This window comes from Bos indicus x Bos taurus, chromosome 27 (genome assembly GCF_003369695.1).
Source record: "Bos indicus x Bos taurus breed Angus x Brahman F1 hybrid chromosome 27, Bos_hybrid_MaternalHap_v2.0, whole genome shotgun sequence".
NCBI lineage: Eukaryota > Metazoa > Chordata > Mammalia > Artiodactyla > Bovidae > Bos > Bos indicus x Bos taurus.
Genome location: NC_040102.1, coordinates 16,742,090 through 17,030,447, shown reverse-complemented (window position 1 = coordinate 17,030,447; position 288,358 = coordinate 16,742,090). Strand labels below are relative to the sequence as shown.

General features: G+C 39.2%; 4 long non-coding RNA genes across 13 annotated transcripts; all 4 read right to left on the bottom strand.

Annotated features, from left to right (window-relative positions):
• Positions 1 to 39,886: 39,886 nt before the first annotated feature.
• LOC113885005 lies at positions 39,887 to 46,670 on the bottom strand. The gene is made up of 2 exons (XR_003509094.1): positions 45,477 to 46,670; positions 39,887 to 44,139 (listed from the first exon to the last, which is right to left on the bottom strand). It is a non-coding gene; the product is annotated as an uncharacterized LOC113885005 (long non-coding RNA).
• Positions 46,671 to 54,183: 7,513 nt separating this feature from the next.
• On the bottom strand, positions 54,184 to 61,265 carry LOC113884961. Its single transcript, XR_003509067.1, has 3 exons — positions 61,224 to 61,265; positions 58,177 to 58,244; positions 54,184 to 54,277 (listed from the first exon to the last, which is right to left on the bottom strand). It is a non-coding gene; the product is annotated as an uncharacterized LOC113884961 (long non-coding RNA).
• Positions 61,266 to 71,883: 10,618 nt separating this feature from the next.
• Positions 71,884 to 108,119, bottom strand: LOC113884970. 3 transcript variants are annotated; one of them, XR_003509074.1, is made up of 7 exons: positions 104,124 to 108,119; positions 98,524 to 98,582; positions 98,037 to 98,160; positions 93,564 to 93,670; positions 92,229 to 92,904; positions 85,857 to 86,054; positions 71,884 to 74,053 (listed from the first exon to the last, which is right to left on the bottom strand). It is a non-coding gene; the product is annotated as an uncharacterized LOC113884970 (long non-coding RNA). The 3 variants fall into 3 exon arrangements; XR_003509073.1 differs by having other exon boundaries at positions 71,885 to 74,053; positions 92,229 to 93,670; positions 104,124 to 104,242; positions 104,755 to 108,119; XR_003509072.1 differs by having other exon boundaries at positions 71,885 to 74,053; positions 92,229 to 93,670.
• Positions 108,120 to 108,170: 51 nt separating this feature from the next.
• LOC113884901 lies at positions 108,171 to 243,432 on the bottom strand. 8 transcript variants are annotated; one of them, XR_003509046.1, is made up of 13 exons: positions 243,117 to 243,431; positions 203,976 to 204,033; positions 203,643 to 203,776; positions 197,327 to 197,455; positions 192,900 to 192,972; positions 169,930 to 170,020; positions 168,073 to 168,230; positions 163,982 to 164,079; positions 162,628 to 162,869; positions 135,453 to 135,519; positions 134,598 to 134,656; positions 121,363 to 121,467; positions 108,171 to 109,247 (listed from the first exon to the last, which is right to left on the bottom strand). It is a non-coding gene; the product is annotated as an uncharacterized LOC113884901 (long non-coding RNA). The 8 variants fall into 8 exon arrangements; XR_003509044.1 differs by having other exon boundaries at positions 203,643 to 204,033; positions 243,117 to 243,432; XR_003509048.1 differs by lacking the exon at positions 203,643 to 203,776.
• Positions 243,433 to 288,358: the final 44,926 nt, after the last annotated feature.

Here is a 288,358-nt window from a genome sequence, read left to right as displayed (position 1 = left end):
TGTCAGGTCTTTGATTAATTATTGACCATACTCATCATAAAACCACACCATAAGCTTGTGAAAAATGTATTTCCTAGTCCAGCTTTATCTACTCTAGGAGTAAGTTTTTGTTTTTGGTTAACAAACTTTTCTTCAAGAAAGAGAAAACAGAACTATATGTGATATATCTTTTCAAAACCTTCATCTATCCACTGCATGATCATCTTGCTCAGTTTTTTGAATTTTATTCTTTTGTGAACAATATTTATTTTTAACAATTTGTCTCATTTTGCCAACAAAGGTCCATATAGTAAAAGCTATGGTTTTTCCAGTAGTCATATATGGATGTGAGAGTTGGACCATAAAGAAGGCTGAGCACTGAAAAATTGATGCTTTTGAATTATGGTGTTGGAGAAGACTCTTGAGAGTCCCTTGGACTGCAAGGAGATCAAACTAGTCAATCCTAAAGGAAATCAACCCTGAATATTCATTAGAAGGACTGATGCTGAAGCTGAAGCCCCAATACTTTGGCCACCTGATGTGAAGAGCTGACTCACTAGAAGAAACCCTGATGCTGGGAAAACGGAAGGCAAAAGGAAAAGGGGATGACAGAGGATGGATGGTTAGATAGCATCACTGACTCAATGAACATGAATTTAAGCAAACTCTGAGAGAGAACAGAGGAGCCTAGCCTGCTGCAGTCTGTGGCATCACAAAGAATTGGACACCACTTAGTGACTAAACAACAGAGGCTCAATTTGAGCACGTTCTCAAATGAGAATATTTTAGGAATGCAATCACAAGCCGGAAAAAGAGGAAATTGATGCCATGGAGTGTTTACTCATTCATGAACTTCTAAGTATTGACTGAGCATTTACCATATGCCCAAGCACTGCTGAAGGGGGATATAGTGGCAAACAAGAGGAATAAGTCGTTGGTCTCTAAGTAAAGATGAAGGTGGAGGAGTTTGTCAGTGTGCCACAGCAAGCAACAGAGATAAAAACCTTCTTTCTGGTTATCCACAGCCTGAAGGCCGCATCTTTCTACCCCAAACAGCTAAGGCTATCTATAAAATCACTGCTGGTGACACTGAAGAGTGAAGATGCTCTGAGCAGAGACCTAAGTGCAGCAGACTCTTCCCAGGTAAGACAGGGAAAGACATCACCTCCAGGGTAACCAGCGGTTGTGGCCCATGTTTGCCAGTGCACAATGGAAAAGGGCTGTTTATAGGATGGATCAGCAGCGGTTACTAGGAAGCAATAGAGACATGATTGAGTGAGGTCATCTGTGTGGATCAGAGAGGGCTTCCTTTTAATACCCAAGTCAAGTAACTCAAAATTCCACCCTCCACAGGCACAGAGTCTTTCTCTCACTCCTTGGTGGATCGTCTTCCTCTAGGACTTGAAAATAGGATTGCTTTCACTCACCTGCCTGAGACCTTCCTTTCCACCCTCTCCTGGGCCGTGACCATTGCCCCACTCAGCCCTGGCGGTCTACTCACTGTGCTGTGGATCACAGCCTGCACGCAAGGAGTCCTGCCTCCTGTCTGAATTCCCCAAAGTTCCAGCAACGCAAAGCAAGTGTGTTCCTGCATGTGTTTTATGGAGAATATTTAGAAAAAATAGCAGGTTACTTTTCCTAGAGATGTAGCCACCTTTCTCTGCTAAAGGAACTTTCATTGCCCATGCCCCTCCAGGGGTCCAGGAAGCCTGCCATCTTACGGAGGAATCCCTCTTCCTTTCCCTGGTCTCCCATTCCAAAGTTCTCCTTCCTACATGTGCACCTCCAGGCAGCACTGGCACACTGCAAAATTCCTGTTACTTTTTTAGAGTTAATTTATGTCCTAGTAGAGTGGATAAAGTTCCTGTTACTTCATTTGGCAGAACAAGAGTGTGATGGGATCCAACTTACATTGGTTTGATTTATGATTTTTCCACTTTACGACGTTGTGAAAGCAATACCTTGAATTCTGAATTTTGATCTTTTCTCAGGCCAGCGAGTGATACCGGGTGCAATCCTCTCTTGTGATCCTGGGCAGCGGCAGCTGCAGCTCCCAGGGACCCACCATCACGAGGGTGAACAACCAGTACCCTTAAAACCATTGTTTTCCACGTTTGCTCCAAATGTACATTACAGGAGACATTCAGTATTTTACTGCAAAATAGGCTTTGTGTTAGGTAATTATGCCCAACTGTAGGCTAATATAAGTGTTCTGAGTATGTTTGAAGTAGGCAAAGCTAAGCCATGATGTTCAGTAGGTTTGTTGTTGGTTAGTCACTAAGTTGTGTCTGACTCTTTTGTGATCCTGTGGACTGTAGCCCACCGGGCTCCTCTGTCCATGGGATTTCCCAGGCAAGAATACTGAAGTGGGTTGCCATTTCCTTCTCCAGGCAATCTTCCCACTTTCAGTGGGTTAAGTGTATTAAATGCATTTTCAATTGAAGGATTATTTTCAATTTATGATGGATTTCTGAGATGTAACCCCTCAGAAATCAAGAGAGATTGGTTCTTACGTAAAATATTTCCACTTAGGTCATCCCAGGAGCTATTACACAAAGCATGTGATCACACTGGGATGTTATCATGATCCATATTTAAGCCATTCAAATAGTAAAGCATGTATCTGTGAAATCTCATTTTAAGAAATACTTCTCATAGGCCATATTTGGAAATCTAGTGCAGACCTTCTGAGACTTAGACCCCATATTTGATAGAATATAAAAGCTAATGTTTGAACAGCATTTGCTTTTGCCAGGTTCTTTGTTTCAAAAGATCCCCAAAAACATACCACATCAACTCTGGGAAGCACACAGAGATTGCTTGAGAATGCTGAAGATCTGGGAAGTTTATAAAACAGTCTTAAGTTGTCCCCATAGAGTTAAAGATGAAAAGAAACGAACAAGCTAGAGCATACACCTATACCAGGAGATCATCTAGCTCAGTGAGGGGTGTCTCCTTTCCCCAGGAGAGTCTACTCCCCGAGTGAGCAGACATTTAGGACTATGTGCTGGGGAAAGGGGGGATGCCAAGTGTCTACAGCTGCCCCTCATCTTTAAGAGGAAAAGTTCTTTCCTTTGTTCACAGGGCTTTGTGATACTGTGATTTATAGTAAAAAAAAAAAAAAATGCATATTTAGTCTTAGTTTCTGGCACAGAGCTCTTAAAACCTTTGAAAATTCCAGTGTCAACAGCAGTAAAGATAACCTTTGTTATGGACGTGAGGTGACTGGATACTCTAAGGATGGGAGCTGGTTTCCAAGAGACCAGTCTTGTGACTGGAAGGTTGGAACTTTCAGTCTCATCCCCTGAATTCCCAGAGAGAGGAGAGGGGCTGGAGGTTGAGCTGATCAGCAATGGCCAATAATTTAATCAATCCTGTCTGCAATGAAGCCTCCTTAAAAAGATAGTTGGAGTTTGGTGGGCTCTTGGGTCGGAGAAGGCATGGAGGTTTGGGGGCAGTGATGCTGTTGCAGAGAGGACAGGAGCTCTGTGCCTTTTTCCACACTTGCTCTATGTATGTCTTTAGTTTGGCTGTTCCTGAGTTATTTATTATCTATCATCTGGTAGGTAAGATGATTCTCTGGGTTCCATGAGCCCCTCTAACAAATTAATTGAAGCCAATGAGGAGGTTGTTGGAACTTCCCATCTGTAGCCCATCGATCAGAAGTGCAGGTGACGACTTGGATTTGCCATGGACATCTGGAGTGAAGGGCAGCCTTGTAGGACTGAGCCCTCGACCTGGAGCTTCAACACCATTGGCTGGTACAGATGGTGTCACAATTGAGTTGAATTTGTAGGACACCCGGTTGGTGTCAAGGAACTGCTAGGTGTGGGGCAAAGACCCACACGTCGGAATTGGGTGTGAAGTCTTAGGCTTCTTTCTGGGCTCTCATTATCAAACTGTGTTCTCAAGAAGATTCTCATCTTTGGCTGAAAATAAGCTGAAAGTTAAGGCTGATTTTTGTCTGGGAGGCAATATAGAATAGTAATTAAAGGCTTTAGCTTCAGAGTCAAAATGTCCAGGTATGAATTTTGGACCTGACAAAATTCTATGACATTAAGGAACTAAAACCCTCCAAACTTTAGTCCTCTCCTCAGAAAATGGTCATGCTAATTGTCTTTACCTCATGGGATGGCTCTGAAGATAAAATGAGATGATGCAGGCAAAGAATTTGGCACAGTGCAGGCTGTAGAGTGAGCATAAATATATATTAGAAATTATGTATAAGGACCTTATCTACCACTCTTTAATTTTCTTCGGAAAATCTGAGTTCTTTATGTTCCACTTTGTTAAGAAAGAGACGATCTGAGTCTGACAAACTGAATTAATGACTTTGAACAGAAAAACTCAAATTGATTTGAACTAAAAGTTTCCAACAGTTGGAATATATTTCAGAATATAGACTTTATAAAGACAAATGGAGATGTTTTAGCTACAGGATTCTGAGTCAGCCCACATTTTTCCTCCCAAACACACATTATTGTCCTCTAATATTTTAAAAAATTCCACAGCCCAAGTTGTCAGCTTGAAGAGATAAAGACCTCTCTCTTAGTCTTTTGTGTATTTTTTTTTTACTAAAATGGTTCTAAAGTTAACTCTCATCATTATGAAAGTAGAATTATTAATGGACTCTTGAGGATACACATAAGGAAAAATAAGTCCATGTACATATTTCTCATCTGGCCTCAAAGGGCGGTCATTTGGTCACAGCTTGGAGTCAGCCATCAGCTCCACCATGGAAAGAAATGACCTATTTCACTTCGGTATTTCTCACTGAAGATTAAAATATATGAAAGTTTAAAGGTGTCTGGATAGATCTAGGCAAAAAAATCTGAGTAAATATAGAGATGAACTCTATGAAACTTTATAAAACGATGATAAATGCATTTCAAAGGCAGGCATTTTATTTACAACTTAATAAATTAAAATTCTATAAACATTGTATTGTAGCCTTTGCTATCCCATTTCCAGGAAGCAAATACAATTGTAAAAAAGTCATCTTCGATTGGTATTTCGTGAATGCTTCCCTTTTTTTTTTCTTCCCATCTGGATTGAAAAGTAAGGGCAGATTTAAATTCTTTTGGCTGTATCTTTGAAACAACTCCTGGAGCAATGAGATTATAACAATGGAAAATCCTCCATTGATCAGAGACTCCTGTTCCTCTCTCTGCTTCCTCAGCCTGGATTTCTCAGGACCCAGCCAGAGCAGAAAGCTACTTCCTTGGTAGGATAGCTGCCTGCTTGCTAAGTCGCTTCAGTTGTCTGTGTCCAACTCTTTGCAACCCGTCAGTCCTAAGTTTTAAAAAATCTAAAGCTTTTCTTGTTTTTATTTTCAATCTTGTGAAAGTGTTAGTTGCTTAGTCATGATCAACTCTTTGCGACCCCATGGACTGTACCCCACTAGGCTCCTCTGTCTGTGGGATTCTCCAGGGAAGAATACTGGAGTGGGTTGCATGCCCTCCTCCAGGGGATCTTCCTGACCCAGGGATTGAACTCACCTCTCTTATGTCTCCTGCACTGCAGATGGATTCTTTACTGCTGAGCCACCAGGGAAGCCCCTGGTAGGGTGAGGGTCTACATATGTGTAGGATGGGACCGCTGCTAAGAGAGGAAGTTACTATTGATTTCCTTGCCAGAAACCAGCACGCTCTGGAGTCGCCTTCTACCTTCAAGCATCCTAACCCATTTGGTATCCAAGCCAGGAAATGGCACCGCAAACACTTTGTTTTTGAACTTCACACTTACTCTTCATGATTTAATTGTTTATGCTTCCAAAAGAGTTGAGGGAAATAAACTGACACATCGAAAATAATTAAAAGACAGCATCGCATTACACATTGATGCAGTGTATCACTAAATACCAGAATAAGCGCTGAATTAGACAGTTGAGTGTGTAAGGAACAATGTGTTTGAGAGAATGCTTGATCTTTGATTTGAGAGAGTTGCCTGGAGATTAGTGAAGGTGAACACAGGTGAAGAGGAGCGTGCACACTGAGAACTCAAAGACTGTGCAGTTTGATGGGGAGGAGGAGCCAGATTGGAGAAAGTATGGATCGACAACCAGACAGAGGCATTTGGGTTTGATAATGCAGAAAATATGAAAAACTCAGATGTTTTTGAGTGGGAAGAGCCTGACAAAGAGCCGAATGGCAGTGTTAACTCTCAGAATCTCAGTTTTCCAATGTGTAAACATTGATGTGTTTGTGCACTCATATATTACAAATATATCATGCAAGGAAAAATGTGTTTGAGGGAGGAAATAAACAAATGTGTTATTGACATTCTTAAGTGAGAATCTCAATCGGCATTAACATTAAAAGCATAAATCCTTCTTTTCAGAGTTTGCTTATAATCCTTCCATCTGCGCGTTAGTCCTAGCAGCAGCAATGACAGCTCCATCTACAGCATGAAAACAACGAAGGTAAACAGCCCAGGAGCTGCTGTAACCGAGAATGCAGGTAACATAGACGCTGGCACGACTTGGCTTCTGGTTTAGAATTCTGTTCTTAATTCTGAAGTCCTAAAATGCACAGTCTAAAGAAATAGAAAGGAGCCTACCATCTAGTGGGATTCACTAGGCAGTGTAGGATAACTTCCTATCCACGGAAGCTGTGGCAGATGCTGGCTTCCCAGAGGGGAGGCTGGATAGCACATTCATGGATGCTGAACCGGATTCAGGACTATGCCAAGCAGAGGATTATGAGGCACCAAGTTATGTGCAGGCCAGCAACAAAAGGCACCGTTATCACATCGTGAGGTCTGGCTCACCATTATGTCGATGAACGAGGACTCTGGCCCAAAATACAAAAATGGAAGTGATTTTCTAGAATTTTGCTTTATATTCATATTACTGCATCTCTCAGGGTTTCTAAAATGCTCAGTAAATTTTTTACGTACAAATACATTTTAAAAGTTACAATTGGATGGCATCTTATAAAAACATCATGCATACTATGTATATGTTTTTAAATTAATTTCTTATACAGTTGTTAAAACACAAATTTTTGTAGCTTACTTGCTTAATACGCCTGAGATTAAAATGCTTAGAATGCTTTCTGTTTTCCCTGTATTAGAGAGGACAACCAGAATTCGTGTTCTCAAATCAAGGCAAAAATATCTTTGAGACAGTATGATTATTATGTGAGTTTTCCCTTTTATTTTTTTATTTTTATTTTTTTTTGAGTTTTCCCTTTTAGTGCTCCTTTTAAAAGTTGCAGTTCACCTTTAAAAATTAAAGTCCACTGACATGCAGAATGATCATAAAATAGATGTTTCATTGTTAGGGTGGAAAGTTTCTATAACTGGGTTTTAATTAAGTTATTTTAAATGGATATTTCAAAACCTGAGTGGGTGTGTTAATAACGTGCTAATATATGCAGCTGGTAATGTCTTTTCTCCTATTGATTGTGAGTGAATCACGCTTTTATCGAGATTTGCCCCTGTCATTTCTTCCCCCACACCCTCCTTTTTTTCTCTTCCCTGCATAGGCGTTCAGGTGGCAACCTTGAAAATACTCCTAACTAGGAGACAAAGCTGTGAAGCCCCATTCCCAGGCTTCAGATAAAAACTTCCACTGTTTACATCTTTACATATTCTGTCCACATTAAACTTTGGATGTCAGATGGCATAGATGCTTCCAAAGGAAGCTGTGGTGTGTCCTCCAAAGGGCGGGCACAGGAGACATTGCTTTGAACACTGATCCTCTAGCTTTCCTGACTCGCTGGAGGAGAGCAGCGAGCAGGCAGATACAGGGAAGTCTGCATGCTTCTGAAAAGCCAAGTCCGTCAATCGTTTCATCCTGTTTTCATTACTGGGAACTCGGGATTCTAACTCAGGGTAGCACACAGGCTCTCTGGAGCATAGCTGGAGATGAGATTTGGATTAACTAAGAAGACTGCCCTCTCGCAAGAGTGCCCCATGGCTGGCCCACACAGCCCACCTTCTGACTCCAAAGTATGTTTGGAGTAACAGGCTCATGTAACAGGCTGCAGTTCCTCTAACAGGCTCGGCAGACTTCAGTTCTGACACACAGTTGCCATCTGCTTGTCTCTAGGTGTTGTGATGAGCTCCCATCCCAGACGCCCACTGTGGCCCAGCCTCCTTGTTCCTGGTGCCCAGCTCCCGTACACATAGCCCTCTCACACTCCAGCCGTCTTCTTATGATTTGTCTTCAGCATCATGTGGCTTCTATGTGTTTAAGCTTGAGGCGCCGGAGAGCTTTCAAGGAAAGGTAAGACATCTATGAGTTGGATATATGTCATCATGGATATTTTCTTATACTTTATATAGGGTCAGGAGGACAGGAAGTAGCCATAGTACTCTTTAATCCACTGGCCCAATTTGGGTGGTTCGAGGTAATATCAATATATTCCATTTTCATGCCTAGATGCTACATTGGCCTCAGTATATTTATGATAGAAATATACTGATCTGTAGAAATGAATTAGATGACTACAGCCTCAGAATATAAGGGGAGAAAAGTGTTATTTTGGATTTAAGTACGACTATCATGTGTAGTTTCAGTAGAACATTGTACTATACTAGTTGGTTTGCTAAAGTGGCACCAGGAGCTAATGGTAGAGGCATGTGGAGCTAATCAGATTCACATCCTTGCTCTGTTACTTTTACGATGTGTGTGCAGTTTGGACAAGTTCCTGAGCTTCTCCAAGCCTCAGTGTCCCCAGATGCGAAATGCTACTGTTGACTGTCTCCTGTGATTGTTGTGAGGATTTGGTGAATTATTATGTGATTAGACAAGACTCAACTTGTTACTTTTGAGTTACTGTTACTGTTACTGTTATTGGATCAGGCAGTAACATTTGAATGGATCCCTGTTTGCCAGAGAACTTTGATTCAATAAAAGGCAAGTGAAACACATGCTCAAAGAAAAGCACATCCACTCCGCCTTCATAACAGATAAGGAGCTGGCAAATATGGCTAATGTACAGATCGAAAATGCAAATTCAACACAATTGTGTTCTACCCAGCTTTCTAGTATCTGAGCGATTTAAACAGTCCCTTCTAAGTTGGCTTCCTTGTTAAACATCTTCTAAATGTTTAACCACTGAAGGGTTTTTTAAAAATATAATTTTATTTATTTACTTACCTATGTTACTTTTGGCTGTGCTGGGTCTTCATTGCTGTGCGGTCTTTTCTCTGGTTGTGGCAAGTGGGGCTACTCTGTAGTTGCAGTGTGCGAGCTGCTCATTGCAGTGGCTTCTCTTGATGCAGCGCATGGGCTCTCAGATGGTTGGGCTTCAGTGTTGCGGCTCCTGGGCTCTAGAGCACAGGCTCAGTAGTTGCGGCAAACAGGCTTAGTTGTCCATGGCATGTGGGATCTGCCCAGATCAGGGATCGAACCCGTGTCTTCTACGTTGGCGAGTGGATTCTTTACCTCTGAGCCACCAGGGAAGCCCCTGAAGCTGCTTTTGCAAAATTGGTTTTTGGTCTCTTATCCTCAAACTTCCCATACATACCAAGTCTATAGTACCTGCCACCCTTCTTTGATCTGTAATTGCTGTCCCCGCTTTCTTCTTACATCTTTGCTAAGAGAAGGGTTTGGGAACGAGTATCTCCCAAAACTTCAAATATTTCAGAATCCTCAGAAAAATCCCCGTATGATCTGTATTGAAACAGCACTCACTTGGCCCCAGTGCAGAACCCATCGTGGACAAAGGAATTGGAAAGTGTGTTTAAGGTGGGCTAGAGTTCAGCTGTAAGAAACCACACGTAAGCAACCACTGCAAAATGAGGTGAAGTCCCTGATATTTAGCTACAGATGTAGGCGTGGTTCTCACCAGGTGGGGTCTTGCTTGGACAGAGTATCTCAGTTTCCTGGTGTTTCACAGCTTTTTTAATATCCATTCAGGAGAGACATGCCAAAAATTTACACAGACATGGGCAGATGTCAGTGCCCCTCTGGATTCTTAATGGAAACCAACAATCAACAAGGCTACACATTCAGTTAGGAGAAGAGCCAAGAGCTGCTAGTGTGTCACTGCTCATCTGTATCTCTAACCACAGAGCAGCTCCGTCTCCACCCCCCAGCCTTTGTGACTTACCCTGCTCTCGTGCTGGCAATTTGATTCTGAATTTTGTCAACTGAAATCCAGTTACCCACAAAATGCTACATTCATCCAAAAAAGAAAATAACAATAGGTAATCTTTTTACTCCAAATATGAGCCTTATGTGAGAGTAACTTGATAACATAAAGAAAAAATATGTAAACATATATATGTATACAAATATGATGTTTATGGCTGTATGCATTGGTCTTTATTAGCTGCTACAATAAAATTCAATGGACTGGGTGGGCTAAACAACAGAAATTTATTTCCTCATACTTCTAGAGGCTATAAGTTCCTGATCAAAGTCCCACAGGGTCAGAAGAGCCGTCTTGCTGGCCTGTACAACTCTGGCCTAATGTGACCTTTCCTTGGTGAATGGAGAGAGAGAAAGAGTGAGAGAGACTCTTCTTATAAAGCCACCAATCCTATCAGATTAGGGCCACACATTCATGGTCTCATTTAACCTGTGTGTGCGTACATGCTCAGTTGCTCAGTTGTGTCCGACTCTTTGCAACCCCGTCGCCTGTAGCCCACCAGACTCCTTTGTTTATGGGATTGTCCAGGCGAGAATACTGGAGTGGGTTGCCATTTTCTCCTCCAGGAGATCCTCCCAACCCGAAGGATCGAACCCATGTCTCCTGAGGCTCCTGCATTGGCAGGTGGATTTTTCACCACTGAGAAGCCCCTAATAACCCCCTGAAACTCAGTCTCCAAATACAGTCACATCAGAGGTTAAGGCTGGGCTTAATTATAGAAATTGGGGGAGGGTGGTGGTGAACAGTTCAGTCCATACTATGTAACCACTATAGTAAACCACTGTTATACAGATTTATTCAGAAAAGTAACATAATCTTTTATAATTAATTGTCAGGTCATCTAACATCAAAGGTCTACTCTGTAGACCTTACCAAATGCCATGTCTTTCCTTTCTGGGCCTATCTCAGTAACAGGATAGCTTTTCTCATCACGTTTTCTCCTGGTAAGTTCAGTCAACACACACAGCATTATTCCAGCACTTGGTACATGAAATCAACAAGCCCTCTTTTCCCATGCCAGCCGGTTTCCTACCTCATACATGCCAGTTCTAGTTTATGAGATCTGAACTTGTAGTGCTTTTATTCTTCAGATTTCTCCAGTACCTAAATTTCATGCTAAGATTCCTAAAGTTGTTTATCCTCCCAGCCTTCTGAGATCTGGAAGCTGTACCCAAGTGCCAGCCCCTCACGCTCGTAAGTGTTTGCATTTCATGTCTGAAACTCAAGTTTCACACTGCTCTGAAGGCTCACTGATTCGTCAAAGGAAAGGAGAACTTACTCACTTGTGATCATCATATTTAACTCTGTCTCCATGAGATTTTTCAGTTTCCAACCAGTTTATCACTTCCAGTTTTCCTCTCTCACCAGTTTTCTGAGTAACCCCTGTCCTGCCACGGCAATTAGCACATGCACCCCTGGCCACCACACCTCCAGGCACATGTGCACCTTCTTTCTCAGGGTATGTTCTCCCATTACTGCCAAGTAGAAACCTCTTTTCAAAAGAAAGAGCTTGCCTCTCATTGGCCCCTTAGCCTCCTACTCAAATATATACCCAGGAATTTTCATGGAACTCAAAAAAGCCTTTGGATCAAAGTTTAATGTGTTTCCTAGTTGGCCGGCAATACAGCTTGGGATTTTCTTTTTTTTAATTAATTTTTTATTGAAGTATATCTGATTTGTAGTATTGTGTTAATTTCTGCTATAAAGCAAAGTGACTCAGTTATACACATATATACATTCTTTTTTATATTCTTTTTCATTATGGTTTATTCCAGGAGATTGTATATAGTTACCTGTTCTATACAGTAGGACTAGCTGTTTATCCATTCTAAATGTAATAGTTTGTATCTAACTCCCAGCCTGGGGTTTTCTTAAAGATTTTTATGAAAAGTCACTGCAACTACCTTGACAGTCCTTGCAGGCCCAGACTGATAATAGAACACTCAAGTCTATAGTTAGATTACGATGTAGGTTTTATGTGTCTTGGAAGTCTAAATCTAGAAACCATTTTAGATGGCTTTGAATTATTTGGGGAATAGTTTTAAAAACTTAAATGGTTTCTCAGTCACATCGAAGAGAGTATAAAAACTTCTTATTTATTATTAATCTCCAGGCCATTGTGACTTGATTTAATGCCTTTCCCTTCCCGAACTTTGCTCACCTGACCACGCCCCTAGCTATAGCTGAAGGGACCCATGAGAGGTGCTTGATCTACACTGGCCCGTGACACCATTTTGTTTTAGAAAAGTAGGATTGAGACAGGCCAGTCACTCTACAGGCCTCTTGAGCTCAAGGCATGTAAAACTAAGATCTGCAGGGTCCTCTTCTGCCATGCAGAGAAGGCAATGGCACCCCACTCCAGTACTTTTGCCTGGCAAATCCCATGGACTGAGGAGCCTGGTAGGCTGCAGTCCATTGGGTCGCTAAGAGTCGGACACAACTGAGCGACTTCACTTTCACTTTTCACTTTCATGCATTGGAGAAGGAAATGGCAACCCACTCCAGTGTTCTTGCCTGGAGAATCCCAGGGACAGCAGAGCCTGGTGGGCTGCCGTCCTTGGGGTTGCACAGAGTCGGACACGACTGAAGCAACTTAGCAGCTTCTGCCATGAAGAGAAAAATGATGGAAGCTGATGGGCAGAGAGAAACAGAGGAAGGACCCAGGCAGCCCCAGAAGGAGACGGAGGATGACTGATAGCTGAACTTGGTTTCCAGGGGAATTGCCAGCTGCTCTTTCCCGTGGTTTCTGAGGCCCAGCTGCTAGTTCTTCATCTGAGTTCCATGACCTTCCCTTATATAGTGAGTTGAATGGTGTTATGGTCTGAATGTTCATGTCTGCCCCCCCTAAACTTATGTGTTGAAAGCTTAATCTCCAATGTAATCGTATTTGGGGGAGGGTGGGGGGATAATTAAGTCATGAGGCTGGAGCCTCATGAATGGGATTGGTGCCCTTATAAGCAGGGACATTACAGCACTTGCCTCCTGTCTTGGCTCCTCACCATGTGTGGACACGGCAGGAAGAGGCTGTCAGCAAACCAGGAAGCAGTCCTGGATCTGCTGACACCTTGACTTTGGGCTTCCCAGCCTCTAGACCTGTGAGAGAGAAATGTGCGTTGTTTAAGCCACCCAGTCTATTGGAATTTGTTATATCAGCCCAAACCAAAGTATATGGTAACCTCCCAAGAGACATGTCAACCTAAAACCTCAGAATTGAACCTGTGTGTAATAAGGGTCTATGTAGATATAAGTCAAGATCTTGAGACGAAATCATTTCTAGACTAGGGTGGGGCTTAAATTCAGTGAGGGATGTCCTTTTAAGAGACTGAAAAGGAGAAGACAGGGACATAGAGGAGATGATGATGTAAAAGCAGTGATGAAGGATGGAGACACAGCTTGGAATGATGCTTAGGCAAGCCAAGGAATGGGCAGGACGGCTGGGTGGCCACGGGAGGCTACATGAGAGCCGGGTGAGGATTCTCCCCGAGAGTCTTCAGGGCCAGTGGTCCTGCCCCTGCCTCATCCTGGACTTCCAGACTCCAGAACCACGAGAGAATAAATTTCTATTGTTTTAGGTCAACTGGTTTGTGGCAATTTGTTGCAGCAGCCTTAGGAAACGGACACACCTCTTAAATCTTTCACTTCGTTCTATTTAAACTAACAGGGACAATGTTTAGCTTTAGTAATAAACAAAAGTTATTTCACTAAGACAGAGGTTTATTTATAAATAACAATTCCTTGACAAACACAATTTAAAATTATACTTATTGTACGACAGCAAAATATTATTTTAAATAATGTTAACATATTTAACAAACTGCCCTGCAGTCCGTGCTGTACTTAGTCGCTCAGTCATGTCCAGCTCTTTGTGACCCCATGGACTGTTCCCCCAGGTTCTTCTGTCCATGGGGATTCTCCGGACAAGAATACTGGAGTGGGCTGCCATGCTTTTCTCCAGGGAATCTTCCCAACCCAGCAATCGAACGCAGGTCTCCCACAGAGCAGGCAGATTCTTCACCATCTGAGCCACCAGGGAAGCCCAAGAATATGGAAGTGGGTAGCTTATCCCTTCTCCAGGGGATCTTTCCAACCCAGGAATTGAACCAGGGTTTCCTGCATTGCAGATGGATTCTTTACTTGTTAGATTATGTTAGATTCTGATGTAGGTTTTATGTGTCTGGGAAGTCTAAATCTAGAAACCATTTTAGATGGCTTTGAGTTATTTTGGGAATAGTTTTAAAAACTTGAGTGGTTTCTCAGTCACATTGAAGAGAGTATAAAAACAGCTGTAGTCCATGGGGGTCTCAAAGAGTCAGACACAACTTAATGACTGAACAGCAACAGTCTAACAAACTACTGAATCAAAACAAGGAGATAGTGTATAGCGAGGACAATGACTACCCTGTAGTCGCTGTTTGGTCGCTGTTTGTTCACTTGACATGGGCTCAACATCCAATGTAAATATTTTCCCTGCTGTTCTAAGATGGGACGATCCGGGCATGCATTTAATTTTTCAGTTTGTTTTCTAATTATTCATGGAAATGATAATGCCTTTTTCATTAGTTACTGGTCACAGTGAAGTACAGATCTGCAGAGCACTAAACTGCAAACAACAAAAAACCATCTAATGGGAAAAGGGGGAAAAGAGCCATTAGATTCCAAGGACTCTAGACCAGATTCACCACCCTCAGCCTCTTTCACAAATCGACAGGACTGTTCTCTTCAGCTATGGCCCATTAATTAGCTGATCCTCTAGTATTTGGGGCTGTAGTAAGAGATTCCATCTTCCCACGCGGAGACATGCAAACCTACAAAGACCTAGAAAATAGACCAGACACTGGAACAGGACATGATTTAGTGAAACTCACTGAGTTTAAAGAAAAAATGTAAGGCCCAGAGAGGTGTTGTGAATTCCCTGTAGTTGCACAATCCAGTTAATGCATTCTGACTGCTACTAAGTGCAGGACAAGGAGGCTGCAAGACTGGGCTGCTTAGAAATGCACACGACTACCAAGCTAAAGAAGAAAAAAAATCAAAACGAGCAAATTCAAAACACTACAAGATTTTTAAATGCTATTTTGTGGTCACTGGAGGAAACTGAATTCTGCCTTCAATTCCATCCCTCTGTCCCTGAAGTGAATAAGAAAGAGAAGTTCATGTTTCTTTTGAAAGCTATGTTGTCTGTTCAGTAAAGTCTGAATAGTAAGAAAATTAGGTTCTGCCCTGCCCTTGTCTGTATTTCTCAGCTGGGTATATATTCCTGAACGGAGTCACACATCTGCAAGTAAATTAATCCAAGAGAAAAGAAAATGGTGTTTATTTAAAGTTCAAGGCATTTCTTAAACATAAGCATTTAGTCCAATGGGTCACTGATTTCATTTTCAGAGTACTGATATCAAAATCCATATATTTAAACATTAAGAAAATAATAATAAGGAAAACCTTTTTACTTGTTTTGCTTCTTCTCCATGGCATTTCTTGAGGGTTTAGGCATTTGGCCCCTAATTTTATTTTTCACTTCACTGCTCTGACAGCTGAGCTGCAAAGCTTGGCATTCAAAAAAAAAAAAAAAATCAGTATGAGTGGTTGAAATGTATTATTTCCTTGGTTTGAGAAGGCTTGGGATGTCTGGAGACTTACTTCCCAGCCATCTTTGTTGGTCACACAGCTTTTTGATGAAAGATGAATTGGAAAGAAAAGAAGGAATGTAATGATCCAGTGGCATGGAGATGTGCTGGATAGCTTAGTATGTACCTGAGTCCCCGTCCTCTTCTCTGCACCAGGACGAGAATGTCAACTGAAGCTCCTGGTTTCGTATTCTTGTCATTACTCAGACAAGAAAGCAATGTTTTGTTCTCTGTGATCTTTATCATCATTTACTTCTAATCGCCTCTCAATCCTGACAGTTCCACCTTCAGATTTACCAATCAGATCATCATCCTTATCAGACAGGGCTTGTCTTAGGCTTCCCAACTGTGTGTTGTCACCTCGGCAGTCTTGCTTCTTAAATCAATCCTCATCTGGGTTCCAGCCCTTTGGTAAACAACCTTCAGGTAAGATTTTAGATTCCAAGGAAATCAGAGGCTCCATTGCTGCCTTACTTTAGCTTTATCTAAGATGCTGGCTATTATTTCTCACAGGGAAACAGTAACTTGCCCAGAAATCACTCACTTCATGGAATAAGAGTAGTGAATCGTCTCAGAATCTTTAGTTACACTGTCTGGGAACCAGAGACAAGACTCCGCTGCCCTTCAAGCTCCGACAGAAACCATCCAGAGCCATTTTCTTAACCAGATTTGAAAACAAACAAGCAGGCAATGCCCAGAAGTGCCTACATTTGCTGAGTTTATAAATTGTGAATGAGTTGCGAATGTTTTGCATTGTCGTGAAAGAGGAAAATCTAAATTTTAAATGTCTGCTCCTCAAAAATAAACACTAGAAAGGATAATCAAGAGAAAATAAAATGAAACAAGTGGAAATCTTTTTTCCTTTTTCTTTTTACCAGGTTTAATGCGGGACTGCAGTGGGCTGTGTGGGCTGGAGGGGGACAGAGTGGGTCATAGAGCAAAGGCAGAGGTGAGGGTTGTTCGTTGTGCAAGCTGTTCCTGCAGTTGTTCCATGCTGTGGCCCCAGCTTTAGAATAGTAGGCAGGCCAGGGACAGGCCCCTCATCACCGTAAGCTTGCCTGGATGGCATTCGTTGTCATTTAATGCAAAAGTTTGGGAGAACACCCTCAAGACTAGGAAGGACCCACCCTTCTATTGAATTGAGGGCTAGAGACTGTCCATGTATTTTTTTCCCAGTCTCTCAAGTGTGTTCTGCTTGGAATTGGGTTTGCCCAATGTTTAATGCCCCCTTGCCCTTTGAATATAAGAACAAACATATGTTATTTATCTCTCTTCTCCAGTCTTGTATATTCCAACCTTTCCGGGTTATTGCCATTATTTATGACTCTACTAAAATGTTAAAACTGGCTTCAGAAATGTCAAACAGAATAATGGGAATGGAGAAATCAGAGACAGAAGTCAGCTATAACCAGTCCTATCGCTCCTGCTTCTACACGGCAAGTGTGACTTATTTTCTTATTCAGAGTGCTTTTGTGGCAAAGTAAACCTTCCATTCGTTAAAATGCAAAGATATGCACTCACACATGTGCACCAAAATGTCCACAGAGGTAAAAAGAGAGTTTGCCAAGATGTCAGTTTACTGAATTAAGTCTATGTTTAGTACTGTGTCAATTTTATATTAAAGGGCTTGCATGCTCTTTTTGGAGACAATATTCAGTACAGTCCTAGGTAAGCTCATTTTGATAGGCTGTATTTCAATAAGAAGGGAAAGATGGAAATGGAAAAGAAAACAAAACTGAAAATTATTCAAAATGGAAAGAATGGAATAATTTTTACAAAGCAGTAAATACTGGTAGGTAAGGATGACAAGTCAAACATAATTGCCAAATTTCTGTGATCATTGTAAGTTAAAAAAGTAGCTACAAAGAAGTAGGGAAATGGGGACCCCCCCCCATGTCTAGTTGTGAACCTTTTTCTAACTAATCATATAACAATAGGCCTTTGTGTTACCTCCAATTCATCTGTGAGAAAGAGAATTTGAATGGACGATCTCTAAAGTCTTTCATCGGAAAAGCCCCTGATGCTGGGAAAGATTGAAGGCAGAAGGAGAAGGGGACAGCAGAGGATGAGATGGCTGGATGGCATCACTGACTCGATGGACATGAGTTTGAGCAAGCTTCAGGAGCTGGTGATGGACAGGGAGGCCTGGCGCGCTGCAGTCCAGGGGGTTGCAAAGAGTCGGACATGACTGAGCAACTGAACTGTATTGAAAGTCTTCTAACACTCAATTTTTATACTTTTAACTCATATACAAATTCGGATTGAGAAAAATCAGAAAAGGTTCATTTAAAAATGCATGATTGTGAAAAATTCACCTATTAATTTTAATAATTGGCATTTTCTTTTAAAAATATTATCATGTTTATAAGTGATAACCTATTTCTAATTTATTGGTTTATTTTTATATCTAATCTCATTTGGAATATCATCAGAAATCCACAGGGTAGATAGCACTAAGCTGACTTGTAAGTGTAAACACTGAGACATGGAAAAGTTAAGAGTAAAAAGTATAATGTATAAAATATAATCCTGAGTTTTCTGAGTCCTTGCTTATTCTTTTAAGCCAAGCTACTGCTCCAGAAGTACAAAAGGCATAAATAACTTTTTAGAGAACTATTGAATACATCCCTAAAATACTGAGATTAATTTCCATAAATTCGAGGCAGATAGCAGAAAACAGAAAAGAAACTGAGGTCCGAGAGGCTCACAGTCTCACGCATACGAATCTCTCCAGCACGCAGAGGCGAGAGTGAGAGCCGACTGGTATTCGCGTCGGTTATGAATGTGTGCTGTCTTAGCTTGGTTCCCTGGAAACAGACTCTAAATTGGAGATTTGTGTGCTTGAGATTTATTGGGGATTGGTCCTGGGAATTACACATGAGGGGAGTAAAAGAGCAGGATTGAGCACAGGGCAAGGCTGAACCATGATGCGGTTGCAGCACGGACCTCAAGTTGATCCTCTGGGAGTTCTTGAAAGGAGATTCCTACAGAGCTGTCCCTTACTGAGGCAAGGGGAACAGTCCTGTATATTCCCTCTTTGATCAGCACTGGAGGCAGACTTCCCTTGAGGTGGAGACATAACATTGAACCAAGTGATTCCCTTCGGCCAAGGGTGATTTTCACATAAGGACTCAGCTATGAAATGTCAGTACCCAGTAGTCCGAGCAGCAAAGGTATTCAGTTCTCTCCATCCTGAAGGGAGGATCAGATCAGATCAGATCAGATCAGTCACTGAGTCATGTCCGACTCTTTGCGACCCCATGAATCGCAGCTCACCAGGCCTCCCTGTCCATCACCAACTCCCGGAGTTCACTCAGACTCACGTCCATCGAGTCAGTGATGCCATCCAGCCATCTCATCCTCTGTCGTCCCCTTCTCCTCCTGCCCCCAATCCCTCCCAGCATCAGAGTCTTTTCCAATGAGTCAACTCTTTGCATGAGGTAGCCAAAGTACTGGAGTTTCAGCTTCAGCATCATTCCTTCCAAAGAAATCCCAGGGCTGATCTCCTTTAGAATGGACTGGTTGGATCTCCTTGCAGTCCAAGGGACTCTCAAGAGTCTTCTCCAACACCACAGTTGAAAAGCATCAATTCTTCGGCGCTCAGCCTTCTTCACAGTCCAATTCTCACATCCATACATGACCACAGGAAAAACCATAGCCTTGACTAGACGAACCTTTGTTGGCAAAGTAATGTCTCTGCTTTTCAATATGCTATCTAGGTTGGTCATAACTTTCCTTCCAAGGAGTAAGCATCTTTTAATTTCATGGCTGCAGTCACCATCTGCAGTGATTTTGGAGCCCAGAAAAATAAAGTCTGACACTGTTTCCCCATCTATTTTCCATGAAGTGATGGGACTGGATGCCATGATCTTCGTTTTCTGAATGTTGAGCTTTAAGCCAACTTTTTCACTCTCCATTTTCACCTTCATCAAGAGGCTTTTTAGTTCCTCTTCACTTTCTGCCATAAGGGTGGTGTCATCTGCATATCTGAGGTTATTGATATTTCTCCCGGCAATCTTGATTCCAGCTTGTGTTTCTTCCAGTCCAGCGTTTCTCATGATGTACTCTGCATATAAGTTAAATAAACAGGGTAACAATATACAGCCTTGACGAACTCCTTTTCCTATTTGGAACCAGTCTGTTGTTCCATGTCCAGTTCTAACTGTTGCTTCCTGACCTGCATACAGATTTCTCAAGAGGCAGATCAGGTGGTCTGGTATTCCCATCTCTTTCAGAATTTTCCACAGTTTATTGTGATCCACACAGTCAAAGGCTTTGGCATAGTCAATAAAGCAGAAATAGATGTTTTTCTGGAACTCTCTTGCTTTTTCCATGATCCAGCAGATGTTGGCAATTTGATCTCTGGTTCCTGTGCCTTTTCTAAAACCAGCTTGAACATCAGGAAGTTCACGGTTCACATATTGCTGAAGCCTGGCTTGGAGAATTTTAAGCATTACTTTACTAGTGTGTGAGATGAGTGCAATTGTGCGGTAGTTTGAACATTCTTTAGCACTGCCCTTCTTGGGAATTCGGATGAATATTGACCTTTTCCAGTCCTGTGGCCACTGCTGGGGTTTTCCAAATTTGTGACATAATGAGTGCAGCACTTCAGTAGCATCATCTTGTAGCTCTGCTGGAATTCCATCACCTCCACTAGCTTTATTGGCAGCAGTGCTTCCTAAGACCCACTTGACTTCACACTCCACAATGTCTGGCTCTGCGTGACATACCATCATGGTCATCTAGGTCATTAAGATCTTTTCTGTATAGTTCTTCTGTGTATTCTTACCATCTCTTCTTGATCTCTTCTGCTTCTATCAGGTCTTTACCATTTCTGCCCTTTGTTGTGCCCATCTTTGCATGAAACATTCCTTTGATATCTCCACTTTTCTTGAAGAGATCTCTAGTCTTTCCCTATCTGTTGTTTTCCTCTCTTTCTTTGCATTGTTCATTGAAGAACGCCATCTTGCCTCTCCTTGCTCTTATCTGGAACTCTACATTCAGTTGGATATATCTTTCCCTTTCTCCCTAGCTTTTCACTTCTCTTCTTTCCTCAGCTATTTGTAAAGCCTCCTCAGATAATCACTTTGCCTCCTTGGATTTCTTTTTCTTTGGGATGGTTTTGTTCACTGCCTCCTGTGTACAGGAGTGTGTTATAAACCTCTGTCCATAGTTCTTCAGGCATTCTATTTACTAGATCTAATCCCTTGAGTCTATTTGTAACCTCCACTGTATAAGGAGAAGGCAATGGCAACCCACTCCAGTACTCTTGCCTGGAAAATCCCATGGGCGGAGGAGCCTGGTAGGCTACAGTCCATGGGGTTGCTAAGAGTCAGACACAACTGAGCGACTTCGCTTTCACTTTTCACTTTCATGCATTGGAGAAAGAAATGGCAACCCACTCCAGTGTTCTTGCCTGGAGAATCCCAGGGGAGGCTGGTGGGCTGCCGTCTATCGGGTCTCACAGAGTCAGACACGACTGAAGTGACTTAGCAGCAGCAGCCACTGTATAATCATAGGGGATTTGATGGAGCTAGTATCTAACTGCCCTAGTGGTTTTACTACTTCCTTTAGTTTTAAGCCTGAATTTTGCTGTAAGGAGCTGATGATCTGAGCCACAGTCAGCTGCAGGTCTTGCTTTTGCTGATTGTATATAGTTTATCCATTCTCGGGTACAAAGATGTAATCAGTTTGATTTCAATATTGGTCATTTGGTGATGTCCATGTATAAAGTGGTCTCTTGTGTTGTTTAACAAGGGTGTTTGCTATGACCAGTGTGTTCTCTTGGCAGAATTTTGTTAGCCTTCACCCTGCTTCGTTTTGTATTCCAAGGCCAAACTTGCCTGTTACTCCAGGTATCTCTTGAGTTCCTACTTTTGCATTCCAATCTCGTATAATGAATATGACGTCATTTTTTGATGTTAGTTCTAGGAGGTCTTGTAGGTCTTCATAGAACTGATCAACTTAAGCTTCTTTTGCATCAGTGGTAGGGGCATAGACTTGGGTTACTGTGATGTTGAATGGTTTCCCTTGGAAATGAACTGAGATCATTCTGTCATTTTTGAGGTTGCACCCGAGTACTGCATTTCACACTCTTTTGTTGATTACAAGGGCTACTCCATTTCTTCTATGGGATTCTTTCCCATATCTGCTACTACTTACAGTAGTAGATATAATGGTCATCTGAATTAAACCCACCCATTCCCGTCCATTTTAGTTCACTGATTCCTAAGATGTCAATGTTTATTCTTGCCATCTCCTGCTTGACCACAGCTGATTTACCTTGATTCATGGACCTAACATAGGAATGGACCTAGATTCCTATGCAATACTATTCTTTACAGCATCGGATTTTACTTTCATCACCAGACACATCCACAATTGAGCATCATTTCCACTTTGGCCCAGCTGCTTCATTCTTTCTGGAGGTATTAGTAATTGTCCTCCATTCTTACCCAGTAAAATATTGACACCTTCTAACCTGGGGGGCTCAACTTGCAGTGTTATATCTTTTTGCCTTTTTTATACAGTTCATGGGGTTCTTGTGGCCAGAATACTGGAGTGGTTTGCCATTCCCTCCTCCAGTGGATCATATTTTGTGAGAACTCTCCACCATGACCCATCCATCTTGCATGGCCCTACAAGGCATGACTCATAGCTTCATTGAGTTATGCAAGCCCCTTCGCCAAAACAAGGCAGTGATCCATGAAGGGGATTCTGTATATAAATTATCTAATTAACCAAGAAACATTTACAGATAACCTACTGTCTACAATATGGCACCAGTCCAGGCAATGTGAAGAAGACAAAGAATTGTAAAACCCAACTTACCCTTTTCTTATGTAAAAGAAGGAAGCACATGCCACTGATTCAAGGGCATAGTGATTGCAACAGAGGTAGAAATGCATGGGAAATATTTGAAGTAGGAATTAAGTGAAATGAAAAACTATGAATGAATATTATATTGGGTTGGCCAAAAATTAGTTTGGAGTTTCTGTGTTACAAAAAAGCCAGAAAAACTTTTTGGCCAACCCAATAATATAGAGATTCCTTTGGGAATCGTGGGTAGTAAGCAAAATAGATCTAAAGTGAGATATAGCAAGATTGTAGATGGCCTTGAATCCTGAGCTAGTAAATAGGCTTTAAGGAAGGAATATAAGCCAATTGGCCTTCTAAAAGGCATGTAAGAAGCATGCAAAACAGATTGGATTAATGGGACAGCTCAAGGATCTGAAAATAGTCTTTGGCATTCAAGGGCAAGTTGACTTTCTCGCCTGTCAGCTTGACAGCTATGGAAAATCAGTTTTTATGAAAATGGCATATGAGATAAAAATTATCAAATTTAAACACCTGTATACATTTCATCCCTGTATTATATTTCTATTGTATTACTGTTCAAAAAATTTCATTATGTGTTTTCTAAAAAATAGAGTACTGAGCCATCGTTTTATGTCTCACCCCACAAAATACATTAATTTTCCCCAAAGCTAACCTTTTTTTCTCTAACACTTTGAGTGCATTTGTCTAGACTATTTGAAAGTTTTCCTAATATTTTACAAAATGTGTTACCTTTGTTTCTCTATATGTTTAACTTCTATTCTGACAATCTTACATCTAGCTAGAAATCTAAACATTTCTTTCCAGTCAAGAAATATATTAAACTGCAAAAATATGATATCCAGGGTTTGAACAAGACAAAACAAACCAACCTTGAGATATTCATGAACTTCAAATCATTCAAAATTCACAAATCTGTATACATTATGCTGCAGGGATTTTAACAATATGTGTAATGTGACGTACTGCCTGCTTTACATCTAGACAAAATAAATACAAACGGTAATGGTTTTGTTGAAATCTTTATACACATGAACATTATAAAATATGTTAGATAGGAAATCTGTTATGAACATTAAAACAGCATCTTATATATGACTTCTGCAATAAAGAAGCTGACCCAAATATCTGGGTATGCATGATCACATCTCTTCTATTTTCTCAAGCATCTACAGTTTAGACAGTTCCTAGTGAAGAGAATATTTGATTGATTTTAATGCCATTTTCTTTCCATCACTGCCATTTGGATATAGACTCTGCATGATTGTCTTCTTCTACCTAGCTTTTAAATATTGATGTTTCTCACGGCTAGGTGCTAAGCATTCTTTCCTTACTCATATACAGTCTGTCCCAGTTAATCTCAACCATCCCCATGAATGTAAATACTAAATATAAGCTGAGAAATACAAATTATATTAATATCTTTAACCTCAAATGCCCTCTAGATCTAGGCTTATATCCATTTGAAATCTATAATAAATGCCTCTTGGGCATGTCAGCTAGCTAGATTGCCCCAGATATGTTGTCTGGCCTTCCCAGACATGTTCCTAGCATGGTCATCCACATTTCAGTGAATGGTGTCATCATTCCTTTAGTTTAGCCAAGAACCTAAGATTCACCTTTGACTCCTCCCTCCTCTCATCCTTCACATCCACTCATCAGCCTGTCTTGATGCTTCTTTCCATATAGATCTTTCAAAAGAATTTTTTTTATTGGCGTATAGTTGGTTTACAGTGTTGTGTTAGTTTCAGGTCTACAGCAAAGAGAATCAGTTATACATATACATCTATCCATTTTTAGACTCTTTCCATATAGGCCATTACAGGGTATTGAAGGGGTTCCCTGTGATGTACAGTGGGTCCTTCTTAATTATCTCAGTTCAGTTCAGCTCAGTTGCTCAGTCGTGTCCGACTCTTTGTGACTCCATGAATCGCAGCACGCCAGGCCTCCCTGTCCATCACCAACTCCCGGAGTTCACTCAGACTCATGTCCATCAAGTTAGTGATTCCATCCAGCCATCTCATCCTCTGTCGTCCCCTTCTCCTCCTGCCCCCAATCCCTCCCAGCATCAGAGTCTTTTCCAATGAGTCAACTCTTCACATGAGGTGGCCAAAGTACTGGAGTTTCAGCTTTAGCATCATTCCTTCCAAAGAAATCCCAGGGCTGATCTCCTTTAGAATGGACTGGTTGGATCTGCTTGCAGTCCAAGGGACTCTCAAGAGTCTTCTCCAACACCACAGTTCAAAAGCACCCATTCTTCGGCGCTCAGCCTTCTTCACAGTCCAGCTCTCACATCCATACATGACCACTGGAAAAACCATAGCCTTGACTAGATGGACCTTTGTTGGCAAAGTAATGCCTGCTTTTGAATATGCTATCTAGGTTGGTCATAACTTTCCTTCCAAGGAGTAAGCGTCTTTTAATTTCATGGCTGCAGTCACCATCTGCAGTGATTTTGGAGCCCAAGAAAATAAAGTCTGACACTGTTTCCACTGTTTCCCCATCTATTTGCCATGAAGTGATGGGACCGGATGCCATGATCTTCGTCTTCTGAATGTTGAGCTTTAAGCCAACTTTTTCACTCTCCTCTTTCACTTTCATCAAGAGGCTTTTTAGTTCCTCTTCACTTTCTGCCATAAGGGTGGTGTCATCTGCATATCTGAGGTTATTGATATTTCTCCCGGAAATCTTGATTCCAGCTTGTGCTTCCTCCAGCCCAGCATTTCTCATGATGTACTCTGCATAGAAGTTAAATAAGCAGGGTGACAATATACAGCCTTGACGTACTCCTTCTCCTATTTGGAACCAGTCTGTTGTTCCATGTCCAGTTCTAACTGTTGCTTCCTGACCTGCATATAGGTTTCTCAAGAGGCAGGTCAAGTGGTCTGGTATTTCCATCTCTTTTAGAATTTTCCACAGTTTATTGTGATTCACACAGTCAAAAGCTTTGGCATAGTCAATAAAGCAGAAATAGATATTTTTCTGGAACTCTCTTGCTTTTTCCATGATCCAATGGATGTTGGCAATTTGATCTCTGATTCCTCTGCCTTTTCTAAAACCAGCTTGAACATCTGGAAGTTCACGGTTCATGTACTGCTGAAGCCTGGCTTGGATTTTATATACAATAGTATGTATATGTCAGTCCCAGCCTCCCAATTTATCCCTCCCGCATCCTTATCCCTTGGTAACTAACTGTAAGTTTGTCTTCAACATCTGTGACTCTGTTTCTGCTTTGTTGTTGTTGCTCAGTTGCTAAATCATGTCTGACTCTGCGATCCCATGGACTACAGCATGCCAGGCTTCCCTGTCCTTCACTATATCCCAGAGTTTGCTCAAACTCATGGGCGTTGAGCCGGTGGTGCTATCCAACCATCTCATCTTCTGTCGTCCCCTTCTCCTCTTGCCCTCAATCTTCCCCATCACTAGAGTCTTTTCCAGTGCATTGGCTCTTCACATCAGGTGGCCAAAGTATTGGAGCTTCAGCTTCAGCATCAGTCCTTCCAATGAATATTCAGGGTTGATTCCCTTTAGGATGGACTGGTTTGCTGTCCTTACTGTCCAAAGGACTCTCAAGAGTCTTCTCCAGCACCACAGTTCAAAAGCATCCGTTCTTCGGTGCTCTGCCTTCTTCATGGTCCAACTTTCACATCCGTGCATGACTACTGGAAAGACCATAGCCTTGACTACACAGACTTTTGTTGGCAAAGTGACGTCTTTGCTTTTCAATACACTGTCTAGGTTTGTCGTAGCCTTCCTGCCCAGTAGCAGTCATCTAATTTCATGGCAGCATCACCATCTTCAGTGATTTTAGAATCCAAGAAAAGGAAATCTGGCATTGCCTCTACTTTTTCCCCTTCTATTTGCCATGAAGTGATGGGTCTGGATGCCATGATCTTAGTTTTTTTAATACTGAGTTTTAAGCTGGCTTTTTTCACTCTCCTCTTTCACCCTCATTAAGAGGCTGTTTATTTCCTCTTCGCTTTCTGCCTTTAGAGTTTTATCATCTGCATATCTGAGGTTGTTGATATTCTCCCAGCAATCTTGATTCCACCTTGATTTTATCTAGCCTAGAATTTCACATGATATACTCTGCATATAAGTTAAATAAACAGGGGGACAAAATACAGCCTTGATGTACTGCTTTTCCAATTTGGAACCAGTCCATTGTTCCATGTCTGGTTCTAACTGTTGCTTCTTGACGTGCATACCGGTTTCTCAGGAGACAGGTAAGGTGGTCTGGTATTCACATCTCTTGAAGAATTTTCCACAGTTTTCTTGTGATCCTCACAGTCAAAGACTTTCACATAGTCAATGAAGCAGAAGTAGATGTTTTTCTGGAATTCCCTTGATTTTCTATGATCCAGTGAATGCTGGTGATTTGATCTCTGGTTTCTCTTTTCTAAACCCAGCTTGTACATCTGGACGTTTTCGGTTCACATACTGCTGAAGCCTGGCTTCAAGGGTTTTGAGCATTATCTTGCTAGCATGTGAAACGAGTGCAATTATGCGGTCATTTGAACGTTCTTTGGCACTGTTCTTTGGGATTGGAATGAAAACTGACCAGATTATGCATAATGTTTGTAACCAGTTTTTTCACGTAATAATATATCATGTACATATTAACAGTTGCTTTGTAAATAAGTTTATTTGTACCATTTTTTTAGAGTCTGCCCATAAGCAATGCCATCTGATGTTTGTCTCTGTGTCTGACTGCCTTCACTCAGCATGACGCTCTCTCGGTCTAGCTAGCTCCATTCCTCCACCTCTCCTCTCATCACCCTGATCCAAACCACAGTTATGTTTTGCCTGGATTATTCATTCATTTCTCTCCTGTTGTCCACTTTTCCCCTTTTTAACCTTCTCAACCATGAAGGCACAAAAATAATTTTTTTAATGTAAATCCTACCTTAGGAGCAAGACACTTCCCGCTACAGTCTTTCAGTGGCTTTCAGTGACTGAGAGAGCCCTGCATGGCTTGGACCCTGCTTTCCTTTCTGGCCACCGCATTTCCCCAGCCACTGAACTCTGATCTACCCATACACCACACTGGCCGATCTTAGGACCTTCGTAGTTCCTATTGTCTTTTCATATGACTGGATCTTCCTCATCCAGTGTCTGAGTGGAACCCTAATCTCTATACAGGGCTCTCCACATCATCTGAAATGTAATCTTTTTTAAAAAAATAATTTTATTTATTTATTTATGGCAACCCACTCCAGTGTTCTTGCCTGGAGAATCCCATGGACAGAGGACCCTGGTGGGCTACAGTCCATGGGGTCGCAAGAGTCGGACATGACTTAGCGACTTCACCACCACCACCACCATTATGGCTGTGCTGGGGTTTTATTATGCACGGGCTTTTCTGCAGTTGCAACAAGTAGGGCTACTCTAGTCACAGTGCTTGGGCTTCTCGTTGCGGTGGCTTCTCTTACTGTGGGGCACAGGCTCTATGGCACACAGGCTTCAGCAGTGCAGCAGATGGGCTCAGTAGTTGTGGCTTACAGGTCTAGAGTGTGGGTTCAATAGTGTGCCGCACGGGCTCAGTTGCTCCTCAGTATGTGGGATCTTCCCAGACCAGGGATCGAACCCATGTCTCCTGCCTTGGCAGGCAGATTCTTATCCACTGAGCCACTGCAGAAGCCATCCAAATCATCTTAAAGTAACTCCTTTAATTTTTTTTTTTCCCTGTATTTTTAAAGCTATGATTATTATAAAATAAGGACCCAGAAATACCATTTTTTTCTTTGTAGTGCTTTTCACAGTCTGGATTTTATTTTACTTATGTGATTACTTGCTTGTCTTCCCCATGAGTATGTGAATCAAGAGTGAGGACCTGTTCAAATTGGATTCCTAATACTAAACACACTGCCTGTCATCTAGATGATAAGCCAGAAATATTCTGGAGTGAATCAATAAATGCATGGAAGAATGAAATTTGGAATTGAACTAAAATATCAACAGTACTAAAATCACAAATTTCCTTTTAGAAATTATTTTCTTGGTGCTTAGTACATTAAGTGTAATGGTGGAACTTTCAACAGCCACAATCTTCTCAAAGTATGGAAAAATATAGGGAGTAAAATATTTCCATGGGAAAAAAAAATAGACCATGTGTAACAAGGTTGCCACAAATTTCTGGCTGTTTCAGAAGGAATTGGCAGTCTCCAGTTGAAGCCAAGCCAAGGATAGTAAATAGGGTGTGGTGATATATCTCAGAAATTGTGTACATTGGCAGAGTCGGAGGAAGACAGTTTTTCATATGCTGCTTCTACTGTATTTGGGCTCAAGATAGTATCATTAGTCTTTTTATTCCTTTCAAGAATGACACAATTTACAAGAAAACTTGTTTTTTATTTCTAAAAATAAGCTCTAATTTTATAATCTTCACAGTTTAATAAGGTGTGAATTAATAGTCCCTTAAAATGATGTCGTAATTTGGACGTTTATTAAACACACCAGTTTTAATATTTAAATTTACAACAAAATCACTATTATAATTAAAACACCCAGGCTTAGCTTACCCTGGCATTGTAAAAGAGGACAAACTAGTAAGATGTATTTTTAATGTTAAATAAGTGAATAATTTAATATTAAAAATACATCTTACTAGTTTGGGTAAACTCTGGGAGTTGGTGATGGACAGGGAGGCCTGGCGTGCTGCGATTCACGGGGTCGCAAAGAGCTGGACACAACTGAGCGACTGAACTGAACTGAAAGTGAATAACCTTTGATAGCTCATTTTGGAGACAAGTCTAGGTTTCTTCTTAAAGGGAGGAATTTTATTCTCACCTCCGACTATTCCTTTTCACTGGGGTTTCAATTTCATTTCCAAAAGTTCATCTTGACCCTGCTGATTGGACTATGACAGATGCAAGAATTAAACCTTTATTTCGTTAAATAACTGAGATTTTTGACTCAGTGTCTTTATAAAAGTTAGCCTTTCCTAACTAACACATCTGTAAACCCCCAATTTTCTAACTATTGGTTAAAAGTTGTGGCCACCTGTTGTTTTAATTATATGATTATATTAGGTACAGGCATACCTTATTGTCCTTTGCTTTATTGTGCTTCAAAAATATGCTTTTTGTTCCCCTTACAAATTGAAGATTTATAACCTTGCACCAAGCAGTCTAATCGTGCAATTTTTCCAGCAGCATTTGCTCACTTCATGTCTGTCTCTTTGTCAAATTTTGACTATTCTTGAGATACTTCAAACTTTTTTATTTTCATTGTTAGTATGATCTGTGAATGGTGATCTTTGATGTTACTGTGGCAAAAAGATTATAGTTTGATGAAGGCTCAGATGATGGTAGCATTTTTTAGCAATGAAGTATTTTTTTTAATTATTATTACTTTTTTTACTTTACAATATTGTATTGGTTTTGCCATACATCAACATGCATCCGCCACGGGTGTATACGTGTTCCCATCCTGAACCCCTGTCCTACCTCCCTCCGCATGCCATCCCTCTGGGTCATCCTAACACCAGCCCCATTTTATATGGAGTGTAGCCGATTAGCAATGTTGTGACAGTTTCAGGTGAACAGCAAAGGGACTCAGCCATACATATACATGTATCCATTCTCCCCCAAACTCACCACCCATCCAGGCTGCCGCATAACATAGAGTTCCCTGTGCTATACAGTAGGTCCCCGTTAGTTACCCATTTTAAATGTAGCAGTGTGTACAATTCCATCCCAAACTCCCTCCCTATCCCTGCCCCTCATCTTTCCCCTACTGGCAACCATATGTTCATTCTCTTAAGTCTGTGGGTCTATTTCTGTTTTCCAAACAAGTTCATTTGTATCTCTTCTTTTTAGAGTCTGCATATAAGGGATGTCATAGGATATTTCTCCTCTGACTTAAGCAAAGTGAGTATATTTAAATTAAGCTTGTTGTTCTTTTTAAGACTTAATGCTATCGTATACTTGATAGACTATAGTATACTGTAAACATAACTTTTATATGAACTGGGAAACCAAAACATGTGTGTGACTCACTTTATTTTGATATTCACGTTAGTTTGGTGATCTGGAACTTAACCCACAGTATCTCTGAGGTACGCCTGTACTATCCTCTGCACGTTATATAAATTTTCTTATTTAAATAGATAAGAATATTTAAGTACTTTTCATATTTGCCAGTTTTGGGTATCATTCTATTATTAACTGCTTTATTTGAAGGAATACACTTTCTGAACTCAGGCCAACATAGGTTTAAATTCTGGTTCTATCATCACCTCTGGCTTTGTTGAGATGCAGGCAATTAAAATGCCTTTCTGAGCCTGTGTCTGTTTCTACACAAAGGGCCTGTTAATGCCTAACATACTTGGTTCTGGTAGGAATTAATTGAATATTCTATGTAGTACCCTTAGTATATTAAGGACCTGACAATAAAGAATGACTTAAAAGTATTCCCTGTGGCTCAGATGGTAAAGAATCTGCCTGCAATGGGAGAGACCCGGGTTTGATCCCTGGCTTGGGAAGATCCCCTGGAGAAGGGACTGGCAACTCACTCCAGTATTCTTGCCTGGATAATCCCATGAGCAGAGGAGCCCGGCAGACTACAGTCCACGGGGTCGCAAAGAGTTGGACACGACTAAGTGACTGTGCCTTTAAAAAAAAATGTGATAGCATATAGATGGTAAAGCAATACCTGTACTTCTTCTTAGAATATCTATCAATCATCATGAGAAGAAAATGAATAAGGAAAAAATATGCCAGAAGGTTTTGCTTTTAACTTATTTTTTATTGGCAGTTCTGTGTCTTTGTTACTGCTTGGGCTTTTCCCTAGTTGGGACGAGCAGGGGCTACTCTAGTTGCAGTGTGTGAGCTTCTCATTGAGGTGGCTTCTCAGTAGTCGTGGCACACACACGCTTAGCTGCTCCTCAGCATGTGGGATCTTCCTGGATCAGGGATGGAACCCATGTCTCCTGCATTGGCAGGCGGATTCTTATCTGCCAGGCCACCAGGGAAACCCCAGAAGGCTTTTATTAAAACACATTTTGATCAGTTTATAAGTAGAATCTGTTGTATCAAAAGAGCTTACCAGACCAATTAACATGAAAATGCTGATATGTCAATAAGCTTTACAAAGTTAAGATTGTGCTATATAGTCTACCATGATGCTGGGCAAGATGAAGGCGGGAGGAGAAGGGGACGACAGAGGCTGAGATGGTTGGATGGCATCACCAACTCAATGGACATGAGTTTACTCAAGCTCCAGGAATTGGTGATGGACAGGGAGGCCTGGCGTGCTACAGTCTGTGGTGTTGCAAAGGGTCGGACACGACTGAGCAGCTGAACTAAACTGATACAGTCTACAGTTGTGAACGTATCAGAACCAGCAATAAAATAATAGTCAAGGGCATCCTTTTGATTTTAGGGAGAATTCCCTTATTTACAATTATACAGCTTAAAGAGGAATTCCAATATTTAATGACAAATTAGAGGACAAACAAGGAAATTCACAAATTATAAGAATGAAATAGTTAAATGTCAACATTTAGGAAAAAATATTTTCCACTATTATTTATAAATCATAGATACAATTTTTGTGTTTCAGTTCATTTTTTAGTGATTAAAACAATAAAATTATTTTTAAAATCCTGTAAACATTTTTAAAGCATAAAATATTACAAAATCTCATGACATAAAAATCAAACATTCTTCTATAGTAATTATTCATATTTTAAATGCATGCAGAGCACTGAATATTTGCTTTTAAGTGCAGAATACCTTTTAAGACTCTGGAGAAGCATGCTGTTGCACATATTTTATTTTATCCAATTAGTCCAGAGCATTCATCTTATACCTCTTCATTGACTTCTTCTTTGAGAAACTTACCTGATGGGCACTGAAGTTTTCCTTTCATCTTAAAAAAAAGCACATGTAGATTTTAAAATTAAATGTTAATATTATCATTAGTTCTATAATAATCAGAGATCAAAAGTAACCCCTCTCTCTTTTTCTCTCTCTCCTCTTCCTTCTTTCTCTTCTCTTGATACAGTTAAAATCATCTTGAGGGTATCTTATTAAATACCCTCTTATAGATGTACGCAGTTAGATACTCACAATAAGATTGATTTTAATTGTATTTATAAACAAGAATAATTTTGTTTCTCATGAAGTTCTCACTAGGTACTTTAGGAATTCTAAATCTGAAGAACAGTCATCCTGATCGTTACTTATACTCTTGGACTAGACCTAAAAGTCCCCATTTTGTCATAGTGGAAGGAGGCAAGGAGTGGGGCAAGGAGCCTTTAAACAGCAGCAGAAACAGAAGCAGAGCCTTAAATCAGCATTTTAGCAGGAGGTGACCCTCACTCATCCATAATGACTCTGAACAGCCACTCTAAGACTCAAGGGAAGAAGGCGCAGGGAGGGATTTAGGAATTATGATGTGGACAGTACAAGCTCTTCCATCTAGTGACAGAATCTCAAAGGAGCTCATATCAACTCCTATCTCTCTACCTCCTTATGGGACATTCTAGACACTGTGTGAAAAACTCTTCCCAAAACAGTACTATTTATTTAAAAAGTAGACACTTTATGCAGTCACCCAAACCCCTACAAATGAAATTTCCATTGACAGTTTTTCCAAGTGGTATGATGGATTCATGTGTATTACACAATTACTCAGAACTGTTTTTTTTTTTTAACTTATAATTATTGATGCATCTAGAACAAAGTTAGCAACTACATGGTTAGTCAGTGTCAGATTTATTATAAGAAATTCTGGGAGATACACATTGCATATACAGATTAAAAAGGCATCAAAATAAGTAACATCAAAACGAAGTATATTTCAGAATGTTTTTCACTGCAGTGGCTCTTCTAGTACAATCGAGATTTTTAACAGTCTCTTCACTAAAAGAATTAAAGATTTTTGATTTGTGCTTAGCAATGAAAAGGGCTTCCCTGGTAGCTCAGCTGGTAAAGAATCCACCTGTAATGCAGGAGACCCTGGTTCAATTCCTGGGCCAGGAAGATCTGCTAGAGCAGGGATAGGCTACCCACTCCAGTATTCTTGGGCTTTCCTGGTGGCTCAGCTGGTAAAAAATCCACCTACAATGCAGGAGACCTGGATTCGATCCCTGAGTTGGGAAGATCCCCTGGAGAAAGGGAAAGGCTACCCACTCGAGTATTCTAGCCTGGAGGATTCCATGGACTATATAGTTCATGGGGTCACAAAGAGTCGGACACAACTCAGAGACTTTCACTAGCAATGAAAAGCTTCTCAGAAACCTTTATTACCGAAAATACAAAACCAACTGAAAAAAAAATTTTTTTTAATCTTTAGATGATTTTTAGCCACCCACCCCAAAGCCACTGAGCTTAATTTTAATGACTTGAAGGGATGAAAGATTATGTATATCATACAAGTTTCTTGGTTCATTTTGGATTGCTGTGGCAAAAATGCCATACACAGTTTCTCACAGTTCTGTAAGCTGGTAAGTGCACAATGAAAACACTGATAAATTTGGTATCTAGTGAGGACCCTTCCCAGATTGTGGATGGCCGTCTTCACGCTGTAACCTTCCATGGTGGAAAGGTGGTGGAGCTCTCGTTTTTGTTTTTCTTATAAGGGCACTAATCCCATTTATGGAGACTCTACCCTCATGACCTCACCACCTCCCAATGCCCCCACCTCCTAATACCTTAACGTCGGGAGGTTAGGATTTCAACATGTACATTTCTGATAGACAAACATTCAGTACATTGTAGCAAGGTTGTAGACTGGGTCAGATACAGAATTTTAAATTTACCCTGAATGAGATATAGGGGAATCTGAATGTATCGAAATTGGAATAAACCATAAAAGAAGCAGGCTCAGAAAAAAAATTTGTTTCTAACAACATGAGGTTTTAGGAGACTCAGAGGTTTCTCTCCTTCCTAGCCCATAGGAATTGCATGACGTAACTTTCCACCCAGCACAAACCCTGCATCTGTGAACCATCGCCACCACCACAACTTCCTTGGGGGAGATGGCTGCAGACCTAAAAGAAGGAAGCAAGGCACGCACTCAGGGCGTAAGTGTGGAGCACATAGTAGCACAGTGTGTTTAAGGAGCTGGGAGGGTTTATCATTCATTCATTCAACAGGGATTTATGAAGGTCTTATGTATGCCACGCTGGATGCTGGGTATAATGGTGAACCAATTGGACACGGGCTCTATATGCAAGAAAGTACTGTGTGTGTGTGTGCTCTGGTGGGGAAGAAAGATACATTGCTAATCACATGGTAGATCTGAAAAACTCCAGATATGAACAATGGTATGACAAAAAGATAAAGGTACTCAAGAGTATGTATCAGCGAGACTGATGTAGCCAGAGTGGTCAGGGAAAAGACCTTGGAGGCAAAGAGAGCTCAACTGAGAGCTAAAGAATGAGCAGGAACTAAGTATGTGAGAACAGGAGAGTAGTACCTTCCAGACAGATAAAACATTGTGTGCAGACCCCGGGGCAAGTCTTGGTCAAACGGAGTCTGGACAGCTAGAGCGAGGAGGGAGAGCACATGTGGTCTGGGATGTAGCTACGGTGGTAAATCCATGGATCATGCTTAGATCTGTTTGTATCCCACTGTCAGTACAGATCCATGAACGCATTTTAATGGGGGAGTGGGCAGAGTCAAATGTTTTTGTTCCGAAATTATCACACTGGATACTGAATAGAGATTGCCTAGAAGCTTTGATAAATATGAACTACCAAACACTGATATATAGATATATATTTACATATATATACACATATATTTCAAATTATATATACACATATATTTCAAATTATATATATATATATATCAATGTTTAGTAGAAAATGGATTGCCTAGTCATTACATGTTGCCTTTCAAATTATATATTTCAAATTCAACTTCTTTGGCCTAGAAGAGTCAGATTTTACTTCTTGATAGATATACCCACATACCTAAAACTCGACAGTTTATTCAGTTTTTTTTTTTTTAGTGACTAAATATGACACACATTTTTATTCATGATATTTAAGAATAAAAGATCCCAGAAAGTATATGTATATATACCATTATCAAAAATGACAATCATTGTTTTAACTTTCAGACCTAAGGTGTTGACGAAACCAAACATAAACTCTATATGAGCAAAATTAGTCTTTTAAGGATAAATTGAAGAAAGAATTTGGTCTAATACCAACTGGTCTAATACCTTGAACTTTCCTCTAATACCCAGGCCTTGTCCTTCCCCAGGGCCTCGGAACATGCTATTCACTCTTCCTAGAAGAGACATATCGACAGTATAATATTTGCTGAGTGAATGAATGAGTCAAGGATTTCCCTGGTGGTCCAATAGCCAAGACTCCATGCTCCCAGTGCAGGGGGCCTGGGTTCAATCCATGGTCAGGGAACTAGATCCCACATGCTGTCACAAAGACTTCACATGCTGTAGCTAAAGATCCCACATGCCACATCTAAAACCCAGCACAGCCAAATACATAGACATTTTTTTTTTTTTAATGAATGAGTCAGGATCTTCTTAAGGATGTGGACTATACTAAGTATTCAGTTCCCCAAAGTAGCTATAATACATGGTATCAGCGTATAGATTTGAATTCCTAGTGCAGTGATGCTCCACTGGGAGCATTTTCCCCCAGAGGGGACAGTTTGCAGTGTCTGCAGATCTCTTTGGTCATTGTAACTGATGGTGTGCCATCAGCAGCTGTGGGGTAGAGGCCAGGGATGCTGATAAACATCCCATAATGCACAGGACAGAACCCACAACAAACAACTTCTGGTCCCAAATGTCAGTAGTGCTGGGGTTGAACAACCTTGCTTTAAACTAATACATTTTCATTAGGAGAAGTCAGTTTTAGTAGCTCTACTGGGCCTTTGAGTCTGTCACATTACATAAAAAGCCTATTTAAATAATACTAGGACAGTGAATCCTCTTGATGAAAGACTACTGTCATATCCTCAGGGATTGTGTGTTATTTCCATCAGAGTCGATGCCCCTAGTCCACAGCTTAGGAACCCAGATTCCCCTGTAGATGAGTATCTTGCTTACTTCCTCACAATGCTGAGATGAAGCCTGCCTTTCCATTTGTTTTTCCAATGGTAAAATGACCAGTGATCTGCAAAGCTGAAGGCAGCTCTCTGCACCAAAGTGAGACCCTCTTCCTCCTCTACCACTTGACTAGACTCCTTTTTCATGATAGCTAAGATTCAGCCAGTTATGGAGACATAGTTCATTCTACTGAACTTCACCATAAATTTCAGGAGGATTAGGAGTATACTGCCTGTTTGTGAAAATCAGGAATCTGTGGAATTTTCAATATATGCACACACACACACATATTAACACACCTTTTACACAAAACTACAAGACCACAAGGCCTTGCTGTATAAAATATCCAAATATCCATTTTATGAGACTAATATACACCTGAAAGATGCATTGATTCATTAAAAAAAAAAAAGTGTAAGTGAAATGGTCATATTCACCCAGGAAATGACCTGAGTGGAAGGTGAAGTATTTGTTACCTGATTTGGGTCATTTAGGAAATACTTAGAAAAATAAGAAAATATGCTTGCTTAGCTTATTTCTTAATTACCTTCTCTCCCCTAAATATTTGTAACTCTCTGCAGACATGCAGTCAGGCTAATACTGACATGTCCCTTAAGTGGCCCCACACTTTCCTTTTCAGGCTGTAGGAGGTTAGTAAGTACTTTCTGACCTCGTGAGTTTTCTAAGGCCTAATACATCCTACCTTAGAAGAGTACTTTGATTTAGTGCTTCAGGTAACAGCCATGCACTAGATGTTTTATGTTTTAGAGAACGGAAATGTCTAAACTATTATGTTCCAACTTTAGTAAGATAAAAAGAATTTCCTTACTAGTGAAAAACATGTTTCTGCATAAAATAATTGGCTCTCACGGAAATTACCATTCAAAGACCTAGGAAGCAGAGAATCAGTCATAAGACTGGAATAGTTAAAAAGAGGCTGTTGAAAGGACAATTAATTTATAATGCTTGGACTTGAGGTGGAAGTTTATGGACAGGACCCTTTCTGTCCTGTATTTTCCCAGTGACGGGGCATTTGCAGACTAGCCAAGTGTTACTGAGTTGAAGAATCTGACTGACCTGACATTCCAGGGAATTCTGATTTGGGGGCACTGGGTAGCCTGGCGATGACATCTTTGGGACCTCTCCTCCAGCTCTCCTGGAAGCAAAAGCAAATTCTGAAACTGTTAGTTCATTTCCCTTGGTTTAGGAGTATCTGGATTGGGAGCTGGGATCTCAGACATGTACTGGCCTGGAGGACTTGCACTGGGACAGCTTGGCTCCAGAAAGGCTCAGGGAGTGGGTACAGGCCCATTTGGGGCCATGCCACTCTTAAACTACACCCAGAGAACCTCCAGGGTCAAGAATTCTCCAGGCAGTGTTGAAACAGTTACATACTATCCATTTTACAGGTATGCATTCCAGTGTTTCCAATAGCAGAGCTCCCTTTATTTTTTTAAACTTTTACATTGGAGCCTTGGACTGCAAGGAGATCCAGCCGGTCCATTTTGAAGATCAGCCCTGGGATTTCTTTGGAAGGAATGATGCTAAAGCTGAAACTCCAGTACTTTGGCCACCTCATGCGAAGAGTTGACTCATTAGAAAAGACTCTGATGCTGGGAGGGATTGGGGGCAGGAGGAGAAGGGGACGACAGAGGATGAGATGGCTGGATGGCATCACTGACTCAATGGACGTGAGTCTGAGTGAACTCCGGGAATTGGTGATGGACAGGGAGGCCTGGCATGCTGCGATTCATGGGGTCGCGAAGAGTCGGACACGACTGAGCGACTGATCTGATCTGATCTGATCTGATAGCTGACTAACAGTGTCGAGATAGTTTCAGGTGGTCAGCAAAGGGACTCAGCCATACATACACATGTATCCAAACTCCCCTTTGACCCAGGCTGCCACATAACATCGAGCAGAGTTCCCTGTGCTATATAGTAGGTCCTTGTTGGTTATCCACTTTAAATATAGCAGTGTGTACATGTCGATCCCAAACTCCCTATCTCTTCTTCCCTGATGACCATAAGTTCATTCTCTAAGTCTGTGAGTCCATTTCTGTTTTGTAAATAAGTTCATTTGAGTCATTTCTTTTTAGACTCTTCATATCAGGATATCATACGATTTTTCTCCTTCAGAGCTCCCTTTAAAGCTATTGATTTCCCCGTAGCTTTATCTAGAATCCTAGAAGCAGGCTATTTGAATCTCTAATGCAAGGGCTTTAAGAGAATGGAGATACTGTACCTTTTATTGTAACTTCCAGGGCTTTATAAGTATACATATTCTTTAAATATGGCATCATTGACTCAATGGATATGAGTTTGAGCAAACTCTGGAGATACAGAAGGACAGGGAAGCCTGGCATCCTACAGTCCATGGGGTTGCACAGAGTCGGACATGACAGAGACGGAACAACAAATATTCTTTGAAAATAAAAACTATTTTATTGTGACAGTTTTAAAATATAAAGAAAAATAGAAAGAATACCACAAAGAAGACTTATATACTTACCATCCAGATTTAACACCTGTAAACATTTTGCCTTTTCTGTTAACCTATAGGTTTTATTTGTATTGTTTTAGTCACTAAGTCATGTCCGACTCTCTTGCAACCCCAGGGACTGTAGCCCACCAGGCTCCTCAGTCCATGAAGATTCTCCTAGCAAGAATACGGCAGTGGGTTGCCATTTCCTTCTCCAGATCATCTTCCCAAACCAGGCATGGAACCTGCATCTCCTGCATTGCAGGCAGATTCTTGTCTACTGAGCCACCTGGGAAGCCCAATCTATACTCTCTATATAAATTTATACTTGTATCATTGCTTACACTTACCTTTTTGACTATAACACTTAAAATAATTTATATATATCATTATTCTTTCCCCCAAATTCTTCAGTGTGAGAAGAAATGCTCTCCATATGATCACAGTAGCATGATTATATCTAACATCAACAATAATTCCCTAATAAAATCAGATACCCAGTCTTGGTCTACATTCCAATTCGCCCACGTATCTATTCATGAGGATTCAATCATAAGGCACTCAATACATTTGTTGTGTCTCTAAGTCTTCCTAAGTCAAGTAGTTTTTATCACTTTTTATTTCTGCCCCTGCTATTAACTTCTTTAAGATATCAGACCAGATGTCCTATAGAATGTTTTACATTCTGCATTTGTTTGGGTGTGTTTTCATCACATAATTTATATTTCTCTATCACCTATATTTTCTATAAGCTGAAATTTAAAACTAATGTCATGGTTAGTCACAAGTTAAACACTTTTGTGAAAAACAGTTCATGGAAAAATCAGTATTTCTTGTTGCATTTAATTTACAGAATGTCTGTGTTGTTCACCAAATAAGTAGTGCCACTAGATTAATTCCATTAATCAGATCTTTCACCACAAAGGTATGTTTTCTCTTTTTCAATTAACAAACAATCTGTGGGGAGATACTCAACATTATGTGAATATTTTGTTTACCAGCATTTCATCAAAAATGTTTACAGCCATTGAAGTTTCTTCCCTTAGCTGTTTCATTAAGATTAGCAGTGATTTTCTACTTTTTTTTATTATTATCCTATAAATAAGTTAAAAAAAAAAAATGTTTATCAACTAGGGCCACTTTTTAAAAACCCTCGAATCTATAGTTCTTGTTGAAAAAACAAGATGTTATATCTTGTTCTCATCTTTTTTTGGACTGTCCTGGATCTTCATTGTTTTGAGGGCTTTTCTCTAGTTGTGATTAGTAGGGGCTATTCTCTTAGTCGTAGTCTTCAGGCTTTGAAGTGCGATAGCTTCTTTTGTTGTGGAGTACAGACTCTGGAGCATTCAGACTTCAGTAGCTGTGGCACGTGGGTTCAGGAGTTGTGGCTCCCGGGCTCTAGAGCTCAGGCTCAGTAGTTCGCTGCTCCGTGGCATGTAGGATCTTCCTGGGCCAGGATCAAACATAGTCTCCTGAATTGTTCTCATCTTTTAATTACCAGTTTTCAAAAGTAAGGAATTTGTGTATTCGTCATCTCCACAGGTGATCAATGAGTTTGTTTGATTTATAGTCTCTTTCCTTAGCCTTACTATTAACTCAATGATGTATATTTATGTAATGGATTCCAGTGAATTATAGTTACTATTATTGGTGTTTGAATGCTCCCAATTTGGATCAGGAGGAGTCACTCTAGGCTGGCAACTGTGTCCTTTTAACACAATCTGTTCATCCTTGAATACCTTCCTTCTCAGAATATGGAGGGCACTCATGGTGTTAAAGCTTTGGCAATCACCATTCCCTTCCACTTCTTTGCTTCTTCCTTTAGAATTGGCCATTTCCTAAGTGTCTCTGATTCCTTCAGTGTGAATAATAATTAGAAAATGAAAACTGGGTGTGAGGAGTGCTGATTTCCACAAGGAATATTATTGTTTTTGGATGGAGAGAGCTAGAAAATATATCTTGTAAAATTACATTTTTATTTGATATTTTCAACTCTTTAACATTACATGGTTTTAAATTTGTATGCATTTTTAAAATTTTGTATGCATATATCTTTTTTTCTATATTATTTCAACTCTTGGATCTTAAACAGTACAATAATTAAATTACTACGAAGGCAAAGAAACTGAGATAATTTTAAGGTTCCTCAGCATTTTTAACCTTAGAATATATCTCTTAAGAGTAAACAGAGTATGCAGTATGTTCTAACATCATTCTGACGCGAATACATCTATTTCAAAAAACTTCTCAGTGCTCCATATTTTTCATTTGTCCTATAAAAACCATCTTTTTATACTTCCTTTCTCTTGTTTTAGTGTAGACCTTTTAGTAGCTTCCAATTAACCTCTAGTATGAAATCTGATTGAATTTGGTTCTTCTCACCTTTTTCCCTCCATTTCTGTCATCTCTCTCATTACCTGTAAAGCAAGAGTCCTCCCTTCAACAAAAGAAAACTTTTGTTCTCTGACACTCCAATCCAGATGCCAGTTCCTTTGATTACTTCCTCACTTTCAGAACTAATCCATCATCTTCCTCTAAAATTAACAGGGTCTTCTCTAGTAATACCAGAAATTATATAGTTTGAAAGACACTTGATCATACTTTTATGCTGTTTAAAAATAGTTCTACAGTAGAGAAAGTGGGAGGACTTTGGCTAAAACTATGCCAATTGAGTGTCTAGTTTGATCAAACACTCAAAATAATGGCTGGGCTCTCTGTTTCTTTCTTCCTGGCACTGTGGGCTCTTTTTTGCAATCTTTGAGCATTGTGGGAAATAATTTCATAATGCATTTTTGCCCATTAGAAGATCTGCAGTGTTTTTCACCATGACTTTGGGTATTTTCTTTCTGCAATAACTTTGACCCTCTCCCAATATTTATCATTTACTTAATAACTGGTCTATTTCTCACACAATGATTTAGGGGGAAATTTTGTGAAGCAGAAATTTTGCAGTGCTCCATGTAAAGTTCTTCTGTTTCCATAAACTCCACCTGTAGTCTGCCCTGATTCTTGTGACAAATCGACTTTTTACTTCAAAGACTCAGTAACAAGATAAAATGATATTAAAAATGATTTTAATTTACCTGAGAATGTTATCAAAGTATGCTACATATCCAAGAGTCACATTTTTTAAATTATGAGAGCAGAGTTGATTACATATATTAGACAAGAGTATTTAATGAAATCTGTACTGATGTAGATCCTCTAGCACTTGAACAAAATACTGTAAAATACTGACTTCATGTCTCCTATGTGATTCTTTGCATTCCATTTTATCTAATCTCGAGGTGTATACCTTTGACAAGAACCCTAGACGGAATAAATAATATTAATTGAAGAGAAATTGAATTGCAGTAAGTTTGCAAGGAAATATAAGTATACAGAATTCAACAGCATGCAAAATCTTTAACCCTACTGGCTTTCAAATGGATACTGTTGTGCTTTATCCTATGCAATATTTCACTTCCTATGTGCATTTTAAGGGCATCTCACTTTAAAGAAAGCAAACAGAATAGCGTGGAGAAGAACATATAGAAATGTTGTTTAATTCTGGGTATTATGAAACTCTTCACACTGACCTTGAAGATTTATTACTAATGAAAAGGATCAGCATTATTTGTAGGTTCACCTTAGGAATGCTGAAATCTAAGAGCAAGATGTGAAGCTCAGACTCAAAGATTCTTTTTAAAAATCTGGAATTGAGTTTCTCTCTGGGATAAATATTAACTGTAGACAGAGGAACCTATGGAGGAGACTAAAGATCACAGAGAGAACTAGACATTAAAAGTGTAGTAAAGCAAAAGAGAAGAAATGAATTAAATTCACAAAATACTATCATAATGTTCTTCAGCTACTGAAGAACAGAAGCAGTAATGTTTCCAGATACAGACATCTTAAATAAGAGCATGTGGATATGTGACAGCTGTGGCAGTCAGATAAGAAAAGCATCGTGAAACAGGAGAGAAGTCATTTTCCTGCAACTTATTTATAGTCACCAGGGCTATAAAGGTACCGGGATAAGGGGAGTGGGAAAATCAATCCCAGCCTGTGAGAGGAAAACTCAGTACTGATTTTGTAAACATTATACATTGAAACAGTGATACCATTATTCCCCTTCATTTCCCACTGTTCTTAGATATAAATCGGCCTAGTGAAGAATTCTCATTGATGCCAAGATGCATTTCTTGGTAGTTGTCAAATGTTGTGAGACAGCTGTAAAGCTGCTAAGAGTAATTCAATTTTAGCAGATTCTAATGACGTTTGTGTTGACAGAATAATATTCATGGCATGTAGCCGGACGGAGCCTCATGGAGATCTAATAACCTTCTGGCCTAATGTGAATGCCTATTATATCTCCCTAAAGAAGCAAGGAGAGTTATTTGAAACAACGTACAGAGACACACTGTCCTCTGTTTCCGAAATTTCCACTGGGCAACCAGCCCAGATATCAGTCCAGTTACAAAGTACTGTACACTTTAAATAGGAAAAACAAAATCTAACTATAGACCAGCAAATTGTTGGAGCATCTTTAAACTCTTTTCTCTCCCTAAGAATTCTGAGAACAGTTACAAGAGCAAGAGAAGGAGGAGAAAAAGAAACATTTTTTTTTCCCCTTCCATGAAGGAGAGGCTATGAAATCATAGGGAAAAAATGTTCTGACAAAATACAGTGTATCATCTTTTCAAAATACCCTGGATGGCCCTTTACCCTGAGTGCTTCAACTGTGAAAATAATATGACTTAAAAATTGTAAAATGCATCTTCTAAGAATTCAACTTTTAAAGCAGATTAGTTACAACACTGTGGCTCTTATTCCCACAGCATCCCTGAGGGGCTTAGCTTACTTTCTCACGGAAAAAGCAATGCTGTGTATTACAACTCCTAGAAAGAACTTGGCCTGCTCTTGAAATAGCTACGTAGTATTCCCCAAATAAGAATTTTATGACTCTGGGAATCCCAGGGTCACAAATCTCACCCCCAGGGTCCGTAGTCCCACGCCAGCTTGCTGCTTCTCCTTTGAGGGAAGTCAGTGACTTGATGCTGCCGTGAACGCCAGTCTTTCTGTGAGGTGACCCAGAGGCCTTGTGAATCAGAACGAAGCAGTGTTTGAAGAGTCAGCAGGAGTGAAAAGAATAGACAAGAAAATCAAAGTGAAAGTCAAAAGAAAACTCATCTATTCTGGAGCATACAAAATCAAATATAGGAAAACTTAATTTCTCTATACAGCTATTGCTGTGAACCAAAATGCATTTTCTGCTAATTCTTTTAAAGGGTCTGTTAAATCATCCAGCCTTAGAGATCTTCCTTGATCATGTATTTTCTCCCCATGTTATACAGCTAGAGTGCTTGGAGTATAACTTAAGTGAAAATAAATTCAGTAAGACTCTGTCTCCCCTGCCTGAGGCATATACCTCATTTGCTCTGTTCACCTGGCACTTGTCACACACTGCCTTATTCCCGAAGTTTATAGATTTGTCTGTGTCTGTCTTATTTCCCTTAATGAGGCATAAAATTCTTGAGCACAAGGACCCCATCTTATTCAGCTTGTCTCCTTTAAAGGTGATAGATCCTGAAGACGGACCTGAGGTGGTAAGGTAAACTGGAGCCACAATAGCACAGCTCGCAGAAAACAAAATTACATCTCAGAGAAATGCCCTCATCTTCTCCTTCTCAGACACTGATGACTATTTCTACAGAAGAGCAGGAATATCCTAACAGAAAACTGGATGGATGTGGCCATAGTAATGGATTTCATTTTTAGGAAAAAAAAAACACGTTAAAATTTTTAATGTACCTTTGCTCTTCTTTCCCAAAATAAATTGTATATTTAGCCTCAGGGCTGCAGGGGGACAACCATAGTTATGCATGTTTGGAAGTAAAGATAAATTTCTTCTATAATAGGTCTACGGAGAAGGCAATGGCAACCCAGTCCAGTACTCTTGCCTGGAAAATCCCATGGACGGAGGAGCCTGGTGGGCTGAAGTCCATGGGGTCGCTAAGAGTCGGACACGACTGAGCGACTTCACTTTCACTTTTCACTTTCACGCATTGGAGAAGGAAATGGCAACCCACTCCAGTGTTCTTGCCTGGAGAATCCCAGGGACGGGGGAGTCTGGTGGGCTGCCGTCTATGGGGTCACACTGAGTCGGACACAACCGAAGTGACCTAGCATTGCATAGCATAGCATAATAGGTCTAATATTTGTTCCCCACCATTCAACTGGGAAGTAGAAGAAAAGGATACTTGCACTTATTTGTGAAGAATGCGTGTCATTCTTCCAGTATTTCTAGAGTAACTGCACTAACTGCATCTCTTCTAGGTAAAGGCTTGGTCTTTTCAATTACAACTCACGCCACCCTCTCATAGGTATGTACATAGCATACATGTGGTTCACCTTATAGGTAAAAAAAAGTTTTACCTGTTTATGCATTTCTATTCCACTTTGTTCTAGAAAGGAATTCTGGCGACTGAGTAATTTGCAATAGAATGGTCCCATAGATTTTTCCATAAGTCTGTTGAATGGGCTCCCCAACAACACTACCATATGCAGTTTCTTTGGTGGAATGTGAAAGCCTAGAAAATAAAAAGCAAACAAAGTTATTAGGTGTAATTTTAAAAGGATTCAATTTGGAAAAATATGTAATGAGAAGCAAAATAGAAATATTGAAAATAGAACTTAATTAGGGAATCCTAGATAGACATGAATATTGAAAAAGGAAAGTGATATCACATACGTTACTCTTTGTGTTGCCAGGCCAAACAATAAGAAAAAAGTCTGTAGACAGTAATTTGGCCTGAGTCAGAGGAAAGTCTCCATCATCCATGAAGATTTTTCCAATTCTAATTTATCTAATTCTGTGAATATTGACAGATTTGTTTAAAGAAACACAATAATACAGGAAAGAAGCTAGAGGGAACTTGCCAATAAGCAAAATATGTCAACTTCTGTGCCAAGTTATGTTGCCAATGCTCTTTAAAAGTGAGGCCCAGAATTACCATTAAGTGATAATTAAAAGGAAAACCATATGCTCAGGGCCAGCTTGGTTTACTGGGGGAGGGTAAATTTTGCCTTGTACTATATACATTTATCAGTGATTTCTATTACATAGTGGACTAACCGAGGTTAATATATAAGCTTTAATTGATTTTTTTAAAAGTCAATCTATGCTGATTAACTTACTATTTCTCTTGCCAAAAATTTAATCATTAATTCATCATGAGTCACTATATAACATTATAAAAACATTTTATTTGATTATTATAAATCTGTATGTTGAAAGAAAATTAAATCTAGCAATTTTTCAGCAAACAAAAGAAGAAAAACAATAGAACCTTTAAAATGATCTCTCTGAAAAGGTGTAACCAGATTGGAATAATTGTAGACTTCTTTCCCTAGAGTTAATGTCAATCTACACAACAAATTATCTCATACACTAGCTTTGGCTCATACAGTTATGATAAACCCAGAAGATAGTGGGGAAGTCACCATGTTAGCCCATTCTCTCTAGAAATATTTGGGTTCTACAATACTTTATCCACTTATGGATCAGTTCAGTCACTCCAGGCTTCCCTATCCATCACCAACTCCCAGAGCTTGCTCAAACTCATGTTCATCGAGTCAGTGATGCTATCCAACCATCTTATCCTCTGTTGTCTCCTTCTCCTCCTGCCTTCAATCTTTCCCAGCATCAGGGACTTTTCAAATGAGTCAGTTCTTCACATCAAGTGGCCAAAGTATTGGAGTTTCAGCTCCAGCCTCAGTCCTTCCAATGAATATTCAAGGTTGATTTCCTTTATGATTGGCTGATTTGATCTCCTTGCCATCCAAGGGACTCTCGAGAGTCTTCTCCAACACCACAGTTCAAAAGCATCAATTCTTTGGTGGTCAGCTGTCTTTTATAACCAATTTATATGCCATTTTGCCATATGCTATTTTCATAGATGCACTTAAAAATCTTTTTTAAAAAGTATCATGGTATTTTAATGTGGACCATTTTTAAAGTCTTTATTGAGTTTGTCACAATATTTCTTCTGTTTTATGCTTTTTTTGGCCATGAGGCATGTGGGATCTTAGCTCCCCGACCAGGGATCGAACCCTCACCCCCTGCATTGGAATGTGGAGTCTTAACCACTGGACCACCAGGGAAGTCCCGTTACCCTGATACTTTTGATCCAAAAGTTATTTGACCTATATTTCAAGGCCCAGTTCACTGTCCCATGAGTCCAGCGCACAGGAGTAGACAGACTAAAGAGGCCCTAATTACTCTCCTTTAATTCTCCAAGCACATTAGAGTAACTCCAGGACCTAGTGTCACAAAGGAAAGTCAACTGTTGCTTTCTGTTTCAGGTGGGTGTGTGAACACAACCCTGGAAAGCTCTCCATTATGGGGGGAAAGTTGGAAGGCTGTGATCTGGGTGTTCTGCAAACTCCACACTTCTAAGATTTATATTTTGTTTTACAAATGAAAGTTTATTTTATTAAGGAAAAAAAAGGCAGCGCAGCTCTGCTTGGGCCTGTTAAAGGCTGTGTGCATTCCACAGTGGCTACAGAGAATGAATGCAGAAATCAGAGCCCTGGGGTTATTTGCCTGAAAGGATCTGGAGAAATACAAAACCGCTTTCATAAAAGTCTTTCTAGAGATCAGACTGCTGTGATTAGGATGTGAAAATTGAGGGGTTTGCTTTCTAATATTTCCCTTTCCATGCTCCCTTCTGGGTCATGACAATTAATTGGCCTACTTGGGGCCGAGTGCAGCTAGCTCTGTGATAATTGCTAAAAAAAAATAAATAAATAACTATCGTGGAGTCAAAATAACTCCTTGGGAATTTCACTTTTCTGTCAATGAGAGACTCCAGGACAAATACTTAATCTGTATCTGATACATTCTTCCCAGTTACCTTTACAGAATGACTGAAGGGTCCACATGTTAGCAGTGGCTTTTTTCAAAGTTTGTACATTAAAAAAAAAAAAAAAATGTATGCAGTCTGAGTTTGTATTATTAAACACTGGAGTGGCAAAATCTTTTTAGAGCTATAGTACTGAGTCTCGCTGACTTTCATCTAGTTTGCCCATGACTAAAGTGATCCATGTGGATTAAGGCAATAATTCAATCTGAATGTTTGCTTTGTATTTTAAAAACAAATGAAATGTTGAACAGTTGTCAGGTGTTAGCTTGATCTTTATTGTAACTCTTTGCTAAGATTACGAGGATTACACTGAGTACTTGAGGTAAGATTTGAATAGTGGCAAATACCAGGATACTGTTATCTGGTTTCAGCATCAGTCAAAGAAGTATTAAATAATCAGATAATGTCTCTGCTGCTCTCAAAACATGAAATCCCTTTATGCTAATCCACACATGCTACCAATCAGAAAGCGACCACAGAAACTACACAGAAAACAGTATATGTGCTTCTATTCACAGATCGTATATTCAATACAAATTAGGAATTAAGATACTCTGTTCTGATTCATCCACGCGTCTTACGTTTAGGCAAGAAAAAATACCCACGGGTTGCAGGCTCTCCCCTGGTCTCCAAAACTCACTGTGAGATCTCCATTCTTGCTTCCAGTGATTCCTACCTGTTTTTCACCTATCTTTAAATCCAACTTAAAAAAGGAAAATATAGTTATTAGTGTCATGATATTTTGAATCTAAATTATACCTTCAAAATGATTTTATCTAATCCATTCACTTTATAGATAAGAGAACTGAACCTAATAGAATTATACTTCATTTTTAGTAGAAATCAAAACTTTTGATCCACAGCTCACTTATATTTTCAGTACACCAAATTAGTTTTGGAAATTTATTGTCTGCTCTCTAAATCATTGTCTTTGGAGAGGAAAACACTTAGAATTTTTTAACAAAGCTCTAGAACATTGCTTTCCATTTTCATTTGATGATACGGGTGTCATTATGCACATTTCTGGGCTTCCCTGGTGGCTCAGATAGTAAAAAACCTGCCTGCAGTGCAGGAGATCAGGGTTCTATCCCTGGGTCCGGAAGATCCCCTGGAGAAGGAAGTCTGAGAAGCAAGGATTCTAAGCATACCAAGAAGCCAACATGTTTAATATACAGTTGACCCTTGGACAACACAGTTTGAACTGTGCAGGTCCACTTATATTACAGATTTTTTCAAGAAGTATATTGGAAAAATTTTTGATTTGTGACAATTTGAAAAAACTCTCAGATGAGCCTTGTGGCTTAGAAATATCAAAAAATTTAAGAATGATATGAATGCATAAAATAAATGTAAATAGTAGGCTGTCCTTTCATAGATAGGTGAGTAATATTTAATATGAAATGATGAAATTACCAGACAAAAATTTTAAAACTATAATAAATATCTTTAAGAATTTAAAGGAAAAGGTGACCTAATAAGTAAATATATGAGGAGTCTCAGCATAGCAATTAAATCTATTATAAAGAATCAAATGGAAAAGTCTGGAATTGAAAAGTATGCAATCTGAAATAAAAATTCATCAGATGAACTTCACAGCAGATTGGCAATTCATCAGATGAACTTCACAGCAGATTGGCAACCACAGAAAAAAGGACAATGAAATTAAAGATAAAAAATTAGAAATTATCCAACCTGAAGAAGAGAATAAAATATTTTTTTTAATGCAGTTACTTGTGGAATGACATTAAGCAGTATAACATTTCATGTATGTTTTTTTGCCAGAGAGAGCATTTCTTCATATTTGTTAAAAACCATCAACCCAAGATCCAAGAATTTCAGCAAACCCAGAACAAGATTAATGCAAAGACAACCACAACTAGGCACATCTAATCAAGCTGCTGCATATCAAAAATAAACAAAGTATCTTAAAAGTAGTCAGAAGAAAAGAGAAGTTTTATACAGAGAAAAAACGATTTAATTGAGAGCTTCTCATCGAAAACAATCAAGTCCAGAAGACAATGAAATGGCGTTTTTAAAGGGTTTTAAGAAGAAAAAAAAAAAAAACTACCAGCCAGAATTATAATACTCTTTTTTCTAGCAGAAGTATCCTTCAAAATATGAGTTAAATCAATTCAGATAAAAACCAGAGAGAACTTAGAGCTAGTGACTCTTCACTATAAGTAGTAAAGGGATTTTTCAGAATAAAGAGAAATAACACCCAAGGAAAACTAGGAAGGAAACAATAGCAAACACATGAAATGATAAATATATGGGTAAATATAAAAGATTTAAGATAAATTTGTGTTCTAATTCAGGGACTCCTGTCATGGCGTTGTCTCTGCCCCTCAAATTTTGATAATTCTGGTTACCTACCCTCGTCTTCAGAGTACCATGAAGCTCTCACTGTCTGCCTCGGCTGTTTCCTTGAGGGAATAAACCAAGGTAATGCCCGATTTCTTTTTCTCAAGTACTTTCTGTGTCCTTGTTCTCTGATATATTCAAAGAGTTGTTTTTTATATTTTCTCAAGGTTTCATATAGTTATCAGCAGGAGGGTCAACCTTATAAGCTACCCAGTCATGGCTGAAACAATGTCAGCCAAGCAATCTTTAAGGAGAAAACCAAAGCTAACAACCTTAACTCTGTATTTCAAGACATGAAGTTATAGCAATTCATACAATGTGACTTAATGCAAGGAGAAAAAATAAACAAGTGGAACAAAAGAGTCCAGAATAGACACACGTAGATGGAATTAAATTTACGACAAAGATGGCACTTCATCTCAGAGGAAATGTACAGACCTTTCGAAAACTGATATAGGGGAAATTAGAAATATATATATATAATATGTATAAAATCTCTCTACCTAACTCACATTATATCTAAGAAGCAGCTTAGGTAAATTGTAGATCTAAATGTTAACTGTAAAATAATAAGGTTTCTTGACGTAAACATGGGAGCATATTTGAATTATCTTGGTTTAGGCGAAGACCACTTAAACTAAACATGAAATGCATTAAACAGACAGGAAGATATTTTAGAATTACACTATTCTGTTCAATGCCAATAAAAGTGAAGCCACAGAGTAAAAATTGTCTTTGGTTTTTGTTTTGTTTTTGCCACAGTTAAGGATAGAGATAGGACTTAACACTTACCAGAATAAATATAATGTATTGAAATTTAATATAAGAAACTGCAGTAGTAAGTGTTGTCAAGGTTATGTAGCAACAATATCTCCGTATTTTTGATAAGGAGAGTAAATTAGTGTTGTGGAAACCATCCACAACGCTAATCACAACCCACAGTGCTCCAGAGTCTTAAAAACACAAAAGCAGCAAACAACCTCCTCCATACAAAATAAACAGAAGTCATAAGAGAGGCTGAGGGGCTGCTTGCAAGAGTTAGCTGGTGGCTCTGCTTCACTTCTCCTAACCAGAATGATCCAGAGTTAAATGGCATGGAAGTGTCTGAGAGCCAAGGAGCAACGCTGCTTTCAGAGAGAGGACGGCAGTTGGGTGGGAGAACTCAGAGGGATAAGATACGAAGGAACAAATAAATAGAAAGCAAATATTAGTGAAAGCCATAAAACTGAGAAATGGTATTTCTAATATATGCCTTAAAAAAGTATACTTACGTTTATTAAAAGGTATGTACAGGAATATATATAGTTGGACTTGCCTGGCAGTCCAGTGGTAACAACTTCATCTTCCAACGCTGGGGCTGCAGGTTCAGTCTCTGGTAGGGGTGCTTGCCTCATAGCCGAAAACTAAAACATAAAACAGAAGCAATATTGTAACAAGACTTTAAAAATGGTCCACATCAATCTTCAAAAAGAGTATTTATATGATCTGTAATAGCCAAAAGTATAATCAACCAGAGGCACATCAATCATCTAACAGATAATTAGATTTTCAGAGAGTTATACAAAAGAATACCATCCAACAAAGAAAATGAGCAAAATCATGCCATTCACTATAACATGGATGGATCTCATAAACATAATATTGAGCAAAAGATGACAGAGAAAATCGAGAAAAAAGAGCATTTATTTATATTAATTTATATGCAGATCAAAACAGAAAAAAGTAATGATGTTAGAGGTCAGGAGAGTGGTTATTTGGGAAGAGAATCAGAGACTGGGGAAAAGCATAAAGGAGACATGTAAAGTTCTGACATTTTTGACCTGAATAAAGGGTACAGAAGCGTTTCACACGAACAGTCTTTGAGCCCTACTTTGTGGTTTGTATGTTTGTATATAAGCATACTGCGCTTTGATATGAGCAGCAGCATATTAAACCTGCAGTTTGGTAGAACAGAAGGTATAGGTACAATGATGAAGTGGCAAGAAAGAGCAACAACAGCAAGCTTATAAAGAGAATTGTTTTGAATTGGGTTTTTCTAGGGCAACAGCTTTCAAACAGTTTTAAAGCCCCAAACTCACATTGTGTGTGTGTGTATTTATACTTATTTAGGTATATGTAAAAAGTGAAAGAGAACTTTTACAAAACAGTACCATACCAATAGCAATATACTCTGGTGCCTTCTATTCTAGTTACTTTTTTAGTTTTCTTCCTCAGTGTGAAAAAGGACATCTACAAAAAACTATGGTTAACATCATATTTATTGGAGAAAGCTTAAATGCGTTCTCCATGAATTTGGGAGTAAGACTAAGATGCTCACTAACACCACTACCAGTTAGCATAGTACCAGAGGCGTTACCCAGTTCACTTAAGCAAGAAAAATAAAGTTAAAAGACTGGAAAGAAAGTAAACTTAAATCACGGCAGGATTATAGAAAATTCAATGTTTGGTGGAGATCGTCTTCAAAGCCAAGATTGTCCAATTTTCTAGTTATCATTTTAACTATTAATTGATTATACATTTTCAATTAATGAGAAAACAGCATGTGTTTAATACACATTTATGGAGATAGGTACAGATATTGCGTGAGAATGAGATTCAAAATTCTAAGCGCAGTTAAGCTTTGAACCAAAATTGTAAATTATTATAACATGCTTTTAACATCTGAAATCATTACAGTTTAAAATCTCTTTATCAAATTTCCATACAAACTACTTCTTTGAATAAGTTTCTTATTATGCAGACTTAGTATACTGTTACAGAACTATTAAATGTAATAATTTAAATGCCCAATGAATGCTGAACAAAGTTAGCTTAACTATGCTAGGAATAAATATGTAAGTTATCAAAGGCCAGGTACAGACTTAAGTACTATGAAGAAGGCAAATACTTTCTAAAGCTTGTCTTTCCATCTTTAGCTCTATTCTGCCTTTTATTGTCATGTTATCAAGAAATTAGGTGTGTATGGGTATTTGTGTGAGTGTGTGTATGTGTTCTGTAATGTTGGATAACACGACAAGTGCTCTATAGTAGCCAATACATTTCTAGGGCAAAGGAGCTGGAACTTTAGTACCTGGTTGCCTCTGGGAAAACTACCTTAGTTAACAGGAATCGATCCAACAGTCTTTGGCTAGCATCCAACTCAATAGGAGGTCACATTTTTCAAAATTGAGTTTTGTATGTGTGTTTATTTTGGAACTCCATTGGGATTTTCAGGATGTAAGCTTGTATTACGTTTTAAATATATTTTCATAAAGATATTTAGATGTTCTCTTTCATGTATAGTTTGAAATTAAGTTCAGGAACTCAAGACACGGATATTCAGTGTGTCTTAACCCTTAAAGTTAATGACTTCTAATTAACCCAGCAAGAAGCTAATGACTTGTAATCACTTGCCAATTGATTCTGAGGTTTGGTTTTGTTTTTGTAAAATTAGTCTAGATAAAACAGAGAGCTATAGCTGGTGGGGGAAAGGCAGAGGAAGATCCAGGTTCAAGAAGTCACTCACAAGGTGAGTTCTAGAAGATACTCAGGGTGATAGAAAGCATATTTCTGGTCTTTTGCCAATTATTATGAGACCCATGAATGTTGTTGTAAATAAAGGTGCATGTACTGGAGACTATATAACTGAAACATTGAGAAAATCATTATCTAGTATCACTTAACTGATCTCGGAGAAGGCAATGGCAACCCACTCCAGTACTCTTGCCTGGAAAATCCCACGGACGGAGGAGCCTGGTGGGCTGCAGTCCATGGGGTCGCTAAGAGTTAGACACGACTGAGCAACTTCACTTTCACTTTTCATTTTCATGCATTGGAGAAGGAAATGGCAACCCACTCCAGTGTTCTTGCCTGGAGAATCCCAGGGACGGGGGAGCCTGGTGGGGTTGCACAGAGTCCGACACAACTGAAGCGACTTAGCAGCAGCAGTGCTTAGCACTTGCAACAATTCAGCTAAAAAAGAGGAATATACACATAAAATTGTGTATCAGATAACTGATTTTATATTTCACTTACAAAGATATATATACTTTGGTTGATGAAACTTGTTCCATAAGATGATAAAACATGAATGATTCTGAATCACATAAACATTTATTAAAATCTGCCCTTAGGCCAGGATCTGGGCGATCCATTGGGCATTGAAAGATGAATAACCCACAGCCCCTTTCTCCAGGAGTTTATACTGATTAATAAATAATCACCTAGAGTACAGAACTCTATAACAAAGAAATACTTTAGAGGATATGAGATTTGAAAATGCATGTGTAATCCTCTCAGGTCCTTCATACACAGCACATATATATTTTTCTACCGCTTAGAATTTGCCAGTTACTACCCCCTAGAGGAGGGCTTCCCTGGTGGCTCAGACAGTAAAGAAACCGCCTGCAATGTGGGAGACCTGGGTTTGATCCCTGGGTTGGGACGATCCCCTGGAGGAGGGCATGGCTACCCACTTCAGTATTCTTGCCTGGAGAATCCTCATGGACGGAGGAGCCTGGCGGGCTACAGTCCATGGGGTCACAAAGAGTCGGACGTGATCGAGCACGCGCATGCACACGCGCACGTACATAGAGATATTGAAGTTCAGGAGGCTGACAAAGGAATTTTGTCAGGAATAAGGAAGATTTGGTATAACAATGATGTTGGCTAATCTTATTTGACTTGTAAAAAATGTTTCAGAGAATATTCAAAAACAGTCCCTACAGCTGTAGCTATAGAACAAATATCTAGCTTAAGACGAACACTATACAAAAATACTATGTATTAAAAACAGTGGTTTGTGATTAGGTATAATTGGTTGTACTAGAGTGATAAGAAACTGGAAAAAAACAGTCTTTATTTGTTACTATTTTTCAAGATAAGAAAACACACAGAGTAGCCTGACATTATGGAACAATTTTCACAACCATGATGTTAAAAAAAAAGCTGTACTGATAAGGAAGATTTTTAAAATAAAGCAAAAAAAAAAAAGTGCAGTGCTTCAAACACAATCTTTTTTTCCCCTTTGATCATGGTTAAGGGCAATTCAGCCCTGTAATTATTTTCCAACAGAGAAACAAGAAAGTTGGAGTTATCAGCAAATCAGCAACACTGGACACTCCTGAAGCCATGGCCCTTTCTGCCTCTATAAACATGATCAATACTTCTTCCTCAGTCCTGCAGCAGAATCACCCACTGACTCCCGCATTTTTAGCCGGCACCCCTCTTTTTAAGTGCCTGCCAAAGTATCCTACTTAACTACTATGGCAAGAAAAAAATATCAAATTAGGAAAGTAAAGAAAGAATAAGGCCATTGTCTGTGCAGTTGCCTTCCAGGCTGGCCTGTCATTTTCTCTGGGAGGGAGCTCTGAACTGAATTGACTGCCCGAAGTCTTAGGTTCTGTTCTCACACCAACCACTATGATTCCATGTGAGCTCAGCCAAGCTCTTTGATGTCACCAGCCTTTCCTTTTTCAGAGAGGAGCCTGGTTGTGTGTGATTGCTTGTTTTGAGTGCAAGCGTCTGGGTACAGCTAATCAGACACCTGATGGGTTTGACTTCTTTGGGGTGTATCATTTTAATTTTGTTTTTCTGTTTTAATCAGTGGTGTTAGATGATTTCAGTAATGCTGATATACATATATCTATGCCTATGTATTATGTGTGTATATATTGCACATAATGTGTGTGAAACTTTATAAAAGGTAGCTTTATAATAAGCACATTGTTTATTGTACTGTGACCAAGTGCAGAGGCTAATTTGAAAATCCTTGGAACAACAGTCAGAAATTCCTATTTTTAAAGAATTCATTCATGCATCCGCATGCCTCTAAGGACAGAAATGAACATGCCAGTTCAGCATGAGAACGATGACAGTTCGGAAAATAAACTCCTTGATTTTCCTTACAAAACAAAAACTAAAACATTACAGAGCTTTGTTGTTGTTTTAGACCAGAAGCTAACATTTCTTCTGCTTTCTTCTCTCATCTCCCAAAGCCATCTTCCCCTACGACTATCTCAAGGGAGGATCTAGTCTGAAAATTCAGGCAAGTTCTACCCGAACTGCTACTTGCACCAGTAAAACAGTATGCTATCCTTGCAAGTAAAGGTAAAGATCATCAATCAATCTTTCCTCCAAATTACACAATCCTCTGAGTAAAATTAATAATTACAGACGCAATTATGCTCTATTAGCATGAGTAAAATGTTTATGCAAAGAACCTTAGCTAAGTGAATGCAAATGATGGTAGATCACAGGCACACACACTTTACTCTGCCGTTTCCTCTGCCAGGAAGGAAACGTTCTAAGATCTTTGCCTGCTTTCTTGCTTCTCATTATGGAGGGTTCGGCTCTGATGCCATCTACTGAGAATGGTCATTCTTAACTATCCCATTTCATGAAGTACCCCAAACTCCCTGTTCCATATTACCTTGTTTGATTTTTATAGCACTTTGATCTTTAGTTACTGTTCTTTTGTTAACTGGCTGGCTGTCTCTCCCATTAGCCTGTAAGCACCATGAGAGTTGGGGACTTCTCTGATTCACCACGCCATTTCCAATGCCCAGAATCATGCTCGGTGTACAGTAGGAATGCATGAATATCCAATTGGTGAACAGATGAACAAATGAAATGCTCATGTTTTTGTTGGAAAAGATTACATAGGAAAGGATGAACAATTGCAAACCAAGCTCAAGACTGGTTTTACTTAGAAGTACTTGTAGTTTACCAGACAGTATTTATTATACACTTGAATTTTTAGACCTTTATTAATCTACCTGAAATTATACATAAAATAGCCATCTTATGTAAGTGTAGAGAATATGCCAAAAAAAAAAAAACAACCCACAATAATGGCAAATGCACAGTATTACAGTGAAGTAAAATGGCTTCTCCATGTGACAACTGACTCAAAGTTAAATTTCTAAGTAATTAGAATCATTATGTTTCTCTTTAATCAATTTCTAGATTGAGACACACTAACTCTATCCACACTGTAAACTCATGAAACATAGCAGTTATTAATTACAGTAGCAATAAAAGTTCATAATCTAGCTCCCTCATAGGTAGGTCCCCTATCAAAGAATGTAATACAAAACAGGAATTATTCTTTTTCATCTGTGTTCTTATTGTGTTAAATGCTGTTGCACAATTTGATTTTTGAGTTTTCATTGAAAAGAAGACCTTAAAAATATGGACAGTATTTTCTTGCCATGAAAATGAAAATCTGAGTTGCATGAATCTTAAAGTACTTTTCCTGGCTAAGCTTCTTTTTGCTGTTAAAAAATGTGATAAATTATTATATGATTCAAAACCATAATATAACTGAAGGAAATGATCATTTGAAAGGATTTTAATTAAATTATGTTTCAAGAGTACTTTCCTATGACAGTTTATTTTTCTTCGTATTTTTAAGTGTCAAATCTGCTATAAGCCAGAACTTTAGGGTAGTAAACTAGAAAAATTAAGTTATAGTTCACAGTAGGCATCTTCTTACACTTTGAATAGAACAGACCCGTCTGAATTCATTCCATATTGTATTAAGAGAAAAACTGTATGTAAACATTGTGTTTTGTAAACTATATACCTTTCCTTGGTCTTGCCACTAGAAAGATTTTTGTTTTTCATTAATAAAACCAGTGATAAAGAGTTATATGATCCATTTCAATATCTGTATTCATAGAAAAGTTACATAAAAATATAAGAAAATTTCAGAATTAGGGTTTATTTTACTGTTAATATATGTGGGGAAATGTGGATTTGCTAACCTAGAATCTTATTTTTTCTTTGTAAGGATAATTGATTCTCTTTCTGTATGTAATATCTTTCAAATCAGACCACCAAGAAAAATTGATTCTAAAAATTTAACATACCTGTGCTGGAATCCTTTACTATCAAGAGCATGCTCTTATATAGCTGATGGTCTTGGAAAATATTAAACCTGTAAGAGTTAAAAGTCAAAAAAATCAATAACACAAATTAGAAGAATTTATTGTGAAACAATATGGAGTCTCATAGATATACATCTAGTACAGCCAAATATCCTGTCATATAATGTTAAATCATTTTGAAATAGTTTTAAAATCCAAATTTGTAGCCAGAACAATTTCTGAGCCTCTTTTTTCGCTGCACTAATATTTTGTTTTAGTCATTAACCCAAGGATGCCTATAAAAGAACAGTGATACTATGGGATGTGATCAATCAACGCTGACGGTTCATTGATTGATGTCTTGGTCCTAGACAGAAGAGTTTCTAAGTCAGCCATGCCTTCTTGTGAGATGAAGGTTGCAGTATGGAATTGTACGTGTTATAAAGTCACCCCTCTGAACTTCTGCGTAATTCATATCATCTATGTACATTTTGAAATTGTTCTGTAAAATAGGCAAGGCCATGGGTAAGTTCAATGTACATTGTGCAAAAGTATATTGTTTAATAGCTTTTATTTGAGAAAAAAATCATTTTTTACTTTAAATGACTTTGAGTTTAAACTGTAGTTTCTAAATTCTCCTTTGTTGCTTGCTCACAACCATTGCTGAACATAAATTTGCCTTTCCCTTCATGAAATCACTGCTAAGGACATAATCATTTGAATATGACTTATTTTTTTTAAAAAGTCCAGAAATTATATTGCTACTTCACGTTCTTATGGCACTTTGGTCATAATCCTGAGAAAATATTGACAAAGTTATTACTTTAAAATGTTAAGTACCAGTAGTAATAAATGTGGCAATCTGGCTAAAAAGCACATTAAAACCTACCTGTTAAGAATGTCAGAAAAAAATTAGTTTATGGAAAACAAAAAAATCTTAATTTTTAATTATAAATTTATATACAAACTCAATCTTCTCTTCTCAAATTTTTACATAATTTTAGAGAATGCTGATTATATAAAGATGAATGAAAACCAACTCATAATAGAGCCCATTCTTCAGTCTATTGGAAGAGATATATATGTGAATAATAATTAAGATACAAGTCATGATGTATAGAAATTATAGCCCTTATACATTGCTGGTGGAAATATAAGATGGTAGAGCCACAGTGGAAAAGATTTTGGCAGTTCCTCAAAATATGAAACACAGAATTACCACACCAGGGACTTCTCTGGTTTAGTGGTTAAGATTCCACATTTCCAATGCAGGGGGCAGGAGTCTGATCCCTGATCTGAGAACTAAGATCTCACATGCTGCGCAGTGAGGCCAAAAAAAAAAAAGGCAGAATTACCACACTATCCAGCAATTCCACTCCTGGGTACCACCCAAGAGAAATAAAAACTTCTATCTACACAAAAACATGTACACAAATATTCATAGCAGCTTTATTCATAATAGCTGAAAATATAAACAATCCATATGTCCATCTATTAGGAAATGAATAAGTTACATGTATTATATTCACACAATGGAATATTACATCGGTTCCCTCTGAACCACAAAATTAAAAGAAAATCTTTCCCAGAAAGTGGGAGAGTTCTGCTCCTCGTACTGAATCAGGAAAAAATGAATCACTGATAACATGCTACAACACAGATAAACCTCAAAAACATTCTAACTGAAAAAAGCCAGTGAGCGACAGGAGATCACATATCTGTTTACACGAAATGCCCAGAATAGACAAATCTGTAGAGAAAGTAGACGAGTGGTGGTCTAGAGGGAGGAAGAGGTATGTGGAGCTAGACAGGAGGACGCAGAGTAACTGATAATGAGCACTAGGGTTTCAGGGTAAAAATAATGTTCTCAAACTAGATGATGCAGTTGTACAAGTCTGTGAATATACTAAAATGATGTTACAGCATATAGATCATATATCAGTAAAGCTATTAAGATACAAGGCAGTACATGATAAAACAAAAAAGTATTCCTGAAGGTTGGAAAAGAAAAGAAGTAATTCCTTGTGTGGTAGGGCAAGTGAGAAAATGGAATGTTAGCAGTTTCCTAGAAGAGGAAACTTTTAAGCTAGATCTTGAAAAATAAGTAGAAATTTCTCTAAGTTGAGAAACTTCATCATGTTTGACAGAGAGGCCAAAGCACAGATCTAGGGAAAGTCACAGTTAATTTGATCAACGATTCAGCAGTGGGAGGATGGATAGACTTAGGAAAGGTGCTTGGAAGTGACAGAGAATGGTAGGAAACAAGACTAAGACAACAGGTAGAAAACAAGAGCGGTTAAAACCCTTTAGGCTTTGCTGAAAAACAATGGTACACTCCTCTGAATTTGACAGAAACTATTAAAGTTTTTCTTAAGAAAATTAGCATGCTGCTTTTTGTTTTATAGAAATGAGACATACCTCTTTAAGATAAGATTTACATCTCTGATCAAAATTGTCCAGGAATCCAGGAATCGGTAAGATACTTAACTGGTTCTGACTGGTCAGGAGTTGAATCAGTAGGAGGAGCAGAACTCTCCCACTTTCTGGGAAAGATTTTCTTTTAATTTTGTGGTTCAGAGGGAACTGATGTAATCTTGCAGACAGACCTCCCTGGCCTCAGGTACATCCAGGGACCTTCTTGATCCAAATAAACTCAGTAGTAACTGCGACACTGTCCGAAGTCTTGGGTCCTTTATCACTGTTTATCTTTTTCTCTGGGTGGGACTAAGAAACGAGATCCCCTTTCTGTTTGATGGTAAAACCAAAGTCACTGACTTTGTTGGTGCCAGCGTCATAGAGGATGTCTGTTTATGAAAAGTGGCAGCAGTGATAAACTGAGGGCATCCTGATGGCATTCAAAACCACAGTTCTAGCACTCTCCCAGGCTACAACCCAGCCCTTGGTAATGGGAGCCATTGATTTCCTCTTTGTGGTTAAGCTGGTTAAAGTTGAGTTTCTGTCACTTGTAGCAAAATGTTTCTAACAGCATTAGAGCTAGTCACCAATAGATTCTTGCTGGCCTATTGGATGCACCATGATGTATCCATTACCTGATATCTGCCTGCAGTGCAGAAGATCCTGGTTCAGTTCCTGGGTTGGGAAGATCCACTGGAGCAGGGATAGGCTACCCACTCTAATATTCTTGGGCTTCCCTTGTGGCTCAGCTGGTAAAGAATCCACCTGCAATGCGAGAGACCTAGATTCAATCCCTGGGTTGGGAAGATCCCCTGGAGAAGGGAAAGGCTACCCACTCGAGTATTCTGGCCTGGAGAATTCCATGGATTGTATAGTCCTTGGGGTCGCAAAGAGTCGGACACAGCTGAGCAACTTTCACTTCACCTGATATCTATGACCTTCTGATTTAGCTAGAACCTGGGTATTAAACTCAAAAGTAAGAGCAGTATGTGTGCTGTGGTAGGGGAACTTAAAAATGAAGACTTTTCATCAATTTTTAACATCAGTTCCTGACTGATAGATGTTATTATATCCTAAATGGACACATTTTCTCTTGGAAAGCCATTTGCAGCTAAAAATGTAGGTCAGAGATACCAAAAATCCAGCAGGTGTGCCAGGTCTCCTGCCATACTTTTGGTCACCATGACTAGCTGACAACAGAATTTTACTAAACCTGGCTGTGCCCTCGAGTTCCTCATGAGCAGCCCACCAGGAAGCCACTGACAGTTAAGTAGAGTTTGCATGCAAGATCAAATCTACTTGCCAGCCTGGATAAGGTTACTGATAATGATCTTAATAAAATCGTTATGACCTCTTTTCTCTCTTCTCTATAAAGTTAAGCCCTTCTACCAGTTTAAGACGGAAAGCCTGCTTTAAGGAAATCTATTATTCATGTATGCCACAGCGGAGTCACCTTTCCCCGTATGGGTGCGTTTTAATCCTTTACTACAAACACTGGATGAAAGGATTTCCTTTTGGTGATAAAGAATTTCAGGCATCTGAGAGCAAATGGAAGAGTTATTTCAGGAGGACTTTTTCACAGAGCTTCTGGGAGCCCAGCGTGTGTTTGGGGCTAATCCCCCCCTTTTGGAAGTCATATCGCCTATATTGCACCCACCAGGCTCACTCTAGACAAAGAGAATTTGAGAGAGTCTGACCTCGTTCATGAAATAAACTGCCTTCAATTCATTTTATAGATTAGTTCAGAGATCTGTCTAATTTTATTTCAAAACCCTCAATATTCTATAGACCTTAAGTTAAAAATGATATATATTCTTTCCACCTGGTAGATTCTCTGCATTTTCTTAGCCAAGGTAGTGGAGGGGGGACATTAACCAACTGTCTTTAAAAGCTAAGCTCCTGAATCCTTACAACTGTCAGGAGCCTGTTATCTTATAAACACACACACACACACACACACACACACACACACATACTAAGGAAATTAAGACCAACTAAGGAGATCATATTAATTTATTGCATGTACCCACATTTATGGGCTTCCCTGGTGGCTCAGCTGGTAAAGAATCCACCTGCAATGCAGACCTGAGTTCGATCCCTGGGTTGGGAAGAGCCCCTGGAGAGGGGAACGGCTACACACTCCAATAATCTGGCCTGGAGAATCCCATGGACTGTATAGTCCATGGGGTAGCAAAGAGTCAGACACGACTGAGCAACTTCCACTTTCCCTTTCACCCACATTTATATCCCTGGTGGCTCAGATGGTAAAGAATCTGTCTGCAATGTAGGAGACCCAGGTTGGATCCCTGGGTAGGGAAGATCCCCTGGAGAAGGTAATGGCAACCTACTCCTGTATTCTTGCTTGGAGAATTCCATGAACAGAGAAGCCTGGTGAGCTATAGTCCATGGGGTTGCAAAAAGTCGGATGTGACTGAGTAACTAACACACATATTTATATCACAGGTGGAAATCCACAAAGCGTGCATAGAGTGAAAGTGTCCTAAAGAAGTCCCATTCTTCTTTGTCTTTTTCATGATGTTGTCAAGAACAACGAAGGGTCTGAGATTTTATCCTGACTAGAAGCAAATTAAGTAGCTCATCGAAGTTTCAGGGATTCTGTCAAAAGTCAGTGACAAACAACATTGTTATTCAAGAAATAGCAGTGGCCGGAATATCAGCATTTTCCTGCTCCACAAGCCGAATTCCCCAAAGGGCGATTCAAACAGGGTCAGGTGACCCTTGTACCTGTATTAAAGGGCTGCAGTAAAGGAGAGGAACTCTGGGCTTAGGAATTCAAGTCTTTTATAACAGGCAGTAAATACGCCTGACCATTTGTTCTAGAGGAACATAATATAGTATAGTATGGTATGCTGCTGCTGCTAAGTCACTGCAGTCGTGTCCGACTCTGTGCGACCCCATGGACAGCAGCCCACCAGGCTCCCCCGTCCCTGGGATTCTCCAGGCAAGAACACTGGAGTGGGTTGCCATTTCCTTCTCCAGTGCATGAAAGTGAAAAGTGAAAGTGAAGTCACTCAGTTGTGTCCGACTCTTAGTGACCTCATGGACTGCAGCCTACCAGGCTCCTCCGTCCATGGCATTTTCCAGGCAAGAGTACTGGAGTGGGGTGCTGTTGCCTTCTCCGTATGGTATAGTATAATGTAATATGATATAAGATTAGTATGGTATAGTATAATAAATTTGGTAGAATTATTATCATAAGCACATCTGCCTTTTGTTTTAGTGACACTATTTCTATCTTCTAAGGCTGTTTGCTATTAAAAAAAAAAATCCTTGAAAACATAGTACAAGAACCACAAAAGACAGTGCCTCTGCTCATAAGACATGTAAAAATGAAAGACACACAGAAAATTATCTTTCAACAGATATGTACAACAGATTCTTTTTTGTTAGTCAATATGGGTTGGTTATATTGAAAGTCATAGAATTCCAATTAATAATGATCAATAGATTTCATGATAAATGTTCTCATTGAGAATTTTTGAATGTAATATTAACTGATTACTGTCATGTGATGCTTGGAGAAGGAAATGGCAACCCACTCCAGTACTCTTGCCTAGAAAATTCCATGGATGGAGGAGCCTAGTGGGCTACAGTCCATGGGGTCACAAAGAGTCAGACGCGACTGAGCGACTAGGAGATGCTAGGAGAAATAATGGCAATGTACAAATTCAAAAATACCAATTTCAAAAGGAAATAATGGCCATTTTATCCCTACCTTAATCCAAGAGTGAAAACACATTGAAAACAGTTGTGGGAGAATTTTATAATTAGAGAAACAGCTTCATCAATCTAAAATCAACCATTTAAAGATGATACAGTACATATTGGGGCATCCCTGGTGGCTCAGAGAGTAAAGAATCTGCCTGCAAGGTGGGAGACCTGGGTTCAATCCCTGGGTTGGGAAGATCCCCTGGAGAAGGGAATGACAACCTGCTCCAGTATTCTTGCCTGGAGAATCCCATAGACAGAAGAGCTTGGTGGGCTACAGTCCATGGGGTCGCAGAGTCGGACACGACTGAGCGACTCTCACGCTGCACTTTGACGCACAGTACATATTGGGTACTGGTTTCCTTTTATGACCTGTGTAAGGAGTAATGGAAATTAGTTGTGTTTGATCCAGAAAGCCACCTTTATTTTAGATAAAACATGTAACTGAGTAAAATAACATATATGCCCTCAAATGATGGTCCACTTCAGATTTTATCAACTAAATCTATATTAAATAGTAGTTTAAAAGTATGGTATTGCTAACTAGAAATAAAATTTGATACATACTGCCCTGTAATACTGAATCAAATGATTGAATAATCCCAGTGTTTTTCCTGTAAACTTGTCAGGTTTGTAAAATGCCGTGACTATGCTTATAACACATAGGAGCTGAGCTCGTGACTGTGCAACAGGCAGTGACCCCACTTCCAAGCTTTTTGTGCTCACCTCTCACTTCAGGCACAAATTGAGCCCTGCCTTTCCTGATAACTTCAAGGTCTTTTTGTGCCTGCATTGGTGTCTCACATAGGCAGTAATCCGGCATGAACTTGTTCCAAGACCACATCTGGTGGGTTTCAGACCGGAGTGAACCTTTCGGGCCACGTGGGCTCCTTGCTAATATCCATGACTGTATCCATGGTTCCAAGGCTCTAAAACCTTCAAACTCTAATAGCTGCCTTTGGCTCCTTTGCTCCCGATTTGTCTATCCTTTCCAAGCGTATGTTTCAGGGACCATACACCAGGTCATTACAGTTCAACTGGAAGTCTTTGGAGAGGCAAAGCTGCCCTTCTTCAGAGTGAACCAGCGTAAGTAGATGTTCAAAGCTTTCCTCTCCATTATGCTCCTTGTTTGCATGTGGGGCCGTGCACCCGAGTGTTAACACACTACTGTCTCACTTGGCATCAGGCTGGCCCGTACCTTGTGCTGACGAGTCCTTCATTCTCCTCTCACTGCACATCCACCTTCGCCCAGTTAAAACTGGCCCATTTCAAGTTATTCTCCTTGCCTGTGGCTCTCTGGTCCACATGTTGCTGCCAGTTTCTAATGTAGAAGAATATCACCATGCCTTCCACATTCCACGAGGGTTGGTTCAGTTTTAAGAACGCTGTTATAGCAAGCAGCATAATGACCACTCTTTCCCTCCTCTGCTTCCTGCCCATCTAAGCAGCAGAGTGTACTAGGCTGAATGAACCCAGTAAATGTGGCACCAGTTTGTACTTTTCTTGAATGAAAAGCCATAATTAGTTTCCTTTAAACAGTGTAAAATGAACAAGATGGATTAGAGTGGTTGCTTCAAATAATTATGTAATTAAGATTTGTGTGCACTGCTAAGTGAATTCATAATCTTTGGGAAATTCTTTTCAATTATGACTAGGGCATCATAAGCCATGTTTTAAACTTTAAAATCTCAAAAAATGTTTTTTTGTTTTTTCCCTTGACACGTCCGGCTAGACGTTATTGACATACTGGCCTACAAATCTCCCTGTTTAAATTTTAGTTGGCCTAAAAATGCTCTAGAAGGGTTCATAATCAAGCCTGAAAATCTGATTTACCTAAAGAGCACTTGTTGGGCTCCCCTGGTGGCTCAACAGCAAAGAATCCACCTGCAGATTGAGAAGACACACGCCGCAGAGCAGCTAAGCCCAGGCAGCACAGCTATTGAGTCTGTGCTCTGCAGCCTGACAGCTACGACCACGGAGCCCACAAGCCGCAACGACTGAAGCCCGCACGCCCTAAGCCCGTGCTCTGCGACACATCAGCTAGAGAGGAGCCCCTGCTCACTGCAACTACAGAAAGCCTGTGCGGCAACAAAGATCCAGGACAGCAAGATAAATAAATAAAGAGCACTTGTTAAAAATTGCGCTAATGCACTTACCGAAACTAACAGTCAACAGCTTGGATTTTATGTACTTCGCGCTCTACGAGCTCGCTATGAATTAAATCTGCATGGCTTGACAATAACATTATCTGAACGTTCAAAACTAATTACAGTGCTGCAAATATTCTGCAGGAAGGTAAATCAATATGAAATTCAAAAGTGCACAGCAAGCTTATTTGCTTCATAATATACCTGTGTACCTTTTTTAAATTATAGCATTGTGATTTTTTAAATTAGCCATCATTCCATCCTGATTTGTCTTACATTACTACCAAAACATAATCAATCAGAAATGAACAGAGAACTTGTTCATTCAACATTTATAACCACCATTCAATAATTCATATCTAATGAACCAGAAAATATTCTCCCTTGTGTTATAATTATCTTTGTATATGTCTTATATTACTCTATCTGTCATCAGCCAATACACTAGTGTAATACACTGAACACAGATATGCACCTATTTGTTGATGGAAAGGTTGGAAGGAGAAGGAAAAGGGGAGAGAAGGAAAAAGGGATACCTACTTTTGGATGTGTTTATTAATTATACATTCTCAAAAATATAAGCTTAACTGTAACTGGGCAGGGATATTATAAAAGATTCTGATTTTTGCAGTTAGATCATTAAAATTATTTCAGTGCTTCTGGATAAAATGTGCTTTTAGAAAAGTTGAGACTATGAGGGTAAATACTTTATCTCAGGGATAAGTTAATGTTATAGAAATATTTTCTGGTTTTCACATTCTAATATTTTACAAAGATGTTTTATTACCTCTAAATTAGATATGTTTAAGTATAGTTACTGTTTATGAACAATTAGCAATTTTTCCTGGGATGTGAAACCATTCCATCACTATTCAAATACTTTTAATTTTAACTTAAAAAGAAATAATATAAAGACCAATATTTGTGCTAATGATGATCAAGTTCTTACTTGATCGATCATAATTAATGCATTTTCACAAGATTTTTTGGGAGGGGTTCCCAAGATTTCAGGTCATCAAAATAAAGAAAGTTTTCTTTTCCTTAACTTTGAGGTTTTCTATCTTTGTTTTGTCTCACAACTCCAGCTTTGGCAATGGCATCTTGTGGTTAACCTCAAAGTGAGCATCTTTCTTACAGTTTCAACCCAAATTACATTTATGTTGACCAATCCCAAATCTTAATTTCAAACACAGTTGTTTTCTCCAAGCTCCAAATACCTCCAACTGCCTAGTCAACATTACAATTCAAAAGTAGTGGTATTTTCACTTAAAAATGAATTTAAATGCCAGTATACTTTTTATTCCTTATCTTCCTGTTTAAATCAGTGATACCCCATGTGACACATGCTTCAAATAATTTTCGACCCACCTACATGGTGACAATCACCTTTTCTCTAATTTGTGATGGAACTGGAGACTTTTCGGGGAAGAATTGCAATCACAGACTGGAAGACTTGTGATGCTTTAAGATGTGAAACTTCTTCCTGATTTAATGATGTGAAATGCAGAGTCAGTAAAAAGAAGCATGCTATTTAAAAGCAGAGCTCATTCAATTAAAAAAAAATAAATTTAAAAAATAAAAGCAGAGCTCAAGAACTATAATATGACCTGTTACCTTGTGTATCGAGTGACCCTGAATATCCAGGTAACTATCACTGAGAAGTTGTACCATATTTAAGAGTCAGCAGCAAGGTGCCACAAAATCCTTTTGTGTCTCCATCAGGATTTACCTGTTTCTGACAAAAGGTGAAAGATGACATCATTTGAGATACCGCATAAGCTAGTGAAGATTCAACCCTCATGATATACTTTTTCTAACTTTCCTAGCCTTACTTATCTGCTGTTGATTGTTGACCAATGTACTCCAGCTGATCAAATACTTATCCCTGAACATAAACTATTCCAAATGGTTTGGATTTTCTATACTTTCCCAGTATTTCCTGGAAAGACTAGATTTCTAGGATTCTTGGCATCTCCAAATTCCCTGATGTAACTGGAGATGTAACTCGTTCAGTGAACAAACCCGATAAGTGTGAGATGCTTATAACAAAGCAAACATTCAAATTCTTATTTTCATTAGGTTTTCTAGGGTCCTATTTTATCCTACTTTTGGATTAACCAAAAAAAAAAAGCAGTCTCATTATTTTCTGAACATTCTTAGGTAATACAGTATATCCAGTGGTGACTTTTAAGACAAAATACAAACTAAATTTTTTAACAAATGTATAGTTACGTGATATAATCAACACTTTGATCTTCATTCAAAGATAGTCCTTTTCCTCTGCCATATAGCTAAGGGAAGGGAAATGACCAGTGTCTCCCCTTTATCCCTACCCCTCCCTTTCTATTTGCTACTTCTGCTACTTTCTACTTCCCTTGCTACTTCTGCTCTTCCAGGTTTGGGGCAGGAAGGATTGGAGGGTAGGAAGAGGGATCTGGAAAATCTTTTTTGCTTTGGTGGGCAGGTTTCATTCTCTGAGCCTGGAAGTTTGAAGAAAGCTGCGCCCTCTTTGCATGTGATTAGGTTTTTCCGGAGCCTCCCTTCCATACTCCACCCCGCCCTCTGTTCATTAGAAGGGCTCTCTGACTTGTAATTTCCTCTATTCTGGCCCCTTAATCTTTCTGTAGTTTTTCAGATTTCAGAGGTTGAACTCCAGCAATTCTCTTCGTGTTCCTCAGGGCTATGGGGAATGGGGACGGGGCAGGAAGAAAAGTAATTAAATCCTCTATAATCTTATTCCCACCTTGTCCTAGTCAACAGTCAATTCAGCCTTTGAGCAGGGGGGAAAGAACTGTAGAAAGATATTTTGAGATGAGACATTGAGGAAGCAAGAATTATAAGGGAAGTTTCAATTGCCCCTATAGAGTTACTTCCACTCAACATATTAAGAAGGAAATACTGTGATTCAGTTTTTAAACTCAAGTGCATGCATGCTCGGTCACCCAGTCATGTCTGACTCTTTGAGATTCCATGGACTGCAGCCCTCCAGGCTCCTCTGTCCATGGGATTTTCCAGGCAAGAATACTGGAGTGGTTTGCCATATCCTACTCCAGGGGATCTTCCCCACCCAGGGATTGAAGCTTCATCTCCTGCATTAGCAGGCAAATTCTTTACCAATGGGCCACCTGGGAAGCCCCCACAAATTAATTAAACATCCACTGTATTTCCTAAAAACTCTGAGGATCTGTGAAGCTGTTAAAAAATTCTAGAATAATTTTTCTCCCAGCAATAGGAAGACAGATTCTGCCTTTTTTGCAGACTTAGAAAGTAATAGTGAAGTGGAAAAACCCAAAGGTTTCAGTTTTATCCGTATTCACCCATAGCTGTGCAGATCTGACCTAACTTGCTCACTGGCAGAATTCAGCCTCAACCTCCATTCTATCTGTTACATGGCATTGTAAAGCTGAAATTGCCTAAGACCTTTAATTTAAATTCCAAGCAATAGTTTGGAAAATCCCACAATGGTCAAAAATTTTGGCAGCAAGAATGGAAAAGTGAGCTTTGTCAGGACAAAAGGACAGCTCTAACCCCTGAAAGTAATCAAACACCCTTCAAAGAAGGTTTCTGAAAGTCCAAGCATGTCCTGGCTGGTTAGAGACTCCACTCCAACCAGTTCTCTCAGAAGGTTAAAATTACACCAATTCATGATCGGAGCTTTCAGTGCAGGGTTGATATTGAAGTGTGATATTTAATTCAGTGGGATAGGATTTTCAGTACAATTAAATCCAAAGCTATGGTTAACGTGACTATAAAAAGGACATTTGGTTATCCAAGTACTGTGATTGAGAGAATATGTTTGTTCATTTAAGACATTCAAGATACTGATAAGTAAATTTGATAAGTGATTTGTTAACTGCAGAGGGGAGGGGAAGAGCAGGAAGAGGACTAGCGAAAGGCAAGAAGATTAGAGGAAAATGAAAGTGGACTTTTAATCTCTTTCTATAATTTTTCTTTGCTTTTTCATTTAAAAAGCCTTAAAATGTGCCTATTCATGGCCTTACCAGAAACAAATGCATGAAGAGAAAGAAATCCAATTGATTTTTAATTGTTGACACCAAATTGAAAATTCAGAACAGTTTCTAGGAGAAATGTAAAACTAGTCAGATAATAATGTGAGCGCATTTGTCCTCTAGAGCTTGAGAAGCAACAACATAGCCCAGGGAAGTGGAGCACATTAACCAGGGCCAGGATGTAGCCAACCAAGACCCCTAAGCAGCATGAAGTGGGTCTAGAAGACTACAGGTCTGGCTGAAGGCTGCATATGCGTCTGCCAGTGGTCTTCTGACTACTGCTGTGAATTTGAATTTGTATTTCCTTTCCACTGTCTTCACATTATCAAAGTATTTATATCCATGCTATACATACTATGGAGTTGGTGAGGGACAGGGAGGCCTGGCATGCTGTGATTCATGGGGTCGCAAAGAGTCAGGCACGACTGACTGACTGAACTGATACATACTGTCAGCCTATGGCTGTCTATAGTACTTCTCGCAAAGTAAGCCATGTTATAAGTAACTTAATGAGTTATTTAATAATGATGATAGGCAAGTATTTATTTCAGGATGCTCACAACAAAAACTGAAATCCTCATTTTTCACATGGAAAACTAGGAAGCTTAGTTTGTTCAATGAACTCCCCCACGGCCATTTACCCAACTAGAAAATGTCAAAGTCAGAAATTGAATATATACATGTCTTACTTCACTCAGGACGCATGCTCAAAACACCATGGCTCTTTATTTTCTCTTCCTTTGGAGCTGGCTTCTCATCCTCAATGCTTCCATAGCTCTACCTGTCCAAAGGGGAGTGTTCTTTTAAACCAATACTCACTACACTTTCTGTTCTTAGTTTGGCCAACTTCTGCTGCCCAGCTAGGGAACTGCATTTTTAAAGAAGCTTCTAAATTTTTAGAAGGGCAAAGCCTAATTCTATCAAATAACTTTCTATCTGGATGCATTAGAGCCAATGGGCAGGTGAAATATTGGGAACTAGATCACCAAAGTGGAAGGAAAGACCAGCTTCTCTTGGGGTCCCTCTCCTGTCTCACAACTGCAATATGCACAAAGAAATATTCTGGAGGGATAATGATGACAATGATAGGCAATGACATTGAAGAGAAAACTCTTCCTACATAATTGTTGAACATTTTCATTTAACATCCTTATTAGTACATGCTGCTGCTGCTGCTGCTGCTATATCACTTTAGTCGTGTCCGACTCTGTTCGACCCCAGGGACCCCTGTCCCTGGGATTCTCCAGGCAAGAACACTGGAGTGGGTTGCCATTTCCTTCTCCAATGCATAAAAGTGAAAAGTGAAAGTGAAGTCGCTTAGTCATGCCCGACTCTTAGCTACCCCGTGGACTGCAGCCTATCAGGCTCCTCTGTCCATGGGATTTTCCAGGCAAGAGTACTGGAGTGGGCTGCCATTGCCTTCTCCTCTATTAGTATGTAAAACTCAACTAAAATCTTCTTTTAAATTATATAGAGAATAGCATATATATGTTTCAAGCCAGGCAAATCTCCTATTAACAGATTTAATTTCCAGTAATCAAATAAACCATCTTTCTCAAAGCATCATCAAAAAAATCCAGTTGTCTTGTCTCAGCCATTTCATTAGCTGATATCCAGAAATGAACTGACACCTTTAGAACTCTTATAAATATTGTTTGCAAAATATATTTTACTTGAGTGATTTTTCCTCATGACCTCAAATAACTTAATGACTCAACTGTTTTTCTTCATATAATACTGACTGCCTTTCTGCCAAAGTCAGAAATCCTTTCACCCTGTGACATGCTGCCTTCTACCCCTTGCTACCAAAACCTCCAGGTTCCTAAAACATCAATGTATCTTTTACCTAAACTTGCCCTTTGAGGTAATGCATGCTTTTGAGTCATCTGTCTTTAATTTCCTTTGTCAGTTTTTCTCCCACTCTAGTTTCAGTTAAATATCACCTGGCATTCATGACATTACCGTGATCGCGATATTGTGAATGCCATCTAAAGAGTTTCCATATTCTGCACCTCCCCTAGAGATTACCTCCCATCTCCGGGAAACACTTTGGCTTCTGAGTTCTAGTTTCTTATGTCACTAATAGCTGACACTCATCCTGATTGAGGGAGTCCTGCCTGCCAGAAGTAAATGATTCCATTTAGGATGGAATAAAATAATGGTGTTGCTAATTATACCCACTACTTATTGAGTACTTGATACATGCAAAGCAACCTGCTGAGTTCATTTCTTCCTCATGGCGATCTAATGAGAATGTATTCTTGGGACTTTCCTGATGGTGCAGTGGCTAAGATTTCATGCTCCCAATACAGGGAGCCAGGGTTCGATCCCTGGTTTGAAAACTAGATCTCACACGCTGCAACACCTGGGATGGCCAAATAAGTAATTTTTTTTAAAGAATATATTCTTTTCCTTAGAAATTGTCAAGGTGAGGAATTAGGCACCAAGACACAAAGTCATTTGCCCACCATCACCAGCAGATAACAAAGTGGAGATTTCAACCCAGGCAGCCTCACTCCAGAGCCTGCTTGCCCAGCAATATTAGAGTGTCCATGGTCCTTTGCGGGGACAGTACTGAGAAGGCAGAGTAGTGGGCAGCAAGCAAACGAGAATGGATGGGCTTCCCGGATGAGCAGTGTCCACTGTGTCCCAGACCCCACGGTTGTTTGAAAAGGATAAAAATCAGTGTGAAGGGGGTATCAAGGATGAATGCTTTCAAGACTAAATTCATTTTACTCAATCTCAGTGTATAAGAATACAGATGGCTACATAATTTCAGCTGGTCTGTGTAAATGATTAGCAAAACAACTCAAACCCATGGCCTATGGGGAAACTGCCAGTGTGGTTCCAGATGTTCAGAAGATGTGCTCCCTGGACTAAGCCAGGCAGGGTCCCTTAGGTGAGTTAGTGCCATTCTGTGAATCACCCCCCAAATGTGTAGGCTATGTACTGTATTTTTATTTATTAAGCAACCATGAAAGACAAAGCTGCAGAGGATTCCCAGAGCGCCAATAAACAATAAAAGAAAGCCCAACTGTTGTTTTGTTCACATTTCAGTTTTCCCACATGCCCCTCTCCTCAAACTACAAAACTGCTGTTCATCCCCATGTTGACTTAAATGAAAAGCAGTAATCTGTTGGCATCAGTTTCTTTTAGGAGCAAATAGCAATGAAGCTTGCTATTTAAATCTTCCTTCCATTGATGCACATGAGTATTTAAATTGCACAGTTAAAAGTAATGAGCACTTAGTACGATTTTCTGCCGGCATCAAACTGCTCTCTCCCATTATCTAAGAGAAGGTATTCCATTCCGAGCTTCTCAGATGAAATAGGAGAGACTTCTTACCTGTTTTTCTTTTTTATTCTCGTAATTCCTTGGTTCTCCCAAGTCTTAGCCCAACTGCTATTAATTCTTGCATGCTTTCTTTACATGCTAAAGACCTCCTTGAAGCTGTCTCAGCAATAATGCTTTCTTCTTGCTTTTAAAAGAGCGGTCAAGATAAGTCAATCCACAACATATGTGTTTTCTCTGTCATTCTTCCTCTAAATCAGTGATAGTAATTTCTTCTGCTGTGAAATCCTTTATAAAACAGTAAAAAAAAAACAAAAAAATAGCATATTTTACTTGTAGCTTAATATGTGACTTGCTGTTTTGCCAAGCAGTGATTTCCAGTCAGATGTGTCACAGTGAAAAAAAAAGTAATGATGACTTAAAAATAAGCTTGCTGATGTTTGATGACCCAGGCTTTGCAGGGTGGCTTCACCCAACCACTAATTCTCCACATTAAGAAGGACTGAGCCTCAAAGATCTCAGTGTCTATTCTTCAGTTACTGTGCTTTGTCTTCCCTCTTTGAACCAGTGAAGTCGCTCAGTTGTGTCCGACTCTTTGCGACCCCATGGACTGTAGCATCCAGGCCTCTCCATCCATGGGATTTTCTAGGCAAGAGTACTGGAGTGGGTTGCCATTTCCTTCTCCAGGGGATCTTCCCGACTCAGGGATTGAACCCAGGTCTCCCGCATATTACAGGCAGTTGCTTTACCAACTGAGCTACCAAGGAACCCTTGGTCTTTGGGCTGGATACATTGTAACACGAGGTGGGATAATGGCCCATCCAGACTGGTGCCTGGAGTCAGTGGTTCCTTTTATACTGAACAGTGTCCATCTGGCTGATGGTCTGCTCTCTGTCCTACCTCCCATCACCCCAGGCCGTCCGGAGCGGGTCTTCCTCACTGTTTCAAGGAGCAACAGGGAACCCACACATCTCACAAGTTTCTTCTGTGAACAGATCTTCACCTAACATACGCTAGGATCTGCTCATTCCCAGGAAGTCCAGCCACTAACCCACCACACACCCCTCACCTGCCCGAAATGACTTGGTATTACACTACAGTATGCTTTTTTTTAAATAAGAAAATATTTTTTTAAAACAGGAAAACCAAGTGTGAGTCCAACATTAACTCACTGTTTTTTGGAATATGCTAATATATAGCATTGAAACGACATAAAAATAGATATTTGTGAGTTTTTAACAAGCAGTCAAGGAAGCTTGAAAATGCAATATTTAAGTAATTTAACCAAGCATTAGTCTGTGTGTGTGTGTGTGTGTGTGTGTGTGTGTGTGTGTGTGTGTGTGTGTGTGTGAGTCACTTAGTCGTGTTCAACTCTTTGCGATATCAGGGACTGCAGCCCACCAGGCTCCTCTGTCCATAGAATTTCCCAGGCTAGAATACTGGAGTGGGTAGCTATTCCCTTCTCTAGGGGATCTTCCCACCCAGGAATCAAACCCATGTCTCCCGCATTGCAGGCAGATTCTTTACCAGCTGAGCCACGAAGGAGGCCCTCATGAGTCTATATTTAACATTAAACATTAAATACAGAGAGGAGAAAACTTCTCAACTCTCTCAATGTAACTTGCCAACAAAAGGATTCATGTTGTAGTTTCATTAATTTTTTAACATTATTTAATATTATTTTTAAATATATGTCAATATATATGATATTTAAAGCATGGTAAGACACATATCTACTTAGGTACCATTGTACATGATCAATAGCCTTGCTATTCTGTTGATTTTTTATAGTTATGTAAAAATATGAATGTTACTAAACAGTATGCTATTCTGAAAGAGATGGGAATACCAGACCACCTGACCTGCCTCTTGAGAAATCTGTATGCAGGTCAGGAAGCAACAGTTAGAACTGGACATGGAACAGACTGGTTCCAAATAGGAAAAGGAGTACGTCAAGGCTGTATATTGTCACCCTGCTTATTTAACTTATATACAGAGTACATCATGAGAAACGCTGGACTGGAAGAAACACAAGCTGGAATCAAGATTGCCAGGAGAAATATCAATAACCTCAGATATGCAGATGACACCACCCTTATGGCAGAAAGTGAAGAGGCTTCCCTCAAAAGCCTCTTAAGGAAAGTGAAAGTGGAGAGTGAAAAAGTTGGCTTAAAGCTCAACATTCAGAAAACGAAGATCATGGCATCCGGTCCCATCACTTCATGGCAAATAGATGGGGAAACAGTGGAAACAGTGTCAGACTTCATTTTGGGGGGCTCCAAAATCACTGCAGATGGTGACTGCAGCCATGAAATTAAAAGACGCTTACTCCTTGGAAGGAAAGTTATGTCCAACCTAGATAGCATATTGAAAAGCAGAGACATTACTTTGCCAACAAAGGTCCGTCTAGTCAAGGCTATGGTTTTTCCTTTGGTCATGTATGGATGTGAGAGTTGGACTGTGAAGAAGGCTCAGTGCCGAAGAATTGACGCTTTGAACTGTGGTGTTGGAGAAGACTCTTAAGAGTCCCTTGGACTGCAAGGAAATCCAACCAGTCCATTCTGAAGGAGATCAGCCCTGGGATTTCTTTGGAAGGAATGATGCTAAAGCTGAACTCCAGTACTTTGGCCACCTCATGTGAAGAGTTGACTCATTGGAAAAGACTCTGATGCTGGGAGGGACTGGGGGCAGGAGGAGAAGGGGACGACAGAGGATGAGATGGCTGGATGGCATCACTGACTCGATGGATGTGAGTCTGGGTGAACTCCGGGAGTTGGTAATGGACAGGGAGGCCTGGTGTGCTGCAATTCATGGGGTCGCAAAGAGTCAGACACGACTGAGCAACTGAACTGAACTGAACTGAATTCCCCTTTTATAATGATTGAATCACACTACAATATATGTGGAGATTTGTGTGATTTTCTTTTATTTCTCAATATTAACCTTTTGAGCTGCATGCATAAATTTGGGAATCTAATTTTTTTATTCTGTTCTTAGAAGGCAAAGAGTTGCTTCCAGGTTATTGCTTTTGTGCAAATGCAGCCATGACCATTATTGTACATATCTTCTGGTACATATAGCAAAAAAGTTTCTTTAAAGTATATTCCAGAGTGGAATTGCTGTTTTTAGGTAATATACATATATACTTTAACTAGGTAAAGTCAAAATTTTTCCCAAAGAACTACTGGTTAATGAGATTAATGAGATTAACAAGATTAATGAGAACCTAATCTTCTGAACACCTATAATCTTAGATTTAAAAATTATTCCAGAAAGTTGGATGTCAAATGTCAGTTGTGATTTTATCATTATTCATCTGATTCCTAAGTAACAGTTTTTTGTATCCTCCAGGAGTTGGTGATGAATAGGGAGGCCTGGTGTGCTGCAACTCATGGGGTTGCAAAGAGTCGGACATGACTAAGCAACTGAACTGAACTGAACTGAGCCATTAATGAGTCCTCTACCCTGAACTGCCTGTTCGCACTTTTACATATTGTTCTATTGGGTTGTTTGCTTATATATTCAATTTTATATGTTCTTTACACTTTTATTAGCTACAGTTTAATGTGTGGCTGATATTGTGTCCCGTTTGCAAGTTTTCTTGCTCTGTTTTAATCTTACATTTAAGTCATATTGGTTCCAAAGAACCATTTTGAAAATTTTACTGGCAATACCAAGAATCTGTGGACCAATCCGGGGGAAAACTGACAGATTTATGATACTGAGCTCTCCCTATCAATATACATGGTCTAATTTTTCATTTATTTAGGTCTTCTTTGATTTCATTCAGCTAATATCATTCTATTCTTCATAAGAGACTCATATATTGCTTTTAATTTTATTCTTATGACACATTTTTGCTGCATTTGTATGTGCTATCTCTTATTCAGCAAATCCTAAGCATTATTTGCTAATATATAAAAATAAAATTGACTTTAATACCTTGAATCTTCTATTCAGCAACGCTGTTAAATCTCTTATGAATCCCATTGATTTTGGGAAGACTTTGGGTTTTCTCCTCCCTTTAAGATAAGGATGGTATAGTGGTACACCCTGGAAAAGGCTGGGAGAAAAGAATAACCCCTTCAGATCTGAGATACATGTGATTAGCTATATAACCCTGATAGAGAGGAAAATGTGAACAACGCAAAAGCCAGTCAGGTACCCTCAAACTGCAGAATCTCTGAGGAGCTTGTGTAGAAGATGCCTAGGGATTTTTGTCGTTGTCCATTCATTGTTCAACTTTGAATCAAACCATTCAAGAACCTCCTCCACAGATTTGTTGTTCTCTGCTATCTTCTGGTTCAAAAATTGTTGACTAATTCATTAAAAATGTATTTTTTTTTACCTTTTAAAGAGTAAATTAAATATAGTAGTACATAAAATAGACAAAATGATAGCATTTTAGGTGAATACAGCATGTTTTGAAAACATCTCTATGTCAAGTTCAATTTTGTGCAACAAATATTGATTGAGGGCTTTCTATAGGCAAGACTCTGACCCATTAAGAAAAGTATTTGTTTGGTTATCCTGTGCCAGGAAAAATTAAGAAGACAGTAAATTTTACTAATATAAGCCATCAATCTCAGAAATAGAAATAACGCTCACCCCCATCTTTACTCTGTAATAGGTTTATCACCCTGATTTATTGGATAATTGACTAATCCATCTTGCATATGTAGACAAGAATTCATCAACCTGAGATACTTAAATGTATTCATCATTGAAAGAAAACTCCAACTAGCTAGGCATTATGTCCTAATTCATTAGCAATGGTCATCACTCAACACTTTCAAGAGAAAAGTCATATAAAAGAAATGCTTATGAGAATTCTTTTTCTGACTCAATGAAAATTCTAACATTTTCAATTCATGTCTAAAACGTGGAAATACTATGGTAATATTTAGCCTGAAAAGTGTTAGTTGCTCAGTTGTGTCCAACTCTCTGTTGACCCCATGAACTGTAGCCCACCAGGCTCCTCTGTCCATGGGATTCTCCAGGCAAGAATACTAGAGTGAGTAACCATTCCCTTTTCCAGGGGATCTTCCCAGCTCAGGGATTGAACCTGGGTTTCTTAAATTGCAGGCAGATTCTTTACCATCCGAGCCACCAGAGAAGCCTAATATTTAGCCTGTGTGTGTGTGTCCTAAGTAGCTTCAGTTGTGTCCAACTCTTTGCAACACCGTACGGACCTAGCCTGCCAGACTCCTCTGTCCATGAGATTCTCCAGGCATCAATATTGGAGCGGGTTGCCATAACCTCCTCCAGGGGATCTTCCCAACTCAGGGATCGAATCCACATCTCTTACATCTCCTGCAGTGGTAGGCAGGTTCCTTAATAGTTTTAGGGACATAATTTCTAGTAGCAAGGAAACAAATCTTTGTAAGCATAAGAAATTTCTGAACATGTTGTAGATTTTCAATAAATGTTATTTTCTCCTTTTCCTCCTTGTGGTGTGTGTTTTGGGGGAGTAGGGAAGTTATATCTTTCAGAGGAGGTAACACTTCGAAGACTCAATTAGATGTTAAGTATTTAAAATATTTAAAAGATTTAATGCTCTTCCATTTAGTTCATTTATTTGAGCTACTCAAGTCTTCTATACCTGCTACATCTGCTAGCAATACAAAAATATATTTATTTAGAATCAATGCAAACAATACTGAAATATATTTGGTAAAATTCCAAACCCTCCACTATTGCTACCAATCTTATTTCCCTCCCCAGAAGGAATAAAAGCAGTGTACTTTGTGACTTTAGAATGTTTCTTTATGCATTTACATAGATGGATTCATTGGAAGGACTGTTGTTGAAGCTCCAATACTTTGGCCACCTGATGCAAAGAGCCAACTCACCGGAAATGACTGTGATCCTGGGAAAGATTGAAGGCAAAAGAAAGGAGTGGCAAAGGATGAGATGGTTAGATAGTATCACCAACTCAACGGATATGAATCTGAGCCAACTCCAGGAGAAAGTGGAGGACAGAGGAGCCTGGAGTGCTGCAGTCCATGGGGTTGCAAAGAGTTGGACAGGACTTAGCCACTGAACAACAACAGAGTCATTCATAAATGGATAAAATGTTACATAATTTAGAATAACTGTGTTTCAGTATAAATGGAATCAAATATTTATGCAAAATTTAGGTCTTAAAATGTTTCCATGTTTTATTTGAAAAATATAAATATGGAAATATTGCTTTCTCAGCTGCCACAGAGTAGTTTAATATAGTTTAGGATATTGTCTAACCATTCACTTACTGATGAAAAGTTATAATATTTACATCAATCTATGAATATGTTTTAGATCATCCTGGTGTGAATATCCTTATAGATGCCTCCTGTAACAGAAGTGAGCAAGTGTGTACTAAAGATACTTGGACATTATATTTTCCCTAAGGGAAAGAAAGGCCTAGAAATTACATACGCTGTCCTTCAATCTACAGAACGCATCCAGAAGATTCCTTTAAATTCAGTTATGTGTTTCTCAACATGTCTGTCTAGTAAGTTCCTATGCCCGTGCACTCCGTCTCTTGCCAGTTCAGTTAGCTCTATCAGATTGTGGAAGATTTGTTTTCTAGATTAAAACTTTAGCCATGATTTCTAGTATCCCAGGACTGCCTGATGCGCGATACAAGCAATAATGTAGCTGATAGGAAAAAACTGCTTAAATTTGGCTGAATTCAGGTTAGCTGAAAATAAGCTATTTAACTCAACAATTTGTGCAAAAATGAATACATATAAGAACTGTTATTTTGTTAAATATTGTGCAACCACCTATTGACTTTTGTAATATTGTACAGATAATTTTCTAAAATGCAATGTGTATTATATCATATATAAACATTGATGTTTTGTCAGTAAAATTTATACAGCATTGTTTTTTTACCTTACCATATTTTATTTAGGCTATTTTGTTTCATGTTGCTAGACATTTGAATTTTTCCTGTATGTTAGTTTCTAAGCAAAATTTTCCTCTAATTTTGCAATAGCAATTATTAGGCATTCTCTGCTTATTTCATTATTTTTTACCTATACTTCTAATCCATTCTTAGATAATGCCCACTCTTTCAGCTTTCATGGAGAAACGTTGTTGTTCAGTCACTCAGCCATCTCTGAATCTTTTGAGACCCCATGGACTGTAGCCCACCAGGCTCCTCTGTCCATGGGATATCCCAAGCAAAAATACTGGAATGGGTTGCCATTTCTTCCTCCAGGGGATCTTCCCAACCCAGGGATTGAACTCATGTCTCCTGCACTGGCAGGCAGATTCTTTACTGACATTGCTATGCTAAGTCACTTCAGTCGTGTCCCACTCTGTGTGACCCCATAGACGGCAGCCCACCAGGCTCCCCCATCCCAGGGATTCTCCAGGCAAGAACACTGGAGTGGGTTGCCATTTCCTTCTCCATGCATGAAGGTGAAAAGAGAAAGTGAAGTCGCTCAGTTTTGTCCGACTCTTAGTGACCCCATGGACTGCAGCCTACCAGGCTCCTCCATCCATGGGATTTTCCAGGCAAGAGTGCTGGAGTGGGGTGCCATTGCCTGACATTAGATTAACTCATATAGCAAACAAAAGTGGCTTACATTAAAAAAAAACGAAACTGCTTAATTTTTTTTCCACTTGTACAAAAAGGAAAATAGAGTCAGATAAACAGAATAGGCATTCAGTTCAGTCGCTCAGTCGTGTCCAACTCTTTGCGACCCCATGAATTGCTACATGCCAGGCCTCCCTGTCCATCACCAACTCCCGGAGTTTACTCAGACTCATATCCATCGAGTCAGTGATGCCATCCAGCCATCTCATCCTCTGTCGTCCCCTTCTCCTCCTGCCCCCAATCCCTCCCAGCATCAGAGTCTTTTCCAATGAGTCAACTCTTCGCATGAGGTGGCCCAAGTACTGGAGTTTCAGCTTTAGCATCATTCCTTCCAAAGAAATCCCAGGGCTGATCTCTTTCAGAATGGACTGGTGGGATCTCCTTGCAGTCCAAGGGACTCTCAAGAGTCTTCTCCAACACCACAGTTCAAAAGCATCAATTCTTCGGCGCTTAGCCTTCTTCACAGTCCAACTCTCACATCCATACATGACCACTGGAAAAACCATAGCCTTGACTAGACAGACCTTTGTTGGCAAAGTAATGTCTCTGCTTTTCAATATGCTATCTAGGTTGGTCATAATTCCTTCCAAGGAGTAAGCGTCTTTTAATTTCATGGCTGCAGTCACCATCTGCAGTGATTTTGGGACCCAAAAAATTAAAGTCTGACACACTGGTCATAACAAACACCCTCTTCCAACAACACAAGAGAAGACTCTACACATGGACATCACCAGATGGTCTACACCAAAATCAGATTGATTATATTCTTTGCAGCCAAAGATGGAGAAGCTCTATACAGTCAACAAAAACAAGACCAGGAGCTGACTGTGGCTCAGATCATGAACTCCTTATTGCCAAATTCAGACTTAAATTGAAGAAAGTAGGGAAAACCACTAGACCATTCAGGTATGACCTAAATCAAATCCCTTATGATTATACAGTGGAAGTGAGAAATAGATTTAAGGGACTAGATCTGATAGATAGAGTACCTGATGAACTATGGACTGAGGTTCGTGACATTGTACAGGAGACAGGGATCAAGACCATCCGCATGGAAAAGAAATGCAAAAAAGCAAAATGGCTGTCTGGGGAGGCCTTACAAATATCTGTGAAAAGAAGAATAGGCATAACTGCCTTTAAATTGTTATTTTCAAAGTAGAAAAATTCTATCCTTCAAATTTCAGTTTTTTTTAAATTAATGATTCATTATTGGCTTATTTTCCTATTTTTCCATATTTAAAGAGAAATGTATATTTTATTTAAAATGGAAAAACATAATTTTCTATTTCAAAAATACAAGTTTTTAAGCATTTTAAAATAGAAAAATATAAAAGGGAGCACAAAGCTGTATAATCTTACCTATGCAAACTATTAACCTTTTAATTATCTGTACAAATTGCTTTCTAAATACAAAGTATGTTTATTATATATTATTTAAATATTTGTATCTCGGTTGTTAGCAAAATGGGGATCGTACCATTATTTTGTAACCTACCATAATTTATTCAGGCAATTTACCAAATGATATTTACTTTATTCCAACATCTTCATAACTTAAACAGAGTGTGCAGAAATAATTTTATTATGAATTTGAAATGTGAAAACAAAAAGACTGAGACTAAGGTGAATTGATTGGTTAAATATGAGAGAACATGACTGAAATGATATTAAATATTAAAAGACAAAAAAGTAGAAAAATACCTATCAATGGAAAAGAACATGTAATGATTTATTAAGGTCTGCAAAATGTCCCAAGGTGCACCAAGTATAACTAATACTAAAAAAAAAAAAAATAAAAGCAGTGTCTAGGAATTCTCATTTAAAGCCCATCATCATTTCAGCCAAAATGACCTGCTGACCAACTTGCTTTTAACTAAATTGCTTTCAGCGAAATTATGTTCTATAAAATTGCATTTGTCCACACTGCTTTTCCTAAGCTTTTTTTTAAATTATTTTTTAATGGTCAAATTATATGTTGCTGTTGGGACAGATTTGGGAATCTAGAAGCCACTTTTCCCCCATGCTTAGTTCTTTTCTCTATCTCTGCATCTCTCTGTCTCTCTGATCATCTTTATCCTCAGATTTCATCATTGATCAATTTCTATCCCTGGACCATGAGATTCTTCCTGTGAATATAAATGTCATTTGAAAGATTACCTTCTTCATACCAGACCTTCAGAAATAACTCTTTTGAGTTATGGCTGTTTAACCACAGAATATCTTAACTCACCTAGTTTTAGGATGTTCCCTTCAGTCCTTTTTCAAACGAAATTTCATGCCTCATGTTGTTATCTCTCCTTATAAGATAAAGACCAGGGCTTCCCTTGTGGTACAGTGGATGAGACTCTGCCTGCCAATGCAGGGGACACAGGTTTGATCCCTGGTCCAGGAAGACCCCTCGTGCCGCAGAGCAACTAAGCCTGTGCATCACCACTGCTGAAGCCCATGTGCTGCAGCTGCTGAAACCTGTGCACCGAGAGCCTGTGCTCTGCAACGACAAGCCACTTCCCTGTGAAGCCAGGCACCTCCATGAAGAGAAGCCCCGCTGGCTGCAACTAGAGAAAGCCCACATGCAGCTACAAAGACCCGGTGCATCCATAAACAAATACATACTTTAAAAATCCTTTAAAAAACAAAAAGGATGAAGACTAAATATTTTAAGTGAACTCCTGAATAAAACGTGGTGCTGTATAACCAACGAACAAATCAACTAGGCTACTCCGTCACTCACTGGAGCATTTTACAATAGCACACGCTTTCCACATATACCAGGAACACTCTATTCCCCCCACCTTCTGGCTTCATCCTCCAGTTCCCAAAGCTGTCTGCACAATGTTACTGCCATAATAACAATGCAATAGGAAAAAAAAAATTATCACTGTGCCAGTATTCACAGCCTTTCTCTCCTGAATTCCAAAGATTCTTGTTTGAAAGGCCATCTCTTGACTTCTTCTCTGTAGCTCCAATCCAAACAGCAGGCCGCCTGTGATACTGCGCTTTCCCAGTAGCTGTACCAAGAGCAAGAGAATGCTGAAGAGTCGCAGGGCAGAGGGTCTGGTGACTGAGGTGTGGTGGACACGGTGCATGAGAGTGTGAGTGAGGCTTATGAGGTGGGGGGAACAAGTGAAGCAGAGGAGCAAAGTGGCATGAAGGAACAGGAAATTTTTACTTTTGTGATGTGTGGTTTTCATGAATGTATAATATTGAAAGAGGAGATTATATTTGAAAGCATTTGTGATAAAACCTCCTATGTCATGGACAGAGTGAAATGGCCTGGCTGGATTTGTTAAGAAGGTGAAAAGCAAAATGATGCCTCAGAGCTTCTGGAGTCAGATTAGTGTTTCCTTTCAACATGATTTTGAGAGACTGGATCATGTGTAGACATGGCTTATAAATATCATCACCTGGTCAAGAGCACAATAACATGTCCTGACCACTCTCACACAGGTAAAATTAGAATTAAAAACCATCCTCCAATTGATGACAAATTCCCAGGGATCACTCTAATGCCAAGGGGCAAATCTGGCTCCCTTGCCATGTTTTTTGCTTCAACCATCGAACAGAAATTTGCACAACAATCACCAACTACATTCCAACTCAAATTTCTCTCAGCTCTATAACCAACCCATACCCTATTTTGTATTAATCCCTTTCAGCCTATCCACATCACACTCAGCATCTCACTTAAGAAGGGAACACAAATCTGTCATCTGAGCAATACTGAAGTCTTGCTGGAACATGACGAGCTGCAGTGTTTAGGAAATTGCATTGTTCTGGAGAGAGGAATCTGAGAAATCTACAAATCTCTCCATACCTTACAGCATCCTTTCATCACTCCCACGCCAAAGGGGACCAGAGCTCACACTGGCAGTATCGGGAGGGGAATAGCCCTGTAAATATATTAGATGTTAGGTTCAAGTGCTGCAACAGTGGCAGCAAGATTTTTGCACATATTTTCAAAAGAAATCTACCATAGTATAAGGCTACCCTCGAGAACTCATCTGGACCTACTTTGTAAACTCCCCGTATCTCTCACTTTTCCTTGTTACTGCTGTCTGTTATGACTCCTCAGAAGCATATCTTTATGTTTGCCCTTATTATTTCATTTTCAATATCCTGTCATATGAAAGTTGTCCTTAAGTTCATGTTTCCCCTAAAAATGCCTGTTTTGTTCACGGCTACATTCCTGGCACATAGGACAATGTTGGTACGTAGTACATGTGCCCATTTGAGAGTGCCTGTATCCTATCTCTTCTTTACTCCAAAAGCCCAAACAATACCTGCCATGGTAGTATAAAGGATCTGCACTGATTTTAATTATCAGAGGAAAAAATTCATAAAAATTCATAGTAGTTAAGTTAAAGATAGGAGAAAGTGCAGAAAAATCCTCTGTTAAGATAAAGAACTAGGACCAAATGATGTTTTGCAGTTGTTTACAATGCTCTAGGAGCTGAAGTTTGTAAAGAAACCATAACTAGTAATTTCGAAGAATGCAGTTACCTGCGTTAGGGTGGTCAGGAAAGGACCCTCTGAGGATCTTATTTTCATTACGAGAACCAAGTAACAAGAGCAGAGAGCCATGTGCAAACTTGAGAGAAGATCATTCCAGGTACAAAAAGAGCAAGTTCAAAGGTCCTGAGGCAGGGGGAAGCTCAGCAAATTCTAATAATAGGGCTGGCGAATCAAGTGAAGATAGATCTGTGGGGAGAAGAAGCATCATTAGTGTTTGCCAGTCTGAAGATTATTTTCCAAAGATTTGCATAATAATGTCTGCTGATCTCAGCATCTCTAATTTTTTTAAGTTTGTTACTTTCTTCCTTTAAAAAAAATTGTTTAAAAAGACTTACAAAGTTGCTTAACATACTCCAAGTTATCTGAAAAAATTTTTTCAACTTGAGTAGCAAGAGGAGATAAACACAATCTGTGAATTATCTGCTTGGGAAGGGCACTTAGAGAAAAAATGTAAAGAAAATCTATAAATAACATTTATAAGAAGAAGTTTTAAAAATTATCATTTTCCCCAAACCATTATATCACTCAACTACACAATTTTTGTTGGAACATAAGGAAGTGGACAAGAACAGGGAAGCTTGGAGCTTGAAAGGTAAGTTATGACTTCTCATTGATTGTTTCTAGGAGGAAATTAATTATGTCTTTCTTAATAGAGGGATAATAAGGGAAGTGGAGGTCTACGGGAGAGAGAGAAAAAGGCTATAAAATGTTTGATACTTAAATAAAGTATTTTAATTCCCAGCTGAGAGTCCAGTGACAACTACCATAAAATCAGGAGGACCCAGTAAAGACTTGGAATGAGCTAATTTTACTCAAGAATGAGAAAAAAAAATCAGCATGAATAATAATTGAAGATTAGAGGGAAATGTATTTAATACACTTAACTTTGTAAAAAAAAAAATTCTGACCTAAATTATATATTATTCATTTAAATTCACTGTATTTAAGTGCACTAGATAGTAATTCTCATATACACTAAATATAGCTCTGCTAAGCACTCTTCGTGTTTTAAAAGAGTGGAAAAGGGACTTTGGTTTAAATCTCTCAGTTAATCGCCCTTATAGGAAGTCTAGAGGTTAATATGAGGACTTAGCTATCTCCACACACCAGGTGGATAAATATGGACATTTGAAGTGTAATGTCCAGAAGATAAAAAATTTTTTAATCCTTGCATTGTAGCCTACAAAATAAAAATATTTTTAAAGTATTAGTGTAAATATATCCAAAGTCTTTATAAATTTTCAGCTAGATCAGTTTTGCCAGCTGGTAACTTCAGAAAACGTTGGGAAACCCATCTAATAGAGGAGAAGGAAATGGCAGCCCACTCGAGCATTCTTGCCTGGAGAATCCCATGAACAGAGGAGCCTGGTGGGCTACAGTCTATGGGATCACAGAGTCGGACACAGCTAAGCGACTAACACACACACACACATCTAATATAGGCTTTTATGACTATGATTCCTCATCTTTGAAGCATTCTTTCAGTGAAGAATATTCTAAGCTCTATATTAGGTTGGAGGAGAAAGTTAATTAAATGCGTGAACTTTCCTAGATGGACTCAGATGTCACAGTCTATTTTTTTTCATTGTTGGGGCCAGAGAGAAAGTCAAAAATGTGCTCACCGTGATAGGAAAAAGATCTACTCCCTCGAATTAATATTTTTAATACTGTTTATTACTTCCACATAGTATCAGTAACTGGTCTCCCAGTTTGCTTCCACATATTGACATGAAATACATCCCCATTTTACAGCCATTCTTCTTTTACAATGTTTCTACCAAAAAGTGATATTTCTAAAAGGGCTGTTTCTGGATTCTAGTGTTGGCAACAATTTAATTCTCCTTGTGATGTTCCATCTTCTACAGAAGAATCAGTCCCCTCAGAAAGCATATTGCATACATCCAACACTAAACCTGTGCTAATTTTGAAGAAGAGAATCTTCTACTCAGATAACCAGGACTTTTACTCTCACGTCTCATTTCAATTTCTGTATTCTCATCCTGCTCTTGAGTGCTCTCATATTTACTGTTAGCTGTCTGGTTTATAAATTGTAATGTCAGGCACAAAAATACCAGACATTTCTCATGCACTTTGGGCTCCATTTAGGATCTTAGGACGCTCTTTGTAGCTGAACTGTGAAAATACTATTTGTAGATTTATAATGAATTTTGAGTTTTGTGGAATCCTAAAAATCGAAAGTATTTACTCCATGGCCTGACGATAAAATTTAGTGGGTATTAATTTTTATATTTTAACTCTATATTTGACAAAAGTATACATTTATTAACAAGTTTCCAACAGTAACAGTGATACAGTGCATTTAGAATCTTTTTTCTGGATTTTTTTTCTAGTAATGTTTTTTTTCTAGCTGTAAAACAAAATTCTAATCCAATCCCCATTTCTTCTATTTACTAACAGTCAAATTTTCAACATTACTTAAACCTGGCTTCCTTGATCTGAATAGTAAGCATCACTGTCATAGGCCATTATAAAGATGCAATAACTGAATATAAAATAGATAACTAGTAAAGACCTACTGTGTAGTACAGGAAACTCTACTCAATACTCTGTAATGACCTATATGGAAAAAGGATCTTAAAAAGAATGAATATATGTATAAGTATAACTGATTCACTTTGCTGTATAGCAGAAACCAATACAACATTGTAAATTAACTATACTCCAATAAAAAATTGTTTTAAATTTTTAAAAAATCTTGAGAAATAAATAAGATACAAAGATGTAATGAACAGCACATGGAATATAGTCAGTATTTTATAATACTTTTAAATGGAATATAACTGGTAAAGATATTGTATGTTGTATACCTAAAACTAATATAATATTGTAAAGTCAATAAAAAATAAAGATTAAAAAGATTCAATGAGACATTATGCTCAGTAAACATTATTTTCCTTAATCTAACTTGCTGAAACTTTTTTATAATTATAAAAATTTGAGATAATAGGGGATTCACATGGAGTTGTAAAAAATGATACAGAAATTTCTTCTTACTTTTAAACCCATTTCCCTCAGTAGAAGCATTTTTCAAAGCTGCAGTACAGTATCGCAGCCAGGATGTAACACTGATGGAATCTACACACAGGTCTTGTGTAGATTCCCCCAGTTTATTTCTACTGCTATGTGTGGGTAGTGTGTATACATGTTTAAATTTTTATTTTAAAGTAACTTTAAACTTAAAAAAAACTAAAAGAATAATAGCAGGAACATTTTTTCCTTTTCCTAAATAATTTTAAGTTGCCAACCTGACGCCCCAATATATTAAGTATGAATTTCCAACAAACAAGGACAGTTTCACATATACAGAATTACCATCAAAATCAGGAATTTAACATGGATACATTATTACCATCTAATCTCCAGACTTGATTCACATTTCATCATTTTCCAATAATTTCCTTTCTAGGAAAGGATCCAGTTCTGTTTAGTTGGCATATCTGTTAAGTTCCGTTCACATTGGATCTGTTCCTCCATCTTGACTTACATGACTTGACACTTTTAGAAATTGTAGGTAAGTTATTTTATAGTATGTCCCTCAATTTGAGCTTGTGTGATTTTTCTTCATGACTAGATTCAAATTACGTATTTTGGGTAGAAGTATCAGAAAAGTAATACTGAATTATTCTCATTGCATTCTATCAACTTATAAGTAAGTTCAGTGCATGCCATTACTGGGGATATTAAACATAAGTGCTTGTCAAAAGGTATTTTCTTTCAGTTTCCCCAGTTGTAAAGATTTTCTCTTTTACCTTTGTAATTGATCAGTATTTCATGCAGAAGTGCTTTGAATCTAATATTGAATAGTAATATTTTGTGCATCATTTAACTCTCACCAAAATATTTTACATGCATTGATGTTTTGGGCTGAGTTACTTATTACTCTGATGATTGACAAATCATTATCTTATTCTATAGTTCTCTGTTACTTGGCATTCCTCTGTTTTCAAAATCTTTCAGCTCTTCCATTCATTTATTCATGCATTCATATCTGCATGAACTTGTAGATTTCCATTTTATTCCATCGATTCTAATATTCTAATATATTGCTAGTATTTCTTATTTTAATGCTCAGGTTGTTCTAGATTTGACTAGTGGGGATCTCAAAGTAGTTTGTGTGTCCTTTTGACATGGTTCCGTCACTAGGGGAACATTTATTTTCTGGCACATCAAGCTGTTCCTGACTCACTTGTTTCTTCCCTTTTTCAGCCCAGGAAATCAGAAATTCCTCCAAGGAGCTCTGGTTCCTTTTAGTGGAGAATGGTGTTTACAAAGGAAGATCTGAGTGAACGATATGCTCACTATTGCTATTGGGGTATCTCTGCTCCCAAGCTCTCTCAGACAGACCTAGGGTATATAAGAACTATGCTATATAGAATTACATCATTTATCCCCACATTCTCCCTTCCTTCCTTTGTTCCTTCCTTCATTTTTTTCCTTCTAATCTATTGAAAATTAAATTCACATGAATATTTCCATATTTAACACATTAATATTTCTATATTTCCAGCGTTCCAGGGTTTATTCTCATTTTCTCTTTTTCCATACTGTAACTCCCTTTTCCAACAGCAATAAACCAGACTCAGCTTTTCTCAGTATAAATAACTATTTGATTATTTACCTGCTTAAGTACTCAACTCATATCAGAGCCACCATCACCCTCCTCTTTATCCTCCCCATCTCCTCACCACTGATGCAGACAAACTCCCCAAGTTGCTTGGTTTCTGAATACCAAGCAGTGGTCTCCTGCCAGTGCAGGAGACACAGGTTCCATTCCTGACCCAGGAAGATCCCACATGCTGCGGAGCAACTAAGCTGGGGCGCCCCAGCTGTTGAGCCTGTGCTCTAGAGTCTCGCGGCCCAGACTACCGAGCCGTGTGCCACAAGTACTGAAGCCTGTGCCCTGAGCCTGTGCCCTGCAACGAGAGAAGCCCCGCAGTGAGAAGCCTGCTCACCGCAACTGAGGAGGAGCCCTCACTCACCACAATACATATATATTTTAAAGCCATCTATCAGGTATTTCCCACCCGAAAGAGGAAAGGTGGGACCCTGAGACCTTCTTCCCAAACTCTTTCTTTGAAGCTGTCCCTGAGGTTTTGGGGTTGGGGTGGGTGGATGTGTATGTGTGTGTGTGTGTGTGTGTATATGCAGTCAGTTGCTCAGTCATGTCCAACTCTTTGCCAACCCCATGGTCTGTAACCCACCCAGGCTCCTCTGTCCATGGAATTCTCCAGGCAAGAATACTGGAGGGGGTTGCCATTTCCTTCTCTAGGGGACCTTCCCAACCCAGCGATCAAAACCATGTGTCTTGCATCTCCAGCATTGACAGGCGGATTCTTGACCACTGCGCCACCTGGGCAGGCCTAAGGTTTTGGTGGTGGTGACAGAGTATGGTGCCTTGGGTAGCAGCCAGAGAGGGTGGCTGGAGACCTGGGCCTGCTTTGTCTCTAACCCCAGCTCCTGGCAGTTTCTGGCCCCACAGCAAGTGTTCAGTAATATTCGTGTTCAGCGTTAGGCTGACTGGACTCCATAAGTAAGAATTGTTAACTTACCCAAATACACAGAAAGAGAAACTTTGTCTCACTTTGTGAGATTTGAGGCTTTGAGGTTATTTAGCCTCAAGGACTGAGAAGGCAATGGCACCCCACTCCAGTACTTTTGCCTGGAAAATCCCATGGATGAAGGGGCCTGGGAGGCTGCAGTCCATGGGGTCGCCAAGAGTCGGACACAACTGAGCCACTTCACTTTCACTTTAATTAAAATAGAGTCAGGAAGCCAGAAGGGGGCGCCCTCTGGCCTAAAAGATTGCAGATCTCAACAGGAAGAAGAAAGACTTCCTCTTCTTGCCTGGCAAGAGCTCAGCCAATGAGAGACCATGGCAGCTCAGCAGGTGAAAAGCCATTATACTTTAGAACTCGGAATTCCTCCAACAGACTCTGTTTAGTACAGCTCTCTCAACTGGAGAATCCCATGGACAGAGGAGCCTGGTGGGCTGCAGTACACGGGGTTGCAAAGAGTCAGACACAACTGAGCGACTTCACTTCACTTCTGGTTGCTCTGAGTAGACTTAAGTGGCTCACCGTTGCAATTCCTTGCTGATTCTGATAAAAACCCATTTTTGTTTTTTTGGAGAAGTAATTGGCAGTCGAAGGTCAACACTCCCCATTTTGTGCTTTTCTGTCTCACATGCTGTGGACACCTCGCACCCTCATGGACTCTCCCAACCTATTCGACAAGGATCTGAAACTCATTCACATATTGTAAATAAACAAAAGCCAGGTTTTTTTTTCTCCCTTAGATAATGAAGACACAGAGACTAGGTGCTAAGTATTCTTTACCTACCTGACATCTTTTTTATAAACAGATGGCTTTCCTAGGCACTACGTTTGCCCAGCTTCTCCATCATGCTTCAAGTTGAGGTCATGGCTCCGTTTTTGACCTGTTTATCTCATATCTGGTTCTACCCTGTCCACGCTAGACCATACTCTTGCTCTAGATTGTATTCGTAGCTGGTTCTTGCTTGTTAATAAACAAGAAGATAGAAAGAAATGACTTCTCAACTGCCCCGGGGGAAAACTGATTGTGGACTGGATGGCTGAAGTTTGGAAAACTGAATAGACAATACAGCCTTTTGTGGTTTTTCTGATACAAGCTCCAGGAGGACAGTGCACCCGTTCGTCTGGCGGTGGAGCAGAGCGCACAGGTCAGCAGCGTTGATGCACAAAGACCAAGGCGAGACCCCAGGGAAGCGGTGTTTGGAAGCCGGAACACAGGCTCCTGTTGCCTGTGCTCGCGGTTGAGGTGATCTCACTCTCAGATCTTCCGTCAGATTTTCTTTAGATTTTCCTTCCCCTATGGTTTCTCGGCGGCGAAGTGTTTTATTGAACGTCTGGAGTAGCAGCATAGGAAAATGTCATAAAAACGGAGGAAATTAAACGAAACATGCCCGGTAGGAGCTGAGCATGAACGCGCCAGTTCCTGTTCTTCATTGCTGTTCTTTCCAGATGTGGAGAGTTTTCTTGAAATGGAAGAAATAAAAAAAGAATGTTTAGTGGTGTCTAAAAATATATAATTGGATTCGATGATTATTGTGCTGGAAAGGTGTTTTTCAGAAGTACTTCCTGGAGAGAAAAGACATACGAGAAATTATATTTTGGCTGGCCTGGCAACATGATTTTCCACCCTGAGGACTGCGACTGTTTTATCTGGCTGTCACCTTTTTGGCTTTGCTGACAGTTAACCCTCTGAATGGATATTAAGAACTGAGTGCCAAGGTAGCTGTTCAGTGTCTCCACCTCACCAGTTGGCTGGTGTTGCTGCATTAAAAAAAAAATAAGATATATTGCTGTGGAATACAGGGGAATATTTTCCTTATGGGTAGAACCTTCATGGAAATGTGGAAAAGAGTCACTAATATCTTTAAAGATTTTTTTTCTTTTTCTTTAAGTTGCCTGAAATCTTCTTACCCTTCACTCAGTGCTGTTGACTGGGTTTTACCTCCTGCTGTTGACAGGGTTTACCCTTTTGGAAAGAAAGTCTTTGTCTCAATAATCTTCTCAGTGGTTCTATTTTAATACCATTCATGATGAGTGATGATATTTCACTTGGTCTTTTTCCTCTTTCTAATTCCACTCACCACACAGTTTTTTCCTTACCTGAAGGGGGAAAAAGTTTTACCTTGATCTTTGAAACTGCTATTTCATGGAGTTGCACATGCTCTCAACAAACCTCCCAACTTTGTATCCCTACTGTTTTCTTGATCCTGTCATTTTCCAGCCCAAAGTCTGAAATGAAAGAAAGAAGTTCGATCAAAGGGAAGGGAGACAGAAGCACCCTGCTGCCAAGAAACCACTTGGACATTTTCCTCCTCTTCAGAATGTTCTATTCATTCTCCCAGTCTATTGAAATGTACTGGCTACAAGGTAGAGAGTTACACAATGAAGTGTCATTACACATTTGAGGTGTAAGGATCTACTAGACACATTCTCTGTCTTCAAAAATGTAAATTTCAGTAGGTGAGAAAAGATACTTTTAGAATAAGCTACAGGCTGCAAGAGAAGTCCCTGTTAAGTGCTAAAACTGAACAAATGAAAAGATCTATGGGTCGCCTGCATCAGGGAATTACTATATTAATTTTATTTTATGAATCAGGGAGTTATTTTATGGGGAAGTTCCATTTGATTTGGGACAGGAACACTGGATGAATTTTCACAGGTGGAGATGGGGTCAGAGGAGAGGGACTCAACAATGAATTGTATGAACATGACTGTGTTCATGTAGAGAAAACAAAAGTTTCCCATACCTGTATTGCTCCCCTTGATGGTTACACCTTTCATTTCTCATGTTGTTCCTTCTAGTTCTCCACCTTGACAGGGTCGTATGGAGCCAAGGAGAATGTGGAAGCTTCCATGTGCCCCCCACTACCCCCAGCCCAAAGCTGTCTGCTTAAACTGAAGTTTACACCCAATCCACTGATGCTTTGGGAAAGCAGTCGGGCCCTCTGAAAGCTTTTACAGTTTTTCTTTTCTTTTCTGATTACTCTAGTTGCACGAGACTCACTACTTTTAAAGAGAGTCTATTTTTCCTTCTGAAAACTCTATTACAAATTTACTTGTTACATGTTCATTAGAAACCTGATCTTCTTCTGCCCTACAATTCTGTTCCCAAAAGCAGTCACGCAATGAGAACATCCTCTTTTGCTAGAGATAAACTCTGTTCTCCTTATGTAAATTAACAGTAGCTTTCTCTCTACAGGGTGACACACACACAGAATGCTTCCTACCCTCTGACCCATGATTTGGAACATTGGATGGATTATATTATGCATTTACTCCTAAATTCCAAAGACTTGAAAAATACTTACTACAATAAAGCTCTTACCATTAAGAACGAATTATGTGAACAGAAAGGAATACTATCAATTCCCTTGGCAAAACAAACAATAATGGCTTTATGAATGTCTTTTCTTTATGATCCCTTCTCTTATAGAACCAGATATCTTGGGTTTGTAGAGCCTTCCCTCTAGGATGTTTAAAAGATAACATTGTAGTAATCGAGGAGGCAAGAGTGGCATGAATATTGTGTTTTCAGGAATTATTTACCACAGCCTGGCTTTGAGAGCCTATTTTGTGAAGGGAGATAATGTCAGTTAGGACACTGGGAAAAACCAGTGATTGTCAAAAGTACCGTCAAATCTTTCATAAAAACAAAAGAGTGAATCTCAACTCAGAGACCAAAATCCAAAGTGGATCCAAGTTTTGCTTTGGCTGCAGGAGTTTGTCTGCATCTCTAAATAAAACAAAAATAAACTCAACAGTTGTGTATTTCTCAAGGCTTGCTGAGTAATGCTTGTTTGTTGCCAGATACTTAGTCAAGCTGAGCCCTCCTATAGAACATCCAAAATGCTTTGGGTTCCTTTTTTTTGGGGGGGGGAGTATAATTGCTTTACAATGTTGTGTTAGTTTATGCTGTACAATGAAATGTATCAGCTATATGTATACATATATCCCCTCCCTCCTGAATCTCCTTCCCACCTACCCCCATCCCACCCACCTAGGTCATCATGGAGCACTGAGCTGAACTCCCTGTAAGGCTATGTCCTCAGCTGGCTAAAGTTTCAGACAAGTTCCTGAATACCAAATCTACTGGCCTCTTCTAAACCAATTCTCCCTATTTTTACAGAGTTGGACACCCTCTCTTAGAAAATCTAACCTCCTGAATGTAAACATTATCAAGAAGAGGTAGAAAAACAGAGAGCTTCAATTCACAGCTTGGATGCTTTTGAAATTAGTTGACTGATGATTTTTAGAAATCTTTTTACAAAAACTGATAAAGAGTCATATCTCTCATTAAAATTATAAATTTGCTCTTCAAATTTAGCTCTATAGACCATTTGGAGTTTATTTTGTAATATGCTTTGAGGTAGTCTCAAAGTCATTTTTCTCTACATAGTTTTTCCAATGTGATTTAACAAATGTTCTTTCCTTTACCATTGAGTTTTCATGCCAGCTTAAGTGTATACCAAATTCTCACATATATAAGGATTTGCTGAACAAATCTATTCTTAATTCAATATCTATTTCTATGCTCGTGCCATATTCTTTTAATATACTTTTGTGATGTCTTAATAGCTTTGTTGTTGTTTAGTCACTACATTGTGTCCAACTCTTTGCAACCCCATGGACAGAAGCCTGCCAGGCTCCTTCTGTCCATGGGATTTCCCAGGGGAGAATATTGAAGTGGATTCCCGTTTCCTTCTCTGGGGATCTTCCCTCAGGGAATCAAACCCATGCCTCCTGCACTGCAGGCAGATTCTTTACCTCTGAGCCACCAGGGAAGCCTTATACAATAGCTTTCTATTATTAAAACTGCCTAATTGTGAGCCATTGATCTTCAATATAATTTTTAGAATCAGCTTTTCAAATTCCCCAGTAAAATCTTATTAGAATTTTGTAGCAATATTGACTAATCAATATCTACATTAATTTGGAGAGAACTGACACAAAACAATGCTGCTTTCCACTTATTTAGGTCTTCTTTAAAGTTCTTTAGTAGAGCTTTTAAAGCATGTATGTGTGCATATAAGTCTTATGCATTCTCTGTTAAAATCAAGATATTCACATGAATGCTGTTTAATTTTCTATGTGTTTTAACTTGTTTTTACTGATGTAAAGAGGTGCTAAAGATTTTTAGCTTGCTTTAATTCTTGGAAATTTGCTGAATTCTTATTAACATGAATTATTTTGTGTCGATTTTCTATGTGAGTGACCAGAGCATCTTCTGACAAGAGTTTGTACCTCTTCACTTCTACCCTTGACTCTCTTGTTCCCTTTTTAAAAGTTATTTTTTGCATTGGCCAGAATCTCCAGCATCACCTTACCTATTTCAACTCCTAGTTCAAATATTACCTTTTTTATCCATTTATTTAAGCTTGTGACTCCCACCCAAGATTCTTTTACCCCCTTCTTGGGTTTTCTTCATAATATGCCATTACTTGGACTTCCCAGGTAGAACAGTGGTAAAGAATCTACCTGCCAATGCAGGAGAAGCAGGCTTGACCCCTAGGTCGGGAAGATCCCCTGGAGGAGGAAATGGCAACCCCCTCCAGTATTCTTACCTGGGAAATCCCATGGACACAGGAGCCTGGAGGGCTACAGTCCATCGACTCGCAGAGAGTCAGATACAACTGAGCAACTAAGCACGCACACACTATTACCCACTGTTAGACTCAAATATAGACAATTATTTGATTTTCTACTTCTTGTTAGAATGTAAGTTCTGTGAGGACTGGATTGTGTTGTCTGTTTTCGTTCCAGTGGAATCCTCAGTGTCTAGGAGAGTACTGGGAGGATGGTGGGTGACAGACAGTGATCTGTTGAGGAATAAATGCTGGACAATTGGAATGGTAGGGGGTATTTCTTATTCCTTAAATCTAAAAAAAAAGTATAACATATGAAAATTTCTAGTGAACGTAGCTTTTTATGTAAAAAAATATTTTATTCTAGTCCTAGTGTTCTATTAGTATGTTTATACTAAACATTTAACTTTATCTAATAATTTTGTGCATAAATTACAAAAGAGGCAGCATAAATAAAAAGATAGTCTTAGGATCCAGTGAAATGAATATGATAATAGGAAATGTAGGTAATTCTGCAAATTGCTCATCCAAAATGAAAATGAAGTTAATTCTATCCTAGGTGGACCTCAAAATTAGAAGGCAGAGAGGGCTACTTATGCAAAAAGAAGGCTCTTGATCACTGGTATTTGATAAAAGCCACTTAAATCCATATAACAGAGTCTGATGTAACAGTTAATACTGAGGAGTGGGCTGGGGAATGGTTTTACTGAGACTTTCTCATGAAAAGTCAAAAAGTTGTAAATTATAAAATAAGTTAATTTTACTTTTAATAAAAATAAGATTATAATATGTTAGTTCTAAGAATCAAATTAATCAAATGTTAGTTAGATGAATTGGGCTTTTATTTTTTCTCATAATATTATGTTATAGAGATATAAGATTTCATACTTCATTTATTATTTAAAAGCAAAATTAAACCATTTATTATTTTTTAAAAGAATTCTTAGTTTTCATCAATTTTTCCCATGATCTTTTAAAATTATTTAATGATTAAGTCATTCTGTTTTACTTACCTATTATGCATCAACTTTGTTTCCTTTCCTGTTCTTCAGTTATTAGCTGGAATAGACAGATGGGCTTTCATTTGTCGTTGGGTCTGTTGTGATCTGCTCAGTTCTTTCATATCACTTTTATTGACTGCACAAAATATTGCATCTTTTACTATGGTCACCCTTTCACTTTGCAAAAGCTTTCTGTTATTTTCCATTGTATTACTGAATATCTAACAACTTGCAAAACTACTCCCTGTCTCATGGCAAAGTCAGATTGTAATATTAAACCTCAAATGTAAAATCTTCCAGAGCAAGGATTTTGTCTGCTTTGTCTATAAGAGTCTCTTCCAAGACCTTAATGTGAAAACCTCACTTCCTATTTTGAAATCTACCCTACCTTCTATTTCTAGCCTCATTTAACCACAATTTCCTATCCCTTCTAATTCTAGTTCTCTGGAAAAATATACATAAGTTAAGTCCACGGGCTAGAGTTTCTTGTAGTACTTACGGTTGGGGAGGGATTACTTGGTACTTTGTCACAGTTTCAATCATCTCACAGAGTGGTCTCTATGAACCAAGAGAGAAGGAAAAGCTTCAATACTTTAAGGGCTAACTAATAAAACCAAGGAATATACGTTTATATCTATTTGTTGTCTTCTGAGGGTAATAGCTTTACCACATCCATAACTCTATCTACAATATAAATTGATATAATATAAATGTTGAGTATGAAGTTATTCTCCTTTCCTCTGCAATCATCCCCTTTGTCCATTTCCACATTCCCTGTCTTCTGGTATATGACACGATGCCTGGCACAAAATAGCTTCTTAACGAAGAGCTGTTGAGTTTGTTGTTGCTTTTAGTCACTCAGTCGTGTCCAACTCTTTGTGACCCATGGACTTTAACCCACCAGGCTCCTCTATCCATGGAGTTCTCCAGGCAAGAATACTGGAGTGGGTAGCCATTCCCTTCTCCAGGAGATCTTCCCAACCCAGGGATCGAACCTCCTGCACTGTAGGCAGATTCTTTACCATTTGAGCCACCAGGGAAAGTCAAATACTCTCAAGCCAGAAAACTAGTAATATTTTGTATGTTTTTACAGAATTATATATAAATATTAGCTGTAATCATTTTCTTCATGCCACCATGAACACATGCAAGTTTAGGTGTAAAAAAATGTCACTGAAGAGAGGAAGGATTCCAGGGAAAGTTTTGCACTTTATGTGTTGAAGGAGGTTAATATTGTATAACTCTGTGGGGTCCATTTACATCAAGCAAGTAAATGACAGGCATATATATACATGGAATCAGTGATTTTTTTTTTTAATATGGGCATGAATAGACTTGATTTTCTTATAATCAAATATGGACAATAGTGACAAACTTGAGTACCACTGACTCTGGGAAAATCCAAGTCTTCCTAATAGATAAATGTATGGTATATATAGTTCATTAGTTTGGTTCATTAGAACACAGCAAAGGCCCCAATCAGAAGCTGAATTCCTGTGGTGATCAAATTATCTCCACTTTATACCACGGCCAACTCTTAACTCTGAACAACAAATCTGAGTTGGTGGTCTCAAGATGATCTGAATGAAAACAGTGTGCAGTTTTAAACTTGTCGAATCAATCACAGCTGTAATGATTGTCATTCTGGGCTATAAAGACTTTTCTGCAATCATCGTTAATCCAAAAGAACAAAACAAAAAACATTTTATAACCTTTAAATAAGGTACTATGGTAGCATTTTTCTTTGTTACCACTGATCTGAAAATAATCTATCAGAGCAGAGTGACATCTTTGTTAAAGTCTAATTTCTAACCCATTAAATTTGCTGTTAGGGTAAGTAAAATTGAGTCAGTTTTCATATGCAAAATGAAAATGGCAGCTACATTATTGACTAGAAAACAAAGAATAATTTAGATGAATAAACTGAACCCCAAGCCAATGTATACAGAAAATTTCAATCCAAGAAAAGAGTTACAATATAATGAGTCTTTTTCTCTTTTGCCTTCATGTAACACTGGAAAAGGTCAGTTTTCATTCCAATCCTAAAGAAAGGCAATGCCAAAGAATGCTCAAACTACCGCACAATTGCACTAATCTCACACGCTAGTAAAGTAATGCTCAAAATTCTCCAAGCCAGGCTTCGGCAATATGTGAACCGTGAACTTCCTGATGTTCAAGCTGGTTTTAGAAAAGGCAGAGGAACCAGAGATCAAATTGCCAACATCCGCTGGATCATGGAAAAAGCGAGAGAGTTCCAGAAAAGCATCTATTTCTGCTTTATTGACTATGCCAAAGCCTTTGACTGTGTGGATCACAATAAACTGTGGAAAATTCTTCAAGAGATGGGAATACCAGACCACCTGACCTGCCTCTTGAGAAATTTGTATGCAGGTCAGGAAGCAAAAGTCAGAACTGGACATGGAACAACAGACTGGTTCCAAATAGGAAAAGGAGTACATCAAGGCTGTATATTGTCACTCTGCTTATTTAACTTATATGCAGAGTACATCATGAGAAACGCTGGACTGGAAGAAACACAAGCTGGAATCAAGATTGCCAGGAGAAATATCAATAACCTCAGATATGCAGATGACACCACCCTTATGGCAGAAAGTGAAGAGGAACTCAAAAGCCTCTTGATGAAAGTGAAAGTGGAAAGTGAAAAAGTTGGCTTAAAGCTCAACATTCGGAAAACAAAGATCATGGCATCCGGCCCCATCACTTCATGGGAAATAGATGGGGAAACAGTGGAAACAGTGTCAGACTTTATTTTCTTGGGCTCCAAAATCACTACAGATGGTGATTGCAGCCATGAAATTAAAAGACGCTTACTCCTTGGAAGGAAAGTTATGACCAACCTAGATAGCATATTCAAAGGCAGAGACATTACTTTGCCAATAAAGGTCCGTCTAGTCAAGGCTATGGTTTTTCCTGTGGTCATGTATGGATGTGAGAGTTGGACTGTGAAGAAGGCTGAGCGCTGAAGAATTGATGCTTTTGAACTGTGGTGTTGGAGAGTCCCTTGGACTGCAAGGAGATCCCACCAGTCTATTCTGAAAGAGATCAGCCCTGGGATTTCTTTGGAAGGAGTGATGCTGAAGCTGAAACTCCAGTACTTTGGCCACCTCATGCGAAGAGTTGACTCATTGGAAAAGACTCTGATGCTGGGAGGGATTGGGGGAAGGAGGAGAAGGGGACGACAGAGGATGAGATGGCTGGATGGCATCACTGACTCGATGGATGTGAGTCTCAGTGACCTCCGGGAGTTGGTGATGGACAGGGAGGCCTGGCGTGTGGCGATTCATGGGGTCGCAAAGAGTCAGACACGACTGAGCGACTGATCTCATCTCATCTGAACACTGAAATAATAATATCAGTATATTTCCTTTGCTTTTGTTCCTGTTGCTGCTGCTGTTTTTTCTTTTTTTTTTTAGCTCAACTGCAACTAGATCATTCTCATTAAGTAGCATGAATATGTTAAATTGGTTACTTTACTCAAACGAAGAACATCCTTGCTGCCATTGAAAGTTTAATATGCTACAAATTTAGTATCACTAAGCCAAGAAAAAGCAATAATCTGACCAATTATTTGCCATTGTTATACTACTACTCTTTTTTTCCTGGAATATTGACAGGGGCTATAAAGATTATTAAACTTTCTGAAAAATATAAAGCAACATAGGGTAACTTATTTCAGGCAATTTTGACTATAAAAAGACCAGAAAGCCCAAAGGAAAAATATAATAAAATCTTAGAATAAAATTAAAATTTTTATAATAGTTAAAAATACTGAAATGTAAAACTTTACCATTATAATCACTATTTACAAATTATACTTAAATACTGAATTTTTATGACAAAATATTTGATCATTAATTATTTTCTACATAAATGTTTTGTTATAAGTGAGTGTGAGCTAAAATTTCAATCATTTCTGTTTAGAAATGAGTTTTCTTTGAAATTAGCCAATGTATACCAGTCCTAGTAGAGTCAGTTACAATTTTTTTTTTTTTTCTGGTCCAGGATCACACACTGCTTTTAGTTTTTTTTTAATGTCCCTTTAGTCTCTGCAATCTAGAATAGGGCTTCATTCCTTCTTTGTCTTTCATGGCTTTGGTATTTCTGAAGAGTATAGGTCAGCTGTTTTGTATACTGGCCCTCATTTTGAGTGTGTCTAATGTTTTCTCATGATTAGAGTCAGTTTATGCATTTCTTGAGCTTCCCTGGTGGCTTAGAGGGTAAAGTGTCTGCCTGCAATGCAGGAGACCTGGGTTCAATCCCTGAGTCGGGAAGATCCCCCGGAGAAGGAAATGGCACCCCACTCCAGTACTCTTGCCTGGAAAATCCCATGGACGGAGGGGCCTGGGAGGCTGCAATCCCCGAGTCTGGAAGATCCCCTGGAGAAGGAAATGGCACCCCACTCCAGTACTCTTGCCTGGAAAATCCCATGGATGGAGGGGCCTGGGAGGCTGCAGTCCATGGGGTCGCAAAGAGTTGGACATGACAGAGTGACTTCATTTGACTTTTGACGCATTTGATGGAAGGGTATTGCCATAAGTGATGTTGTACCCTTCTCAGTCCATTAAATCAGGAGACCCATAAATGGAAATATTTTAAAGAAGAAATTTAATAGCAATTGTGCCATCTCAATGAATAAGCTAGTTTCTCTTTTTCTATGAACATTTCCATAATTTTTCATACCTGTAACACAGAATGATAGAATTTTTTATTCTGCTTCCTTTTTCTATATTGTAGCATTTTTATGTTTCTGTAGAACTTTATAATTTTCACATAATAATTGTATAGTATGCTGCTAAATTCATGTGCCATCATTTAACAGGTAATCCATTCATTGTTGGGCATTCAGGTTGTTTCAGATGCTTCACTATACTCTTTATTAAGTGAACAAAAATGATACATGTTGCACTGCTGATGAAGCTATTAAGTTCAACTGGACAAAAACTTATGACAAAACGTTATGCTAACGTAACTGAAATTCTCTGTTCAAGTCTTCAGCAACATCCCCCATTTTCTCAACCCACAGACTTACAGAAACAAGAGCTTTGCAACCAGCAGGATTTGGCAGAGAATAAGGGTGGAACCAACTTGCAGTCATTCCCAATCGTAGAAAATAATTTTAAATGTAGACTGTGTCATTTTTCTTGATGGACTACAGAATAGCTTGGTATGTAAATGTGCTTAGGGAAAAATGTAATTTACATTGGCTTAAATATGCTTAAAATTATTCTTTTTTTAAAAAAAAGAACATTAGAAAAAGCTTAGATGGGAATTTTGCTCATGCGTTTTCCAACTTTTATGCTAGAAAAGAAGATATCCAAGAGAAATCTCTGCATACCTATGCAAGTGGAAAGAGAATAATGTTTGACACGGGCCAGTTATTGTGAATTATTGTGAATGCACCCGGAATGCTGCTGGGTGATCAGAAAGAGCATGCTGATGCTCTGTAATGAAGCTCTGCAGATCCTCCATCCAACATGGGTCCTTCGGAAGATCTCAGACATAAAACCTTAAATCAGAATGCCAACCATCTTTATGCCCTGCCAGACTCCCAGGAGAGGAAGTTAGAGGGAAAGGATGAGAGAAGAAGGCTATTGGTGATCCCTCTTTAGGCTGCACTCTTGCCTAGGTTCACAGCAATTAATTGACTAATTAATTTCCAAAACTGGTCCAACCACCAGCTTGCAGAAGAGCCTGTGAGAGAATCATCTGCTGAGTGGGAAGGAAAGAATTCATGTAACTCTTGCTGGTTATATCACTGCTTAATTTGACTTCGCTGTATCTAGTCAACTCATTATCTTCTGTAATGGGTCTCAGAGGGAGGGGTGGGAATGGGTAGCTGTGACACAGATAATACTGAATAGCAAAGACAGCAGACTATTTCCTGTTAGGCTTTTGCATATATCATATGCTTAAGAAGGAAGTATGTTTATCTTTCTAATTATGTTTTGCTTAGACTAATTTTCTTTTTAATTCCCATGCCAATGAAAAAGCTATTTCGTATTACATGGATAGTAGGGGAAAACAGCCTAGGTTTTAAAATCTTCAAGATAAAATTGACAAAATTGGTAAACTACAAACCTGAAATATATTTTTTCTGAAAATGCGGCCTCTCCAGTGCCTCAGTCTGAGCCTTCAGTAACCAGACTCTTCAACAGACTCCCCAGTATGGGCTTCTTTTCTCTTCCTCCTCTTCAACCCTGCAGCCAAAAGGGAGCCCAGTGGTTGCAGAAGGAAGTGACGCTGGGTTCACACTGTGGTCCTGACTCACCCATAGTTGAGGTGCTGGAGCTGGGGGAGGGCTCACTGCCCTCGCTGCCACTAATTTCTCAAGGTTTTCCTACTCTGCATCCAAGGGCCTCTGAGTGTGTTAACCTACTGAAAGAAAAAGCCCAGACAGCACAGTGCAAGGGGCAAGTTTTGGTCCTGCCCTCCTCCAACACAGCAGTGCATCCGTGTCTCCTCTCCCAGGATACCTCATTTTATCAGAAGTGACCGTCACTGTGCGCCTGCTCTTTCCCCAGTTTAAAGTGTTTAAATAAACTTTAGTTCTTTCTTTATTAAGGTCCTGCTGTTGATCCTCAGGAATCTTATCTTCTTTCCATAAATCCATCTTTTGCAAAGGAACTTGTTTTGTCTTTCAAAAGTATTGATGGGAAGCTGGGTGAGCTTCAAGAAACTACTTTGGAGAAAACAAAACACCAATACTCACTTTTTTTCTCTTTACATTTCTGGTATAGTGACGCAGCTCTCCTTTGGCAGGCAATTGGTTGTCGCTCATCATCTGGTAGATAGGAGATCACTTACAAGAAAGTTTAGAAAGAAAAGCATCGGTATAAAATGTAATCTGTCATTTCAGTAGAGGGATTGTTTGAAAGCACATCTCTCTATACTAGTCTCCTGTTTAAAACCCTCCAGTGATCTAGCATTCATGGCATTAAAACTCTATGTCTTATAGTTGCAAAATTTCCAGCTGGTCTTTCTAGTTTCATCTGTGTGATGAAACTAGCCTCCCCTGCTAGGCTAATGCAAAAGTCTATTTTCCATTCTCCTAAGGCGTCATGTGTTCAAGTCAATATAATTTAGGATAATGTCATTGTTGACAGAACATGGGCTCACAGCCTGAATATAGGCTCCAGTCGCACATCCATCAACACATTTTTTGGGAGTAGGGGGGCAAACCTTATTATCCTTGAAAAAGCAATACTGAATGCTACCACTCACCCTGCCTTTTCGGTCCATTTCTTTGTGAATTCAAAAATAGCATAAAACTAAAATGCTGCCCAAATGCTTCTTGGGTGTGCAGTTCCCTGGGCTTGTGGTCATAATTAACATGGGTGAGAAGACTAACTACATTTCTCCTCTCCATGTCCCTTCCCTATGCCAAAGAGAAGGTGATTTTATTACGGATAAATTCATCTTTTTCCCCTTTTATTAATGTTTTAATAAATTAAAATTTATTATTTTTAAAATTAATTGACCTATAATAGTATGTAAGGTTCAAGTTACTACATAGTGATTCAGTATTTTTATACATTACAAAATGATCACTGTGTTTGTCCCACTGGTTGTAAATGGCAAGATTTTTTCTTTTTTTAAGGGCTGAGTAGTATTTCTTCCTTTTACTCCTCACATATTAGAAAATCCAGTTGGCTCCTCTCCAAACTATACTCAAAATTGACCACATCTCCACCACCTCTCCTCCAGTCCCCCAGACCCCACTAAAGCCCCCTAAAGGTGCTGCTTTTCACTCCATTGCTCCTTTAAGGTCTTCCTCACAAACGAGTCAGAGTGATCCAGTTAAAATGTGAGTTACATTCCATCCCTCATCACGGAGCACCCTTTAATAGCTTCCTTCCGTCAAATCCTGTGCTGAAACTCATCCTACAACGTGCAACCTCATCTTTCCTGCCACCTCTTCCATCTCATCTGCTTCATTTCCTGCTACTTCCCCTGCTCATTGCACTCCAGCATCAGACCAACCACTTTATATTTTCTCAAAACACTAAGCCCCGCCATGGGCCATTTTCAATTGTTTAGAATCTTCCTCCAAAACTTCCTATACAATAGGATTTACTTATTTGTCATGCTCGCTGCTCATTTTTATTTCCCATCTGTAGAATGTAAGCTCCCCAAGGGCAGAATTCTTTGCTTTATTTACTGGTATATGTTAAGTAGCTAGCTAAATAGCTCAACACATTTTTGGAACTTCTTAAGGGTTGTTCATTGAATGAAAAACTATTGGCTATTATTGTTGATACTATCAATAACACAAGCTACACTTGTCTTTTCATACATACACAACAGTCACACAGCTTCATTTCTTTTTAGCATCAAACAAAGGACTCCCGTCACAGATTTAACATTTTTGAATATCAATCTTATAAGAATGAAAGAAAAATAATTAATTATTTTTGTACTGGGTTAGTCAGTCAGGCTTACATAATTAAGGTTTCTCAAAAAATTTCTCCTTTTCTAATAAATGATAAAGCCTAACATTTATGTTTCAGGCTTTGTTTCTATTATAATCCAAATGGATATTTATCATCAGTATTCAGGGCATGTTTTATAGAAAAGTAATAAAAAATACCTACTTAGACATTTCAGAAAGCCATTTCTGTATGACGAAAATTGCAGGCTCTTGGGGACTCAGTGAAATGAATGTCATTTTATCTATTACTGCTCCAAAGAGGGCTGGTTTGGTATGTGGAATCTTTGCCCACACTCCTGAGGCATTCTGGTTTGGCATTTTTCATTCCGAATATTCAGATGAGCCCATTCGAGACCATGGAGGCTATATGTTTGATTATTCAACTGTAGGCCAGGTGAGCACAGGTGTTGACAGTACGGGAATCCTATCGTGATAATTCCTGCCCATGTTAGCCATGGTTTTCCCATCATTGCGATGATGTTCAACTGTGTAATCAGTTAGAATTTAATTCAGTTCAGACTTAATCTAGAAGTCTGAGCATTTCTCTGGTGTACCACTGCTGAAGATTAGCCAAAGCTGGATTCTAAGTTCAGAGATCAGGACCAACAGGGGAGAGAGGGGGAGCATAAGGAAGGACTGCCAAAATAAAGGTTGGCTTGCATGAGTATGTCTGCTTTATCCCCTTCACAGCTATAAAAATCTGGAAGACCAGTTTATTTTGGAAAATCAATCTTTAGTATACATCACATTTGGGGAAAAAAATGGTTTATATAAAAATGTCTATACCAAAGTTGCCATGGTATACATTACAAGTGCATATATATTATGTATAAGGAGAAAAATAAAATCTGCTTTGTATTTCTACCTTTGGGACGACTCCAAAAACCATTCCCCCAAGCAATAGGCTATTTGATCTCCACTTTGTTTTGCTGCTTTTGGAAGCAGTGAAATTTGTACGATTAAGATTTAGAGAAGTCCTCAGGTGGTCACGTGCCAGAGTACTTTAAGCACCACTGTTCTACGTTAGTTAGCTATTCCTCTGGGTTTTGTTTCTTTAAGTGCGGAGCCATCCTAAATACAAAACAGAGAAGAGCCTCAGCGTGGCCAGCTCACTTTGGTTGAAAGAACCTAAGCCCTGGATTACGTTGCTTGGGTTCAAATCCCACCCCTGCCACTGACTGACTAGTCAAGACTGAAAGGTTACTTAACCTTTCTCTGTAAGGATAACAATAACACCTTCCTTCAGGGATATCTTAGGATTTAACTTATTTTAAATAATGCTGTATTCGTCTGCTTAGGCAGCCGCAATAAAGTACTGCAGACCATGTAGCTTAAACAACAGACACTTATTTTCTTACAATTCTGGAGGCTGGAAATCCAAGATCCATGTGTTAGCATAGTTGGTTTCCAGGGAGGACTTTCTTCCTGGCTTGCAGACAGCAGCCTTCTCGTTGCAATCTCATCCAGCCTCTTCTTTGTGTACATACACTCCTGGGGTACCTTCTTCTTAGAAGGACCCCAGTCTTAATGAACTAGAGCTCCATTCTTGTGAGCCCATTGTAACCTTATTACTTTCCTGGTAGCTCAGATAGTAAAGAATCTGCCTACAATGCAGGAGACCCAGGTTCGATCCCTGGAATAGTGAATCCCTAGAATGGCTACCCATTCCTCTATTCTTGCCTTGAGAATTCCATGGACAGAAAAGCCTGTCAGGCTACAGTCCATGGGGTCACAAAGAGTCGGACACGACTGAGCGACTAACATTCTCTTAAATATTTCTAGTCAGTAAGGATCTATTTATAAAAATACAGGACTCCTAGGTGGCCCTGCTCCAAATACAGTCATAGAAGGGTTTAGGGCTTCGGCATATGAATTTTAGGAGAAGACAATTCAGTCCAGAGTGACTACATATACGCTATCTGGCACATAGTAACTTCACAATAAATACCAGCTCTTATTTTGTGACATGCTTTTACTTTTCTCTCAGGTGTGTATGAGTCCTACTTTCCACACTTACCACTTTGGTTCATGAGAAATCCAGTTTATAAGTAGAGGCACATTTACATGAATCATCCCCAATGATTGCATTATTTAAAATGACAGGGAGTGTAGTTCTGAGATGACTCGAAATGCAGACATATACACCTGTCCCATTAATTTATGTAAATTTATGTAATTTTGTAAAAGACACCTGACTGTCATCTCCTACAGTACGCCATTGCTCAAAGTCAGCAGACTGTGGTCTGTGGGCCAAGACTTGCTTTTGTGTGTCACGTGAGCTAAGGATGTTTTCTACATTTTTAAAGTGCGGCAAAACACACACACAAAAGAAAAACATGTGACTAAGACTTCATGTGGTTCACAAAGTTGAAAATATTTACTATCTGGCCCTCTACTGAAAGAGACCGCTGGCTCTGATACACAGAAGGAGTTTAATTTGAGCCCTTCAAATACATTCATTTCTTGTCATGTGAACACCTTGGCTTTTCTCTAACCTGAGCCAAGTCTTACTAGTTACTCCCAACATATTCTCCTCATCTTCTTTATTTTGGGGAGGTGTGTTCTACAGTCTCTAGCATGTCTGACCAACTTGGGAGAAATGTACCAGGCATTCACGTTCTCTGTTTTCTGGGACCCACTGAAGGCCTCAGCAGTGAGCAAGGACCACTAGAGCTGCTTTTTCTGTTTGTGCCTCTTCTGATCAGACTGGAGCTCTTATTTCTGGCTGCTGTTGTCCTGCGCATCTTTGAAAACTCCTTCCCTTCTGCTGTGGGCTGGGAAAAGAAGAAAACAGAAATCATGACTGAAGAACACTTTGTATCTATCGGGTTTCATCAGATTCTATTCATATGTTAGGGTCTTTGATTCTCATAACTTTATGACTATACATAAGAACAGGAAAAGCTAGAAAAAATTTTGTGAATTTAGAGTTAAGGTTGCAAATTGAAATACCTCACTGGCTCGTGGAATCCAAAGAATACATTTATTAAAAGTTAGAAGAAGGGACAGGATAAAATTAGGCCAGAACATCCCTTACCTGTTGCTTCTGCTTCAGTCTCTTTCACATGACAATAGCTTATTTTCTTATAGAGACTTGGCCTTATGATCATTAACATCTCCTAAACTCTATGTGTCATAGCTTCCCAAACTAAAAGGGGACTGGATCATTCAGTTTCAGTAAAATACACACACACACATACACACCCCCCAAAATCCAAGCAAACAAAAAACCCAGAAAGGACTTTTAATTGGCTTGATTTGGATCACATATCCATTCATATACCAGTGAAGAGGAAAAATAATTTTAATTGGCCAGTTTGGATCCTGTAAGAACATGGAATCTCCCAGTTTAGCACATGGAAGTATTTCCTAGGAAAAGAAGAGTTCCTAGCAGATAATAGCAATAGTAATATTTTGGCGTATCTAGTAAGCCAGACACTAGAATAGATACTTGCATGTGTTTTTAAAAGGATCAGGAAAAGAAATTTTTGTTTGTGTGAAATAAGTAAAGTGAGGAGATATCCTATGATATCACTTATATGTGCAATCTAAAACATGATACAAATAAACTTGTTTACAAAACAGAAATAGACTCAGAAAACAAACTTATGGTTACCAAACAGGAAAAGGGGATGGGGAGATAAATTAGGAGTTTTGGATTAGCAGATATAAACTATTATATACAAAATAGATAAAAACCAAGGTGCTGCTTTATAGCTCAAGGAACAATATTCAATATCCTTTAATGATGAAAGGAATATGAAATGTATATGTAACTGAATCACTTTGCTTTACACCAGAAACTAACACAACATTGTAAATCAACTCTACTCAGTTGAGAACTTTTTTAGAAATACCTTTTTTCCTACAATCCCAAAGGAATTGAGAATTACATTCTTATCATTATTGCCATAATATATAATTGGTACATAAAATTTTTGCCTTTAGAAAAATGTACAATTACAAAATCAAGATTTATGAAATTATAAACCTTTGGTAGACGTTTTGTCTTTTGCTCATTTTCTATAAGTCTATTTGTCCAAGTCAGAGTTTTTTTTTTTTGTTTTTGTTTTTTAATGGAACACTTTCTCAGAGTTCTAGGCAGCCTGCTGCTGCTGCTAAGTCGCTTCAGTCATGTCTGACTCTGTGCGACCCCATAGATGGCAGCCCACCAGGCTCCCCCGTCCCTGGGATTCTCCAGGCAAGAACACTGGAGTGGGTTGCCATTTCCTTCTCCGATGCATGAAAGTGAAAAGTGAAAGTGAAGTCACTCAGTCGTGTCTGACTCTTAGCGACCCCATGGACTACAGCCCACCAGGCCCTCTGTCCATGGGATTTTCCAGGCAAGGGTACTGGAGTGGGGTGCCATTGCCTTCTCCGCTAGGCAGCCTATTACCCCATTTTACATAAAATGAAAAAACAGAAATGCCAAAGTAATCAGAGTCTCATGGATGGATGCTCTCTAGACAAAGAGTTGTGGTTTTACAATCTTGGCTGCCCACTATAATCACCTGGGAAATTTTAAAAGGTGCTTATGACCGGACCACGCCCCCCAGAGATGGTAATTTAATTGGTCTGATTTAATTATCTGGTACAGGGAGTGTTAAGAGCTCCCTAGGTGATTCGAATGTGCAAGCAAGACTGAGAATCATGGCGTAGGTGGGTACTGATTAATTCAGGGTCAGTTGGGTGTGTCTGTGGGGCTGGGCACTGGAGAGAAAGACTTTCATAATCAGTTGACTCTCCAAGCCAACTGAGTCACTTGCCACCAAGTAAACTGGCTACAGAGCCTCTGAAGACTGGAACCAAAGCATCCAATTCAGCTAGACTTTGCAATATCTTGAGGTTTTTTTGCTCTGGACAGTTACTTTCACTTTCAAAATTTTCTTTTTCTTAAAAATCAACCCAGATGTTACCTTTGCATTTTCCTAGTGGCAAAGATCATACCATAACAGATATTTAATGTTATTGACTATATTTCTTCTGTATTTTGCTGCTACTGATGAAGCAAATGATCACAGAAAGATTAAACACACATGAAATGACCTGGATAACATGCATTGTAGGCACAATGGCTTTGCTCTTTTGTCTGATTTGAGTTTGTCTCGAGATTCAGTATTATAGGGAAAGAATATTTCACTTGAACTACAAACTATAAACTGAAATTGTCCTTCAACTGGAAATAGTCAACCACAATGGGATTTCAAGGGGAAGATTTAAGAGCAGCTTCAAAGAAGTCAGAAATTTAAGGACAAGAAGATGCTGATGTGTTAGGAAAGTCTACAATATTTGCTTCTGTGGTTTTGAAGATGTAAATAGAAACAGCCATGGCAAAGAACTTCTATAATTAGCTTTCATCCTGATTCCAAAAGTTGCTTATTATAGAGCTTTTAATAGTATGTGAAAACCACGGCTTAAAACTCTTGGTTTGAATTTTCTGGCGCTTTAATGAAAAAATTAGTATTTTCAAGCTTGGGGGGGTGTTTCTCTAAAGTCATGTGCTAAGCAAGTAAAAGTCTTCTGTTGCCGAAAGGTTTTGGGGGGAGGGTGGATGCCCTGGTAATTTTCTCCTCCCCGGACATAGTTTTCCTAAGAGTCAGAGAATGCATTTAAATCAGAAATGAAATGAATTACTAATCTAAGCTGTGGGTGTAGTTATGGACAGACACTGGTATTTAGACCAAACAAATGTGCTCTTTAAACACAGTGATCATACCCAGTTGTTCTTCCAAAACCACAACAGAGAACGATCTTGCTCAGTTAATCATACCTCCCTGAAGAGCCACCACCTCCAAGGGTGTCTGTGTTCAGCAGCAAGATGGAGCGACCACATCCTACCTTGAAAAACGAACCCTCCTCACTGTCCCTCAATCCAGACTGCCAGGCAATATCAGGTCCATCTTGTGAGCTCACCAGATGTGCTGTCTCTTGTTTCTCCACCCTGCTGAATTCCTTGTAGGTCTAAACCCTATAGGATTTAAGTCAAATCTGGAGAAAGACTTTGAATAAGCCTCCACCACCTCCAACCAGATTTTATCCACATGCAAAGTAAACCAGGTGGGAATTTGTGTAGTCGCTAAGTTGTGTCTGACTCTTTTGCAACCCCATGGGCTGTAGCCTGCCAAGCTCCTCCGTCCATGGGATTTCCCAGGCAACCATACTGGAGTGGGTTGCCATTTCCTCCTCCAGGAGATCTTCCAGACAGAGGGATTGAACTCGTGTCTCCTGCATTGCAGGCGTACTCTTTACTAAATTCTGTCTGTAACTGAAAGAACACAGTGTTATTGGTGAGTGGTCAAGGAATATTTATGGCATTCTTGAGTTCTATTCAACATTTTGCTGAGAAGTTTCAGGAAAAAAAAAAAAAGAAAGAAAAGCAATGGTGACTGATGGAATCAAATAAGTGAATCACGTAAAACTACAATACTTTTTACAAACCAGGGGAAAAAAATTAGTTCTGGATTAGTCTCTCGGATACCACATAGGGAAAATCTAGCCTGGCACACCCCCTAATTTGCAGAAATGGCAGTGAATCTTGGCATATACCCTATAGAAATTTGTCAAATAAGATTAGTTCTGGGTTCCGCCAAGAATTCAGGATGCTGCTTGATGATCACTGTGGGATTCTCTTGGACGGCCTTGAATCCATCCAATACAAACTGAAAAACTTGCAGCAATGGTGAAATAAAGAACCTTTATTTCTCAAACTTGTCTGTTCAGAATTTTTAAAAATTATCCATACTTATAGCCCTTCCCAGAATGTCTGAATCAGAATCTCTGGTGGTACATATTTTGAAAAAATATTCATAAAAGTTTCAGATGAACAGCAAAGTTGAGCATCTCTGAATTTAGGTGAACAGAAGGGATTAAATTTCCCACAGGAAACTAACTAGCTCTTCTAAGGGTAGACGGACTAAAGATTTGAGGGGATTGTTCCAGATCATCTCAGCAATCCTTTCAGGGGAACTGAAATCATTCAAGATGTTCTAATGAACAAGACTGGTTACAGAAAGGACACTCTTTAATGGTAAGAAGTCTTTGAACATCAAAGAACTGTACACTTGAAAGCATTATTCCAATCAACTTTGTTCTGCAAGAATTAAGTTTGGAGATGACTTTTATTTTTGCTGTTTGCAAATTTTACAAAAAAAGAATAACACTTTCAATTAGACAAACTTCTATTCTCTGTAATATACCCTTCATGTAAATATTTTCCTGTTTTTATATTTGTCATATCTCATTCTCAAGAATGCTTCCCTTAGAAAATGTTTACCAAAATATGATCCTACAGTTCATAATTAAATTTTGTACAATTTCTTTGATGAAAAGGAGTATATATGAGAGAAGTTTGGACTAACACTTATTGATCTCCTCATATGCATCCATTTAATTATGGACTCATTAGTATTCTTCTCATTTTACTGTTGAAAAAAATTGAAGTTCAGATCAAGAGTCATCTCCAACACTGTACAGCTGTTAAGTTATAGTATCAGTATTTAAAACTCAAGTCTGGCTGATTCCATAGTTCCTATTTGCCAAATTGCATTAAACCAGGACAATCCATAGAGAATTAGGCATCTTTCTTATTCCTTAAAAGCATGTCATTTAATAATTCATTTGGAGGATTAGTCTGTATTCACAGCATGGCCATAAAGATTAGACAATTGGGAATCTAATAAGACTTTTTCATCTTTTCTATTTTCCAATTTTTCACGAAGGAGTATATAGATACTTTAAGGAATCATTAAGAGGATCCAATTTTTAAAAATATACTGTCTTCCTAGCCAACTAAGAAACAATACAAAAGATTAAAGTAGGTGGAGACCAAATTTTTGCCTTTATTGTGGACAAAGTTTAGGCTGAAGGATATGACTTAACTCAGGAGGAAAGTGGGCCTCCTATAATTGAATTCCAGTTTGAAACACTTATTCAGGTACAGGCAACCCTCAGAACACTGCAAGTTTGAAGGAACAGAGTTAAATGTATACTTTCTATAGCCAGGCTTCCTTTTAAGAGAAAATTCTAGATTTCTCCAAACTCACCAATCAGATAAGTTGTTCCACTGGCAGTAGACAAAGTCCAGCACAACTACAACTATGGATCTCCCTTCAAATGGGGTGGGGGTGGGGGTGGGGGTTGTGTGTGTGGGAAATCAGAATTTAAAAAAAGAAAAAAAGTACTTCTCCTGGTCAGAAAACTGTAACAGGAAGTTTTTCACATGCTTGATAAAAATATCTAAGGACACTTAAGGTTAAACTTTATTTGCTGAGTTAAAGGAAGAAGCAAAAGGCTAGCAAATCAGCTCCCATATTTTTTTACAGACCAGTTCACTGAAGAGGAAAACAAAAAGCCTCAGGTGGAAAATCATTTAATATCACTGTTTTGGTAGGTACTAGTCAAGCCCATATGAAAATCAAGGGTTTGAGGTGACATAAATACTATCAGTATCAGAGAAGTTAATCATTAGGATATTTCTATTATACTTTAAAAAAAAGTCTTGCTTTGTGTTTCCTCCATCTCTGTGGTAAAAATGTGCCCTAAATTTAGGTATCTTTGAGGACACATTCCTCACCATAAGTCCTTGGTTGTGTACTAAGAGACTGCAGAAAGTGCCGTATCCACATAGCTTTGGATGGTCTTTCGATTCTTCTTTAGTCTATTTGAAGAAATATCCCCATCAATTAATATTCATAAAATGTGGGGTACTTGTTCCACTGGTACAATGGTTCCACATTCATACCAGCACACAACAAATGAATTCATAATTAATGTAAATTAAATGAGTTAAATAATTTCTAACAATTTCTTTCTCTTCATGAGTTTTTAATTTATCCTTCAAAATGATGTGTAATATGAAGTCAGATTTCTGAATAATTTAGGCCAACCTTCCTACCCCCTTCTCATAAAAAGTTCTATGAGATTCCTTAAATTTGAGCCAATATTTGTTTGATATAACATCTCAAAAATCAGGAAAATACTAGTGCCAGAAGGCACTGGGTCTTAATACCCTAATTTTGTAGATAGGGAACCTTGGACTTGAAAAGATTAAGTGATATAATGAAGATCGCAGAATAACTTCTTTAGTAGAGCAGAAACTGGAGTTAAGTTCCTCCAACCCCTGAAAGAGCTTTTCAACACCAGACGACTTTATTTTTCAATTTACTTTCATACTACTAATGTCTAGCTTAAAAATTCTATTTCCTAGGGCTTCCCAGGTGGCTCAGTGGTAAAGAATCCACCCGCCAATACAGGAGACACAAGAAGCGGGGATTTGATCTCTGGGTCAGAAAGATCCCCTGCAGGAGGAAATGGCAACTCATTCCAGTATTCTTGCCTGGAGAATCCCATGGAGTCTCAGAGAGTCAGACATGGCTGAACACGCACGTCTGACCAGGATGGTATTTCTCAATCCTGTTTGCTTTGTTTTGAAGTTTAATTTGATAGTACCTTTTTTTGCTTTAAAATCTGGTGTGATTCTACAGAAGGAGGGAAATGTTCTTTTATTGCTTTTATTGTTGCTTTTTATACTGTAATATAAAAAAAACTTAAAAATATTTAAATCGCATATCAAAGTTCTTAGAAAACCATTTGGTTTATCTCCATTCAGCTCTAATTGTAACAGTGAGTTCTAACCTCATGAAGGGTCTGCATGTGCACTTTCCATTGATTAAACATTTCGGTGCTTGGCTTCGGTTTCCCAGACTTGGTATTTCATTTGGATTTGACTCCCGTCACCTGCATTTTGCAGGGGTTCCCTTTGCAGTTTCCAATGGTACATGTCAAATTGGGAGAAATGTCCCTGCCTGTTTATTACATTAGAAGATATTTAAGTGCATTTCCCAAATAAGATGTCCTGTTTCCACCTGACTGCTGCCAGTAACTTCAAAATCTCTGGGGATGACCAAGTCTGTTCTCAGAGGTTCTCCTTGGAGTCTGATTGTGTAAAACAAATCTGCTTCTTTTCCGGACGCACTTGGAAATCTCTCTTTTGTTCCCACTTCATTTAAAAACATGTTCAGCTGCTCCACACCAGAGGAAAACATTTCTGTTTTACCCAAAGATTTTTGCATCCACCAAGGTTAATTAGATAGATTTGTTGTCCAAAATTTGAAATCGGGTTTTGTGCCTCTTAGCAATGATTTCCATCAGCATAATGCAGCCATCATACTTTTCCAACACAAAACATATGAATCAGGGCATCGAAATTTCTTGATGTAAAGTAAACTGTAAAATGTAATATCATGTACCATATGTCTACGCAGTGGGAAACAACCGATTCCAAAAGAAATAAGCCTAATTTTCTGACCCACTGGTGTGAGAGGGACTGGACTTGGATGAGGCACAAAAGAAGCCATCTGAAGATGTAGCGTGCCAGAGGAAAGGGACATTTTGATAATGCTGCCCTGCTCAGGAGCACATCCACTTTGATAGGAGACCCACTCTGATGTGAGCACAGAAGACAGAGTGTTGGAAACGGACCTGTTCTCTGGTCAGTTTCCTCCGGCTCCTTTCACGGCTGCAGCAGCAATATCCCATGTACTCCAGTGGAGCCTTCACCAACAACTTCTCTCAGGACAGGGGAAGTTGGAGTCCTCATCTAGGAGCCAGATTTCCTCTGGATTAAAAAAAAAAATCATATAATTGAAATAGGATTACATGTTTAGTGTTGAAGTATTGATGGATCGCTTTCTTCCTTCTGCATGTATGGACAATCTGAACTGCAGTTTATACATGGTCTAAATGTCTCTCCCCAGCCCATTTTGGTCTTTTCACAACCTTCAGCCAAAAAAAAAAAAAAAAGAACAGGATTTCTCAGGAACTGTGAAGGAGCCAAAAAATATGCTAGACGCATTAGATTTATGCCGGATGTAGGATCTAAGAGAAACAAGAAATCCAGGAAAAGTTTAAAAATCAGATTGAGTCTAAGAGGAAGCAGTCTCTGGCGTGGCGCCTGCATGGATAGGAGGAATGATGCAAGGAGGGCTATAAGTCACTCATTTCCCAATTAGACCTGATTTTCCCTGATGGCACCATAAACCCATGTCTCCACACAGCAGTAAAATTCATATTCCACTGATCAGTCAGGTTCTTTATTGCTGATGAGGTTTCCTGAGTAAGTTCAGTAGTAGCCCTAATGAAATAGCTTCAGATTTGATGGATGGAGAGAGTTGGAGCCTTGTTTAATAGTACTGTTTCAGTTAAGACCTTCACAATTCTTGCCAAATGGAAACTGAAATAAAATTTCAGTATATCGAACCTGGCCCTTTTCGTGACAGACAGGTTATTGGTTCTGAAGCACCACCAAAATAGCAGCATCATAGGGGAATGACCAGCACGTCTGGACTGTGGCCCCAATCTGTCCAGAACTGTTCACTTCATTCCATGGTGAAGAGTTTCCTTTCCTGTAAAACAGGAACCAGAGGTCTCCTCCAGGTGTAACCACTGTGGTCCTGAGAACAGGACAAAACAAATGTTCTAATCACATTGAGTCTGGTTTCCTTCATGAGAATGCTTCAGCCAAAACAACCACAATTAAAATAGTGTGTGAGAAATGAGGTTTGGGGTACCACTATTTATCAGGCAAAGCTATGGTTTTTCCAGAAGTCATCTACAGATGTGAGAGCTGGACCATAAAGAAGGCTGAGCATTGAACTTTGGTGCTAGAGAAGACTCTTGAGAGTCCCTTGGTCAGCAAGGAGATCAAACCTGTCAATCCTAAAGGAAATCAACCCTGAATTGTCACCAGAAGGACTGATGCCAAAGCTCCAAAACTTTGGCCACATGATTCAAAGACTCATTGGAATGACTCATTCCAATGACTCCTTGGAAAAACCCTGATGCTGGGAAAGATTGAAGGCAGGAGGAGAAGGGACGACAGAGGATGAGATGGTGGGGTGGCATCACTGACTCGATGGACATGAGTTTGAGCAAGCTCCAGAAGAGAGTGAAGGACAGGGAAGTCTGGCATGCTGCAGTCCATGGGGTTGCAGAGTTGGACATGACTGAGTAACTAAACAACAACAAATTTATCAGGTAAATGGATCAAATGTCTTATGGGCATTTTGGATAGCACCATCATACATACTGGCATGAACTAAGCATCTAGAGGTGTTCAGGCCAAGACCAAATATTCTACAAGGGGAAAGGAGAGGAGACAGGCAAACACTGACTTGAAGTGGGGAGGCTGGACAGCAGGCCCCTAGACCAGTTTGCACAGAGGACATGATTGAGAGAAAGCCCTGTATCCCTTCCACTGCCATTACAACCAGGAGGTCACTGCTGTGCAGAGAGGGGGGTTAAGGGCAGCATGCACAGCTCTGAGGGTACCGGCCCCACCCAGGCCTTCACAAATGCAATGTAGGCAGAGCTCTGTTCTGGCCGTGTTCATCTTCCTCCATGAAATCCTCTTTTTATGTTCTCTTCTCTCCACGATCAACAACACAAAACACCCAGACATTAGTCCCAAGGAAATCAGTCATCCCCACCCCAACCAGGAACCCAGACTCCTATCCACTTCTACTTATTTACTATAAAACATTCCATTCAGAGATCCTATGCCAGTATGTATATTCATGTGATTTTAATAATTTGCCCATGAGAATATGAAAAATGATCTTTAACCTTCCAACTGGTGGATGTTTACATCCTGAAGTACTTCCTGTGTTCCCAGGAGGAATTCTAATTTGTAATATATGGAGATGGTACGTCTGAGTGGTGGCTTTTATGGTACCAGAGTGCCATTCATCCAAACTCCCACAGAGAATGAAACAAAGAAATTAACTTTATTTATCTCATTTCATCTTCACAAATTAGTGAAGCAAGCTTTATATATATATATACACACACACACATATATATATATACTTTTAACTTTTTATAATAGACTGAAATTCAGAAAAGTTTAAATGACTTGCCCAGAGCTTAGTAACTCCATGTTCTAAACACTCAACATGTTTTTGTACTTTATTTCAGAATTCTTAATATGAATATTCAGAAGTATTAATTTTGAAGGCAAATTAAGAGTATTTTCTGTGTATGATAGTAGAACATGGGACTGTTATTCCTAAAGAGCAAGTGCTTTTAGTCTGGGAAGACCTGAGTTTGAATCCCCTGAGTTTGATCTGAGATTAAGGGAAGGGTCTTCAGATGTTCTGAGAATCACTTTTGTCTCTAGAGAAGGGAAACGGAAGTTTAAATAAATTGGTGTATTTAAAGACCTTGTACCGGTAGACACAATCCCTTTTTAATGTTTCAAATTTTGAAAAGTAAAAAAAAAAAAATCCTGTCTTTGGAAAATTATACTTAGATTTCTAAAAATTATAAAAAGCTGTTCACAATTGTTATCATAAGGGCCTACTCATTATATCTTCATTTTTAAAATGTACCAGTTAGAGCAATTTTAAAATTATTTCTTGGAAACCTACCACATAAACAACTGGCGTTAAAAACAAAAAAAATACATTGCTCTATAATTGAGAAAGTGCTCCTGAATAAGAGAAAAAGATGTTATAGTAATAATACAGGACACTGAATTAGTGCTACAGAATTAGAGTGTCATAGATCTAGAGGCAGAAGTTATAGCTTGGTAGCCAATTCAATGGCTGGTTTAGACCAATCTCACAGCTCAGAAACTGAATTAAAGGAAGTGATTAGTCTACTTTTTCAGGTTTTATTATTTACAGCCTTCAGATAATAGTTTTTATTCATTTATTACCATTTTATTTTATTTATCCCCAAAAGGAAAAATAATGCTGAAGGCCAAGTTAAGAAAAGATTTTATAACAAGGCAGTTTTCTGTGACTGAGCCCCTCAGTAGAAAAAAATCACAAAAGTGAACTGGATTCAGGCAAAGAAAGAAAGAGTGAAACAACGCAGCATTTGGAAAGTAGGAAATACTGCGCATGCTTCCTGGGGAATGTAACAAATCCCTCCTTTCTCTCTCTCAATATATGTAAAAACATATACAGAAAAATAAACAATGCTCTTTTCCCTCTACTGCTGACTCCGTTCTGAGAAACAAAACCAGTAAGATACATACACATATATGTATGTATTCAGAGTGGAAGGGGAAAAAGTATTTGTTCAACTTAGGTTTAATTGTCACAAAAAATTGTAAGATATTTAAAGGATACATCATGAAAGCATTGCTCCCATCTAGTTAATTAGCACACTCATCACCACACCTATTTACATATTTACCTGTTTCAAAATGTTTTATTTCTCTTATAGCTGAACCTCTGTTCCCTCCTTTTACCAACCAGTAGAAAAGCAACCACTTTCCTACTCTCTGTTTCTACGAATTTGACTTTTTTAATCTTTTTCAGATTCTACATGTAAGTGATCGCATGTAGTATTTGTCTTTTTCTATCTGGCTTATTTCACTTAGCCTTCAAGGCCCACCTGCTGCTGCTGCTAAGTCACTTCAGTCGTGTCCGACTCTGTGTGACCCCATAGACGGCAGCCCACCAGGCTCCCCCGTCCCTGGGATTCTCCAGGCAAGAACACTGGAGTGGGTGGCCATTGCCTTCTCCAAGGCATGAAAGTGAAAAGTGAAAGTGAAGTCGATCAGTCGTGTCCGACTCTTTGCAACACCATGGACTGCCGTCTCCCAGGCTCCTCCATCCATGGGATTTTCCAGGCCTATGTTGTTACAAATATCAAGATTTCCTTCTTGCCTCCTGGCTGAATAATATTCCACTCTGTGATATATCACACAATGGAATATATTTACATATTCCACATCTTCTTTATCTACTCACCCATTGACAAACACTCAGGTTGCTTGCATACCTTAGCTGTTGTGAGTAATTCTGCAATGAACGTGGGAGTGCAGATATCTTTGGTATCCTGTTTTCATTTTCTTTGGATGTGTACCCAGGAATGACTTACTGGATCATAAGGTAGTTCTATTTTTCATCTTTTGAGGACCCTCCATACTGTGTTCCATAGCGGCTGCAGCCGTTTACATTCCCATCAACAGTGCTCAAGGATTCCCTGGAGAAAAGGCATTTTTGATGATAATTTTTAATCAGATCATACCATATCGAAGCTAGTCATCCCTGGAATGTCCCAATTGAAGAGCCTATCGATTTCTATATAGAAAAATAGCACAAGTGATCTTCTGAACCCAGATCTCCCGCACTGCAGGCAGATTCTTTACCGTCTGAGTCACGAGGGAAGTCTAAGAATTCTGGAGTGGGTAGCCTATTCCTTCTCTGGGGGATCTTCCCAACACAGGAATCGAACTGGGGTCTCCTGCATTGCAGGCAGATTCTTTACCAGCTGAGCTATCAGGGAACATAAATATTCCTTAAAACACTGAAGGTGTCTAAGTGAGAAAACCATTCATAAAGGCAAAAATAGCATTCAATACACATACCCCTATATAAATACTATCTCTGTATCTGAAGCTGCCGAAAATTCCAACCAACAGGATAGGTACCCCTAGGCTTTAATGCACCAGAATTGTTTCAATTCCTTGCTTTCCATAAGAAAGATTTTATTTCCCCGGTTGATCAGAGAGCATTCTTGGAGAAAAATCTGTTGATATTCCCCTTGCTGAGTTTTAAATAGCCTGAGTATGTGTGATATATCTTTTGTAGTGAGTACTTTAGAGAAAAAGCATTGCTTTTAAATCTCATGCATGCCCCAAATGTAATGTGAAATAAATTCCACTGTGAATGAGCTCCTGCCATGTCTAAAAACTGAATTGTAATATGCAAGTTTCTCCGAGACAGGTCATTTTTTTGTGGTCTTAAAAGCAGCAAAGCTAAGAGGACTGATAAATTTTAAATCTCTCTAGCAGATTTCATGTAAAGCAGTAAGTTTACATCTCTATGCAACTCTAGTAGCAAAAACATGAGTAATTCATTCTGAGTCTTCCCTGGGAATTCAAGCCTGTTCAATTAACAGGGTATATTTTACTCAACATAGGAAAGAAAGTTGTGAATAAAAAATAATAATGATACCAACAGCCTTGAGTCTGCCCTCCAGGAATTTCTGTTTCATCTTTGAGATGAACCTAGGGTCAGAGAGTGTAGTCTCTCAATTTTTCCATCTTATTTTTGGCATTCTTCTGAAACTATCAGATTGTAAATAAAAGCTCCAAATCAGGGCTTCCCTGGTAGCTCAGTGGTAAAGAGTCTGTCTGCCAATGCAGGAGACATGGGTTTGATCCCTGATCCAGGAAGATCCCACATGCTGCGCAACACCCAAGCCTGTGTACCCCACAGGATTAGTTGTTAAGCCTGTCCTCCAGAGCCCAGGAACCGCAACTACGGAGTCTGCTTGTAACTACTGGAGCCCACGCTCGCTAGAGCCCATGCTCAGCAACTAGGGAAGCCCCAGCAACCAGAAGCTGGCACATGGCAACAAAGGGTAGCCCCCACTTGCCACAACTAGAGAAAAGCCCAAGCAACAGCAAAGACCCAGCAAAGCCAAAAATCAAGCAGTGGAAAATGTTTATTCAATTAACATTTATGGAGATAATGTTTTTAAAAATCTGGGAATCCATCAAATCACTATTTGGGGGTTCACTGCCATAGGAAGTAAAGAGCTGAAGTTCCCTTTGTGATTCTCTCATCCCTCAAGGATGAGGGGTCTTCTTTGAACTCTCAAAGAACATCTTACCTTCCCTGGAGACCCTTCTCAAACGCAATAGGAACCTAATTAAACGGCAATATCAGCCATCGTTTATTGAGCAGATCCTACATACCAAACACTTCACTCACTTTTCATATAGTATCTCTCTTTATACATCATTATCATCTTTCATGTATCATGTTCCTTTCATATATTGTCTTACCACACCATAATCTTTCACATACAGGTCTTGTTATTTCCAGCTTAAAGACCTGAAGATCAGTATGTATCTATGTGTGTTAGTTGCTCAGTCGTGTCCCATGCTTTGCGACCTCGTGGACTATAACCCACCAGGCTCTGTCCATGGGATTTCCCAGGCAAGAATACTAGAGTGGGTAGTCATTTTCAGGGGATCTTCCTGACCCAGGGATTGAACCCGTGTCTCACACATTGGAAGCAGATTTTTTTTTTTTTTTTAACCATCTGAGCCACCAGGGAAGCCCAGTGAGGTTAATTAACTGAACTAAGGTCACGGGGTCTTTAAAGGAGCCAGATTCAAACCCCGAGCTATCTGTCATCAAAGCCCAGGTTCTTTCCACTCCACTGTGCGTTCCTGAAAACGTGCCTCCAGGGCCTCATACTGAAGCTGTGAAGTAATACATTAACACAAATACAGTCATAGCGGCCCTGACTGGCTTTTTTCTCCCTCACCTCAGATCATTCCGCAAACTACTAAAGTGTAGTCTGTAACCTGAGAAAACGTCTTCCCAGAGGCATTTCACCTGCAATCACCGAAGATAAGAAAGCATTCCATATGCCACGCCACTTTTAACTCAGTCCACAGAGGTCAGCCCTTCACTGTTACCAGAGTTTCACGACTGAGCAGAGGGGAAACCAGTGGACCAAAGGGACATTCATCTAACAGATAAGACTTGCAAAATTCAGCTCCTGAGTAACAGTCATGTACCATGCACTGACTGCTATGCATGTCCTGTACCAGTTGAAATATGCAAAATAAATAGTTGAGCACACAAACTGTTTTTCCAAAAACAAGTCTTTTGCAAATGCAAATTGAGGTCACACAGGCATGAACTGTAAAATAAGCGTTAGGACATTCATGTTTTATCTCTTCAGCTCCAAGAACTTCACAGCTGCTCTTAATGGGTGCGTGAATATTTTACGTGTGTGTTTTGAAAGTAATGTATTACCTTTCTTAAAATTCTCTATAAATGGCAGATTGTGGCAGAAATGTTTTTCTCAAACACCTAAGCTTTCCTAAAACACTGAACCTTATTCTCAGAACCCAGTGTGCTAGAAGTGAGGTAAGAAAGTGTCATTTCTTCTTAAAAAGAAATGTATCATTTCTTTCAAACATAAGTGTTTCCCTTTAATTTTATTGGCCTCTGGAAAACATTTGTATAAAACATTACGTTTTATAGATTTTTAAAAATTTGCTTTCCATACTCTTATCAGTTATATGCCATTGAAACTGACTGAGCAGCTGTATTGATTAAAATGATAGAATAAGAATGTATCAATACCCTGTAATGACCTATATGGGAAATGAATATTTTAAAAAGTATATATATATATCTGACTCACTTTGCTGTATAGCAGAAAGTAAAACAACAGTGTAAATCAACTCTGCTCCAATAAAATTTTTTAAAAAGAATATATTATAGCGTTAAATTCCTCTATAGTAAGCTATGTGTTTTTTAATTGTGGCAAAATACCTGTGACATAAAATTCGCCCTGTTAACCATTTTTGAGTGTACAGTTAAGTAGCACTAATTACGTTCACATTGTACTTAATCACCACTACCTATCTCTAGAACCTTTTATTTTTCAAAACTGAAACTGTACGTATTAAATAATAATGCCCCATTTCCCCCTCCCCAGTCCCTAGAAACTACCATTCCATTTGTCTCTATGAATTTGACCTACTCTAGGTACCTCATGTAAGTAGAATTGTACAATATTTATCTTTTTGTGATGGATTATTTCACTTAGCACAATGTCCTCAAGTTTCATTCATGTTGCAGCATGCATCCGACTTTTCTTCCTAAGGCTGAATAATAGTTCATTGTATGTATACGTCACATTGCATCCACTCGTTTGTGGAGGGACACTTGGGTGGCTTCCTTCAGCTATTGTATGTAATGGTGGTATAATCACGTGTGTGCAGACGTCTCTTTAGGATCCTGCTTTCACTTCTTTAGGTCTATGCCAAGAAGTAGAATCGCTGAATCGTATGATGCATGCTCAGTCGCTTCAGTTGTGTCCAACTCTTTCAAACCCATGGAATATAGCCCGCTGGGCTCCTCTGTCCAGGGGGTTTCCCAGGCAAGGAAAGCAGGGTGTGTTGCCATTTTTTTCTCCAGGGGATCTTCTCGACTCAGGGATAGAACCCAGCTCTCCTGCATTGCAGATGGATTCTTTACCAATTGAGCCACCAGGGGCTAACCCCTATTAAATACATGACTTGCAAATATTTTCTCCCAATCCATGCATTGTCTGTTTACCCTTTTAATGGTGTCCTTTGATGCAGTTTTAAATTTTTCATGCAGCACAATTATCTTTCATTTTGTTACCTGTGCTTTTGGTGCTATATACAAGAAATCACTGCCAAATCCAATGTCATGAAGATTTTCCCCTAAGGGTTATTCCAAGTTTTTTAGTTTCAGCTCTCCCTTTTAAGTTTTTAAGCATTTTGAGTTAATTTCTGTATATGATATAAGGTAGGAGCTCAATTTCATTTTTTGCATATGGATATGTGTGTGTGTGTGTGTGTGTGTGTGTGTAGGCCATCAATTCTCATTATTCATGGAAGTTTTGTTCTACACAGTCATTACAAACACTGAATTAGGGAATACTGAGCCATTGCTCTAGGAGAAATACAAGATTAGTCTCCTGAGAGCCTGTGGTCACATTTTTGTCAACTAATCAATACATAATCTTGTATTATGTGTGTTTCTGTTTAAAGATACCCTATTCAATGTACATTGTTGATTTATTAATGTTGAACTCAGAGCCAACAGCACTGTGACTCATGGCTGAATGAAGCTTATCTAACATACTGATTTTCTCTATAATATAAGCCCTGCTCTTAGGAACACTAGAATGCACTTCAGCACAATGTTTGGGGTGATTTTAAACAGAAAAATCACCAATGAAAAATATAAAAAATGAGGAAAAGGTGGCACTAATTGGACTGTGAAGAGGACACTTGTGTCCAGTTACAAGAGCAGAAACATGAAGGCAGAGAGTCACCTTGTTCCACTTTACTTGGGCACTCGTGCACAGACTGACTGAAATGTTTTGCTACTCTGCCTGGTTCTGCAAACGACCATGAAATCCCCACATGTATTGATGCGGGGATTACAAATACATTTTAGTGGGACTGCCCTAGTGGTCCAGTGATTAACAATCTGCTATCCAACACAGGACACAGGTTCCACCCCTGATCAGGAACCACATGCCATGGGCAACTAGAGAAAGCCCACACATCACAACAAAGACCCAGCTCAGCCAAAAATAATAATTTAAAAACACACACGTAAATACATTTTAGTGAGTAAGCAAATTTGAAAAAATTGAATCCATGGATAATGAGAACTGTGCAAATATGTATTTCAACTTTGCTTCAGAAATCCTTCTCTCTCTGACATCCACTGAGAGCAAGAACTGGATACACATACGCTCTGAGAATGATATGTATGTGCTTAGTCTTTGTTCCATATCAAGGACTCTGATATAATTTAGTTAGGTTCCTCCTCCCCGCCGAGAACTAACTTACCCTCTCTCACCCACAAGCACCATTTCAGAAAGCATTGAGAAAAAGATGTTCATTCTAATTCTGAAATTATACTCTATGTGGTTATTTGATCCAAATCATTGACTTTTCTGAAGACAGGTCACATTGACTCAAGTAAATAAATACCTGTCTACGGGGGAGATAGATGCACCTTACTCGCAAGACCCAATGTCCTCAAACACTTGAGCAGGTGACTCAGATACTTCATCTGGCTCCAGTGTAGCTTCTGACAGGAGGAGACACCCCTCTTTAAAAAATGTACTAACCAAGCAAGAGAAGATATTGCATAGAAACCAGGAATGTTAGGTCCATGAATCAAGGTAAATTGGAAGTGGTCAAACAGGAGTTGGCAAGCATAAACATCAACATTTTAGGAATCAGTGAACTAAAATGGACTGGAATGGGTGAATTTAATTCGGATAACCATTATATCTACTACTGTGGGCAAGAATCCCTTAGAAGAAATGGAGTAGCCCTCATAGTCAACAAAAGAGTCCAACATGCAGTACTTGGGTGCAATCTCAAAAACATGAATGATCTTTGGTCATTTCCAAGGCAAACCATTCAATAGCACAATAATCCAAGTCTATGTCCCAATCACTAATGCAGAAGAAGCTGAAGTTAAATGGTTCTATGAAGACCTACAAGAGCTTCTAGAACTAACACCCCAAAAGATGTCCTTTTATCATAGAGGACTGGAATGAAAAAGTAGGAAGTCAAGAGGTACCTGGAGTAACGGGCAAATTTGGCCTTGGAGTACAAAATGAAGCAGGGCAAAGGCTAACAGAGTTTTGCCAAGAGAATGCACTGGTCATAGCAAACACCATCTTCCAACAACACAAGAGATGACTTTACACGTGGACATCACCAGATGGTCAATACCAAAATCAGATTGATTATATTTTTTGCAGCTGAAGATAGAGAAGCTCTATGTAGTCAGCAAAAACAAAACTGGGAGATGACTCTGGCCCAGATCACGAACTTCTTATTGCAAAATTCAAACTTAAATTGAAGAAAGTGGGGAAAACCACTAGACCATTCAGATAGGACCTAAATCAAATCCCTTAGGATTATACAGTGGAAGTGACAAATAGATTCAAGGGATTAGATCTGATAGACAGAGTGCCTGAAGAACTATGGACAGGGGTTCATGACATTGTACAGGAGGAGAGAAGTGAGAGACAAAGGAGAAGAGGAAAGATACACCCATCTGAATGCAGAGTCCTAAAGAATAGCAAGGAGAGATAAGAAAAGCCTTCCTCAGTGATCAGTGCAAAGCAATAGAGGAAAGCAATAGAATGAGAAAGACTAGAGATCTCTTCAAAAAACTTACAGATACCAGGGGAAAATTTCATGCAAAGATGGGCTCGATAAAGGACAGAAATGGTATGGACCTAACAGAAGCAGAAGATATTAAGACAAGATGGCAAGAATACACAGAAGAACGATAAAATAAAGATTTTTATGACCCAGATAAGCACGATGCTGTGATCATTCACCTAGAGTCAGACATCCTGGAATGCGAAGTCAAGTGGGCCTTAGGAAGCATCACACCGAACAAAGTTAGTGGAGGTGATAGAATTACAGCTGAGTTATTTCAAATCCTGAAAGATGATGCTGTGAAAGTGCTGCACTCAGTATGTCAGCAAATTTGGAAAACTCTGCAGTGGCCACAAGACTGGAGAGGGTCAAGTTTTCATTCTAATCCCAAAGAAAAGCAATGCGAAAGGATGTTCAAATTACCACACAATTGCACTCATCTCACACACTAGCAAAGTAATGCTCAAAATTCTCCAAGCCAGGCTTCAACAGTACGTGAACCGAGAACTTGTTCAAGTGGGTTTAAAAAAGGCAGAGGAACCAGAGATCAAATTGCCAACATCTATTGGATCCTAAGAAAAGCAAGAGTTCCAGAAAAACATCTACTTCTGCTTTACTGACTATGCCAAAGCATTTGACTCTGTGGATCACAACAAACTGTGGAAAATTCTTCAAGAGATGGGAATACCAGATCACCTGACCTGCCTCCTGAGAAATCTGTATGCAGGTCAAGAAGCAACAGTTAGAACTGGACATGGAACAACAGACTGGATCCAAATTGAGAATGTCAAGGCTGTATATTGTCACCTTGCTTATTTAACTTATATGCAGAATACAACATGCAAAATGGCAGACTGGATGAAGCACAAGCTGGAATCAAGATTGCCAGGAGAAATATCAATAACTTCAGATATGCAGATGATACCATCCTTATGGCAGAAGTGAAGAAGAACTAAAAAGCCTCTTGATGAAAGTGAAAGAGGAGAGTGAAAAAGCTGACTTAAAGCTCAACATTCAGAAAACTAAGATTATGGCATCTGGTCCCATCACTTCATGGGAAATAGATGGGGAAACAGTGGCTGACTTTATTTTTTGGGGTTCCAAAATCACTGCAGATGGTGACTGCAGCCATGAAATTAAAAGATGCTTGCTCCTTAGAAGAAAATCTATGACCAACCTAGACAGCATATTAAAAAGCAGAGACATCACTTTGCTGACAAAGGTCCGTCTAGTCAAAGCTATGGTTTTTCCAGTAGTCATGTATGGATGTGAGAGTTGGAATATAAAGAAAGCTGAGCACCAAAGAATTGGTGCTTTGGAACTATGGTGTTGGAGAAGACTCTTGAGAGTCCCATGGACTGCAAGGAGATCAAACCAGTCAACCCTAAAGAAAATAAGTCCTGAATAATCATTGGAAGGACTAATGCTGAAGCTGAAGCTTCAACATTTGGCCACCTGATATGAAGAACTGACTCACTGGAGAAGACCCTGATGCTGGGAAAGATTGAAAGCAGGAAGAGAAGGGGACAACAGAAGATGAGATAGTTGGATGGCATCACCGACTTGATGGGACATGAGTTTGGGTAAACTCCAGGAGTTGGTGGTGGACAGGGAGGTCTGGCGTGCTGCAGTCCTTGGGGTTGCAAGGAGTTGGACACAACTGAGTGACTGAACTTTTCTGAATCAAGTACTGTTAGTTTTTTTCAGCTTGGCTCTAAGGGGTGTTACTGTAAATGGATGGGACACTGTATTGCTATATTCACTTTCCTTGAACCACACTAACCTAAGGTTGCACATGGGGAGTCCCAACAATTGGGAAATACTACTAAGATCCCATTCTCCAAGAATTCAAGACTGAGGGCAGTCATGGGCCTGTGGTGAGTCCAAGTTAAAGGTCAGATCATGGAGGCTCAGCTGACTTCTCCCTGCTGAGACCTTCCTTCATGCCTTTCCATGGAAATGAGTTGATTTCATTCAAACTAAAATAGGCTTTTCTGTTTTACTGCATATTTCTAGCATTCACAATGAATGTCAGTTTATGTCTATGTATGTGTACATACTTTTATACCAATAGATATGAAATATATTCATATCATGTGTCCATTATTCCTCCCTCACTGTGTCTAGATATCAGGATTTAATCACTCCTTTATTTGAGACTTGTGTCTCCTTCAACAGAAATAGACTGTGCCTTCTGGTGTTCCTGTGGGTTCAGCTGTGTCTCCTAAAAGATGCATTCAATTCTTAAACCCCAAGAGCTGTGAAGGCGACTTATTTACAAATAGAGTCTCTGCAAATGTGCTCAAGGTAAGATAAGGTCATACGGGATTAGAATGGTGTCCTTATAAAAAGAGAGAAATGTGGACACAGAGGCATTGACACCCAGGGAGAAGATTACAAGAAGACAGAGACCGAGATGGGAATGACGCAACTATAAGCCAAAGAACAACAAGAATCGCCATCAATATCAGCAGTTAGGGTGAGGCGAGAAAGGATCTTCCCCTCAAGCCTTCGGAGTCAGCATGGCCCTGTCAATATCTCTATTTCCAATTCCCAGAACTATTGGGTTGGCCAAGAAGCTCATTTGTATTTATCCATAAAATCTTATGGATAATTTGAATGAACTTTTTGGCCAAGCCAGTATATGCGAGAGGGCTTCCCTGGTGGCTCAGACAGTGGAGTCTGCCTGCAATGCAGGAGATCCAAGTTCGATCCCTGGATCAGGAAGATCTCCTGGAGAAGGGAATGGCTACCCACTCCAGTATTCTTACCTGGGAAATCTCACAGACAGAGGAGCCTGGGAGGCTATATCCATGGGATCACAAAGAGTTGGACACAACTGAACAACGAACACACACAATATATGAGCGAATAAGTTTTTTTTTTGTTTAAACCATCTAGTTGGTGGTAATTTGTTAGATCAACCCTAGCAAACTAATACAGATGTCTCTTCTGGAAACAGTACTGCTTGTATAATGCTTTGTCTCTTTCATCTCAGAGAATTATTTCTTAATTAAATGCATCATAGAGAACATCTATCTAATTTTCTGAGATCCAAGAACATTATTTGTTGCAGATCACAGAAAGATAAAGGGGAAGAGTCAGAAGAATAACACAATCTCTTGACTACTTGATTTGTGTTTCTTTGTGATGCACACACTTGCAAACAAATTTTAAACAAATGGTAGAAAGAACAAAAACATAATTCTTTATCATCCTGTCAAACTACAGTTATAGATTTAGCAGCAATGAAGAAATATATTCAGAGCTACAGGAGCTAGTGCCTTACTGTGCCAAATGTACATTAAGATTTGGCTTGGTTCAATAAATAATTTTTAAATACAACCTATCACGTTGTCTTGGATTTTGCTCCTTATCATAATAGCACATGCAATGGGATTCAGACCTGCATCATTTAACTCGTGACTCTCACAGATTAAATATTTTCTATCTTCCGGGACTTCCTAGGTGGCTCAGTGGTAAAGAACCCACCTGCCAATGCAAGAGATGCAGGTTGGATTTCTGATCTGAGAAGATCCCATATGCTGCAGAGCGACTAAGCCCATGCCCACAACTACTGAGCCTGTGCTCCAGAGACGGACCCCCAGCTACTGAAACCCATGCTCCCTAGAGCCCGTACTTCACAAGAGAAGCCACTGCAATGAGAAGCCTGCACACCACAACTAGAGAAAGCCAGCACAGCAATGAAGCCCTAGCACAGCCACAAATACAGTAAAATTATATATATATATATAAAACATCTTCTACCTTCCTTTTCCCAAATGTACCCCTCACCACATAACATGCAAACCTACAGTAATGCTTAGACCTTGACTGAAGCATTAGGTGTATGTGAAAAATCTATACATCTATGTATTTCCCAGTGAATAAGACCTATTTCTCTCCAAATTATTATATATCTACAGAGCAAATACTGACAAGGCAAGGCTCAGCATCAAAGATAAAAAGTGAGGGGGGATATGCTATCCTTGGTGACGGCAAGAAGCACCATGTACCATCACTCACAAACACAGATTTCAGAGCTTGTTGGTCATTCTGTTTTCCTAAAACTGAACAGTATATCTTATTTCACAAGACTGATCGGAGAGAAAGTTTGAGTGATTTTATTAACAATTTAGATCAGCAAGATATTCCTCTCATTCACCTGTTAGTAGGTATACAATATTTACTTTTCTGAATGCCAGAGCATGACATTGAATTTTCTTCAAAATTACTATTTGATTTATAGTTCGCTTCTTCTTGGTGAACTGTCTTCAAGAATTATGGTTACCTTCAGAAGAATTCAATCAAACTTATTTTACAGTGCCTTACATTTTTAGTTATCAAGATTCATTAAAATTCAGTACCACCTGTCCTTTTTGGTATTGCATGTATGGTGGGATTTATTTTTAAATTAAATTTTTTGTGTTTCATTGCTAGATATGTACCAGTACTCACTGACAACATGTTTTTTTCAGCCATACAACTTCTTCAGTTTTGGGGTAATATTACTACATAACCAAGCTTTGCAAATTTCTTTCTGGTTTATATATAAATATATATGCATGAATATGTATATTCAATACATCTTTATATATGCTACTCTATTTTAAAAGTGCTTTAAAATTAGTTCAATATATGCATGACAAAAAGTTCTTAATATCTTTTCAAAAAATTATCCTTGTATAATTAAGAAACATCTTGCACTTCAGCTACTCTTTTTTTTTAATTGAAGTATAATTGCTTTACAGAATTTTGTTGTTTGTCAAAGCCCAACATGAGTCAGCCATACGTATACATATTCCCCTCCCTTTTGAACCTCCTCCCATCTCCCTCCCCATCCCACCCCTCTAGGTTGATACAGAGCCCCTGTTTGAGTTTCCTGAGCCATACAGCAAATTCCCATTGGCTATCTATTTTACATATGGTAATGTAAGTTTCCATGTTACTCTCTCCATACATCTCACCCTCTCCTCCCCTCTCCCCAAGTCCATAAGTCTATTTTCTATGTCTGTTTCTCTACTACTGCCCTATAAATAAATTCTTCAGTACCATTTTTCTAGATTCCATATATATGCATTAGAATAAGATATTTATCTTTCTCTTTCTGACTTACTTCACTCTGTATAACAGGTTCTAGGTTCCTCCACCTCATTAGAACTGACTCAGATGCATTCCTTTTTATGGCTAAGTAATATTCCATTGTGTATATGTACCACAACTTCTTTATCCATTCATCTGTTGATGGACATCTAGGTTGCTTCCATGTTCTAGCTATTGTAAGTAGTGCTGCAATGAACCATGGGATACATGTGTCATTTCCAATTTTTGTTTCCTCAGGGTATATGCCTAGTAGTGGGATTTCTGGGTCATACAGTGGTTTTATTTCTAATTTTTTAAGGAATCTCCATGCTGTCTTCCATGGTGGCTGTATCAATTTATACTCCCACCAACCGTGCAAGAGCGTTCCCTTTTCTCCACACCCTCTCCAGCATTTATTGTTTGTAGACTTTTTGATGATGGCCATTTTGACTAGTGTGAGGTGATATCTCATTGTAGTTTTTATTTACATTTCTCTAATAATGAGCAATGTTGAGCATCTTTCATTCAGTCACTCTTAAACACTGAAAAATTGATACTTTCAATAGTCTGGTGGTGGTGATGGCTTAATGGCTCAGTCATGTCCAACTCTTTGTGACCCCATGGACTGTAGCCCACCAAGCTCCTCTGTCCATGGGATTCTCCAGGCAAGAATACTGGAATGGGTTGCCATTCTCTTCTCCAACAGTCTACAGCTATGCTAATATGGTGGCTACTAAATTTAAATGAATTAAAACTCGATAGAGATGAAAATTCAGTTCCTCAATCACAGAAGTCACGTTTCTGGGGTGTTCACTAACTACATGTGGCTAGTGGTTACCTTATTAGTGTGGCTATACAGGATTTCTATTATTGCAGAAAGTTCCATTGGAGAGTTCTGGCCTATAGCATTAAAACTTGGAATTTAAAGTTAAAAAAATAAATTTGAAAAGAATATGATTATGGCTTACTTACATATTGCAAAGAATAGATTTTTAAGACTCTAAAACAAAGGCCAAAAGAAAAGGGAAAATAAAGGATCTACTTTTTCCACTTATTTCAATCATTTGCATGCTTCCTATCACAGGGAGTGATAATCCTTAGTTGCTTAGAGTGTTTATTTCAGTTAGGGATTTAGCTGGCTTTCTGAGAATATCCAGGTCTAATTCTAAATCTCCTGGTACATGAGATATATAATATGTGAACATTATATACAGTCACATCATTCATGTTATAGATGAATGTTAGACAGATATAAGGATACAATATACTTATATGGTAGCATTCATGTCTTAAAATTCTATGTATTATTTTTTAAATAATGACTTACCATTATTATCTGTTAATGCACATTGTACTTTAATTTTTATATAAAGTTTTAATCCACACCTGGAAAGAGGAAGGAAAAACTTAAGAAAATTCACACAAAGTAACACCTCTGCTAATGAAAAATATTTAAACAGAGTAAAAAAGCTAAATTTGGGCCCTCATTTAAATTTTCCCTTCTTGTCATTCATTTCTAAGTTTTAGTTTCAATGTGACTATTAGATAAGGAAAATGAATAAAGCACACCTTTAAAGATCATTAAATAATATGTCATAAAAATTGCTCAAGGTCAAAGCTCAAACACCATTGGGAAAGCTGCTGGCTCTTCAGGGAACTTCTGAGTAACAACCAAAATAATCGTGTCAAAGATGCAGGGGTGCCTCCAGCCAAAAACAGGAAGGTTTTCCTACAGAGATTATTGTTGTAATGGTATGTGCTCCTAGGAAAGAGATGGACTTTAATAATGTAACAAGTCTGTCAAAACCCCACAGCAATGTCATTTGGTGTCTGGCCAGAGAGATGTACTCTCTCTAACACTGGAAATGCTACTCCCAACTCTTTCCCCAGTCATTGAAACAAAAAGTTTCACTTCACTGTTTCTCAGTGGACAATTCTTTGTTATACAAATTAAAAACAGGACACAGAACATGTTCAAGTTGGAAAGCTCACTAAAGTTATGTGAATTTAACAGTACAGGCTATTAAATTGCTTCAGCCTTATAAGAATGCTCATTCAACCACCTTGCACAAAACTGCCATAGGAAAAGGCTAATGCTCATTGTTATACAAAGAAAGATAAACGGAATTTATGAAAGTAATAAGGAAGAGAGAGGGACTAACTGGGTATCAATTATTAATACCTTTTAAAATTGTTTCCATTTTCTTCTCACTGTCTTCTGATTTCTTTGACATCTTCAGCTATATTCCCTGGGAGATTCATAAAAGAAAAAAAAGATGAGCAAGATAATTAAAAATAAAGTATGTTTAGGGGAGATATAAGTTGGTTACAGGGTGAATTTAAATTGATCGTTTGTGTGGGCTTCCCTGGTGGCTCAGTGGTAAAGAATTCGCCTACAACGCAGGAGACGTGGGTTTGATCCCTGGGTCAGGAAGGTCTCCTGGAGAAGGAAATGGCTATACACTCCAGTATTCTTGTCTGGAGAATCCCATGGACAGAGGAGCCTGATAGGCTACAGTCTATGGGGTCGCAAAGAGTCAGACATGATTGAGTGAATGAACACACACATACCCCTTATGTGTACTGATATTTTACTGTATCTCCAGCACCATGCTATGCCCTAAAAAAAAGGCACGGATTTCAGCACATTAAATCCAATTATAGTGCAGTTTTATATGGTTTACCCTAAATAAGTTCTGGAATCAACTAGGGCATTACTTAATTAATCAGACTCTATGAATAATTATCGGAGAAGGCAATGGCACCCCACTCCAGTACTCTTTCCTGGAAAATCCCATGGATGGAGGAGCCTGGTAGGCTGCAGTCCATGGGGTCGCTAAGAGTCGGACATGACTGGGCGACTTCACTTTCACTTTTCTCTTTCATGCATTGAAGAAGGAAATGGTAACCCACTCCAGTGTTCTTGCCTGGAGAATCCCAGGGATGGCGGAGCCTGGTGGGCTGCTGTCTCTGGGGTCGCACAGAGTCGACACGACTGAAACGACTTAGCAGCATGAATAATTATATCATAAAAAGTATGTTACATTTAGTGCCACATCATCTTGCATTGAGCTTCACTCATAGCTCAGTTGGTAAAGAATCCGCATGCAAAGACGACGACCCCGGTTTGATTCCTGGATCAGGAAGATCCACTGAAGAAGGCATAGGCTACCTACTGCCGTATTTTTGGACTTCCCAGGTGGCTCAGCTGGTAAAGAATCTGCCTGCAATGTTGGAGACCTGGGTTCAATCCTTGAGTTGGGAAGATCCCCTGGAGGAGGGAAAGGTTACCCACTCCAGTATTCTGGCCTGGAGAATTCCTGTATGGTCCATGGTGTTGCAAAGAGTCGGACAGGACGGAACGACTTTCACTTTCACTTTTCATCTTGTATAGATGTGGCACTAAATGTAATATAGACACATGTGTCCTGTATACACACACGTCTTTATCATGTAATAACACTCCAATTAAAATTCAAAAAAGGGAGAAAGTTGCAATTAGCTGGATTCACCTTGACAAAGGAAACTAGATTTCATGTGGCCTTGATGGACTGTTCACATACACAGAAGACAGTGGGGAGGATGGTCTTTGAGGTCTACAAAGAAACAGTCAAAAGTGAGCATCTCAGCTCAGAAGACAATTCGGTTTCTATTGGAGACATGGGACTTCGCATATGCGCTGTATGGCTGTGGAAACCAGGTTACAAATATGAGACAGAGGTCCATATCAAGGAGCCAAATACGCCTTCCAAAGTGGGCAAAACTTATTAAGATAAATGGCAGATTAGGCATTTGCATTTGCCCTCTGTTACTCTAGGGCCTCAATGATATAAAAGTCCAGAAATACAATAAGGAATAAACTTAAACTATGAAAAACAACAATGCAATTGGGCATCAGCCATAAAAAGTGATCACAACAGACTTGTGGAAATTGTTGAGGGGCAGGGTGTGCACAGCCTACTCTACTGCTGTGTGCTGAGAGGCTGAGACCAGGGGAAGGGTTGTCCACCCATGAGGCTCTGAAAGGTCCCAGGCTCGGGTCTGCAGGGACTGCTGAGGGCTTAGGTCGTGGGGTGCAGCCAAAGAGAGAGAAAGAGACGAATCGAATCAGCACTTACCTCCCTCCATCTTTATCCAATATGGAAAGCAGCTGAGAGCTGCTATTACCCCAGTGTCAAACCCTAGTTCTTCTCTGGACAAATAGAAAGTGTCTGGGGAAAGCTACTGCTCGCAGCATGGATGCTGACATTCCAGAATAAATCTTTCTTTGTTCTGTTCCTGGGGGATTTGGAGTTTGACAGCTAGCTCCTTATCTATTCACTGCAAAGAGGGTTTACTAATCAGCATGACATCACCTCTGTTCATAGGTCCCCGGTCATGTTTTTCAGTCGGGTGGGAGACCAGGCTAGAAAAGAGCAGCAAGTGAAGTTCCCACCAGATTCCCACCTGCCGATTAGAATGCAAATTCAACAGCAGTTGTGTGAGCTGCTTGTGAGCCTCTCAGAAATGTGTCTGCTTCCCTTTATGCACAGGCAGGAAGCCTGGAAAGTACATTTCCTAGACTAACTCAGAGGCGGCACCTGCACAAGCTCTGGAAGGCAGGGGAGAAGAAGACAGGCATGGCTTCTGCAGACGGCGGAAGTGAGCGTCTGCCAACCTGGCTCACGGGTCCTCTTGCGAGTCACTCAGTGCTCTGGTCCCTAAATGTGCTGATTTTCTAAAGACCAGGACCAACTTCCTGGATCTAAAACACACCTCCAGTGCTTCCTATGGTTTTGTAAGCTTCTAATTTCCTCTGTTCACTTACCTCCTGTCTCACTTTTCTGAATGAAATTTGTCCCATTCACAGAGATATATGAAGAGACTCATAGATTACTCTTACTCTTATACACAAAGGTAAAATAAATTTTAAAAAAACAACGTGAAAAAGAATAGCTTACATTGGAGTAAAGAGACTTAATTTAGACAAGACGACACCAGAAAAAAATAAAAGCTGGATTCCTATTCTTAGACAAATTTTAAAATATAATACATCCTTGAAACAAGATACTATAAAAATGGAGAATAAGAGATGTTTAAATACAATAGCTGAAGAGGGCTCAACAGGATTTAAAAAACAAATGGAAGAAATTTAAACTAAAAAGCATAAAGACAGCAAGATTCGGGGATACAAAGAAAACAGAAAAAAATTAAAGCAGTGAATTTATCAAAGAAATTATAAAACGAAAAGTCCGAAATCTAAAGAAGTACACTAGGAGATCTGGTGGGGGCGGGCGGTGGGTTTATGCTTGATCTTGGTCACCTAAAGGTTATTTTCATTCTTTAAACAAGTAACCGCCTTCCCCCATTGTCGACACCCAGTGGTGGCTCAGACAGTAGAGACTGCCGGCCATGCAGGAGACCCGAGTTCCATCCCTGGGTTGGGAAGAGACCCTGGAGAAAGGAAATGCTACCCACTCCACTACTCTCACCTGGAAAACCCCATGGACAGAGGAGACTGCTGGGCTACAGTCCATGGGGTCGCAAACAGTTGGATACAACTGAGTGACTAACACTTTCACTATTCCTAGTACATTTCTTTCTCAATTTTATTAAAAATTTAGTCTCTAGCACCTCTGCTGTTTTATCCAGTCTAAATTCCCTATAATCAAATGACAGTAAACATTCGCTTTTTAGTAATATTTTACCTTTCTTGTTCCTTTTTCCTTTTGTACCATTCACCAGGACCAAACCACAATCTTGGACCAACCCAGAAACCTTCCTTCTGTTCCCACATCATGCTGGGGAGGAAGCCATGCAAACAGATGCAGTGTAGTAATAGCACGAGGCAGATCATTCTTCTGAGAGCTAGCGATTAAATTCCCAAAGAAAGGCAATGCCAAAGAACGTTCAAACTACCGCACAATTGCATTCATCTCATATGCTAGTAAAGTAATGCTCAAAATTCTCCAAGCCAGGCTTCAGCAATATGTGAACTGTGAACTTCCAGATATACAAGCTGGATTTAGAAAAGACAGAGGAATGAGAAATCAAATTGCCAACATCTACTGGATCATCAAAAAAGCAAGAGAGTTCCAGAAAAACATCTATTTCTGCTTTATTGACTATGCCAAAGCCTTTGACTGTGTGGATCACAATAAACTGTGGAACATTCTGAAAGAGATGGGAATACCAGACTACCTGACCTGCCTCTTGAGAAATCTGTATGCAGATTAGGAAGCAACAGTTAGAATTGGACATGGAACAACTGGTTCCAAATAGGAAAAGGAGTACGTCAAGGCTATATATTGTCACCCTGTTTATTTAACTTATATGCAGAGTACATCATGAGAAACACTGGGCTGGATGAAGCACAAGCTGGAATTAAGATTGCTGGGAAAAATAACAATAACCTCAGATATGCAGATGACACCACGCTTATGGCGGAAAGTGAAGAAGAACTAAAGAGACTCTTGATGAAAGTGAAAGAGGAGAGTGAAAAAGTTGGATTAAAGCTCAACATTCAGAAAACTAAGATCATGGCATCCGGTCCCATCACTTCATGGAAGATAGATGAGGAAACAGTGGCTAACTTTATTTTTGGGGGCTCCAAAATCACTGCCTGTGGTGACTGCAGCCATGAAATTAAAAGACGCTTGCTCCTTGGAAGAAAAGCTATGACCAACCTAGATAGCATATTAAAAAGCAGAGACATTACTTTGTCAACAAAGGTCCATCTAGTCGAAGCTGTGGTTTTTCCAGTAGTCATGTATGGAAGTTAGATTTGGACTATAAAGAAATCTGAGTGCAGAAGAATTGATGTTTTTGAACTGTGGTGTTGGAGAAGACTCTTGAGAGTCCCTTGGACTGCAAGGAGATCCAAGCAGTTCATCCTAGAGGAAATCAGTCCTGAGTGTTCATTGGAAGGACTGATGCTGAAGCTGAAACTCCAATACTTTGGCCACCTGATGTGAAGAACTGGCTCATTTGAAAAGACCTTGATGCTGGGAAAGATTAAGGGCAGGAGGAGAAGGGGACAACAGAGGATGAGATGGTTGGATGGCATCACTGACTCAATGGACATGAGTTTGGGTAGGCTCCAGGAGTTGATGATGGACAGGGAAGCCTGGTGTGCTGCACTCCAGGGGGTTCCAAAGAGTCAGACACGACTGAGCGAAAAGCAATATTCAGAAATTTTGCAAGTGAACTGTTAAACCATTGACATCACACATGTCGGGAAATTGACAAATACCACAAATCTAGACATTCATTTCTCCCCAAAGAGCCAATGTACCTACACACGACTGCCACTTTTTTGCTCTCCATACCCACCTGGGCTCTCTTCTCTACTAGATAATCCTTTTTAGTTTCATCATCAACCTTCCACTCCATTCTCCATGAATTATTTTCCAAAATATCCATTCTCCTCAAACTTCTTACTCTAGTCCTTCCTTCACTCTGGTCACATTTCATAAAGAAAATAATTACATCATCTGCCAATTCTCTCACCACCCTGTCATATGTACCCTGTAATTTCCCCACATCCTTCCATTCTAATTTTTCCTTCTTCCTTCCTGGTATAAAATTTTCCCCTTTCACCTGGATCTCACCTTCTTCTGCCTCCTGAGAAACTTCTGTTCGATTATCTCTTTTTTTTTCCTGTGTTGATACTAGCTTCTCATTAGTTTGTAAATATTCTCAAATTTCTCCAATTAGAAAAAAGTATGTCTTAGCCCCCTACATCCCTCCTACTATGATAGTCTTTCTGGAGCTTAGGACCATGCCAGGCTTTCTGAAGGGAATCTCCCACCGACAATAGTAGCTGCAATAGTAGCAGTAATAATAGTAGTGTCTACAATAGTAGCTCTGGAGCCAGAGAGTTGGGGCTGAGGTTCGGGGTCTGTCTCTCACTATGTCTGCTACCTTAGACAAGTGACTCAACCCCTCTGTGTCTCTGCTTCTTCATCTGAAAGCTGGGGAATACAGTCGTACTTATCTTAATAAAGGGGTTGACACAGCTAAAGCACTTAGATAAGTGCCGGACATAGCAAACAGCAATTATCAGTTATGCACGATGAACTATTGTTACTCTTCACTTCACTGCCCTCCACTGCTCAGGTCATCAGCAGTCCTCAAGTTGCTAAATCTAATGTGCATATTTCAGGCTTGACATTCTCAAACTGTTCTGCAGCATCTGACCCTGCATCCTGGTAATTCCCCCTCCGCTTGAGTTCCCTGCCACACCATCCTCTTTTCCTTGTAACCTCACATACTGTGTTTCCTATTCTAAAAAGCCAGTGTATATACATACTATATACACTACCATGTGTAAAACAGCTAGCTAGTGGGAAGCTTCTGTGTAACACAGGCTGTATTCTGTGATGACCTAGAGAGCTGAGATGGAGGGTGCAGGGAGCAAGGTCCAGGAGAGCAGGGCTATATGTATACAGATAGCTGATGGATGTTGTTGTACAGCAGAAACTAATGTAACATTGTAGAGCAATTAAATTCCAAAAAAAAACCCAAAATAAACAAATAAAAACAAAACAAACAAATGTCATTATCATGACATTATGATAATGATAATGTCATGTTCTTCCTTGACTCCAGGCTCCTTGAAAATGTCCTAAGTCAGCTGGCTCACAAAAAAATATTCTGGGGCTCTTATTATTAATAACAATTATTGTCAATAGATAGAGTTAGGTGAGTGACAGATAACAGGTTCAAAACCATCCTTACTATGTGTTGTATAAGCTAATTCCCAGCTTCCTGTCCTGCTTGGTGTCACTATACTATTCATGAAATGTTCACTGTCAGGAAAGTGACTATTTAAAGGTCACTCTATGTTAGAAGTAAGAGCCAGTTCATATTAAAGTTCATATCCTATTAAATAATAGTCCAACACAGAACCATCAATGAGTCAGGCCACAAGCATCATCCCTAAAGGAACAGGTAAACAGGACTGAATCACAGCTACACTGTGTTCTTACAAGGGTGGGAATGTCTCCAGCACACTTCTGCCCACTCACTCCTTGAATACCACTAATGTTACCCATGTAAGTTTCTAACACCCACTATGTTATCCTGCACATCTCAAATTTTACCAATGAAAACTCATTTCTAAGGTTAATTATACTAAATAATAGTGACTGTAACCATGAAATGAAAAGATGCTTGCTCCTTAGGAGAAAAGCTATGACAAACCTAGACAGTGTATTGAAAAGCAGAGACATCACTTTGCCCACAAATGTCCATATAGTCTTAGCTGTGGTTTCCCCAGTAGTCATGTACAGATGTGAGAGTTGAACCATAAAGAAGGCTGAGTGCTGAAGAATTGATGCTTTCAAATTGTGGTGCTGGAGAAGACCCTTGAGGGTCCCATCCATGGACTGCAAGATCAGCCCTGAATATTCACTGGAAGGGTGGATGCTGAAGTTCCAATACCTTGGCCACTTGATACGAAGAGCTGACTCATTGGAAAAGACCCTGATGCTGGGAAAGATGCAGGGCAGAAGGAGAAGGGGGCGGTAGAGAGTGAGATGGTTGGATGGCATTACCATCACTCAATGGACATCAATTTGAGCAAACTTCAAGAGACAGTGCATTACCGACTCAATGGACATGAGTTTGAGTAAACTCCAGGAACTGGTGATGAACAGGAAAGCCTGGCGTGCTGCAGTCCATGGGGTTGCAAAGAGTCAGATGTGACCAAGGGACTGAACTGAACTCAGAAGGTAGTGGAGAACAGAGGAGCCTGGTGTGCTGAAGTTCTTGAGGTGGCAACAAGTCAGACACGACTTAGCGATTGAACAGCAACAACAAGCCCCTTAGCTGTTGATGGGAAATAACCAAGCTGAAACACTTGTAGGAGCTGCTTCTGAAGAATGATCTTCCCCATCAACTGGATACACCCTGAAGTGTGAGCTCCTCATTAAAGCAACTGGCCATTCCCATCTAACATGGATAGTACTTCACCAGCTCCAGGGAGGTTTTGTAAAGTTCATAAGCATCACAACAGGTCTTGTCATATCCTTTTTCAAAGTGAACCATCCTTCTTCCTGCACCTCCTCCAGCCCCTCTGCTCCTGGAGAAATTCCATAAATATCCCAGATCAAGATTCAGATGTGGCTTTCTCAGGGCCGCCTCCTCAGCTCCAGGGAAGCCTAGTAAGCTCCAGGGAGCCTGGACTGTGAGCTCTGCTCCACTCTGCAGTGGCGCAGTTGCATTTAATTGAAATTGTTTATATACTTATCTTTTTTTTTTTTTACCTTTAAGACTGTATGTTCCTTAAGATCAGAGGCTGGGTCATTCATTGATCATCTATTTATTCCCAGGGGACCTCCATACACCTGGTATCATGTAGGTGCCAAGTGAGTGATCTTGGAATCGACGAAAGGAAAGAAACCCAATAGCAGTTTACATTGGAAACTGCTATTTTGTTCACAATGATCAAACCTTTGGAACGTCTATGATGCAAAAGGATGTGAATTACGATCTGGAAATATAAAGAGGAATGAGTCAGGGGCCCTTATCTAATGAATTCACACTCAGATAGATAGACACACAAAATGGGCAATGGTCATAGAACACAGATCAAGATACACAGCCCTACTTCCAGGGGAACTGACTGATGGGGTCAATCAGGGTAATACCATCACCTTGTTCTTAAAACTGATTCTGTTATCCAGGTTTAAGTCCAAAAGTTCTGACATTACCCTGATCAGACCTTGCTTTAGAAAAGGGCACAGGATATACTATAGGGCCAACAAGACACACGGGGAGTTTGGCTGGGATTTCTGAGATAGAAATCTTACTCTTTTAGAGCTTTCAAGAGAAATATTTCCTCTTCTAGTCTGTCTGTGATGCACAAAAAAAGCCTGGGACTTCAGCATTTTGCTGTCACGGAGGCAGCCAGTCTTATGCAAGTCTAACAGAAGGCAAAGAGAAGAGGGAGAAAGAACCGGTTCCTTCATACACAGTGATGTGCTGCTGAATCAATATAGCTGTGTCTCATATAGGCTTTCTATTATAATTGAATTTTTCCTTATCCCAGTCTTCTCCCTACTTTTCATTATTTATATTTGAAAACCATTCATTATAAATGTGAAAATAGGGCACATAATCCAGATTTCAAGATTTATATCTCATATATTCCTCTGTATGCACTGGCTAATAAAGCTGCTGTTTTGACCGATATGGCTAGTCATTGAAATTAATTGTAATAAGAACACTCAGACACTAGAGTGGTCTGGTGGCATTAACCAAACCACCCGTAGTTTTGGCATCAGGTAAACACTCAACCTGCTTTGAACTGCCAGGCATTTGCTTGTAAGACAATTAGTTGCATTAATAGAAGAAAAAAGAATCAGGGTGGGGAGAGAAAAATGGTAGCAAATGGAATAACCAACCCTCAATGGCAGAATGCTGCCTTCTATAAAAAAGGAGTTTCTGTACAATTCATAGAGTAGAACATAAAAAAAAAAATCAAGAATAACTATAAAATCACTGTAAGATGATTAGGAGCCAAACCTTTTTGAGGCAGGATTCAAATGTATCTACTACAGAGTGACCTATCTGCCAGCGCACAAGGGTTAGCAGCATTCCTTATACGACTGGAAGTCAAATAAAATATATTTTTCAAGTGCTTTGAGAAGCTCTCCTCATGCTTGTTTGGAAAATTTAGCACAGCAACAGCATTCAGAAGTAAATCCCCACCCTACAGCCTACATAGAAAGAAGGTGTAAACTGAATCTTATTATTTCTGCTACTTCTGTTTCCTACCCAATCCAAGGTAACTGAAAAGAATTAATTTAACTCTTACAGAACATCTGTTTATTTCAATCAATTTCAGCAACATTTTGTACGTGATTATTTTAGAATACAAATGTTTAACAATTACTCCATCCATAAAAAAAAGCCTGAATCTATAGCCTCAGTTCAAAGTGCATTAGTCTTATGCACTAAATCTCACTGCCAACCACACCTGGCCTGTTACCCTAGCAAGGCTTGTAGGTGCAATGTGAAATAAGGCCAGTGCATGCCATAAAGAGCTGGTGAGTTGTGGCAAAGAAAAAATGATGGGCCCACATTAAAAAGGAAGACTGAAAATAGTCTTAAAGCAGGGTTCCTCAAACTCTACACTATTAACACTTTGGGTCATGATTAACATCTTTTGCTGTGAGCCATTGTCCTATGCATTGTGAGATATTTAATAGCATCCTGGCCTTCACTCACTTGATACCAATATCCCCTAGTTATGACCATCAAAAACATCTCTAGGCACAGCCAAAAGGCCCCTGTCCTGGTTGAGAACCACTGGTTTAAGTAAAATAATTTCCAAATGAAATGATGACAAGTTGGTGTTTTATGAGCACTATCTAACTCTTACAGGGCCTTCAAAAGTAGTTCATCTTAAAGGGAAATGCAGTTAGTGTGAGATGGAACAAACAATCATCTAAGGCCCGACGACAGTCCTGGATTCAAAGGCTAAATGGTACTGTTCTAGGCCCTGGACATTGAACACGGACTGAGATAATAATTTTGTCCTGAAGAACTTCCTAGTTGACTCCCAGCTAAGGTGGGGGAAGGAAGACAGAGAGCCCTATGGAAAGGCACGGGAGACTCTGCATGCTGCCTTGGATTTGGGAGGAAATGTGGTCAGAGGAGGGGTAAACTGGAGTTAAGCAGATTAATGGAGGGCAAGACGGGTTTTGGAGGCCAGAGCAGAGAGGAAGTGATTTCCATGAAGAGCAAAAAGGATTTACAAATACCAAGAATGAAAAGAGAAGGTGGCACAGATCAGCGGGACTGGAGAAGAGGATGGGGAAGGGCTGACTGGCTTCTCAGTGTGTCTTTGAGCAAAGTGATGAGCTGGAAACAAGTGCAGTTATCTTCTAGGACCCTCATTATCTGCTGGAAAAAGCTTACCTGTTCTTCCAAGGAAATCCATATCTACACATATGGAACAGCCATGGTGTTTGTTTGATAACAGAATCAGTGCTGTGTTCTTGACTACATCAAAAAACAAAAGCACTGGGTTGGCACCATTTCAGCCTGTTAAGCATTAATATTATTTAATTTCATTTGTGTTCTTACCTCCATATAGCTTGGCACTTTTCTCTCCATAATATTCTTACACACTCATCTAGTAAAAATATACATAATTTCATCAAACTGCTGCTGCTAAGTTGCTTCAGTCGTGTCCGACTCTGTGCGACCCCATAGATGGCAGCCCACCAGGCTCCCCCGTCCCTGGGATTCTCCAGGCAAGACCACTGGAGTGGGTTGCCATTTCCTTTTCCCATCAAACTGTAGATGCTGTCTAAACTGTGCTGCTCATATTACTGAGCAAGATGCATGGTGGGGCACAGAGGTCTATTCAGAGCCAGAGGGTATCAGAATTCCAGAAGCTCTGACATCCAGAGCTGGTTTGTTGTTGTTCAGTCACTCAGTCGTGTCCGACTTTGCAACCCCATGGACTGTAGCACAGCAGGCTTCCCTGTCCTTTACCAGGACAAACTCCAGGAGTTTGCTCAAACTCATGTCCATCGAGTTGGTGATGCCATCCAACCATCTCATCCTCCATCATCCCCTTTTCCTCTTGCCTTCAATCTTTCCCAGCATCAGAGTTTTTTCCCGTGAGTTGACTCTTCGCATCAGGTGGCCAAAGTATTGGACTTTCAGCTTCAGCATCAATCCTTCCAATGAATATTCAGTGCTGATTTCCTTTAGGTTGACTGGTTTCACCTCCTTGCTGTCTAGTGAACTCCATGAACAGAGCTGGTTTAGGGGAACTGTAATGAGAAGGCAGACCAGTGGAAAAAAGTTTAAGAGCAGACAGGTATTTACAGTGTTCTTCAATTCACGTAAAAGACATTGCAAGTGGACTTTATAAGCATACTTTGTATATTATATTTAATTTCCTTTCCATGACTGTAAAGAAAACATCTGACCGGGCCTCAAGATGTAAGAGAGCCAAACCTAGCCCTTGGTGTATTTTCACTGTCTTCAACCCTTTTTTAAAGCTATGAACTCCATCATTACACCTAGTGGATTTAGGAGACTAGGGAGATGTAGTGTGATATTAAAAATGCACTGGCACCATACTCAAGAGATCTGGGTCTCTTGATATTTTCTACATAGCATGATGGCAGAAATCGAAGAAGAGCTAAAGACCCTCTTGATGAAAGTAAAAGAGGAGAGTGAAAAAGTTTGTTTAAAACTCAACATTTAGAAAACTAAGATCATGGCATCCAGTCCCATCACTTCATGGAAAATAGATGGGGAAACAATGAAAACAGTGGCAGACTTTATTTTGGGGGGCTCCAAAATCACTGCAGATGGTGACTGCAGCCATGAAATTAAAAGATGCTTGCTCCTTAGAAGGAAAGCTATGACCAACCTAGACAGCATATTAAAAAGTAGAGACATTACTTTGCCAGCAAAGGTTCATCGAGTCAAAGCTATGGTTTTTCCAGTAGTCATGTATGGATGTGACAGTTGAACTATAAAGAAAGCTGAGCACTGAAGAACTGATGCTTTTGAACTGTGGTGTTGGAGAAGGCTTTTGAGAGTCCCTTGGACTGCAAGGAGATCCAACCAGTCCATCCTAAAGGAAATCAGTCCTGAATATTCACTGGAAGGACTGATGCTGAAACTGAAACTCCAATACTTTGGCCACCTGATGCAAAGAACTGACTCATTTGAAAAGACCCTGATGCTGGGAAAGATTGAGGGCAGGAGGAGAAGGGAATGGCAGAGGATGAGATGGTTGGATGGCATCACTGACTCAATGGACATGAGTTTGGGTAAGCTCTGGGGGTTGGTGATGGACAGGGAAGCCTGGTGTGTTGCAGTCCATGGGGTCGCAAAGAGTCAGATACAACACAGCAACTGAACTGAACTGAATTAGCATGACTGACACTGTGTTTCCATAGATAAAGCACGGGAATTGATTGACGTATGTTCTGACAACCTCACCAGCTTGTCATGGGGATAAAAATAATAAAACCATATAAAAGTGCTTTTAAAACTTAGACCTTCTAGAACTTCAAGACCTTCTAGAACTAACACCCCAAAAAGATGTCCTTTTAATTATAGGGGACTGGAATGCAAAAATAGGAAGTCAAGAAATACCTGGTTCGGCTCAGTTTAGTTGCTCAGTCATGTCCGAATCTTTGTGACCCCATGTACTTCAGCACGCCAGGCTTCCCTGTCCATCACCAACTCCCAGAGCCTACTCAAACTCATGTCCATCAAGTCATCCAACCATCCATCCAACCATCTCATCCTCTGTCATCCCCTTCTCCTCCTGCTTTCAATCTTTCCCAGCACCAGGGTCTTTTCCAATGAGTCGGCTCTTCGCATCAGGTGGCCAAAGCATTGGAGTTTCAATTTCAGCCTCAGTCCTTCCAATGAATATTCAGGACTGATTTCCTTTAGGATTGACAGGTTTGATATCCTTGCAATCCAAGGGACTCTCAAGAGTCTTCTCTAACACCACAGTTCAAAAGCATTAATTCTTCAGCACTCAATTTTTTTATGGTCCAACTCTCAAATCCATACATGACTACTGGAAAAACCACAGCTTTGACTAGGCAGACTTTTGTTGGTACGGTTTTTAATATGCTTTCAAGGTTGGTCATAGCTTTTCTTCCAAGGAGAAGTGTCTTTTAATTTCATGGCTGCAGTCACCATCTGCAGTGATTTTGGAGTCCCCCCAAATAAAATATCTCACTGTTTCCATTTTTTCCCCATCTATTTGCCATGAAATGATGGGACCAGATACCATGATCTTCATTTTTTTAATGTTGAGTTTTAAGCCAGATTTTTCACTCTCCTCTTTCACCTTCAGCAAGAGGCTCTTCAGTTCCTCTTCGCTTCTGCCATAAGGGTGATGTCATTTGCATATAGGAGGTCTTTTATATTTCTGCCGGAAGTCTTGATTCCAGCTTGTGCTTCATCCAGCCCAGCATTTTGCATTATGTACTCTTCATACAAGTTAAATAAGCAGGGTGACAATATACAGCCTTGACGCACTCCTTCCCCAATCTGGAACCAGTCCATTGCTCCATGTCAGGTTCCAACTGTTGCTTTTAAACCCTCATACAGATTTCCCAGGAGGCAGGTCAGGTGGTCTAGTATTCCCATCTCTTTAAGAATTTGCCACAGTCTGTTGTGATCCACACAGTCAAAAACTTTGGCATAGTCAATAAAACAGAAGTAGATGTTTTTCTGGAACTCTCTTGCTTTCTCTATGATCCAACAGATGTTGGCAATTTGATCTCTGGTTCCTCCACCTTTGCTAAAACCAGTTTGAACATCTGGAAGTTCACGGTTCACGTACTGTTGAAGCCTGGCTGGAAGAATTTTGAGCATTACTTTACTAGTGTGTGAGATGAGTGCAACTGTGCAGCAGTATGAGCATTCTTTGGCATTGCTTTTCTTTGGGATTGGAATGAAAACTTATCTTTTCTAGTCCTGTGGCCACTGCTGAATTTTCCAAATTTGCTGGCATATTGAGTTAAGCACTTTCACAGCATCATCTTTTAGGATTTGAAATAGCTCAACTGGAATTCCATAACCTCCACTAGCTTTGTTTATAGTGATGCTTACTAAGACCCACTTGACATTGCATTCCAGGACCTCTGGCTCTAGGGGAGTGATCGCACCACTGTCATTATCTGGGTCATAAAGATCTTTTTTGTATAGTTCTTCTGCATATTCTTGCCACCTCTTCTTAATGTCTTCTGCTTCTGTTAAGTCCATACTGTTTCTGTCCTTTATTGTGCCCATTTTTGCATGAAATGTTCCCTTGGTATCTCTAATTTTCTTGAAGAGATCTCTAGTCTTTCCCATTCTATCATTTCCCTCTATTTCTTTGCACTGATCACTGAGGAAGGCTTTCTTATCTCTCTTTGCTATTCTTTGGAACTCTGCATTCAGATGGGTATATCTCTCCTTTTCTCCATTGCCTTTTGCTTCTCTTCTTTTCTCAGCTGTTTGTAAAGCCCCCTCAGACAACCATTTCGCCTTTTTGCATTTCTTTTTCTTGGGGATGGTCTTGATCACTGCCTCCTGTACAATGTCACAAACCTCTGTCCGTAGTTCATTAGGCACTCTGTCTATCAGATCTAATCCCCTGAATCTTCCACAGTGGAATTTGTCACTTCCACTATATAGTTTTAAGGAATTTGATTTAGGTCATACCTGAATGGTCTAGTGATTTTCCCTACTGTCTTCAATTTAAGTCTGAATTTGGCAATAAGGAGTTCATGATTTGAGCCAGGGTTATCCCCCAGTCTTCTTGTTGCTGACTGTATATACCTTCTGCATCTTTGGCTGCAAAGAATATGATCAATCTGATTTTGGTGTTGACCATCTGGTGATGTCCATGTGTAGAGTCTTTTCTTGTGTTGTTGGAAGAGGGTGTTTGCTATGACTGGTGTGTTCTCTTGGCAAAACTCTTTTAGCCTTTGCCCTGCTTCATTCTGCACTCCAAGGCCAAAGTTGCCTGTTACTCCAGGTATCTCGTGACTTCCTAGTTTTGCATTCCAGTCCCCTATGATGAAAAGGACATCTTTTTTTTTTTTTCGTGTTCATTCATCAGTGTATATTTCTCAGTCACCCACTGATGAACTGTGCTCCCCACTCTATTCTGAAACTAGTGGGTGAAGAAACCATATTTGTTATACTCATTCTTAAACTCCCCTTGTCTAGCAGAGTTCTTGCCACATAGTAAGCACTCCATAAAAATGGATTAACTGAAATGATTAAGGGACTGAGTGTAGAAATGAATGGACGGTAAAATTTCCACAGATTGTAGGACAGCAACATCAATCCTAAAGGAAATCAACCCTGATATTCATTGGAAGGACTGATACTGAAGCTGAAGCTCCAATGCTTTGGCTACCTGATGCAAAGAGCCTACTTATTGGAAGAGACCCCGATGCTGGGAAAGACTGAGGGTAGGAGGAGAAGAGGGTGACAGACAATACAATGGCTGGATGGCATCACCAACTCCATGGACGTGAGTCTGAGCAAAATCCAGGGGATAGCGAAGGATGGGGACATCTGACATGGTGCAGTCACAAAGAGCTGGACACGACCTAGGAACTGAACAACAGCCAGTGTTTTCTCTATTTCTCTGATTATAAAAACAATGCTGCTGCTGCTGCTAAATCACTTCAGTCATGTCCGACTCTGTGCGACCCCATAGACGGCAGCCCACCAGGCTCCCCCGTCCCTGGGATTCTCCAGGCAAGAACACTGGAGCGGGTTGCCATTTCCTTCTCCAATGCATGAAAGCGAAAAGTGAAAGTGAAGTCTTTCAGTCATGTCTGACTCTTCACGACCCCATGGACTGCAGCCCACCAGGCTCCTCCGTCCATGGGATTTTCCAGGCAAGAGTACTGGAGTGGGGTGCCATAATCCCTCAACTTATTCAGGTCTCTATATATTACCTTTGGAGAAGGTCTTCATTGACTGCCTATGCTAAAATGTACCCTTTCCCATTATCTGCTCTCCCCTTTGGCCCTGCTTTATTTTTTGTAAAACTTACCTCTATCTGACTTACTTGTGTGTAACTTAATTGTGTGTTTATTTCTTTATCCCCAGACTAATAAAATGGGTAAGAGGGAAGTGATGGTGGCGGCAGTATGCTCCAGGAAGAAAGAGTATCACTGAAATTGTTCAGAATTGAGTGATATTAAAAATGATTGACTTTTGGTGGTTGGTTTGTTTGTTTTTTAATTCTCTACAGACAGTGCACCCTTTATTACCTGCATTCACGATGAACGATCCCTCTGCTTCACCCTTAGTGCGTCAATGCAAACCCCACTAGAACAGAGATAGCTTTTGGTTTTTTTTCATGGCTTTCCCCCTACATTAGGTAAATTTAAGGGCAGTATAAGCATTGGAAAATAAATATTGACATTTAAAAATAGCCATTCATAATCCCTTCACCCAAAAGTTAAATGGTTTTTTAAAAACATTTTAACATGTTTTCTTCCACCCTTTTCTGTGTATTTTTTTAACATAAATAAGAGCATGAAATGTAACTCCTATGCCTGCAGTTTGTTTTTCCTTAATAGTTTCTAAGTAGTTAAATGAATACAATCTGAAAGCAGACAGCCACAGTTCCAATCCCTGATCTGCCACTTACTGAAATGTGAGCTCTTAAGTCACATACTTAACATCTTTGAGCCTCAGCTTCCTGATTTTAAAAATAGGCTAATCACATAACTGCCTCGTTGGGCTGTTAAAAAGATTAAGCGAGATAATCTATGCGCTTGGCTGGTGGTATGTGAATGTTAGTTTGGGGCGTGGACAGCCTCTAATATGGTCTGCAGTGATCCTAGCCTCCGGGTATTTGCATCCTGTGTAATCTCCTACCTTTGAGTGTGGACCATGACTCAATGCCAGAGAAGTGACTAGTGACTCACTGCCAGAGAAAAGAATATAGCAAAAAGTAATCGGGATGCTACTTCCGAGAACTGGTTACAAAGAGACTGTGGCTTCTGTGTGGGACCACACTCTTGCTCTCTCCTTAAACTCTGAGCCAAGCCAGCTGCCTGCCACATGTGAGCTGTTAGGTGAGGTTCCTTGTAGCAAGGAGCTGAGGGAGACCTCTTGCCAACAGCCAACAAGATACTGAATTCTGATGACAACATGAATGAGCTTGAAAATGAATTCACCTGTTGAACCATCACGTAAGACCACAGATGCAGTTCAAATGGATTGCAACCTTTTGAGAGACTTTGTCGCATTGGCATTCAGATTAACTGTGCCTGGATTCCTCATCCACAGGGATTCTCTGGTAGCTCAGACGGTAATTTGCCTGCAATGCAGGAGATCTGGGTTCAATCCCTGGGTCGGGAAGATCCCCTGGAGAAGGAAATGGCAACCCACTCCAGTATTCTTGCCTGGAAAATCCCATGGCCAGTGGAACCTGCTGGGCTACAGTCACGAAGAATTGGACATGACTGAGCTACTTCACTTTCACTTTAAATTTCCTCATCCACAGAAACCATGACATTAAAAAGTGTTTGTGATTTAAAATAATTTCTACATTTTGATGGAAGTCGTTATGAAATTTCAATATAGGAGAGTGTAGAGAGTCCCCTGGAAGGTAACATTTTTCTTCCCCACGAAGTTTTTGAAAAAGATAGGAAACAGGACTGGGAGATGGGAAATCAACATACCTTTTTATTAATAAAAGCTAAGCTTTGGTATGTGACTTGGTATGATAGCCGCATAATCTTTCAACTGAGTCACAGAGGTAGGCAGACTGAGAATCCTGTCTTGGACAGTACTGGATAAAACAGGCTTTTTCATGGGGCTGGAAAGAACAGGACTCTGGAGAAAGATTCTGTTACTGGGAAGAAACAAGAAAACAGAAGTCTTCCAGCAGCCAGATACCCGAAGGGAAAAAGGATTGAGTAGATCATGCTCAGTTTTATGACTCAAAGTTACTAGGTAACTAGGAGCAGCATGGATAATGAACAGGGCAAGTAAACCCAGGAGCCAACAACCATGGAGTCCGCTGCACCTAGAGGGAACTTAATCAGTATTGATTGAGTAGCACTCCTGGTCTCATTTCAGCCTTTACAAACTACTTATGAAAATCACCGTAATCACTGTACCATATTCATCATGTGGTTGTACTCCAACTTATTAAACTAATCACATCTTGTTAGAAATTTAGATTATTTCAAGTTTTTAGCGTTGTAAGTATTGCTGGTGTGAATATCTTTCTTATTTCCTTAGCATAAGTCCCCAAAAAGAGCACTGTTAATTCACAGGTTAAAGTGAAGTTGCTCAGTCGTGTCCGACTCTTTGCGACCCCATAGACTGTAGCCTACCAGGCTTCTCTGTCCGTGGAATTTTTCAGGCAAGAGTGCTGGAGTGGGTTGCCATTTCTTTCTCCAGGGGATCTTCCCGACCCAGGGATTGAACCCAGGTCTCCCACATTGCAAGCAGACACTTTACCCTCTGAGCCACCAGGGAAGTCATTCACAGGTTATGAGCATTTAAATGTTTCCTCTATTCCTAGGGTTAGTTGTTCAGTCCTGTTCAACTCCGTGCAACCCCATGGGCTGTAGCCAGCCAGGCTCCTCTGTCCCTGGAATCAGGCAAAAATACTGGAGTAGGTAATCATTCCCTTCTCCAGGGAATCTTCCCAACACAGGGATCAAACCCAAGTCTCCTTCATTGCAGGTGGATTCTTTACCATATGAGCCACCAGGGAAGCCTATTTAGCAGTATATTGCTAAATAGGTCTCAAAGGGCTGATTAACTTTTTCTCTCATCAATGGAGTATAAAAATATGCTTCTGACCCTTGAAACCTTGGATTTTAGATGTTATTTGATAATCTTTGCTAATTTGATAAGTGAATCATATCTTGTCCTTATTTTAATTTGCAGTTCCTTGGTTATTATTAAGGTTGAAGACTTTTCATTGTTAATCGGCCATTTGTATTTCCTTTCCTCTAAGTTATCTGCATGTTTCTGGTGTTCATGGATCCATTGGCATTATCCATCTTCATCCTTAGGGCAAACACTCAATTGCCCTCTCTTCTGGAGCTGTGTGATCCCACAGAGAAGAGGGACTGAGAAAATGCCACAGGATGTTTTCAATTATTCGTAATATTTCTGGAATAACCTTTTTTTGGACTTAGTTTTTCAAGAGTGTTTCATACTCTGTTGTTGTTGTTTAGTCACTAAGTTGTGTCTGACTCTTTTGCAACCCCATGGATTGTAGCCCACCTGGATCCTCTGTCCAGGGATTTTCCAAGCAAGAGTACTAGAATAGGTTGCCGTTCTCTTCTCCAGTGGGTCTTCCTGACCAGGAATTGAACTTGTGTTTCTTGCATTGCATTGGAGAAGGAAATGGCAACCCATTCCAGTATTCTTGCCTGGAAAATCCCATGGATGGAAGAGCCTGGTAGCTACAGTCCATGGGATCACAAAGAGTTGGACACGACTGAGCAACTTTCTTTCTTTCTTTTCTTGCATTGCAGGTGGATTCTTTACCACTGCACCACCAAGAAGCCTCATACTCTATTATGGCGCATCAGTTCAGTTCAATCGCTTAGTCGTGTCCGACTCTGCGAACCCATGAACCGCAGCACGCCAGGCTTGCTTGTCCATCACCAACTCCCGGAGTTCACCCAAACCCATGTCCATGGAGTCGGTGATGCCATCCAACCATCTCATCCTCTGTCGTCCCCTTCTCCTCCTGCCTTCAATCTTTCCCAGCATCAGGGTCTTAATGACATTGAATGTAGCATGATACAATGTCAGGTTTTGTTCTATGGGCTTTGCATAGATTAATGCACTGAATCGACTACCAAGTAGCTACTATTTTTATAACCATTTACAGAAGAGGAAGCTAAGGAGAAAAAGCACTGAGTATCTGTTTTGCCCCAGGTAAAACATAACAGGTGGCAGAGCTTGAGACTTTCCATGCCAGGGCGTGAGAGTTTATCCACTGATCTACCCAGTACAACACTGTGGTTAACCCTAGAGGATAATGGACTTAATTTTCCCTAACAAGTCATCCTCAATGAATAATGTGTCTCCACATCAAAAGGATAAGTGTTCTACATCACTCTGATAAGTTTTAATAATAAAATGGTTGTTTTCAAAATCGAAGAAGTTTTTTTGTGATTATAAAGGATCTGTTTATTTTTATGTTTAAAATGTTCAGAGAGTTCATAAAAAAACAAAGAAAAATGATGTAAGTTCATCCTCCAGAAGTAGAAAAAGTACAGTATAAAAAAATTCAAGCAATCTGAAATTCTACTTTTATATTATGGCAACAAAATCTGATGGGATGAAGGAGGGGATTAAAAGCATAAATCTTACTTGCTCTAAAAGACTTTCACACCACCCATTGAATATATATATATATAAAACACTAACATTTAGATGTTACTAAAGGAACATACAAACTGGGGGAAACTTAATTATTTAGGTACAAGCTTTTTAAATTCAATTACAGAAACGAGATTTCACTTAAACAGAAGGAAAAAAGCATTTAAAAACAGCCCAGATAACCTCGGATATTTGGGTTGCTTCCTCTAATTCTATTCCCCCTTCTGTTTAGAACACTAATTTGTTGCATTTACTTTTACAAAAAGAATGTACCACACACTTAAGTTAATCAAACTTACATAGTAAATCATGGGTGAATGCAATTTAGATGTACACTGCAGACCTGAAACCATGCTACTGAAAACTGATGACTTCCATTTTATGAAGTCATGAAATGACTGGCTGCTCTAAAAACTACGCCAAATATTTAAAATCAACTGAGATAGATTTTTGGTTATTGGGGCTATTCAAAAATCATATAATCCTAAAACTACAAGCATAAGCACACTGTTCACATTTAATTTTAAAAATTTAAACAATAATTTTTAAAGCCTAAAATAGTCTTTACTCGAAAATCCTTTAAAACTAAACATTGATTATTCTTCTAAAATCATTAATTATCTCATGCCTTAATTGTCAGTGTTACCAAGTGAGAATTGATCCCAAATATATATTTTCTGGTGTTAATATCTATTTCACCTGTTTGAAAATACTGTGAAAAATTATACTTCACAATGTAGGGACATGATATACTCAAGTAAAGGCAAGCACCATATGTTCATCCTCTTGTCTAACAATATACCTGGTTCATAGTAGACATGAAGCCAGTAATTGTTGTCCATATTTTCTATCTAAAGGTAAATATATTAGACCTTGAATATTTTCTATTTTCATGCTAGTATATCACTAAACTTCTCTTTCACTGGGTGTTTAAAATGCACAGGCTTAAGAAGAATAAAAAAATAGGATCAGTTACTTTGGCAGCAATCCAGTGATACCTCTGTTCTTGACCTCTTTTGAATCTCTTTGATTAAAAATCAAATATTTGATTGGATTTAAACTGTAGGGTTTTTTTTCCCCCTTTCTCTGTTTTTACTTTATCTTCCACCCAATGTGGTAAGTACTGATCTATACAGAGTTGCCCATACAGAAAAAAAGAGCAGAACCAAGGTATATCCTAACTTCACTTCTCACTAATCTGTAACTCTGAGCAAATTTCCCATTTGCAAAATAATAGGATCTAATATTGTTCCCTTATAACATCACCTAACAAAATCATAATACTACCCATCATCATCATGTTTAACAACTTCCACAATCCTTGCCTATTCTTAGGTACACTGTAATTTCTTTTCAATGTTATTTTTATTTCTAATTATCCAAGGTAATCAAAGATGTGCTTTTATCAAAAATAGACTTCCACCAAAAAATAGAAAAATTCTAAAAATGTGGATGGGAAAAACCCAAAAAATATAAACATTTGGAAAATCTGACAGAGTTGAAATGTTCCAAAATCGATGACATGATTTTGACATACTATGTGACAGTGAGTAAGTCCTGTCTTTTCTATTTCTGGTTTTGTTCAGAGCCAGCCAGGGGACAGGATGGAGTCAACAGCTCACGTGATCTTACATTCCCTAGCTCTGTTGCTGGGCCTGAAGGTGCTTGGTGTCTCTCTCATTTCTAAGAGAAACGAGATGCGCCTTAGTCAGTGTGAGGCTAGCCTGTAAGATGGTATGGGCTCATCCTGGCACTGGGGTGCTCTGGATTGTCCCATCAGTCCAGCAGCCACGAGGACTTGTCCGTCACTAGATGGGGGAGCAACCCTAAGTACCGTATTTCCATGCAATAGTGCGCAAAGGTACCCAGCAGGTGACAGCATGGAAGAAAGAGTCTCCTCGCCCCCTTCTATCTTTGCAGGGAGGCCCTAGAAGTCTTCCTGTTTTATCTCATTGTCCAGTGGAGGTTATACCTACTTCTTGAACATACCTCTGTACCCTAAGATCAAAGTAACCTGAACCAAATCAGGGTTTTGGTGGGAAAGAAGGGGGTCAGAGGTAGGATATTTTAGATTGGCAATATAGTGTGCCTAATTTAGATGAACATATTTAATACAACAAGGTAGGGGAAGATTTTAATTTTTTTAACAACAGCAACAAAAACCCTGAGCTTCAAATACAATAAGTAACTTGTCATAGACCACAAGACAACATAGGAATGGAGCAGGATTGAAATTCAAGTTTCTCTCGCTAGATATAGTTTTATTCTTAATATCAAGTTCACGGATTAACTCCCCTTTGACTGTTAAATAATTTAACTGAAATGAGTACGTTTGTTTTAGCTTTGTATGTGTACAAATTTATGGGATAAATAAAAATAATTCCCTCAACTCTATTTGGTAAGATATTAATTTCCATAAAGATACTGAAAGGCTTAAGTAGAATTTACAAAAGAAAGAGGCTAGAACATAAGGAAATAGTAGAGTTGAACACCGAGTAGATAGAGAGCCATGGGACTTACTTTGTTTTAAAAGACAAAACCAGCTACTAGTTATAAGGCAAGAAAATTATTACCATTAATAATGAATGACAGTAATACACCAGCAGATTCCTACAAAGTCTTTTATGTTAGTTAAATGATGTAGGAAACAAGATACTATTTATTCTAGTTTTGCTATTGACTTCTACATTTACTAGTGATATATTTTAACAGATTTCAGTATCACTTGTGATCATCTAAATGGTGATAAGAGACACCACCATCTATTGGAGACAGTGGGTGACCCACAGACCTTTCACAGGAGAATGTTTTTGAGGCAGACTTGTTTTACTTATGCTAATGTTAAAGCGAGTTTCCTTTTTTAAAGCACATTTCAGCTGGTCTAAATACAGCAGAGTCCCTGAAGGAAGCCATATTTAAATTAACTCTCCTTTGTATGGCTTTAAATTCTCACACTGACTGTTTGATTTTGCAATTTTTCTTACTGCCTGGCAAGGGCAAGTAATTCTGTATGCTAAAATACTATGTTCGAAATTGGCACAGTTATCAGTAACTGCAAGAATTTACCCAACAATTATTTGTGCAATTATTTATATTTCAAAAAATACCTTTCTGTTGAATGAGTACTTGCAATATAGATTTCCATCATTAGAATTAATTAGGCATAAAAAATATCAGTGTGCATTCACAAAGACGCAGTGTGGGTTTGCCTTCCATAAAGTCTCATGTTCAAAGCAAGGATTTATGTAGAATTTCATGTAAAAATGTATCTATAATCACTGTGTTTCTACCTTCAAACTGAGCATAAGGCTTAGGGCGGCAATATCTTACACCTACACACTGCAGCTGTGTTAGTTCTCTCATCTTTTTTATTCTTTTCTTACCTTTAATTAAAATGCATTAAAGAAAGAAAAAAGACACAAATGGTTGTAGAAAGCAGCATTTAAATGGAAACGATTGCTCTAAATGCTGCTGTTTAGGAAATATATGGCGTGGTGTGCAGCTTTGCAAGGCGTCAACAAGTACACACGAGATAACGTTAAGGATTATCGATTATGATACTCGTTAGAGTAAAAGGACTATTCCTGGGATCTGACTTCCAGATGGAATTTTTCAGTCTATAAGCCAAGGCAACTCCTGAATCTTTCACTTTTTGAAATCATGTGTGTTTTCATAAAATTTACAAATGCATGTAGCATTGAGTTACTTTTCCATTGCTGCTATAGAAAGTTACCACAAGCTTGGTGGTTCCCAGCATACAACTAATGTATTAAGAGTTCTGGAGGTCAGAAGTCTGAAATGGTTTTTCTGGGCTAGAGACAAAGTGTTGGAAGGATTTTGCTCCTCTCTGGAGGGTCTGGAGGAGAATCTGTCTCCTTGCCTTTTCCAGCTTCTGCAAGCTGTCCTTATGGCTTGGCTCCCTTCCATCTACAAAGCAAGCAATGGCCAGTCCACTCATAACCTATTCCTCTGACACTGACTCTTCTGCCTTCCTCTATATTATGGCCCTTGGTGATTACACTGACCCCAAATGGACAATCCAGGATAATCTATCTCAAAACCAGCAGATTAGCAAATATGACTTCATCTGCTACCTTAATTCCCATTTCAGTTCAGTTCAGTCGCTCAGTCATGACTGACTCTTTGCGACCCCATGAACCACAGCACGCCAGGCCTCCCTGTCCATCACCAACTCCCGGAGTCCACCCAAACCCATGTCCATCAAGTCAGTGATGCCATCTAGCCATCTCATCCTCTGTCGTCCCTTTCTCCTCCTGCCCTCAATCTTTCCCAGCATCAGGGTCTTTTCCAATGAGTCAACTCTTTGCATCAGGTGGCTGAAGTATTGGAGTTTCAGCTTCAACATCAGTCCTTCCAATGAACACCCAGGACTGATCTCCTTTAGGATGGACTGGTTGCATCTCCTTACAGTCCAAGGGACTCTCAAGAGTCTTCTCCAACACCACAATTCAAAACCATCAGTTCTTTGGCACTCAGCTTTCTTTATAGTCCAACTCTCACATCCGGACATGACCACTGGAAAAACCACAGCCTTGACTAGATGGACCTTTGATGACAAAGTAATGTGTCTGCTTTTTAATATGCTGTCTAGGTTGGTCATAACTTTCCTTAAGGAGTAAGATGCTTAAGGAGTAAGCATCTTCTAATTTCATGGCTGCAATCACCATCTGCAGTGATTCTGGAGCCCCCAAAAATAAAGCCAGCCACTGTTTCCCCACCTATTTGACATGGAGTGATGGGACCAGATGCCATGATTCTAGTTTTCTGAATGTTGAGCTTTAAGCCAACTTTTTCACTCTCCTCTTTCACCAAGTAATTTAACATATGCAAAGGTTGCAAGTATTAGGTCAGGGCATTTTTCTAAGAGGCCATTGTTCTGCCAACCACACACAGACACAGATATACCCCACTCTAATACAATTAGAAGTATAAATATTTAGTAGTCCAATATTTTCACTCAAAGATTTGACATATTTAAATATGTATAAACCACGCGTATTTGAGCACTATATAACCTATGTATGCAAGTAATTACCACTTTGTATAATAAATGTACAGGCAAATTCATAAATACTCCTAAACAAAACAAGTCATGTGTTAAATGCACAAAATTAAGTCTAAGCTCTTCTGCTTCACTTCCCTGGTTTTTACCTTGGCTGCTGTGTCATACTTTATCCACCTACTTGTTCTAATAAGGTGTTCACCACACACCTCTGTTTCAAAAAACAAAGGCATATAATCACATATGTACACATACAAACCCACTTATGAGCACACATCCACACCCCTAATCAGGTTTCTGAATCAGTCTAAGGGAAGGAAAGCTTTTTCATCCTGATTTCCAAGGATTCACCTTGCAGTTGGCTGTTGCGAAATCCACTCCCATGATGTTTCCAGGACTGAAGCCACTCTAATCCCACGATGACTAATTCTAAGAAGGCTATGGTTACACCTGCATTCAAAGTCTGAGTCCCCCATCTCCTTGCAATGTAGGCATACACCATACATCCTGGTTCACCTCTAAGCGTAGACTCACATTCTGAGGAATTGTATTTTGATTTCTAGGAGGATCCTAGAATCCTGACTGCGTGTTGACGGCATTAGGGTTAGATTGTAAGATCTTGCGCACTCAAATTAATTTCTGGCATGGCTGCTGCTGCTGCTGCTGCTGCTGCTGCTGCTAAGTCGCTTCGGTCGTGTCCAACCCTGTGTGACCCCATAGATGGCAGCCCACCAGGCTCCCCCGTCCCTGGGATTCTCCAGGAAAGAACACTGGAGTGGGTTGCCATTTCCTTCTCCAATGCCTGAAAGTGAAAAGTGAAAGTGAAGTCGCTCAGTCGTGTCCGACTCTTAGCGATCTCATGGACTGCAGCCCACCAGGCTCCTCCATCCATAGGATTTTCCAGGCAAAAGTACTGGAGTGGGGTGCCATTGCCATGGCTACTGAGAGGAAAATCATATTTATTACACAATGCATTTTGTTCTATTGAAAATGGAAGAGGAGTTACACTGGCAGAATTCACTCTGTCTTAAGTAACATGCTCAACCTAGAACAGCTTATTAGGCAACTAAATTCCCTAAAACTTTTATTCTTCTAAGACATTAAATCATTGCAATAAATATTTACTAAACACCTATTAACAGCCAGGCTCAGCTCTAGGCACATGGGATACATGACTATACAAAAGAGAAAAATGACCCACGTCTAACATGTGTCATGTCACAGAGCAGAGCAGCACACTCAGGCCACCTCAGATAAGGGGCTTCCCTGGTGGCTCAGACAGTAAAGAACCCACCTGCAACGCGGGAGACCTGGGTTCGATCCCTGGGTTGGGAAATACAGGACTTTGTCATAAGAAGCCACAACGCAGGAAAAAAACAATGGCAGACTGCCTTTCTCATGGTCTTGTTCTTCCCTAGACCTGCTTCTCTTTCCATTCCTATTGTAATTTACCTTTTGGTGTATTGTTTTACATACTCACTCATCACTAGAACGTAAGCTTCAAGACAGCAGGCAGGGGATTTCCTTGATGTTGGTCATAGCAGAATCTTCATGGCTCATAACAGTGTCTGGCAGATAGTAGATTCTCAAGAATTTATTTGTTGAATGAATGAATAAATAAATAACTGAACTTTGCCTCTTGGTCCATTCCTGATTACTCTCCTCCTTGGCTCCCATGTCATACTTTATGCAGTCTCTATGATCTGTCTTTATTGGCATATACTGAAAAAAGAGAAGTAGCATTTTGTAACTGTAGCTCTCTTAGTTTTCATTTCTTCATCTGTAAATTGAGAGTAAAAAAGCTTTTACTGGCTATCTACTGCTGTATAATAAATGACCCCCCCAATTTAGTGGCATATAACCATAAAAAACAATAAAAGTGTATTATTTCATATAATTTTTAGGTGCCAGGAATCTGGACTTGGCTTCGCTGGGTTCATAGCACCAGGGTCTACTAGCCAAAGGCTCTCATGAGGTTGCACTTAGGAAATTGGCTAGAGCTGCATTCATCGGAGGCTTAACTAGGGTTGAAGCTTTATTTCTGGGCTTATTTCTGCATTGTGGGCAAATAATGCAGGTTGGTGATCGGAAGCCTCAGTTCCTCAGTTTGTGGTCCTTTTCACAAAACTGCCTGGAGTGTCCTAATGACATGGAGCTGACTTCCTTCAGAGTGACCCAAGAGTGGGCAAGGCAGAAGCCACGTGGCTTGTGTCACCTAGCCTCGAAAGCCACACACCGTCCTTTCTGCAGTATCCTACCAGTTACACAGGTCAGCCCTGTTCACTGTAAGACAAGACTGCACAGAGACACCAATACCGGGAGGCGAGGATCACGGGGGAATCATCTTCAAGTCTGGCCACCAGAAGATATTTAGCAGGATGGTGGCTGGCATTTAAATAAATCAGACATGTCAAGTACCTGGCATGGTGCCAAGTACATAGTTATTAGGAAATATCAGCTCTGTTAGGTTGCTCAGGTTTCGCTGAGCTTTTTTTTTTTAATATGTATTTAGTGATAGAAGATTCTCAGTGCTTTCTGTAGACATCTGCCTTTATCTACGGAATTCACTGTCTTTCTCATCCATTCATTCAACAAGTCTGCCTTCCTCAAATACTGTAGAACGTGTCAACCTTATTCACCTAAAATAAACATTCTTGACACCAACCACAAGGTGAAGTAATGACCCTCGATGGTATGAGAATGCACTATTTCTTGGCATCTGTGCAATGATATTATCTCCTGGATTTCCAGGGTACACCTGAGGTCTGGCGGCCGTAAGTAAGTTGGCCACCTTCTCTAGCTCACCCTGATCACTTTGACCCTTTCAACATTACCTTCTCTGCTTCCAGCCTCTCTGCACACAAAGAGAAGTCTATCACGGCCTCAGTCTAGATGTCATGAAAGCAGACCTCTGTGGCCTCAGTAAACAGAGCTGTGCAGAAATAAAAGGGATAAGGAAGTGGATGAGTACAAGACTTTGACAGAGGACTGAAGACCAAGCTGGGAGCAGAGGAAAAAAAAAAATCTTTCTAAAACAAACTTTTCACCAAATCTGAGATCAAATCATAGGAAAAGGAGAAATCTTGAAAACCTCATTCTCCTTGATTTTGTTTTGAATGATAAGCTGTTGATGAGTGCTCTCCTATATGCATTATTTTTGCACATTTGAAGAAACTAATCATAAGCCTCCCCTGAAGCTGGCACTTGTTTAACTCTGTATTGCCAGCAAGGGTGCCACAGGAGCAGAGGCCTCACTTCGGGTAGTTAGCCCAAGATTAAACTTCAGCTGGAACACTGGGAGAAGCTGGTATGCTGAGTCAAAGCAAGTTCCAGGTTTAATTTGATGTTTTCCATGCACGATCAAAACTGTGGTTTTCCCTAACTGTGGAGATATTGCCTCCTCTGCTTTCTTTTATGGGTTCCCCGTAGAGTGTGTGTTATGTTCTGATATTTGAAATTGATCGTGCCGGTTCTATTTCAAGGGTGATAGTAAACCTGGTACCAAAGCTGCGGTTAGTGAAGGTGACTTAACCTTTCTTCTAATACGGTCAATTGATTTTGCCTTGTGGCACAAACTGATTTCCACTATGATCTGCTGATGACTTCAATTTAAATATCACATACAGATGAAGAATTAGAAATGGAAGAGAAATCGTTGTCTGGATTTTTGCACGGAGAGCTGAAAAGAGTTATCCCTCCTTACGTCCAGACTATTATTATAAGTGTTGCCATTAAGGAATTCATAGACAAATTAAAACCTTTTATTATCTGCTATGTGGGGATGAACATGTACAGAATATCAGATTTTTCCATTTACTTAGGAAGGTAAAGATCAACATGCCAAAAATCTTGAAGCAATTTTAAGATCAAAATGATCCTTGCCATTGTGTGGTGAAACAAAGTTAAGTTTTAGAATTAGATAAAACAGACTTACTGTCCTCAGTTTCTTTATCTGCTGAGAAAACAAAGAATTCCTGCTTGTTAGTTCTGTGAAGGTTAAATTATTTAACATCTGCAGCACCTAGAAGAATACTAGGTGAATGTTGAGTAAAATGTGAGTTCTCTTCTTTCTTGGAATGGTTTTTACAATATATGTACAATTGTTGTTATTGTTTCTTCATTTCTGGGTCTAAATAATCTCAGGTATTATTCTCATTTGCTACAACAGATTTCCTTCATATCCCGTATTGGCTGGGTTACAGATGAGTTACCCAGTGACTGATTGAGAAATAGATCTCTGAACATTTTATTGTCATCTTAAAACGTGAATATAGGTTGGATCACAACTGCTTTGGCATTAATCAAAATATATGCAACACTTACAGTTGTTCTTTATATGGCAGTTTTCACTGGTGCCTTGTGACCTGTTCACTATCGTGGGTGAAAGTCCGGTAAATTTCATTTTTGTGGTTTAAAAAGCTTTATTTCTAAATGATTAGTTGGCTAGAAAAATGATAAACATCCTAACTCAAGACTTGGGTGAGAAAGAGATCTGATACTACTTGTAAATTCTCCACTGCAAACAAAACCAGCATTTATATGACGAAAGAAACATGTCGACCCATTATCAGCCCTTGGCTTCCCTGGAGGCTCCCATGGTAAAGCGTCTGCCTGCAATGCGGAAGACCCGGGTTTGATCCCTGGGTCAGGAAGATCCCCTGGAGAAGGAAATAGCAACCCACTCCAGTATTCTTGCCTGAAAAATTCCATGGACTGAGAAGCCTGGTAGGCTACGGTCCATGGGGTTGCAAAGAGTCAGACACGACTGGGCAACTTCACTTCACTTCACACATGATTTTAAGTTTCCGAAACTGGGATTAAAAAGATATCCAACAAGGACCAAATGGGAACATGATACATGTGTTTCTAGAGTTACTTAGAAATTACTTTGTAAAACGAACTTTGATATTCATGGATTGAGAAATAAAGATGCCTCTAGATAGCTTAAAGCAGCATTATGAAGGTGGACACATGCTATATTAGCATAGTATTTACTCCTGTTCAAGTAGAAGCCAAACTTCTATTTCTTTATATTATGACTTCTGGAGACCGGGAGGAGAAAACCAATTTACTTAAGAATTAAAACAATAACTTTGAAAACAAAGCCCCAGGAAGCTCAAGGACATGGTAATAATTGTACCTCCAGAATGAGGCAGCAAAATCTGTATCTTTTATTGAAAAAGATTGGGGTGGACAACGGCTGTAAAAACAATGAGATTTTAGTGACTTAAAAATGGGAAGACAAATGCTATGAGGTTTTCACTGAAAACCTTGTGCTAAAGAAATTAATACATATCCAGAGCTATGGCATATGCATATTGTGTTTGGAAATATCCTGATGTGTTTAATGCAAATTCTTAAACACATCAGGATAAGTTTGGTCACTAGGTCATGTCCAGCTCTTTTACAACCCCCATGGACTGTAGCCCACCAGACTCCTCTGTCCATGGGATATCCGAGGCAAGAATAATGGAGGGGGTTGCCATTTCCTTCTCCAAGGAATCTTCCTGATCCAGGGATCAAACCAGGTCTCCTGCTTGGCAGGCAGATTCTTTACCATTCTTTACCACAATATATTACCTAAAGTAATACATTCAAGGCCCTGTATGCATCTCATCCATGGTTTAAATTTGGATTAAGGGGCAAAACAGAAGTCCTAGTTTGTTTATTATATGAAACATAATTTAATAATCAATATAACTGCTAATTGACTCAACTCAGTAAAACATCTTTTTACACTAACTCTCAGTAGTCAGTTTCCCTGAATTTGTTATGCCTGTGAATGTTGGAAAACCATGGCCTTCCTTGGTATGATAGCTGACACGAGTTTGACTTCTCGCTGTATTTGCTTGCTCAGTTGATTTGGTAATATTCATTTCTCCTTAGATTTTCTGTATTCATGTTCTGAAACACTTTTTCTCTTTACATATAGACTTTAATTATCAAAAGGTAAGTGGGCTTCCCTGGTAGCTCAGCCAGTAAAGAATCTGCCTGCAATGCAAGAGACCTGGGTTCGATCCCTGGTTTGGGAAGATTCCCTGAGAAGAGAATGGCCAACCACTCCAGTATTCTTGCCTGGAGAATTCCATGGACTAAACGAACCTGGTAGGCTACAGTTCATGGGGTTGCAAAGAGTCTGACACAACTGAGCAGCTAACATAAGAACGACGTTAAAGTACAAAGACAGTATGTTTGTTGAAGGAATTACCTGAGGGGCTGAAGATAGCAAAATGTTTGTGTAAACTAAAAAATGCTTTCTTACAAGAAACTCGTTCAACAACTTAAATCTGTGTGTCTGTAGGCAGATTTTATAAACTCAGGGCTGGGACTACTAGAGAGACTAATTTTGTTGCTTTGGCCTTGGTTCTAGAAAGAATTACTTAGTTTTTTTTTGTTTTTTGTTTTTTTTAATTGCTTGAAACTTTCACAGTCCTCTAGGAGTTAAGAACGTAGGCTCATTGACTTTATATGAGCCGGACCTGACTCTCCTGATCTGGCCATGTTTGTTTGTTTGTTTTACCATACCAGACAGCATGTGAGATCTTAGATCTCTGACCAGGGATGGAACCCATGTCCCCTGCAGTGGAAGTGTGGAGTCTTTTTTTTTTTTTTCTTTCTTTTTTTTTTTTTTGCTTTAATTTTATTTTATTTTTAAACTTTACATAATTGTATTAGTTTTGCCAAATATCAAAATGAATCCGCCACAGGTATACATGTGAAGTGTGGAGTCTTAACCACCAGGGAAGTCCCTCTGTCACTTCTGATGTGACCTCTGCCTCATTCCCTCTTTAAGCCCCTGTTTCCTCATCTGGAGAAATCACGCCTAGTAGTACCTATTCTTCATGTTGTAAGGATCAGATTGGGTTTCCTTATAACAGTACAAAGCACAAGTGATTGGTGCATTTAAGTTTGCAAAACTTTTTACCTTTCTTCTCTGTAGATGTTGGTTTGATTCATTCTTTCCTGAAGAGTTCTGAGCAGTCTTCTTGCCTTTTCATCAATGTCTTCACTCTGTGGAAACTGCTCTTCCAGGTATTGTGGAAACACAGCAAAGGAGATCTTTGACTCTCCAGAGCTCCTTCTCTAGTGGGGGTAAATATGCACAGAAGCAGCTCAGAACAACAGTGTGGATGATAACTGTTAGAGCAGAAACACAGCATTGTTAAATTAACTTCAGGAGTTCAGGAAGAAGGCTGGTTGTATAACTTTCAAGTCCAGAGCAAAATGAGAATGCAGAGGCCCTTGTTCAAATTTCAAGAGCAGAGTATGAAGCTAGCACTGGCCACTTCTGAGCTTGGGGCCATGTGTGACTGTGTGTGTCCCACACCTAAGAGGTGGATCCAGACTGGATGGGCACATTCATTTCAGGCAAGAAAATTAGAGATCTATTTGTTGAGAGATCTAGCGGATCAACTAGACCTTGGAGGATGGAAAGAACTTTGAAGAATGGATAGAACGGTCTGGACAAAAGAGAAAAATTGTGTTGTACCTCCCCTCCCCCACTTCATGGAATTAAAAATAGTGTTTTTGTTTGTTTGTTTGTTTGTTTTTAATGAGACTTACTAGGGAAAAGAGATTTTGACAATAGAAAGGGAAGGGAGATGAGATAACAGAACTAAATTTGAATTTTCTAATAAGAAAAAAGCAACCCAAAGGATTTTGAGAATTGATGCAAGATCAGATCAATTTAGGAAGATGTCTCTGGTGGCAGCAAAACAGAAGAACTGACTTGATGAAGGAGGCACAGGCAGCGGGAACTCTGCAGGTGAGAGTGACGTATTCCTTAACTGGGGAGGGGCAAGGTTCTCTGTTTCTATTCTCCGCAATGTGATGTGTGCTTTTTCCTTCCCCCACACAAAGCAACGATCTGTTTCTGTTCTGAAGACATCTCCAATTATAGAGTGCCGGCTAGAGAAAAACATAATGGAATTTTAACGAGATTTCTTTATCTCTGTAGACAGCTTTTCAGGAACATCTCCATTGGGGTTATAGAAGGAGAGCCTGAGAACACCCAAATGTGCCTTGTAAAACCTATCATCTTTTCTTGGCCTTTCAGATAGAATTGCATTCCAGAAACACCGGGTCACTCTGTATGCCAGGTCATGCCTTGAGGACAGCATGGGTAAGCCCTCGCCCTCTCCGTCGTCAAACATAAGAGCAAGTCGCTACACGTTGCTGCGTCTGCCTCTCATCCTGACAAACTCTTCAACACTGGGAAATGCAAACCTTCTTCTTTCCCTTTCTGTTTTTCTTATAATAACTCAGCCTTGAGTCAGAGGTACAGGTTCAGCCTCCCCAAAGCGCTGCTGTCAAATAGAAGGAGTTCCTTTTGTCCCCTAATTTACCATGTCTTGCTGCTGCAGCTGCTAAGTTGCTTCAGTCGTGTCTGGCTCTGTGCGACCCCACAGACGGCAGCCCACCAGGCTCCACCATCCCTGGGATTCTCCAGGCAAGAACACTGGAGTGGTAAGGAAAGCTAAAAAGTTCAGGACTACAAGGATAGGATCAGCTATCCCTGAGAACGGAGAATGAGCACAGGGAGCTGTATTTCAGCACCTACGAGATACAGGGAATGGAATCTTCTCCTGTGTCACATCCCAAAGAAACGGGAGAAAAAGACAAATATAAGTTAATGTCAATGGAGTATTAAAACTAATTAATAATGTTAAGGAAGAACTCTCCTTAAAGTAATTTCAGAGCTTTTTTTCTTTTCTTTTGCTCCTCCATTAAACTTTTACTATTGCTGCTAAACTTAAGTCTTTTCAAGCCTCAGATTCCTTACCTGGGAAAGGAACAGATACTTGCTAAGATCCCTTCAGCATGAGAACATGGCCTTGACATTATCTGGCTTGATGAATCTCTGTCTCGGGTGCCTGTGTAGGGGGTGAGAGAAAAGGGTTCACATTCCTGCCTAAATACTTGCCTGCAAAACGCCCATTCCCTTGACTGCAGCACTCACCTCCATAAATGTATTTCTTAAACACAGGTAGTTACCTTGTTATTTTCTCCAGGATAATGTGTAGATTACAGGCAATAATTAACATTCCTCCCACCACGTGCAGCCAGTTGAGGACTGAGTCAGCAGCTGCCCATCCAGCTCAGAGTGTGGGGTGCAGGTAGGGGGCAGAGCAGATGTATTCAGAGGAATCAGAAAACACGTGCATTTCCAGGGCTCTAAGAATGGAGGCTCAGCAGCCCCTTGAAATAGAATTTCCTCTGCAGGTCTTTTTCATAATTCCAACCAGACTTTAATAAATTGTTTTCATTTTAGTTGCTCTTTTAAAAACTCTGACCATTCAGTTTTTGCATTTCTAAGATGCTATACACACATAGAAAGATGTCTGATATTTGCACAGAGATAATTTTGCTATTTGGAATATGCACAGCAATAAGAGCTAAGAGAAATGGCCCTTGGGAAATCTCTATTTTCTGGAATCTGGATTGTAGAAAAAAGCTACATCAGAATCCCATAGTATGCCGAAGAGTGAAGTGAATAATGGGGCAGAGATCTACCATGGTCCAGGAAGCAAAGCCTTCCCAAGGTACCACAAAGGTAGTAAGCGTGGTTGGGAGATTGTGAGTATGAGAAAGCTGTAGGCATTTACTGCTCCCCTAGAAAAGGCTTATGGGGTGAGGATGGGCAGTTTCTTAGAGCATTTTCCACTCACTGTGGTTCAGTGGCTCGGTTGTGTCTGACTCTTTGCGATCCCATGGACTGCAGCACACCAAGCTTCCCTATCCTTCACTATCTCTTGACGTTTGCTCAAACTCATGTCCATTGAATCAGTGATGCCATCCAACCATCTCATCCTCTGTCATCCCCTTCTCCTCCCGCTTTCAATCTTTCCCAGCATCAGGGTCTTTTCAAATGAGTAAGCTCTTCACATCAGGTGGCCAAAGTATTGGAGTTTCAGCTTCAACATCACTCCCTCCAATGAACACCCAGGACTGATCTCCTTCAGAATGGACTGGTTGGATCTCCTTGCAGTCCAAGGGACTCTCAAGAGTCTTCTCCAAAACCACAGTTCAAAAGCATCAATTCTCCAGTGCTGAGCCTTTATGGTCCAGCTCTCATATCTGTACATAACTACTGGAAAAACCATAGCTTTGATTAGATGGACCTTTGTCAGCAATGTGATATCTCTGCTTTTTAATACTCAGAACTACTTCCAAGAAGGTGCCAGGAATAATTCTGAACTTCTGTCATTGAGCTGCAGAAATAGAGCAAGAAACTGCGATTTTAGAGGGCAAGAATACTATAGCTAGTTGTCTAAAAATACTAATAACCATGATGCCAGTGCTTCAGTGTCTTTAGGTTTTTTAGTCACTGGGATATGGAGTGCAGATATCTATTGATAAACAATAATAATAGAACCACACACCAGTAACCTGCCTCCCAGTCTGTGTACTCGCACGTGTAATATTTCCCGCCTTTTTAATTTATATTGAAAACAAGGTTCAAAGAAGTTTATTTGTATACATAGAGCTGATTCACTTTGCTGGGCAGTTGAAACTAACACAACATTGTAAGACAACTATACTGCAGTAAAAACTAATTTTAAAAAGATTTTAGCGACTTTGCCCCCACGTCACTTAGAAAAGGGCAGAGTTTATAGATCCCAAGGCGTAGACAGTCTTTTATTTTTATAACTGGAAATGCAAATCAAACGTACAATGAGGTATTATGTCCCACTGGTCAGAATGGTTATCATCAAAAAACCTACAGACAATAAATGCTGGAGAGGGTGTGGAGAAAACATTACCCTCCTACCCTGTTGGTGGGAATGTAAGTTGGTGTGGCGGCCATATATTGAGCGAAAACCATAATTCAAAAACACACTGCACCCCAATATTCACTGCAGCAGTATTTACAACGCATGGGAAATCTTGTTGACTGCCTGCATTATAACAGCTTTACCTCTCAAGTAAGGATGGTTTTACTTGAGCACAAGTCTTCTCATTTTCTTTAAACCACTCACCGTGTTGTTTCCATCTCTTTCTTCTTAAAAAGTTTGTCAGTTTTAATTTGTTTCAAGTAGAATATTATGCACAGATATGAACACAATGAAGAGGAATTTCTCTTTTGCTTCTATGTTTTGAAATTCCGTTTGATGACGATATTAGTACCTTTGAATTTGTGATTATTTTTGTTTTCTTTCATTTTTGCCTCTATTCTGGTATGCCTACATAGAATCAAAATGCAAGAATTTGCAGCAGAAGGGACAAAATGGTTCAATCCAAAGAGTCACTGATATTTGGTGAACTTGGCAAAATGCACAAAACATAAGTCATGAGTTTTAATTTCTGCTCCATTACCAATTCAGTTATATATTTTTTTTTTTACTAGAGTCAGTGGGTGAATTTGAATTAAATACCAAAGTTTACGTTGGTTTTGCTTGTTTTTTTCCCCTGTATTGTTGTACACCTGTGCACACCTGTTTTTTTTTTTTTTTAATGCTACTACATACAAGCATCTTCTCATTTGAAAGAAAGTTTGCATTCATTTGAAAGGCATGAGCTGCCTAGAGTACTTCTCTCCTTTTACCTTTACCATCTTGCTGTAGAAGGTCATGCATCTCACAGTATGTATGTCTCTGTTACAATTTGCTTCCAGCTGAGCAGAAAGGCTCAGCCAAGTTCAATGTGTCTAAAACACCTCTCATGGGCACGGGAGGCTGCAGATGCTGGCAGAGTCAGAGAAGCACTGGATCCCTCTTTATTGGCATGTTGCAGCTAATTGATGCTCCGTGGATTCCTTGCTCCATGTCTGATACAGCCCTTTATAATCCTTCCAATTTCGTTGAGCTGCTGAAGCTGACTGTCTCTGCTGGAGCTCAGAGACACACAGGTCAGTGGTCAAGGAGAAAGTCTTAAAGAGCTCTGAGTCAATTTGCTTCTTTTGTGGCCACTGTGGCAATGTTACAATGAAAAGAAAGAAAGGACAGTTGTATTCATCAACAAATTCTAAACATGGACTAAGTAAAATATGTCAAAGCCAAAGAGCACATGATTTCACTATATGTGGAAATCTAAACAAAACAAAACAAATGAACAAAGTAACAAAACGGAAACAGTGTCAGAGAACAAACAAGTGTTGCCAGAGGGGGACAGGGGGTTGGAGAGAAGGTAAAGAAGTGGGCGGAGGTAGGGATGGGGAAATGGAGGAAGGCCATCAAAAGGGACAAACTTCCAGTTATAAGACAAATAAGCTCTAGGGATGTAATGTACAACATGATGAATATACTCGATCTTTAATAAAGATAAATATAAATCATTTCAAATCTTTAAATGTATTATTTAACAACACTGCTGTATGTTATGTTATTGTCCAGTTGCTAAGTCGTGTCCAACTCTGCGATCCCATGAACTGCAGCTCACCAGGCTTCCCTATCCTTCACTGTCTCCTGGAATTTGCTCAAACTCATGTCCATTGAGTAACTTTCATATGTTACATATATGCTGTAGGTTATATATAAAAGTTAAAGGAGTAAACCCTAAGAGTTCTCATCAGAAGGGAATTTTGTTTTCCTTTTTCCTCTCTTTTGTATCTATATGAGATGAGGGATGTTCACCAAACTCACTGTGGTCATTGTTCAAGATGTAGATAAGTCATATCATTATGCTATATTCCTTAAACTTATACAGTGATGTATGGCTATTAAATCTCAATAAAACTGTAAGAAAAAAAATGTTTGTAATAAAATAAAAAATAAATTCCAAACATACAAAGGAGTTTCAGAGATACGAAGAGAACTACCTCAGCCCTGGGCCTACTCTTTACTAAGACTATTAACCAGGACCAAAGGCTAAAACCTCTGTGAGACGTAACTTTCTCTTATATAAAATGGAAACTGACAAGAATTCCCCAGCAAGACAATATATAGTAATTACATAAATGGAGGGACATATTAAAGTATTGGAATTTTACTGAAGCATCAGAATATCCTTGGGCTTTTTAAAAAGTGGTCACATTAGGGAATTTAAAACTTTTATTTAAATACGACAGCTTTGACATAACCTGAACAGTTTCAAAATAATGTTATAAGAAGCCACATGTGCCACAAATATAAAGTTAAGGGTAGGTTGTATATATATATAGCATTTCTTTCCTTCTTGGACTATTTCTTTTCTCTGTTGCTTTTTTACTTTCTTGATAATTTATTTATTCTTTTGATGACATACATGGACCAAGTTTATTTTTCTTTGTTTAGCTTAAAACATACAAAACCAATGTGCCACACGTATGCATTTTTCTATCAGTCAGGTGTATATTTTTAAAAAAGTCTTAATTTTTTGATTCCCGCTTTTACCAGAAAACTCAGTAACAGAATTATAGCCCCAGGGGTAGATATTCACGTTGATATATTTGTAGAGCTCCGATTAGTGATCTGAAGTATATAAACTATGTTTTAAAAGGTTTTCCTATCCTCCACTCACCCCTTCATGACCTTTGCTCAACCAGGGTGCACCAGCTGACTGCCCTGAGGGCTGGGCAGTCACGCTACATAAAGACAGCATTTTTTGAAAAGGGTAAAGCAAGGTGTTGAACTCAGCCTCTTGGCAACCTGCAACCTTCCTCCAAGACTGCAGGACTCGAGAGGCTCATAAAGTGCATTCCTCTTCCTCGCCTCTTAACTCCGCAGGCACCGGTGATAAGAACCTAACAAGAACCGCCTTTTCACCACTAGAAAATGCTAGAGTGGATCCAGAGAAATCAGAAGTCAGAGAGTCAAGCTGCGCACGGGAATGTTTCCTTTCGTTACAGGAATTATTCTGTGTGTTTTGACCCAGAGTTGGCTGTGTTTCAGTTTTCATGTTGATGGCATCTGAGGGAAGGCTAACGGGGCAGTCAGGTGAAGCAAACCCAAGGTTCATTTTACTGTGGTGGCCTGTTACTGATCGCTGCAAAAGAACTTTTGAAACTATCATCCTGATGTGCAAGGAAAAAAAAAAAAACCTCAATCAGAAAGCCCAGCAAATAGGCTGAACTCTATAAAGCCATTTTCTACACACACACACACATCTGAACGGAATTAATTAGCACTCTCATTTTCACATGTTTTAAAGGCTCAGCCTTAGCTCTGTCTAACCCTTAGAAGTTCATTTATTTCCCAAGCATAACATCAGAAAATGTGAATTCTTTATACAGACATGAGAGCTTGATTTCTACTCCTGTGAACATTAAAATAAACAGAAGATAAAGGGGAAAAGAGAAAAGGAGGGAGGAAGGGAAGGAAGGAGCCAGGGAAGGAGGAAAGGGAGGAAAGAAAAAAAGAGGAAAGGTATTCTTGGAACAAAATGAAAACCTTAATGTCAATTTTCTCTCCTTTGGGTATGTTTCAAGTTGATGGAAGGTGGGAATTAGAAAGAAACAAAGGAAAAAGCCAAGCTACAAGGATGTTAGACTGTAACTTTTCAATCAAAACATAATATTTGAAAGTAAAAATATGTTATCATATGACATCACAGTCAAAATCTTTGTAGAATTCTCCATATATCTCCATCCAAAAACTCATGAAACTTTACTATGCAGAGAAAAATAGGGTAGAAAAAGGAAGATGATTCCTCAAAACTGTCTTTCTTATTAAAACCTCACTTTTGGAGAGATTGACATGACTGCAAATAAGCACCTGGAATTTGTCAATTGAATATTTCTTATTTCAATCCAAATACACGGCATTTGTACAGTTACCTAAAAGTATATTTTGAGAAAAACTCTGCAGCACAAAAACCATGCTTCCTCTTCAGAAAATGTGTTATCTCATAGTTTACTTTTAGAGACCCAGGCTGCAGAACTGGTTTAACATCATTCTGTGGTCATAAGAGACAGTCTTGCTACTACTGTAAAGATACAGAGCACAAAGTCGAGACTATACCCAAGACTACTAAGATTCTCCCAGCACTGCGGAACTAGAAAGTGGAGAGACCCCATCACTGAGTATATTCAGAAGCTTGGCTATGGCAGCTCTTCCGGTTGGGTAGACATATCCAGGAGTAAAACACCCCCGCCCAGGGCCTGGGGTTCTTTCAGGGGTTCTAAACACTATATGTATCTTCCTAAGTGTCTCCTTTACTACTGAAGAATGATTTGACTTCTGGAAGTAATTTAGTTAGTAAATAAGAGATGATGATCAGGATAAAGATGGTCTGTAATTTGGGGTTAGACGCCATGACCCAACATAGCAATTTCCCCGTAGTTTATAATTTTTGCTTCCAATCTTGAACTGGATAGAGTACAAGTGTAAGAAAACAAATGACTGTTTTTCCTTCCAACATTCTAAATACTTGATTTTGATTTGGGTACATGTTTGAATCTTTAGTGTGTTAGCAAAGATATTATCTGAAATCATTTTTCTCTCTATGCCTACTCATCAGATGGGCACCAAAAATCTTCATATTTTTAATATTGTTTTGTAAGTTTATCATATTTATACATATAAATGCATACACATGAATTACTTATATTTATTTATCAGTCATATCAGTTGTAATACAACATTTGAAGCTTAAAAACTTTATATTTGGGTAAATATTACATTAAGTAAAAGTATACTTTCAATGAATAGTGTTTTAGTTTTTGCAAAAGAAAGTTGGAAAAAGTCAAGTGAATCTTTGATAGGCACTATAGTGTTTTACTTATGAACACCAAAGGACCTCATAAAATCAGCAGAGGTTCAGAGAGCAACTTGTTGTGTTAACGTTATTTATATTCTTATCTAACTTACTGAAAATGTTTTATCATAGTATGTACCCAAATAGTTGTTAAGCAGCAACTCTTTAGAAAATGCTAAGTTGCGCAATAATAATAACCCAAGAAATTATGTATCATTTGAGGTTTGGAACTGAAATAAAGTACACAATTTGTAATAACCACCTGCAAATTTGCAAAGCCACCACACAATCGTACCATGTGATCAACTATCTGAAAAAAAAGGGATTTCAAAGATGAAAGGAAAATTAAGGTAGGTATATTCTTTTCCAAGAAAATAAAGATAAAACAGAAGTGTGTGTTTTGTATATTTTTATTACAGAAACAAACTGACCTCTTATTTTTGAAACAGTAAAAATTATTTGTAGAAGTTAGTGACTGTCATCCTTTTGTGCCCTTCTTCTCCCCCTTCCCTCAAACACACACACACACACACACACACACACACACACACACAGAGTTTTTTCTCAGGAAATGTATGGGGCTCTGAGGATTTTTCTTAATTGAGGTAAAGAGGCTAAAACATCTAGAAACCATAGTCTCTTTCCATTTATGTACAAACCTTTACATTTTGTGAAGCTAGCAGTTTAGTTGATCGAGTAATGAGTATAATGAAACAGTTGGTTTATTGAGCATTTTGGGTAATGGTGTCATCATTAACTCTACTAGGAACGGAATACATAGGTTACAAACTCCCATCACTGTATGTATTGGAGAAAAACAGGTTTTTAAAGTTATCGTTTTTATGGTAAATGTAGTAATCAAATATAATCATAGAAGAATTAACGTGGCGTAGTATTTTGAAAGGCAACACACAGCATTACATATAAGTAATGCTGTTTATTTCAGAAAGAACTCTGTCTAACCAAGATAATTCCTACACGTCTTTAATGAAGGAAGCTTAGCATTTCCCCTGGTAATTATTCCTACAGTCTGACAATAGCTCTATTCAAGAGCTTTTGTTATATATAATAAAATAGTTGCTCCAATTTTACCAGTTCCTCCCTGAAGAGAAATAATTGATTCCCATTCTTTAAAAGCCTTAAAAGGCTTTCAGATGAATGTTTCTATCTTCTGACAAGCAAGGAGATCTCTGGGACCATGGCCTGGTCTCCATGCAGTTCGAATGGATCGTGTCTATAAGCCTGCTGCAGTAGAGAAAGGGGAAGAATCTATATAAATTGCAAATTATGATCAAATCAGTCACAAGTAACATGAAACAATTTGAAAAATGAAAAGTAGAATGTGTCTAGTTGTTCTGATTATGCAATTATATCATTGTGCGTAGATCTATAACCGAGAATCATTTTCTTATTTCCTATTGATTGAGGAGCATATACGGCTATAGAGATTCTTTTAAGGGCAATAAGATACGATTTTGTCCAGAGTTTCAAAGGACACCTGAGTCTTGTCATGACCCAGCCAGCCCTTCTCCAATGGGGTATCTAAGTGGCAGATATAAAAAGGAAGTCAAAAGATTATTTAGTTATTAACTAGGCTAAACTAGAAAACCCAGTTATTATTTGGTAAAGTGAACTGACCAGATGGTTCAAACTAGACCCAAGTGGAATCTCTTTGCCTCCCAAGAATGGCTCTCACCACTGGATGGCCACAAAAAACTAAAGCAACCAGTGTTTACATACAAAGAAAAGGAGAGACGGACTTCCCTGATGACCCAGCGGTTAAGACTCTGTGCTCCTCGTGCGGGGGCCTGGGGTTCCATCCCTGATGGGGGGCTGGATCCCATATGCCCCAACTGGGAGTTCACATGCCACAGCTAAAGGCCCCATGTGCTGCAAGAAAGACCGAAGACCCTGTGTGCCACAACTAAGAGCCGGCACAGTCAAATAAATAAATAAAAATAAAACATTCAAAAAAGAGAAAAGATATTAATGTCTGCTGGCTTTCTTATCCAGCCAACTCTAAGAAACAGGAAGCTAATAAACCAGCCTTCCCTAGTGGCTCAGACGGTAAAGAATCTGCCTGCAGCACAGGAGACCTGAGTTCGATCCCTGGGTCGGGAAGATCCCTTGCAGTAGAAAACGGCAACCCACTCCAATATTCTTGCCTGGAGAATTAACCAGGGACAGAGAAGCCTGTTCAGCTACAGTCCACGGGGTCACAAAGATAGATAGCACACAACTGAGTGACTAACACTTTCACTTTTCAAAGCAAATAATAAATAAATGTGGCCAATCAGATTTGTATTTAATCCACTTGACAAAGAACAAAAAAGGGTGATGGGTAGAGGGGCAGGAACCTTAACTCCTCTCTTGCAGGACTTAGAGTGTTGAATTCAGGCCTATTCTCTTCCCTGTAAGTAGGATACAATCCTCTCTCAATATCTGCAAGGAATTGGTTCCAGGACTCTGGGGAATACCAAAATCTGAGCTACTCAAGTCCCTTATATAAAATGACATATATTTGCATATAACCTATACACGTTCTTTGAATCATCTGTAGATTACTTATAATACCTAATACAATGCAAATGCTATGTAAAGAGTTGCTGTTATTGTTGCTTAGTCCCTAAGTCCTGTCTGACTCTTTTGGGACCCCACGGGCTGTAGCCCACCAGGCTCCTCTGTCCATGGGATTTGCCAGGCAAGAATACTGGAGTAGGTTGCCATTTCCTCCTCCAGGGGATCTTTCTGACCCAAGGACTGAACCCATGTCTCTTGCAGTACGTGCAGATTTTTTACAACTGAGCCACCTGAGAAGCCACAGACAGTTGCTAGCATGTAGCAAATTAAAGTTTCGCCCTTTGGAATTTTCTGGAATTTTTTTTCAAACATTTTTGATCTACAGTTAGCTGAATGTAGAACCCTCAGATACGGAGGGCTAGCTGTACTCTGCAAAACCACATAGAAATATCAACTCCTCTCCAGGATATCCTGCCATAGCCCAAGTTTCACAGGCCTTCTCCACAACAACTAAACCGGGAATCAGGAAACTCCAGGCAGAACTCCCAATCATCTGGGGAAGCTGCCCCAAAAAAGAAATTTCAGGCCAATGATCTAAGGTTGGAATCCTTTACTCGGTGAGCAAATGTTCTACTAAGCAGAACAACTTCAACCTTCTTCCCTAGTGCTGTCTACTGGACTGCATGTTCTTTTCAATTATACAATACAGAGTTATCAGCTACCGTCACCATGTGTCCATGGACAGATAAATAGACAAAACATGTGGTATATACATACAGCAGGCTATTATTCAGCCATGAGAACAGAAGGAAATCCTGATATTTGTGACAACATGGATGAGCCTTGAGGCCATTACGCTAAGTGAAATTAGCCAGATAGAGAAAGACAAATACTGCATGGGATCACTTATATGTAGAATCTAAGGAAAAATGTCAAACATAAAACATGACAATAGAAAACTGATTGTCATGGGAAGGGGGTGTAGGGAAAATAGGAGAAGGTTAGAAAAGGGTAGAAACTTTCATCTATAAGATGAATAAGGCCTGAGGATTTATTTTATTTTATTTATTTTTTTTTAGGCCTGAGGATTTAATGCCTAACAAGGAAGGTCTGTTCTTCCTGATATGTGTATGTCTGGCTAAAAATGTTTGATGAATGAATGGAGTAATGAGATATATAATTAATTTGGAGGCAAAGAGTCATTTGAAGAAAGATATGCAACCAAACACATTAAATGTAACAATTATTCATTCTTGTTTGTAGGCTGAAAGATAATGATATAAACTATTTGCATATTTTATTAATTACACATACATGGCTGTTGTTATTCAGCTCCAAGTCATGAAGTAATATGAGAAGATACAAAAGAGCATCATCAAGACTTCCAAGGGGACATGAATATTACTAAGACTGTCTTAAAGTTTCAAGCTATAGAATATGTCTAAATAATTAGAGGAATAATTTTAAGAGGAGATATGGAGGCTTCTATCCTTAACATGGATGCTGCGGATATTCATCCAGCCATTCAACAAAATGTCAGGAGCACTATGTCCCGGGGATTCCATTAGACATCAAGGGATCAGAGATAAAGAAGGAATAACTCTCTGTCTCATGGAAATTCCATTTTACCCAGGTATGCAGCATGAGAAAGCATAGTCTACAAATATTTGAGAATGTGGGAAAGGAAGTATCAATTTTCTATATGTGTCTAGGTGAGCAATTTGGGGGATATTTTTATGAGATTTGAAGCTTGATTGGGATATTTCTTCATGTGAACTTTGGGTGGGAAAAAATGGGTAATAGGCAAAGCTAGGGTAAGTAGAGCTTCCTTCGTGGCAAAGAATCCACCTGCAGTGCTGGAAACCTGGGTTCAATCCCCAGGGAAGATCCCCTGGAGGAGGGCAGGCAACTCACTCCAGTATTCTTGCCTGGAGAATCCCCATGGGATAGAGGAGCCTGGAATACAGTCCATGGGGTCGCAAAGAGTCAGACATGACTGAGAGACTAAGCACAGCACACAGGACAAGTAGAAATAGGGGTCGGGGCAGTTAGTAGAAACAAGGAGAAGAATACAGCATAATGAAGGCATGATATTTTCTGGAGTCTGAGTTCTCTGGTGGTTAAAGCAGATTGTGAAGATAAGGAAAGGGGTAAATTTTTCAGAAGACAGAGTGGTGAAAAGTGATACTTGAAGGTAGTCCCAGGACAGCTTGTAAAGGTTCTTGGATCCACGTTGAGGAGTTCGGACGGCTATCCCCTTGATGCTGCTCTCTGATTAACTTCTACCTCCAGATCAGACTCCTCTGCCGTTCTACCTAGAGACATTCATCTCAGTTCTTTACCTCTTCCCTGGATCATGCTTAATGAACTGACTCCTTCGGCATCAATCTCTCCTTTTTCTTGTATTTTCTCTTTAGTGTTTGAACAGCCTCATGTATTTTGCATAACTAAAAAAATAAAACATCTGAATGATCTTCACCAGCCACCAAGCTCTCTTTCCTACTCTTTACTTCTGAAGATTGATCCGTATAATTGCATTACTCCTAATACCACTGTAACTGGGATTCTGCTCCACCAGTGAACACCTCCTGTGTCAAGACAAACATCATTGCTGACCCTGTTGTTGTCAACTCTAGGGGACATTTTAAAATTACTTCAGTGAGGTCTTCTGCTGCATTTGTTAATGTCATACATGTACTCTATGCTTTTTAGTATCTTGGCATCACCTGAGTTCTTTTTTTTTAACCATTCATTCTCTATCATAGGATATTTCTCTCTCTACCATTTAATGTTGATATTCTTCAGGATTCAGCCTTTATCCTATTTTCTTCTCATTCTTCACACTGTTCATGAGTAATTTCACATTCACGCATGGTTTGAAATGATAAATATCCATCCGATAAGGACTCTGAAATTGGTCTCTCTGGCTTGGTCTTCCTTTGTTTTAGATTTCTTTATTTAGCCAACTTTCACTTGGCCATCCTACAGTATATCAGACTCTAAAAATCCAAGAAATAATAGAAGGACCTCCTCCAAACCTTCCCTATTGTTTGTATTCTCCAGTATCAGCTCATAGTCACCATATCATGCTAGACTACTTCATCTCCACTATTATACCCTCCCTTACAATAGTCTGGGGGTTTTATTCCTACGTATATCTTAAAGTTTTTCTTTCCTGTATACAAATACCAGCCTCATCATCTGTGGCTTTCGTGACTACAATATCCTTCCAGTCAAGATCTTTTCCCTCCATCATTTTTCACATTTATTCCACTCTTTATCCAACACTAAAATGACTCACCTTTAACAGAACTATAAGTTTTCCTAATTAGAACCTACTATCAGTTACCCATTACTCAAGAAATGCAGCCAAACTCCAACTCATGCTATATTCTTGCTTGTTTTAGACCATCTAAAGGTTTCGATTAGACTTAAAATAAAAATCATATAATTCACCGAGACACAGAGGGCTTTGCCAAGGGGGTCCCTCCCTATCTCGTCAATCTCATTGTTAGCCACCGGGCCACCCTTGCTTGCTATAACCATGTTGGTCTTCTTTTAAGTTCTTCAAAGAAGCCAAGCTCTTTCCTACTTCAGGTCCTTTGCAATGAGACTCTTTCCTCCAACTTTGTAAGTGTTAGTTCCTTTTCATATTTAAGTGGAACCTGATCAGAAAGTCTGAATATGTCTGCTCTCTCACTTTTTTCTGTCAGCCATTTGTGTTTTCCTTCAGAGCACCCATCAGAACTTACACTTGCTTTCGTATTTTTTTTTGACTCCTAATGTGTACAATGTGAGCTCCAAGAGAGCTGAGACAGCTTTTCTCAGATTTACTCTGTATCCACAGAGTGCCTGGTGGTCAGAAAGGCACTCAGTCAATGTTCTTGAATGGTTGTAAGTTGTATACTCATGACACCTCTTTCTTATCTTCTTTTCCAGCCTTCTGAACCTCTATTTCCTACCTCGCAGTTATTGAGAAGTGCCATGTCACACCCTATTAGAGGGTATGTAGAAGCAGAAAAGGGCAACAGAGGACGAGATGGTTGGATGGCATCATCAATGCAGTGGACATGAACTTGGATAAACTCCAGGAGATGGTGAGGGATAGGAAGCCTGGCATGCTACAGTCCATGGGGTTGTGAAGAATCAGACACGACTTGGTGATTGAACAACAAAAACCCTTCGATACATTTTCTCCTGCTCCTATATCTGTCTGGATAATCACCTATGCTTCCCTTCCCTCTAAGCCTGCATGATCTATTAAGCCTCAACTCAGGGATAATCCCACCAGGAAACTTCCCTGAAAACTTAGGCTATGTTAAGTCTTCCTCCATTGAGCCCCATGACACTCTGGGTTCCCTCTATAACATGTTCCATGTTATATTGAAATAATCTGCTTTTGGCTGACTTTCTACCTCCCCAATCGTATATCCATATTCATATTCCTTTAAGGGAAGGCTCCCATCTTATTCTACTTTGTATTCCATCTCCAAGTAGGGTGCCTAACAGATACTTTTGGGCAACCTTATTTTTAAACTTTATGTTTTAAATAATAGGCATTCAGGATACTTAATAGGAATTAACTGTGACATAGTCAATTCTGTGCTTTTAAATAATCTCTTTGCTATATGGAGGCTGGATTGTAACAGACAGAGCCTATTAAGCCTAATAAGAGGATGAGACAGTGATGGAACAAGAGATACTGAACTAGGAGCAGTGACCAGTTAAGAACCACTAGAGGATGAGGGAAATACAGACCTGTTGGTTAAAGGCTACAAACTTTCATTTATAAGATGAAAAAGATCTAAGAGTCAGACACGACTGAGCCACTGAACTGAACTGAAGGACCTAATATATAAAATATGAGGATTTCAGCTGGTAACACTGTATTTCATAATTGAAATTTGCTAAAAAGGTGGAGATGAAATGTTCTCAGCAAAAATGGGGAAAGAGGGTAAGCAAATAAGTGAGGTGATGACTGTGTTAACTTAACGGGGGGAATCCTTTCACAATGTGTAAGTATATAAAATCATCACATAGCACACTTAAATACCTTAAATATTGTCAGTTATATCTCAATAAAGCTGATAAAAGCAATGTATAAGACACAAGTAAGTTGAAATGGTAATGACAGGAAAAGTGAACTGAAAAGAGGAAAGAATCTAAGATGATTAAATTTTCTGATTTGATTAATGGAATAGTGTAACTGTCTATAAAAAAGCAAAATGATATATGAGGAGGCTGCTAATGTGCAATTCAGCATTCATAACCTTTGGATTCAGTCAATCTTTCCTATAAGTCAAAGAATAGTTGAGTTTGTTCCTTCTCATTTCTGCATTTGCGAACGTGAAGTTTGACTATTGATGCATTCTGAAATACCAACAGTGTGAAATGAGAACATATCTTTCTTTTTTTCTACCCATTAGTCCATTAGCCTTTCATGTCCATTCTGTGTAATTCAAAATGCAACCAATATAGGAGAGGATAATTTTTTTATATTTTACTTTCATAAAAGATGGTTCACTCTCTTGGTAATCAGTTTTACACATTTACTTTAATTGTATCAATTTCCGAGTGTTATGAACCTTTCCCTTGACATCTATATAATTCTACATAATTTTCAATTGCTTTCAATTCCATCACTTAGCTGAGCTTCATTCCAGTTAGTAAAAAATAAGTTTTTAGAAAACCAGAACAAAAATAAAATTCAAAGCATTATGCTAATGTAATGTGTTTTTTCCCTATGTGGAAACTTGGATATACACCAAAGAAAGAAAATGCCGAAATACTTTATTTACAGGAGAAAAAAAAAATCATCAAAACAATTGTCATGTTAGTCCATATCAGACCTATTCTATTTGCCATTAGAGTAAAATTTTGAAAGGAGTATTTCATGAAGATGAAACTTCATGGAATAATCCATGAAGATTTCCTGAGGGTGCTGATCTACTGATAAATAAGAGCACAGGACCTGAAGTGAGAGAGGCTTCCTCAAAGTTTTTCTTTCTGGCAAATTTCTTCATTTCTCTCTGAGCTATATCACATTGTAAAATGAGAAAAATAATTGACTTAGTTAAGATTTCATAGGATGCAAGCTTTAGAAATGCAATTCAAGTTAGTTTCAGTGCAGAAAGGAATTTATTATGGCAGGTTACCCAGAGTGTTAAGATGCTAAGTGCTAACTTACTTGAGCGGTGTCCATTAGCTCAAATAATGGTTCTTTCTCTCTCTCTCCATCGCTAGTGACTGTTTTCTTACGTTGGCTTCATTCCCAGCCAGGAGCTACTGCCTATATATGTGGTGGGAAAGTTGCTGGCTCATTCTTTCTGTTTTGTCTTTTTTTTTTTGTACCATGAGTTGAGAGGACTTGTGTAATTCTGGAACTGACAGAGAAACAAAAAAATAGCAACTTTCCCAGAGCAGCGCAATTAGTCATGCTTGGGCCATGTGACCAGCCCTGAACCAATTGTGGTTTCCAGAAGAAAAGTAATTATGATCATCCAGGCCATGGGTTCAGCCAGCATTTGGTCCTGGGGAGCAGATCAATTCCACCCAATCACAAGATTTCTGCGGAGTAACTGCAGAATAAGGAAAGGCTGCTCCCATAAGGAGGAGATGACAGACAGGCAAACAACATTATAAAAAACATTATTATAATACACATTCCAAGGTGGCTGGCAGGTTAAATTGGATGATACACCAAAGCACATCAGAAAACTCAAAATGGGTTTATTATTAATTACTGGCATACAGTATTAATATAATCATAGGCTATTCTTATCTTCTGCCTTAGAGGACATACCAGTCTTTGCCTGACCAATTCTGGGACTTCATTATTCAGGCTAACAGTATAATAAGAAACACAGGGTTGAAGAATTGAAGAGGCAAGGGATCATATATTGAACAAATATTTACTGAGTCTCTACATTGTGCTGAGAGTTCTAGGTGCTAGGATACAGTGCTGAAACTAAACAGGTGCCCCCTCTTGTGTAAACAAAATAATTTCTGGAATTTAGAAAGATGGTAACAATAACCCTGTATAAGAGACAGCAAAAGAGACACTGATGTATAGAACAAAAAAATAATAATAATAATAATTTCAAGTATGATCAAAGATTTCTAGGAAAATAAGACAAGGTAATAATGCTTTAAAAAGTGCCTAGGAATGAATTACTTTAGACTGGGTGTCATGAAGAGGCCTTGGCAAGAATGTGATCAGACAATGGTATAAGACAGTCAGTACCTGTTGGCTAGAATGCAGTGAATGAGAAGGAGCAAAACAGAGATGAAGATGGGGAGAAAACAGGTGCCTTGCAGGTTATGGTGAAGGATTTTAATTTGATTCATTTGAACCTATTGGTAATAGAAGTCACTGAAAGGTTTTTGATCAGGAATAAAATGTGATTTGCTGGTTACTGAAAAATCATGCCATCTTACTTGTTAAAAATTATTAATTGGGGCAAAACTAGAAACCAGAACACCAATTAGAAGGTCTTTGCATTCCGTACTATAATGATGGTGATGAGAAACACAAAGATCTCACTCAGTAAAGGTGAAAAGTGGATCAATACCAGATAATTGTGGAGATAAAATTTACAAAACTCTGTGCTGGATTGAGTGTGGAAACTGAGGGCAAAAGAAATACCAAGAATAATTGATAGGCTTCGGTCTTGAGCAACTGTGTGGATGAAAAGATAGGAGAAGAAATAAACTTGGGGATAAAAGAATCAGTTTGTTTCCCATGCTAGATTTGAGCTTGCTCTTAGACATCGAGATGGCAATGTCAAATAGCAGGTGGTCACGTGAACCTGAGTGCAGTCCCAATCTGTTAGCCCCGCCAACCCTCTCCACGCTCACTGCCCCCAACTCTCCTTCCAGCTAGTGGGGTCCACTTTATTCACAGCTACTGGGGTCTGCTTTCTGTCCCTCCAATGCAACAAGTGCCTTTCTGCCCTCTGCCTTGGCCACAGGCCAAGAACACTCTGCCCTAAATCTTCAAGTGGCTGGTTCGTCTCACCATCCAAGCTTCAATCTCCACATCTTCTCCCAAAGACCAGCTCTGTGGCACTGCACACCACAACACAGAGCACTTAGGACTATCATACTTATTTGTTTTTCTACTTTCTGCTTCTCTCCACGAGAATGTACATCCTCTCGGGATGGGACCTATATTTAATTTTTTGTTCCCTACTTGTTATCCTCAGTACATCTTCCCTTGTGGCTCAGCTGGTAAAGAATCCGCCTGCAATGCAGGAGACCTGCATTCAATCCCTGGGTTGGGAAGATCCCCGGAGAAGGGAACGGCTACCCACTCCAGTATTCTGGCCTGGAGAATTCCTTGGACTGTACAGTCCATGGGGTCGCAAAGAGTCGGATACGACTGAGCACCTTTCACTTCACTGTAAGCCTAAGAGTCTAGAGCCTGGCACAGAGGAGGTGGTTGTGAATACTGGTTAAATAAATGAAAGCAAAAGACATATTTTTGCAATACTGCTCTGAGGTGCACCCTCTACGCAGTCTCCTGTGGTGACCACCCTTAGCGCCTTCTATTTAGTGCACAGATTCCAGAACCACACTGCCCCTTGCCAGATGTGTGATCTTTGATAAACTACTTAACCTCTATTTCAGTCTCTCTATTTAGAAAATCTGGAAAAGATAGCCATCCCAAAGTGTTATGGGGATTGAAAAAAATTATGCATTTTAAGGGCCTCAAAGAGTGTATGGCTTGTGGCAAGCCATGAACAAGTGATGGCTATTTTTAGCATCACCATCATCATCATCCCTAGACCAACTGACTACCATCAGGGAAGCATTGTCACATAAGAACACAAAAGCTTCTGCCACATTAAACTCCAGACCATAAGGCTGGAGAGGAAAATGTTCAGAGAAGACATGATAGTGTGTGATCATCATTTTCAGTCTTATTTGAGTGCGAAAAATAATGAATTAGCAGAAAGTTAACAACCTTACTTAGAGTATATTTCAACTATGTGGGGATTTGGGTGTGCCATTTTACTTGTTTTGATCTTAATTCTCTCATGTGTAAAACAGATTATTCCTAAGATCTTTCCAGCTCTAAAAGTTTATGACTGTTTCATAACCACAAATCCACATGTAATACAAAGGGGGGAAACTTAAAATTAATTTCGTACTTAGTTTTCAACAAAGTCTAACTTTGTAAGGTATAAGACATGCACCAGTTTTTATTTTCATCCTGATTTCTATGAACAATATTTCTGGATCTCCCAAAATTCTATGCCGTAAATAAAGCATTATTGTTATTTAGTCACTCAGAAGTGTCCGACTCTTTTGAGACGCCCATGGGATTTTCTGGGCAAGATTACTGGAGTGGTTTGCCATTTCCTCCTACAGGGGATCTTCCAGACCCAGGGATCAAACCCAGGTCTCTTGCATCTCCTGCATAAGCAGGAGGACTTTTTACCACTGTGCCACCTGGGAAGTCATGATTGCAGTCTATTTCATGAGTAGGTGAAAGCATGCTAAATGACTTTTTCCAAGGTCTTTCTAAAAATATTTTAGAAGACCTGAGATTAAAATAAAATTATTTATTCCAAGTTTCTTATCACTTGGCTGAATTAGCTCTCATTTTCTTTCTGGCACAGTTAACTTGGTAACATTCTCCTGTTAAGAGGGTAATCTTGGATGAAATAACCATACATCACTCCAAAGAGATTTCAAAGTACCAAGAATGCTTTCTGGATTATAAATTCCTGGGCGACTTTACTTCGTGTAGACCACAAAATACATTCAAATTAGCCAGTGATGAGTCAAAAATTACTTTGCTCTAGGAATTAGACAGGTGTCAAAGGGAAATTATAAAATGTAACCACTGCAGAAACCTCTTATTTCACATTCAGTGGCTTCTGCTCCTTTCTGTCCAATTCCTCACATAGATAATGATTTCAGTGGCTGTAAATACTTGTCTTAACATCGCTATTCTCAATTTTGGGGGGTTTATTTTCTCATTTAGATCTCATTGAAACAACGGACATTTAAAAACAGCTATTAAAGATGATATTCATGCAAAAAATCACGTACATGAATGTAGTATTTGTCAAATATATTTATGCTGCATTAAAAACTGCATTTAAGTAAACAAAACAAAAATCCTATTTGTTGACCTTTTTCCAATCATTAACAAAAGGATTAACAGGGTTCCTGTGGTGGTTCAGTGGTGAAGAACCTGCCTGCCAGTGCAGGAGACGCGGGTTCAATCCCTGATCCATACTACGGGGCAACTAAGCCCGTGTGCCACGACAACTGAGCTTGTACTCTACAACCTGGGAGCTGCAACTGCTGAGTCCATGTGCCTCAACTACTGAAGCCCACGCACCCCAGAGCCTGTGCTCCACACCAAGATAAGCGACCGTAATGAGCAGCCTACGTACCACAACTAGGGAGTAACCCACACTCGCAACTAGAGAAAGCCTACGCAAAGCACAAAGACAAGCACAGCCAGATATAAATACATAAACAAATAAAATTTAATTTAAAACCTTCTCATCCTACATAACACAAAAGGACTAAGAATAACAAAGAGAAATAGATCTATGATTATACATAGATAAATCTGCCTCACAAAATAGCTAAGTGAAGATGATGAAGATGTAAGGAACATCAATATGTGGATTATTTTCATGAGCTTTATTCGTCTTTAAGAGAAATAAGAATCTTAAAAAGACAGTGAAGTTTATTATCACCACTTCCTGGTAATTTTTGTCCTTCTGAAGCTTGGAGCAAACAAAACAGTAAACCCTCCTTGGAATCTACATATCACTGAAGTGTCAGACATGCCAATAATATTAAGGGCCTGATGATTTACAGGAACATCCACACTTCGCCTGACAACTTTCTATCCCCACAAGAATCTATGGATCATTTCTCTTTAGGGAAACCAAATCAAAACAAAAACAAGACAAGCCACACTTTCCAATTTTGCAGCCTCTTGGAAGGAAAGAAAAACCAGGAGGCATGTATTCTGCAGTAATGTGAATCACAAAACCCTGAATTTAGGTTTTCTATCATCACTCAATGTCCTGCAGGTGATACTTGTCATTGTCACAATTATGAGACTCTTCAAATAGAGACATGTTCCAGAATCCTCCAGGAGATGGATTTCAATAGCACTTTGGGCAATTTACACAACCAGCTTCCCCACTCAGCTGGAAAAAAGCCATCATCTCTTTAAGGGTTGCTAAAGGGAAGGTGGATCTTTAGGTAACCTAATTGGCTGGCATCTGGTCCCATCACTTCATGGCAAATAGAAGGCGAGAAGGTGGAAACAGTGACAGACTTTATTTTCTTGGGCTCCAAAATCACTGAGGATGGTGACTGCAGTCATGAAGTTAAAAGACATTAGCTCATTGGAAGGAAAGCTATGACAAACTGAGACAGCATATTAAAAAGCAGAGGCATCTGCTTTGCTGACAAAGGTCCGTATAGTCAAAGCTATGGTTTTTCCAGTAGTCATGTACAGACATAAGAGCTCATTATAAAGAAGGCTGAGAACCAAAGAATCCATGCTTTTGAATTGTGGTGCTGGAGAAGACTCCAGAGTCCTTGGACTGCAAGGAGATCAAACCAGTCCATCCTAAAGGAAATCAATCCTGAATATTCATTGGAAGGACTGATGCTGAAGCTCCAATACTTGGGCCACCTGATGAGAAGAGCTGACTCATCAGAAAAGACTCTGATGCTGGGAAAAATTGAAGGTAAAAAGAGAAGGGGATGGCAGAGGATGTGATGGTTGGATGGCAGCACCGACTCAATGGACATGAGTTTGAGCAAACTCTGGGAGATGGTGAAGGACAGTGAAGCCTGGCATGCTGCAGTCCATGAGGTTGCATAGAGTTGGACACGATTAAGAGACAGAATAGCGACAAAAAGTAGCTTCACTCGGAGAAGGCATTGGCACCCCACTCCAGTCCTCTTGCCTGGAAAATCCCATGGGTGGAGGAGTCTGGTAGGCTGCAGTCCATGGGGTTGCAAAGAGTCGGACATGAGAGCGACTTCAATTTCACTTTTCTCTTTCATGCATTGGAGAAGGAAATGGCAACCCACTCCAGTGTTCTTGCCTGGAGAATCCCAGGGACGGGGGAGCCTGGTGGGCTGCCGTCTATGGAGTCGCACAGAGTCGGACACGACTGAAGCGACTTAGCAGCAGCAGCAGCAGCTGCCCCACCCGAGTAGATAACATCCTCACAAATGGCCTGATCTGTTTTCATCCCACTCTCTTCTGTCCCTTTCCTTTCCATTTTTGAGTTTCCTTGTTTCCTACATGTATCTCTCTGTCTGTATCCTCGTAGCAAAAAATAAGAGGATGTGATTTAGAAGTGGTGAATATGAATTGACAAAGAAATACTATTCAAATGCCTTTCTTTCTTCCAGTTTGTGACTGTATCATCTCTTTGTGAAGGGCAAAATACACAGCCAACAGGGGTTGTATGGGTGAAACAGGGTATTAATAGGAATGTTCTTCTCCAATAACGTTTACATCATGGTTTAGAGAATGTATAAAATGAGAGACTTATCTACTGTTTGTAACTTTGCTAGAAAAACATGTGGGTTACCTAACAGGGTAAGAGTAGGCCAAATTATAGCTGACTAACTTTATATGAACTGATTTATGGGGGTGAAAGTTTGGATTAGGCTCCATGATGCAATGTAGAATTCCAGGAGTTTTATAGTTTTTACAACCCATTACAAGGGCAGAAGGAATATATTTTATCTTATAACTTGTACTTTCTACTTTTGTGCATGCATCATGAAAAGTGAAAGTGTTCGTTGCTCAGTCATGTCCAACTCTTTGTGATTCCATGGACTGGAGCCCACCAGGTTCTTCTGTCCATGGAATTCTCCAGCAAGAATCCTGGAGTACGTTGTCATTCTCTTCTCCAGGGGATCTTCCCAACCCGGGGATCAGACCCAAGTCTTCTGTATTGCAGGCAGATGCTTTACTGTCTGAACCACCAGGGAAACGAATATGTATTATGTAAATGTGTAATGTGTAAATATATATATATATATATAGGCATTAGGCAATTGAAGTTTTAGAAGACCTCTAGATAACAGTATCTTCTGTACCTAAAATACTATTTTTTCAGTTCAGTTCAGTTGGTCAGTCATGTCTGACTCTTTGTGACCCCATGGACTGCAGCACACCAGGCCTCCCTGTCCATCACCAACTCCCAGAGTTTACCCAAACTCATCTCCATTGAGTTAGTGATACCTTCCAACCATCTCATCCTCTGTCGTCCCCTTCTCCTCCCACCTTCAATCTTTCCCATTTTTACCCATGTCAAATAAGACCTCTTATAATGTTCTCTTTTCAAGATTTTTGAATGGTAATTTTCAGTTTGGCTTAAGTTTTGGCTATTTACAGACTTGTCATAATTAATACATGGGCTTAACCAAGGTCTTTTTTGAAAGCTATAGATAGATCCCCATATCTGATTATTGATCATAGTGAGGTTAATAATGTTAACCACGCAGCAGATGGCATTTTCATTTGTTTTAATCTGAATTCATCATTCTCACTTATCCATGTGTGTAGCACCACAATCTGCTAATCAGTGGGATTTGTGGAAGACACAGCCCTACCTGTAAAGCATTTTCTGAACAATACTTGTCTTGGCATCCACAGGTAACTCTCTCAAGGTACACAGTTGGGAACCTACAGGGAAAGGCAGATTATAATGCATAAGGCTCTGTTCTCACCTCATGTGAAAAGCAGGAGTGAGATCTTTAATTTCTCAATGAGATGTTTGGTGAAGAATTGTGTATTTTCAAAATCCTCTTTGTATAAGTAATTACTACTGATTTCAAAATCATTTCAAGAGTCACCATGATAACTCTTGGTAAAACAAAACTCAAATGCAATAAACGTAATACCAAGGGCAGGTTTTTAGAAGAAAACTAATAGGGAAATATATAATGTTAACCGGGGGTGGGCAAGTTTTAAAATATTAGTTTAACACAGCCGCTTACTAGCTGTAAGACTTTGGGTGAATCTCTTAACCATGACATAGTATATTGCCTCTCATTTGAAAAACTTGGATAATCATAACCTACTTAGCAATGTTTCTGTGTAGATGAAAGCCTAGACTATATTTCACAATCAGTAAAGCATTATTGCAGTCACTGTTGGTATTATTAATATTACATTGGCAATGGAGAAATTGACCAAAATGACAAGTCTTTATCTAGCTTGGTAGTATATTTTGGATTGTAGACACATGCTGTGCTTAGTCATTCAATAGTGTCTGACTCTTTGCAACCCCATGGATTATAGCCTGCCAGGCTCCTCTATCCATGGGATTCTCCAGGCAAGAATACTGGAGTGGGTTGCCATTCCCTCTTCCAGGGGATCTTCCCAACTCAGGGACTGAATCCAGGTTTCCCACACTGCAGGCATATTTTTACCATCCAAGCCACCAGGGAAGCACAGCAGGGTTAATTGTAGCTCAAATTTCCAATGTTTGTACTTGGGTTGAAAATGCCCATTGATATTAACATAAGAATTTTGTTTACCACAGAATTAGCTTACATAATATTCACAAAGTCTAGGGAAAATAGAGGCACATACACTTGAACTTCTCTGATCTTCCATGACAAGGTAAAGGTCAGAAAAATTCTAAGTGTCACTTACCAAGTAGTAAAACGGAAGAGAAATGCTGATGAGATGTCCAAATCTAAGCCAATGCAGGATAAATGAAAGAACGTGCTGCTTTGTCACAACTGTGGGCTTTACAACCAGACCTAAGTTTGATCTCAGTTTACCCACCTCCACATAGGATGCTCCACTGAGTCTATTTCCTCCTTAAAAAGCACACTCCCTTCTAGCTATTTCTGAAGTGCTTCCCGGAGGATCAAATGAGACAATATCATTGAAGATGCCCATTTCCTTCTCCAGGGCATCTGCCTGACCCAGGGATCGAACCCAAGTCTCCCGCATTGCAGGCAGACTCTTTACCCTCTGAGCAATCAGGGAAGCCCAGAAGATGCCCAGGAGAAGGCTCAAAACTCTCAGATGCTATTTAATATTGGTGAAGCTTTTTTTTTTTTTCTGTTTTTCCACAGAAATGCTTGCAGACTATTGTGCCAGTTTATAAATAACACATCTCAAAAGAGTAAGGTGAAAAGATAGAGTGCAAGTAACAAAGGTGCCTGAGGGGCATGCCCATCAAGCAAAAGAGTCCTTGATAATTAGGGAGGGAATTAAAATTCCATATTTAGCTAACAAATACTAAAGACAGATAAAGGTAGTGCTGAACAGCCCTCAGAATGCGTTGTCTTTTCCTCACTTCCTACTCAGCTGATTACTAAGGACAACAGAGCCGTTTCGTTAACTCATAGCAATGATGAGGAGCCCCACAGCAAATAATTGAATATCACAGAGTAATCACTAAATAAATAAGTCCCACTTTAAAAAAGAAATGTAACAGTGCTGAGATATAGGAGGTAATATGTTCATTCTATAATTGCAGCTGAATTTTAATTATTTTGGATAATAATCTCTTCCACATATATGGATGCTCTAATGCATTTGAGGTATTATCGGATGGCTCCACCATTTCCATATCTGAATAATTATCTAAGTACTGAATGAGTTCATTAAGAAATTTGGATGGCTGATTTACATTAACATATGCCACATTCCTATTTTAAAATGGTTTTCATTATCATCTCAGTTTCCAAGTTTTAATCACGCCTCAAACTTGGGCAAGCCACAATTACCAATGAGTAAAGTCATGTGAGTTCAACCAAGAAGCAGGCATAACAGGATTAACTGCTTCTTGTAGTCTATCTTCACAATCAATAATGATCACAATCACTGAGCCAATATGTGATCATCTGCTGTGTCTGTTAAAATGGCAGTAATAAGTGATTCAGCTGTCCTCAGATCATTCAGTTTTACATAAAAAGTATACTGTCTCTCCAGCAGACCAAGGGTGTTCAAAGGAGATAGAAACAAAAGCCAAGTTTACACATGAAAGAAAGCAAGCCATTATTCCAGAACCCCGAAGCACTCTAACCCACCTTACAAGGTTATCACTGAAAACCTTACCCATATCTGATCCACTAACATCAACTTATTTGATAGTAAATAGTGTATTCTTGAAGAGAGGGCCCCAAATTCAATTTATACCTCACAGTTGAAGTAAATAATAAAAGACTGACAAATCTCCCTGCATACATCCCCACAATTTCATGTTCCTTTTGATCAAATTCGGGGAAAGACAGAGCAGAAAATGAGATTTTTGCTTGGTTAGAAGGCTGCATAAGTGGAAAGTGTGTTTTTAAAGGTCTGCAGGAGAACAATTATATCAAGGATATAAATATGACAGAAATAATATTTGTAGAAAATTAAAGGGGATTAAAAGGAAAAAGAATCAAGTCAATAAAACTTCTTAATCAAAAAAATTATGACCTAGTCATTAATAACACGTGGAATACAGGATCCTGTTTGTTTGAAACGGCATAGATTGTCCTTCTGAGAGAATACATGCTACCAGTGAGCAAAGGAAAACAGATGCTCTTCATTTCTGGACACCTTGTAGAGTTATATCCTAGCTCAGGATAAAGTGAGCAGGTGCACAGAGAGGAACTTCGTACACTGAGACTCTGAGGACCAGAAGGCTCTGGTCACCATCATGGGCTGTTTCACAGACAAGCTTATGCCTTGTAACTGGTCGTTGACTTTGGCCTGAACAGCTGCTGGAGGAGGAGACAACTTGTCTTACCCTCACTTTCAACAACTTTTTTCTAATGTAGCTTGACTACATTTTACTACAAAAGTTTTAACCATTGTACTTCATTTTATTAAAAGGACCTTGATTCTACCCTCTACCCTATTGATTTTTAAAAATGTTTTGGATCTTTTAAAATTGCAACACAACATGGATGGATCTAGTGATGATCACACTAAGCGAAGTAAGTCAGAAAGAGAAAGATAAATACCATGTGATGTCGCTGAAATATGACACAAAAGAACTTATCTATGAAACAGTAACAGAATCACAGGCATAGAGACTTGTGGTGGCTGGTGGCAGGCAGGTGAGGGCGGGAGGGATTGGGAGTTTGGAGTTAGCAGATACAAATTATTATACATCAGACAGATAAACAACAAGGTCCTACTGTTTAGCACAGGGAACTATACTCAATATCCTGTAATAAACCATAATGAAAAAAAAGAAAAAAAATATATACATGAAGCTGAATCACTTTGCCGTACACCAGAAACTAACACAACACTGTCAATCAACTATACTTCAATAAAATAAAATTTTAAAAAACCACTAAAATTGCAAGACAAAATATCTTTACTTTTGGTTCTTGCTTTGATTACAACCTTAAAGCTTACACTCTCCAATTCTTACTAAGGAAAGAGCTAGAATTCATACATATATCTGCATATTCTAAGTTTTCTAAGATCAACCCTGACCATCAAAATAATATGTATTTTACACTATTTTTGTTGCCTCTTAGAAAAATACTCACAAACAAAGCTTCAGCACTCTGCCATTGACATACACTTAGAGATGTTATCTACTGAGAGTAAACCTATGGATCACTATTTATTCATTGTAGTGATCATATTAAAGATATCACCAGGGATCACCTAAAAAGGACTAATGGGAAATATTTCTTCTGACTGCAACATGTAGGAAAGCAATGATTCTTATAAACAATTGAGTCATATTTATTATCTGGATATTATTTCTTGTAAATAGTGGTGTCCCTCTCTGCTTTGGCTCTCCATCAACTTACACAATACAATATATGTACTGATGTGTTAATTTTATTCCTAAATGTATTAGTTTCTTATTGCTGCATAATAAATTATCTAAAACATTAGGGCTTAGAAAGCAATAAACATGTATTACCTGATAGTTTCTGTGGGTGCAGCTTAGCTGAGTGTCTCGGTTCCAAGGTCTCATACATGTCTGTGATCAAATTTTGGCCAGGGCTGTCTTCTTGACTAAGGGCTTAAGGAAAGGAGCATCTGCTTTCTTGGAATCACTTACCTGGTTGCTGATAGGATGTGACTTTTCACAGGATGTTGGACTGAAGTCCTTAGTTTCTCATCGTTGGTCAGAGGACTCACTCAGTTCCTTGCTGAAGTGCCTTGATCACAGGTCAGCTCACATGGCAGACTGAGAAAGCAACAGAGAAGATGTAAGTTACTGCCTTTTTGGAACCTAATCTCAGAAGTGATCACTTCTGGTACATTCTATTCAATTAAAAGGAAGCCACCAGGTCCAGCTTACATTCGAAGGGATGGAATTGCACAAAAGCATGGAGACGAAGAGGTGTGGTCCTTGGGGGCCAATGCAGAGGCTATTATTTTTATTTTTTTATACAGATTTCCCCTTTGCCTTAGTCCTCATTATTTTTATTCTTTGTACTATGCGTACTTAATAACCTTCCTTAAAAGGCAAACACATATCATATGAACATGTGATATGTCTTCAATAAATGTCTACAGTGTTAGACTGAACAGCCTCAGTCATTCACTTTAACAACTGCAATAATTATTAATCCATCCATTAGATGTAGATCTGTTTTGAGAAGTAGGCATACCATCATTTTTAAAAAGGAAGAAAAAAGTCCTGCCTTCCAGAGTGGGTGTGGGGAGTCAGTATGGAAAGTAAAAATTCTAATTATCATCCATTCAGTCCTTTAAAAGTCATCAACCAGTGCCCACTATTTTTCAGGTACCCTTCCGGCCATAAGGCATTTTGATTCTCTAAGATAGAGTATCACTCAGGGAGAAGTTGGAGCTTAGGTTCTAGTTGAGAATCAGAGATTGGAGGAGCCTGTAGGTTTCACACAAAATTTGATAATGCTTTGTAGTGAAAAGTTTAGTGGTTTTCTATTTTTCATTATGACATCTGCATAAATATCATGTACTCCATGCAAAAAATGCAGTGTCCGAATAATTCTCAAGTGAACATGCCCATGTCAGGGCAAGCATGATGGAATGACCACATCAAAATGCCACACGGTCAGAAGGGAGGGCCTTGTGGTTCCTTGTGGGCTCTTGATTATGGAAGTTAGAGGCGTCAATTCTTGAAACTTTTTTTTATTAGACAATGGGTACTACACAATTTATCAAAAGTGATAGAAGAAATTTTAGTTGGTGAGTTTTATTAAAGTACCACAAATACAAAATGTGCATGAATTGTTCAGTGTTAAACAAATATATGTTTTTAATCTAGAGAGCTCAAAACTCTAGGGAGGTGAAATAAATGATAAAGATTATAATTTTGTATTTTAGAAAGATGGGATGCAAACAAGTCAAAGAGTCCTTAGCTCATTTAGTAATGAAAGGGTCACAGTTTCCTTCCTCATGCCTCTTGCCCCAAGTGACTTCTAATGCATCACACCCTGATGTTCTAAAAGAAAAATTACATATATAGAATCTATCTGGAGAGACTCAAACATTTTTTATATATTTACAGCTTAAATATTCAGTAACAAATGCTTAAGTAATTCATGTCCTGAATATTCATTGGAAGGACTGATGCTGAAGCTGAAGTTCCAATACTTTGGCCACCTGATGCAAAGAGCCGATTCATTGGAAAAGACCCTAATTAATGCTGGGAAAGATTGAGGGCGAGAGGAGAAGGGGATGGCAGAGGATGAGATGATTGGAGAGCATCACTGACTCAAAATGGACATGAGTTTAAGCAAACACAGGGAGATAATGAAGGACAGGGAAGCGTGGCATGCTGCAGTTCATAGGGTCGCTAAGAGTCAGACACGACTTAGTGAATGAACAAGGAGAACGATAATTAAGTGTTCAAGGAAAATCTGAAAAAAATCCTAGTTGAACAAATTTAAATAGGTTTTTTTCTATGGAAAGATTTCTCTGAGCCTCTAATATGTTAAAGCTCAATGTTAATTTTATTTACCATCTAAATGTTTATTAATGGGAATTATATTTTTTTTAATATAAATCCTCTTTGCTGGCTGTAAATAAACCCAGTCTCGTCTGGGTACATTTTCTTTTTTTAATATACGTTGGATTTGATTTTCTAGTGTTTGAATATAAATTATTTTTAGAATTTTTACACCTATATTATAAAGTAAAATTGATCTGCACATTTTCCTTTTACATGGCTTTTTTGGTTTTTGATATAAAATGAGTTGGATATTCCCTCTTTTTCTGACAATTAAGAAGAGTTTGTTAAATTAAAAATTAAGGATACTCTACATTTTGAACATTTGGTAGAAGTCACCTATATAATCACCTGATTCTGCAGTTTTAATTGAAGATTTTTATTACTTATCTGTTTTTTTAAGACTAATTATTTTAATACTTACAGAATTATTCAAGCTTTTAATTCTCTTTAGATCTCTTCTACACATTTTCTCAGGAATTTGGCCATTTCAACTCAGATTTCAGAATCATAAGAATATAGTTGTTGCTAGTGTTGCCATTATCTTTTAAATTTATCTTTAGAGGAGGGACCTCTTTTCACTCATAGTGTTATTTATGTGTCTCTTCCTTCTCCTGATCTCCTTTGTGGGATTTTTATTTTCATGTATTCCAATTCTGGATTCTTGGATCCCTCATCTGACTTCCGTGTTTCTACAATATATTCCACAATTCTAGTCTCTCCTCTGGATTATGAACACCAGTATCCTGCATGGTCCTCCATCTCTCTTTCTCCTTGGGCTAGGATTTCCCTGATTCATTTTGGATCAGACACTTCCCACTACTTCAGGAATATGCTCTAAGCCAATCCCGTCTCAGTCAGAAAACACACTCAGGATGGAACCAAGCAAGTCTCTGAGTCTCGGGAGCTACTTTCCATCTTCTCCCGACTTGTCTGCCCCTCACGCGGTAGCCTGGCCTCTGGAGCTTTGAATTCTCCACGATGCTATCACCTGCGCCTGGCCAAGGCTTAGACCCCCCCCTGCTTCCTTCTGGCCTTCATCTACTTAGCTATCATCCAGGTTTGGCCACCCCTGACACCCTCAACCTTGAAAACAGCCCACTCCATTCTCTTCCTCTATTTTGCCTTCCAACTTTTTGTGTTTGTAAGGGGGTGTGAGCCACTGAGACAGAGACAAGATGAGTCCAGAGGAAAAAAGGGAAACGGACAGGCACTGGGAATGGGTGCTTGAAAAGTGTTCTCCTGACACTGAAAATAAAAGCCTGAGACTTGGGATCGACTGTCCTCTCATGCCAGTCTTCTCATGGAACATTAGCAGCTATCATATCTCTACTGGGCATCCCAGGTAGCTCAGTGGTAAAGAACCCTGCCAATGCCAGAGACATGGGTTCCATTCCTGAGTCAGGAAGATCCCCTGGAGAAGGATCCACGGGGCTGCAAAAAAGTCGGACACGACTGAGCATCTGAGCATGGTATGTCTCTACTTAAAAGTAGGTTGAATCATTTTAATACAAAAAGGAAAATTTTGAATGAAACAATCTTTTGAAATTTTCTGACATATTTTAAGCGGATTTTTCGTTCTGCATCATGTACTTTCTACCTAATCTCTGACATGCCACTCACTCACATCTAAGAAATATGAGATACTGTACTGCCTGGTAACTGGATAAGCCTCTCTGGCTGTCTGTGTGCCCAAAGTTCCCTTATGATTTTCTAATGCCTGCACTTCATCTTGATATGGCTTAGTACCCATGTGACAACAAAAGTCAGGCTGTTTATTTCCTTGCCCTTGACATCATTTTGTCAAATGCTGATAGCAGATGTAAATATGAAAATGCCCAAACTAAAGTGACTGTGATAGTTATTCTGTAATTTTTCCCCATTTTTCTCCATTCATAAGTTGGCAAAGGATCTCATCAGTCAAAGCCTCAGAAAGAAAATTCTCCAATTCTTTTAAACTGTTTAACAAAGGCTATGTCATTTTTAATCTCCTATGCGGGGATCAATGCTAAACGGAATAAACAGATACTCTCCCTGAAGAAAACTGACGTTAAATGCACCTAAAAGTTCATCTCTGGTTTGGTATCAATCATTTGCTTAATTATCACCATCTTCAGGGCTTTTTGAATTAGACACAAGACAATAGTGTGACAGAGAATATAGAAGGCACCCTCTGTTCCCTGAGTTAAGGGCCGTTCCGCAGTCTCTCTCCCTCTTATTTGTTACATCTAACAATCGGGAGGTGAACGTGCTTAATAGGCTTTGTGAAAAGTTTCATTTCTTTTTTCTGAAGGAAGCTATAGCTTTGGACTCGTCTCCTCATGCGCTCCACCTTTTGACAGCACTGAGCCTTCACTTAAGAAAGAAGTTTAATTAATGCCCTTGGATATGCTGTTAACCTTTGAAATGGTTTCCTGATGCATGGAGGGCCTTTCTCTTCTGCCAGGAATTGATTTTAGAAATGGCCCTGCCTCCCTGTGCTTTGAGATTCAGAGCAAGGAAGAGACCATGCGAAGTGTAGCAAGGCTGGTATTAAGAGCCCCGTGAAGTACAGCGATGAAGCCTTTGCATCCGTATCTGGAAAACACAGATCACTGAAAATGTGGGAAATCCGCTACAAAGAGAGATGATGGTCTTATGAAGAGGTTATAATATCGTCCCACTGAAACAGAACCACAACACTGAAAATACAAGGCAAGTTTCAAAGAAACTAAAGAAAGGCCCTCAAATTTCTAGTAAGATAATAAAGTTTTGTTGTTTTTTTTTTTAATGGCATAGACAATGGAGACACAGAGTAGGGAAGGAAGGACACAACTTTAAGGCTAGGAAATTTTATTGTATTTTCCTGGCATGGCTCCCAGAGTCCTTGGCAAAGAAAAAGATGCCAAAGAGTTATTCTTCAGAGGCTTTTTTCTGTTAATGTAGTTTTTATTCAATGTACAGTTGTTTAATGGGACAGATGTTATTTAATTAACTGCTATTGTAGAAAAGTGATTTTTTTTTCCCAAAGCGGAAGCAGTGTTTGGGGGCAAAGGGTGTGGTGAGAAGTACTGCAGAAGGTTCTTCGTGTCTGTGCTTGCTTACTCCAATGGTAACTCTTGGTATAATTAAACTACTCTGGCCCTCAATTTGATCTGTGCATCAGGAAGATTCCCTGGAGGAGGAAATGGCAAACCACTCCAGTATGCTTGCCTGGGAAATCCCATGGACAGAGAAGCCTGGTGGGCTACAGCCCATGGGGTCACAAAGAGTCAGACGTGACTTAGTGACTAAACACCCACCCACCCACCCACCCACATATGTGTTTCCATGGTAGCACAGTCAATGGAGACACCACAATTTTGTCATCTCAATTACCACCTTCAGAAGAAGACCATATTGGTTTGTTTGCATGGAAGTTACCAAAAAAAACAATCTGCCGCTGATAAAAAATAAATGAAATTCTGTTCTCAGTTATATTATCACTTCAGTTTTTCTGAACTTCACTTATGAAACCTATTTGTCTTCTATATTAATGATACAGGTTGCTTATTGAATTAATAAGGACCAAGCAATAAAGATCTGAGGAGAATTTGGAGCCCACTGGACTATAAAACAATCCCATTTTCTCAATCAAATTGCTAAGTGTTACACTATTTCCTAATGAGAAATACCACTGCACCGTGTTTCCCTTCTAAAACCAAATTAAGAAACGGGTATGCTTGAGGCTATGTTATGTACCCTTACAGGTTTAGCTGACATGGCACACTATGAGGAAAATGTTGAAAACCAGCTAGCAGAGGCTAGGCCAGTGCCTCCAGCCCCATCACTCCTCACTAACTGGGAGCCACAGTGGAGCCCTTCTGGTAACCAGGTCTCTCCTCTGCTGGTGAGGACCATTCAGCCAAGTGCTGCTCTGGCATGCGTTCGCTTGGCAAGGTCTGTTCAGAGGAGTGCAGCCCAAGAGATGTGGCCTGGCCAAAGGCTGTTCACGTGTGGTTCTAAGAACATTTGAAAGCCAAGTGAGTTACACCCAAGCTGGTATGGGTATGGAACAATAGTGTCCTGGAACATAAAACTTTTGGCTCTCAGTAAAAACAAGATTTTATTCTTCCCCAAGTGTTCCCAGATTTTATTCTAGTAGGTACTAGAGGGGACTTCCCAGGCAGCACTAGTGGTAAAGAATCCACCTGCCAATGCAAGAGATGCTAAAGACACAGGTTTGACCCCTGGGTTGGGAAGATTCCCTGGAGTAGGCAATGGCACCCCACGCTAGTATTCTTGCCTGGAAAATTCCATGGGCAGAGGAGCCTGCCAGGCTACAGTCCATGGGGCGGCAAAGAGTCGGACATGACTGAGCACACACACACAAGTACTAGAGAGTAGGTATTTAACACAGGTAGATTGAAACTTCAGGCTTTATCCTTTCAGCGAGTCAGCAAATACTTTGCACACTGACCTTTAGGCAGCAGGGCAGGGCTCATCCATCTGCGAAGGTGTGACGCTGAATAGGAAATGGAGCTGTCCCTGGGGCTCTCGCGAAGGAAGGGAGTTTTTCATTGTGGCCTATCATTTGTTCATAGTACAGGCTCGCTTCAATATGAACAAAGTGTTCATTAGGCAAATTGAAAAATGAATGACTTGCAAGACACTGTGGATATAAATATTATGCCCTTTTTAACTGACAAGTGAAATGAAGGCAGGAAAGATGAAGTACAGTCCCACAGGCCACACGGTCAGTGACAGAAGCATACTTCAAAAGTTTTGCATTTGAGTCCCCATCAGCATTTACCTTCTACGTCAGGGGCGGCTTTTCCTCCTCTTGGCTTCAACGTTGACTAATTGGGGTCCTGTGAGAAGGAATCTCTTTAAAGATAGGAGAATTGGAGAGTCTTCAGCAAAGATTCTCTTTTATAAATCTTGATTTAAAATTAAGAGAAGCTGCTATGAAAGCCAGAAAGAAAATGAAATGTGGTTAATTAAGCATGTAAACTAACCGCAGAGATGTGTAGCCATGTTAATAGTATATTAGCCGTCATGTCCGATTTGTTAAACTTTAAAATTTATATGACAGAGTTACAAATGAGGCAACAAGAATTACCTCTTTTGCAGTGATGATGGTGTATGAAAGGCAGGTACACTCCAAAGACACTGGAATGTAATTTAGATTTCTAGCTAACATCCTTCATACTCAGAAAATCTACAAAATGCTTTCAAATGAATGATTTAAACAGATAGGGAGAATGAACACTTTCTCTAAAAATACGTCTAAGCATATTTCCACAGCCTTAGTATTGGAATGCTATTCAGATAACAAGTTTATGTATGCACATATAACAAAAGATTCATTGTTGAAATGCACCAAAATTAGAGACAGAACTGAATCTCAACAAAAATTAGCCACTTTTCTATATAAAACTGGCATTTCTAGGGATAGGTTCATATTTGTAATATATTTGATACCATCTAACAAAATTCTAAGAGGACATGGCAACCCACTCGAATATTCTTGCCTAGGAAATCCCATGAACAGAGGAGCCTGGTGGGCTACAATCCATGGGGTCGCCAAGAGTCAGACACGACTTAGTGACTAAATAACAACAACAAAATTCTACCTATCGGATTAGCCCTTAACACCCAAATTCCCAACCCACTAAGATACTACAGCAATGGTCTTTATCTCTACAACTAATTCTACATTTCAAGTCCTTTGCTTAAATATTGTGTAGAATAAGAAACTATTGACAAAAATAAACAAAAACCAAGTATTTTAGGGTCAGGTGAGGAAGAGTGGAATTGAATTTTTATGATCCACTTTACCTAAAAACCATTTAGGAGCCACTTAATGTTCGTTCAGCTTTCAATTCATAAGCTGTGTTAGGAAATATCTCATAGAAAGAGGATGCATGAAGGTCTGGATAACAGGGGTCAAGTGAAGTCATATTTTCCTCCATCACTAGGAAAATGACAACAGTGACTGTAAGATCCAGGTTGTCAACACACCAGCGCTTTCAGAAATCTCTGCATAAGAAAGAAAGTTCACACGCACACAAAAGCCATACAAAGACCATCCCTCGGAAGAGTTGCCTCTTGGTCCAGAGGACCCAAGTTTGGTCAGACCTGAGAAATACCACAAGAGCTCCTAAAAACAGAACCTCAGAATTTCCCTGAAACATGTCTATAAAGACTATGATTCGAACTTCCCTGGTGGTCCAGTGGTTAAGAATTCGCCTGCCAATGCAGGGGACACAGGGTCAGTACCTGGTCTGGGAAGATTCCAGATACTGCGGAGCAACTAAGCCCACAGCCGCAGCTACTTAAGCCTGTGCACAGCCTAGAGAACATGCTCTGCAACGGGAGAAGCCACCACGGTGAGAAGCCCGCACATCGCAACTAGAGAGAAGCCGCTGCTTGCCGCAACTAGAGAAAGCCCATGCGCAGCAATGAAGACTGAGCACAGCCAAAAATACATAAAAAATTTTAAAAAGAGTATGATCCCGCTTTCCTATAGTTTACACTAGGATCCTACTTGCTCTAATGTCCATTCTTATGCTTCACTTCCTTCTCTGTATTCCTCATGCCAAGCTGAGATATACAATTATCTTTGAGAGTCCCCCGTTCTAGATTATTTCCTTGGGGGAATGAAAGGAATGAAAAATGGAAAGTGACAAAGGACAAAGATATGTCAATATTCAGTAGATATATTGTACTATGCACCACCCAGTGTTATTGACACTGAAACACAGCCGCACAGCATCTCATACACAGCAACTGCAAACCCCCTGTTGCATATGCTCTGTGAGTAGAGTCATCTTGGTCTTCAAAAGTCTGTGTGTGATGTTTAATTCCTGTGGGCTCGTTCTATCTAAAATCTCTTAATTTTACACATGAAACTGATAACATGCATTATTGTATTCTATAAAATGCTTGTTGTTTAGTGGAAGCCAAGTTCTGTGAATATCTTATGTTCTTAATTCTCCTTGCTGTTGTTTAGTCACTAGGTCAGGTCTCATTCTTTGTGACCCCATAAACCGCAGCATGCCAGGCTTCCCTATCCTTTACTATCTCCCAGAGTTTGCTCAAACTCATGTTCATTGAGTCAGTGATACTATGCAACCATTTCATCCTCTGCCACCCCCTTCTTCTTTTGCCCTCAATCTTTCCCAGCATCAGGGGTTTTTTCCCAATGAGTTGGCTCTTTGCATCAGATGGCCAAAGCATTGGAGCTTCTGCTTCAGCATCAGTCCTTCCAATAAATATTCAGGGTTGATTCCTTTAGGATTGACTGGTTTGATTTCCTTGCTGTCCAGGGGGACTCTCAAGAGTCTTCTCCAGCACCACAATTCAAAGGCATCAATTCTTTGGCACTCAGCCTTCTTTATGGTCCAACTCTCATGTCTGTACATGACTACTGGAAAAACCATAGCTTTGACTGTAGGGACCTTTGTCAGCAAAGTGATTTCTCTGCTTTTTAATACACTGTCGGGGTTGGTCATAGCTTTTCTTCCAAGGAGCAAGCATCTTTTAATTTCATGGCTACATCACCATCTGCAGTGATTTTGGAGCCCAAGAAAATAAAATTGGTCAGTTTCTACTATTTCCTCTTCTATTTGCCATGAAGTGATGGGACTGGATGCCATGATATTAATTTTGTGAATGTTGAGTTCCAAGCCAGCTTTTTCACTTTCTTTCAGCCTCACCAAGAAGCTCTTTAGTTCCTCTTTGCTTTCTGCCATTGGAGTGGTATCATCTGCATATCTGAGGTTATTAATATTTCTCCCAGCAATCTTGATTCCAGCTTGAGATTTATCCAGCCCAGCATTTCACATGATGTACTCTACATAGCAGTTAAATAAACAAGAGTGATAATGTGCAATCTTGCTGTACTCCTGTCTCAATTTTGAACCAGTCAGTTGTTCCATGTAAGGTTCTAACTGTTGCTTCTTGATCTGCATACAGGTTTCTCAGGAGACAAGTAAGGTGGTCTTGTATTTCCATTTCTTTAAGAATTTTCCAGTTTGTTGTGATCCACACCATCAAAGGCTTTAGCATACTCTGTGAAGCAGAAGTAGACATTTTCTGAAATTTCCTTGCTTTCTTTATGGTCCAGTGGATGTTGGCAATTTGATCTCTGTTTCCTGTGCTTTTTCTGAATTCAGCTTGTACATCTGGAAATTCTAGGTTCATGTCCTGCTGAGGTCTAATTCTTCTTGCCCCATAACAAATAAGTGTCTATTTCCTTGAATGCTCTAGCTTTGAGCACTTGAATTCTATTTATCTTCTACCATAGAGGGCTGACCTAACCTCCTTTCCTGAATTAGGTTTTAATATGTATATATTATGCTCATAATTCCAACTCTAAGTGCTAAGCAAAGGAAATTCTGTATGAATGTACACTTTGAAACCAAGCCTTGTAGTATTACAATGTCTCCAGGGATTTATTTGTGTATAACAGCTAACTACAAAGTAGGGTTAGAAAGGTAAGGTAGATTATTGGAGGAAGAAAGATTTATTATTTTATCACTTTAGTTATATATTTTTCAGCATCCAAATGACATTAGTCTCATGATTTTAAAAATTAGCAAGTGGTAAATAATATATTAGGAGCATTTGAGAAATTAAAAAGATTCTAGTAGATAATAATTCTTTAAAAGCTCAATAAAATGCCTCCAGAGCACTTACTGTTGGATTAATCAGACAATTTTAATCAGTATATTCAATATACATTATTAACACATATTTCTTCAGGATTAACGTCCATATTTTGCAATTAACGCATACAACAACAGCATTTACAATCTGTCTGGTACCCCAATGTTAATATTATGTGTAACCTTTACTAAAAAGCTCTTGTCTCAGGCTTCCCCTGTGGTTCAGTGGTAAAGAATCCAGCTGCCAGTGCAGGAGTCGTGGGTTCGATCCCTGATCCGGGAAGATCCCACGTGCCCTGGAGCAACTCAGCCCACGTGCTGCCACTATTAAGGCTGTGCTCGAGACCCAGGAGTTGCAACCACTGAGCCCATGTGCCCACAACTACTGAAGCGCTCACGCCCTGGAGTTCATTTTGCACAACGAGAAGCCACCACAGTGAGAAGCCAGTGCACTGCAACTAGGGAGGAGCCCCCGCTCGCCACAGGCAGAGTAAGGCCCGCACATCAGTGAAGATCCAACCTGCTGCTGCTGCTAAGTCGCTTCAGTCGATTCCGACTCTGTGTGACCCCATAGATGGGAGCCCACCAGGCTCCCCCGTCCCTGGGATTCTCCAGGCAAGAGTACTGGAGTGGGGTGCCACTGCCTTCTCCAGAAGATCTAACATAGACAAAAATAAACAAATTAAAAAGTTGTCTCATGTCAAATGCTCTGTTATTATTAGAAAGTATGCAGGAATTAGAAATTAAAAAGAAAGAGGCAATAATGTGCATCTTTACCAGAGTTCTTGATGTATTTCACTGAAATTATAAATTCATATTCTAGGCATTATAAAAGTTTAAATCACAAATTTCCATGTCTCTTTTTTCACAGCTCTTTAGATGATATGATAAGCTCCTCAAAGACAGCGAGTCTATTTTATCTGACATAGAAACTGGGACTACGTCTGGCGCAGAGTATGAAAGCAATAATGTTCTTGCTAAACTAACTTAAACCAGTGGGTAAGAGGTTAATTATCATAAGTAGAAGTGGTAAAATATATCACTATAAAGAAGGCTGAGTGCCAAAGAATTAATGCATTTGAACTGTGGTGCTGGAGAAGACTCTTGAGAGTCCCTTGGACTGCAAGGAGATCAAACCAGTCAATCCTAAAGGAAATTAACCCTGAATATTTATTAGAAGGACTGATGCTGAAGCTCCAATACTTTGCCCACATGGTGTGAAGAGCTGACTCACTGGAAAAGACCCTGATGCTGTGATTGAGGGCAAGAGGAAAAGGGGTCAATAGTGGATGAGATGGTTGGATGGCATCACTGAGTCGATGGAAATGAGTTTAAGCAAACTCCAGGAGATGGTGAAGGACAGGGAACCCTGGTGTGCTACAGTCCATGGGGTCACAAAGAGTCAGACACAATTTAGCGACTGAACAACAATATATCAGTACATTCTGGATGAATGGAGGGATGAGTGAATGAAAGAATAAACTCCAGAAGCAATTTTACTTCTGTTTCCAACTGTCCCATTAAACCTAGTTGGTACTTACAGTCCACACCCTGCCCTTGGCAGAACAACAAGGACATTTGTACAACTCGTATGGTGATGTAGATAATAGAAAGGCCCGTGAAAACTTTAAGTAATGAGTACAATCTCAAGGAATGTAAATTTCCTTTCCTAGGTAATATTGAAAAATTCTGAGCTGATTCAAGTGAAATTTCAGTTCCTCCCTCAACTGCAGCCTGTAGCTAGCAGTGGAAGTGAAATTCCTTTCCTGTTTTTACCAGACGGGTTGGAGAAGGTTGGATATAAAAGTGACAGGAATACTCATGCTCTTTACATGACCGCTGCTGTCACAGGCCTGCCTCATGCTCTTCAGCCCTTGCACATGTTTTAAGGCTGACTTCCTTGTGCAAGTGCTTGTGTGTGTTCTCTGATGATCCCTCTGCTGGGCCCCTTCACTTGCCACTCCTGTGACATGGGCAGTGTCTTTCCTTGAGTCTTCAGCTTTGAAAATCACACATCAGCTTCTATCCGTGGGGTACACCTTTCAGCCACTTGGGTCCCTGGTAGGAAAAGCCCTCAGGCAAGATTTGTTTTGAAATGGCATCATCATGACATCCTCTGGCCAAGTAGCCACACCTCTGTTGACTTGCACTAATGGGGATTCATTTTCTTCCCAGATACAGAGTTCTTCTCTTCCATACAAACCTCTTTGACTTTCTTGAGCATGATTGTGGTGCTATGGCCTTTTAACCACAAACTCGTCAAGTTGTCCCTGAAAATATCCCTTAATAACCTGGAACGAAGGGAATGTGACTCCTTAAGGGGAGTGTGGTTCCTGATGCCTTCTCAACACAGAAAATCGTTACTTGACAAAATCCTGTCCCAATCTTATTCAACCTTTCAATATTTTATCTTGGTGAAGAGTCGCTGGAAAGAGACTCAAAATCATGTAACTGGTTAGCAAATAAAAAGTTTGAACTTTATTTAATCATTTTCATCTTCCAATTTAATAGTCTGCCTGGTCATTAACATAGAGCCAGGGATGGCAAATCAATTTCAACTCCCATGCCAGCTCTGATTCAGTAATGGAGCACTGAATAGAGGAGATCTAGGCTCTAGGGTGAGAATGTCTTTATTGACTAGTGATGCCTGCAAAGGGAGCAGGAGTAGAAGATAGGGACATCCCTGTGCCAGGCAGGATCTATGAGGGCAGATACCTTCATGCTTGTCCTGTTCAGGTTATATTTCCTGTCCTAACAACATGCCTGGAATCAGGTAAGTTCCTGTTAAATGTGTTGAATACATGAATAAGAGTGTGTATATGTAAATGAGGATGATGCTGTGAAAGTGCTGCACTCAATATAACAGCAAATTTGGAAAACTCAGCAGTGGCCACAGGACTGGAAAAGGTCAGTTTTAATTCCAATCCCAAAGAAAGGCAATGCCAAAGAATGCTCAAACTACCACACAATTGCACTCATCTCACATGCTAGTAAAGTAATGCTCAAAATTCTCCAAGCCAGGCTTCAGCAATATGTGAACCGTGAACTTCCTGATGTTCAAGCTGGTTTTAGAAAAGGCAGAGGAACCAGAGATCAAATTACCAACATCCGCTGGATCATGGAAAAAGCATAGAGTTCCAGAAAAACATCTATTTCTGCTTCATTGACTATGCCAAAGCCTTTGACTGTGTGGATCACAATAAAGTGCGGAAAATTCTGAAAGAGATAGGAATACCAGACCACCTGACCTGCCTCTTGAGAAATCTATATGCAGGTCAGGAAGCAACAGTTAGAACTGGACATGGAACAACAGACTGGTTCCAAATAGGAAAAGGAAGGAGTACGTCAAGGCTGTATATTGTCACCCTGCTTATTTAACTTATATGCAGAGTACATCATGAGAAACGCTGGACTGGAAGAAGCACAAGCTGGAATCAAGATCGCCGGGAGAAATATCAATAACCTCAGATATGCAGATGACACCACCCTTATGGCAGAAAGTGAAGAGGAACTAAAAAGACTCTTTAAAGTGATAGTAGAGAGTGAAAAAGTTGGCTTAAAGCTCAACATTCAGAAAACGAAGATCATGGCATCCGGTCCCATCACTTCATGGGAAATAGATGGGGAAACAGTGTCAGACTTTATTTTTTTGGGCTCCAAAATCACTGCAGATGGTGACTGCAGCCATGAAATTAAAAGACGCTTACTCCTTGGAAGGAAAGTTATGACCAACCTAGATAGCATATTCAAAAGCAGAGACATTTGCCAACAAAGGTCCGTCTAGTCAAGCCTATGGTTATTCCTGTGGTCATGTATGGATGTGAGAGTTGGACTGGGAAGAAGGCTGAGTGCCAAAGAATAGATGCTTTTGAACTGTGGTGTTGGAGAAGACTCTTGAGAGTCCCTTGGACTGCAAGGAGATCCAACCAGTCCATTCTGAAGGAGATCAGCCCTGGGATTTCTTTGGAAGGAATGATGCTAAAGCTGAAACTCCAGTACTTTGGCCACCTCATGCGAAGAGTTGACTCATTGGAAAAGACTCTGATGCTGGGAGGGATTGGGGGCAGGAGGAGAAGGGGACGACGGAGGACGAGATGGCTGGATGGCATCACTGACTCGATGGACATGAGTCTGAGTGAACTCCGGGAGTTGGTGATGGACAGGGAGGCCTGGCGTGCTGCGATTCATGGGGTCACAGAGAGTCGGACACAACTGAGTGACTGAACTGAACTTAACTGATACAGATATAGTTAGATCAATTAAATATGTAATATTTATGTTATTTTATATATATGATGAATATTTAATAAGCTAAATATTGTTTCATATACCACAGTACAAGTTCAATTACTTTTTCTCTTTTGGCTGTGCTGGTCAGCATGTGAGATCTTAGTTCCCCCACCAGGGACTGAACCTGTGCCCCTGCATTGGGAGCACGGAGTCTTAAACCCTGAACCACCAGGGAAATCCCATCACTTACTTTCAACTAATTGTTTCTTATCTTTATAAGAGTAAATTATAAAACCTTAAGGCCATACAAGCCCCTGAGGCATAATTAAAGATATAAACTTGAATTCAACTCAAATGATAATTATGACCATTTTAATATCTCTTTCAAAGAAAAGCCTAAACATGGCTGATTACTGGCTATGTTATCATATAAAATATGATTTTAAATAAAATTAATTTGGGTTTTCAGAGTATGTTAGCATACTATCATCTAAAAAGAAAATGATAGAGATAAAAGTTGGTAACTTTTCATGACTTGAGGTATACATTGTTTGATAATGATTGATAATTATTGCCAGGTGGGGCCTTAGTTAAAGCTAGAAAAACACTCCTGTAATAAACCATAATGAAAAAGGATATGAAAAAGAACATATATATGTATGTGTGTGTGTGTGTGTGTGTGTGTGTACACATGACTGAAACACTTTGCTGTGCACCTGAAACTTACATAAGTTTGTAAATCAACTATACTTCAATTTTTAAAATATAGATTTAAGACCAAAAAAACCTAGAACACCCTAAAGCTTAGGTGATAGCATTCCCCTCGCAGCCTCCTTACCCCTGTCTAGTGACTTCCTACTTCACTGTCCTAGACAACAGATCGGGGACCTCTGGAATAGAAAGCCAATGCTGCCTATCATCAGAGTCACCACTGTTCCTCAGAAACTGTTAAATATAACACCAGCCTTCCCCGTGTGCCACATGGGGTACCCACAAGGGGTACCCACTAGCCTGATTCTATTTTATTTTTCCTCTCCATCTCTGTGAAGGTCCCTGCATGTCTCACAACTGAAAAGAAACAATACAATGAAACAGAATGTAAAGCAAAGATTTTATGATACTTGATCAAGTAAATACAATTGAAGACGAATTCATACAGTTCAGTTCAGTCACTCAGTCATGTCCGACTCTTTGCAACCGCATGAACCACAGCACACCAGGCCTCCCTGTCCATCACCAACTCCCAGAGTGCACCCAAACCCATGTCCATCAACTCGGTGATGCCATCCAGCTATCTCATCCTCTGTCGTCCCTTTCTCCTCCTGCCCTCAATCTTTCCCAGCATCAGGGTCTTTTCCAATGAGTCAGCTATTTGCATCAGGTGGCCAAAGTATTGGAGTTTCAGCTTCAACATCAGTCCTTCCAATGAACACCCAGGACTGGTCTCCTTTAGGATGGACTGGTTGGATCTCCTTGCAGTCCAACGGACTCTCAAGAGTCTTCTCCAACACCACAGTTCAAAAGCATCAATTCTTCGGCTCTCAGCTTTCTTCAAAGTCCAACTCTCACATCCATACATGACCACTGGAAAAACCATAGCCTTGACTAGACGGACCTTTGTTGGCAAAGTAATGTCTCTGCTTTTTAATATGCTATCTAGGTTGGTCATAACTTTCTTTCCCAGGAGTAAGCATCTTTTAATTTCATGGCTGCAATCACCATCTGCAGTGATTTTGGAGCCCAGAAAAATAAAGTCAGCCACTTTTCCCACTGTTTCCCCATCTATCTGCCATGAAATGATGGGACCAGATGCCATGATCTTCGTTTCCTGAATGTTGAGCTTTAAGCCAACTTCTTCACTCTCCTCTTTCACTTTCTTCAAGAGGCTTTTTAGTTCTTTACTTTCTGCCGTAAGGGTGGTGTCATCTGCATATCTGGGTTATTGATATTTCTCCCAGCAATCTTGATTCCAGCTTTTGCTTTCTCCAGCCCAGCATTTCTCATGATGTACTCTGCATATAAGTTAAATAAGCAAGGTGACAATATACAGCCTTGACGTACTCCTTCCTTTTCCTATTTGGAACCAGTCTATTGTTCCATGTCCAGTTCTATCTGTTGCTTCCTGACCTGCATACAGGTTTCTCAAGAGGCAGATCAGGTGGTCTGGTATGCCCATCTCTTTCAGAATTTTCCACAGTTTATTATTATTATTCATACAGTACAGCCCTCAAATGTCAAAGGAGAACATCAAATGGAACATATTTAATTTCATCAGTATTCACAATTGCCAGGACATGAAAACAACCTGCTGCTGCTGCTAAGTCGCTTCAGTCATGTCCGACTCTGTGCAACCCCATACACGGCAGCCCACCAGGCTCCCCCGTCCCTGGGATTCTCCAGGCAAGAACACCGGAGTGGGTTGCCATTTCCTTCTCCAATGCATGAAAGTGAAAAGTGAAAGTGAAGTCGCTCAGTCATGTCCGACCCTCAGTGACCCCATAGAGGGCAGCCCACCAGGCTCCCCCATCCCTGGGATTCTCCAGGCAAGAACACTGGAGTGGGTTGCCATTTCCTTCTCCAATGCATGAAAGTGAAAAGTGAAAGTGAAGTCGCCCAGTCGTGTCCAACTCTAGCGACCCCATGGACTGCAGCCTACCAGGGTCCTCCATCCATGGGATTTTCTAGGCAAAAGTCTATTAATGGATGAGTGGATAATGGATTATTATTCCATCATAAAAGGAGGAAATCTTGCTATTTGTGACAACATGGAGGGACCTGCAGAGTATTACGTTAAGCGAAGTAAGTTAGACAGAGAAAGGCAAATACTCTATGATTACATTTACATGTGGAATTTAAAAAAAAACAAAACCAGATTCATAGACAAAGAGATCAGGTTGGTGGTTACCACAGGCAAGGGGTAGTAAGTGGTAGAAATGGGGAGAGGTGGTCAAAAGGTGCACACTTCTAGGTATAAAATAAATAAGTATTGAGATGTGCAGCATGATGGCTATAGTTAACGCTGTTGTATGCTATACTTGAAAGTTGTTAAGACAGTAAATCCTAAAAGTTCTCATCACAAGGGGAAAAAAAACATTTTTGTGTATTTATACAAGATGATAGATGTCTACTAAACTTATTGCAGTAATCATTTCAGACGATACATAAATCATTATGCTGTATGCAAACTTCTACAGTGCTGTATGTCAATTATATCACAACAAAACTGAAAAAAGTAAAAATATAAAGAGAGCAAAAGTAAAAAAAAAAAAAAAAAGAGGTATAAATTATGCACATAATATAAAAATTTTCTTAATGTAGGGAAACTGTTATTCCAAGAGAATTTACAGAAATACTATTAAAAATAATATCAGATACCAGGAAAAGGAACAAATTACATGTAAGTAATTGCATAACTTCTCTATCTACACTAGCACTGTGGACCATTCCCGATTGCAATGATGCACCATGACTCCTCATCCATGGCATGTGTAAAATGATGTTACCTCTGAGATGGAACTTCTTTGGATTACCATTTAAATATTAAATTACCATTTAAATAATTTAGATTCTGGAAAATATTCACACTACAATTCCTCTCAAAGTGCAAAAATACCTTCCATTAGACTTCATGATGAACATACTAAAGCTTTTAAAAACACCTAAAAGTAACATTATTCAAAACTCGAGTTGAGGTTATTTACGGGAAGCACTTCAGTATGGCTCTTTTAAGTTTGCAGCTGCCACTTGGTTGAAATGTGAATGAACTCACAGACGTGTGGCTATTATTCAACTGAAGACAGTTTCCCAGAAAGCTAGATTAACAAAGCACATCCCATTAGGTTTTGCTTCGAAGGTTGAATCTTCACAGTGAAAAGAAACAAACTTCAGAGGTATAAAATGTAAGACTACTTTACCCCAAATTGCAGAATCCAATGATTACTATTACTTTCAGTAAAAAGACTAGCCTCTTTCCCCCTATGCTGTCTCCGTTTTTTCCTACTGTTTTAGAGAATTCCCTGGAGAAGGAAATGGCAATCCACTCCAGTACTCTTGCCTAGAAAATTCCATGGATGGAAGAGCCTGGTGGGCTACAGTCCATGGGGTCACAAAGAGTCGGACACGACTGAGTGACTTCACAACAACTTAGAGAATTATTCTAAAGGCGTTACTATTCATAATTGTCTTTCCAAAATATCTTTGTCTAAGCAGGTCACTGTACCTTTTTTTTTTTTTTTTTTTGAAATTTAAACATTTTCATGATTGTGGTCCTGAATATCTTCTGAAATACTTCTATTCCCCTAAATTCAAAATGTCTCATCTACTCTCAAGTTGATCTAGTGTTTTTCTTGTGCCACATTATTCCCCTAAGAGCACCTTGGATGAGAACTTGAGAAAATTTGCTCAATAACACTTTCATCATATTTTAAGCTCAGTCCTACTAATCAAGAATTGGATAGTAAGTGCTTCCCTTTAGATACATGTATTAAAACATATAATATTTTTAAAGACCCAAGTTGCAGCATAGTGGAGTTGATTACTCTGAAAGTCTTCAAAATCAATGTCTGGACAAACCATTTATAATCACATATAATCGTTAAGACAGGACAAATCACATTAATTAGGGCTGTGGAAGGAATCAAATCAGCAAAGTTTCAATTTGACTAATTCAGTAATAATCATGCAACTGTAATTTGGGCTCTTTGGGAAGTTTTCATTCCAAACTAAAGATGAAAGTGCAGAGAGAAAAATAAATAAATACAAACAGCCTAACATCCACAGTGAGATCAACGCTGTTATCGGAAGCAGTATAGAGGAGAGGTAAGGCAGGGAAAGTGCTGGGCAAATGGGCAACTTTGACTCCTCGACTCGACTCGCTACTGTGTGACCTTGAGCAAGTTATTTAAACACTGTGCCTCTTCTCTGCTATGAGCAGGGAGAGACTGATGGCCTTGCTGGGTGTGGGCCATCTCTTACCTGCGGAGGTATGTGCCTAGGGCTACTCTTCAGAATCACGGGACACTTTCCACCCGTGTATGTCATCTTTGGGGGCTCAGACACAAAATGAGATAATTCAACATCCTGTTTCAATGGACTCGCTGTTGTAATTATTTTCAATGTACTTATCTTGCATTCCTGTAGCACTGTATCACACATTATTTATTCTATTTTAATTTGAAAAAATGCAAACTTTAAGTTGTAAAAGCCATAAAGAAATAACCCATATATCACTTTCACCAACTGTAAACATTTTGCTACATTCTCTCTCTCACACATATATATGTATATATACATGGTGTGTGTATGTATATGTGTGTGTGTTTGCGGAATCATTTGAGATTAAGCTGCACATTTCATGACCCGAAATACTTTAACACATCTCCTAAGAATAAGAATATTCTTAAAAACCACAATACAGTTACCACATTCTATAAGTTTGATACTCATTCAGTACATTTTCCCAACCATGCTCATTACAGCAACTTTTTTCCTGATTCGCTATCCAATCCAGGACCTTGCTTTACATTTGGTGATATTTTATTTATTGTTACATTGCTTTACTAATTTTATCACTAGTCTCCCAGTATTAAGCTAGATTATAAACTCTTGATGACACATACTGTATTTTAATATTTATTTTCATCTTTGTATTTTCGGCATAAGCACAGTTCTCCCACATAAAGAGACTTGGTAACTATTTTATGAAAGACTTGTTGGAAGCTACTTGTCAGTTTTTCCCATATTAAGTACTAAGCCAAAAATTTGATAGTGATATTTTTCGTTTAGAAAGTGGGACTCAGAAGTTATTTCATCCAAGCCCTTATTTCTTTGATGAGATCGCAAAGAGTCACTTACTAACATTACGCAACTGGGAGGGTCAGAGCAAAACTCGAGTCAAGTTTCGAACTCTCTAGAGCGTCATGCACTCTGTCATGCCATGCTAGCTTTCTCAGGCACTCGCAGAATCAAGCATGGATATGTAAAATGTTGTTTCCTTGCTCAGCATCTATTAATCTTGGGCAACTTCACCAATGAGAAGAATAAGCATAGTTTAATATCTTGAACTACCCTTCTCTAATCTGAGCCATTCTCATTTAGAAAAGCAATCAGGGTACAGAAACCACCTTTCACAACTGTGATAGATGTGGACCTGCTATCACTGTGCATCAAACAGCAGCTATTTTCCATCATCATGTGGGACATTGTTCAGTGTTGGACTGGAGTGTCGGAACATGAATATCACAATCAATTTAGCAATTAGCATTTTCCAAGACAATAGACACATTATTGGTTGGAACAGTAGCACACACTTTAAACAGAGAGCCATTGAACCACTACTTAATGCCTGCTTCAGTCTCTTTTATGTAGGCTTAATGAACAAGGATGAACATTCGGGGAAAATTTATTTGGAAATTCATTAAAAACATATTTTATTCAAACCATATCATTTTCCATATCTCTTCCAAAACTACACATAAAGAAAATAATATGGATTTTTAAGGATGAACTCTCTTACTGATTTTCACTGGCATACATATAAAATTCTCCAACATTATAGTATAATATCATAATATAACAATCAGATCAGATCAGATCAGTCGCTCAGTCGTGTCCGACTCTTTGCGACCCCATGAATCGCAGCACGCCAGGCCTCCCTGTCCATCACCAACTCCCGGAGTTCACTCAGACTCACATCCGAGTCAGTGATGCCATCCAGCCATCTCATCCTCTGTTGTCCCCTTCTCCTCCTGCCCCCAATCCCTCCCAGCATCAGAGTCTTTTCCAATGAGTCAACCCTTCGCATGAGGTGGCCCAAAGTACTGGAGTTTCAGCTTTAGCATCATTCCTTCCAAAGAAATCCCAGGGCTGATCTCCTTCAGAATGGACTGGTTGGATCTCCTTGCAGTCCAAGGGACTCTCAGGAGTCTTGATACGTGCTATCATTTTACCTGCTCAGAACATGGTTTACCTCCTTAAGAGGAACCTCATTCATGTTGTATTTCACAGTTTCACCCTAATAAAGTTATCCATTCTATACATATATTGTTAAATTGCAGTTTTCTCTGTGATAGGAAAGGGAAAGTCAAGTTTCTCTGAGATTTAAAAATCAAAGCGATAACTTCCATTTTATCCCTGGAGTCATTAGGTGGATAAAGTCTCTGGAATATTGCTCACTTGACTAAGGTATTTCCTTTCTCTGATAAAATTTGCAGCCATCAATGAAAGAAAGGGCCATGTCACCTCGTCTATAGAGAAATCAAATAAAGGGGAAGCAGTGTCTCAGGGGAGGGGAGAGAGGAAGGAATCCCTCAAGACATCAAGATCAAGAGGCTAATTCAGTTCTGACCATCAGAATGGGAGAAACACAAAGAAGTTTCAGCAGAGGGCTATGTGTGTGTGTGTGTGTGTGTGTGTGTTGTCTGAGTTTCTCGTCTACCAGACTGTAAACAACCTGAGAATAGAAACTATCTTTTTTTGCCTGTTCTCCGCACAGTGTCTCACTCAGCGCCTTGAATGTGAGAAATGCTTAATAAATGTTTGCTGGAGAAAGAAAGCAAAGAAGGAAGAGGGGGAAGAAGAAAGAGAGGGAGGGAAGAGGAAGAGAAAGGAATCACGAAACCTCCCAATGAAAAATAAAAGCTTGTCTCTACCAGTTGTGCAACTTCCTTCAAATCCTGTTTGCAGGCTTCTTTCTCCGACGTCCTCACCCTCTGCCTGGCCTCACAGAGACGCTCACCTCTCACAAACACAGCCAGTGTTTCTTCTTCTAGACCTTCTGACTCCTTATCCCGGTCACATCTAACCCCTAACTGCAGTGCTCTTGAACTAACAGAAACTTAAGCGTTGGATCTCTAGGGAATTTAAGACAAGCAAGTCCAACTCCTTCATTTAAGAGATAAAGAAATGGAAACATAAGGGGATGAAGTGCTTTGTTCTCCTGCAAAGACTCAGGTCACTGCACAGCCTGCTCCAGAAAACAGATAGTTTCAGATTCCTGATGTTTTTTCATTTTTCTTTTCCTTTCTAAATGGTTTCAAATTTCAACAGTTTTGCTGCCTTGATGCCCTGTTACCCTCAATTACTGTAGAATGTGTTTCCTACAAGTAATATCTTTTCCTACAAATCTCTGATACAGTAATTAAAACAGATAATTTAGTGTTAATATATTTCAGCCATCTATGTGCTGTGCCTAGTCACTCAGTCGTGTCTGACTCTGCGACCCCATGGACTGTAGCCCACCAGGCTCCTCTGTCCATGGGGATTCTCCCGGCAAGAATACTGGAGTGGGTTGCCATGCCCTCCTCCAGGGGATTTTCCCAACCCAGGGATTGAACCCAGGTCTCCCACATTGCAGGCAGATTCTTTCCCAGCTGAGCTACTGGGGAAGCCCTCAACCATCTCATCCATGTTCAAATTTCTCCAGTTGGCCAGAATTTGTGTTTCAGCAAAAGGTTCCAATCTAAAACTCTATTTGGTGACCATGTCTTTTAATGTCCTTCAATCTCAAACGGTTTCTCAAGGTTTCCCTGGCTATCACGACAGACATTGAGACATTGGAAGATTACAGACCAATTATTTAGAAGATGCTCTTCACTCTGGCTGTTTGATGCTTCCTCAGGATTATTTATCAGACCCTTTGCAACCCCATGGACTGTAGCCCACCAGGCTCCTCTGTCCACGGAATTCTCCAGGCAAAAATACTGGAGTGGGTTGCCATGCCCTCCTCCAGGGGATCTTCCTGACCCAGGGATTGAACCCAAGTCTCCCACATTATAGGCAGATTCTTTACCATTTGAGCCACCAAGAAAGCCCTATATATTTTTGGTGGGAATTTCAAATGAGATGCTGTGCTCTCAGTGCAGTCTATCAGTGCTTTATCATTTTGCTTTGTCTCATTTGGTAATGTTCACCTTAACCCCTTGACTAAGTTGTAGTCCACCAGGCTTCTTCACTATAAAATCACTCTTTGTCCCTCTGTGAAGGTACTTTAAGACAATAATCCATTCCTCATCAAAGTTTCTACCACTAATGAATAGTGTTTCTGGCCTGCATTGTTACTATGATGGCTGCCAAATGACGCTCTTCTTTTTTAAACAGTAATCAGTCAATAGTCTACTGTTAGGAGAAGGTCAACTATCATTTTTTTTATTCTGATGCTAAAATTGTCCCTTATTTGGCTGCCTGGCTTCTATGTCCTTTTGAAATGTCCTGATTGTTCTTTCAGTATTTTCTTATTTTCCAGTATAATGAGATGCCTTACATTTATTTTAAAACTTCCCTAATCCCACCCTACATCAGCCATTTCTCTGGGGAGTCCTGGTTCTTTGACCGGGTGGATTTCACATGGCAACATCAGGATGGCACTGGTGTGTCCCTGTTCTCAAGTCCTCTCATTGGACAAAGCTAGTTAATATATGCATGTATGTGCATACACATACATTATATTATATGTTGTTGTTCAGTCACCCAGTCGTGTCCGACTTTGTGACCACGTGGACTGCAGCACGCCAGGCCTCCCTGTCCCTCACCATTTCCTCGAGTTTGCCCAAGTTCATGTTCATTACATTAGTGATGCCATCCAGCCATCTCATCCCCTGATGCCCTCTTCTCCTTCTGCCCTCAATCTTTCGCAGCATCAGGGACTTTTCCAATGAGTCATCTGTTCACATCAGATGACCAAAATACTGGAGCGTCAGCTTCATACACACATGCATATCTATCTATCTAATATCTATACATTGAAAACCATGAGTTCAAACCCATACCTCAATTCCAAACTAACACCGCAGAGCTTATTCTGGTGTTTTCTTTTTCCTTATTTCCTACAATGAGAAACCTGTTTCTATCTTTACTATACTTATTTATTCACTCAGTCCCCCAGAAGGTAACCAATTCCTCATCAAACCAGCCTTATCACCAATCTTCCTGCCGATGTCCTATTCCCCACCCTGCCCCCAGCCACAATGAGTGCACAGGTGCCCCGCACACACGGCTTGGGCTCCAACACTTATACATGGATGTTGCTGTCATTACCTCTATCTCCCACCAGAATGCTCTCAGCACCTTGACCTCAGCCTTCACGACCCATGGTGGGTTTCATCGTCAACACCCACACGGAGGCAACCTCCTCCTCTCTTTTGGGCTCTGATGCTTATTGTCAGACTATCCACATGCCCTTTGGACCCTCTGAAGCACCACCTCTCCCCCAAAAGTAGGAGGACTTTCACCTCTCAATTTTAAAGCTTACGATAAAGCCACAGTAAACAAAGCAGTGTGACAAGCATAAAGACTGACACATAGATCAATGGAACAGAATAGAAAGTTCAGAAATAAACCTTTATATTGATATGTATATAGTCAATTTACTTTTGAAAAAGAGCCAAAGAAATTTAGTGGGGAGAGGATAATTCTTTTCAACAAATGGTGCTGGAAAAAATGGATATCCATGCAAAAAATCACGATAGTAATCACCATCTTAGCTCTTTATAACACAAAAAAACCAACTCAAGATGGATCATGACCTGAATGTAAGATAGAAAACTATAAATATTCTAATGTAAACATGAGAGAAAATATTTTTGAAACTGGGTTAGGCAAAAGACTTTTTTTTAGATGGAACACTAAAGCTGTGATCTGTAACAGAAAAATGGATAAATAGGACTTTAGCTCCCCCACACTGCTCACATGGACTTTCTCCTTTTCCTTCAATTGGCCTTTTACACCCATCACTGCCAAAACCTCTGTTTTCTTTCAAGGAGACCTTCTTCACTTGATCTAACTCCGGCACCCTTCACTGGGTTTCCCACAAGCTCCCACCTACCACTTCCTGTGCAGAAACCCACTCAGCCAACTGAGTTTTAAAACGTCACCTCCAAGGGCACAGATACCATGTGCAACTTGCTCAAGCAATAACCTCTTTACTGCATTACAGCCCCTCCCCCCTGACAGGCGCACGCCTTGATCAGCCCTGTCTAAAAGCTTCCGGACAGAGAAGGAAAGAAAAAAGGAAGAACAGACTTTGAACTCAAACAGTCAGTGTTCTCCTTGATTACTGTTTGAGTCATTAAGTGTCTGTGAGGAACACACATCAGCATATCTTCATTAAAAATCTAAGACAAGTATCCTATCTATTCACCGTATCATATTTATTCCTGGAAAAAGATACCAAATGCACAGCACAGAATACTGCATCTTATGGGGTTCTCAACAAATATTCATTGGCTAAAAACACATATCTTTCCTTTGCCAAACACGTAATAGTTCAATTGAAATCGAATTTCACATCATAGAGAGCTATAAATTATATATTGTGAATAACAATTAATTAATTAAATACATAGAAGGAATTAGGTTAACAAATTTAACTGGAGACTATCCCAGAAATTGTTCATTGCATCATTTTGTTTTCTAGCCATGAGCACCGAAAACAATTCTTTTCTCTTTATAGAAAATTTTAATAAAAAATCTATACTGAATATGTTGTTTTATTTTGAACTAAATCATTTCAATAGGCAGGGTGACACAAGTGTGGCTAAAATCTATGACATTGACTTGACAATAAAATGTCTATTTTTTAAAAAATGATTTGATTTTAAATAGCCGTAACCTTCTGTTATAATACTGGACCCTTAAAATGATTTTCTTATGTCTCAGCATTTGCCAAACTGAAGGAAAATCTATTCTTATAATAAGCCCATACTGAAAATAAAAATTTAAAATAGTCGATGCCAGATATTAGAAGACTAAGTCAATATAAACTATACCATTTTTTATTTAATTTATAATTGAATACCTTCTAAAAACTTCAATTATGATTTGTTTTAATAGTGAACCTTTGTTATGGTTTCTGCTGGTTTATGGTTATCTAAATATTACAAAAGCCTCATAAACAATGCACCATATATACATATAGAAAATACTGGAGACAGATGACCTAGTATAGAATTCAGTTTTTGAGGTGATTGGAATCTTTACAAACCAGAAAATGGGAGAGAGGGAGGGCTGGAAACTGGTGGAAAGAAAATGGACAGTTTCCATCTATCTACATCCATAAACTAAAGTTAGTTCTATACAAAGTGAGACCAAGAAACAGAACACTGGAGAGGACGCACATGATAATATAATGGTATGATTTGTACTGCACTGAATTGAACAAAACTGCATTTTTCCCAAACCACAATATACTTGGATACCTTTTTCTAAATGTCTCAAATGGACACTGCCTTCATTGTGTAGGTTTGGATAAAGCAAAGCACAGGCAGCTCATAACCCTTCTACTCTACAGACCGCATAAATTTGAAATTTTGAGAGGCTCGGCCTCTACTTGCTAAAATCTTGCTCAGCTAGTGAAAGCGCTGAACTTAACATTTAGCTCCTTTTATTGCAGTTGGTCCTGTATTTTACAGCCCTCCTTCTAGAAAGAAGGCTTTTTATCAATTCAACAATATCTCATGATTTTCAGGCTGTTTTTCAGGCATATTCCTTCAAACATTCTGGCAATCCAACAGCAGCTCCGGGTTTAGTTATCATTTGCAACTACCCTCTTCTTTCAGGGGTGCTCCTCGGTGGCTCAGCAGTAAAGAATCTGCCTGCAATTCAGGAGACACTGGTTTGATACATGGGTTGGTAAGATCCCCTGGAGAAGAGCATGGCAACCCACTCCAGTATTCTTGCCTGGAGAATCCCGTGGACAGAGGAACATGGCAGGCTACAGTCCACAGAGTTGCAAAGAGTCGGACTTGACTGAAACAACTGAATACACACACTGCACTTTCAAACAGATCCCTGCATCTTTCCAGTCTTAGTCTGGTGATTCTCTATTATCAAGTATCCTATAACAATATTGTGATGCTAATCAGATTAGTATGCTTTAATCACTATATTTCTGTGGCTTATTTTCTACTAATTAGAGCTAGTAAAATGTGCTGTTAATTTAATTAATGAAGGAACTCATCATTGACAGACATCATCTTTCTTGCTTCGTCCACATATTTAAACAGAGCCTGAAGTCCGCAGGTGATTTAATCGATCACCACCGTAGACAGCAGCAACAACGCCTATCTCGGACCAAGGGAACGCCTCCATTTCTTCATCATTTCAGTTCAGTCGCTCACTCGTGTCTGACTCTTTGCAACCCCATGAACTGCAGCATGCCAGAACTCCCTGTCCATCACCAACTCCCGGAGCCTGCACAAACTCATGTCCATTGAGTCGGTGATGCCATCCGACCATCTAATCCTCTGTTGTCCCCTTCTCCTACCTTCAATCTTTCCCAGAATCAGGGTCTTTTCAAATGAGTCAGCTCTTCGCATCAGGTAGCCGAAGTATTGGAATTTCAGCTTGAACATCAGTCCTTCCAATGAACACCCAGGCCTGAGCTCCTTTAGGATGGACTGGTTGGATCTCCTTGCAGTCCAAGGGATTCTCAACAGTCTTCTCCAACACCACAGTTCAAAAGCATCAATTTTTCAGCACTCAGCTTTCTTTATAGTTCAACTCTCACTTCCATACATGACTACTGGAAAAACCATAGCCTTGACTAGATGGACCTTTGTTGGCAAAGTAATGTCTCTGCTTTTGAATATGCTATCTAGGTTGATCATAACTTTCCTTCCAAGGAGTAAGCGTCTTTTAATTTCATGGCTGCAATCACCATCTGCAGTGATTTGGGAGCCAAAAAAAAAATAAAATAAAGTCATCCACTGTTTCCACTGTTTCACCATCTATTTGCCATGAAGTGATGGGACCAGATGCCATGAACTTCGTTTTCTGAATGTTGAGCCTTAAGCCAACTTTTTCACTCTCCTCTTTTACTTTCATCAAGAGGCTCTTTAGTTCTTCTTCACTTTCTGCCATAAGGGTGGTGTCATCTGCATATCTGAGGTTATTGATATTTCTCCCAGCAATCTTGATTCCAGCTTGTGCTTCTTCCAGCCCAGTGTTTCTCATGATGTACTCTGCTGCTGCTGCTGCTGCTGCTGTGTCTCTTCAGTCATGTCCGACTCTGTGCAACCCTGTAGATGGCCGCCCACCAGGCTCCCCCATCCCTGGGATTCTCCAGGCAAGAACACTGAAGTGGGTTGCCATTTCTTTCTCCAGTGCAGAAAAGTGAAAGGTGAAAGTGAAGTCACTCAGTCGTGTCCGACTCTTAGCAACCCCACGGACTGCGGCCCACCAGGGTCCTCCGTCCATGGGATTTTCCAGGCAAGAGTACTGGAATGGGGTGCCATTTGATGTACTCTGCATTTAAGTTAAATAAGCAGGGTGACAATATATAGCCTTGACATACTCCTTTTCCTATTTGGAACCAGTCTGCTGTTAAATGTCCAGTTCTAGCTATTGCTTCCTGACCTGCATACAGGTTTCTCAAGAGGCAGGTCAGGTGGTCTGGTATTACCATCTCTTTCAGAATTTTCCACAGTTTATTGTGATCCATACAAAGACTTTGGCATAGTCAATAAAGCAGAAATAGATGTTTTTCTGGAACTCTCTTGCTTTTTCCATGATCCAGTGGGTGTTGGCAATTTGATCTCTGGTTCCTCTGCCTTTTCTAAAACCAGCTTGAACATCTGGAAGTTCACGGTTCATGTATTGCTGAAGCCTGGCTTGGAGAATTTTGAGCATTACTTTACTAGCGTGTGAGATGAGTGAAATTGTGCAGTAGTTTGAGCATTCTTTGGCATTGCCTTTCTTTGGGATTGGAATGAAAACTGACTTTTTCCAGTCCTGTGGCCACTGCTGAGTTTTCCAAATTTGCTGGCATATTGAGTGCAGCACTTTCATAGCATCATCTTTTAGGATTTGAAATAGCTCAACTGGGATTTCATCACCTCCAATAGCTTTGTTCATAAGGCCCACTTGACTTCACATTCCAGGATGTCTGGCTCTAGGTCAGTGATCATACCTTCATGATTATCTGGGTCGTGAAGATCTTTTTTGTACAGTTCTTCTGTGTATTCTTGCCACCTCTTCTTAATATCTTCTGTTTCTGTCAGGTCCATACCATTTCTGTCCTTTATTGAGCTCATCTTTGCATGAAATGTTCCTTTGGTATCTCTAATTTTCTTGAAGAGATATCTAGTCTTTCCCACTCTGTTGTTTTCCTCTATTTCTTTGCACTGATGGCTGAGGAAGGCTTTTTTATCTCTCCTTGCTATTCTTTGGAACTCTGCATTCAAATGGATATGTCTTTCCTTTTCACTTTTCTTCTTTTCACAGCTATTTGTAAGACCTCCTCAGACAGCCATTTTGCTCCTTTGCATTTCCTTTTCTTGGGGATGGTCTTGATCCCTGTCTCCTGTACAATGTCCATAGTTCATCAGGCACTCTATCAGATCTAGTCCCTTAAATCTATTTGCCACTTCCACTATATAATCATAAGGGATTTGATTTAGGTCATACCTGAATGGTTTAATGGCTTACCCCACTTTCTTCAATTTATGTCTGAATTTGGCAATAAGGAGTTCATGATCTGAGCCACAGTCAGCTCCTGGTCTTGTTTTTGCTGACTGTATAGAGCTTCTCCATATTTGGCTGCAAAGAATATAATCAATTTGATTTCAATGTTGGCCATCTGGTGATGTCCATGTGTAGAGTCTTCTCTTGTGTTGTTGGAAGAAGGTGTTTGCTATGACCAGTGCCTTCTCTTGGCAAAACTCTGTTAACATTTGCCCTGCTTTATTCTGTACACCAAGGCCAAATTTGCCTGTTACTCCAGGTGTTTCTTGACTTCCTACTTTTGCATTCCAGTCCCCTATTATAAAAAGGACATCTTTTTTAGGTGTTAGTTCTAAAAGGTCTTGTAGGTCTTCATAGAACCACTCAACTTCAGCTTCTTCAGCATTACTGGTTGGGGCATAGACTTGGGTTACCGTGATATTGAATGGTTTGCCTTGGAAACGAACAGAGATCATTATGTCATTTTTGAGACTGCATCCAACTGCATTTCGGACTCTTCTGTTGACCATGATGGCCACTCCATTTCTTCTAAGGGATTCCTGCCCACAGTAGTAGGTGTAATGGTCATCTGAGTTAAATTCACCCATTCCAGTCCATTTTAGTTCACCGATTCCTAGAATGTCAACGTTCACTCTTGCCATCTCCTGTTTGACCACTTCCAATTTGCCTTGATTCATGGACCTGACATTCCAGGTTCCGATGCAATATTGCTCTTCACAGCATCAGACCTTCCTTCCATCACCAGTACCATCCACAACTGGGTGTTGTTTTCGCTTTGGCTCCATCCCTTCATTCTTTCTGGAGTTATTTCTCCACTGATCTCCAGTAGCATATTGGGCACCTATCGACCTGGGGAGTTTCTCTTTCAGTGTCCTATCTTTTTGCCTTTTCATACTGTTCATGGGGTTCTCAAGGCAAGAATACTGAAGTGGTTTGCTATTCCCTTCTCCATTGGACCACATTTCTTCATAAACTCCTTTAAATAATGATAGCCATGACCATCAACACTAAGAAACTAGTCTCTCACTAAGTACCTCGAGTGATGTAACCTTATAATAGCTTAAACGTTTTGATCCAATTCCATATTCACAATCCCAACATAATACACTTAAGTAATCATTTTAATCAACAAACTTGTCAGATAAAAATGAAATCAAGGAGCTGTGTTTGAATTGCCCATGTGGAATTGAAATAATTGGTTAGATTAGCTAAAAAGTCTATCCAACTTCTCATATAAATCCAGCTGTTATCTATATATTCTGAAATAAACACACCTCAGGATGACCTTAATTTACAAATGGATCAGTTTTGTAAAATAATTTGCTCAATTATTTTTTTCCAATATAAACGCCATTGCTAGTTGGTTTTCCTGGTTGGCTCAAAGAGTATATTTCATCCATAACTACTGTTCCTAACATAATAAAACTACTCATTGAAGCCACACAGCTCTACTTGACGGGCTATGTCCAGACTACTCAGTTTCCTTCTTCTCATCTACTTTCAAGCCTCCCTTTGCTAAAACATTTCAAGTGTTTTCATAAAAGCAGTGTCAGCAGAAATACTAAAGCCAATGGTCGATCCATAGCATATAAAGAAAGAAACAATAATGAATTAATTTAGACTAATGTGAATTTGGAAATAAAGCTCTGTCTTCCCACCAAAATACTGGTAGCTGCTTGTAATTGTTTCCCAGAAAAGTACAGGAAAATATTGTATGACTTGGTTATTTATGCAAAAGTAGTGGATCCTAATGTCAGGATGTCTATCTTGTTGATGGAGCTGTAAGGTACAACCTTCGGATTTGGGTCTATATGACCACTAGGCCCCCTGATGCAAAGAGCTGACTCATTGGAAAAAACCCTGACGCTGGGAAAGATTGAAGGCAGGAGGAGAAGGGGACGACAGAGGATGGGATGGTTGGATGACATCACCCACTCAATGGACATGAATCTGAGCAAACTGCAGGAGGTAGTTAAGGACAGGAGAGCTTGGCATGCTGCAGTCCATGGGGTCTCAAAGAGTCAGACCTGACTTAGCAGCTGAACAACAATGACCATTGTGCTGTGCCTAGTCACTCAGTCATGTTTGACTCTTTGTGGCCCCATGGACTGTAGCCCACCAGGCTCCTCTGTCCATGGAATTCTCCAGGCAAGAATACTGGAGTGGGTTGCCACATCCTCCTTCAGGGGATCTTCCCAACCCAGGGATCAAATCCAGGTCTCCCACATTGCAGCAGATTCTTTACTGTCAGAGCCACAAGGGAAGCCTCAGCAATGACCACTAGGATCTCTTGACAGAGAAGGCAATGGCAGCCCACTCCAGTACTCTCGCCTAGACAATCCCATGGACGGAGGAGCTGATAGGCTGCAGTCCATGGGGTTGCGAAGAGTCGGACACGACTGAGCGACTTCACTTTCACTTTTCACTTTCATGCATTGGAGAAGGAAATGACAACTCACTCCAGTGTTTTTGCCTGGAGAATCCCAGGGACGGGGGAGCCTGGTGGGGTCACACAGAGTCAGACACAACTGAAGCAACTTAGCAGCAGCAGCAGCAGGATCTCTTGAAACTACATAGCTCTAAAAGTAAATCATATTAAGTTAAGAAAGAATGGAATTGGAAATTCCTAATTGTTCTTATTGAGGAAATATTTTTGTTTCTTTGGGTTTCCTCAAAGCTTTGTGATCTGAAGGAAGATTATAAGGAATCATTTTATTTTTCTGTATTCTTCTCTAGGATTAGCTACCAGATGATACGTGGGTCTCAGTGGATTAGGAATCTGTGTTACAGTCAGTTCCAATGACAAAAAATGGTTGCTTTGAAATAACTGGTTTGGCATATCCAGAAACATGATTCTCTTCACATTCAAAGCATTTTTTTCCTCCAGGTTGCTAAAAACTGTGTGGATGGACCCCAGTAATGCCTTCAACTAGTTCCTATATAATCTTCTATTCTCCTTTGGTAGATCCCTCACAGAGGATGCTGGTCTTGGCTTTGTCACTTGCTTAACTAATGAGACATTAGCAAAAGTGATGTGAACAGAGATTTCAGAAGTCTTTCCTCTCGCTGTTGTGGGTACCCTGCTGCCATGGGAACAAGCTCAGTCTAGTCAGATGTATGATGAGAAACACATGGCCCAGTTACCCACACTGCCGCAGCTGCCACCCAGTTAGCCTCCAGAAGCACAACAGTCACGGTGACTGGCAGCTGACCACAGACACATGACCGAGATCAGGGGAAAAACTGTTCTGTTAAGCACATCTCAGATTGCTGACTCAGAATTGTAAGCCAAACAAACGGTTGTTTTTTAAGCCACTAGTTTTGAGATGGCTTGTTTTGTTGCAAAGACCAATTTACATGAAAGCACTTTTTCATGATTTTTTATAATTCTTTTAGGACTAGAAATGAAACTATTTCCTATGGTGGAAGGAGTATTACTAAGATAAGATTTGGCTCCACTTAGAAAAAAAGAGCAAAGTAGGAGGACTTTATTCAATCTCAAAACTTCCTATAAAGCTACAATAATCAAGGCAGTGTGATTAGCGTAAGGACTGACACATAGATCAATGGAACAGAATAGAAAGTTCAGAAATAAATCCTTATATTTATGGTCAACTGATTTTTGACAAAGAGCCAAAGAAATTTAGGGGGAAAGGATACTTTTTTTTCAACAAATGGTGCTGAAATTATTGGATAACCATATGTAAAAAAATAGCAATAGTAATCATTATCTTAGCTCTTTATGAGATGCCAACAAAAATCAACTTAAAATGGATCATAGACCTAGATGTAAAAGAAAAATTTTTAAGATTTCTAATTAAAACATGAGAGAAAAGCATATTTGAAATAGGTTAGGCAAAGATTTATTAGCTATGACACTAAAATTATTATATATAAAAGGAAAATTGATGAATTGGACTTCATCAAAATTTCAAAACTTTTGTTTTCTAAATTTTAAAATTAAATACAAGTCACAGATTGACAGAAAATAATGCAATCATATATCTCAGAAAGGACTTGTATCCTGAATCTATAAAGAGCTTCTACAGCTCAATAATAAAAACCTCCAGTTGAAAAATAAGGAAAAGATCTAAATAGACATTTATCCAAAAAATAAATCTAAATGACCAACAAGCATTTGAAAAGATGCTCAACATCATAAATCATTAGATAAATGCAGATCAAAATCACAGATACCACTTCACACACCCTAGGATGGCCATAATCAAAATCCAGACAATAAAAAGTACTACTGATGAAAATATGGATCCCCCTGCCCATTGCTGAAGCAAATGAAAAATAATGCAATCACTTTGGAAAACTATTTTTCTTTCTTAAAAAAGGTTAAATGCAAACTTATGACACAAAAATTCCTGTACTGTTTATCCATCCAATGAATATTGGCCATTCGTCCAAATGAAAACTGACATTCATACAAAGATTCATACAAAAAACTGACATTCATACAAAAACTGACATTCATTCATACAAGCAGCACATTCACAACAGTCCCAAATTGTGAGCAATCTGAATGTCTATCAACTGGTAAACTGATTGAAAAAAAAAAATGTGGTATACCCATACACTGGAATAGTATTCACCAATAATAATAATTAAAAAAAACACAAGCTACTGGTACAACACTACAGGTAAACCTCAAAAATAATGTGTTAAGTAGAAGAAGCATTTCAAAAATCATATTGTATTCTCTTATATGCTATCTATACATTTCTTTTTTGTTGTTGTTCGGTCACTCAGTCATGTCCAACTCTTTGCAGCCCCATGAATTGCAGCATGCCAGGCTTTCCTGTCCTTCACCATCTCCCAGAGCTGGCTCAAACTCATGTATATTAAGTCAGTGGTGCCATCAAACCACCTCAACCTCTGCCACCCCTTTCTTCTTTTGCCTTCAGTCTTTCCCATCATCAGGATCTTTTCCAATTAGTCAACTCTTCACATCAGGTGGCCAAAGTATTGGAGCTTCATCATCAGTCCTTCCAATGAATATTCAGGGTTGATTTCCTTTAGGACTGACTGGTTTGATCTCTTGCAGCCAAAGGGACTCTTCAAGGAGTCTTCTCTAGCACAATTCAAAAACATCATTTCTTTTGTAATTAGCCTTCTCTACGATCCAATTCTCACATCTGTATATGACGACTGGAAAAACCATAGCTTTGACTGTACAGACTTATACCACCCACAAAGTGATGACTCTGCTTTTTAATACAGCCTAGGATGTCATATCCTTTCTTCCAACGAGCAAGTGTCTTTTTAATTTTCAGCAGTGATTTTGGAGCCCAAGAAAATCAAATCTGTCACTGTTTCCACTTTTTCTCCTTCTATTTGCCATGAAGTGAGGGGACAAGATGCCAGGATCTTAGTTTTTTTAATGCTGAGTCTTAAGCCAGCTTTTTCACTCTCCTCTTTCACCCTTATCAAGAGGAAAAGTGAGGTTACTAAAGAAAGCAAAAGGGAAATCAAAAAATTTCTAGAAACAAATGACAATGAAAACACAATTCAAAACCTATGGGATGCAGCAAAAGCAGTTCTAAGAGGGAAGTTTATAGCAATACAATTCTACCTCAAAAAACAAGAAAAACATCAAATAGACGAGCTAACTTTACACCTAAAACAACTGGATAAAGAAGAACAAAAACCCCCAAAATTAGTAGAAGGAAAGAAATCATAAAGATTTGAGCAGAAATAAATGAAAAAGAAGTGAAAGAAACAATAGTAAAGATTAATAAAACTAAAAGCTGGTTCTTTGAGAATATAAACAGAATTGACAAACCTTTAGCCAGATTCATCAAAAAATAAAGGGAGAGAAGAATCAAATCAACAAAATTAGAAATGAAATAGAGAGGTTACAACAGAAAATGCACAAATACAAAGGATTATAAGAGACTATTATGAACAACTCTATGGCAATAAAATAGACAACCTGGAAGGAATGGACAGATTCTTAGAAAAGTTCAATCTTCCAAGACTGAAACAGGAAGAAATAGAAATTATGAACTACCCAATCACAAGCACTGAAATTGAGGCTGTAATGAAAAATCTCCCAAAAAACAAAAACCCAGGACCAGATGGCTTCACAGGAGAATTCTATCAAACATTAGAGAAGAGAATGCCTATCCTTCTAAAACTCTTTCAAAAAATTGCAGAGGAAGGAATACTTCCAAACTCATTCTATGAGGCCACCATCAACCTGATATCAAAAGCAGATAAAGACAACACAAAAAAGAAAACTACAGGCCAATATCACCAATGAACATAGATGCAAAAATCCTCAACAAAATTTTAGCAAACAGAATTCAACAACACATCAAAATGTTCATACACCATGATCGAGTTGGGTTTATTCCAGGGATGCAAGGATTCTTCAATATATGCAAATCAATCAATGTGATACACCGTATTAACAAATTGAAAGATAAAAACCATATGATCATCTCAATAGATGCAGAAAAAGCCTTTGACAAAACTCAGCACTCAATTATGATTAAAACTCTTCAAAAAATGGGCATAGAAGGAACCTACCTCAACATAGTAAAGGCCATATATGATAAGCCTATGGCAAACATTATTCTCAATGGTGAAAATCTGAAAGCATTCCCCCTAAGATCAGGAACAAGACAAAGGTGTCCACTTTCACCACTATCAACATAGTTCTGGAAGTCCTAGCTACAGCAATCAGAAGAGAAAAAGAAATAAAAGGAATCCAGATTGGAAAAGAAAAAGTAAAGCTCTCACTGTTTGCAGATGACATGATACCATACATAGAAAACCTTAAAGATAGTATCATAAAATTACTAGAGCTAATCAGTGGATTTAGAAAAGTTGCAGGATACAAAATCAATACACAGAAATCACTTGCATTTCTATATCCCAACAATGAAAAATCAGAAAGAGAAATCAATCCCCTTCACCATTGCAACAGAAAGAATTAAATATCTAGGAATAAACTTACCTAAGGAGACAAAAGAACTGTACACAGAAAATTATAAGACACTAATGAAAGAAATCAAAGACAACATAAATAGATGGAGAGATATTCCACGTTCCTGAGAGGGAAAAATCAATATTGTGAAAATGACTATACTACCAAACACAATCTACAGATTCAATGTGATCCCTATCAAATTGCCAATGACATTTTTCACAGAACTAGAACAAAAAATTTCACAATTCATATAGAAACACAAAAGACCCTGAATAGCCAAAGCAGGCTTGAGAAAGAAGAATGCAGCTGGAAGAATCAATTTTCCTGACTTCAGATTATACTACAAAGCTACTATCATTGAAACAGTATAGTACTGACACAAAAACAGAAATATAGACCAATGGGACAAGATAGAAAGCCCAGAAATAAACCCATGGGCCTATGGGTACCTTATTTTTGACAAAGGAGGCAAGAATATACAATAGGGCAAGGACAGCCTCTTCAATAAATGGTGCTGGGAAAACTGGACAGCCACATGTAAAAGAATGAACTTAGAACACTTCCTAACACCATACACAAAGATAAACTCAAAATGGATTAAAGGCCTCCATATAAGACCGGAAACCATAAAACTCTTAAAGGAAATCATAGGCAGAACACTCAATGACATAAATCAAAGCAAGATTCTCTATGATCCACTTCCTAGAGTAACGGAAATAAAAATGAAAGTAAACAAGTGGGACCTGATTAAACTTAAAAGCTTTTGCACAGCAAAAGATACTATAAGCAAGGTGAAAAGACAACCCTCAGAATGGGAGAAAATAATAGCAAATGAAACAACTGACAAAGGATTAATTTCCAAAATATACAAGCAGCTCATACAACTCAATACCAGAAAAACAAACAAAAAGTGGGGCAAAGACCTAAGACATTTCTCCAAAGAAGACATACAGATGGCTGACAAACACAAGAAAAGATGCTCAACATCACTCATTATTAGAGAAATGCAAATCAAAACTACAATGAGATATCACCTCACATCAGTCAGAATCAGTTCAGTTCAGTCGCTCAGTTGTGTCTGACTCTTTGCGACCCCATGGACTGCAACATGCCAGGCCTCCCGGTCAGAATGGCCATCATCAAAAAGTCTACAAACAATAAATGCTGGGAGAAAAGGGAATGCTGCTGCACTGTTGGTGGGAATACAAACTGATACAGCCACTATGGAAGACAGTATGGAGATTCCTTAAAAAACTAGGAATAAAACCACCACATGACCCAGCAATCCCACTCCTAGGCATATACCCTGAAGAAACCAAAATTGAAAAATACACATGTATCCCATTGTTCACTGAAGCACTATTTACAGTAACTAGAATATGGAAGCAACCTAGATATTCATCAACAGATGAATGGATAAAGAAGTTGTGGTGCATATACACAATGGAGTATTACTCAGCCATAAAAAGGAACACATTTGAGTAAGTTCTAATGAGGTGGATGAACGTAGAACCTATTATACAGAGTGAAGTCAGTCAGAAAGAGAAAGACAAATATCTTATTCTAATGCATATATACAGAATCTAGAAAAATGGTACTGAAGAATTTATTTACAGGGCAGCAGTGGAGAAAAAGACACAGAGAACAGACTTATGGATATGGAGAGAGGGGAGGAGAGGGTGAGATGCATGGAGAGAGTAACATGGAAACTTACATTACCATATATAAAATAGACAGCCAACGGGAATTTGCTGTATGGCTCAGGAAACTCAAACAGGGGTTCTGTATCAACCTAGAGGGATGGGGTGGGAAGGGAGAAGGGAGGAGGTTCAAAAGGGAGGGGATATATGTATACATATGGCTGATTCATGTTGAGGTTTGACAGAAAACAACAAAATTTTGTAAAGCAATTATCCTTCAATAAAAAATAAGTTTAAAAAAAAGAGGGAAAGTGAATCTATGGGGCAGAAAGTAATCAGTGCTTGCCTTGGGCTAGAGGTGGGAGATAAGATTGACAGCAAACGGGCACAGGGAACTTACTGGAGTGATTTTTAAAACATTTTTAAACTGGGATGTAGTGATAATTACACTGTTCTATAAATCCACTAAAAAAAAATCAATTTGCACGCATGCCTGCACTTTCACATAATGTAACTAATACCTTAAAAAAGCTTGGCTGTTAAAAAAAACAGACTAACTTTGGACTTCCTCTTGAAAGAGAGGAAAAAAGGGAACTGGTAAATATGAGAATAAATGTGATTTGGAATTTGCCCGTAGACAAAATATAGTTTTTAAAAATTGACCAACTGTCATCTTCTGTGTATGCGTGTATATGTGAGTTAATGATCAACATACTGAAATGATAATATTATTCTTTTCTTTTGGAGTTATGCTAAAGTGAAAACTTTCATAGCATAAATACTCCCAGCAGGGGAGATTGGACAGCAGGGAACTTGTGGCTGCCCGCAACGTGTCTAGGAGGCCAGCAGGAGGACAGATGATGTAAGCATAACAGGTTGTAACCGTATCTGTGAAATCGCTTTCTCTGGCCCTCACCCAGTACCCACCCTGTCAGCGCCCATCAACACACCTGAACACGGTCAGGCCCCTCTGTCTGTCCAGACACCCAGCGTCAGATTCAAGTGAGGAATGTGAAGGTGGTCTTGATGGAGCATATGGTTCCATTTTGCTGATTTGGTCCAGTTGTTTGAAAACACATTGTCATAAGTAGCATGCTATTTATCATATTTCACTATCTTTCAGGAGAGGTTTCAAGAGGAAAAAAAAAATCATACTTTTCCCTGATGTACTCTTACTTTCCCAAATTTGAGAAATAAGCTGTTTCATTACTTTACAATGGAAAAGAAGATTGCACCCCATTTTTGTTTTACAGCATTTATAAGCACATGCGTTGTTGTGATAAATTAAACCTGGCAAGGATTAAGGGAAAATTCTCCACCTAAGTGATCATGCAGCTCCAGGCAACATCCATAGGTCAGCTCAACTAGCCCTCTGCCAAAGACACAGTGTGCTTAAAAAACCACACCCAGACAAATGAAAGTTTATTCTATTTTTAAAGATTTCCTGGGGAGAGGATCATAGGAATTTTTGCCCCTTAGGCATTTAGTCTGTCTGAGAAATTCATTTTACATAGGAACATGATAGAAACAAAAAGAATATGATTGTCTGGCTGCAAAATGCAAGGACTTTTATTATTATCATCATCATTCTGAAATACAGAGGACAAAGTGGAAGATAAAATTCATGCACTATGTCTGGTGTTCTTCTGATTAATGAAACAGACTCTTCTATTTTGTTAAGGTTAAGTAAGCGAGCCGAGCCAAGAAGCTTAGTTTTGCATTTTAATTTTGGGGACTCTCGACAATAATAAGGCTGCTGAACATAAGAACGTAAGCCAAGAACTGTTTTCTCTAGATTTCTACTATGTTTTTCCCCAGCTATTATACTGAAGAAATTGTGGTTTAGCTAGTAAGAGATAGGTTCATAAATTTAAAGTATTTATGGGTCATTCTCAATTATTATTCTGAGATACCGAACATCCTCCAGCATAAATGGAAAAGTCAGCTCACAAGTGGTTTAAAATGAGAAAAAGTGAATAACCAAAAAGTCATTTGAATATATACAAAATACAAATAAGCTTCTGGGCACATTTTAATTTAAAAGAAATCAATGTTTTGCTAAAATAATTTTAATTACTCAAATTGCCCATTGTCATTATGAGCTTCATTCTTTTCCTACTTAAGGGTGATCATTTGCTCAAATTGTCCTCCTCTCAGTGGGTAATGGGTAAAAACTGACCTTGTGAAAAGAACTCACTTCCAAAAAAAAAGGAATATCTCTCTACATTTCAGTTCGTGCTTAAAAAAGACAAACAACCAAATGGGGGAAGGGCAGAGGGGTGGTGTGGAGGTTGAACCAGCTTGCTAAATGCCCAGGGCACCAGAGAAAAAGCTTACTCCATGCATACCTAATGGAAGGGCAAGAGCAGAGAACCAACCACGATACAGCCTGTCTGAATGAAGACCTAGGTTGCTGCCCAGCTCTGCCCAGCTCTGGGTCACGAGCACCTGCAGGAGCCAGACCTGCAGGAGTTTCCTGCTTTGCTCTCTTCATCACCACTCCCTCACTTCCTTTCCCTCACCTCCGCCTGCCCATTATACATCAGAGTATGAAAATTCCAAAGTCGAGTGCTGTCTAGGGTAAATATTTAACCCTTATCTCGCTCATATTTGCCATCACACTCAAAAGATATTCCCATACATATTAATCATTTTACTTCCTGGTAAGTCATGTATATGGTGTTTTTAAGAGGAGGAGGAGTATGCTGGGAATGGCAGACATCAGTGGGTCTGTGGAGCTAAGCTGGTTGGCAAGGGCCTGCCCAGAGCTTTGAGACGAAGCTGACGGCTTCTGCTTCGTAATGCTTAAATCAAGAAGAAACCCAGATGAACCCACCTCTAAGAGGGAATGAGGAAAACAGAGGATGGGGTCCTGACAGGAAAAGGTGGCCCCAGTGAGGAGGCAGTGACCACACCACTTACTGCCCAAGAGCGAAGAGAGAGCAGGTGCCATCTGCTGGCCTGGAATGCCAGGGGCTGAGGATCTGCCCAGGACTGGGTGGAGGTTCGCATGAAATGAGAAGCATGTGCCATCAAGGATCTGGGTGCTCATATGCCCTTTCAGTTCAGTTCAGTGGCTCAGTAATGTCCGACTCTTTGTGACCCCATAGACTGCAGCACGCCAGGCCTCTCTGTCCATCACCAACTCCCGGAGCTTGCTCAGACTCATGCCCATGGAGTCGGTGATGCCATCCAACCATATGCCCTCTGCGTGGCACAAAAACTATGTACTCAGGCCAGTCTAAAGATGCCACACAGGAAATTTCAGAGTTCTAAACCAGTGTGGGTATAAACTTGCTTGGAAACCTTTGATTGCCTTAGAAGTAGCACAACATTCAAAGCTGAGGAAAGCCTGAGATAAACATTAGTTTTCATGGGTTTCATGATAAGGCTCCCCCCACCCCGACCCCCACGCCCACTACTTTACAGAGAACCTATTGAACAGAGATGAAAATATTCTCTTTGAAGTTTGGTTAACTCACTGAGGATCTGAATAAATTTTCATAACTTTAGGTTAAGGAAAATATGCAACAAGCTAGAACATTGATATAAAACATGGATAGCCATAAGCAGAAGGGAAGATAAACTGCTGCAGAAGATTCTGGGTCTGTTGTAAAGAAGAGGTTTCTACAACAAAAGTTGCGAAACTTTATCTTGAGATGATGACTATTAAGCCCATCGTACAAAGTCTTTTAAAAAATATTTAGTTAATTAATTAATTTGGCTGTGTCAGTTCTTAGTCGTGGCATGCAGGATCTCAGGTGAAGCACGTTGGGTCTAGTTCCCCGACCAGGGATCAAACCAGGCTCCCTGCATTGGGAGCACAGAGTCTCAGCCATTGGACGACCAGGGAAGTCCTCCCACAAAGTCTTTACACAGAGAATAAATACTACATTCAGGCAGAGAATAAACAGTACAGTCGACATGCCTGAGCGACTGAACTGACTGAAATGGTACATTCAAGCCTAGAATTAGAAAATCTTAATTAAAAATCCCATGTGCCTTCAATATGTCAGGAATTGTATGCTTTGCATGAGCTTTCTGTTTTAAACATCACAAGAATTATTTCAAATGGTCTTTAGTAGTAGTAGTAATAGTATGCTCAGTCATGTCCAACTCTTTGCCACCCCATGGACTGTAACCTGCCAGACTCCTCTGTCCATGGGATTCTTCAGGCAAGCATACTGGAGTGGAGTGCCATTTCCTCCTCCAGGGAATCTTCCCGAACCAGGGATCAAACCTACATCTCTTAACATCTGCATTCGCAGGCAGATTCTTTACCATTAGTACCACCTGGGAAGCCCATTTTTATTATGATCATCAGCACCACCATCTAACAAAACCCTGAAACTTAGAATGGTGAAATAAATAACCTAGAATTATTGACCTCGGGATTACAAGAGTAAAGATTTGAGCTCAAGTTTACTTGAGGTTAAGAATTTTGCTTTTTTATTTCCCTATTGTGATTTCCAAAGATGGATTTTTATGAATGCCTGAAGACTCTCAGCTCGGGACGTCCCCTGTGGTAATGATTACAGGCTCTCAGCCCATGAAAGGCTGGGACTTTGATCATAGCTGATGTCAGAGCTTTCCCACTGGAGCCTGGGAGAATTCAAGGACCCAGATGAACACGAGCCTGCAGAACTAATTGTCATGTGTCTATAAGGTACTGACTTCATTCCCTTTCTCCCACGTTTATTCCCTGCATCCACCGTGAAGTCTCAATAGGTATGTAGGTTTGAGTTTCTACCTGTCTTAGGTGAGGTTCTCTGGGAAACCTATCTGAGATGGAGATTTGCACTCAGAGAGTTTATGGGACCAATACCCCAGGGAGAATTGAAGGAAGTAGGATTGAGTGGGTGAAAGAGTTCAACTGTGATGCAGTTTTAACAACTGCTTGCAAACCCTTCAGTTGCCAACATTCCCAGAAGTTGGTAGAATAAATGCTTCTGTTCGTGGGTAGTGTAGTGAAGTGAAGTCACTCAGTTGTGTCCGACTCTTTGCGACCCCATGGACTGTAGCCCACCGGACTCCTTGGTCCATGGGATTTTCCAAGCATGAATACTGGAGTGGGTTGCCATTTCCTTCTCCAGGGGATCTTCCCGACCCAGAGATCGAACCCAGGTCTCCCACGTTGTAGGCAGATGCTTTACCATCTGAACTACCAGGGAAGCCCAAGAAAGTGAAAGTTGCTCAGTCATGTCTGACTCTTTGCCACCCCATGAACTATACAGCCCATGGAGTTCTCCAGACCAGAATATTGGAGTGGATAGCCTTTCCCTTCTCCAGCAGATCTTCCCAACCCAGGAATTGAACTGGGGTCTCCTGCATTGCAGGCAGATTCTTTACCAACTGAGATATCAGGGAAGTTTCGTGGGTACACAGCACTCAACTGCCACATACGCAGGCCTTCAGTGCATCGGCTGACACCAGCTTGACTCAGCAGACATGGCTAATCCAGCAAGTAGTAGACTCCCTCTGGGAGGTCAGCCTACTGGCAGTGGCAGGAGCAACCCTAACTCACCCGGACTCACTAGCTCCAAGAAGCAGAGCTGCACATCAAGTGCTGTATTTATTAAAAAGCCAGAAGTGCAAACAGAGAAAATCACCAGCAAGGATTTAATGGTATAGGTTGGTGGACCTGATGAAGGTTACGGTCTCTGCTCAAAATATAGATTCTCTGTGGAAGTGCAACACTGTGCCCAGCCCTCCTTTTGGCCCTGAACATCTGAGAAGGGGAGAAATGGAGGGAAATGGTTTGATATCACACCCAGAGTGAGCCAATACAGCACATCCAGACACAACCTGCTGTGATAGCTCATCATGGATTAGGAAGCTAATTTCGGGGTTAAATACATTCTTACATGTCATGCTAAATTTATTCTATTAAAGAGTGTTGTTGGAACACTTTCACTAAGTGTTTTCCAAAGATCAAATGTTAAATCCAATTACACCCTAAGGTTCTCTGTCTACAAGTGAAGAGCATGGCCTAGAGAGTTTTCATTCAATCAATAAAAAATTTAATACACACCTCCTATGTACCAAGTTGGGTTTCCCAGGTGGCGCTAGAGGTAAAGAACTCATCTACCAAAGCAGGAGATGTAAGGGTTCCATCCCTTGGTCAGGAAGATCCTAGAGGGCATGGCAATCCACTCCAGCATTCTTGCCTGGAGAATCCCATGGACAGAGGAGCCTGGTGGGCTTCAGTCCATAGAGTTGCAAAGAGTCAAACATGACTGACGTGACTTAGTATACACACATGTACCAAGCATTAGTCCAGTCCCTGGAAACAAAAAATTCTGCTGAAATAGTGCTGTCTGATAAAAAAAAATCATGTGTACGGAAGACACATAAACAGCTAGTTAAATAGTGATTTGATAGTGTTACATACAATAGTGTTACACACAAATTGCTATGAGAGCCCAAAGGAAGAAGCAATCAGAGAGACATGACAATAACACCCTTGGAAATAATGGAAGGTGTTGAACTGAATGCCGGAAGCATAGTTTGCACTCCCAGGGCCCTGTAGTCTAGCAGCCCTTAAGCTAACACCATTGCTGTTTTTAATGTCATCCTTGCAGGGGTGGCAGGAGTAACAGTAACAGAAAAAGCAGAGGGAGAGAAATACTTCAAGTAAGCTAGGTTTTCTGAAAGTTTTCTCTACAAAATCTAAACAGAACTTGACATTTGCCTTCAAAGAATGCAGTTATAAAAAAGAACGTAAGCACAATTAAACCACTCAATCCTCTACACATTTTTTTTTCTTTTGTAGTAATCTCAGCCTTTCTGGTTTATACATACTTTATCATCAAAGAAAACTGACCTTGTTTTCAAAACCACAATTTAATGACTCACTCAGACGTACCCCCTCTCCACTCCCCCCACCCCCAAAAATGGCTTCCTTTAAAAAAAAAAAAAACTATTTCTTGCTTAAAGGTTTCATGCATATATCAACAGCTTAACTTTTGTTTAGAGTTTTCTAGATGGCAGTTAGGAAGCAGGAAAGGACTCACCTCTCTGAAAAGCACGTAACGTCTGGCTAGGTGTTTATTCCGCTGCCTGCAAAAATGATTTCAGATGGTTTTTCATGGATTGCCCAGACTTCCTCAGCTCCCTCCCGCTCTGGCGAAAATTCCTTTCCTGGGGCGGTAAGTTGAGAGGAGAGCTGTGTAACTTTAGACGACAAGCACCTGTCCTCCAGAGCTTCCAGTGGATTCTTCATCACGGGCAGCCTAGAAGCGAGAATTTAGAGTCACATTTTTTTTCCATGCAGGATGTGGTAAAATTTGGAAATTTTTAAATGAAAAAAAAAAAGGTATGTAAATATTTTAATCTCAGATAAAACTTGACAGGGAGGGGAAAGGAATCAGGAGTGATGGAGAAACATTTCTCCTAGTTCAGGACTTTGTGTGAGGCTTGGAGAGTCATGCACTCTAAATAGCTGGGGACAACCTTCCGATAGAGTTCTAAATGCACTGTTAATGTTGGAAAGAATTAAATAAGTAATATTTTTATAAGAAAACCTTTTTTGCATTCTATGCTCTTCTATTATTTGATTCTTATGAGACAAACTTTTCAAAAGAATGAACATTTGCCAAAAGAATGATAAATAGAAATACATGAAAATGTTCTCACGGAGAACACCCACTCTGTAAAGTCTCATCTAGCTGGGGGGGTGCATCCCTCCCATGATACTTATGCCCTGTGTTTCCAGCAAGCACCGGTCTCCTTTTGGCCTACTGAGATTGGGATGACCTTGGCTACAGGGCAAAGGCAGAAAAGAGATCAAGGCATGCACAGAAACAATAATCGGGGGAGACAAACTTGAATTCCACAGCACTTTGGCAGGGACAGCGGGATGGCCTGGTGCACTGTCTGCCGCGGCACGCAGTTCAACTGTCTGCTCTGATAGAAGCCTCCCCACAGCAGCCTCTGAACTACAGACACACGCTGCTGTCGCTCAGCCACACCCCAGAGCAAACACTCTTCCATGTGAGCTGATAAACCTATGAGAAAATTACTGTTGGCAAATGAGTTTATTAGAGTCCTTTGAGAATCATAATCATGCTAATATGAATACTTCCATTTGCTGGGATTCTAGGACATGTCAAGCATTGGAATGGGCACTTGAAAAACATTACCTCTAATTACAATTCTGTAAAATAAGTTACCCATTCCTTAGAAAATTAAATGCCTCAAGGTTAAATGACTAAACTGCATTCATGTAATTACCAAGTTGCAGAGGTTACATCTGCACCTAATATTTCTGATTCCCTTAGATTTTCACATCATCGCTGTGGACTCAGTAAATAATAATGGTGTCAGGTGTCATTTATTGAGCACCTATTGTGTACCTGGTGTTCCGCTATGAACTGTATGTATTTCATTGTATTTAATCCCCAACATAATCTTTGATATCAAGGAATGTTATTTCCATTTATAAAAATCTCTGATAAAGGTAAAATGTCTGTATAAGTAAGGTTTGGGGATAGTTATTACCTGTATTACTGCAGGCATAATGGATCTTTGTTTCCTACTTTTGTTCAGGAAATAGATTGAATGTCATGTCGTCTACATATAGATAATTCTATAAGGCTCTCTCAAAATATCAGCTAACATGGTGCTGCTTGTACATCTTTTACTCACAGAGAAGAATGGCTGCATGAATGTAATGACAATGATGGAGAGAACAAGCCTTGGAATCATCCCAAACTGGTTTAGAATCCAGGCTGGGTCATTTTTGAGCTCCGTGATGATCATGTAGCTACTATTTAATCTTTCTAAGTTTCCATTTTCTTAGCTGTAAATTATAGATAATAATACCCAACTCATAAGTATTTGTATTGGACAGATCAAATCAGGCAATGTCCATAAAACCTTTAGCACAATGCTTGGCATCTACTAAGTGCAAAATAATTGCTAGCTGTAGCTATTTTAAATCAACAATAATCACATTTTATTGACTACATCAGTTAGAATTTGATATAGCTGCTTTAAGAGGGAAACAATTAGCAGTGCCTAACAAAGATAGATAAAACTTCTGTCGCATGTAAAAAAGCACAGAACAGAGACCAGGACATGTACGGCGACTCCATGGTGTCATTAAGGAGACCCAGGATGTGATCTTTGTTCCATTAGCTAGACAGTTGCTTCCATTCTCAAGATTACCTAATGGTCTAAGATGATTTCTGAAGTTTAAGCCAGCTCATCTGAGTCTTGTGTCTAAAGGAGAAGCCCAAAAAAAAGAGACCCCTTGAAGCCAGGTTAACTCCCTTAAATCTACCTTCCCATGGTCCCATGCAACTCATCTGATTCTACTGCCCTTACTATTATAGTCCTTAGTTGCATAGCCACACGGCACCACCGGGAAACGAAGACATATAGCTTTTTATTCTAGGAAAAATTATGCCAGCTAAAATGATTAGGATTTGTTTCTGAGGTGGAAGGGGAAGACAGATGGTGGGAAAGGTAACTGATGGTCTCTGCCACACTGGACAAGAATGATATTACCCTGATTGGAGCAGGTCAGGGCTGATGGAATATTATCAATATCTTAGATCCATCTTTTTACTTAAAAGATGGTAAATGCTCATCCAGGGAGATAATAGGATGTATGAAGGATTGCCTGGTGAGTCGGAGGCAGTCCCCAGACAGAACTCATATCTACTCACTGCTGGTCCAATACACTGTCCATCAACTTTGCTATCTTTCTAATAAATGACATTTTTGTTCTTAAAAAAAAATCTTTTAGAGGGATATGACTTAGACCTTTAAGGCTTCTAGTTCTTGTTTCATCCTTCACATTGGTGAACAGTGGTCAATATTCAATTTGCCATTGTAAACTCTGTTTATAATCACTAACAGCCATTTTTACCAAGGCAATAAATATAATTCTGTTATTTGCTCTACAGATATTATTGTCTAAGCCTTTAATTATTCTGTTATTCTCCTCTGAACTCATTTTATTATTCTTATAGTCTAACATTTATCCTATGAAGATGCATTTTGCCCTTCCTGAGGTTATAGCCAGGGAAATAGAGTTTCCTAAATTATAGAGTCTGTAATTTTCAAGCTTGTGTTTTTCTTAAAGGAAATTTGGTTTGCAAGTTTCTATCTCATTTAAACTAAAATGTGAAATACTAATGTGCTGTTTGATATCTATGCAATCCTGAGGGCCTTTTAAATAGGCTTTGGAAAAAAACTTTTATTTTTAGGAGAGAAAGATATGTAATGCTAAAATCACCCTAGTAAATGGACACAAGCAGTGAAAGATTAGAATTAAGTGCAGGCCAGTAAATTTTATATGAATCCTAAATTAGAGTGATTTCTCTAGTTCCTAATTAAAGAGGTTTTAATCACAGACTGAGAATAAAAGCATAAAAGAACATGCGGCAAGAAAGAAATCATAATTATTTAGTTGGAAGAAAGACATGTTAGAAAAAAATCTGTACCATCATCTTGTCATACCTTCCAGGCATACTTTCAAAGGAAAACAAGAATTTCTTTCTGCTCTCTAGAAACTTGGATTTACCTCAATCACAGATTCTTTTGCAAATGAATTAATAGGGAATTCCAAATTTTAACAAGATGTCTTCTCATAGAAAGACGTTAATCCTAAATTGGTAAATCAAAGAAAAAAAGACAAAAAGCTATATATAGAACCTGGAAAAAAATCTCTTTTAAAAAATAATATATATAAGCACGGATATTTTAAAAGTTATAGAAGGATACACACCCAGAGATTAATAGTAAATATCCTGAGTGGCAGAATAGTGAAGAATTGCCCCCTTTTCAGTCTATGTTTTTTTTATAAAGAGAAAAATTTTGTTTATATTTTAATTATAAATGACACAGTTACCTGATGACAAACCACTGAATTTGAAAGTTAATAGGTGAACTCTCAAATGCACATTTTAATGAAAGAACAAAACACATCTGTTAGGTAGTTAGAATAGGAAAAAGAAAAATATTCAGATCCTATAGGATCTCAAAGAACGAGCTGGAGAGTTCTCTGGGTGGCTACAATCTCTCTTCGGGGGATCCTTCTCTTAGCGAAGGGGAATTTGGACTTGGCTAATGTTGCTGCTAAGTCGCTTCAGTCGTGTCCGACTCTGCGACCGCATAGACGGCAGCTCACCAGGCTCCACCATCCCTGGGATTCTCCAGGCAAGAACGCTGGAGTGGGTTGCCATTTCCTTCTCCAATGCATGAAAGTGAGAAGTGAAAGTGAAGTCGCTCAGTTGTGTCCGACTCTTCATGACCCCATGGACTGCAGCCCACCAGGCTCCTCCATCCATGGGATTTTCCAGGCAAGGAAAACACTGGAGTGGAGTGCCATTGCCTTCTCCATTGGAGTTGGCTTATGCCCCTACTAATCCCTATTATCACTATATTGATGCTGCTTATGATCGCTCCATGTATTATCAATTGTCTAACCCATTTTGTCTCCTCCCAGGTCAACAAGCTACAACATGCAGTGCCAGTTCAACAAGGATATATAAAACTACACCTGACCACAGGAAATATCACTCACCCTTAGATGGACACCGCTATAAGGACTCTGAGGCTTGAGACTAGCAAGAGGGGGAGGCCTAATGCCCCTCACCACCCCAGCTCAGCAGGAAGTAGCCAGAGAGACCTCAATGACCCTACTCCCAAAGAACTGGGCCTCCCACTCCTAAGGGGGGAATGTTAGGTAGTTAGAATAGGAAAAAGGAGTCCAAAATGGCAGTACCTAAAAGACAAAGAAAGGGAAAGCCCAGGAAAACAGAACAAAAGAAAACCCGCAGACCAGAGTGAGAACCTCAGGTGAAACAAACACACCCCCTTCTTGCCTAGCCCAATTTTCTTAGGGCAGGCTCAGCGGGGAGGAGATAAATGAACGAAAGAAGGAAGCCAAGACAGATTGAGGCCCCACCTTTGGGATTGCCAGCCCTCACGCCTCAAGGGTGTACTAACCTTTGCTTGCCAAATAAAACTCTGAGCTGTAACCCAACTATAACACTGTTCCATCATTTCAAATCTTTGCTGTGGCAAGACAGAACTGAGGAAATTACACACTCCCCCAACATCTTCAATGACAATGATATTGTGTGGACAGAATATCTACTGTATTGGGGAAAGTTATGGCTCTGTTTATCCAACAAAACACTTGGTCCTTTGAAGGTATCAGAATTTGTCTACTCATGGCTGCAGTCACCATCTGCAGTGATTTTGGAGCCCCCCAAAAATAAAGTCTGTCACTGTTTCCACTGTTTCTCCATCTATTTGCCACGAAGTGATGGGACTGGATGCCATGATCTATGTTTTCTGAATATTGACCATTAAGCCAACTTTTTCACTCTCCTCTTTCACTTTCATCAAGAGGCTCTTTAGTTCTTCACTTTCTGCCATAAGGGTGGTGTCATCTGCATATGTGAGGTTATTGATATTTCTCCCCACAATCTTGATTCCAGCTTGTGCTTCATCCACCCCAGCGTTTCTCATGATGTACTCTGCATATAAGTTAAATAAGCACAGTGACAATATACAGCCTTGACATACTCCTTTTCCTATTTGGAACCAGTCTTTCTAACGGTTGCTTCCTGACCTTCATACAGGTTTCTCAAGAGGCAGGTCAGGTGGTCTGGTATTCCCATCTCTTTCAGAATTTTCCACAGTTTCTTGTGATCCACACAGTCAAAGGCTTTGGAATAGTCATGTAGTCATGTATGGATGTGAGAGTTGGACTCTAGAGAAAGCTGAGCACTGAAGAATTGATGCTTTTGAACTGTAGTGTTGGAGAAGACTCTTGAGAATCCCTTGGCCCGGAAGGAGATCCAACCAGTCCATCCTAAAGGAAATCAGTCCTGAATGTTTATTGGAAGGACTGATGTTGAAGCTGAAACTCCAATATTTTGGCCACCTGATGTGAAGAGCTGACTCATTTGAAAAGACATTGATGCTGGGAAAGATTGAAGCAGGAGGAGAAGGGGATGACAGAGGATGAGATGGTTGGATGGCATCACCAACTCAATGGACATGAGTTTGAGTAAACTCCGGGAGTTGGTGATGGACAGGGAGGCCTGGCACGCTGCAGTCCATGGGGTCACAAACAGTCAGACATGACTGAGCAACTGAACTGATTTTTTATAAAATTTGAAGAAAAAAACTTTTTTGTTTTCCAGATGTCCACATAATGGTACTATTATTTTACTATGATAAACTGGGGAACAAATGAAGAATAAAAAATAGTTCATGTAAACTTACAAGCATTTAAAAGTAAATTTATATTCTGTTATATTTGAAACATAACACCAGTAAATAGCATTATTTATTCAGTCTGTGACCAACCTGCTGCTGCTAAGTTGCTTCAGTCGTGTCCAACTCTGTGCGACCCCATAGACAGCAACCCACTAGGCTCCTCTGTCCCTGGGATTCTCCAGGCAAGAATACTGGAGTGGGTTGCCAGTTCCTTCTCCAATGACCAACCTAGATAGCATATTAAAAAGCAGAGATATTACTTTGCCAACAAAGGTCCGTCTAGTCAAGGCTATGGTTTTTCCAGTGGTCATGTATGGATGTAAGAGTTGGACTGTGAAGAAAGCTGAGTGCCGAAGAATTGATGCTTTTGAACTGTGGTGTTGGAGAAGACTCTCGAGAGTCCCTTGGACTGCCAGGAGATCCAACCAGTCCATCCTAAAGGAGACCAGTCCTGGGTGTTCATTGGAAGGACTGATGCTGAGGCTGAAACTCCAATACTTTGGGCACCTCACACAAAGAGTTGACTTGTTGGAAAAGATTCTGATGCTGGGAGGGATTGGGGGCAGGAAGAGAAGGGGACGACAGAGGGTGAGATGACTGGATGGCATCACCGACTCGATGGACATGAGTTTGGGTGAACACCAAGAGTTGGTGATGGACAGGGAGGCCTGGTGTGCTGCAATTCATGGGGTCGCAAAGAGTGGGACACGACTGAGCAACTGAACTGAATTGATGAACAATGGCAATGTCCATGGCACGTATCAATTGATAACCACTGGCAATAATTCCAAATGTCTCAGGGAGCTGAGAATAGGAATGTCTGGGAATCCACTTGGGTTGTTGCCCTCACCACTGTGTGCACAACCTGAGTTATCTACACATTAGTTGGTCACAGGAAAATTTCCCAGAGGTCAGCCTTATCTGCACATTCTCATTCCCCTTTTTCCTGTGCTTTCTCTCACCTGCCTGTCCCCTCCGATACCAAGGAGCAAGAGACAGTGATAAGAGACAGAGATGCAGAAAGAGCCAAAAATCAGGGCACTGAGTAAAAAGCCAGTACAGATCAAATAGAGGTGTTGACCTCCTCCTTCAAAGCTCTCTTCCCAGGTGTCCACAGGACCTCACTCTCTCCAGCTGCCCTGTCACAGGCAAAACCCAGTACTCACTGCAGACACTGCAGCCTCAGTTCCTTTCTGTGACCTACTCTTCTTCCACATGTCATCAGAATCTAGCCCGAGCATAGACTATGTCCCCTCCATGTCTATTTCTGATCAAACCTGATAAACTAATAGCAGAGCCCAATAGAAGTCTATAGCCATTCAGCAGATAATCTTCTGGGAAAATAAACCAATTATGCAGGATTCAAATACTTTATCTCAACCATAGAAGATGCCCAGAACTGCCTTTCTGGGCCTATTTCAATCTCGTTCTAAGGAGACTTCCAAGAAAGAACTCATCCTACAACTTATAAGCTGACTGACCACAATTCTTAGGAGATTCAAAATGAGTAATCATTGACTACTGTAATCGTTAGGTTTCCTCCTAGTCTGTGTTCAAAGGAAAACGGAGACCTGTGAGTCCAAGGTAAAATTCTGTATCCTGAAATCTCTGCAAGTCAGAGCAACACAGAAAAGTCACTTCGAGAGGCTATGTCAGGCTTCCCTGGTGGCTCAGTGATAAAGAATCTGGCTGCCAATGCAGGAGACATGGGTTTGATCCCTGATCCAGGAAGATCCTACATGCCATAGAGCAACTAAGCCCATATGCCGCAACTACTGAGCCCATGAGCCACAACTACTGAAGCCTGCACACCCTAGAGCCTGTGCTCTGCAACGAGAAGCCACCACAATGAGAAGCCCATGCTCCACGAGAGAGTAGCCCCTACTCACTGCAACTAGAGAAAAGCCCACGCAGCAACCAAGACCCAGCACAGCCAAAAATAATAAATACATAAATTAAAAAAAAATTTTTTTAAGAGGCTATGTCATCTCAAGTAGATTGTGACTCAAAGAAGGGCAAGGCAGAGCAGCATATGAGTCAAGCAAAGGACAGGGCTCCCAGAGGTAAACAGGTTATTATCCAGAAGTATAGACTCTGTGCTTTGCAATTTAGATTTTTTAGCTGATCAAGCAACTAACAAGTCTTAAGCCAGCAAAAAAGAAGAGAGAGTTGGTATTTCCTCGCTGATATGTCTGCCTCATTGTGGCCAGCCCACCTGCCGGGAAAGAGCAGCTGGCTCATAGTCAGCATTCTCTTGTCAGTTCTGACTTGAGAAAAGCCTAGGGATGCCACCCAGGGGGAATAAAGCATACATTCCCAAGCTTTAGGTGTTAGACTTTTTTTTTTTAACTTCTGGTCTGTTAAAAATGAACCAAAGAACTTAAATTATGCTAAATTTGTTCCCTGGACAATTTCTGGGTTTCATCATTTTAGATGTCTCTCTTTTGATCATATGATTCTGGAAATTTGCTGCACTTTGTAGGGATATTTCAGAGACTATGGCTTGCTCTTGTGGTTTGTCCATCATCAGCTTGTGTATACAGATGTGTGAGTGGGCAGGGGACCAAGTGCCAAGATTCAGGCTGTCTCATTCCCTCCTAAGGACTGACCACTGACCACTGTGTAGTGAGAGGAACACTGTGTTAAGTGTGCACAGGCAAACTTGTCTGGAGCCCAACCAGACCCACAGATCCTTAACTGCCTTTCCCTGGAACCATTCCAGAAGCTTTGAGTAAGACTTTCGTCAAGCCCCGGGACTCACACCTGGCCCTATCCACATGACTCTCTGTAAAGAATGACCTCTCAAAATTATTGGGATGGGATGTCCAGAAGCAAATGCATCTTGTGAAGTGCCTGAGAGACACAGAGTAGAGGAATTTTATCAGGAGAGAAGAAAACTAAATCCAGAATAGTTTTCATCACTTATTATTTCCTATTACTATTGTAACAAATTGCCACAAACTCAATAGCTTCAAACAAAACAAGTTTATTCTCTTACAGTTCTGGAAGTCAAAAGTCCAAAATCACTCTCACTGGACTGAAGGCAGGCTGAAGGCAGGGCTGGTTCCTTCTAGAGACTCAAGGGAGAAATCCATTTCCTTGCCTTTCGCCTCTTCTAGAGGCCAGCTACATTCCTTGGCAGGGGGGCCCTCCTCCATCGTCAAAACCAGCGCCTGGTGTCTGGCTTCTGTCATCACAGTATCATCTTCTCCTGTAATCAAATCTCCCTCCCTCTCTCTCCTATATAGAACCTTGTGATTACATTTAGGGACTACCAGGATAATCTCCCCATATAGAGACACATAAATTTATCATTCTGGCAAAGTCTCCTTCTTGATAAGGTCACTGACAGGCTTCTAGGATTAAAATGTGAATATTGGTGGAAGGATCATCATTCCATCCAGCACAACCAGAAAATAAGGATGTTTATGGTTATACGAGACAGGGTTCTCTAAGAAACATAACCAACAGAATATAGATATAGATATAATTTTATCCATAATACCATTTAAAATACATTAATGCTGCTGCTAAGTCACTCCAGTCGTGTCCGACTCTGTGCGACCCCATAGACAGCAGCGCACCAGGCTCCCCCCTCTGTGGGATTCTCCAGGCAAAATACATTAATACCTTATATTAAAGCTCTTTCTAGATATATATTACATATGTATTAGATATCATAATCATATGATATACAAATATACTAATATAAAATTTCATAAATTATACATCTATTTTTATGAATATGTAATATTTATATTATATATTTAATATACGTATTGATATTTTGAATACCTTATAATCATACACCTAGAAAGAGGATTTTTTTTTTCAAACTGGAGTTTCTGCTCCAGTATTCCGGCCTGTATAATCCCATGGACAGAGGAGCCTGGCAGGATACAGTCCATGGGGTCTCAAGGAGTCTGACCAGACTGAGCGACTCTCACTACAGATGCTTTACAGTGCTGTATTAGTGTCTGTAAATCAACTATTTGTATACCTAGCTCCAGTTTTGTGGATTTCTCTCCTATTTAGGTCCCCACAGAGCAATGCGTAGAGTTCCCTGTGTTGGTGTTAGTCGCTCAGTTGTGTCTGACTCTTTGCTCCTCTGTCCACAGAATTCTCTAGGCAAGAATGCTGGAGTGGGTAGCCATTCCCTTCTCCAGAGGATCTTCCCACTCCAGGGACTGAACCCGGGTCTCCCGCACTGCAGGCAGTTTTTTATCACCTGAGCTGCCAGGGAAGCCTCTCTTTTTTGGATTTCTTTCCTGTTTAGGTCACCACCGAACAAGGAGGAGAGTTCTCCTTGCTATACAGTAGGTTTTCATTAGTCATCTATTTTATACGTAGCAGTGTGTATTTGGCTGTGATTATGCTACTTACATAGGCTCCCCTGGTGGTGCAGAGGTTAAAGCGTCTGCCTCCAATGCCGGAGACCAGAGTTTGATCCCTGGGTCGGGAAGATCCTCTGGCGAAGGCAATGGCACCCCACTCCAGTACTCTTGCGTGGAAAACCCCATGGACGGAGGAGTCTGGTGGGCTACAGTCTATGGGGTCGCAAAGAGTCAGACACGACTGAGCGACTTCACTTTCACTTTCATGCTTATAGGCTGTGTACTTATGACAAATAGTTTGACTTCTCTGAGCCTGTTTCCTTATATATAAATTGTGAATTATTTTGCCATAACTATGTGAAATATTGTATGCCAAGTGATTTGTGAATTGCTACAGAAAATAAAGATGTTATCTTGAAGGGCCCACCATGCACTCTTGCCTATTTACAAATAAATGCATTGTTAATTTTATATATTTTGGTACTTTAAAGTAGTTTAGGTGTCTATAAAGTTAAAGGTTAAAATAGAAAAACTCTTTTGGAGCCCCAGAGGAATTCTCTACACTTTCCATGATGGTAAAGTTACTATTAGTACTTCATCATATAAAGAAATTCCAACATCTAGAAATAAAATTAGCTTCAGAACAATGAAGATGATTATAATGCCAAAGTGGCTAAGATAAAGGATACCAAAGTTGGCTATTTTGTTATGTATAAAAGGGATCTGAAGAGTAGTAACCGTATTAAAGTAGTATTAAAGATATTTATATTTAATACATACATAGTGCTTTAATATGTTTTTTGTGAGCAGACTATCCAATGGCATTTTCTAAAATAAGAAAAATTAGTAACAATGAGAATTTGAACATTGACCCTGAAAAATAGGGCTGTTATTTCTCTAGGCAAGATGTAGGTATTTCTCAAGGATGCAGAGATTTCTCAAGGATGTAGCTCACTGAGCATCCTCAGGCCTCTGCCCTGCAATCCCCAAGCTCTGTTGTTGTTCTTCAGTCGCTCAGTCATGTCTGACACTTTGTGACCCCCCTGGACTGTAGCCCTGCCAGGCTCCACTGTCCATGGGATTTCCTAGGCAAGAATACCAGAGTGGATTGCCATTTCCTTCTCCAGGGGATCTTCCCAGGGGTCGAACTCGTGTCTTCTGCATTGGCAGGTGGATTCCTTTATCACTGAGCCACCAGGGAAGCCCAATCCCCCAGTTGACTATCTAACAATCTCGTCCCTTCTGATTGGTCCACACCTGTGCTGTCTTAGGTGTATCATAAAATACCACTTCTGCTAACAGGAGGACCACCTACTGTCCCCAGTCTATATCCAGAGGTCTGCCTTCCCGACCATGGGCCAAACCTGATACCTAATTATACACACCTTTTCCAATTTTCTGTGAATCTGGCATTTCTCTTCATTATTATTCTAGTGAGGCATTATACATAGTAGCCATTCAGTAAATATTTGATGTTAAATTATTCCAATATGAGATGAGAAAGAAAAGTAGGAACTATCACAGTTTCCTATAAATTATACATACAAATACTACTTCAGGAAAGTAAAAGGCTTATTAAAATGTTTATATCATGAGCAAATATTTTTCTCTCATAGAAACACATGGCTTATAAACTGATAAAATATTATAGAAATTGATAACATTAATTAAGGAGGAGGAAACAGATTCTCCTAAATTGATAATGTGAAGAAAGAATTGTACCAAATTTTGTGGAGAGCAATTTGACACTGCAAGGCAAGAGTAGTTAACAGCTCTCCCCTCCTTTTATCCAAATGTCTGCTTCTAGGAATTTTGCATGAGAGACAATGTTATGCTTAAATTTTGTATAATTACAAAAAGACCAGGATTTAAGAACACAAATGTTCAAAGAATCACTCATAATAGCAACAAAGAGAAATTACACAAGTGCCCAATTATAGAAAGAGAAATAAATTATATTGCTTACATATAATTAATACTTCATACATTATATTTCCATTTAATGCATTGTATAAAAATATTAAATTATGCAACAATATGTACTGTTTAATTTTATGATACAAAATTTTAAATAAGATTAAATTTAAAAATTATAAAAAATGAAAAAATATAAAAATAAATATGTATTTATACATTTCATTTTGAAAGATTGAGACTGAAATAGAAATAGTGGTCATTTTTCTGAATCAAGATAATTTTTTAAATTATTCCCCATTTCTTTTGCATTTTTCTAACTTTCTACAGTGAACATGTATTAATTTCTTAAGCAAAACAAAAAACTCTATAAAATTGAAATAACACACCGAGGGAAATAAATATCCAATGTAGAAAAATTAATCCCATTTTCCTCTAATAAACTGTTAGTCAATGCTTCATTGTGTACTAGGCTCTGCGAATTGGACAAGGTCGTTACCTACGTGACATTCATCAAAATGAATGTTTAAAATATCTTTCAATTTAATACTGTCTCAAAGGGATTTGGCAAAATGCCTGCTTGAATGCATTATTAAATATGTCCAGGAGGACGCTGGTTTGATTTTATAAGTCAGCTTCAGAAGACGATGAACACAGGCACCACAACATTCTCAAGTGAATTATAACCAATTTGCTTCTAGTCAATGGTACCTTGACGGCCCTTAAACAAACTATGTCAATACAATCCCTTTGGTAGATCTCCATTATCTGAATTTGACTCATGGGAAGAATACTGAATAAATATTTTCAATTCTTATGACCATTTTGTTCGTTTAGATGAAGATTTTCAACACCTATGAAAAGAGCCCTTCCCATCCTTGGCGCTCAGTGACCACCAACACCTTTATCACCAAGGTCTCAATTAATTAGAAAAAGTTTGTGTGCTAGCTTCAGTTAAATTAGCTCCGCAATATAACCTTTCTCAGGGAAGATACCTTGAGAAAAAATACATAGTAACTAAGTGTTGGGAGGTACAGAGTTCCAGGAATTTACTAGGCACAGTCTCCGCTGGAGATGAACTCACACATAAATGTGTATGTCAGATCTAGTGGGAACGGCAATACGACAGACGGCTCTTAGGAAGGGCAAAGACTTGGAAATCACTGGGGAGTCGTGAAGATCCAAGGCTGGTTTAACATGATACAAGAGAAACAAGGCAATCAGTAGGAAGTACATTTGAACATTCTGATTGAGTTTTCAGAAACTTAAATGTTACTGCATTTATCCAAAAAAACATAAAGTTAAATTTCTTATCTTTGAGCCCCTCCTCCTCAGCCATTCAAGATACTCATTCAGGCTTCAACTAATTTTATCAGTGCTCTAAGAATCCCACTACTTTAGAAATTGCTTTATCTACCTAATTTCATTTTATTGCAAAATATTCCCATCTGAGAAAGAATTTCTGTGGAATTCTTTACTAAAATGTGAATTATTTTTTAGGTGTTTCAGTCATTTCATGGATGGAGTATAAAATGCACCTGGGATCGTTATAAATCAAGGAAGAGAATTACCACCGGATACACCAGTGCAATGGTTAAATGGAATAGAAACGAGATGCTCAAATAAACTGTCTCTGCAAGGAATAGTACCTTATTTGATTGTATGTCTTCTTTTTATAGAAGAATATTGAAAACTTCTGAATTGGGTATAAAATGACAAATTGTTATATGATAGCTTTTATCTATAAGACAAGGAAGTTGAAAAAAAATTATTTCTAAGTTCCCTTCCATTTTTAAAATACTATGATTCTACCTTTTTCACTCACAACATGACAGTAATGGCTACCCAGTGCTAGAGCATCAACCTAAGAATGTTTTTTAATGACCATTGACTGCCAACTATCATTTTCCATGTCAATGGCCCAGAAAAAGACTTGAGATCCATTTGGACCTCATAGAAAGTAAGGCACTAGATGTACAGATTAAAATGAAGTTATCCTTTGTGAAGTTGTTCCAGAGATGGGTTTTTAGTTGAATAATTGAGAAACTATTTCTTAATGGAGGCTCAGTATTTTGGCCAAACCACACAAATCTTCATCATCCTTACAAGAAGTGATTAATTAGAGTAATGATGACCCATCATTCGTGCCAGTTCTCAGAGAGTAAAATGTATCTCAAAATCTTCTTAAAATGTTATCTTGGCTGGATGAAGATGAACATAAATGTTTTTTTCAAAAGTGACATGAACAGCACTCTGGAAGTTTCCTTTTGCCTTATATTATTAATATTTTCTGGAAAAGGAAGAGACTTTGGCAGGCTAGGGGAGAGTATAGAGAAGAAGTAGAAAAATGGATGATGCCTGAGTACTGAAGCTCAAGGATTCAGTAGCAGTGTATGAATATGTTCTGGGGCCCTGAAGTTCTGCACTGGACAGCTGTGCTGTGCTCAGTCGCTCAGTCATGTCTGACTCTTCACCATCCCGTGGACTGTAGCCCAGCAGGCTACTCTGTCCATGGAATTCTCCAGGCAAGAATACAGGAGTGGGCGGCCATACCCTCCTCCAGGGGATCTTCCCAACCCAGGTCTCCCACGTTGCAGGCTTTACTGTCTGAGCCACATTCTTTACTGTCTGAGCCTTCAGGAAAGACCATGAATACTGGAGTGGGTAGCCTATCTCTTCTCCAGGGTTCAATTCCTGGGATCTTCCTGACCCAGGTATCAAACCAGGGTCTCCTGCATTGAAGGCAGATTCTTTACTAGCGCACTGGATACCAAGTAGCCACAAATCGTCTCCCTGATTCTGCACCAAGCACAACAGCAGCATCTTAAAGCAGAGGCTTAGGACCCAGGGAGAGCAGACCATCAAGAATCTGAATCTGGAAGAAAACTTTAAGAGCTGTACTACTGAGTGAGTCATGTTCCCTCAGAAATCCTGAGATCACTTGGAAAGGGACTAGCCCTGAGGTCCTGCTTGGGCAGATCGGGATTTGGAGCTAACTAGATTGGGGTGTGGATGTTAAACTGATCGCATTTTTACTTGCAAGATAATGAAGTTCAAGATATTTATACTGAGTAGCAAATGACTTTCAAAAGCAATGCAGATTACTCTACATAATAATGCAGATATCCTCTGTACTGGTAAATAAAAAGATGAAATTTCAGGCCAGACCAAAATCCTTTTTTTCTCCCAGTGAGTTACATTGAAATTTTAAAGTAAAGGCATCAAAAGATCATTATTTATATGCAAATATTATTTTACTTTAAGGAAGTGTTATTCTGACCATTAAGTATGGAAACTGAATAACTCAGTTCAACTCTCTGGCCTCAGTTTTTTATTACAAAAATAGAGGGATAAACAACATAACAGTTAAATCTTCTATTAATTCTAATATTTCAAATATTCCATGATTCTGTCAACCACTTCTAAGATTACATATATTCAAAGATACATATGCATTCAGATATATATGATTCTATATACAAATATATATGACTACATATATATATAATCAAAGAGAGGATTTGTAATTTGGGAGTAAATCCTTTGATTGCTTAGTTACTTTTACTTTTGATGTTTTATATCAACAGTACATTTAGTGATATCCCTGGAGAACTAGTGAACTCCTATTACAGTTTGACTTCCTGATCTGAAAAACAGATGAATCAACATCCCTAGCTACCGACATTATAAAAATCAATACCTTCACATCTTGATCTTAGTCTTCAATTTTAAACATTACCCCCATATAGACCCATAGAAGAATGAGAAGTTTCCTGTTTATTTAATTTCTCTTCTCAGTCACGTCTTCTGTAGCACAGTCACAAATTAAGACTGAAAAATGCCTTCTCCTTCTCTATGCAGCCTGTCAACCAGAAAAGACAAAAGGATCCTAATCACCTGGCTCCTGCAGGAGGAATACACCCTCGAGTGGACTCAGGATATTCCGTCTAGTCACTCATTCAACACAAATCATTTCAATAGACCTATTGTCTCTAGCCTACGCTAATTTACTCATATAGCATTCAAGCATACGGAGTCTCCCTGAAAATGAAATCTTAATTTGCTTCTCTAATGGAACTCATTTTACTTCTTTTAAGCTCTGCCTTTGATTATTACTTTGTGACACTGAAAAACCAGCGATAAAGCATTTTAATGATGACACCTCATGATATTTGTTTCACCTGCTATAAAGTAATTAGTTATTTAACTATAATAATTGCTTATTAAAATGAAATGCAATAAATGCTAGAAAAATCTGTAAGCCAATTTAGCCACTTAGAAAAAGCTATGGTCTGTTAAGCTACCAAGAACAAGGACTTATTTGTGTATATGTGCGATCTGCACTGTATTCCCATGCTGTTTTTGCTTTTTAATACCCTGTGTTTTGATACCCTCAGTGTAGTTATTAGCAAACAGGTGTCCTTATTTGAATAAGCTTCCCTGGCGGCTCAGACGGCAAAGAATCCACTTGCTAATGCAGATGAGGGTTCAATCCCTGGGTAGGGAAGATGCCCTGGAGAAGGAAACCCACTCCGGTATTCTTGCCTGAGAAATCCCATGGACAGAGGAGCCTGGGGGGACTAGAGTCCATGGGGGTCACAAAAGAGTTGGACATAGGGTCACAAAAGAGTCAGACACGACTTAGCGACTAAACCACAAGTCCTTATATATAAGGTGTTATTATATATATTAATATATGGTGTGATTATACATATAATATATGTAATAACCATAAAGTACTGCCGTGGTAGCTGAGAAACCAGAGATTCAATTCTTAAGAAGTGTTTTCTTGTGAAGATGATCCTTCAGTTCCAGCCTGAGTAGGATAGGTCTGCTCTGCTGTATGTAAAGCCTACCAGGGGAAAAGATGCTATTTGGAGACTTGTATAAGCACTGAAGATAAATTTCGTCTACCAAGAAGAGTGCTGATTTTCACATAAGAAGCATTCTCTGGCTGCTGGCTGAAGGCAACGACTACAATAAACACTGAAGATAATCCTGACTTAGCTACAAGAAGAGGGAAAACAATGGATTTTAATAAACTATATAATAAACATTTCGTCTCTGTGTTTCAAAGGAAATTGACCTCTAAAGAGGGAAAGCCTACTTTTAAACTTCTCTTTGACAGTCTAGAAGGGGATCACAATCAAATCAAAAGAAAGCACAAAGGATTGGAGAAAATGGATTTGCTTTCTTCATTTTCTAAAGTCACATGACCTGCTCAGCTCACTTATTCTCTGGATCTCATACTTTCTAGTTTCCTTATATTTAAAATTTTAGTATTAATTGCCTCACAAGTGATACATTCTACTAAGAGAACTTGATTACCTTGGAAAAGAGATTTCACACACGCACACACACTTCACAGCTTTAATCTTCATAGCTTAGGTGTCAATCATTTATACTTTAACAAAATCTATACATACAGGCCATTTAAACATGTAGTAGGCGCATTATATATTAACTTAGACATTCAATTGCAGGCCATCTGTTACTCTGTAAACATTCTGAGGTTAATTTTTAAAATTTGTCTTTGCAGAATATACTAGGTAGACTAACTTACATAGACCAGCCTCCTATATTTCTGCTCTGAAATTTTTTATGAAAAGACTCAGTGTGAGAGAATTGCTGGGTCAGATGAATGTGAGCCCACTTATAACCCAGATATAAGCCCTTTTGTTTTATTTCCTTCACTAAAAAAGCCTCTTCGGCACACATTACAGAAGACGAATTTATGAGGAGCCTTATTTAATTTACTTTGGTCAGAGGATAGAGATCTAACTTACCCCTCAGCTTAAAAATAAGAGGTACCAAGACCTAAAGTAAATAACTGAGATTATAAATGTACCCTTTTAAAATAAACTTGACTTTCTAGAAATGATAAGCATAAATTCATGACTTTTTCCTCATACTAATACTGTGAGAAAGTTGAGGTTTTCAAACCTGTAATATTTTTTTAACAATTAACTTGATGTTCTTTAGAGCAGATGTCCTTAACCATCCCTTTATGCTACTTCCCCATCCTAACCACCACCATGCTTGCTCCTTGGAAGAAAAGCTATGACAAACCTAGACAGCATATTAAAAAGCAGAGACATTACTTTGCTGGCAAAGTTCCATGTAGTCAAAGCTATGGTTTTTCCAGTCGTCAAGTACAGATGTGAGAGTTGGACCATAAAGAAAGCAGAACGCTGAAGAATTGATGCTTTCGAATTGTGGTGCTGGAGAAGACTCTGAGAGTCCCTTGGACTCCAAGGAGATCAAACCAGTCAATCCTAAAGGAGATCAGTCCTGAATATTCATTGGAAGGACAGACGCTGAAGTTCCAATGCTTTGGCCACCTGATGCGAAGAGGCAACCCTTTGGAAAAGACCCTGATGCTAGGAAAGACTGAGGGCCAGAGGAGAAGTGGGTGACAGAAGATGAGATGGTTGGATGGCTTCACTGACTCAATGGACATGAGTTTGAGCAAACTCCGGGAGATAGTGAAGGACTTGGAAGCCTGGCGTGCTGCAGTCCATGGTCACAAAGAGTCAGACATGACTTAGCTACTGCACAGCAACCAGCAGCACCAACCAATTCCCCCAAAATACCAAACCACCAGATTGAGAGGCAGAGACCCTGATGCTGGGAGGGACTGGGGGCAGGAGGAGAAGGGGACGACAGAGGATGAGATGGCTGGATGGCATCACTGACTCGATGGACATGAGTTTGGGTAGACTCTGGGAGTTGGTGATGGACAGGGAGGCCTGGCATGCTGCGATTCATGGGGTCACCAAGAGTTGGACACGACTGAGCGACTGAACTGAACTGATCCGTGGATGGACTTAGGGACTCATTATAATAAAATACTGAAACTGTTTTCTTACTCTTACGTGTATTAGGGCTCTTGTTTACAAACAACAGAAACCCATTCTGGTGACCTTAAACGGAAAGTGAATTCACTGAAAGGATATTGGCTAGTTTGACAAATTTACTTGAAAGATACTGTAGAACCTAGAAATCAGTTACGAAACCAAAGGAAGCTAGGCAATAATAGTGAAAATCACACAAGAAGAGACTGGTTAGGACCCCACTGCTAGCAGACATAGTATTTCACTGCTGGAAACACAGCTCTTGCTGGTCTGGAGCACTGAACCCACTTGTGCCTCCAGAATAAATACACAGGGATCACTGTTTCTTTGTAACATTAGATCTAGACTCAAAGACCCAGGAGTAGACAGGATGATTCAATTGGCAAGACCTCAGGCCATGTGCCAGCCTTCTATCTGCCATCTCAGAGACTGCAATGGGCCTCTGCAGATTCTGGGGTCCATACTACTGGGGGGACTTGGTTGTTATGAAAACCTGCACAATGGCCGCATACCTAACAGCTAACTCTGGGCAATTTAAGAAAAAAGAAAACTATATATATATATATATATATACACATATACACACACACACACATAAACACATACATATATATGTATATACATGTATTTCATGAAAAAAGTGTTAGCTACTCAGTCGTATCTGACTATTTGCAACCCCATGGACTATAGCCCGCCAGGCTCCTCTGTCCATGGGATTCTCCAGGCAAGAATACTGGAGTGGGTTGCCATGCCCTTCTCCGGGGGAGCTTCCCAACCCAGGGATCAAATCTGCGTCTCCTGCATTGCAGGCAGATTCTTTACCATCTGAGCCACCAAGGAAGCCATATAAATATAATTATGTACATATACAGTCAACCCTTGAGCAATGCAGGAGTTAGGGGAATGGGGCAGCAACCCTCGTGCAGTCCAACATTCATCTATAAATTTACTGTTGTTTCTCTGTTTTCGAAGTCCTTCCGTATTTAAGTGCAAATTGTGTAGTATTGCAGTGCCTGTTTAGTGGAAAAAGTCTGTGTCTAAAGGGACCCATGCAGTTCAAACCCATAGTGTTCTAGGGTCAACTGTACATATCTTTCAGGAATCTGTACTTTTTACTGGGGAGATAATTTATAGCTTCTATCAGAGTTTTACAAATATTGATCACCCAACCAAACTGAGAATCATTTTTGCATAGAATCACAGAACTTTATCTCCAGAAGGAACCAGAGACCGCAAAGATAAAGAGATCACACTTGATATCCATTAGTTAAATCAATGCAAGGGCTTGAATAGAGGAACCCAGAAAAGGGAAGCTGTTTTCACTCAAAGAAACCTAATCACATTTCAAGTCCTTTAATTGGAAGTTTATATCTTCCCATAACTTTTCAGTTTATGAAAACTGTCAAGTTTCTTCATTGGTCACCAGATTAAAAAAGAAAAAACTGGTTGGCAGACACACAAAAAATCTTCATCCCAGGGGAAGAAAACAAGGGTTTAAAAACTGGATGCTGTTACTTGGCTACAAATTACTCTTTCGCTCAAGACCACATTTAAAAAGACATAACACTGTATCCACTTGCTTCCAAAATTAAGGATGCAATTAGATTTCTGACTTAGATATGGTTCCATTACAAAATATTCCATCTTTAAATCAAAGTTTGAATAAATGAACTGCGTAAAAACTTGCTAGGAAATTTTCGGTCATTTACTGTACAACATTTCCTGTTTTCTTTCCTTCCTTTTCTTGTTTTCTTTATTTTTTCTTCATTCCCTCCGTTTTTTCTTCTCTATTTAAGAAGTGCACATAAATACCTGTGTGGGAGGGAATTACACAGCATATCTTGCTTTGTTTTATCCATCTACACAACAACAGCCACTGGTCACAGTTTGAACTTTAAGAACTGTTTTTTAAAGGCTAAGAAAAAGTAAATTTTTCAAAAATAGCTTGCTATCAATAGCAGTAATATACAGAAAAATAGAACTGACAGCCAGGCATAAAGATATATAACTTTATTAATCTTAATTCAAGAAGCTTTTCATAATGTTTTAATTAACCTATAAAATCTCATAAAGACCTATGAAGAGAAAATATAATGTTCCTCCTTTTGTCAGAAAACCAAGGCCAAGAAAATACTTTCTTAGGTATGAATTGTTAAGCAATAATCAGGGTCTACAGAGTAATTAACATCATCATAATAATACAAGTCAGGCCAGTAGACCATGAACAAGGCAAATGTTAGGTAGTGTGGTTGTTTCCTTTAGGTATTAAATGGAGCTAATAGGTTAATACCCAGAAAATCAAGGTGAGATGGGGCTTCAAGAACAAGTTGGGAAAAAAAGGCAAAGAGAAGGGTAGCGGAGGTGGGACTGAGGAGTTAACACAGTGCTCTGTTGTCTTCAGGAGATAACAAGGCTGGTGAGAGCTGAGAATTTCTAGGAAAAGTGAAGATCAGAAAACATATATTTGAACAAGTATAAGGTAGTTCTAAAGCATCACACCAAAGAGTTTGACTTTGGGCAAATAGTTTACTAAGTATTTTACAGAGATGTCTGATATTTCTGTGAGTAGATGAGCTAGGGCACTCATAGGAAGAATAAAAAGGAAGAAAAATGCATTGTAAAAGTATTAAGGTCACACATGTAATACTGGTAATGCTATTCATACTTCAGGGACGTACATAAATTTGAAAGAAGCTGCCTGCACAAACTTAAGTGTTGTGGCTTCAAATTATGGACTCCTCCTACCTCTGTATTGTGCTATAAACACACCGTGGTAAAAGGGAAGATAATTTACACTTGAGTCTGAGTGTAAACGAATAGCAGAACATCAGCAGAGTATCATTTATTTAGTAACAGGGATAAAACTCAGAAAAAAATTAAAACCTAGAGATATAGATTTCAGGACAAGTTAGGAAAACAGAGTTTCCAGAGATCTTATTAGTCTCTACAGTGAAGTATGGTAACACATTACTTACTTAGAGAGGGAGACAGAGCTACTGGGCCCAATCAATTCACATAGTTCTGGAAAGTTCTCAAGCCTGGTATAACAACAAAGAGGATTGATGGGGAGGTGAAGTGGGATATTACTTAACTGACTCAGTAAACTAGGGCTCACCAGTGGGGAGAGGGAAGCCGGGAGAGGCCTTGGAGGGGTAGGGGGAAGATGAGAGTTATTTTGCGAAGAAAAGGGTTATTATGGGATTATATGGAATCATGTACTTTTGAAAACTGGAAAGACCAAAGAATTTAAAGAGTCTTTCATTCAATAAAAAAGTTTTTAATGTAAATGCTACAACTGCTGTGTGATGTTAAATTATATCTATCAAATAAAGCAATTACTAGTGAGCACCCCCAAAAAAACAATTGATGAAAAGTTAAGAGAAAAAAGCAGTCTATGGTGTTGGTGAGAACTATTCTGATTAAAGAAACAAAGCCTGGGAGAGAAGCTCTAAGGAGCCCAGTGGGTTGAGGGAAATGGAAAGAGGGAAGCGTGGTTGTAGAACAGTTAGAGTGTGAAGAGCAGGCAGGGCATGACACCCAGACACATTAACACCCCACCAAGTAGCAATCCTAAAGGAAATCAACTCTTTATATTCATTGGAAGGACTGATGCTGAAGATGAAGTTCTAATACTTTGGCTACCTGATCCAAAGAGCCGACTCACTAGAAGATGCTAATGCTGGGAAAGACAGAGGGCAGGAGGAGAAGAGGGCAACAGAGGACGGGATGGCTGAATGGCCTCACCGACTCAATGGACATGAGTTTGAGCAGACTCCAGGAGATGATGAAGGGGATGGGAAGCCCGGCGTGCTGTAGTCCATGGGGTCGCAAAGAGCTGGACACGACTGAGCGACTGAACAAGGTAGTGTGAACACAGGGAGGCTGGGCTAAGTGGTGAGGTCTCTGATGAATGGCTTAGCCAAATGCTCAAGGGGCCTACTTGGGCTTCACGCTACTAGAACTGAGTCGATAGCATCACTTGACCCTGAAAGAGGAATGCTCTGGCAGCATCACTGAGTTTCAGAGAACACTGTCACATTCCCAGCCATCTAGTGCTACAGCCTTTGTGCTCTCTGGCGCCAACAGATGGTCCCTGGCACAACTCTGAAAGATGTGCTTCCTGGCTCTGAGTCGCCTAAAGCCTTAGATGGATCTCTACCCAGAAAAAATTCTGAGAGTCCAAAGCTTCAAATAATTTTAAATCAAAAGTTTAGCCTCGGGGGGCAAAAGGTTAACTGAAAGTCAAGTTTGCAAAATCCATAAAACAGAATGAATAAAATACAGAGGCGTGAATATAGCAGTCACTGGAAAGAGAATTGATGCTCTCTATTATACACACTCTAGACACTTAGAGAGGAAAAACAATGAAAGACCTGACCCCAAAAAAATGTTTGTGAAGAAAGATTTTTAAGAGATTATTTTAAGTGCATACTACTCTTTTATCTATAAAGGGTATTATCAGATGTGCCATGAAAAATGGCTATTAATTTGGCCAGGATTACCCTCTTCTCTTTTATTGGTGACTGATATACTCGTAAAAGACACTAAGAAAAATATAAGTCTGTTTTGAAGCAAGTACATAAAACAAGACTTGGAATTTAGTAGCCATAGTCCTTGGTTCTGGTTTCAAGTGTTGCAACCTTGAAGAAGAAAAGCAAACATTTTTTTCAGTGAAGGAAAAAGTATGTGAAAACACAAAATAGCATTTATAATGTGATTGTTAAAGCCCCGCGGAGGTGATGAACTTAAAAAGGAAAGAAAGGAAAGAACGAACTCACATTCGCCAAGAATATATTTGGGAGTTCTCTCAGCAATGGTCATTTGAAATATGAGCTGAGAGAGTTAAAGCAACGCATGGAAGTTACTACTGAGACCTTACACTGGTGCCTGTCCAATTAACTTAATATTTCCTTTCATTATGCCCACACCATTAAAAGGCATTGGTTTTATGGACTGTAGGATGATAAAAAGGATTATTATTTTGCTCATATCTGTAATGTCGATGGGAGAACCGTGCCGCTTAAGTTTCTCACACACACAGTTCATAAATTCAAGAACAAACTCTCTCCTCCACTCCCCAGTCTTTCAACCCTGAGGCCTTCACCAAGGAAATATTTCAACTGGACAGAAAGGCAGGTCTCCTGCTGGAAGGGCAGCAGGAATCCAGGGATGCTGTCTCTTCTCTGCAGAGCAGAGAGAATGTGCTGGAAGGTACCTGGACAACCCTGCTCACCTTTTCTCTTCTATAAAACAGATGTAAATTAAGCCACTGTCAGGGCTGTGCAGTGAACTCGGTCTGATCAAGGAAGAAGGCTTTTCCTTTCTGATAAACTACATGTGTACACACACACTCACACACACACACCGAGCTTTCCTTTTTTCCAATACAAAAGAAGAAATATATTGAAAGAAAAATGGGCCTGTCTTTAGGGACACAAGCTTGAATGAAAGAGCAAGTCAGCAAATGGCTAAAAACTGGTGGGGGAGGACAGTGGATAAGTTGATGGCTGTTATAGAACGAAGCAAACTATATAGTAAAGGTTTGGTGTTTATTTGTTATTTCCTAATTTCATTAACCAATACTTACTGATCTTAATGGACATACAGTCGTCTGGGGATACAATCACAAACAAGACAGTTTCTTTCCTTTAGCTAATATCTGAGAACTATGCTCAAGTTAAATTGCTGGTTCTCACAAACCCAGTAAAAGTTATTTTATTCTATTTTCTCTGCAAATAAATGAGTAGCAGAATAGTATTGACTAGGTTCAGCCTGATTGCCTGCTAATGAGTTTCTTAAGATCTGCTAATCATCAAAGACAAGATTCGGTGGCCAAAATGAATTTGCACTGTGGTCTGGAAATAACATATAATATGCAGAGTGATACATGTCCACAGAAATAGGTGGCCCATACAGAGGCAAAGCAGCAAAAGACAAATTCTGTCAGCAGGGGCATCAGGTTAGGTCTGCCTCCGGCTTCCCTGGTGGCTCAGTCAGTAAAGAATTTGCTGGCAATGCGGGAGACCTGGGTTTGATCCCCAAGTTGGGAAGATCCTTTGGAGGAGGGGATGGCGACCCACTCCAGCATTCTTGTATTCTTCCCTGGAGAATCCCCAGAGACAGAGAGGCCTGGGGGCTGCAGTCCATGGGGTTGCAAAGAGTTGGACACGACTGAGCAGCTAAGCACAGCACAGGACAGACTGAGATGCTGGAGCTGGTCGTGTAATGGTATGAGAGAATGGGAGAGTCCAGGCAAGGGAAGAATGTTTGCACAGGGCAGTTCTGTAGTGGGTTCAAATGTAGCCCTTTCGAAAGCTGTTTTCATCTAGAGAGTAGATGTTGGCAATAAAAGATATACGTATCTTTTATTTCCATACCACTTATAAAAGAAAACTTCAGAATGTATAAAGTTACATACCCTAGAGCAAATCATTACTACTTATTTTAGCTCTAGACAATATCAGTCCTCATTGTGATGTATGGTAAAAGAAAAAGATTTGCTTCCATTCCAGTTCCATTTTCAAAAGAAAATGCAGCTGAATTTCCTCCATAAAGGAAGACATGAGAAGTTAAATTTTCATTTGCTGACTGAAAAGCAACAGTACTATGAACACACAGAGACAGCTGTGTCAATTTTTTTCCTATGACAAAAATATAGTGAAAACTAGACTAAGACCATGTTCCCATTCATTAGGTTCTAAAGAAGAAATACATTATGTATGTCATACTCATATATTTTTAAAATCTATAGTTCAGTGTTATATAATTTAATCAGCATTCAGTAAAAATTCAAGACTGTCAGTTGAGCAGTGTCTGAAAGTTTGTCTTATTTCAAACATAACAAAACTAACTACTTTGTATGGAACATCACGTCAAACCAACTCACTGTATAATATTTTCTAGGTTTTTAGCAAACTCCAAAACTCTAGAAATATATCTGGTGTGCTTAAGTATAGCCCTATTTCTCATCATCTTTTCCAGATCAATGTAAAAGTGAAGAATGATAATCACTTTATGTAGAATTACTTTGACTATAAGTTTAATGTCTCCATATGACAATTATAGAATAGATGGATGGAAAAAGTTTATAGTTTCAGAGAGAGATTAATTTCCCTTTCCCCAGAACCACCTATCTGCTTCTTTGATTCAGGTTGTTCTGTCATATAAATATTTGCTTTTCCTGAACTCAACTGAACCATGAAATATAGGTATGTTCAAGATGCTTTTAGAATTGGAAACAAATAGTAAGACCATAAGCCTATGTTTGTGTCGAAAACATTGAATTTTTTAAAACCATGCCCAAATTACATTCTTTTGAACAACTGTTTTCCTTCCTCTATCTCACAGGAGGGATAAGTTTTTTGATTATCTTGCAAATGAGTAGTGCCTCAAAGTCAATGGATGTCCAACAAATGTTATCAACTCATTGGCCAAACAGTATGTGTTTTGTGATTGAAGCCTGTATCAGGTAGTTGGTGGGGAGGTAAGACATTTGCCAAAAGTATAATAAAAGGAGTATTTATAAAGGGAGGCCAGGATTATTGAAAACTGTGAGGGTAAGAGCAGTATTCTGGAGATAGGAATGATGGAGAAGGAGGTGAGCTTTGTAGAGAAAACGCAACCAGCTTAGCCTATTCCTTCCAGTCTGCCTATAGAGAGGACCCAACACAAACCCTGAGGACAAGAGTTTCACTATGTAAAGCCTGTGGGTCAACTCTAAAGCTGGGAGTATACAACCTACTCTGGTCAGCTGTGGTGTTGACCCTACCCTCAGTTTGAAGCTCAGTCTTCAGTCAGTCTCTTTCTGGGCTTTCCTGGTAACTCGGTGTTAACGAATATGACTGCCAGTGCAGGAGACATGGGTTCGATCCCTGGATCAGGAAGATCCCCTGGAGAAGGAAATGGCAACCCACTCTAGTATTCTTGCCTGGGAAATCCTATGGAAGAAGAGCCTGGTGGGCTATATATAGTTCATGGGGTCGTGAAGAGTCACATATGACTTAGCGACTAAACAACAAAGCCGAGAGTAGGGTGGAGAAGGGTGGAGAGTGCATCTAGGGGGCAAAGGCAGATAAGCCACACCACCACAGACCGACACTTTAGGGCCTGACATTTCACCTCTTGCGTCTGAGTACGACAACAATGGATTTTGAACTCAAATTTTCCAAGCTTTGATCTGATCACAAGCTAATCCTTTTCAAAAACACATTTTTTTTTTTCTTCTTAGTGCTGGAAAGCATTGCTCTAGTAGAGTGGAAAATGGTAACCAGACTGAACAAGATGCAAATATCCAAGTGCCTCAATTACATCTGAAGAGTAATTTTGTCAATAAGAAGAAAATGTGGTTCTTGAGTAACATACGTCCATGTGCTCCTCTGTTGAAGTCTCGGATCTGTCAATCACTGGCCAATCAAGTGTTTGTATATATACCATAAAGAGAGAGAAGATTTATTGATTCATACAATCTACAGTCAAACCTTTACTGAGAATGTATCAGGCTAGTTATCCTTCTCCCTTAGACTGACTGAATGCAAAAAGCATTATGTTAAGCAGAATTGATGCTTTGAGAATTAGCTATGTATTTCATTCTATATTTAATTATCATATTTCTTTTAAAACCACCTTTTAGATATTTGCAAAAGGTTGTGTATGCCTTTTCTCTATATAGCAAAAAAAAAAATCTTAATATATACACAGAAAGTTTGGTGAATAATCAAGTTTACTTAGGTACAGTCTATGTATGAGAGAAGTTGAGATGTTTCTAATTTATTCTTCATTATAGTCCAGTCTTTTAGGGACTTCCCTGTAGTCCCAGTGGTTAGGACTCTGCACCTCCACTGCAGGGAGCACAGGTTTCACCCTTGGTCAGGGCATTAAGATCCCACAGCTGCAAAAACTAGCCAAAAATAAGCTTTTCAAACTTGATTTGTAAAATATTTTTTTCTACTGGATTGGGTTCTATTGTTAAGATATCTTCATTTACTACTTTGACAGTTACATATATATTTCCCACCCAAACAGTGAATTTCAGCTGCTTTTCCTTTCCTTGTCTGCTCAGCAGGAACATCTCAAAGTCAGGGGCTCTTCTTGGCTCTGAGGCAATGGAAGCTGGAAGCAATGGGAGTGGATGCTGTGTGTCAGTATGTCTCAAAACACAGTGTCTCCCACGAAGCACCAAAGCCCCCATTACTTGTCTTTAGAATGAGTTTCTCTAGTCAGATACTACCCAGCATTAGTAAATTGTGCCCGTCACAACAAGCACGTATCCCTCAGGACAAGCTACTTAAAAGGGGAAATCCAGCTGGAATCAACTATTTTTATCCGAAAAAAAAAAAGAGTCTTTCGTCTACCTGCCACAGGACTTGAGATCATGAACAATTCTGTAGTGGTGTGAAATAAAACCCATTATCCTAAGGACTTACATGTTTCCTGTCACTGTGAGGAGCTAACAAAGTTCTGAGTTTTTATTCCCAGGGCTCGGGGTGCATTTATAAACATAGCTTTTAAAGTTCACAAGGACAGTTAATGTGGTCGATTTTCAGAATCAAATCAGGTCCCAAGGTACCGCAGCTCTCAGAACGTTGGCTGGATCTTGGTAGGTATCTCGGCCAAATTCCTTACCATGTCTATAGTCCCTCATTTGCACGGATCATAAGCTTAATTTGTTGTGTCATTAGCAACCTATATTAACTTCTAGGTTATCTGATTGTACAAGCAGGTGTTTTTATATACTGCAAAAGTCTAACACATTGCTCTGTATCTAATAAGACCTCATTAAACCTCTCTCAACTGAATCAGCATCTTTAGTGTTAATAATTTGGCCACAGGCTCTGATTCTATAAAGTGCTTATAACCTTCAAAAACTCTTTCTATAAAACAGTATTTTTTCCATTAAAAAAGCCAAGTCTTTCCTCTGAGATGAAAATATAAAATTAATAATGTTTAAAATTTTCAGACACATCAGTTCAGGTTCAGTTCAGATCAGTTCACATCACATCCGGGATGATCTATTCCCAATGCTTCTGTATCAGTTTCAAAACTGTGGCATGAACAATACTATCATCTCTAAGAAACCTTTTTTTGAACACATCTTTCTCTGAAATCTTGTCCCATTTAGAGTTAGAATGCTGGGATAATGTTTTATAAAGATAGCCTATTTCATATGATATGGTGTCTTAATATTTAGTAACATATTCATGTATGTAACTATTTTCTTGACAGCAAAATCATAAACTCCCACAGGGTAGGTAATATGCCAGATTCTTCTAGGAGGTACATCCATATCAATGAAAATTGAGAGCAAAAAGAAGTGACTATTTCTTTTCCAACTAAACTATTTTATATCTTGAGCTGAGTCATGGGATAATGCCAGCAAAAATAGTTCTGGTCCACTGTTTGCAAGAGAGCCTACCTCTCACTTTAGCATATGGTTGTACTGCTGCTGCTGCTAAGTCGCTTCAGTTGTGTCCGACTCTGTGTGACCCCATAGACATCAGCCCATCAGGCTCTGCCATCCCTGGGATTCTCCAGGCAAGAACACTGGAGTGGGTTGCCATTTCCTTCTCCAATGCATGAAAGTGAAAAGTGAAAATGAAGGCGTTCAGTCGTGCTCGACTCTTAGCGACCCCATGGACTGCAGCCTACCAGGCTCCTCCGTCCATGGGATTTTCCAGGCAAGAGTACTGGAGTGGGTTGCCATTGGTTGTACTAGACATTCATAATTTTCTTTGAAGTTTATCCTGTATCTCTTACATGAGGGATTTGTTTTGCTTTCTTTCAGTTGCTTCACTTTTGCTTTTTCTGTGTTCTTATTGAAATATATTTGACATATAATACAAATTTAAGGTGTACATGTTCATTCGATACATTATATATTGTAATATGATTACCACTGTAGCAATCAGGTCTTTCACATTACATAATGATCCTTTCTTTCTAGTGGTGGGAAACATTAAATTTTAGTCTCTTAGCAAGTTTAATAATTATAATACAATATCATTGTCTATTGAACATTAAATCTCTAGGACCTGTTTACTGCTTGTTGCAAATTTGTCCCTTCAAACACGTTTCCTATCTCCCTATCCCCCATTCTGCAGTAGCCACCATTTGGCTTTTTGTTTTCTTTTTTAGATTTCACATATAAGTGCTATCACAAAGTACTTGTCTTTTTCTGTCTGACTTATCTCAGCATAATGTGTTCCAGGTCTACTGAGTGAGTCAAGGTGACTATTTAACACAATCTTGAAACACACAAAAAAACAATTTTTCTCAACTCCAAAGGTTGAAAGACTTTAAAAGATAAAATGTTCATAATTGTCTAAAGTCGCCTTTTGGCTTTTTGAGTAGCTTTTTCCCTGTTTACTATCATGAGCCAGATACATCAAGAAACCTTGGAGTGGTTAGAAGGGCAATAGAATGGAACAATTCCATTCTATTGGAATTCTCATTTCAGAATTATAATAAGTTCAATGTTATGGAACATCCCAGCTCAGATTCAATTAGGACAATGGCCAAGAAAATGCTTTGTTGAACCACAGAGAAAGTGGCAGAATTAAGTATTTACTCTACCCTCCCTTCCAAATTATGAAGTACATTTAAAATTTAACTAGGCGTTATATGCATGTATAATTGATATTTTAAAATCTTCAATATTTCAAAATATTCTCATAACCTCACAACTGAAGAAAGATGTGTCATTTTAACCACAGCTGCTCAATTGGAGGCAGTAGGGATTGAAACTTAAAAATACCTAAGCAAATTTGTTTAATATAATACCATCAATATAGTGAAACTAATCATTTATACTTTTCTCTGAAGATGTCAAAGAATTTTGAAAACATCAGTTCAGTAACCTTCACAAAAACTCTGCAATTTAGATTAAGATAAGTCTATTCCAAAGTAAACTTCCTTTCCATGTTGCACATTTTCCATCATAATAGAAAAGAGTCTGACGTGTGTCCCCAGGTTGCACATAACAGCCTAGACCTTTCAGTTGTTAACAGGATAATATATATGTTGTTGTTGTTGTTCAGTAGCTAAGTCATGTCTGACTCTTGAGATCCCATGGACTGTAGCCCACCAGGCTCCTCTGCCCATGGAAGAGTTGGACATGACTAAGCAACTGAGCATGCATGTGTTAACTCTATCTCAGTAAAGCTGGGGGAAAAAACAAAACCAAAAAAAAAAAACTGAGATAAAATCAGCTGAACCACTATTATTATCCAATGAATAATTTACTGAGAGTTGACTCTTATGACTCCACGGGCTGCAACTCCCCAGGCTCCTCTGTCCACGGAATTCTCCAGGCAAGAATACTAGAGTAGGTTGCCATTTCCTCCTCCAGGGAATCTCCCCAACCCAGGGATCGAATCTGGGTCTTCTGCATTACAAGCAGATTCTTTACCATCTGAGCCACCAGGGAAGCATATATGATATACATATGCACAAATATATTCACATATTACAAATTATGAAGAATCTGAAACAATTAGCATTTAAGGTCTTAAATTTTTTTTTTAATGTTTTTTAAAAAGCTTTCTTCTAAACCCTTGGCTAGGAGCAGGCTGGAAAATGATTTTGCTCAGGTTTGCATTCATTTCATTTTTTGTTCTATTTAATTTGGCAGCGTTCGTTGCCCTTCCGTGTATTTCATCCTGCTCTCACCCTAGGGTAATTCAATGACCGACAGCTTTGTGTACCAGCCAATCCCTTCCTTACACTGGGCTTTGAAGCATTGCTTTAGTGAATACTGAAAGCAGGTAAACTTATTCTAAATATTCAGACTCCATAACCAATGATTTGCCAATAGCTCAAGACTCTCTTTCTTTCTAATAGCAATGCCGAGATCCCTTCAACTGCTGGAAGCACAGGGGATAGTTTTCTCTGATACTGTCCACAAAACATCTTCCCTACCTGTAGGATATTTCAGTATCTTAGACTTTGGAAGAAAGAGAAGACCCTCCAGATGGAGGGTTATCTGAAAGAATTTCCCCTGCTACTTAAAAAGTTTCACATCTGCAGTAGTGCTTAGTAAATCCTCTTCAACCACCAACCAAAGTTAACTAGGTCCACCTTCAGCATCCCTGATAAATTTCTATTTCATATCACTTCTGTGGAACATATATCTGTCACGGGATTTACCTTCCCATGCTTTGCCTTCCATTGGAACAGTCACTTTGCAAAACAAATTTAAGTGTGCACATCAATTTATTTAAAAATTCATGGTTAAGATGTACTATTTATTTCATACACATAAATATTGGCCACTGTTTATGTATGTTGATGTAACATTGAATTTTGAATTTATGCTCTATAAAAAAATTTTGAGTGTCTACTCTAGTGCCAGCTTTGTTCAATGCTAAACAAAGAAAACAAGTTGGGGAAAAAACAATTATTTTATCTTACTGATGCAATTAAAATTTTACATCTGCATACCTTTCTATTTGTTGTGTTTCTAAATTTTATTTTTACTGAAAGTTGCCACTTTTTTAATAGAAAAAATCAACAAATTGATCTTAAATAATATAAAACTTTTTATGTGAGAGGTTTATATACTACAGGCAAGGAATTGGAAGAGACTTTTTCTGAGGAGTCTTAGAAAAGAGATCTAAGAATAAGATGTTAGGGGTTTCCAGAGAAGGAGTCTAGCCAGATTACCTCAGTGTTTTGCTCACCTGGATGGAAAAAAGTGTAGAATCCATGCAACAAGAAAATATGCTAAGAAAAGGAATAGTGGGCGATTGTGGGAATAAATAAATCAGGGGAAAAAGCAGACAATCACTAGTTTCAGTGGCTTAAAAAATATGCAGGAATTTTTTTTTTAATTTTGCATATTACGCGGCTCAAATCTTAAGTTGTTTATATGATCCTAATCCTGTTAGTCTGAGTATTGATATTGATCTAACCAAAATCATCTAATATTACTTTCCTTTGGGTTGAAAGGGCAGGAATTAGGAGAGAAAGATGGGGAAGAGATTACAAAGAGCTAAATTCTCAGCTCCCATTTTGAGAAATCAGTAGTTAATACCTAAAACAGACAAAAAGTGCCCAAGAAGTAGCAAAAATACTGTTGAATATCAAGATTTAGCAATATACAGCTATTCATTAGAGACACATCTGTAAATAACAAAAAAAAGTGTCAGTTAAGACTTGAAATGTAGTTGTTTCTAGGGAAAGAAAAATGAAAACGAGGGTGATCAGGGACTGATGACTTTTCTAACAAGTTTTAAAGAGTTCAGAGTGTGTTCATAGATAAATTATACAAAGTAAAACCAAGTTAGGACCTGTTAAGTATATAATGATATGCCCAAGAATTGTTCCTCACAAGGCAGAGAGCACAGATAGGAAGCCAGTGCTCTAGTGTTTTTTCTTATAAAGATACTAATCCTATTCAGGAGCGCCCACCCTCATTATCTTATTAACTCTCCAAAGCTTCACTTCCTAATACCATATCAACGGGGGTTGAGATTTCAACAAATTTGGGGAAGACACAAACATTCAGTTCTTCAAATGCACCCACTGCCATTTTGCTGAGGGAATGGCTTTCACATGGACTCTTGCCACTCTGATCTGGCTCTTTCGCTTTGATCTTCCACAGCACAACAGATGAGGAGCTGTTATTTATAAAGAGGCCTGCAGAAGTTTCCACAATCATGGGGCAAGTAACCCACAGAAGAGCTTACAAAGACTGCACAGAGCCATAGCACCATTTCCCTTTCTCTCTCTGCACAGCTCCTGGACCACCTCCAGGTATCTCCGTGGATGTACAGCCCTTCCTTGGCTCCAACCTCCAGGGAATAATGGTTTACAGCATTACTGAGAGAACCCCCACACAGACTTCTAAGAACAAGCAATAATGAAAATACAATGGCAGTCTAAATCTAGAGTTTGAAAACAAACAGTTCTCAAAAGGAAGTAAGTTCTGCAGAGAAAGCCTTAACAAGGAAATTCAGAGAAATTTAGCTCTTTGGAGCCATAACTTCAAGAGAGTATGGATATGCTCTCCCATAGCAAACTCTGGGAGATGGTGGAGCACAGGAAAGCCTGGCATGCTGCCGTCCATGGGATCGCAGAGAGTTGGACACAACTTAGCAACTGGAAAACAACAAACAATGCTCCTTAAAATGCAAGACTCCTTACTCTTCCTCACTTAGGTTGTTTTTTTTTTCTTTCCTAAAGCTTCTATTTCCTTCTTCATAGTTACATATACTTAAAGTTTCAACTAAATCTAGACTCACCACAAAGAAATTATAAAATTCCTGCCCATCTCATCCTATATTTCCTTGTGTTAGTTTCATCATTTTATATTTCTTTTTTTCTACATGAGATTTTATGCTCCTTGAGAGTGCAGATCATGTGTTATACTTAGAAAACATCTGAGTATAGATAGTGCCTGTGTGTGTGTGTGTGTGTGTGTGTGTGTGTGTGTGTGTGTGTAGGTGCTAATTAATTCCAACTACATTTATAGCAATTCAGGTAAAGAAAAAAATTCATGTGCTGTAATAATACCACTCAATGGCTTACTTCTTAGAAGATTTAATATAAGTTGTTATATCATGTTATCCACAAATCTAGTCTTGAACCCATGTCATAACATTTCAAACCTAGAAGGGACTTCAGAGACACATTAGACCAACTCCTTAATTGAAAAAAAACTTTAGCCTAGGAAAGTTAAGATTGCAGATCAAATGGTCATAGTTTGTAGCATGACCCTAAACTTTCAGAATTGGAAGACTACATTCTTCCCAGCTCATGCTGCTTCTTTTCTATAAGATTATACATCCAGTAAGTATTCTTTGAACTCCTGCTGTACATGTGCCATGCATTCAAAATAATATGTGAATTCAGCCTATAAGCAGCTTAAAGTCCAGGGGTTGACATATGTTACTACCAGGTATACCCTGAGATGAATGTTCAGAAGACTTCTAGAGCTGCTCTAACAATAGAAAGCCATGTAAAACATTAAGAGTCAATCCTTGTAATACACACTTCTTATCTTGAGAAAAACTGTTATGATTCACCCAGAATCTAGCTATACATTTTTTCCCTCTGAGAAGTCTACCAATAACCCAAACATTATACCAATTCAGAGTGTTTACATTTCTGAAGTTTCAAGCAGGCAAATAACACTTTTTGTAAGGTATACTTATTTCAAGAGGTAGTGAAATTATCAATTTCCTGCCTCTTGAGATTGGTCTATGGGCATCCATCTCTTTAGTGCTTACAGGAACCACCTAAACATTAATCTCATTTCTGCTCACTCAAAAACAAATTGACATTCAACTCTATTATTCTCTTCGCTATTCATCATTACTCAAAAACTTGAAAGACATTACACTCCATGTGTCTTTCCGAATACATTATCTGATCTACACTTTCTGGAACTAAAATTTATGATGATCGTGATGTCAATATTGATATCTAGGATATCTACATGTGACATATAAATCATGGCTTAATCTTTTCAAATCTAATTAGTATCTAGATAATTGTATATCTGAATAACCAACTTTTACATATTCATATAGATATGTATATATTACATATATATAATATTACCTTGACATCTCAGAAAAATGATGAGTCTAAAAGAGAACCCAGCAGAATAACAATAAGATTATAAGTCATGATTAGGTGGAATTTATCCTGTGAATGCAAGGGTGGTTCAATATACAAAAAGAAAGAAATGAATGGAATGCATCACACTAATACAACACGGGGCGGGAAGGCTAATAATCACACGATTGCCTAAAGTGATGCAGTAGCAACATTCAAAAACACAAAAACAGGGAATAGAAGGAAATTTCCTCAACCTGATAAAGGGCATTTGTGAAAATGATTTCATACGTATTCAGTGATGAAAAGCTGAAAACTTACAATTGGTAACAAGACCATTTCTCTAATGATTTTGTACACTAATCTAATTTTACCAACTAAAGTACAAGCTATTTAAGTGAACGCAAAAGTACCTTTTACTTCTGTGCAGTTCACTTACATCATGCTGGAAACAGAGTTAATGTTTTAAAAACCACCTGGGTTTCTTCTACTTTGAAAACACCTGAATTTAAATTAGAATCTTTTACATCAATGGAAAATTCTTGGAAATGCTTTTGCACTTCTGTTCAGAAAAGTAAAGAATAGGGATTGATACATTACAGTGTCCTGAACTGAGCAGCATTCTTACTTAGACAAAGGAAATTTTTAAGGTCATTTGTTACATACAGTATTACTAAAGGAAAATTATTGACTTAGATATTTAATCTTTAAAATAATACCCTTTCAGAAGTTCTGAAATCACGAAGCAAAACTACGAATAGTTTTGATGCAATCAGCACATTTATTTACACACCCACTGTCTTAATTCTTAAGCATGTCTTTGAAACACTCAACTTGACAGTTTTTGAAAAGGTGCCTTGTTTCAACAAAAAACTATGAGAACACCCATAATGTGGCTGTTTCCTTTCAAAAGAAGGAATGCAGGGGAATTTTTTTTCTGTTTAAACAAATGCTATTGTTTTATTGCCAATTTTTCTTTAAAAGTACCCATTAATGAATCCTGCAACCTTATTAGGTATTTTTAATCAGTTAACAACACTGTTAGAACTTGTTATAAATTCCTACATACCATAAGAAAGTTCCACAGTCTTTAGTCATTCTTTGAACCTATAACTACCTACCTGACAATTTGTTTCCAAAATGCTGATTTAACGCTGCATAGTTCATTATGTTATCATTGGATTTCCATAAAACAGAATGAAAATTACTTTCTTCAGTTTTATTTCATGAAATTGATGATAAATTTATGTTTATATTGTCTCAGTATTTTTCCAACTTCTAAATCTCTACAAGCTTGTTAAATAGCACATTGAATATGCATTCCATTCAGTTTTATCCACTTAGAAACACCAGCAAATGCTCCTTCCAGCCTGCACAGAAAAGGGTCTTCTCCCCAGAAGTTAAATATTTCACTCATTTATGTCAATCTTATGGAAATTCTAGTTTATTTGCACTACTGTGCTTTCAAAAGCCTAACATTTTACTGCTTAGAATTCTATATTATCCAAAAAGTTTTTATATTTTAAATGCTCAACTGATTTGTTATTGTAAGAAACATAAAATTAAAATATAACTTGAAAACAAACTATAAAAAAACTCAAAGTGCTAGATTAGCAAACTAGAGCTTAATGGAACTATTTTTTGCAACATTTATCCCATCAAAATATAGTCTATTACTTCAAGCTACATGCATGTATTTTCTATTTTTCCCTATTTTGATTCACAATCGTTTCTCTGTCATCTACAGCATAACCAAGGTCTTGTTTTTGTATCCATTCAGCCAGTCTTTGTCTTTTGGTTGGGGCATTCAACCCATTTACGTTTAAGGTAATTACTGATAAGTATGTTCCCATTGCCATTTACTTTATTGTTTTGGGTTCGAGTTTATACACCGTTTTTGTGTTTCCTGTCTAGAGAATATCCTTTAGTATTTGTTGGAGAGCTGGTTTGGTGGTGCAGAATTCTCTCAGCTTTTGCTTGTCTGAAAAGCTTTTGATTTCTCCTTCATACTTGAATGAGATCCTTGCTGGGTACAATAATCTGGGCTGTAGGTTATTTTCTTTCATCATTTTAAGTATGTCTTGCCATTCCCTCCTGGCTTGAAGAGTTTCTATTGAAAGATCAGCTGTTATCCTTATGGGAATTCCCTTGTGTGTTATTTGTTGTTTTTCCCTTGCTGCTTTTAATATTTGTTCTTTGTGTTTGATCTTTGTTAATTTGATTAATATGTGTCTTGGGGTGTTTCGCCTTGGGTTTATCCTGTTTGGTACTCTCTGGGTTTCTTGGACTTGGGTGATTATTTCCTTCCCCATTTTAGGGAAGTTTTCCACTATTATCTCCTCAAGTATTTTCTCATGGTCTTTCTTTTTGTCTTCTTCTTCTGGAACCCCTATGATTCGAATGTTGTAGCGTTTAATATTGTCCTGGAGGTCTCTGAGATTGTCCTCATTTCTTTTAATTCGTTTTTCTTTTATCCTCTCTGATTCATTTATTTCTACCATTCTATCTTCTAATTCACTAATCCTGTCTTCTGCCTCTGTTATTCTACTATTTGTTGCCTCCAGAGTGTTTTTAATTTCACTTATTGCATTATTCATTATATATTCTTTTTTATTTCTTCTAGGTCCTTGTTAAACCTTTCTTGCATCTTCTCAATCCTTGTCTCCAGGCTATTTATCTGTGATTCCATTTTAGTTTCAAGATTTTGGATCAATTTCACTATCATTATTCGGAATTCTTTATCAGGTAGATTCCCTATCTCTTCCTCTTTTGTTTGGTTTGGTGGGCATTTATCCTGTTCCTTTATCTGCTGAGTATTCCTCTGTCTCTTCATCTTGTTTAAATTGCTGAGTTTGGGGTGTCCTTTCTGTATTCTGGCAGTTTGTGGAGTTCTCTTTACTGTGAGCGTGCTTGTGGTGGTATGTTTGGTCTGTCCCGTTTCTTGTGGGTTGCAGTTGGTCCTAAAGACTTGACATATGTTGTCTACAAGAGACCCACCTCAAAACAGGGGACACATACAGACTGAAAGTGAAGGGCTGGAAAAATATTTTCCATGCAAATAGGGACCAAAAGAAAGCAGGAGTAGCAATACTCATATCAGATAAAATAGACTTTAAAACAAAGGCTGTGAAAAGAGACAAAGAAGGTCACTACATAATGATCAAAGGATCAATCCAAGAAGAAGATATAACAATTATAAATATATATGCACCCAACACGGGAGCACCACAGTACGTAAGACAACTGCTAACAAGTATGAAAGGAGAAATTAACAATAACACAATAATAGTGGGAGACTTTAATACCCCACTTACACCTATGGATAGATCAACTAAACAGAAAATTAACAAGGAAACACAAACTTTAAACGATACAATAGACCAGTTAGACCTAATTGATATCTATAGGTCATTTCATCCCAAAACAATGAATTTCACCTTTTTCTCAAGCGCACATGGAACCTTCTCCAGGATAGATCACATCCTGGGCCATAAAGCTAGCCTTGGTAAATTCAAAAAGATAGAAATCATTCCAAGCATTTTTTCTGACCACAATGCAGTAAGATTAGATCTCAATTACAGGAGAAAAACTATTAAAAATTCCAACATATGGAGGCTGAACAACACGCTGCTGAATAACCAACAAATCACAGAAGAAATCAAAAAAGAAATCAAAATTTGCATAGAAACGAATGAAAATGAAAACACAACAACCCAAAACCTGTGGGACACGATAAAAGCAGTCCTAAGGGGAAAGTTCATAGCAATACAGGCACACCTCAAGAAACAAGAAAAAAGTCAAATAAATAACCTAACTCTACACCTAAAGCAACTAGAAAAGGAAGAAATGAAGAACCCCAGGGTTAGTAGAAGGAAAGAAATCTTAAAAATTAGAGCAGAAATAAATGCAAAAGAAACAAAAGAGACCATAGCAAAAATCAACAAAACCAAAAGCTGGTTCTTTGAAAGGATAAATAAAATTGACAAACCATTAGCCAGACTCATCAAGAAACAAAGGGAGAAAAATCAAATCAACAAAATTAGAAACGAAAATGGAGAGATCACAACAGACAACACAGAAATACAAAGGATCATAAGAGACTACTATCAACAATTATATGCCAATAAAATGGACAACGTGGAAGAAATGGACAAATTCTTAGAAAAGTACAACTTTCCAAAACTGGACCAGGAAGAAATAGAAAATCTTAACAGACCCATCACAAGCATGGAAATTGAAACTGTAATCAAAAATCTTCCAGCAAACAAAAGCCCAGGTCCAGACGGCTTCACAGCTGAATTCTACCAAAAATTTAGAGAAGAGCTAACACCTATCCTGCTCAAACTCTTCCAGAAAATTGCAGAGGAAGGTAAACTTCCAAACTCATTCTATGAGGCCACCATCACCCTAATACCAAAACCTGACAAAGATCCCACAAAAAAAGAAAACTACAGGCCAATATCACTGATGAACATAGATGCAAAAATCCTTAACAAAATTCTAGCAATCAGAATCCAACAACACATTAAAAAGATCATACACCATGATCAAGTGGGCTTTATCCCAGGGATGCAAGGATTCTTCAATATCCGCAAATCAATCAATGTAATACACCACATTAACAAATTGAAAAATAAAAACCATATGATTATCTCAATAGATGCAGAGAAAGCCTTTGACAAAATTCAACATCCATTTATGATAAAAACTCTCCAGAAAGCAGGAATAGAAGGAACATACCTCAACATAATAAAAGCTATATATGACAAACCCACTGCAAACATTATCCTCAATGGTGAAAAATTGAAAGCATTTCCTCTAAAGTCAGGAACAAGACAAGGGTCCCCACTTTCACCATTACTATTCAACATAGTTTTGGAAGTTTTGGCCACAGCAATCAGAGCAGAAAAAGAAATCAAAGGAATCCAAATTGGAAAAGAAGAAGTAAAACTCTCACTATTTGCAGATGACATGATCCTCTACATAGAAAACCCTAAAGAGTCCACCAGAAAATTACTAGAAATAATCAATGACTACAGTAAAGTTGCAGGATATAAAATCAACACACAGAAATCCCTTGCATTCCTATACACTAATAATGAGAAAACAGAAAGCATAACCAAGGAATAACCAAAGACAGACAACTTACAAAGCTAAATCCAGCATCTGAAAGTCATATTTTTAACCCAATGTTTAATGCCTTTTCTCATTTTCTCAAAAGAGAAAGATAAATGAGTTGGATAAATTAGATCTTAGGTCACTCATTATCACAAACGTAGCCACAAAGTTTGTTGTAGGTGTTGTGTTCTCACTAAAGTGAAGTGAAAGTCACTCAGTTGTGTCCAACTCTTTGCAACCCCAGAGACTACACAGTCCCTGGAATTCTCCCGGCCAGAATACTGGAGTGGGTAGCCTTTCCCTTCTCCAGGGGATCTTCCCAACCCAGGTATCGAACCCGGATCTGCCACATTGCAGGTAGACTCTTTTACCAGCTGAGCCACAAAGGAAGCTGTGTTCTCACTGTGTAACCAATATTATATTAAGTAATCTGGGGAACATAAATGAAATAAGATTCAACCTCTATCTGTGCAGTGCAAACCCCCAATTTATATTTGCCCCTATACAAACACTAGGTAGATATTGATGTGCAACGATACTGCCAAAACAGAAATAGGAAAGGAGTAATCTGGTTCCTAAATACAAGTTTTTCTGTGGGTAGTTTCAGCAAGTAGACTGTTAAAAGCCCGTCAGCCCAAATCCCCCTCCTAAAAAAACTGAGGGCAATTAAAAGATGAAAATCCATTCACTTACTCATCAGAAGGGTATGAAAATTACCCCACAAGTAGATCTTGGCTGCAAAACATATGAAGTAGAAGGAACTCTCCACATTGCATATTGCTCCAAGTGTTTTACCTTGAATATTATAACTAGTAGCTCTTCAATGTCTGGTAAGTAACATATCATCAATCAACACTAGCAATGAAAGTCAAGTATGAAAAGGCACTGAAACATGCTGCATTTATAAGAAGCCGAGCAACCATCCATCATGTGTCTCTGACTCTTGGAGGAGCAGCAACAACAAACTGGGGTTCAGCAGGAGGGGAAACAGGAAGAAATTTTGAAAGAAACAATACCTATACCCACAGGCTACTGGAAGAACACGGATTTTCTTAAAACATTCACTAAAAAAGATGGCCATGCCTCGACTTTAAAATCACCTAATCTTTACATAGTAGAATTTGTTTACGAAAGATTATGAAAGACAAAATAATGTAAAATATGCTAAAGGCAGTCTCTTTCTAAAACTTAAGCTAATCATCAATATGAAACATGCATTATTTCTAATACAGCATAATGTACAACAATTCCCATAAAGACATACTGTTTGAGTTACAAAAGTGTTTCTCTTCTCAGAAATTTCATTCTAACCCTGGCCAACACCTATAATTTACACATTACTATACAAACCACAGGTAGGAGCCTGACCTATTATAGGTAAGACTTGTATCATTGATGTACACTTAAATTAATACAGAATATGCAATGGTCTGTAATCTAGTTTTATACCATTTCTGAATTGTGAACTACAAAAGTGCTATGAAACACATTCTACTTAGAGATTAAGGGGGCAAATATTTCATCATCAACATTTTAAGCTGCAAATCTGTGTTTAAAAGACATTTCAAAGCAACGAAATAGACCATGACTTCATTTGTGTTTACTGAGTTCACTTTTCAAATTCACTGAAAAACATGACTGAGAAATGTCCCATCATTTCTACCGGGAAAAAAAAAATGCAACCACCATTCAGTTCTCAGTGAGTATATTAGAACATATCCATGCTTTATCCATTACCCCAAACCCTTACAATATGCAATCCATAGTACACCAGAGAAGTTGAAGATGAACTTCTTTAAGAATAGAATCAAAGGAATTTATGGGGCCAGTTCTACATCTGGTGAGACTATTTGGCATAAGACCAGACACCCAGAGTTCTTACTTGCAACAACAGTACCCAATCACAGAAGTAGATGCTAGAGGAGATGGTTGAACTTGGGCCAGGAGAGATAATAAAGACAGAGAACAAAAGAGAAACATTTAAATCAAAAGGTCTATTGCCAATTTGTCTTTCACTATAAAAGAGGGATAGTTCGTGTGTAAAAACATTCATGAACCAGAAAATCAAAAGGTAATTTTGCTCCCAGATTTGGGGATAGAAAAGAGTGAAGACAAAATATTTTTGATAGAGAAAAAGAAAAAACAACAAAAACTACTTCCTTTTCAAAGAGTCTGAAAATTCCTTTAGACAAATAGAAAACAGGCAGTAAGACCTATCACTGTTTCAGAATGAGTTAAAGAAAAAAAAAATATATATGGATGCAACCAAGATTCCCACAAACATGTATAAGAAATGAAAAGTCCGTGATTTTCATGATGAACACATAGCACTCAGCATGAGCCATTCAAGGTCAAAGGCAAAAGCTTATTATTTAACTGATTTTTCTTAATGCTTTCTTCTTTGAAAATTAACTGTATCATAATACTTCAAAGTATTCATTTTTATTTAAACCAGAATAGAAAGATAGCTAATGCAGTTATTTCCTAAACTACCCATAGCACAATGGTTTTCTACTAAAAGGTGTGAATGTCCTCAGCGCTGAGAATGGTCCCATAAAATTGTGCAAATGAAAGCTATTGCCTTTTTGACATTTTATCCAGTGCTGTACCTTAAATAAAAAGATGGGGATTGGAAATAAAGAGCCACATCCTGGAATGCAAACTGTTGTGTGGTAATATACATACATTTATAAAAGAAAAGTGACAGACATTAGAACATTCAGTGAGAAATTTTAAGGACAATTTGATTTGTCCATCAGTTATAACATCTTTCTCATTAGAATCTATGCAGTTATATATTATCTTTTAAAGATAAATATAAGAATCTTTTGGAACTAAACAGGAAGGTATGTTATTTTCATTGTATGGCAAATTACTTATAAAATTTTATGAAAAAGCTGCAGAATTACTTTGCTCTTACCTTAGATTTGAAAACATTATGGAATATCAGAGTGAGAGTTTTTTTTTCCCCTCTACTTAGTTCTGGAATTTTTTCCAGAAGTACTTAGAAAAAAACAATAGTTCTTAAATTTTGTAGTCTCAGGACCTCTCCTTTAATTATTAAAAAGTATTGAGAAAGAGGAAAGCTTTTGTTTATATGGATTAGGTATACCTATGTTTACTGTGTTAGAAATTAATGCTGAGAAAATTTAAAATATTTGTTATGTAAATCTAACCATAACAACTTATTACATATTAAGATATATATTTTAAAAACAGAGTGGAAAGAGTGACATTGTTTTGCAGTTTGCAAATCTCTTTTGTGTCTGACTTAATAGAAAAGCCAAAAAATTGTTTTGGTTAAAGTATATCAGCAAAATCATTCTCACACAGATATGTGTGAGGAAAAGGAAGAGTATTTTAATAATCTTTTCAGGTAATTGTGGATAGTATTCTTTATTAGTAGTCCAAAACTTGATAATTAGTAGTTTTTAAATAATAGATGCCAAATAGAATCTGAAACCATAGCAATGAAAGCTGTATGCTCTGCTATATTAAAATCTCTTGCACTATCTTAAACTTCAATAGATTTTTTTAGCCTAAGTATGGTTTTGTAATATCAGGCATTGCCATGTGGAAAATACTGATTTACTGGAGATTTGCCAAATATTACCACATTCCACTATTCAATATTTTAAAAATTCTATTGAGTATGTTTAATACTTCTGATCTTATCAGAAAAGTCTTTGAGTATCAGGAAGCAGCTAAGTTCATGGGAGCAGGTAAGTTTTTCCCAATTCTAATTTTCACTGGCAATAAACACGATTAGTCCTTTTCCTCAAGATGACAATTCAATCATTTATTAAAAAACTACCCAATACTCAACTTTGAATAGCCATAGTTTATCTGTCAGTTAGGCTCTCAAATAAACAGTGTTCCTGAAGAAAGTGGCTAGTTCATCTAGAAATTCAAACAAGTGCTCAAGGACTCTTCCCCAGGACAACTGTTATAATTCAGTAAGCAGCAGAAAAGCTTTATGTATATTTTCCACTTCTTCCTATTCAATTCAGTCGTCATTCATGTCTGACTCTTTGCGACCGCATGGACTCAGCACACCAGGCTGTGCACACTCAGCACACCTGTCCATCACCAACTCCCGGAGTTTGCTCAAACTCGTGTCCATTGTGTCAGTGATGCCATCCAACCATCTCATCCTCTGTTGTCCCCTTCTTCTCCCACCTTCAATCTTTCCCAGCATCAAGGTCTTTTCCAATAAGTCAGTCTTTGCATCAGGTGGGC